Source organism: Hypanus sabinus, chromosome 5, assembly GCF_030144855.1.
Source record: "Hypanus sabinus isolate sHypSab1 chromosome 5, sHypSab1.hap1, whole genome shotgun sequence".
Lineage (NCBI taxonomy): Eukaryota > Metazoa > Chordata > Chondrichthyes > Myliobatiformes > Dasyatidae > Hypanus > Hypanus sabinus.
In genome coordinates this window covers 142995698-143244372 of record NC_082710.1, presented here as the reverse complement: position 1 = coordinate 143244372, position 248675 = coordinate 142995698, and the positions used below count along the sequence as shown (strand labels likewise).

Below are 248675 nucleotides of genomic sequence, written 5' to 3'. Positions count from 1 at the left end.
CCTGTAGAAGGGTCCGAAGATGCCTTCTCATCAACAAGGTGTGGATATTTGGAACTCTTCTCAGATTCCAAAGAATGGCTCCGATTTGGCAATAGCTAGAGGAAGAGTGGGCCTGCCAGCTAGTGTCACTACTGATGGGTAAAGCTCTCGAAGCCTGACCTACAATGGATGAAGAGAGGTCCAACAAATATCCTGACCTGAAAGAGGCGCTGCTGGCTAAATTTGATATCAACAGAAACCTAACGCTTATGCTTCTGTTCTAGTACTCTTCCACCAGGGAAGTCACCTACTGAGAGGTATCATCACCTGAGGGATCTCTACCTCCAATGTATTTGCCAAGAGCATGTCCATGGAGGAGATCGGTGAGCCCATTCTTCTGGAGCAGCTGCTGTGAGTTTTTCCGACAGGCACCAGAACATGGGTCCAAGAGCACAAGCCACTCTGGTCCCACTTGCCCTGCTGTACTTCAATGCCTGCAGTGGGGCGCCATCATCCCAAAGCAACAGAAACTCTAACCATCCAAGGGACTCTGAAGGTAACTGTAGAATTGGGGAGTGGGAAAAGAAGAGGGCAAAGAACCTTTGCTAGTTTCTTCTAAGACTTGTATTTACCACCATTGTCAGCAGCCAGGTCATAAGTCACATGTGTGCGATGTACCAAGATAGGAGGAAAATGATTATGATGATAATGACTGTAATGATTGTGAGCAGAATGTGAGGAGAAAGAACTTACGTTTATGATAGTCAAAGTTAATGGGAAACCCGTTAAAGCACTGGTAGTTCACTATCATTTGTTAAGAAAAGTTATGTGCCTGAGTTTGATGTTGACTACGGTCACTATGACTACTGTCCAATGTGTCCATGGTGACTAGCCGAACTCACTAATGAGCTGGATGACCACAAGTATTTGATGAAATTGGGGATGTTGGAGAAACACCAGTTGACATGATTCTGGGGAGAGATCTTCCTCTGTTACATAAGTTACTAAGGAAGGGAAATAGCCAATCACATCCAACTTAAGGTAAAAAAAAACCTGAGGAGGCAGTGATCGCAATATGATTGAGTTCAACTTGAAATTTGATAGGGAGAAAGTAGAGTCTGACGTAGCAGTATTCCGTTGGCGTAAAAGGAAATTACATTGGTATGAGAGAAGAGTTGGCCAAAGTAAATTGGAAGGAGCTACTGGCAGGGATGACAACAGAGCAGCAATGGTGTGAGTTTCTGAGAAAAATGTGAAAGGTGTGGGATAGATGTATTCTAAAAACAAATAAAAACTCGTGGCAAAATAGTATAACCGTGGCTGACAAGGGAAAACAAGACTAATTTAAAAGCAAAAATTAGTGGGAAGACAGAGGATTGGGAACTTTTAAAAATGTACTGAGAGCAACTAAAAGAATCCTTAGGAGGGAAAAGATGAAATATAAAAGCAAGCTAACAAACAATATCAAAGTGGATAGTAAAAGCTTTTTCAAGTATTTTTTTTTAAAAAACCCCAAGAGATCAGAGTAGATACAGGACCACTAGAAAATAAGGCTGGAGAAATAATAAAGGGAGACAAGTAGTTGGCAGATGAACTAAATGAGTATTTTGCATCAGACTTCACTGTGGAAGATGCTAACAGTGTGCCAGATGTTGAAGAGTATGAGGGAAGAGAAGTGAGTGTAATTACTATTACAAAGGAGAAGGTGCTCAAAAAGCTGAAAGACCTAAGGATACTAAGCACCTGGACCAGATGAGCTGCATCCTAGGGTTCTGAAAGAGGTAGCAGTAGAGGCATTAGTAAAGATCTTCCAAAAATCTTTGGACTCTAGCATGGTGCCAGAGGACAAGAAAATTACAAATGTCACTCCACTCTGTAAGAAAGGAGGAAGGCAGCAGAAAGGGTAGGTCGTGCCTTACGAGCCTGATTAAATTTTTTGAGGATGTGACTAAACACATTGATGAAGGAAGAGCAGTAGATGTACTGTATATGGATTTCAGCAAGGCAGTTGATAAGGGACTCCATACAAGGCTTATTGAGAAAGTAATGAGGCATGGGATCCAAGTGGACATTGCTTTATGGATCCAGAACTGGCTTGCCACAGAAGGCAAAGAGTGGTTGTAGACGGGTCATATTCTGCATAGCGGTCTGAGACCAGTGGAGTGCCTCAGGGATCTGTTCTGGGACCCTTACTCTTCGTGATTTTTATAAATGACTTCGATGAGGAAGTGGAAGGATGGGTTAGTAAGTTTGCTGATAACACAAAGGTTGGGGGTGCTGTGGGTAGTGTGGAGGGCTATCAGCGGGACATCGATAGGATGCCAAACTGGGCTGAGAAGTGACAGATGAATTTCAACCCAGTTAAGTGTGAAATGGTTCTCTTTGGTAGGTCAAATATGATGGCAGAATATATGATTAATGGTAAGACTCTTGGCAGTGTGGAGGATCATGGGGATCTTGGAGTCTGGGTACATAGGACACTCAAATCAGCTGTGCAGGTTGACTCTGTGGTTAAGAAGGCATACAGTGTATTGGCCTTTATCAATCATGGAATTGAATTTAGGAGCTGAGAGGTAATTTTGCAGCTATATAGGACCCTGGTCAGACCCCACTTGGAGTACTTTGCTCAGTTCTAGTCGCCTCACTACAGGAAGGATATGGAAGCCATAGAAAGCGTGCAGAGGAGATTTACAAGGGTGTTACCTGGATTGGAGAGCATGCCTTATGAGAATAGGTTGAGTGAACTCGGCCTTTTCTCCTTGGAGTGACGGAGGATGAGAGGTGACCTGATAGAGGTGTATAAGATGATGAGAGGCATTGATCGTGTGGATAGTCAGAGGCGTTTTTCCAGGGCTGAAATGGTTGCCACAAGAGGACACAGGTTTAAGGTGCCGGGGGAGTAGGTACAGAGGAGATGTCATGGTAAGTTTTTTTACGCAGAGTGGTGAGTGCGTGGAATGGGCTGCCGACAACGATGGTGGAGGTGGATACGATAGGGTCTTTTAAGAGACTTTTGTGTAAGTACACTGAGCTTAGAAATTACTAGCCTTACCCATAGCCCTCTATTTTTCTAAGGTAGGAACATATTCAGCAGAAATTTGTGGGCCGAAGGGCCTGTATTGTGCTGTAGGTTTTTCATGTTTCTAAAGGAAATTACAGAGCAGTTAGCCTGGCCTCAACAGTTGGGAAGATGTTAGAGTCAATTGTTAAAGATGAGATGACAAAGGACAAGATTAGGACAAAATCAGTATGGTTTTCTTAAGGGAAAATCTTGTCTGCTGAACCTTCTTTGAGGAGATTACAAGTAGGATAGATAAAGGGGATGTAGTGGATGTTGTATATCTGGACTTTCAGAAGGCCTTTGACAAGGTGCCACACATCAGGCTGCTTACCAAGTTAAGAGCCCATGGTGTTACAGGAAAGTTACTTGTGTGGTTAGAGCATTGGCTGATTGGTAGGGGGCAGCGAGTGGGAATAAAAGGATCCTTTCTGAATGGCTATCATTGAGTAGTGATGTTCTGCAGGGGTTGGTGTTGGGATTGCTGCTTTTTATGCTGTATATCAATGATTTAAATGATGGAATAGCTGGCTTTGTTGCCAAGTTTGCAGATGATATGAAGATTGGTGGAGGCACTGGTAGTGTTGAGGAAACTGGTAGGCTGCAGAAGGGCTTCAGCAGATTAATAAAGTGGCAAATGAAATACAATATTGGAAAATGCATGGTCATGCACTTTGGTAGTAGAAATAAATGTGCAGACTATTTTCTAAATGGGTAGAAAATCCAAAAATCTAAGATACAAAGTGACTTGGGAGTTCTTGTGCAGAACACCCTGAAGGTTAACTTGCAGGTAGAGTTGTTGCTGAGGAAGGCAAATGCCATGTTAGCATTCATTTCAAGAGGTCTTGAATACAAGAGCAAGGTTGTGACGCTGAGGCTTTATAAGGCACTGGTGAGGCCTCACCTTGAGTATTGTGAACAGTTCTGGGCTCCTCATCTAAGAAAAGATGCGCTGGCATTGGAGAGGGTTCAGAGGAGGTTCACAAGGGTGATTCCAGGAATTAAAGGGTCATCATACAAGGAACGTTTGCTAGCCCTGGGTCTATCCTCACTGGAATTTAGGAGGATGGGTTGGGGGGATCTCATTGAAACCTTTCAAATGTTGAAAGGCCTAGACAGAGTAGATGTGGAAAGGCTGTTTCCCATGCTGGGGGAGCCTAGGACAAGAGGTCACAGCCTCAGTATAGAGGGGCTATTTAAAGAGTATATTTAAGACAGAGATGCGGAGAAGTTTCTTTAGCCAGAGGGTGGTGAATTTGTGGAATTTATTACCACAGTTAGCTGTGGAGGCCAGGTCATTGGGTGTATTTAAGGCAGAGCTTGATAAGTTCTTGATTGGACACGGCATCAAAGGTTACAGGGAGGAGGTTGGGGAATTGGGCTGAGGAGGGGATAAAAGGATCGGCCAAGATTAAATGGAGGAGTAGACTTGATGGGCCAAATGACCTAATTCTCCTCCTGTGTCTTATCATCTTATAGTCTTATCTGTTAATCCAGGAGTAGACAGTGCTGTTTTTCTATTTCAGCATGACTTGTGCTTAAAGCAAACCAACAGTCATGTTAAAATCTCTGTCTAACTTGAATACTAGTCTGTGCAAGAGAGGAACCGAGAGGCCGAGCAAGTCACACAAGCAATGGTGCCTTGAGAAGTATGCTGGTTCTCCTGCCTCTGTTGACAACTGTACAGACAATTCCGAAGGGCTTGTTTTTACCTGGAAGGGGCTTAGGAGGGTTGACCTCTCCCATCTTGATGGCTGCCAACCAGTGGAGCTGCGGAGGTTGTTTGCTGATTTCCCACAATGTTTCCAACAGAATAGTGCCATCGAATGTCCTAAAATATTCCATCAGGATTGGACCTGACTAGAGTTCGGTACGCCATTACCAGAGTGACTTGTGGGAGCCCTAAATGATGAGGTTCAGACCATGCTGGAGCAGAGAATCATCAAGCCTTCAAATAGCAAGGGGAGCAGTCCTATCGTCATTGTCCCCAAGAAGGGTGGCCCCCCCCCCCCGATTTCCATAAGTTGAATACTGTTTTTTTCTATGCTTATCCTCTGATGACCTACTAGAAGGGACTACACTGGACCTTTCTAAAGGCTATTGGCAGGTTCCCCAGCTTGACCAATCAAAATCGCTCACTGCCTTCTGCACATCCCTGGGTCTGTTTCAGTTCATGACGCACCAGCAACCTTCCAGCGGCTGATGGATTGAATGCTGCACAGCTGATGGACCGAGTGTTGCAAGGCTGTGAGGACTGCAGTCCAGCCTACCTGGATGTGTGTTCATCTACAGCTAGACATGGTCAGAGCACCTGGACCATCTGTACAAGGTCTTGGGGAATATTCATGCTGTGGTCTCACCGGCAATCTACAAAAATGTGAGCGGGCAAAAAAGGAAACCAGCTAGGACACTGAGAGGTTTGAGAACAGGTGGACAAAGTGGAAGTGATCCACAGCAGTCCTCTACCTCACAACAAGAAGCCCTTCCAGGGTCTGGTGGAGTGGTATCACAAGTTCATTCCCTATTTGCCACAATGGCTGCTTCTCTGACTAATCTTACTGGGAAATTTGTAAGCAGCCCAGTGATGTGGATAAGTGAGTGTGAGAACACTTTTCAAGCCCTCAAAGTCCAAGTGGGTGCCTCAGGAGTAGGCACTGGGGCTGTGCTGGGCCAAGGAGAACTTCGAGAAGAGTGACCTGTCCTTTACCCAAGCTGGAAACTCCTCCCAAGGAAAACCAGGTCTTGCGCCATTGAAAAGGAGTGTCTTGCCATTCATTAGGCCCTTGACAGCCTCCGATACTACCTCCTTGGCAGGGAGTTTGACCTTTACACAGACCACAGAGCGTTGGCTTGGACTCAGAATAATGACGGACTGTACTGCCAGAACGGCACCTGGAGCACCAGTTCTGTGTCGGCCATTAAACAGGGAGAGAAGATGTTACTGCGGACCTCCTGTTTCGACTGCTGAGCATTGGGAAGGGTGGTAATGTGACAGAGAGCACTCGCACATCCAAACACCCCACCCCATTCTACTGTCATTGTGTTAAGTGAACATACTTCAATGTCTTCCCCACAATTTTCTGATGCGCTCGGGTTGGCTTTATGGAGCCTTTCTTGCCATCCACAGCGGAACTGTTTTTTACACTAGGCCATACCACCTTTAATTACCAACAAAGTTAACTTAAGACTCCGTGTAAATTAGAGTATGATGTATCCCATGAAGTAGTTACAGTCATTATAAAATAAAGATGGTATGTCCTAATATAAAGGAACAGGAGCTGATCATCCTCAGCAGGGGAGAGAGATGGAGGCTGCAGGGGTTCACAATGGACAGGAATAAGCCTTGGATCTATTATTGTGTTTTCTGGTAGATATGTTTTTGTAAATATTGGCAGTTTTCTTTTCCCTATTTGAATTAATTTTTGTAAATTTGACTTCTGACACACCTAATAAGCACCCTTGCACTGAAGTGCTAGGCAACTCCAGCCATTTTTCTTTGGTGAGAACCCATGTATCTAACATACTGTGTCAGCGGTGAGGTAGCCAGTGCATTCATCTCGGGGGAGAGTGTGGTTGCAGTCTCTAATCAGGAAGCCCCCAGAGGCTAAAAGTGAAACAGATGCCTCGAAAACAGTGGAGACCTCAGAGGAGGAAGATCTTCAGCTCAGGGCTAAAGTCAGGCCAGAAGCAGAAGGACCTTTAAGTGGTACCACTTCTGATTTTAACTTTCCACATGTTGTCTGGGACTCCCATACTGCTAAAGGGTTATATGGGATAGAGTTTGTCAAATATTTGCAGTAAAGTTTCCTGTTTCTGTGCTGTAGTGTTCTATGACTCCACATGTGCCATTTTCCCCACATCAACTCCATTCCCTTTAAAATCACATCTCTATCAATCTACCTTGAACATACTCAGCAACTGAGTTCCTCTAAAAGAGCAGGAAGTAGAGAGAATCTTCAGGATCTTTGTCACCCTCAAATGATATTCAGAATTACTATCTTCTGGGCGTGACATCACCTTGGAGGAGTGTGGTACAGAACAAAGCAAGGAACTGGAAATGCAGTCATCACTTTAGATTCCTAGGCCCGACAGTCTTCATGTGGGTCTGTTGTCTCACTGGTCCCAGGGTAGGAAATTATAGGAATTCCATAATAGGGACGGGAGTGGAGGGTGCAGAAGGGGTTTATCGGCATGCAGCCTAGGTTAAAGGGTAGGTGCTTTAAGGAGAGGTCGGACAGTCTAAGATTGCTTTCTCGGGTGTGCTGGGGTCTGAGAGAGGACCTGAGAGAAGTTTGTTAGATTATGAAAGGCATAGATAGTCAGAATCTTTATCCCAGGGTCAACATGTCCATTACTGAAGGGCATGCATTTAAGGTGAGTCAGTGACAATTGGGGAAAGTTTTTTTTTAATGCAGAGCATGGTGAGCATCTGGAATGTGCTGTCAGGGATGGTGATGGGAACAGAGATGATGGGGCCATTTAAGAGGCTCATAGATTGCCACATGAATATGGAGGGATATGGGACATGTGGCCAGTTCCTGTGTTGTTCTGTTCTATGTTCCTTTCTGAAGGGGATGAGGAGAAACCAGCAAACATGATTTGCAGGAAGGAAGTAGTTATGGAAGAAGAGTTATGGTGCCAAAGGTTCTGGGGTGAAATTAAAAATGAAGCCTCGAAGGTAATAACATTGGGATTGCCAGAGGTGAGCATTAGCCCAGTTTAGCTCGCTGCACCATGATGTTTACTCGGTTCTACACTGAACTGTAGCCTACCCCAGCTGCAGTGATGCCTGGCTTCATGTCTGTGGTCCCACTTTTGTACTGCATGCCCTCTGCTTGCTTTCATTGTTGCACAATTTGTTGTTTCAGGTGCTTGACTTTCTTTAATGGTTTTTTTGTTTTGTGGCTGCCCATAAGGAGGTGAATTTCATGGCTATATCACGTGTATATTCTTTGATAATTAATGAACTTTGAACCTACTGAGAATTTTTTTTTAAAAAAGGAATATTGGGCACAGGAATTAAGTGGCTGGGAGCCACTGAGCAAAGATGGGTTCCATCTTCACTGGGCTGGGTTTTTGGGAAAGATGGTGTGTGGTTGGGGTGGGTGGGATACAAACAGAGCAGGGAAGTGCTTTCAGGAGTGAGAATGCTGGAGAGTACTGGAGAAGAAAGCAGTGATAGACAGGAGCAGACTTTGAGAGATTACAGAAACTGAATGTGAATGTACAAAATGTGAATGAGTGAGGTCGGTGAGCTACAAACATGATTATTAATGTGGGGTCATGTTATATTTACAGCTGGGGATGTCACAAGAAAGAACAGGACTGGACACTTAATGTTACAAGATATATGTTGTTCAGACAAGATGGTGGAAGGGATCCAAGCCTAATGCAGGCAAATGGGATAATTATGGGCAGGCTTCATGGCCCACATTGACCAGGTAGATCATAAGGGCCTGTTTCTGTGTTGGGCAATTCTATGAGGGTCATAACCAATTAAGGCAAAGTGATGGTAAACTGTTCCCATCGGCACAGCAGCCGGAGTAATGCTTTACAGCGCCAGAATGGCGATTCAATTCCCGCCACTGTCTTGAATGGGTTTGTCCGTTCTCTCTGTGACTGCGTGGGGTTTGTTCTCCCCCGGGTGCTCCGGTTTCTTGCTGCATACCAAAAGCATACGGGTTAGTACTTGTGGGCATGCTCTGCTAGCGCCTGAAGCATGGCCTCACTGGCCGGCTGCTCCCAGAGCATCCTTGGAATGTGTTTGTCACTGACGCTAGTGAATCATTTCACTGTATGTTTTGATGTACATGTGACAAATAAAGCTAATCTTTAAATTTTCTTTATTAGCTGACATTCTATGGGCAAGAGAATGCAGACTTAAACTTCTGGGCAAAGTGTATGAAGGGAGATGTGATGTAAAACTTCACGAACTAGAACTCCGTCGATAGGGGTAATGGAAACTGAATCAATCAGTGCTTTCAAAGGTGATATTTGTGACAATTTCTACCTTTATGGTGAAGAGCAGAGGTGGAGGGGAGTGGGGATATTGAGACTGACAGAATTGGTCTCCAAGGCAATGGTGCAGACTCAATGAGCTTAGTGCCCTTCTGTGTTTTTACAACTTTTATGGTCTCTATGAAAAGATATTAGACCGTTTCAACACTGGGTGCCAAGGTAGAGTTTATTGAAATGGTTTAGGCCATTTTAAAAAGTCAAATTCCATATAATTAGTTATAAAAGAGGAACTCTTTCCTTGCAAAAGTTTGTAGACAGGTTGGTTGCACACTTAGTGACTTTAACATTTGGTTACAGTCAACTGAAGTCCCACTGTAACTTTTGCATTTGTGTGATTGTACTCAGTGCCACTCCTCCCGACACATAACCTTTCTTCTGATAGATTTACTTTTTCTGTGTTTTTTTTAGAATCTTTTAACTCCAGCATTTTAAATGCTTGATTCAGTATTGGCTTTCTCATTGTTGGATATTGTAATCATTTCCCTTGTGCCAAGATAGCTCTTGACAAATGTCAGTAAGGCAAACTCAAAATATGGCCCTTAAATTCCAGCCTTCACCAAAAAAACTGGAATTCAGGGAGGAATACCCTGTTTACGCTACAGCCATTCAGTGTACAGCAGTGGGCTTTGGTGGGATCAAGGCAAGAGAGAATACACCCATCTTGCCCCCATGAAGAGGCACAACAGGGAATAAAGTACCTGAACTAGTCAGGAATTTTTACCCTTTGTAATTGAACAAGGCCTCAGTGGAAGATGCTGGCTAATGTCTAGTATGAATCCTTGCAAAAGGCCTCCTCCTGACACTGGCTAAGGCAAGTTGACCCTGTTAGTTGATAGGCTTCTAAACAAATGTTTTGCCAAAGATAATGTTAATGTTTGTAAAGGGCTTTCGAAGGCCGTTGGCAGAGTGGGGTTGGGGAGAGGTGAGAGGCTTTTTGGGAACTCTTTAATGGATCTGATGCAGAAGCTCCATATACCAGAGCCTCTGATCATTCATATGGGTATGTGGACCTCTGTCTGCGCTATTCTACCTTCTGTGACCTGGATGTGGCCCCAAAATCCAAACGCTTTGGTAATTACCATCAGTAATTTCAGGTAAACTCCAGAGAGCTCCTTGGATTTAAAAAGTGTAGAACTTACCACGGGGAATGACAGTTCTACCAGTCAACTTGGCATTATGCAACTTCGATCTCTGCATTATTCCTAGTGTACTACAATCACATGAAGCTGTGTAGAATGCCTGGGTAATTATGATTTGAGACAGAATACAATGGCATTATACACTTTGGCCAAGTTAGTGGTCCATTATCTCAGATCTCTCCCCAAGACTCAGCTCTTTTGAAAATTAATGTTTATGGTCACATTCAAGGATGAATCTTCACGAAGTAATGAGACTGTTGAGAACGATTCCATCTTCTGACATCTGGAAGTAACTCGACATTGCTTTACGAATTGATTCCATTTCACACCTCATCCAAAACTCAGAATCCACCTTATACAAGATACAACAGTGTTTGCTCATCCAGCAAATGAAGGTAAATTTAGTGTCAGCGGCTATACATTGTCGGTGCTGCTTGAACTGTCTGGGGATGAGCCTATGGAATGGGATTGTCTGTTTCTTGGTGATGCCGACTGTTCGTTCAAGAATGACAGCATCACCAATGTTTCATGTTCTCTTTGTATATTCTTCTTAAATTGGGTGTTGACAGAGTCAACAGGGAATCAATAAACTTAAAACTGTCTATTTTTGTAAAAACAGCTGCCCTGAAAACAAGCTTTCACTTCAATGGAACTAGTTATCTTTAGCATTGTAGTCCCTAAAACCACAAAGAATTTAATATTTTATAAGTTGTGCTCTGACAATGTATAAGCCTCTAAACCATTTGATCATGCTAAATAAAAACAGTAGGTGGAAATCTGACGATGTGGAAACGGGTTAGTGTCTCGCACAAAAGGAGCCTTTGTAAATATCTAATCAGCCTCTCTGCAAGGAACGCTTCCAATCTGACTTGTAAATGGAAGTGAATCACAGCTGCTCTAAATACGGCAGCAATTTTTACAACTCGCTAAATAAGATAAATATTTTTAATGTTCACTTGTGTTCAAAGTGTCTGTGTCTCCGGGCAAGGATAATACACCTGGGGCCCTTATAAAGCTGAGGCTTCTTAAAATCATTGTCAGTACAGGCCAGACATAGACTTGATCTGAACCTACCACATGATTGTCGAATCGGTATCAGTCAGTACCTAAACATCACTGGTCTAAAGCTCAAGTTTGTCTACAATAGTTAAGTTGTCAAACACTTCATATATGGGTTACAGTTTTAAGACAAGTACATTCTGGATACACAATCTTTCAAACTCCTGTCCAAGCAGAAGGGTAACTAATTATTTTTATATATACACATAATTTTCAAACATTTTAACTCTGGGCTGTGAGACAATCTGCCCATTGTTGAATTTTGCCTTATTTTGGAATAAGCTGGGAGTGATGGTGGGTGGGGGGGTAACAAGGACATCACAAGGATTGTTGACATCACAAGAAATTGTAAATTAACTATATGGCCATGGCATATCTTAAAGACAAACTAACTGTCTTCCTTTTAAGAAAAGGAATGAAGGCATGATGGAAGTCAGTGTGCCCCCCCCACGAGTGATCAGTAAGCATGAGATTCCTTGCGACTCAGCAGACGCGTACGAGTAGCAGAACTGGTGGCACTTCGGATCACTTCCATCCACCTGCAGAGAGAAATGACACGGTTGTTGGAGTGCTTTTAAAGACCAAGGTACATTTAGGAATTAAGATTTTAAGGACAGTGCACTTGAGCAGAGAAGAGCCGGAGAAAGAAAGTCAAAGTGGAGTTTATTATCATATACACAGTTGCCATGGAAAACTTGCTTGTAGCAACACCAAAGATACATAGCATCAGAGACACGACATTCACAAGAAAAACTATACAATTTAAAACAAAGACCATTGTAGTGGTTAGCACAATGCTTTACAGTACAGGTGACGCAGGTTCAATTTCCGTCACTGCCTGGGTTTCATCGAGGTGCTCCAGTTTCCACCCAAAGTCCAAAGACCTACTGGTCGACAGGTTAATTGCTCGTTGTAAATTGTCCCGTGATTAGTTTTGGATTAAGGTCATGGGACTACTGAGCAACGTGGCTGGACAGGCCTTTTCCGCACTCAACAAATAAATTTTTTAAAATAGTGAGTTTGAGATTGTGGGAGCCCTTACATGGAGTGGGTAGCACAAGATTTAAAAAGCTGGCAGGACCTGTGAGGACTCACTGCTGGTCTTGAAATTAATTGCATTATGAGGCAATTGGCAAGGGCCAATAAAAATGTTATGTTTAAGCAGAACAGCCATTGTTGGAGTGGACAGTTAGAGGGGGAACTGAGGCTTTGGCAAGGAGACACAGGTGAGCAGCAGGTGAAAACAGGTAAGGTTTTTTTAATATAGTGGTTATCACTATATTACAAATTACCAAATTTACAACCAATTAACTGAAGTATGAGAGCAGGATCAGATCATGCGTTATAGATGCATGATGTGGAAGCGAGTGAACTCCATTGTAGTTCCTGATGACCACATCTACAGCAAGTGTGATTGCTCGAGGACCTGGAATCTGAGCTTCAAACACTGTGATGGATCAGGAAGGGGGAGAGTTACCTGGACACTTTGTTTTGGGGGCAGGCACCCACTTTGTTTAAGTACTCCACAGTTGGTCTGTGACCAAGTACGAGAGGGTGTGAACCATGTTGGGGAATGAAAGGCTATGCTGGGGCTGAACAGATTGTTGCTCCCTGTGAGGATGAACGTGCAGGCTGCAGGGAGGATGAGCAACTGAACTGTGGTTGTGGTAATGTTTTGTGGGTGCACTAGGGTCTGGAAGAACATAGTTTTGTTTGGTTGTATAAATGTAAAGTCAGAATACAATAAACTTGAATTTGGTTTGGGGAGCCATTCAAGAGGAACAAAAAGAAAACAGTAATTGGGGATATTATAGTCAGGGACTAGACAACTGTCTGTCGCAAGGAGTGAGAAGCCCAAAGGCTGTAGTGACTACTTGGTGCTGGGTTCAGGACATCGCATCTAACTTGCAGAGGAACTTGGAGCGGAAGGGGGAAGATCCAGTTGCCGTGGTCCATGTGGGTACCCTACAACATGGGTACAACAAGGGAAAAAAGGTTCTGCTGAGGGAATTTGAGCAGCTAGGGTCTGGTTACCTGAACCACATGCAAACTGGCACAAGATTAATAAAATCAGTGTTAAATGTGTGGCTCGAACATTGTATGGGAGAAATAGCTTTGAATCTGTAGGACATTAAGACCAATATTGGGGAAGGAGAGAGCTTCTTTGATGGGACGTACTCCACCTGAACAATTCTGGGTCTTAGGTCCTGACGAATTGCAGAACTAGGACAATGAGATGACTTCTTGAAGCAGCATGTGTTTGAATCTGTTAGAGGAAAGGCAATTCTGGATTGGGTATTGTGTGATGAACAACACTATTTGTTGGGGAGTTTAAGGTAATGTTAAAGAGGATATGAAAACTTTCTACAGATACATAAAGTGTAAAAGAGAGGCGGTAATGGGGGGAAAGGAAATGGCGGATGAACTGAATAAGTATTTTGCATCAGTCTTAACTGTGCACTATCACATTCGCAGTAAAATTGTTGGGACATTAAATGTGTGAAGTTACTGTTACTAGAGAGAAGGTTCTTGGGAAGCTGTAAGGTCTGAAGGCACCTGGATCTGATGGTGTACTGTACACCCCAGAGTTTTGAAAGAGGTGGCTGAAGAGATTGTGGAGGCATTAGTAATGATCTTTCAATAATTACTGGATTCTGGTATGGTTCCAGAAGACTGGAAAATTGCAAATGTCACTCCACTCTTCAAGAAGGGAGAGAGGCAGAAGCAAGGAAACTATAGGCCAATTAGTCTGACCTCGGTGGTTGAGAAGATGCTGGAATCAATTCTTAAGGATGAGGTCTCAGGGTACTTGGAGGAACATAATAAAATAGGTGGTAGTCAGCATAGTTTCCTCAAGGGAAAATCTTGCCTAATAAATCTGTTGGAATTCTTTGAAGAAATAACAAGCAGGTAGCAAAGGATTATCAGCTGAAGCTGTGTTCTTGACAAGGTGCCACACATGAGTCTGCTTAACAAGCTACGAGTTCATGGTATTACAGAAAGATTTTAAAATGGATGAAGCAGTGGCTGATTGGCAGGAGGCAAAGAGTGGGAAGCCTTTTCTGGTTGGCTGCTGGTGACAACTAATGGTGTTTCACAGGGGTCTGTGTAGGGACTGATTCTTCTTGCATTGTATGTCACTGATTTGGATGATGGAACTGACGGTTTTGTTGCAAAGTTTGCAGATGATAGCAGGTAGGTGGAGGGACAGGTAGCTTTGAGGAAACAGGCTACAGAAGGACTTAAACAGATTAAGAGAATGGGCAAAGAAATTGAAGATGGAATACAGTGTCGGGAATTGTATGGTCGTGCACTTTGGTAGAAGAAATGAAAGAGTTGACTACTTTCTAAATGGAGAGGAAATTCAAAAAAAAACCTGAGTCACAAAGGAACTTGAGAGTCCTGGTGCAGGATTCCCTGAAGGTTAATCTGCAGGTTGAGTCTGTGGTGAGGAAGGCAAATACAATGTTAGCATTCATTTCTAGAGGACTGGAATATGAAAGTAGGGATGTAACATTGAGACATTATAAAGTCCAGGCAAGGCCTCACTTGGAGTGTTGTGAAACTGGACAGGGTTCAAAGGAAGTTCATGAAAATGATTCCACAATTGCATCAATTGTTGTATGAAGTGTATTCTCTAAAATTCAGAAGAATGAGGGGTGACCTCGTTAAAACCTATGGGATGGTGAAAGGTCTTGGTGGAGAGGATGTTTCCTAAGGTGGGAGACTCTAAGACACTGAGGACACTGCCTCAGAATAGAGGGGAGTCTGTTTAGAATGGAGATGAGGAGGAAGAATTTCTTTCGCCAGAGAGTGGTGAATCTGTGGAATGTTTTGCCACAGGCAGCTGTGGAGGCCAAGTCTTTATATTTAAGGCAGAGGTTAATAGATTCTTGATTGGTTAGGGCATGAAGGGATACAGAGTGAAGGCAGGAGATTGGGGTTGAGAGGAAAATTGGATCAGCCATGATGAAATGGCAGAGCAGAAACAATGGGCCAAATAGCCTAATTCTGCTCCTATATCTTACGGTCTTATTGAAAAGGAAAGCTTAGGGGGCTGTTATCATAATATGATGGGATTTATCCTGCAGCTTGAGAGGGAGACACTAAAATCAGAAGTTTTGGTATTACTGCTAAATAAATGTACTACAATATGACATAGGAGCAGAATCAGGCTATTTGGCCCATTGAGTTTGCTCCGCCATTTAATCATGGCTGATCCTTTTTCCCCTCCTCAGCCCTACTCCCCAGCTTTCTCCCTATAACCTTTGATGCCATGACCAATCAAGAACCTGTCAAGCTCGCCCTTAAATATATCCAACAACCTGGCCTCCACAGCAGCCTGTGGTAACAAATTCGCTACCCTCTGGCTAAAGAAATTTCTCTGCGTCTCTGTATTAAATGGGTGCTCCTCTATCCTGAGGCTGTGCCCTCTTGTCCTAGACTCTCCCACCATGGGTAACATCCTTTCCACATCTGCTCTGTCTAGGCCTTTCAACATTCGAAAGGTTTCAATGAGATCCCACCTCATCCTGCTAAATTCCAGCAAGTACAGACCCAGAACAATGAAAAGGTCCTTGTATGATAACCCTTTCATTCCCAGAATCATCCTTGTGAACCTTCTCCAATGCCAGCACATCTTTTCTTGGATGAGAAGCCCAGAACTGTTCACAATAATCAAGCTGAGGCCTCATCAGTGCCTTATAAAGCTTCAGCCTCACGTCCCTGCTCTTGTATTCCAGACTTCTTGAAATGAATGCTGACCTGGCATTTGCCTTCCTCACGACCGACTCTACCTGCAAGTTGACCTTTAGGGTGTTCTGTACAAGGACTCTCAAGTCCCTTTGCATCTCAGATTTTTGGATTGTCTGCACATTTATTTCTTCTACGAAAGTGCATGACAATGCATTTTTCAACACTGTTTTTTATTTGCCACTTTCTTGTCCGTTCTCCTACACTGCCTAAGTCCCTCTGCAGCCTACCTGCCCCTCCACCAATCATATCATCTGCAAACTTGGCAACAAAGCCATCAATTCCATCATTTAAATCATTGATATACAGCATTAAAAGAAGTGGTCCCAACTCCGACCCCTGTGGAACACCACTACTCAGTGGCAGCCAACCAGAAAAGGATCCTTTTATTCCCACTCGTTGCCCCCTACCAATCAGCCAATACTCTAACCATGGTAGTAATTTTCCTGTAATACCATGGGCTCTTAGCTTGGTAAGCAGTCTTATGTATGGCATCTTATCAAAGGCCTTCTGAAAGTCCAGATGTTACAACATCCACTGCATCCCCTTTATCTATCCTACATGTAATCTCCTCAAAGAATTCCCACGGGATATAGGCAGGATTTTCCCTTGCCACAGTCCAAAGGCTTTTGAAAGATCATTACTAATGCCTCCACAATCTCTACTGCTACCTCTGTCAGAACCTAGGATGCAGTTCATCTGGTCTGGATGACTTATGTACCATTAGGTCTTTCAGCTTTTTGAGCAACTTCTCCCTTGTAATAGTACCTGCACTCACTTCTCTTCCCTCATACCCCTCAACATCTGGCACATTGCTAGTGTCTTCCACGGTGAAGACTGATGTAAAATACTCAATTAGTTTATCTGCCAACTCCTTGTCCCTTGTTATTATTCCTCCAGCCTCATTTTCTAGCAGTCCTATATCCACTCTCATCCCTCTTTTATTTTTTTACATAGTTGAAAAGGTTTTTACTATCCACTTTGATATTGTTTGCTAGCTTGCTTTCATATTTCACCTTTTCCGTCCTAATGATTCTTTTAGTTGCTCTCTGTAGGTTTTTAAAAGCTTCTCAATCCTCTGTCTTACCACTAATTTTTGCTTTGTTGTCTGCCCTCATTTGCTTTTAACTTACCTTGTCAGCCATGGTTGTACTATTCTGCCATTTGAGTATTTCTTCATTTTTGGAATACAAATGTCCTGCACCTTCCTTATTTTTCTCCAAAACACACACTATTGCTGCTCTGCTGACATCCCTGCCAGCACTTCCTTCCAATTTACTTTGGCCAACTCCTCTCATACCGCTGTAATTTCCTTTACTCCAATGAAATACTGCTACATCAAACTCTACTTCCTCTATCAAATTTCACATTGAACTCAATCATATTGTGATCACTGCCACCTCAGATTTCTTTTACCTTAAGCTCTCTAATCTCCTCTGGTTTGTTACATAAAACCCAATCCAGTGTAGCTGATCCCCTAGTAGACTCAATGGAAAACTGCTCTGAAAAACCATCTCAAAGGCATTCAACAAACGAGCTCTTTGAGATCCATTATCAAGCTGATTTTTCCAGTGGACATGTTGAAATCTCCCATGACTATCGTAACATTGCCCTTTTGACATGCCTTTTTTATTTCCGTTGTAATCTGTGGTCTGCATCCTAGTTACAGTTGGGAGACCTGTATATAACTGCCATTAGGGTCCTTTTACCCTTGCAGTTTCTTAACTCAACCCACAAGGATCCAACATCTTCTGATCCCATGTCACATCTCTTTTCTAAGATGCCATTCTTTATAAGCGTTGATTTCAATGTACCAGCAAACATGAGAGAGGAGCTGGCCAAATTTGACTGGAAGGAGCTAAAATCTGTGATAAAATCTATGGGAGATAGATTAGGACATTACAGTACAGGCCCTTTGGCCCACCATATCCTACCAACCTTTTAACCTACTCCAGGATCAATCAACTCCTTCCCTCCCACATGGCCCTTCAGTTTTCTTTCATTCATGTGCCTATTTAAGAGTCTCTTAAATGTCCCTAATGTATTTGCCTGTACCACCATCACCACTCTGTGCATTAAAAAAGCCTCTGGGATTTTCCCCTATACTTCCCTCCAAATGACTTAAAATGATGTCCCCTCATATTAGACATATTCACCCTGGGGGGGGGGGGGGGGTTAGTCTCTGGCAGCCCACTCTATCTATGCCTCAACGTCTTGTACATCTCTGTCAGGTCACCTCTCATCCTCTGCTCTGATGAGATAAGCCCTGAATTGCTCAATGTTTGAGCAGCGGTGGCTGGAGCTTCTAGGAGTAATCCACAAGACACGGGATCTTTATTCCCAAAGAAGAATCATTCTAAAGGGAGGATAAGGCTAACAATGAAAGTCAAAGACAGCATAAGAATGTGGCAAAATTAGTGGAAAGCTAGAGTATTGGGGAGATTTTAAAAACAAACAGAAGGCATCTAAAAAAGCAATAAGGTGAGAAAGGATGAAGGGTAGCAAATAATTAAAAAAAGGATACCAAAAGATTTTTCAAGTATAAACACTGAAAGAGAGGCAAGAAAATGACGCTGGAGAGGTAACAATGGAGGAACAGAGAAACTGTTTCAAACTGTATAAATAGTCTGTTTCAGTCTTCACTGTGGGAAAACACCAGCAGAATGCCAGAAATTTGAGAGAGTCGTAGTAGAAGAGTAGAAGTTGCTAAGGAGAAGATGCTTGGGAAGTGGAAAAAGATCTGAAGGTAGATAAGTCACCTGCACCAGATGGACTACAGCCCAGGGTTCTGAAAGTGGTAGCTGAAGATTGTGGAGGCATTACTAATGATCTTTCAAGAATCACTAGATTCTGGCATGGTTCTGGAGGACCGAAAAATTACAAATGTCACTCACTGGAGTTTAGAAGAATGAGGGGGATCACGTTGAAAAGCCTAGACAGAGTGGATGTGGAAAGGATGGTTACTATAGTGGGGAGTCTAGGACTAGAGGACACAACTACAGAATAGAAGAATATGTCTTCAGAACAGAAATGAGGAACTGCGTTGCCACAGATGGCTGTGTAGGCCAAATCATTATATATTTTTAAAATGAGGTCGATAGGCTCTTAATTAGTAAGGGTGTCAAAAATTACAGGGAAAAGGTAGAACGGGGTTGTGAGGAAAATTAAATTAGCCACGTCTGAATGATTAAGCAGTTTTGATGGGTTAAGTGGCCTAATGCTGTCTCAGGGTCTTATAGTGTAAAATGGTCATAGTGTTGCTAAATACTATGAGAGGATTTGTCTGTTTTACACTCTGATCTGAAAAATCACTCAGTGATTTTTCATTCCTCTCTCAGAATTAAAAATGATAATCCATACCTTCCTATTGTCACCTGGTGTGCGTAAATAAATTGACTTCCAGCAGAAGTGGCTCACCTTTCAAACGTATATTCACTTTCAGCCCTGAAGAAGTAAACGTGTGACTTGAATTGCAGCTTGAAGACGTAGTCCTTGTGAATGTTGTCAGATTCTGCTGGGATGGTAACCGAATAACCCAGCAGCGGCAAGCTTGCCAGTGGATGGGAATCCTAGGGGAAGATCAACAGCATCATTATGAGGTGGTGTGCAAGGTCATTAACCAGAGAAACACTCATAAGATATACAACAGTACAGCTCTTCAGCTTGCAAAGTTGTGCCAGCCAAATAATCTACTCCAAAGTCAATCTAACCCTTTGGTCTGACATAGCCCTCTAATTTTCTTTCATCCATTGGCCTAAGAGTCTCTTAAATGCCCCTAACGTGTCTGCATCTACCACCAACCATAGCAGCGCGTTCCATGTATCCACGACGGTGCAAAAAGAGAAAAAATATACCTCTTATAAATTCCCTAGACTTTCCTCCAATCAAAATTATGCCTCTCGTACTAGCCATTTCCATCCTGGGAAAAGCATCCTGGTAAGTCTCTCTAAAACTTCCACATCCTTCCTGGAATAAGGAGACCACAACGGAGCACAGTGCTGTGGAAATCAGTCTGTCTCTAGTGAGGATGTCTTCAATCATTGGCACAAGAACAATGGTCACAGAGTGCAAAGGAGGTTTACCAGGATGCTGCCTAGATTAGACAGCATAACCTTGGGCTCTTCTCTTTGAGTAGGTTAAAGGTTCAGCACAACATGGTATGCCAAAGGACGAGTGAGCATGTTGTGCCATTCCATGTTCTAGGTCATATTGGTGAAAACATCAGTGAACCAGTTCCCAGACAAGCTCTATGTTGAACGGACCTTTACTGTCAAAGTACATTGAAATTCAAGAGAACCACATCTCAATACATGAGCACTATTATACCATGCACTTAGTGCATGAACACAATGACTTTCTACCTCATTTACTGGAAAACTGCACAGATGGAATTTTCCCAGTTTATAACCGCAAGGAAAATAACGTAAGGCCTGCACTAAAGATCTCAAGTGTTACCAGCTGGCACTTGAATATAATTAAATAATTGCAAATGGTGAAATAGTTTATTGTCATAACATTCTTCAGGGAAGGAAATCTGCTCTCCTTACCCAATCTGCCTCTACATGTGTAGAAGTGCAGTTGACTGCTGAGCTGGTACAGCAGGTGGGGCTGCTGCTTCATGTTTCCACTGGCAAAGTTAGATCCTGAACTCTGACTGTGTGGAGTCTGAACGTTCTCCCTGTGACCATGTGGGTTTCCTCCCGCATCTTCCCTGGAGCGCAGGAGGATTGGGGGGGGGGGGGGTGACTTCATAGAGATTTATAAAATCTTGAAGGCTATAGATAAAGTGGACAGTTATAGACTTTCCCCCAGTGTTGGGGAGGCCAAAACTACAGATGGCACACCAAACAAAAGCTTTTTGCTGTATCTCTGCACGTGACAAAAACAAACCAATGCCAATTATATCAACCTCACCAAATTAGCTGAGTGTGCCGCAGGTCAGAGGTCACATGTCCCACCTGACTTGAGTGACCAGAAGGCAGTGAGAGGTGTTGCATACCGCAGGCAGACACAATACAAATTCACCCATGGGGGCTCACTCACCTGATGTGACTTGTAGAAGAAAAGGCAGAAGTTGGTAAAGACCACCCAAAGCTTTTGCCAGCCATTGCTGTTCTTGAACTTCCTCAGCAAGTTCCCAGACAACTGATTCTGACACAGGAGGGAAGATACACACATATCAGATAATGGAAACATTGCTAGGAGATCATAAATGAGATTTCAAAATAAAAAAGAGCATCAGGAAAGATTTATATACAGCCCAGTCACACTCTTTTCCTCTCTTTAAGTATCAGCTTCCAATGACTTTTGGCCTTTGAACTCAGGTCAGCAGCTCTCCAGCAGCCCCTGGACAATATTTGGGTCGAAAGTAATAGTGGAGTATTTAGAAATGTCCTTTAAGGATACTGGATATGGGACAAGGGAAGGGAATGGGTATGAACTTAATTGAACTAAGTAAGATAAGGAGTTATACAGCATGTCCTTCAGTCTGCCATGTCAATACCAGCCTCAGCTAGTCCCATTTACCCACATTCAGCCCATATCCCTCCAAAATTTTTCTATCTGTGCATCTCTAAACGTCTTTTAAGTATGTGTTATAATTGTTTGTGCTCCTACCACTTCCTCTGGCAGCTCAATCCATATACCCAAAACCTTCTGTGTGGGAAAAACTTAAGACACAAGAAATTCTGCAGATGCTGGAAATCTTGAACAACACACATAAAATGCTGGAGGAACTCGGCAAGTCAGGTAGCATCTATGGAAGAGAGTAAGCAGTTGACATTTTAGGCCAACAACTTTCATTGGGGAGTGTTGACTGTTTATCCCCCTCCATAGGTGCAGTCTGACTTGCTGAGTTTCTCCAGCATTTTGTGTATCCCCTTTTCACCTTAAATCTGTGCCCTCTCGCTTTAGACTCCCTGCCCTGTGGAAAAAGACTATCTACTCCATCTATGCACCCCCCCCACCAGATTTTATAATCCTCTATAAATCAACCCCTCAACTCCCTTGCTGCAAGGGAAACGGTCCCAGCCTATCCATTTTCACCTTAATAACCCAACCCCTCCAACCCTGACATCCTTGTAAATCTTTTCTGCACCCTCTCATTAGTTTAATCACATCCTTGTGAGGAACCCTCTCGAAACACTCCTAGCAGAGTTAGCAACATTCTTCTGAAGCCCAGGAAGAATTCTTTGATTTGATCCAGAACTGAAGGGGACTCTGTATGAAAATAATCTGAGTTCTGTATTGGTACAAATCATCTTCAACAGCTTCACTCTGACAAATACTAATGGATGGTTAGATTTAATTCACTCTCTCTGTCTCACTGTAACATCAGTGGCTCACTCGCTGCTGTCCGGCTTTAGCTGGAATTGCAAATATTCACCTTCTAACCGAAGTTTTCTTTTCCTGGACTTGTTCAGCACAACAATCCCACTGAGCTATTTATACTCTGCTGCCATTCATCGGAAACGTTACTCCAACTGGAACACTCTGTGGTTATTCCCAGATGGTTGGACTCTGAGCAAAATCTTAGCTTAAAAACTTGAGGCTACAAAATTTACTTGCTCAATTCTCAGAGGAACATGTCTGTGACTTTTACATTCTTCCACATGTGACAGTTATTACCATCTGTTGTAGAGACCAGTGGAAGGGGCTTTGTGCTTTGATGAAGGGAGCTATGACAATATACAAGGAGAAGCACCAACAGGCCTTTGAACCTGTTCCACATTATCCCTCTTTCCCACTCCAGGCCTGCAGAATACAGCTGGCTGGCCTGATTCTGAGTTAAGGTTGGCTTCCCCTAAAGATCCAGGAGGGAGCAGATACCACAGGGACTGTGAATCAGTTTTTGGGCAGCTGGGCACTGGCGTGAAGCCAGCTGTGTAGGGCCAGGCTCAGCTTCGGACTTTGTAACCAAGCAGACCTCCGCTGCTGAGCCTTTCCAGAATCTTCCGGATTTACTCCAGACTTGCAGCATCAGCTGCATTTTTCAGAGAACACACAATCAGCTAGCACGGGTATGAAGGGCCAAAAGGCCCCCTCTGATCAACCTTTACCAACTTTGCTCAATGCATTACAGGGATCATCCTATCCCGATGCATCGTAGTATGGCACCTGCAAGAAACTCAACACATCCCAGCACAGAGTCTGTCAACACTTACGGCTACCTTGGTAAAGCAGCCAGCATAATCAAAGCCCCCATCCAACCCAGACGTTTTCTCTTTTCTCTTCTTTGACTTAACTGAAAATACAAAGCTTCAGAGCATGTACCACCAGGCTCAAGGACAAGGACAGCTTCTACCTATTGTTATTAAACTATCTAATGGATAAAATGGACTCTTGACCTCACAATCTACTTTGTATGGCACCTTAATGTCTGTCTGCACTACACTTTCTCTGTAGCTGTTACACTTTATTCTGTGTTCTGTTTTTGTTTTACCCTGTATTACCTTGAATCACTGTATAATGATTCGATCTGTATGAAATAAATGTAAGAAAAACTTTTCACTGTATCTCTGTATGTTTCAGTTATAAACCAATTCCAATTCCACAACATCGCTAACAAAATGGAACTAAGCAAATATTGTCTTGGACTAAACTATAATTGGCTCCATTAGAATAACAGCCACTGTATTCAGACTGTGAAACAATTTGAATCTACCTTTCATATGTTAAGATGGCGCCGATAAAGTGGTGACGCTTTGCACGCAGTTCCATTGGGAATCATCAAATATTCCCATTCAGGACAACTACAAGCGAAATTCCCAGACAGAATCATAGATACTGCAGTACGCAACATAATTTTTAAGGCATTTTTTAAAAATCTATCAATCCTCAAAATCAATGGACTCCAGACAGCAGATTTGGATCATGAGTGCAATTTCTCTTTAAGGAAATGGAAGTGCGGAGGCCGACCCAATCTACAGGCAAGATTGAAATGCATAGGCTTTAGACCCTCACTCCCGACTATTCTGTTGGCAAATGTAGTCTCTGGAAAATAAAATTTAAGACCTTGGAGCAAGATTGCTACACCAAGGGATGTCAGGTACTGCTGTATACATTGCCGTACAGAAACATGGCTATCTCCTGCCATTTTTGACACAGAACAGCAGCCCAATGGCTTCACCATTCTCCACAAAGACAGGACAACTGAGTCTTTTAAAGGTAGAGGAGGTGGAACATGCTTTATGATTAACTCATCATGGTGCACAGATACCTCAGTCTCAGTCCTGCTCACCCGACCTGGAACTTCTAGCGATCAAGTGTCATCCATTTTATCTGCTGAGGTGGCAGTGTACATTCCACCTCAGGCCAACATCAGATAGGCTCTGGAGGAGCTGAGTCACGAAACGGCACGCCAGGGAGCCTTTCTATCATTACTGAGGATTTCAACCAGGCCAGCTTGAACAACTACCACCAACGAATCACCAGTGGAACCAGAGGAGCCATACACTTCACCACTGTTATACCACCATTAAGAATGCTTGCCATCCCATCCCACGCCCACACTTTAGTAAGCTCACATACTCACATCCTTTTGTAGTTGTCTAAAATTATTATGTTTTGCAATGCACTGCTGCCACAGAACATCAAATTTCACGGCCTGTGATATTAAACCTGATTCTGATTCCATTAAGGACCTTGTCCATTTATTTTTCCATCATCTTGCAAAGTTGATGCACCTGATAAAACTTTATATTATTGCAGTTTATAAGCACGTTATGTGTTAAATACTTAAGGCAAATTTATAAAAGTTAAATGTCTTCCCAGCTTTGATGTAATATTTGATTGGTAAGTGCTTAAGAATCACTTACCCCTCAATCACTCACTGAGGCATCCTAATTCCCTACTCAGCATATCTGCCAGTCTTAATTGGTCCAAGAGTCTCTCTTCTGCTCTCTGACAAACGAAGTTTGTTGCCCATATCCTAACTGGTCACCACTGCCTTGTGTCCACTTACCTACTCTGGCTCCTGGTTATGTACCACCTCAATTATGAAATGTTTCCCTCCCCTCGTAATCTCTCACCTCTCCCTCTCCCGGTAATCCTCACAACCTGAAACCAGCCAAGCGCCTGTTCTTTCCCAGTCTGCTGCCACAATCATCCCTGAATCTAGTAAGACTTCCACTGAGGGATGTGGATTCAGCTGCCATTTCATTTCTGAAACCTCTCTGTCTCACCTTCCTTGTCATTTTTAAAACCCATCCTTCTGACCATGCTGAGAGCACAGAGACAGGCCCTTTAATCGAGCCCACGCTAACCATTCCCCATCCAGTTACACAAACCCTACAAAATTTGATGTGTCCTGTAGTGCTCCTCTGAAGCACCTGGGAGTATTTGTTGTGATAGTTAATGAGTAAAACCCACGGTTAATGAGTAAAATACAGAGAATGAAATAAGCATAAGGATTGATAACATTTAAGTAAAGACAAGTTGTTGTATTTTGTGGACATTTTTTAAACAAACCCAGAAGAAAGGCAACACCTCGTGAGATTCCCCACTTCTCTTACTGTTATAGCTAATCAAACAACCAAGTTGTCAATACTGACCAAAAGGTATGTCAGCCCATGAAATAAACTCTTCATAAGATGTAGCTAAATATAAATTTCTTATATATCTATGAGCATAGGTCTTGCTCAAGGCCAGAACATAATTAGTGGATAATTTAAATCTGTCTCTGTGAAGTAATTGAGGCTCTACTTGTGTTTTAACAGGACAAGTGAATTACAAAGCTAGCAAAATGAAGATTTGGACTTTAATTAGTGCTTTAAAAGCTAGAAGTAAGTATGTTGACAGTCGGCCAGATTATAGTGCCCCAGTGCCCCCCGCCCCAGAAAGCTGTTACCTCAATACTGGAGATGTAATCATAAAAGGACAGACTCTGCATTCGATACCAACAGACATGAGAGAGGGCAAGAGGCCACTGATTACAGACCAGTCCCGAGGGAAGTGAAGAACAGGCAGCAACAGTGGAGATTCCTTCCATCATAAGACCAGGACAACAAAAACAAAGGAGAGAGAAGACAGAGACAGGCTGTAAACTATGCAGGGAGCAAGGAAAGACGAGAAGTTTTGTAAATGACTTGTAATTAGGGTTGCCATCTCTTCAAGATTGGACTGCAGTCCAGGAATTGATAAAGCAGTAACCTAAGGGAGAAATAATTGTGCCATATAAAGATTTTTTTTAAATTTAAGCTGTCACTAATTAGTTACAAGAAAAATTGGACAGAGTGCTATCCGAGGTTGAGAATACTGATCAGGTAAAGCGCCCACTTTACAACTGGACCTCGGAAGATGGGACATCCCAAAGGAGGACGTGTTGGCCAATAAACCGCGACGAAAGCTCCGGGAATTATACCAACCAGAGCTGGCAACCCTAGATGTAACATGCAGTGCACACAGGTGTCCATCTGTGCAGCAAGAAGATCTTGACAGAATGCCTGGAAAACAAAATGCTTTAAAGAGGAGCCAAACCAATTTTATTTTAAGGATTTCATACGCGGTTTCAGCTAGAACCAGTGTGATTCTTGTCAGAGCAATTGTGGCCATATCATTAGCAGTGGCCTTGAACGAGCTTGCCAATCAGTGCTGAGCCCAAGGCTGGAGATTGCTGCCAATGATCGTACAGGAATGTGAGCCATTTATCCATGCTGGCCCACCCTTCCTTCCTGGTCACCCCAAACCTTCCTCCCTCTTCCCGCTGCTCCTCAAATTGGCACCCGCTGTTTGCATCAGTATTTTTCTCTTCCCTACATTCTGCACTCGCTTTCCTCAAATTCCCCAACAGATTTATTAACCTGATTCATACTTGTATGGTTTTGGACCTACCAAGCAGTACAATCACTCTCTTATGCATGGACCTATCACATTATCCGCATTCTTTGTCAGTACTTAAATGATCAGAAATTATTTTATTGTCTTTAAATGGGCCGTGCTGGGTAAAGAACTTACTCCTGAATTCCCTAGTAAATCTATTTGTGAAAATCCTATAGCCTTGCTTAAAAATATCCTCATAATTAAACCCCATCCTTGGTTTTAAAGGAACTATAGTAATTCAACAAACAAGTATCTTGGGCTTTTCCTGAGGCACCATTGTAAATGGAATAATAGGCAGTCCACTGCTTCACCTCTCCAGAGACCAAGGTTCAATCCTGGCCTTGGTCACTGTTGGTGTGGAGTTGGCACATTCTCCCTGTCTCCGTGTAGGTTTGCCCCGGGTTCTCCGGATTCCTCCCACACTCGATAAACATGGGTGGTTCACAGCTGCTGTGAATTGTCCCTCGCATGGCGGGGAGTGGATGGGAATGTGGGGAGCATGCAGAAAAACGTGGATGAGTGTAAGTGAGTAGTTGATAGTTGGCACAGCCTCAGTAGGCCAAAGGGCCTATCACAGTGTTGTCTGCCTTGATACTATGAAAAACAGACAAAGCGATATGAAGAGAATGTATTACGCCTCGCAGTAGTAAGGATGTGGAAGCTGTAGCGAGAGTACAGAGGACATTTATCAGGATGTTGCCTGGAATAGAGAGCATGTCTAATGAAGATAGGTTGAGCAAACTAGGGTTTTTCTTTTTGGAGTGAAGAAGGATGATATATGACGCATAAATAGAGAGGGCAGCCAGTGCCTTTTACCAGGGTGGCAATGGCTAATAGCTCAGCACAACATCGTAGGCCAAGGGGCCTGTTGCTGTACTCTTCAATGTTCTGACGTCCACCCTCCTGCGCTCTGGGTAAAACAAACCCAGACTATGCACTCATGTGAAAAGCTATGAAATGAAGAGACAATGTTTAAAATATAATAAGAATCCACTGTGGCTTTATCAATCTAAAATAAGTACCCTTGAACAGTACATTCGGCCCACAATGTCAATGCCAGCTTATGCTAAAGTTCCTCCTCCAGTTTATCATCCATATCTCTCCATTTCCTTCATATTTACTTGTAAATCTAAAAGACCCTTAAACTCCACCAGGCTGCCTAATCCTTCTCCTACCACTAGTAAACTATTCCAAGCACCTGCCACCCTCTGTATTTAAAACATATCCCTCATGTAACCTTGAAACTACTCCACCCTGACCTTAAAATGACGCCCGCTGGTGTTTGATGTTTCTACTCAAGGGGAAAAAATACTGAGTGTATACTCTATTCATGCTTTCCATAATCATATTAACTTCGGTCAGGTCTCCCCTCAGCCTCCAACACTCGGGGGGTGAACAACCCAGGATTGTACAATATTCCCTCACATCCTGGTAAATCTCCTCTATGCACTCTCCATATCCTTCCCATAATGGAGGCGACTGGAACTGAACACAAAACTCAAAGTGCAGACTGACAACACATTTACACAACTTCGTCTTCCTTACGCTCGTGCTCAAATAGCAACCTTTCACCTGAAACATTAATCCTGTTTCTCTCTCCACGGATGCTGCCTGGCCTGACGATTGTTTTCTATTTTTAAATCAGATTTCCAGGGTTGAGTAGAGATATCTTGGCGCATTCTTAGCTTATAAAACAGATTGTATCATTCTTAAAATAGCATTGGTTTGGCCCAAAGAAGAGTAGACACAGGTGTGGGAAATACTGTGGAGGAGGTGCCATAAATATGGTGTCACAGAGTGTGGTATTTACAGACACTTGTCAGAGAGAATTACTTGGCGAATGTGTGGGAAGGACAGATAAAATGGGACACAGAAGACATACACTAGAGTCTTTCCAATAAAAGCAGGAGGAGCTTTTTCTCCGAAGAAAGGAAAACAATTTAAGTAATTAAAGGTTAAGAATTCCACAAACTGATAATTTTACACCTGTTCTTGTGATTCTTGGAACACTAATGACTGGCACTGGCTACAATGCATTAGGAAATGACATTGCATTGGCCTCGTACGGCAACTGCTCACTCAAATTGAGTGGATCTTGCAGATTTTTGGAGTTTTGTAAAAGGATTACTATAGATTTTGCTTCTTTCCCTCCACAGAAATTCAGATCAAATCATTACTTTTAAACATTGAAAAACATTTAAAATAAAAACTGCAGTGTTGCTACATAATCCCATTTAGATAGCCCTAGATCTTACTTCTCCAAATCCCTCCCGATCTGTGAATAACTCCCCAAGACTGTGTCAGACTGAGTCTTGCAATTAAATATCTTAAAGCAGATAACGCAAACTTTCAAAGTTCTGACAAAACTGCATAAGTATTTCCACAGATTGAAATCTTATACCCTGGCATTGAATTCAAATAACCCTTGTATTGTCTAAGGTAAACTGACCCCAAATTGCTTAAGTTATGGCAATTGTGACAGAGCAGATGAGACCATTATTTTGTGCACAGGTGACGCTGTGATCACACAATGGATAGGAGTTTCTTCTGGTGCCATTCTCAGTCCACCTGTATTAGTTTGCAACAAAGACAAGCAACTCAAGTGCTCGGGAGCATCTGATAATCATCCAGTGCAGAGTGCCCTTTGTTACTTTGCCAGAAAACACTTGAGATTCTGCAGATGCTGGAAATACAGATGCACAAAATGTTGGAGGAACTCAGCAGGTCAGGCAGCATCTACAGAGTGGGCGGGTGGAGGGCAAATGGAGAATAAACTGTTGATGTTTCAGGCCTAGACTGTTCAAAATGGCACTGTTCCTAACAATAATTCCTAAAAACAGACTTCTTTAGCCACAGATGAATAAGTGGAATTCCTACCCCATTGAGGCCAACTCATGGAGCATATTTAAAATGAAGATTGATATGGTATCGATTAGTTAGGGTGTCAAAGGTTACAGAATGAATGTAAAAGAATGGGGTTGAGATGGAAAACATAGCAGAGCAGACTTGATGGGCCAAATGGCCTAATTCTGCTCCCAAGTTTATGGTCTCCTGAATTCTATGACTAGGTCTTTATTCCTGAGAACCCATTTGTCAGAACTTTGATAGCTCAACTCAGATGCAAAATTGTTGTGGAATTCATTCACCGAATTGTAAAAACCTCTGCATGTGCCACATTGCCAAGAGATTTAGATGTATACTTTTATCATCTCAATATGGCCTGTACCTCCACAGCAATACTATAATCCACCATTGAAACACTGGTATTTCTGTGCCAGCAAACGTGCATAGTGGTATTTCCACGATGGGGTGATTGTCTCTCAAGAGAGGTCCTTGAGGCACTTAAATCATCTTCAGATTCCTGCTCTATGGACGTCTCATCAGTTGATTCTACAGAATTGATCAAGAAAAATCCTTTAAAAAAATTACAGTGATCCAAAGGCATTGTTAACTTGCGACAAGTTTCCATCTAAACCAATGAGTGACATAATATTAGGAGAAAAAGACAAGATAAAGGGTGCATCATTAGAAAACACAGTTGATCAGAAAACTCCAGGCACTGGTTCACTGTGGGCTGTTGAGTGGTTTGTCCAATTATAGTTTAGCTTGCACCAACGTATGACCTTGAATTTTTGAACAATTATTGAATGGCTTCTTAGCGAAGAATGAAACCTCATTAAGTGCAACAAGGCTTGAACTGTTGGAACAATTTTATTGTAACTCTGTGTAAAAGTCATCTGTGGCAGCAGGGGAGAGTTGGGCAATAACAGCTGGATGAGTATCGCACATCTGGCATTGTACATCTCGGACATTGATTTTACTAGAAATAACATCTGTATTACTTTAGTTCTCTAGGAGATCAAAAACTCATCGGCCAGCATTCAATCAAATCTCAACATGCAGCTTAAGTTCAGATAATTCAATAAATCTGGACAAAAAGCTCATTACAACTGTGAAATGTCTCTTTGGAACAGAGATTGTGAGGAATTTCTTCAGCCAGATGTAGTGTGTTTGCCATTTCAATAATATTGGAGTAATCTTGTAAATCTATTGTTTGTTTAAGCACTCTTTGTTGTTTATATAATTCATTATGGTTATACTTAAAGCATGTGAATTGCACACATCAGAATGCTACCATGAGATACGTGGTGTCTCGGACCACATAAAGAACAAATTAAGACTAGCGAAACAGTGGATAAGTTGGCCGTCATCTTCCAAACTTCTATAGAGTAAGAAATGGTTGCTCAGCAGTCTCAATGGGCTGAATAGCCTAAATTCTGCTCCTATGTCTTATAATTGTTAAATATCTCTCAGCTCTCTTGTTATCCTTTGAATTAGTTTAATGCTTTGAAGTTACAGAACCTAACACCAGAGGGCAGTGGATCTGCACATCCACAGATCCCTTGCTTAATGGTTTTGGTCCACGGTATAAAAAAGATTGGGAACCCTTGTAATATCACAAATAGCCAAGTCATTGGGTGTATATAAGGCAAAGATTGATAGGTTCTTGATTGGTAAGGGGGTTCAGAGTTGTGCAGAGAGCACATGAGAAAGGGGTTTAAACAAAAATCAGCCATGATTGAATGGCATAATACACTTGATTGGCCAAATGACGTAATTCTGCTCCAATATCTTATGGTCAGGATGCTCAAGGCAACTTTAGGAGGCAGGAAATGGGGGCAGAAGGTCGCCATGTGGCCCCTCGAGATTGCACTCCCATTCAAAGAGTTCCGTTTTCCTGCTGTATTCTTATGTTCCTCCATGCCTCTGTTGTCCATCTCTGTTTCTGACTGAGCTCAGTGACAGAGCTGCCACACTCACCCGGGGTTAGTTTCCAAAGATTTACCTCAGTCCAAGTTAGGAAATTTCTCCTCGTGTCAATCCTGAATAATCTGCTCCTAATCCCGAGACAGATCCTCGGCCAGAGGAAGCATCCTTAGTGACTTGTGGAAAAATTTTGAGTGAGGTCGCCCCTCATCATTCTCAGGTCTGAAGAGAAGGCCAAGCCGGCACAATCTCTGCGCACAAAATTCACCCGCCCACCAGGACTCAGTTCGCTGCACACCCTGCTGCTGTCTGTGCAGAGTGCGCACGCTCCCCCTGTGACAGTGTGGAGGCCATAACAGAGCACAGTACTCCAGGTGTGGTCTCACTGTGGTCTTGTGCTCCCTGGCTGGAGGGGTTGGAGATACGTCTCTACCAAAGGAGGTGTAAGGCACTCCTTCCAGCCGTTAGCCTGCAGGGTCACCCTTGTGCAAGGTGTAGCACGTGCTTAGAGCCTCCCCCCCACCCCCCCAGATCAGTGTCATGGGAAGCCATGGGAGCGGGTGGTGGATGGTTGTATGAGCAGCTGGTGTAAATCACAAGTCCTACTACTGACTACAGACACCAGGCAGACAATCTCTGAAGAGTATTGATAATGGCTGGGGCCACCCGTCTTGTCAAGACACTGCCCAGAAGGCGGCAATGGCAAACCATTTCTGCAGAAAAATTTGCCTAGATCAATCATGGTCACCTTGATTGCCCACGTCGTATGATACAGCATAAAGTGACGATGATGTTCTTGTGCTCCAGTAACAAAGGCCAACAAACCATTTGATCAAACTGAGAATGACCAGAGAAACCTGGGGCAGGAGTCCTAAACAACAGGGCAGAACAACCAGAGCCTAACCCATCAGCAACCGTGCTACGAAGCTACTCACACTGGAGTTGAAAGCTGGAAGTCTGTCTTCCAATATAGAAACAGACCCTTTGGCCCACTGTGCATATGCTATCCATAATTTCCTCATTCACACCATTCCCACCAACTCCACACACCCCTGCACTGTAGGGGGCACCTTATAACGTCCACTTCACCCATGCACCTGCACTTTGCGGGAGGAAACCGGAGCACCTGGAGGAAAACCTTCACGGTCACACGGAGGGCGTGCGCACTCTGCATGGACAGCAGCAAAATTGAACACGGGTGGCAGGAGTTCTCAAGCATTAGCTCTGCCAGCTTAAAGCCCAGTCAGAAATATGTCACCAGGCTGCCAGCTCTCAGGGAGGACATGTCACCTCACTATGAGACATAGAAGCAGAATTAGGCTATTCAGCCCATCCTGTTTGCTCTGCCGTTCCATCATGGCTGATTTATTTCCCCAGTGAACCCCATTCTCCTGCCTTCTCCCATGAAATTTGACACCCTTTATTGATCAAGAACATATCAATGACTTGGCCTCCACAGCCATCTATGGCAATGAATTCCACAGATTCATCACCCTCTGGCTAAAGATATTCCTCCTCCTTGCTGTTCTAAAGGGACATCCTTCTATTCTGAGGCTGTGCCCTTTATTCCTAGACTTTCCCACTATTGGAAAAATCATCTCTACATCCATTCATTCTATCTAGGCCTTTCAAAGTTTGGTACAACTTAACTGTTGAAATCCTACTGTGTCCCTCACAGTCACTCTTTAAAGGTTCATGGTGATGTGGTGGGCTTCAAATTCTCTCACCACCTCACCAGCCAGATGGAGTGAGCACTCTCCACCGTAAAACTTTGGAGCTGGTTGCTCTTCTGACAACTGTGTTTGAAGGTTAATATCAATGGTCAATATTTACCAGATCATTGAAACTGAGGCAGGTGCAAATTTCTTTTCACAGATGGTGGTGAATCTCAGGAATCCTCTGTTGTGGAGGTGGGTAAACAGATCAAGGAACTGAGGATTGAGGTGCAGAAGAGGAGATGGGAGTGAGGGGGATCACCCAGCATCACAAGGTAGGTTTGAAGGGTCTGCTCCTATTTTTGTGTGATGGACTTCTGTTAGGAATCAGGGTGAAAGGATTGGAATCGTCATTGGGGTTAGGGTGCAGACCACAGTTTAACCAGTGAAGCAGGTCTGAAGGCCCAAGATGCTGAAACAATGGACTTGAAAGATCCACATTCCCCTCACCAGATTTGCTACAGTGAAGGGGCAACCTCATCCAACTCAGCTGATAGAGTGAATCACAAACCATGCTTCACTGTCCCATGGGAGAACTGAAAAGACTTGCATTGCTCTAGCGCTTTTCACATCCCTTTGAAGACATCCTCGGGCACTTTACATTCAATGAGTCTCTTTAGAATCAATATCACACCAGGTAGCCATTCAATAATTGGTTTACTTTACAACACAAAATCAATTAATAAGATCATGCCAGGTGCACTCAGCATTATTTTTGGAAAGGTGTCAACCTTTTACACAGAACGACCTTGAATTCAGAATTGAAGGTCAGTCTGATATCATTCCCTTGCACGCTGTGATTCGTGGCTTCAGGAGAAGCTCGTGTTTGGGGTCAGTACTAACAAATAGGTAAGTATGGACGTCTTGTCGGTGTTGGTGCAGGTCATCGGAACAACTTCAACACAAAAGATAGACAAGAACTTGCGTTGGCGTGCATGTCACTTACTGTTAGTCCCTTCACTGGGACTAGGGGTCAGTAGCTCGCTGCTTAACCCATTGCACTGCTGGGCAAGATCAATGGCCATCTGCAAGTCCTCTATCCACTTGTCCATCTCCACCTGGGCACTGTTGGAGAAGGGTGTTGAAATATCCAATGTTACTTAAGTAGAGTGCAAACTCCAAGTGGCATCTTGTAGCCAAAGTGAAGCAATCCATTCCAACAGAGCAAAGCCGTGTGGCTTCACCTCCTGTGCTACAACTTCTCGGGAGCGGTGCAAGTTAACTTATTTATACTCGGTAGGAACTTTATTAGGTAAACCTGTACGCCTGCTTGTTAGTGCAAATATCTAATCATGTTGTGGCAACTCAATGCCCAAAAGCATGCAGACATGGTCAAGAGATTCAGCTGCTGCTCAGATCAAACACCAGAATGGGGAAGAAGTGTGATCTAAGCGACTTTGACTATGAAGTGATTGTTGGTGCCAGACGGGGTGGTTTGAGTGTCTCAGAAACTGCTGATCTGAGGTTTTCACACACAACATTCTCTAGAGTTTACAGAGAGTGGTGCGAAAAACCAAAAACGTCTAGCAGTTCTGTGGGTGAAAACACACTGTTAATGATAGAGATCAGAGGAGAATGACCAGACTAGTTCAAGCTGACAGGAGGGTGACAGTAACTCAATAATTTCAACAGTGGTATGCAAAACAGCGTCTCTGAACATTGATGTGGATGGACTACAGCTACAGTGGTCGACTCTCACTGAGTATACCTTCATTAGGAACGGGAGGTACAAAATAAAGTGGCAACTGAATGCAAGTTAAAGCTATTACATTCCTCAGATTAACTGGGTTTGTCACTCATCTCCCTCCTGCAGGGTTAAGACAGGCTGACTGCCCAGAGTGCTTGTGAAAGCTGGATAACTGTCCTGCATGGACGGCCACTGCACAGGATTAGAAGAAGCTGCAGAGGGTTTATAAATTCAGCCAGCTCCATCACGGGCACTAGCCTCCCCAGCGTAGAACACATCTTTAAAAGATGATGCCTCAAGAAAGGCAGCCTCCTATATCGAGGACCCCAGTCATTCAGAAAGTGCCCTCTTCTCATTACTTCCTCCAGGGAAGAGATACAGGAGCCTGAGATACACACTCAACACCTTAGGAGTAGCTTCGTTCCCTCCATTGTTCTGAATGGACAATGAACACAGGAACACAATCTCACTATCACTGCTGCCGTAAAACAACAGATCTCATGACATGTCAGTGAAAATAAACCTAATTCCCATCCAACATTCAGAAACTGTAATTGGCACAGATCATAGTTTTATAACAAAAGAGAAAGGAAATTGGCCAGCATTCATTCAATAAAGCCCCTGCGCCTGCCTTGCGGGGTTACCAAAGGTGAAGTAATCAGAGATTCAGGGTGCTGGTCTTTGAAGTTAGAACTTAAGGTAGTGAGTTGACCAAACAATTGAGGGCATTAACAGGACAGGGCGGGTGGATTTAGGACGGTGTGAGGGGAGGAGCTCTCTTCCTGCTGAACAGGAGGTCTGGGACCAGAGGGCAGAGGGTGGGGTGGCAGGGTAGTATAGCAGTTAGTGTAACATTACTACAGTAAAGCAGTCAGCGTAACGCCAACAACCGGGGTTCAATTCCCGCCTCTGCCTGTTCTCGTGACTGTGTGCGTTTCTTCCAGGTGCTCCGGTTTCTGCCCGTATTCATAAGACATACGGGTTGGGTGGGTAACAGGTCACACAGTGTAACTGGACAGTACAGGGCTGTTACCGTGCTCTATCTCAAAAAAATACATAGAGCTAGGGTGTCAGGAGTGGAGTCAGGAAACACTCAGGGTGGAAGAAACTTGGATCTATCATGAATAGTTACTGCTTTTAAGATCTTGAACCTAAGATCAATAGGTTTCTTCCAAGAAAAATTAACAAGGGTGACGGCAGTTGGGTAAATAGATTTAGGTTAGAGATCAGTCATGAGGAGCAGCACAGCCTTAAGGGGCTGAATGGTCTCCCCTGTTCATATTGAAGCTGAACTGGTCCCTCAAACCCTTTGGTTTAGGCTGTAGGAGAACCCGAGAGCTTCACAATTGTGCCCATGGGCATCTGTGTGTAGCACTGGACCCCTGCAAGGCCACACAGTAACTGCAATCAAATGGGTGCTTGGTTTTCAGAACCAGAATCAGGTTTAATATCACCGGCATATGTCATAAAATTCCTTACCTTTACGGCAGCAGTTCAATGAAATTCATGATAAATAATATAGAGAAAAATAATACAGAATTACAGTAAAAAATATATACATATATAAAATTGGATGGCAGAGGGGAAGAAGCTGTTCGTGAAATGCTGAGTGTGTGCCTTCAGGCTTCTGTACCTCCTTCCCAACGGTAACAATGAGAAGAGGACATGTCCTGGATGGTGGGGGTCCTTAATGATGGACCCCACCTACCTCAGGCCCTGCTCCTTGAAGATGTCTTGGATACTATGGAGGCTAGTAGCCATGATGGAGCTGACTATTTTCAGGGTTGGTATCGCCGTCGGCAGAGACGCGATGAGGTGAAAGGCCTGCTCCTGGCCTGCGCTGCTCTGTGTTCTGTGATGCACAGGGAGGCACAGAGATTTAGGGAGGGGTTTCCTGAGCTGAAGGCACGGTCACCATAATGGAACTATTAAAACTGGAGACAGTCAAGGGGCTTGACTGGAGGACCATAGAGAAGATTACAATAATGACTTTAAAATCGAGGCAATGGTTAATCAGGAGTGGGTGGCTATCAGTAAGCACGGGGTGGGGCAATGGGTGACGTGTGACAGGGAACCAGGGTGGTGGAAGGCAGGAAAGGACAGGAGGGAGGCTGGCCCTACCTTGCGGCCACAATGATGGTCTGGTGCTGTCCATTCAGGGTAAAGCAGTGAGGAACCGACCACTCCTCCTCACTCTCCTCGACCTAAGAGGCAAAGGTACACAATCTAAGCATGTTGACCACTCTGGGGCTGGAGGAAGTGAACAAGTTCAAAACCAGTAGAAGGGAGAATCTGGCATCCAGCAGCCAAGGAGGATCTCAGCCACACCAAGATGGCCACTGGCTTGTACATTTTCAGTTTGGTTTCCAGTTGTGGGCTTGGGGGTGGGGGGTGTCTTTTATCAGTTGTACAGGGTAGTTTCCAGGACGGAATGTGGATGAGGGAAGAGTATCAGTTACCAGCCTTGTGGAGGGAGGCTGCTGGACAGAGAGGGAGGGAAGCAGAGGGAGGGAGGGAGAGGGAAAGAGGGGGACAGACAGCAAACATGAGGGGATGGAGTGAGAGGGAAAAGGGAGATTAAAGGGGAGGAAAAGGAAGAAGGGTGGGAAGAAGAGAGGGAGAAAGACTAAGGGAGAGAGGTGAAGGGAGAGATGATTAAGAGAAGGAGATATAGGTAGAGAGGAGGGCATGAGGAAGAGAGGGAGAGGCAAATAGTGAGGTTCAGGGAGGGAATTCCGAATCTGAGCTCCTGGGCAGCTGACGGCATGGCCACCGGTGATGACAAGATCCACAGTGGACTGTTTGTTCGAGAGCTGACAGAGCAGGGAAAGCGAAGGCCAATCAGGTGCCAGAGAGACTCACCGTCATGCCGTAGAGAGGGACCTGGCCGTGAACCTTGAACTGATTGGATGCCGTCAGCCCTCTGCTCGTGTACAGAAGAATATCGTTGAACTGCGGCAAAAAAAAAAATTTCATTAAACAGTCCCCAGACCAGCTGAGTGAAAAGTAGGTAAACAATAAAACTCTCGATCTTGTATCGATTAAAGAAAAGGGAAGCAAAAAAAATTGTATTTCTATTGTGATGTTGACGATGGGCAGTCATCACGGTATCACAGGGATGGTGGTGATCAATTTGTGCACAGTGAGATCCCACCAACAGCAGTGCGATAATGATCAGATTAGTTTTTGTGGTGGTGTGGAGTGCTTCCTCAGGAAGGCAACATCCATCGTCACAGATCCCTCTATTTCACCCATGCCACCTTTTCACAGGTCCCATCGGGCAGGAGGTGCAGGAGCCTTAAATGCCACAACTACCAGGTTCTAGAGCAGCTACTTCCCTTCAACCATTCGGTTCTTGAACCAACCTGCACAGGTCATTAGACGTTTAAATTCACACGTCTGTGCATTGCGACGGAGTCATAGCGTGAAGAGTTTTACTCCCTCACGTTGTGGGATGGATGTAAGATTTAAATAAATAAATTCAATTCAACACTAATCACTATATCAGTTTAGCTATGACCGTTTTGCACTATAATGAACCTTTTTTGGTTTTGTATCCTTTCTTGTAAAAATTGTGTTTCATTAATACTTAATTTATGTTTTTCTTGTGAATGCTGCTTATCCGATGCTCTCTGCCTGTGATACTGCTGCAAGTAAGTTCTTCATTGTACCTGGGCATACGTGACACCTGTGTCTGAGACAATAAACTTGACTTTGAACTTTTGGGGGTAGGTTTTTGACAGTGTGGGAGGGGGTCATCCCTCAGCTCCTTTCCATGGTAACTCTAGCAGAGCTTTGCCGTCCACCTGGGAGAGCGCGGAGCTGAGCGTCATGTCCAATATTGCTCCCTTGGTGCTGCTAGGTGTCACTGGTGTCGAAAGATCAGGGATCCACTTGTTGGTGGTGAGTAGGGTCACTTACAGAGAGACAGTGAAAAGCTCTGTCTGCACGGATCATCTGATACACAAGCACATCGAGGTGTTACAAAGGCAGAAACAACAAAATGCAGAATACAGTTTTACAGCTACAGAGAGTCCAGTGAAGGTGGGCAAATAGGTCCAAGAGAATGGAGAGATCTCCATTTAGGTCTAAGAGAAGTTATGAGGTTAAGAATGATTATTTTCCCTTACATGCAATGAAGAAAATGAATCTCAAGGAGTAGATGGTCACATATATGTACTTTAATAATAAGTTTACTTTGAAACTTTGACTTTGTGTGGAGTTGCCATGTTCTCCCTGTCAGCACATGGGCTTCCCCGGGTGCTCCACTTTCCTCCTACTTCCCAGAGGCGATCAGTAGGTTAGATACTGTTAGGAATTGTCTCTAAGGTGTAGGGAAGTGGTGGTAGCTAGATGGGAACATGGGGGTGGGGAGAATGAATAGAAAATGGATGAGTGTAAATTGGTAGTTGGTACGAACTCTGCGGGCCAAATGGCCTGTTCCTGTGTTGTCTGACTCCTTGAAAATGTAGATGAAGGAATATGAAGAAAATGTCTTACACATTAACGCCTCATTATATGCAAGAAGCTTCAGAGAGGGTGCAGAGGAGATTGCTGCCCAGATTAGAGAGCATGTCTTCGGAGGATAGGTTGACCGAGCTCGGGCTTTTCTCTTTGGAGAAGAGGAGGATGAGAGATGACTTGATCGAGGTGTACAAGACGATAAGAGGCATTGATATAGTGGGCAGCCAGAGACATTTCAGGGTGGAAATACCTGATTCAAAGGTGCATAATGTTAAAGTGATGGAGGACAGAGGCAGGTTTTGTTTTTACATGGGGAGCGGTGGGTGTGTAGAACGTGCTGTCAGGCACGGTGTTAGCGGCACATACGTTAGAAACATTTCACAGCCTTGCAGGTAGGTCTATAGATGAAAGAAAATAGATTATGTGGGAGGGAAGGGTCTCGGAGTACAGGCCCTTTTGGCACATCATGTGCCGAAGGGCCTGTATTGTGCTGTACTGTTCTACGTTCTGTGAGCCTGGCAGTACGTGCTTTCAGAGGCTTCTATCTTCTGCTCAGATGGAGGGGAAGAAAAGAGAATGAGGAGTCTTTCATTACGCAGGCTGCAGGAAGACTAGACAGTCAGCAGATGCGAGGCTGGTTGGTGTGATGGACTTGGCTGCATTCACAGTTCTCTGCTGCTTCTGGCAGAGCAGTTGCCATACCAGGCTGCAAGGCATCCAGTTAGTTGCATCTGTGCAAGTTGGTGAGGGTTCATCGGGGGGACATGCTGAGTTGCCCACACTGACCGAGGAAGCACGTGGTTGAACCAGGACAAGAAACTGACGGTGTTTACATCTCAGAACTGTAAAGTCTCAACCACCTCAGCATCGTTGACACAGAGAGCAGATCGCCGGGAAAGGGTTCGCAATGTTGAGGCCGATATATTCCAACTTACCAGAAAGAACATCCTTTGCTGTAGACCCTTCGCGGACAGCTTGCTGAGACACCCCTGACGAATGAATTCCTTCAACCAACAGAGAGGGAGAGAGAGAGAGAATGAACTACAGGCGAGAGACCGTATGTCACATCAAACTGAGCGCAGTGGATGGCCGGCACCCAACCAAAGTCCTTCCTGAGACCCATCGTATTTTACAGCTGGTCTCCACGGTAACAGCTTCTGCAATAATGGTGTCAGTTTTCACATGAACAGGGTTCGCTCTCAACTCCTGGTGCTGTCTGTGTGGAGTTCACAAGTTCTTCCTGTGGCCACATGGGCTCCCCCTCCAAAAAAGCCCCAGTTTCCTCCCACATCCCAACAATCTGTGTGTTGGTGAGTTAATTGCCCCCTTTGTGTGGGTGAAGGGTAGGGTCAGAGGGGAGCGTGGGTAGAATGTGTTTACAGGAAATAAATGGATTGTTCAGATGTACTGAGAGCTCTTCTCCTCTGTGGTTTGGGGTGGGAGAAAGGCTTGGGAGACAAGGCAGGGTTTGAGTGAAGGTCTGGGAGATGGCGAAGAGCTTAGGAGAGGAAGGGTTTGGGAGATGGGAAAGGGTCGAGGAGATAGTGGGTTTGAGGAGGTGATGGGAGGATATCCCAGATCTTCAGGCCCAGACCACACTGACACCGACCACATGCAGTGAGATAGCTGACGCAGTGCTAACCTCAGCCCTCATCATCCCTCCGTTTAGTTTCCACCCAGATCGATGAAGCCGTGGCCTCTCCTACCCCCGGTCACAGCATTCCTTATTGACAGTCGGCAGAGACTGTGGGCCCAACGACCTATTTCTGGTGCTATCCTCTCTCTAGGCCTCGATGAAAAGGAGTTGCCAATCGGGGGAGAAAAACACCTTTGGGGATGTGGGAGACTGCCGTCACTGGATTCCTGAGCAACAAACCCAAAGCTGGTGGAACTCGGCGGCAGAATTATTTTTCACAGACGAGGGAGGGCAGAAGGCCAGAAAGGGGGCATCCTGAGGAAGGAGAGTGTTAACATGAGAAGGGGGTCATTAGTAGGGGTGAGAGTGTCAAAGGGGCAGGGGTGAAGGTGGGAGAGCTTGATGTAATCAATGCCCAGAATCCATTGAGGGCGGACAGCCATTATTTTTAAAGTTAGGAGAGGTAAACGACCCTGCCTCACCCCTAAATACTGCCCGTCTCTCCTGCTCCACTTGCAGTCCTGATGCTGGGCAGGATCTCAACCGTCCCTCTCGTCTCCACAGATGCTGCCCCCGGGTGTGTGTTCCCCGTTCCACAGCCCCTCAGCACCCATTCCCGGACAGGCCCAGGCCCCCGGCAGGAGGAACAGTATCACAAGCACCGCTCTCCCATCACACTCATCTTGCAATGAAAAAGTTATTCGACGCGAGGGACTTTACCCTTCCAGGAATCACCAGATCGTCGATGCCGATCAGATCCCTCTTCAGCTCCACCAGCTTCTGGAAGTTCTCCATCTTGATCATGCTGCCATGCAGCTGAGCAGCCATTTCCGCCACCTCTGCCAGTGCCGCTGTCAGGGCGAGAGAGAGGGAGAGGGAGTGAGGGATATGCCTCGCTTTTCTGTAACGCCTTCCGCGCCTCAGGACGTCCCGCCCCTCCATGGCAGCCCGTTCACACACAGCGAACTCCCTAACAACACCACTGTGATCTCAGCCGGGTCATCTGCATTCGGTGCGGGGGGGGAGCAGTAACTCCTGGTAGGGTTCCTGAGTCCAACAGTGGCCACAGGACCAGTTACATCACATGGCAACCCCTCACCCCCCTGGAGTGTACACCTGACTTTCCCCCTCGCCCTCAACCGCAGAGAGTTGTGGACACGGCTGAACACATCAGGGAAACCAGCCTCCCCTCCCTGGACTCTGTCTGCATTTCTCACTGGCTCAGTAAAGGACCCCACCCACCCCGGACATTCACTCTCCAGCCCTCCCCCACTGGGTGGAAGAGAGGGAAAGCCTGAAAGCACATACCATCAGGCTCAAGGACAGCTTCGTCCCCACAGTAACCTGGGCCTTGAACGGACCTCTTGTACAATGAAGCTGAACTTCATTGTGCGCCCTTGTGTCTGCCTGCACTGAACTTGCTGCACGACCCTGACACTTCGCTCGGTGGCTACTCTATTAGGTACAGGAATGGGACTGGCTGTGTTCTTCTGCTGTTGTATCCCCTCCACTTCAAGTTTGACGCGTTGTGCACTCACAGATCCTCTCCTGCACACCACTGTTGCAACGCGTGGTTAATTAAGTTACTGACGCCTTCCTGTCAGGTTGAACCAGTCTGGCCATTCTCCTCTGACCTTTCTCATTAACAAGGCAGTTTCACCCACAGCATAGTTTAAAAAATTTTTTTTCATATCATTCTCTGCAAATTCTAGAGGCTATTGACCGTGAAAATCCCAGGAGATCAGTAGTTTTTGAGATACTCAAATTCCCTGACAATCATTCCACAGTCAAAGACACTCAGAACATAAAGCAGAACAGTACAGCTCAGGAACAGACCCTTCAGCCCACATTGTTGTGTCAAACCAATTAGATTAGTGATCAAATGGCCAACTAATCTGTTCTGCCTACACAATGTCCACATCCTTCCTCACATCTATGTGCCTATCTAAATCTCTCTTAAAAGTTCCTAATGTATCTGCCTCCACCACCACTCTTTGTGTTAAAAAAAAACTTGCCCTCACACCTCCTTCGAAATTACCCTCTGTCACCTCTCTGGCATTGGACATTTCAACCTGGGAAAAAGATATCTGCTCTATCTCTGCCTCTCATAATCTTATAAACCTCTGTCAGGCCTCCCCTCAGCCTCTGCCACTCCATAGAAAACAACTCAAGTCTGTCCAAACTCTCGTGGCAGCACTTGTCCTCTAGTCTAGACAGCTTCCTGATAAACCTCTTCTGCACCCTTCCAAAGCCTCAACATCCTTCCTTTAGCGGGGTGACCAGAACCGTATGCAAATACTCCAGGTGCGGCGTAACCAGAGCTTTGTAAAGCTGCAACATGACTTCCTGGCTTTTGAGCTCAATGCCTCGACTAATAAAGTCAAGCATGCCGGATGCCTTCCTAACCACACCATCAACCTGTGCCTGTTTCCACCTTCGGCGAGCTATTATCTTGGACCCCAAGACCATTCTGCTCATCAACACTGTTAAACATCTTGCTCTTAGAGTAGTTCCCCATTACATTCCCCATTCCCCCTTTCTGATATTTGGTCTGAACAGCATCCAAACCCCTTGACCATGTCTGCATGCTTCTATGCATTGAGTCGCTGCCACATGATTAGACATTTGCATTAGCAGGCAGACGTACAGGAGTAGTTAATAAAGTGGTCACTGAGTGTATGTTTTTCCTTTTACTACCTTGATACAAAATCCTTTCACTGTACCTCAGTAAATGGGACAAAAAACAAACCAATTAGAACACTGTACCATAAGAGATAGGAGCAGAGTTAGGCCAATCAGCCCATCGAGTCTGCTCTACCATCTGGTCGTGGCTGATTTATTATCCCTCTCAACTCCACTCTCCAGCCTTCTCCCCACAACCTTTGACACCCTTACTCATCAAGAACCAATCAACTCCTGCTTTAAGGAGGAACCCAGAGTGTTCAGGCCTCTAGCACAGAGTCTGGGTTTGTGGCTCTGAAGGGGTGTTGGGAGGAGAGAGAGGGGATTACAGTTAGAGGAGTAGAAAGCAGATTCTATGGACATGGAAGAAACCCCCTGATGGTACGTTGTCTCCCAGGTGCAAGGGTCAGGGAAGTCTCAAATCAGGTCCCTGGTACTCTAAAGGGGGAGATTGTGCAGCCGGAGGTCTGGTACATACTGATACCAAAGATACAAGTCGGAAAAGGGAGGAGATCCTGAAGAGAGAACATAGGGAATTAGGTAGAAAGCTGAAAAACAGAGCAGTAACTTCCAGGTTGCTGCCTGGGCCACGCACCGAGAGGAGGACGATGTGGCAGATGAATGTTTGCAGTAGGCAGGGTTTCAGATTTCTGGATCGTTGGGATCTCTCCTGGGGAAGGTATGACCAGCATAAAGGGAACGGGTTACAGCTGAACCTTGTGGGTGTTCACTTGAGCTGCTGGGGAGGGCGGAAACTAAGCCGGGAGGGGATTGGCACCGGAGTGACAGGGCTGAGGGTGGGTCTGACGCTATACAAGTAGATGCAGTGTGTCGTGAGGCTGTGAGGAAGGACAGGCAGATGACAGGGCAACCTCGCAGCCAGTGGGATGAGTTGAAGTGTAACGTGGGAGCAAAATCAAAAAAGGTGATGAATACAGGACTGAAGGTGTTATATTTGAATATATTCAGTACATGGAATAAGATAAATTATCTTGCAGAGTAGTTAGAGATTGGCAGTCTTAACATTGTCAGCATCACTGAGTCATGGTTGAAAGAAGATTATATTTGGGAGCTTAACATCTGAAGATACACGTTGCCTCAAAAGGACAGACAGGTAAGCAGAGGGAGTGGGGTAGTTCTGTTGGTTAAAAATGAAATCAAATCCTTAGGAAGAGGTGAAATATAATCAGAAGATGGAGCATCCTTGTGGGTAGAGTGAAGAAACTACAAGGGTTAAAATGAACCCTGATGGGAATAATATACACGTGTCCGAACAGCAGCCAGGATGAGGGGTACAAATTACAATGGGAGATAGAAATGCATGTCAAAAGGGCGATGTTACAATACTCATGGGGGATTTCAATACGCAGGTAGATTGGGAAGATCAGGTTAGTGCTGAATCCCAAGAGATGGAATTTGTAGAATGCCTAGGAGATGGCTTTTTAAGAGCAGCTTGTGGTTAATCTACCAGGGGAAAGGCAATTCTGGATTGGGTGTTGTGTAATGAATCAGATTTGATTAGGGAGCTTAAGGTAAAGGAACCCTTAGGGGCAAGTGATCATAATATTTACCCTGCAGTTTGAGAGGTGCGATAGATACTCAATGTCCTGGGCAGGAGATCTCATTTTCGCTAATCTCACTTCCTGAACACATTTTGTAAGATCAAAAATGATGTAAGTAAACTTCCAACTAACCCTTTGTATAGTTTCTGGTTGTAAACACACGTGCTGACATTGGAGACGGTCTGGAGAAGGTTCACAAGAATGATGCCAGGAATGAAAGGGTTAATGTATCAGCAGTGTTTGATAGCTCTGGGCCTGCCTGTACTCATTGGAGCTTAGAAGGATAGGGTGGATCTGACTGAATATTCAAAGGCCAAGATAGAGTGGATGTGGAGAGGATGTTTCCCATAATGGGGAGTCTAGGACCAGAGGGCATAGCTTCAGAATAGAAGGACGTCATGTAGAACAGAGATAAAGAGGGATTTCTTTTGCCAGAGAGTTGTCAAAGAAGCCAAGTCATTAGGTATATTTAAAGTGGAAGATGATTGGTTCTTGATTAGTCAGGGCATAAAAGGTTACAGTGAGAAGGCAGGAGAATGTGGTTAAAAGGGACAATAAATCAGCCATGATGGAATGCTGATGCAGACTCGATGGGCTGGATGTCCTAATTCTGCTCCTGTGGCTTCTGGTCTTAAATATACACAATAACTGGGCCTTCAGAGTCTGTGGCAATATATTCCACACATTCACCACACTCTGGCTTAAGAAGTTTCTCCTCATCTCTGTTCTAAAGGGACATCCTTCTATTCTGAGATTGTGCCCTCTGGTCCTAGACTCTCCCACTAAAGGAAACATCTTCTGTATGTCCACTCTGTCTAGGCCTTTCAATATGCAGTATGTTTCATTGAGATCCCACCTCATTATTCCAAAATCCAACGAAGATTATTGTTCAGTCACGTCTATAAAATTACCAGTCATCTAGGCAGGAATTGAACCCACAACTTTCTGTCTGCAGGAACAGAGGAACACCTGAAGGGCTCTGTAAGAACAGGTCTCCTGTGTGCAGTAGTCAACGGGAAAGAGTAGCTAAAATGCCCAGGAACATAAAATTTAATTCATATTTCTTCTTTAAGGGGTATCCTTTGACACCAAAGAATTTTCAGATTTCTTAAGATTTAGAGCCGGAATCTCTAAATGTGAAATATATGTGCATTCCATATATGCTGTCTAATTACACTTAATAATCTCTAAACATTAATTTGTGCAACGTGACCAAATAACTACAGCTGCTCTTATGGCCACTGGTTCAGAGGCTCCAATATGCAGCATTGCAAGAGGCTGCAGAGGGCCGACTCCTTCACAGGCACCACCTTCCTTGTTGCTGAGGACATCTCCGAGAGGCGACATCTATCACTAAGGACCCTCTCCATCCAGGATGCCCCTTTTTCATTACTACCATCAGGAAGGAACCTGAGACGGGCACTCCTGGACTGAGAAGCAGCTTTTCCCCTCTGCCATCAGATTTCAGAACGGTCCTGTTTCTGAGCTATTTATTGTGTAATTTATAGAAATTTTTATGTTTTGCAATGTGCTGCTGCTGCGGAACAAGTTTCAAGACATATATCAGCGATAATAAACCTCGTGATTTCGGTTTAACCTCATCAACGCGATGCTTGGTGGAATGTGCATTGCCTGCCACCTTGTGGTGATCAGCAAGCACTGCAGCTGCACATCTCACGCCCCCTTCCAGAATCTGGTCCTATAGAAGCTGACCACATCATGCATTCGCCACTCCAGACCAAGAGTAAATTTCTTCCTCGATGAACTTATATGGTGCAAAACCATCCAGCTATGATACTGCACAGGAATCTCACAAGAGGGCAAAGAACTGGCAGCTGGATTACACAGTAGGGCTGAGACAAGGAACAGAAGGCAAGAGTGCTGTTCAAATGCACAGCAACTACAGAATTCCATCCTCATGAGGCACAAGTGGTGATGAGGAAAGCAACTGGAAATCAATTTGATTGTCTAGGCACAGTACATTAAATACATAGAAACACTGTACTGGCCTTTCAGCCCATAATGTTGTACCGACCTAAACAAATCTACTCCGCAGTGAATCTCAGCCTTTCTTCCGAAACAGCTCACAACTCTCAATTTCCTTCCATCCACGCGCCTATCTAAGAGTCTTTTAAATGTCCATGTCCTATCAGCTTTACAAGTATGCACAGGTGCAACGAAAAGCAGGCACAGACCATCAAAGTCATGACATCAAAAGAAAAGCATAAATAGACATAAATTATACACGACAGGTTACCAATAGATTAAAGAGAAACACAGCCAGTGGTCATTGTGCTCTGTCCTGTACTGAGTTATTGATTAGAGTGGCGCTGCTTAGCTCAAAAACCGAATGGTTGGAGGGGATTAGCTGTTCCTGTACTTGGTGGTGTAGGACTTCAGGTTTCTGTACTCCTGCTCAACGGGGACCTTTGGTAATAAGTGTTGCCTCCTTGAGGCAGCCCCTCCCATAGATACTACCAATGTAGGGGGGGGAGATCTTGTCCACGGTCATAAAGGGGATCAGAATAAGAGAAACTTTTCTATGTTGTGCAGTACAGGACAATGATAGGACCACTCGTGGAGAACTATGTACAGTTTAGCTCCCTGTGCTTCAGGGAGGATGTTCTTGCACTGGCGATTCAGTAGGTTGGCTCCTGGGTATGAAGCTGGTGACACTTGTACTCATGGGAGGGGCAATCTTGTCGAGACATTTAAGGTTTTGAGGGTGGGGGCTTTACAGAATAGATTTGAAGAGTGTTTAAACCAAGAGGACACAGTTCCAGAATAAGAAATCACCTAAATGAGACCAATATCGGCAGTAAGTTCCCTCAGTAGGTGCTCAACTCATAAGACCATAAAATATAGGAGCAGATTTGACATATCTTTTCCCTGATTCAATCATGGCTGACATTTTTTTCTTAACCCCAGTCTTCTCATAATCCTTAGCCCTCCTTAACCTATTAATCTCTGCCTTAAATACTAGCAATGATTTGACCTCTGTGGCAATGAATTCCATAGATTAACCACACTCTAGCTAAAGAATGTCTGTTCTAAATGGATATCCTTGACTCGTGGGCTTCCCCATGGGTCCCAACCTTACCTATGGGAAACATCCACTCTATGCAGGCCTTTCAGTAACCAGTGGGTTTCAATGAGATTCCTCCTCATCCTTCTGAACACCACTGAGTACAGGCCTGAAGATGCTGTACATCCTCACATGCTAAGCTCTTCGTTCCTGTGACTCACCACCTTTTAGAGCCGGAGTCATGAACACAGGGAAAGAGACGATCGATCCTGGTTACGGTGGAGTCACGGGTTCTGGGGAATAGGCAGGAATACATAACCGAGGCAACCATCAAATGGAAGCAGGAACGTTGGGCAAAATGGTCTGCAGATCCAATTTCTGATGTCGTGTCCATAGTGTCTTGCAGGAGCATTACACTCTATCTGCACGAGGTGAGAAGTGTGCCACACACTCACTCACTGTGGGAGACAGCCACATGTTACAAAGTGAAGCAAGACCCTTCATTACCAACCAAAGGTAATTAAAGTTTGTGGTCTGGTCTCTGGATGCTCAGATTCTGCAATAGCAGATCACTTCTTGCAACAACCTGCAATTATGTAGCACCTACATACGCAGAAACAAAATCTCAGGATTCTTCACTGGAGCATCACAGAACCACATTTTACAGCCAACTTTGGTCAGGATTGGAAGAGATTGGTTTGATGGAGGGTTGCAAGAGAAGAGAGAGGTGGAGGGAATTCCAGAGAGGAATCAGTCAGCTGGAGGAACGACCACTGTTGGGGCAGCAGTGGAAATTTCCAGAAGCTTGGATCTCAGAGGTTTATAGGGCCAGAGGAGGCCAGGAAGGCAGAGAACACAGAGAGGGAGGTCAATAAGATCAAGGTTTTCTTTAACTAGGAGCCAATGTGGTCCAGGAGGGAATGGCAACCATCATTTAGGACCCTCATTATCTGGGACATGCCCTCATTACTAGCATCAAGGAGGTGGTACAAGAGCCTGAAATCTCACACTCAATGATTCAGAAACAACTTTGTCCCCTCATGCATCAGATTTCTGAATGGTCCATGACCTCATGAGCCAAAATCTCTCTTTACCACCCAATCTACCTGTGACACCACTTTCAAGGAATTAAGGATCTGTATTCCTGGAACCCTCCATGAGGACCTTGTTGTGGTTTGGAGGCTTGTGTGCCTCAATGACCTGGAGAGCTATGCTGGCTAGAGTCAGGGCTTTATGCTTTGGCTCTTGGTCGGGTCACCCACGCCAAACAGGTCAAAGGGTAAAGGCCTGACTAAGGGTGGTCCACCGATCCTCCAGGTTTGGGGGTTCAGCTGAGGGCTAACAACCCTGACTGGTTAAACAAAACTGTTACAGAAATGGTAAGGAAGAATCCTTCTACATCTGAGTGCAACGGTACTCCTGAATCTCCACCTGGGACTTGTATGGCTGATGGTAAACCGAGAGGAAGCTACCGACACGATGAAAGGAAGCAGTGAATGCTGCCTGAGATGGAGAACCTTCACTGCTGCCCTAAACACCAGTGGTGTAACAGGTAAAAAAAGACAAATTCCTACATCCCTTGGTCCTACCACGCTCCTCAGTGCTCTACCATTCACTGTGTATGTCATCCCTTGGTTTGTCTTTCAAAATGCAACACCACACCTGTCTGCATTAAATTCCATCTGCCATCTTTCAACCCATCTTTAGCTGGTCCAGATACCGCTGAAAGCTTTGATAGTCTTTCTCACTGTCCGTTATGCCTCCAGTCTTGCTGTCATCTGCAGACTTACTGACCCGGTTAACAGATTGTTATCTAATCATTTACATAAATGACAAACAATGGATCCAGCACCGATCCCTGCGGCACACCTCAAGTCCCGCCCCCTCCCCGTCAGAGAGGCAAACACCTACAACCACTCTTTGACTTCTGCCAATAAACCAATCTATTACCTCATCCTGAATGCAAAGCCACTGAACCTTCTGGACAAGCCTCCAACATGGGACTTGCTAAAGCCGTCGCAGACAGTGACCTTGCTCTCATGAACCTTCCTGGTAACCACCTTGAAAATTTATAGAAGATTGGTTAGACACAGCATACCACATACCAAGCCAGGTTGACTAACCCTAATCAGTATCTGTCTATCCAAACACTTAATATCCTGACCCTTAGAATAACTTACCCACTACTGGCATCAGGCTCACTGGCCAGCAATTTCCTGTCTTATTCTTACAACCTTCCTTGAACCATGAAACATTAAACAGCCTACAGCACCTCACCTGTGGGTAGTGACATTTTAAATTCCACTGCCAGGGCCCCTGCAATTTCTACACTAGCATAAGGAGACACTTTGTCAGGGCCTGGAGACTTGCACCCTACTTGCCTCAAGACAGGAAACACCTCTTCTTTTGTAATACAGATACTATTTTTGGACCTCAGTTCTACAGATTCTGTGTCCATCCCCCGAGTAACTACAGATGCAAAAAAAATCCATTTACGGTCTCCCCTATCTCTTTCAGTTCCATGTATCGTTGGCCACGCTAATCTTCAAGTGGACTAACTTTGTCCCTTGCTATCTATCATTTTACTCTTAATATATCTGTAGAAGCCCATGGGGTTTTCCTTCTTATTGTAACTTATAGTAATCTTTATATGTCTTACACTGCCGCAAAACAACAAACTTCACCACACACGGAGTGATAAAAAGCCTCTTTCTGATTGTGACCTCCGGCACAAGGTTCAATCAAACCTGCTGCTTCAGGAAAACTATTCAAACTCCACTCATTTTCTCAGCTGCATTTGCATCCCTTACATGACTAAAAAACAAATTAAATTATTTAAAAAAAGGACTGACATGCAAAGAGAAGGTTTATTTAAATTTTTATAAAGCCACCCTTTGATCCTGTCAGTAGTGTTACGGTCTCTGATCTGCAGTTGGAGTGGGCAGCCGAGATACACCTGGAGACAACTCAGTAGTGGACTGACGCAAGTTGCTGCTCCAAAACACGTCAAGGATATAACACAAGTGATAGCAATCTATCCCTCAGGCTGGTGGAAAGATTCAAATTTGCAATTAGGCAAACAAATCTGAGCAGAAATTAATCCCATTCAGGGAGTTTGAACCTCCTGATCAGTCAGACCTCCAAAACTGCTCAGTGAAATTTTTGCAAAACACCAGATGGCCAAATAAACATCATTAAAAACGCAGTTATTTATAGACACTCCGTAATGAAATTGCTCCCTGAACGATATCTCTACACTGTGAATATACTGGGCTAAACCAGCTTCACATACTGAACCTTAATTATGATCATTGCTACCGTGCTTGCAATAATTAAACTTCCCTCATCTTATCTCCCAGGTTTGTGCCACTGCATCGTGGGGGGTATCCTCACCGGCTGTGCCATCTCCTGGTATGGACCCAGCACTGCCCAGGAATGGAAAAGGTTACATAAAATGGTGGAATCAGCCCAGGACATCACAGGCAAGACCCTCCCCACCATTGAGCACTGCCACGTGAAAGCAGTATCCATCACAAACACGGGAAAATCTGCCAATGCTGGAACCAAGCAACACACACAAAATGCCGGAGGAACTCAGCAGGCCAGGCAGCATCTATGGAAAGGAGTAAACAGTCAACGTTTCGGGCTGAGACGTCGACTGTACTCTTTTTATAGGTGCTGCCTGGCCTGCTGAGTTCCTCCAACATCTTGTGTGTATTACTAGCATCAACCATCATCAAGGACCCGCACCATTCCAGGTCATGTCCTCTTCTTGCTACGACCATGTGAGCAGGAGGTACAGAAGCCTTAGGTCTCACATCACCAGGTTCAGGGACAGTCATCGCCCTACAACCTTTCGGCTTCTGAACCAGTGTGGATAGCACCATTCGTAATTACTCAGAACTGATACTACAACCTACACACTCACTTTCAAGGACTCTTTACAACTGTTTTATTTGCACAGTTTGTCTTCTTTTGCACATTGATTATTTGGCAGTTTTGTTTATGTATAGCTTTACATAAATTCTATTCTATTGCTTCTTTCCCCTAAAGTGCCTGTAATAGATTGAATGTCAAGGTAGTTTATGGTAACATATACATACTTTGATAATAAAGTTACTTTGAACTTTGAGACTCCCAATCCACTGATGCCTATTCCGTCCTAGCAGCTTCCTGGTGCACAGTTCCAGACGGATCCCATTAATGGCAGCATCCCTACAAAGCCTGACCCTCTCCATCTTGGTCATCAATCTACCCCTGTTTAAAATGGATATGCATAAATGTATCTTTATTGAAAAAAAATGGAGGGGAAAGAGTGGGGGAAGGGGGAGGGGGAGAGAGGGAGATGGATGGGGAGGGGGGAGAAAAGACAGTGGGCAGATACATGTCTGGTTTGTGGGGAGAGGGAAGGGAGGGGGAGAGAGGGAGATGAATGGAGGGGAGAAAAGACTGTGGGCAGATACGTGTGGTTTTGTGGGGAGAGAGGGAGATGAATGGGGAGGGGGGAGAAAAGACAGTGGGCAGATACGTGTGGTTTATGGGGAGAGGGAAGGGGAGAGGAGGGGAGAGGGAGATGGATGGGGAGGGGGAGAAAAGACAGTGGGCAGATACGTGTGGTTTATGGGGAGAGGGAAGGGGAGAGGAGGGGAGAGAGAGATGGATGGGGAGGGGGAGAAAAGACAGTGGGCAGGTACACGTGTGGTTTGTGGGGAGAGGGGAGAGGGGGGAGAGAGGGAGTTGGATGGGGAGGGGGGAGAAAAGACAATAGGCAGGTACACGTGTAGTTTGTGGGGAGAGGGGAGAGGGAAGGGGGAGAGGGGGAGAGAGGGAGTTGGATGGGGAGGGGGGAGAAAAGACAATAGGCAGGTACACGTGTAGTTTGTGGGGAGAGAGGGAGATGGGTGAGGAGAGGGGGGAGAAAAGACCGTGGACAGGTACACGTGGTTTATGGGGAGAGGGAAGGGGAGAGGGGGGAGAAGAGGGGAGAGGGAAGGGGAGAGGGGGGAGAGAGGGAGATGGGTGAGGAGAGGGGGAGAAAAGAGTGGGTAGGTACACGTGTGATTTGTGGGGAGAGGAGGGGAGAGAGGGAGATGGGTGAGGAGAGGGGGGAGAAAAGACCGTGGACAGGTACACGTGTGGTTTGTGGGGAGAGGGAAGGGGGAAGGGTCGAGGGAAGGGGAGAGGGGGAGAAGAGGGGAGGGGGAGGGGGGAGAGGCAGGAGAAAAGACAATGGGCAGGTACACATGTGGTTTGTGGATGCTCTGGTGCCACTTTACTGACAGCTGGGTGGACTTCTTCTGAGGGGTGATCTTCTACCAGAGTCCTAGAGTCATATAGTAGTGCAACAGGCCCTTCGGCTCAACTGGTCCATGCTGACCAAGATGCCCATCTAAGCTAGTCCTACCTGCTCGGCTATGGCCTGTATCCTTCTAAATATTTCCTGTCTATGTACCTGTCAGTTTAAAAGCTGTTATCATACTTGCATCAACCATCTCCTTTGTAGATCATTTCACATACCTCGGCTATGGCCCATATCCCTCTAAGTATTTCCTATCTATGTATCTGTCTGTTTAAAAGCTGTTATCATACTTGCATCACAGGAGGTTTCACATACCTCCTTCTGTATATAAAAAAAGTTGCCACTCAGGTTCTATTAAATCTTTCCTGTCTCTCACTTTAAACATATGCCTTATAGTTTTTGATTGCCTGGGCCTGGGGAAAAGACTGAGTATATTCATTCTATCTAAGCCCCTCATGATATTATACACCTCTATAAGGTCACCTCTCATTTTCCTACCAACCAAGAAATAATGTCTGTTCAACCTCTTCCTGTGCCTCAGTCTCTCATGTCATGGCAAAGCCTTGTAAATCTTTTCTTCACTCTTTTCAGTTTAATAACATCTTTCCCATAGCAATACCAGTACAATCACAGCACACTGTTTCACTGAGGCTTGCTTTACATTAATTTACCAGAGAGTCACAATGCTCCTGCACTGATACCAATTTCAGGCACGTAAATAGATATAACCATCGTGTTCCCATTCCACTGACTTTAAATTCTACAAAGAAGAGCAAAGGCATTTCATGGTATAGAGTCAACTGTGTCAGCAAACATGCTGTAACCAAATCATCTGTTTGTGTGTAGTCACAGGGACATTGGACCAGTGTTTGTGCACAAATGGACAAATCCACACCAGAGATCATGCATAAATGCTTCTTCAAACAATCCAACCAAATCAAGTCCAACACAAACTGAACCAACCCCATTTAGTCCAACACAAACTGATCCAATGCAATCAAGTCCAGCACAAACCGATCCAACCCCATCTAGTCCAACACAAACCGATCCAACGCAATCAAGTCCAGCACAAACCGATCCAACCCCATCTAGTCCAACACAAACCGATCCAACCCCGTCTAGTCCAGCACAAACTGAACCAACCCCATTTAGTCCAACACAAACTGATCCAATGCAATCAAGTCCAGCACAAACCGATCCAACCCCATCTAGTCCAACACAAACCGATCCAACGCAATCAAGTCCAGCACAAACCGATCCAACCCCATCTAGTCCAACACAAACCGATCCAACCCCGTCTAGTCCAGCACAAACTGATCCAATCCCATCTAGTCCAACACAAACCAATCCAACCCCATCTAGTCCAACACAAACCAATCCAACCCCATCTAGTCCAACACAAACCAATCCAACCCCGTCTAGTCCAACACAAACCAATCCAACCCCATCTAGTCCAACACAAACCGATCCAACCCCATCTAGTCCAACACAAACCGATCCAATCCCATCTAGTCCAACACAAACCAATCCAACCCCATCTCGTCCAACACAAACCGATCCAACCCCATCTAGTCCAACACAAACCGATCCAACCCCATCTAGTCCAACACAGACTGATCCACCCTAATTTGATCCAACACAAACTAATGCAAACCAACCTAGTCTAGCTCAAACACCACACACAAAATGCTGGTGGAACACAGCAGGCCAGGCAGCATCTATAAGGAGAAGTACTGTCGACGTTTCGGGCCCAGACCCTTCGTCAGGAAGGGTCTGCTTATAGATGGCCTGCTGTGTTCCACCAGCATTTTGTGGGTGTTGTTTGAATTTCCAGCAGCTGCAGATTTCATCGTGTTTGCTAGTCTAACTCAGATTAATCCAACCCAATTTAGTCCAAAACAACCAATCCAACTAAATCTTTCAATCACAAACTAATGCACCAAATCGAGTTCGATACAAACCAATCCGATTCCACCATGTCTAGTCCAATACAAAGCAATCTAACTAACCCAGTCTAGCCCAACATCAATCAATCCAATCCGGTCTTGTCCAATACAAAACAATCCGACCCAGTATAGTCCAACACAAACTGATCCAACAAAAAAAGATACAACCCTGTCTAGTCCAATACAAACTAATCCACCTTATCTAGTCCAATACAAATCAACCCCACTTCAGTTTAGCCTCTCCCAAACATTCTCAGCTCAATCCAATCTAGCCAACTAGTCTAGCTCTGCACAAACTAATCCAATCCACTTCAGTCTAGTCTAACAGCTAGCAATCCATTCCCATCTAGCCCAACCAAAAGCAAGCCAACCCAAGGTATTCAAGCATGCAGAAACCACCTCAGCTCCATTCCATCTAGCCCAGTTCAGTCTCGTCCAATCCATTGCAACCTATTGTATTCCAACCCAACCCATCATAGGTTGCCACAGTTTGGTTCCATTGAGCCTTGCCCAGGAGTCCGTATTTGTGCTGGCCATCCGCGGTCTCCCTGCCATTTGTCTTACCCCGTGAATCTCTGAAGTCAACGTGACTGGGCGGGTAGTGCTTGCACAGCCTCTCCAGGATCTGCTTATAGTGCATCAGCCGGTGAAGAGGACGCAGCAGGAACACGTTCAGAGGGAGGTAGCACACCTTCTGCTGCTCAAATTCCCGGCACGTAGCCTCCAGCTTCCGGGAACTCCGGATGGCCTTTTCCAGCTCCACCAGGATCTCGCTGTGCTTCTGCAGGTGGAAGGTGAGGTGCTGCAAAAAGGAAATGGGAGTGAGGTGATACAGCTTGGCACGTCAAAGACCCCAGCCACCCTGGACATTCCCATCAGGCAGAAAACACAAACCATCAAACTCGAGTACAGCCTCTGTCCAGCTGTTATAAGACTGGTGACCAGCTCCCTAGTATGATAAGATGGATTCTTGACCTCACCATCTACCCCACTGTGATCTTCCACCTTACTGTCTGCCTGCATTGCACTTTATCTGCCACTGTAACACTTTGTTCTGCATTCTGCTATTGTTTTACCTCAATGCACTGTGTAATGAATTACCTGTACGGACAGTACGCAAGACAAGCTTTTCTCGGTAGCTCAGTACACGTGACAAGAATAAACCAAATCCATTTCCTATACCAGTTTTGTCAGCTGGTGACACTTCTGCTCAGGGCTATGGTCTCTCCAGGCAGAGGGACCAGGATGTGGATCCCACAGCTGAGGAACCTCCCAACATAAAGCATGATGTTGCTCTGACTGAAGGGCTGCCACTAACGCAATGGGCCGAGTTGTGTTCTCCTGTTCTGTCACTGAGTGTGTTTGTCTTCTCCATGTAGACTCACTGAGTAACACTCACAGCAAAGACAGATGCATTTCAATAGCATCTTTCACATCCTTGACCATTTCAAGTGCTAGGCAGCCAATGCTATGCTTGTAATGTTGAAAATGCAGCCATTTAGTGCTCCCAGGAACAGTATGTTTCACTGGCACGGACTAAGGGATGAAAATTAGCTAGTATCCTCCACCATTCTCCTTCAAAGTGCTGCTGTGAGGCTTGGCTTTAGGTCTGAACTGAAGAGCACGCCTCCTACAATGCTGTACTCCCAAACAGCAGAAAAACAGACAGTGCAATCTGTCAAGTCCATTCTGTTTATCAACCACCCATTTCAATCTCCCCCCCCACCATCCCATTAACTCCCCCCAGATTCTGTCACCCACCTACATACTCAGCACAACTCGCAGTGACCAACTAACCAATCAGCTCACACATCTTTGGGTTGTGGGAGGAAGCTGGAACATCCAGGGGAAACCCATGTGGCCACAGGTAGAACGTGCAGACTCCACATGAACAGCACTTGAGATCAGAATTGAGTATCTGTGAGGCAGTGGCTGTAACAATCACCGTTCTGGGGCAAAACTTGTACCCAGAACCTCTGGCTCAGAGGTCAAAGAGGGAGCCACAGAGTCAGAGCTGAGGTTAGAATCTCAGCATAATCAAGTACGATACGACATCTGGTGTTTACACAAGTACTGACCTTCATGGAATGAAGATTCTTCAACATTACATCTCCAATTCTTTGGTAATCGCCTTTAATGTGAGCATTGGATCTGCCTTCCCTGTCGGTGGAATAAAACATATATGAGGTGAATTAAGCAGTGATGGGAAAGCCACAAACATGAGAAAATCTGCAGACGCCGGAACGGAAATCCAGAGCAACACACACACGCACGCACACACACACAAAATGCTGGAGGAACTCAGCAGGCCAGGCAGCACCTTCAGAAAGGAATAAAGAGACAATGCTTCGGATGAGACCCTCCATCAGGGATGGAAAAAGAAAGGATGAGGTCGGAGTGAGAGGTTGAGGGAGGGGAGGAAGCAGTGCAGTGGGGTAGGTGACAGGTGAAACAGGGAGAAGGGGTGTGAAGTTGAACCGTTGATTGGTGAAAGAGGTAAAGGGCTGGAGAAGGGAAAGAAAGTGAAGGAGGAGAAGCACCTGAAGCTGGTGGTGGTGGGGAGATAAGGAAAGAGGTGAGAGAGGGAAACAGGAATGGGGAATGGTGAAGCGGTGGGGGGGGGGGGGTGGCGAGGGGACAGTGTATCAGAAGTTCGAGGAATCAAAGTTCCTGCCATCAGGTTGGAGGCTACCCAGACGGAATACAAGGTGTTGTTCCAACCTGAGTGCGGCATGTATATCTATATTCCTGTACATTCTACCTCTGTATACCTGGGGCCATGGAACCTCTACTCCCCATATCCCAAGTCAATCCCACCAGCACACCCATACTCACACAGTTGCACTGACTCCCAATTAGGCGACCTCCAATCACATTCTTATCTGTGGTTCCCGACCCACAATAGGAAAGCCTCCATCTTCCCATCTTGAAAATCTAATGCTATTTCATCTCCATCTTTTTCTAGCTTATTGGGAGCCTGTTGACCTAAGACATTATCTCTGCGGGTAGAGTGGAGTAGGGACTCTGAACAAGTCAATGAGTTCAACAGGGGTGTAGGAGACAGCACCAATGTAAGCATCAATGAAACAGAGAAAGAGTTGGTGAATGGCTGCAGTGAAGGATTGGAACAGGGACTGTTCCATGTGGCCAACAAAGAGATTGGAGTAGTGAGGGTTCATGTGAGTACCCATGGCTACCCTTTGATGTGTAGCAAGTGACAGGAGTCAAAAGAGTGAGTTGTTTGGTTTAGGAATGATTTCACCCAGCCAGACGATAGCGTTGGTTGAGGGATTTGATTGGATCTTTGTTGCAGAAAGAAATAAAGGGATTTAAAGCCTTTCTGATCAGGGATCAGGGATTAACTCTGTCACTCTCTCTTCACAAACTTGCCAAACATTTGCAGCTTTTTCTGCTCCTGTACTCATTATCTGTGATTGTTTACTATAATAATCCAGTGGTCAACAACAGACCCGTCAAGCCTCACCTCCAGCATCATACTGAGGTTTTGGTAACTAACTTGGTGAACTAAAGTCTGAAACTCTATGAGACTTTGGTGGCACTTTTAAACCTGAGCTGAGTTTCTGCACTTTTACCCACACCTTCACTAACGTCACCTTCTCCAACACCATCACCTGGCCAATTTGATCTCAGCTCAGCCTAATTGTTTTTGTTAACTCCAGCTGTGACAATTCCATCACATTCTACCTCAATACACGTGGGGCTATGAAACTCTGCTCCCCATGTCCCAAATCAATCCCACTAGCACACCCACACTCACACAGTTCCACTGACTCCCAGTTAACCAAATCCCAATCACATTCTTTTCCTTGGTTCCCAATCCTCTTTCCTGTGTCACCTCCTCTCGCCATTCATCGTCTATTCTAATCTTTGGGTCCACCGCACATTGAATTCTCACCATCAGCATCCGTACTTTCAGCACGTAAGCCTAAAATTCTGCCTATACCTCTGCCTCTCTTGTCTGCAGCTCGCCGTCTCAATAAAACAGCCAACATATTCAAAGAGCCTACCCTTTAATGAGAACATTCTCTCTTCTCCTCTCTCCCATTGGGCAGAAGATATAAAAGCCTGTAAGCGCGTACCACCAGGCTCGAGGACAGCTTCTACCCTGCTGTTACAAGACTATTGAACAGATCCTCTTGTCTGATGAGGTAAACGCTTAACCTCACGGTCTGCCATGTCACTACTTTACTGTGTCCCTGCACTGCACTTACTCTGTAAATGTAACTTTTACTCTGCGTTCTCTATCTTGTTTTCCCTTGTGCTGCCTCAGTGTAGTGTTTTAACCTGTCTGGATGGCATGCTGAACTATTTTTTTCAATGTGCCTTGCTCCATACAAAAATAATAAACCAGTTTATCAAGACACCCCTTAAACCAACTTCTTCCCATGTTTTTGACCCATGGTCCCATGATATGGCTCAATGTTAATCTTAGATTACATTCCTAAGAAGCACACTGTGAGGTTTCTTGCTGTGTTAAAGTGCTATATAAATGTATTCATTTACAAGAAAGAAATAGCAGGGGAAAAGAAGTAACTAATGTATAACAGCTTTTGCTAAAAGGGATCTTTGTTTCATCACAACGGAGCATGGATATTTACAAACATTTTGTCTTCTATGCAAAAGTATAATATTGTTTTGCATATTATTTTTAAATAAAACTCAGAAGATAATTCATTTCAATCATGTTCATGTTTTTGATGTAAGATGGTCATTAGCTGAAACTTAGCAGCTAAAAATAGCTTTCCAATTAAAGTTTCATGATGAATATTTGCAAATCATTTGCAATGCACTGGGAGTCGCTCAGAATATTCCAATAAATTAATATACTTCCAAGTGTCTGACCATGGGGACCCTGGTGCTGTTAATTTGATCAATTGCTGTACAAAAGCTGAAGTGCTCTTTAGTCCACAGCTGTACAATATCTGGAATGTGTTGACCAGGCACATCTGCATTGAGGGTTACGGCTAATTCCCGATTGGATCTAAATCCAAGAACATTTTCACACTCCTTTCAGACCAAGGCATCCGTTGCAGCTGGTCTTATGTTCGGGGATTTCCTGTTCCCGTGCACTGGCAACTGTTTGGCAAACAATCATTTACAAAGGGTTTATGTGACTAAAAGAAGTGGAAAAGACAGTCAAGGTGGTCCTCACACTGATGGCTATCTTTTTTTGTGGAGACGCAAGAGATGGCAGATGCTGGAGGAACGCAGAAGGTTGGACTGCAGCTGTGGGAGGAGGGAGTACCCTGACTGGCTGCGTCACATCCTGGTATGGGAACACAAAAGGCTGTGAACAGAAAAATGGTGGATACAGACCAGTCCATCACAGGCACAGCCTTCCCCGTCACTGTGCACATCTACAAGGAGGCAGCATCCATCATCGAGGACTCCTACCATCCAGCTCTCTTCTTGCTGCTGCCATCAGGAAGGCCTTACGGGAGGCTCAGGTCCCACACCACCAGGCTGAGGGACAGTTATTACCCTTCAGACATCAGGCTCCTGAGCTTTCATGAATGACTTCACTCATCCCAACTCTGAGCTGATTCCACAACCTATGGCCTCACTTTCAAGGACTCTACAACTCATCTTCTCAGTATTATTTATTTACTTATTTTTTATTGCAGTTTGTCTTCTCTTGCAAATTGACTGTCAGTCTGTGTGTGCAATGTTTCATTGCTTCTTGTGTATTTCTATTCTACTGTGAATGCCTGCAAGAAAATGAATCTCAAGGTAGAGCATGGTGGCACATATGTACTTTGATGATAAATTTACCTTGAATGTTGAATTGTCAATGTTGTGGGTCGAAACCCTGCACTAGCACTGAGAGTGGGGAGGCAAGATGGCCAGTATAAAGTGGTGCAAAAGGATTCAGAGGTGATTGGTTGCCTGAGGAGAAGCGGTAAGATGACAGATAGCGAGAGCAGGGATCTCCTCTCTCCAACAAAGCTTGCTAACTTGCTATCTCCAGCATTTCCATTTTTATTCCAGATCTCCAGCATTTTCTGGAGTGTTATATTTACCCACCCAGTGATGCAGGATGGAAATTCAGCCCAATTGGTTCATGCCATCTAAGCTAGTCCCATTTGCCTGCTTTGGCCTGTATACCTCTAAACCTTTCGTACCCATGTACCTGTCCAAGTGTCTTAAACCGGTTATTATACCTGTGTCTATCCCTTCCTCTGGTAGCTCATTTCACATACATTTCACCCCTTGTGTAAAAATATCCTCCTATTAAATGTTCCTCCTCTCACTTTAAACCTATGCCCTCTCATTGCTGACTCCATGACCCTGGGAAAGGGTTAAACTTGCATGGCCTTATTATATGAATGGAGATAGAGATTCCAGGATTTTATTCTCCTCCAACTGATGTCTCTTTCTTTCTGTGTGAGGGGAGTTCTGTAGCCTAATTTCACTCAGGTAGAAAATCCCAGGAGCAGTGCTCTGTGAATAACCTGTGGTTACTCACGGGAGGGGTGGAGGGAGAGGGGGCAGGGACGGGCTGGCTGGTGGGGATTTACCAATAAACGTGCAAGAGGACTCACCCCAGCAACACATCTTACCACAGAGCGAGCCTTTGTTCAACCTCTCTCAGAAAGCCGGTGTGAAACTTGTGGAGAGGCTCAAAGTTGGAGAAGATCATGGTCTTCAGCTGTTCCGGCATGACATCATCTCTGGTCACAGCACTCTGGAAAGACTGAGAGAGAGAGAGAGAGAGTCAAGGATGGACCGCGAAGTGCAACCACTGGTAACAAAGATTCCGCTTGATACTGAGAGTAAAGAACATATTTAAGACACCTTCACCATCGCATTTTAAACTTGCTGCTAGATCTAAAATAATTTTCAATCCCTTTCCTTTCATTTATATGGTTTAATACATTACATAAAATGCATTATACAACCTTTGACCTTTTTGTCTATCTGCACTGCCCTTTCTCTGCAGCTGTTGCACTTTATTCTGCATTGTTATTGTTTTACTTAGCTCTTCCTCAGTGCTCTGTGCAGTTAACTGATCTGTATGAACAGCATGCAAGATAAGCTTTCCCCTGTACTTTGGTACATGTCACAATAATAAACCAATTCCAATTCCTCCAGTGAGAAGACGGAATGAAAGGGAAGGTACGGTAGGGGGTCGGAGTTAAAATATTCCTTTGCAAGTTCCAACTCAACCATTGTTTCAGACGGAGTCTGAATGGAAATCAGGTGCCTCTCAATCATTGGAGCTGGAGGGGTATATGACCCTTGGGTAACATCCTGGAGGAGGTTACATTACACAGACACTGCCCAGAAACAAGTTGGCAGGCCTCATCCATCTCCTGCCACCTGCAGCCCCCTCAAACATCCCTCCCCCCCATCCTGGGTCTTCTTCAAACCATCTCTGTCCTTTTTCTCCGCTCCTCGCTCTGGGGATATACAGTCAGGAGTAGGGCCAATTAGATCCTTGTTCATCTGGACCTTGTCACCATCTCCCTGTTTGGGTTCAATACCCTTGAATCTCCTGAACCCGCAAGAACTGTTCAGCCTCAGTCTTGACATATTGAACATTTTGGGTGGAACAGTCCCAGATTCCACTGTCCTGTGCTTGAAAGATTCCCAATATCCAAACCTCAGATATCTTTATTTCTGAGACCCTGATTCCTGATGTCTGATTTTTGATATTTAATACCCTGATTCCTTATATCTGAGATTCCTAAATGGCTGGGTTCCAGTTTGACGATCTACCTGCTCTGGACATCACCGACTAGTTTCTCTGTCTCCACTGACTCCTTAAAACCCTCAACTGAAGCAAAGCTTCTGGACACAAAGCAATAACCTCGCACACTCAACGAGGAGAATTGAAGACTAATTTGGGGAAGAGCCTTTTACATGTAGTGTTGAGGAGTTATCAAATTTCAAGTTATTTTAAATTTTTCAGTTTTTTTTTGTTTAAAGCATATATCTCCACAACACAAGTTACCCTGGACGCAGAAGCCAGCAACTTCCCGTCAATGCTCTTGAGGATCACTCTGATTAGCTCTGTTGTTCCTGTGTTTTCATAGGGCAAGGCCATCCTTGGCTCCAAGCAGGTCAGTTCATGGGTGAATGAGGAGTTAAATTAGCTTAATCCTTTTCCCATTTGCAAAATTATTGAAAAAGGAACAACTTGCAGGTCTGTAATGGCTCTCAAAACTCAGTCTCTGGAGAGGAAATGAACCGTATACTAAAGGATAAATGGTTAAACTCTTGGTCTCTCAATCTACCTCATGGTGGTTCTCGTACCTTATTTGTCTACCTGCATTGCACTTTCTGTGTAACCGGAATACATACTCAGCTTTCTGTCCATTATCTCAAGGTAATTGTGCATGGAATAATCTGTCTGGATAGCACACAAAACAACACACAAAAATACAACTGCAGATGCTGTGGATCAAAAAATAAGTACACAATGCTGGAAGAACTCAGCAGGTCAGGCAGCATCCGTGAAAAAAGAGTAGCCAACTTTTTGGGCCGAGACCCTTCATCAGGAATGGGGGGGGGAAGAGAGGGCCAAAGCCCAGTAATTGAGTTAGGGGAGGGGGTAGGGCCTAGAGGCGCCAGGTGGAAAACCAATCAGAGGAAAGATAAAGGGGGGAGGGGGAGAGGATAAGCATGAAAGAACTGTAGAGATAAAGAAGCAGGCTGGAGACTACCCAGTCGGTATATGAGGTGTTGCTCCTCCAGCCTGAGTTTGGCCTCATCATGGCAGTAGAGGAGGCCATGTATGGACATATCTAGATGAATGGAATAGATGAATGGAACCCTCTACTGCCTGATTAGGCCAAACTCAGGTTGGAGGAGCAACACCTCATCTGCCGTCTGGGTAGCCTCCAGCCTGGTGGTATGAATTCTCCAATTTCCGGTAATTCCCTCCCCCTCCCCCTATCCCAGGTCCCTCTCTGCTTCTCTCCCCTTTCAACTTTCTGCTTCTTTATCTCTACAGTTCTTTCATGCTTATCCCCTCCCCCTCCCCCATTTATCTTTCCTCTGATTGGTTTTCCACCTGGCGCCTCTAGGCCCTACCCCCTACCCTATCTCTATCACTGGGCTTCGGCCCTCTCTTTCCCCCCATTCCTGATGAAGGGTCTCAGCCCGAAACGTTGGCTACTCTTTTCTCACTGAGGCTGCCTGACCTGCTGAGTTCTTCCAGCGTTGTGTATGTACACAAAAGCTTTTCATTGTATCTCAGCACACATGACAATAATAGACCAATACCATTACCAGAGGTGAGAGAGCTGCCCACTAGCACAAACACTGAAGGAATGCGTGGAAGATTTGCACTGCAACGCTGCCAAACCTCTTGCCAGTTACACGTAGAAGACAGCACTTGTGAACTTAAGTGGAACTAATTAAACTCTGCTATTGATTCATAATTCACGTCAGGAATCAGGACAACAGAATTTCTGGTTAAAAAGGCATACGGTGTGTTGGGCTTCATTAGTTGGAGGATCGAGTTGCGAGGTAATGTTGCAACTCCATAAAACTCTGGTTAGAACACACTTGGAGTGTAGTGTTCATTCCTGATTGTCTTATTATAGAAAGGATGTGGGAGCTTTAGAGACGGTTAGAAGAGATTTGCCAGGATACTGCCTGGATTAGAGAGCATGTCAGATGAGGATAGGTTGAGTGAACAAGGGCTTTTCTCTTTACAGCAAAGGAGGTGACCTTACAGAGATGACAAGAGGATAGGAGGCATTGATAGATTGGACAGCCAGCACCTTTAACCCAGGGCAGCAATGAGTAATCAGAGAGGACATAAGTTTAAGGTGATTAATGGAAAGAATTGGAGGGGATGTCAGGTGCAGCATTTTTACTCAGAGAATGATAGGGGCAACACATTGCCAGAGACAGTGGTAAAGGCAGAAACTCTAGGGATATTTAAGAAACTCTCAGCTGATGGATGAAAGTAAAATGGAGGGCTATGGGCTATGTGGAAGGGAAGCATTAGACTGGTGTGGGATATAGAGGGCCTGTTCATTTGTTTGTTATGTGCCATGTCGTATGATGTGAGTGATCAGAATCAGATTTAGGTTTATTATTACCGGCATGTGACACAAAATTTGTTAACTTAGCAGCAGCAGTTCAATGCAATACATAATCTAGCAGAGAGAAAAATAAAAATAATAATAATAATAATAAATGAACAAGTGAAGTGAATAGATTTTTTAAAAAGTGCAAAAACAGAAACACTCTGTTAAAAAAAAAGTGAGGTAGTATCCAAAGATTCAATGTCCATTTAGGAATCAGATGACAGAGGGGAAGAGGCTGTTCCTGAATCGCTGAGTGTGTGCCTTCAGGCTTCTGTACCTCCTACCTGATGGTAACAGGGAGAAAAGGGTCTGCCCTGGGTGCTGGAGGTCCTTAATAATGGACACTGCCTTTCTGAGACACCACTCCCTGAAGCAGTCCTGGGTACTTTGTAGGCTGGTACCCAAGATGGAACTGACTAGATTTACAACCTTCTGCAGCTTCTTTTGGTCCCGTGCAGTAGCCCCTCCATACCAGACAGTGATGCACCCTGTCAGAATGCTCTCCACGGTAGAACAATAGAAGTTTTTGAGTGTATTTGTTGACATGCCAAATCTCTTCTAACTCCTAATATAGCCACTATCTTGCCTTCTTTATAACTACATCGATATGTTGGGACCAGGTTAGACCTTGACACTGAGGAACTTGAAGCTGCTCACTCTCTCCACTTCTGATCCCTCTATGAGGATTGGTATGTGTTCCTTCGCCTTACCATTCCTGAAGTCCACAATCAGCTCTTTCGTCTTACTGATGTTGAGTGTCAGGTTGTTGCTATGGCACCACTCCACTAGTTGGCACATCTCACTTCTGTACGCAGTCTCATCACCACCTGAGGTTCTACCAACAATGGTTGTGTCGCCAACAAATTTATAGATGGTATTTGAGCTATGCCTAGCCACACAGTCATGAGCATACAGAGAGTAGAGCAGTGGGTTAAAGCACACACCCCTGAGGTGCACCAGTGTTGATTGTCAGCAAGGAGGAGATGTTATCATCAATCCGCACAGATTGTGGTCTTTCGGTTAGGAGTCGAGGATCCAATTGCAGAGGGAGGTACAGAGGCCCGGGTTCTGCAACGTCTCAATCAGGATTGTGGGAATGATGGTATTAAATGTTTAGCTATAGTTGGTGAACAGCATCCTGATGTAGGTGTTTGGGTTGCCCAGATGCTCTAAAGCCGTGAGGAGAGCCATTGAGTTTGCATCTGCCGTTAGGCTATTGCGGTGATAGGCAGATTACAGTGGGTCCAGGTCCTTGTTGAGGCAGGAGTTCAGTCTAGTCACGACCAACCTCTCAAAGCGCTTCATCGCTATCGATGTGAGTGCACCGGGTGATAGTCATTAGGCAGCCCACATTATTCTTCTTAGGCACTGGTATAATTGTTACCTTTTTGAAGCAAGTGGGAACTTCTACCCGAAGTAATGAGAGGTTGAAAATGTCCCTGAGTACTCCCACTAGTTGGTTGGCACAGGTTTTCACAGCCTTACCAGGTACTCCATTGGGACCTTCCACCTTGCAGGGGTTCACTCTCTTTAAAGACAGTCTAACATCGGCCTCCAGGATGAAGATCACAAGGTCATCAGGTGCAGCAGGGATTTTCACAGCTGTAGTGTGTTCTCCCTTCCAAAGCATGCATAGAAAGCGTTGAGTTCATCTGGTAGTGAAGCATCGCTGCTATTCATGCTATTGGGTTTGTAGGAAGTAATGTCTTGCAGACCCTACCAGAGTTGCTGTGCATCCGATGTCACCTCCAGCCTCATTTGAAATTGTCTCTTCGCCCTTGAAATGGCTCTCCACAACTTATACCTGGTTTTCCGGTACAGGCCTGGGTTGCCAGACTTGAATGCCACAGACTTAGCCTTTAGCAGACATCATAACTCCTAGTTCATCGTAGGATTTTGGTTTGGAAATATACAGTAAGTCTTTGTAGGCACACACTCATCCACACAGGTTTTAATGAAGTCAGTAACAACTGTAGCATACTCATCCAGGTTTGAAGATGAATCCCTGAATACAGTCCAGCCCACCAATTCAAAGCAGTCCTGTAGGCGCTCCTGTGCTTCCCTTGTCCATACCTTCTTGGTCCTCACTGCTGGTGCTACAGTCTTCAGTCTCTGCCTATACTCAGTAGAAGTACAGCCATGTGATCAGACTTCCCAAAGTGAGGGCTTGGAATAGCACGGTTGGCATTCTTGATGGTGATGTAGCAATGGTCCAGTGTCTTGTTTCCTCTGGTATTACAAGTGATTTGTTGATGGTAGTTGCATAGTGATTTTTTCAGACTGGCCTGGTTAAAATCTCCCAAAACGATGGTGAAGCCGTTAGGGTGTGCTGTTTCGTGCATGCTGATCCCACTGCTCAGACCATCTAAAGCCTGCTTGACATTGGCCTGAGTTGGAATGTAAACTGCAACCAAAATAACCCCAGAGAACTCCCGTAGTAGGTAAAAAGAACAGCACTTTACTGCTACATATTCCAGGTCTGTTGAGCAGAATTGGGACAGCACTGATATATTTGTACCCCAAGAAGAGTTGATCATGAGGCATACTCCTCCACCTCTGCTTTTGAAAGACTCTGTAGATCTATCCTGACGATGATCTATCCTGATCATGGTCTTTCCATGACCATGATTGTTTTTGGCAATTTTTTCTACAGAAGTGGTTTGCCATTGCCTTCTTCTGGGCAATGTCTTTACAAGACGGGTGACCCCAGCCATTATCAGTACCCTGCAGAGATTGTCTGCAATGGCATCAGAGGTTGAATAACCAGGACATGCGATATGCACCAACTGCTCACACGACCATCCACCACCTGCTCCCATGGCTTCACACGACTCTGATGGGAGAGAGGGGGGCTAACCAGCTGCTACACCTTGCCCAAGGGTGACCTGCAGGCTAGCAGAGGAAGGGAGTGCCTTACACCTCCTTTGGTAGAGACATATCTCCACCCCACCAGTCAAAATGATCTGTACTATCCTGGATTGTTCAATGTTGTGTTTTAATTCCCATCTTGCAAATTCTTGATGTGCTTGGAGCAAATGAAATGTATAATAGAAAACTTTGAAGTTCAGCACAGAATTGGGGCATAAAAGCATTTGTGATGTGGATTCTATTCACTGTATGGCAGGATGAGAGTTATTTTAGCCTTTGTGAACAACATCTCTAACAATTCATCGAGAAAGAGTCAAACTGAATCTGATTCATTTAATTTCCTGTCTTGCATTAATTTGGAACTTGCATGCCACTAAATTCATCGGAAGGAGCAATGATTCTCAGAAAAGTCAAAGCAATTTGAATAAAAATGCATGGCAATGTAATCAGAATCAGATTTACCATCACTGACTAATATATTGGGAAACATCCGCTATTTTATTTAAACTCTGCCTTCAGATTATACATGATGGTTCTGTCAAAAGCTTAAATAATACTAAATTCTGCATAATCGCTGCCTTTGTCCAGAACCTAGTAACACATTATTGTTTCAATACACTGGGATCAAAAGGCAATGACTAGCCCATTATTTCTTGCATCGATGCCAGGTCTGTCCTACTTGCCTTCAAATATACAGTCATAGGGCATGGGTGCCCCATACACACCATGCAACACACAAACACACCCCACAGATGCACAATATAGCCACTAAGAAAGGGGATAGGCAGATAAACACAAACAGACATAGATGGTATATCCCCGGAACTCCCAGCCCAGCACAAAGAGGAGCTGACCGTGCAGTGACTGCACCAGTGATTGGTTTGCACCTACCGTTGTGATGACTTCAAGGTCCTTCAGGTAGGTTCGTTCGGTGGTGGACACTTCTTTGGCAATAAAGTAGGCTTTGTCGGCTGGGAAACGCTGGGAGAGTCAGAGTAACAACTTCCATTATTAGTGTGATCAGGCTTTGTCACCCGGAGTTTCACACACCTCCCAGATCAACAAGTGCTGGGCATAAGGCTCCCTCAGAACTGAAACTTGGCCTAAAAAAATGTACATGTGTCTGATCCATGTGGATCAAAGTATCTTTGTTGGTGATTTTCCTCTGAGAATTCTTGTGTTTGTGGTCAAAATAAAGGCCATGAAATCTCTGTGAGACAAAGCTCACCAACGACCTGCTCACTGTTCCTGACTTAGAGTGTGACCAATGGCTGAGATTAGCACTGGCTAATAGGTGAATTTCTGCTGTTCCCTTATCAAATTAAAGCTTACCATAAATCTCTGCCCAACGTGTTGCCTAACCACAAATTCAATATTGATTGGCCAGTTAGTTAACCCTCTTCCGAGTTTTTAGCAGTTACCTTCGTGAGGCAGCACCTATTGCAGATAATACCCGCTGTGCACAGGTGTATCTGTGCACATGACAATCAACTCAACTTTGACTTTCCCAATGAACTTCAAATTCAAGTTAATTTCATTCCAAATAATAATGGATTTCAGATAGCCAAAGTCTGCGTTAATTTAGTACATAACATAGTTTGGTTGAGATGGGGTTGGTGCAGGTGTAAAGTGCCTCAGATGTGAAATCACTGGGCATAGTGCAGTGGTTTTTCTAGGCTGTTGAGATAATCAGCGTCCTACCTTCCTCCTCATTTCCTCCTCTTCGTCAGCCTTGACACAAGTGGTGTCGGTCAGCAGGGGCGTGGTCAATGGCGAGTGCGTCCTGCCGTCCGGGCTGAGGCTGGGAGACAGGGAGAGGTTCAGGACACCGGGCCCAGCCTGGGAATTCAGCGAGAGCTCCGAGACATGAGGGCTGCACGCCAGGGACACTGCAAAAGGCACAGCAAGTCACGTCACACCTTCTAGACCCCCGAGCCACCACTGGCTGCGTGCAACCATCAGCCAATCTAGATACCGCCGGCTCCCTGAAGCGAGAACCTGTGGTCCGTGGACCTCATTGGGAGGTCATCCCATCACCTGGGTTGGTCTGAACAAGCTCTGCCTACAAAATGGAGACACAAGAGACAGTAGATGCTGGAATCTGGAGCAACAAACAATCTGCTGGAGGAGCTCGGCGGGTCAGGCAGCATCTGTGGCAATGGGGAGGGAGTGCAATGGACAGTCATCTGGTCTGGTGAAGATGTGAAGAAAAAGGATTCTTCAGGTACCAATCCCCATTGAAATTAATGGGCTCACGTACTGTGTTAGGCCCAAGACCTCATCCCTACATCCTGGTATTGGTTTATTATTGCCACATGTACCAGGATACAGTAAAAAGCTTGACTTGTATAGCACTCACACAGATCAAGTCCTTGCACGGAGCATTGGGCTAGAATAAACTAAGAGAATAACAATGCAGAATAAAGTGAGAAAGCTACAGAGAGAGGGCACTGCAGATACAGGATGAAGTGTGAGATCATCTTATCATACAAGAGGTCTGTTCAAGAGTCTGACTAGACTGGGTTAAAGCTGTCCTTCAGCCTGGTTCTATCTCAGGCATGTGCATTTCTGGGAGGCTTGGTCATAAAGCACAACCAGGAAATCACCCGAAGAGCCCAGAGGCATTTCCCTCACATAACCATCAGTGCAGAGTGGGGCAGCGGGTAGAGCTGTTGTCTCACAGACCCAGAGACCACAGTTCAGCCCTGACATTCTGATGCTGTCAGTGTGGTGTTTGCGTGTTCTCCCTGTGACCTCTGAGTGCTCCGGTGCCATCCCACATCCCAAAGGCATATGGTCTGGTGGGCTAACTGGCTACTGCAAATTGTTCTTCAGTGCAGAAATGAGTGTAATAACTAGTGGTAGGTGATGGAAGAAAAGGTTTTATGGAAAATTAGTTGAGAATGGAGTTGTTCTGAGTCATTTCCCTCAGTCATATGGCATGTTTCCAGCAAAACCAACCAATGCATAGTAAAAACAAGAGAAAAGCTGCAGATGCTGGAAATCCGAGCAACACACACAAAATTCTGGTGGAACTCAGCAGGCCAGGCAGCATCTATGGAAAAGAGTACAGTCGACATTTCGGGCCGAAAGCCTTTGGCAGGACTGGAGAAAAAAAAGCCGAGGAGTAGATTTGAAAGGTGGGGAGAGGGAGAGAGAAACGCCAGGCAACAGGTGAAACTTGGAGGCTGTGACCTCTTGTACATCGATGAGGCTCCCAATGTGGCCTCTTGTATATCAGCGAGACCTGACGCAGATTGGGAGACTGCTTTGCCGAGCACCTACGTTTCGCCCACCAGAACAAGCAAGATCTCCCAGTGGCCACCCATTTTAATTCCACTTCCCAATCCCATATGTCCATCCATGCCCTCCTCCATTGCCGGAATAAGGCCACACTTAGGTTGGAGGAACAACACTTTATATTCCATTTGGGTAGCCTCCAACCTGACAGCATGAACACCGATTTCTCAAAATTTCAGTAATGCCTCCACGCCTCCCCTTCACCATTCCCATCCCCCTTCCCTCTCTCATGTTATTTCCTTGCCCACCACCCCTCCACCCTTTCTTCCATGGCCTTCTGTCCCTTTGACCAATCAACTTTCTAGCTCTTTGCTTCATCCTTCCCTCCTCCAAGTTTAACCTATTGCCTGGTGTTTCTCTCTCCCCCACCCCCCCAAACTTTCAAATCTCTTCCTTAGCTATTTTTCTCCAGTCCTACCGAAGGGTTTCAGCCTGAAGCGTCAACTGTATTTTTTTTTTCATAGATGCTGCCTGAGCTGCTGAGTTCCTCCAGCATTCTGTGCATGTTGCAATGATTATCAGGTCTAGATCAGGGGCTCCTAATCATTTTTATGCCAAGCATGGGGTACATGGACACCCCTGGAACCACACTGGAATACCTTTCTCTGCACTTAGGTCAGAAAAGAAACAAATGACAATTCTTTTTGTAAGTTCTGCAAGTTAATTATCAAACGATTAATTTTGGAGATTGCAGCTACATTTTATATCTGGCAGGGAATAATCAGTCTTCAGGTTTGCCAGAGCCATTCCTGATGCCATTATTCTTCAAAGGAGAATTGAATCATTTCCTCTTCAATATGACATATTAAAAAGGAAAAGAACGAAACTATATTGGAAGGAGAAGTAGGTCTGGGTCATTCAGCCCCTTGTGTCTGCCCTGCCATTCAATATGATCATTAATCTGATATATCTCAACAACCAAGGATCTACAGACCTTGGTGATCCAAGGCATGAGTCTGCTTGGATAGACAATTTTAAAGACTTACCACCCTCAGGGTGAAGAGATTTCCTCTCATCTCGCAGAATTACAGAAATGTTATGCATAATTTATGCCAATTTAAATCTACTTTTGTCATGTTTGTAATATACTACGCTGCTGCAGCAAAAGTTTCGTGGTATTTATACCCTGGGTAATATGCCTATTTCAATACATTTAAACTTAAGAGAGGGCAACATCAGCCTTGTACATAGGGAAAGCCCAGATACTCATGGTGGTCTGTTTCCAAGCTGGGATATATGACATTCGTTACTACTATCAGGGAGGAGGTACAGGAGCCTGAAGACCCACACTGAATGATTCAGGAACAACCTCTTCCCCTCTACCATTAGATTTCTGTGTGGTCCAGGAACATAATCTTGTCATTCTCTTCCACGTTATTTATTTACTTAACCGCTTACAGTAACTATTGCACTGTACTGCTGCTGCAAAAATGACAAATTTCATGACATACGTCAGTGAAGAATCTGATTTTGATTCTAACTCCTTGTTAATTGAACTGTACTACCCCCTGCAACTGGATCTTTGACTTCGTCACTGGGAGACCACAGTTTGTGCAGATGGGAAGTAGCACCTCCTTCTTGCTGACAGTAAACACTGGCGCACCTCAGAGATGGGTGCTTTGCCCACTGCTCTACTCTCTCTACACCCAAGAGTGTGTGGCTAGGCAAGCTCAAACGCCACCTATAAATTTGCTGATGACACAACTATTGTTGGCAGAATTTCAGATGGTGATGAGGAGGCACACACAGAGCGAGATAGATCAGCTGGTTGAGTGGTGTCACAGCAACAACCTTGATATCAACATCAGTAAGACCAAAGAATTAATTGTGGACCAGGAAAGGGAAGTCGAAGGAACACACACCAGTTCCTCATCAAGGAATTAGAAATGGAAATGGTGAGCAGTTTCAAGTTCCTGGGGGTGAACATCTCTGAGGGTCTATCTATCACTGATGCATGATAGAGGTTATATTTCATTAAGAGTCTGAGGAGAATTGGTATGTAACCAAAGACGCTCACAAATTTCTACAGATGCACCGTGGAGAGCAATGTAACTGGTTGCATCTCCAACCGCACAGGACTGGAAAAAGCTGCAGAAAGTTATAAACTCAGCCATCTTCATCATGGGCACTAGCCTTCCCAGCGTCCAGGACACTAGCCTTCCCAACGTCCAGGACACTAGCCTTCCCAGCATCCAGGACACTTTCAAAATGCAATGCCTATAAAGGCAGCATCCATCGTTACAGACCCCCATCACACTTGCCCACTTCTCCTCACCACCATCAGGGAGGAGGTACAGGAGCCTGAAGACAGACACTCAATATTTCAGCAACAGTTTCTTCCCCTCTACCATCAGATTTCTGAATGGATAATGAACCTATGAACACTACCTCACTATGTCCCCCTCTCTTCCAGTATAATAATTTAATATCTATCTGCTTATTGTAATTTATAGTTCTTATTATGTTTGGTAATGTACTGCTGCCACAAAACAACAAATTTCATGGCATATACCAGTTATATTAAAGCTGATTCTGATTGAGCAGTTGTTTTGAAGAAACTTAGGGGTATTAAGGGCAGTTTATTCAGTCAATGGTGGGTCTGTGGGAGCATCTATACAGGTCTCAGGGTTGAGTCTGGAGTTCCGTGCCATTTAGATCTGATGAAAGTTGAGAGAAGACACAGAACAACTAAGATGCACAGAAAATGCTGGAGGAATTCAGCAGGTCAGGCAGCAACTGTGGAGGGAAATCCAGAGTCAGCAATTTGGGTCTAGTTGAAAGATCTCAACCTGAATTCTCACGTGTCCATTTTCATTCACGGATGCTGCTTGCAGGACATTAGTAAACCAGTTGTATTTTGCTTAAAGTTGCTAATTAACTGATTTGAGTTTTGTACTCCAAATATATTTCTTAGACCTAGTTGGTCTTTGAGCTCAAAGCCCTGGCCCAGACGGTGCATGTGACCATATCATATGGTCAATACTGGGTCACGTGCTGATGCCCATAAGACTAGTGTGTCTCCTCTGTATAAAGAAGGTGAATGTGTGGGCACAGATTTCACTCTTGGGTCATCTCTCAATTTTCAGAAATGTGTGTAAAATGTCGGCAATGGGCAGAGGGAAGATCCTCAGAAGCCCCATAGACCAGAGCCGAGGTAGGTTCGGACAATTCCATGTCATTGCAAGAGAACACCTGAACATCTGGTGGAATGAACAACCACAAAGTTGCTCAAGGTCTGGAGACACTCAGCAGGTCAAACAGCATCTACAGAGGGAGAAACTGACTCTTCACCAGAAGTGGCATGATTGGTGGCTGGAATCTATTTTTGTACTTATAGATCTTCGAGATTAAATAACTTGAGACCAGGTTTAATCTTTGGAAGGAAAACCAGAATATTGGAGGAACTCATTGACTTGTGTAGCATCTGTAGAGTCAAGAGGTGCAAGCCCATAAAACTATAAAATATAGGAGCAGAGTTAGGCCATTTGGCCCATTGAGTCCGCTCTGCCATTTCGTCATGGCTGATCCAATTTTTCTCTCAGCCCTAGTCTCCTGCCTCTCCCCACGTCCCTTCAGGCCCCGACCAATCAAGAATCTATCAACCTCTGCCTTAAATATACATAAAAACCTGGCCTCCACAGCTGCCTGTGGCAAAGAATTCTACCGATTCACCACTCTCTGGCTACAGAAATTCCTCCTTGTCTCCATTCTAAAAGGATGCCCCTCTATTCTGACACTGTGCCCTCTGGTCTAAGACCCTCATCACAGGAAACATCCTCTCCACATCCATTCTATCGAGGTCTTTCACCATTCTGTCAACATCCTGAGTCCAGCATCTGCAGCCTTTATTGTCTTGACCTATGGAGGAGTGCGCATATGGATTATAATTGAGTGAACCTGGCTACATGACGCACAGTGCAGATCTATGCACTAGGGTACATATACCAAAAAAAGGCCAGCATTATCATGAAGGATCTCACCCACTCTGCTTATGGACTGTTTGTCCCAGTCCCATCAGGGAAGAGGCTACACAGCATTACCAGGACCACTAGACTTCCCTATACTCAGGTTAATCAACACATCCACCCCATTAACCCACCCCACCACCACCACATCCACATCAGCTACTCCTCCCCACAGTCCCTCCTCACCTTCCATCCTCCTACGCACTGCCATTTTACTCTCACTTATACATTGTGTTTCATAGAATTGCTTTTATATTTATAGTTATTGTGTTTTATGCCTATTTTATTTTTTTTATGCTGCATCAGATCTGGAGTAACAATCAATTCATCCTCCTTTACACCTATGTACTGAAGAATGACAGAAAAAACAATCTTGAAGCTTGACTACAATAAGGCAGGGTACTAAGAAAGAGGAGAGACTGCAGATGCTGTAGATCTAGACTGGCACTCGCAGAATACTGGAGCATCTAAGGTCATTGTACATAATGACATCTGTGAACTGGCCCATGTCTTATTGCAAGCTCCTTAAAGCTTCCTGCCAAATGTATGGGATAATACCCAGACAGACAGTAACCGGAAAATGCCAAGGCTCTTTGTGGCAGGACGAGTGTGCCAAGTTCAATGCAGCATAAAGCTGAACTCTGCAGATATAAAATAGTCAGAAGATTCAACGGGAGAGATGCCCATCCATTGCAACTGTAAAGACTGATCAGACTAACTCACAAAAATCAGAAGTAGACTGTTTTTCAGTCCAGGAGATGATTATAGATCCCCCTGCTCTGTGAGAGAGGCAAATTGGACAGAATGATTGAATTTAATTCACTAATGATAAATGGCAGTAAACCAATTGTGATTGACAGGAAAAGGTCACAGATGGTCCTGTATCGGGATGGCTTTAACCCAATAGGAGGAAATGAAGTGACGGCAGTGGTAAAAGCTGAAGATACGGAACAAATAAACTTCAATACACAGAAGAGTGAAGATTGAGGTAAGGGATAAAATTCTACTTTGGTCTTTGAAAAGACGCTCATTGCTATAGTCCCTGTCAATACTTCACAACGTTCCTAAGTGCCTTACAGCCAATAAAGTACTTTAGAACAAGTCAAATTGAAAACAGCAAGATCCTGCAGAAAGCAACCAAATATTCTGCTTTGCAGTCACAGTTATGTAGCACAGAAACAGGCCCTTCGGCCCAACTGGTCTGTGCTAGTCCTATTTGCCTGTGTTTGGCCTGCATCACTCTAAATCTTTCCTATACATGTACCTGTCAAAATGTCTATTAAATGTTATCAATGCAACACACATAAAATGCTGGAAGAACTCAGTATGGAAACTGTTAGAACATTTAATAACAAACACCAGAAAATTTGCAGATGCTGGAAGTCCGAGCAACACCCACAAAATGCTGGAGGAACTCAGCAGGCCAGGCAGCATCTATGGAAAAGAGTAGTCGACGTGTCCGACTGAGATCCTTCATCAAGACACCGAGGAAGGGTCTTGGCCTGAAACATCAACTGTACTCTTTTCCATAGATGCTGCCTGGCCTGCTGAGTTCCTCCAGCATTTTGTGGGTGTTGCTCGGACTTCCAGCATCTGCAAATTTTCTGGTGTTTGTTATTAAATGTTCTAACAGTTCTTGCCCTAACCACTTCCTCTGGCAGCACATTCCAAATACTCACCACCCTCTCTGTGGAAAGCTGCCCCTCACGCTCCCTTTAAATCTTTCCCCTCTCACTTTCAACCTTGCAATCCTCTGGCCGGGGAAAGACTTTGGCTACCTAGCTTATCTACGTCCCTCAGGACTGCTGCCCTGACAATTCACTTTGGGAGATGTTACTGGGATACACAGGCATTATTTACACGTTCATCTTACGTACATTAACTTCTACACCACTTAATCACATCCCATTCTGGGTACTAGTTCCACTCTGAGCACTAGTTTTTGAACTCTAAAAACAACGCCAAAATGAACAGAAGTCAGTGAAGCAATAACTCAATAAACTCAACATGTGCTGCAGATGGGAACGTTCCAAACGATTATTTATTCATTTGTAAAGGATATGCTTCTTTCATTAAACTGCTCAAAGGGGAGTTGCACACATGTAATCTGGGACCACCGGCTGACTAAGCAGGCGATTGGATTCATTCCCTATTACTGGTCTTACAATTGCACCGTCTACGAACATCCATTATAGGAAAAGCAGACCTTCTTGCTATTGCTGTGAACAGTCAAGGAAGTTTCTTGTTCAAAGATTTTCTTGCTTCATCTCTGCTTACTGGGTAAAGTCTTAATTATAATCTAAGGACATCAAACATAGATTGTAGAACAGTACAGACCCTTCAGCCCATGATGTTGTGCTGACCTTTTAGCTACTCCAAAATCAATCTAACCCTTCCCTCCAACATAACTGTCCATTTTTCTTTCATCCGTGTGCCTATCTCCACTCTCATGTTAGTCATTCCTGCCCAGAGAAAAGGGCACTGGCTGTCCACTCTATCTACACCCTCTTATCATCTTCCACACCTCTATCAGGTGGCCTCTCATCCTCCTTCGCTCCAAAGATAAAAGCCCTAGCTCCCTCAACCTATCCTCATAAGACATGCTCTCCCATCCAGGGAGACGCCTGCCCCGTGGGAGCTGCAAGAAAGTGGCATTGCATATAGGAGAGTTGCTCTCGAAATGAAACCCTTATTGACTGGAGCAACATTGTCCCTGTTTGTCACCTTCCACTCCTGCTGGAATATGATCTAGGGAAGCCTTCATGTTTCTGGGGAATAATATCTACTCTTTCTCCAGTAGGTTTGTATCAAAATGGGGTGAGGTCCTTTTAGAAGATTTCTCAGTGATTGGAGATGGACTGTACTTAAAGAAGCTTTCTAACTTTCTCCTTTAATGCTAGATTTGACTTTCTGACGGAGCAAAAGGGGTGTTCTTAGGATGGGATCTCGAATAGGATCCAATTGGCTCTTTCCCCCGGCAGCTGGGATATCCTCAGTACTGCCCATCAGACACCCGGTTCTCCCACACTGGATAACATTTTGCCTGCCCTTCCCTTGGGCCCAGTGACACAGACAGCCACATTGCTAGGATCGCTGTACCCAGAGCCTTCACCTCGACCCTCAGTTTCGCTTCCCCACCGCGGTACCGTGGTGGGCAGCACACCCTGTAGCAGCAGGCGTCGAGAGCTGACACTGGGTCATCACAGCCCAGCCATCCTCTGGGAGTGGTCAAAACAGCGTGGAAGGTGACACCCAAAGCTTCTGACCCCTGTTGGCAGGGGATAGTTTTTGGTTTCTGGTGAAGCCAGACTGACAGAAAAATGGGCATCTATTTACACAGGGATTTGTGTGGAGTTTTGATCACCTCATGATAGGAAGGCCATGGTAGCTTTAGAGAGGGAGCAGAACAGGGACTGGTGCTGGGGAATATTTTTACAATTGATGTAAATGACTTACATGAAAGTCCTTAGGTATGGTTGCTAATCCTAATGAAACTCTAGGGCAGGAAGATTGGACAGTACACATGTTGGCACCTGTGACAATAATAAACCAATTCAACTTCTAATTATGTGATAAATAGCTTTTATGTTAGAGATTAACGTTACAATTACGTTAGAAAAGAGATGAGGAGGAATTCATTGCCACAGACGGCTGTGGAGACCAAGTCATTGGGGAGGTTGATAAGTTATTTATTGATAAAGATATTAATGGTTATGGGGAGCAGGAAAATAAATCAGCCATGATTCGATGCAGAATCGATGAACTGAATGGCCTAATTCTGCTTCTTATGGTCGCAGGATTAGTGAATCATTATAATGCGTCTGTTTTATTGTTATTTGATGGTTAACTATTGGCTAAGAGTTGAGGAGAGCCCCCACAGTGACATAATAATGGCATGGGATTTTTTATGTCTGCCTGAGTGAGCAGACCAGCGCCCCAGTTAAAGGAACACTAACACCTCTACTTCTGAAATAAAATGACACATCCCCGTTGACTCTTACCAATTTTTTCAGATGCATCATAGGAGACATTCTACCTGGAACCATCACGGCCATAGCACGGCAGCTGCTCTGGCAAGATTGTGCAAACTGGCAGAGAGTTGTAGACACTGCCCAGTCCATTACTCAAGCACTTCCTACTGCCCTGAGAAAGCAGCTAACATAATCAAAGACCCAAGCTGCACCCAAATATTCTCTCTTTCACCTTCCCCCCCCCCCCCCCACTCCATCAGGCAGAAGATTTTTAAAAAAGAGAACACACAACAGCAGGCTCGAGGATGACTTCTATTCCACTATGTCCCTCTCATATGCTAAGGAACGAACTCTTGATCTCCCAATCTACCTCATGATTGCCCTTGCACGTCAGTTATCTACCTGCACTGCACCCTCTCTGTAAGCATAACACTGTTGCCCTTTGTGCCACCTTGATGTTCTCAGTTGTGGAATGATTTGTCCGGATGGCACACACACAAAAGCTTTTCATTGTACCTCAGTACATGTTGACAATGATAAATCAATACCAATTCTACCAGAGCAGCAGTGGGGGGGGGGGGGGGGGGGGTCAGCCCATAGGAGTTCCCATCCAATCCTCAGGAGCAGAAGATGACCCCACAAATCTTTGACTACAAGTCCCTGGGTCAGTATTCCTTGGAGTTTAGAACAATGAGGGATGACCTTATACAAAATCCTCAGGGTGTTTGACAGGGTAGATGTTGAAATGTTTTCACTAGTGCAGGGGTTCCCAACCTCTTTTATGCCATGGACCAGTACCATTACGCTAGGGGTCCGTGGACCATAGGTTGGGACCCTCTGCACTAGTGGGACAGTCACAAATAAGAAGATACACCTACAAGGGGCCAATTGTTTAATCCCAAGGTTTGTCAAAGTTCCTTCTCTAAAAGGGCTGTGAATCTCTGGAATTCTCTGCCGCTCAGGACAGTGGAGGCCACTTCAGATTTTTAAGATGGAGCTAGGTAAATATTTGAGAGATTGAGGGATTTGAGTTTAGGGGAACTGGCGCAAAAGAGGAGAGAGGCTGGGTTAGGTTAGCCCTGGTCACACTGAATGGTGGGGCAGGCATAAAGGGCCGAGTAGCCTACTCCTGTGGGTTTGTGAAAGTGAGACTGACTGAGGCACAACCCTGGTCTCTGTGGTTGGGCCAAGTTCCTGATACTTGGATGGGTCAGAAAGCAGCAGACATTTCACTTTTATGCCAGTAATAGCTTTTAACAGTAGCTCAAATGAAATGCATTCTTAGCACCATCCCACACCGACACATCAGATCAGTGGTTCATTGAGCCCTGTATACTTTGCCAGCAGTAGCTACATCCCTTAGAAAGGAACTTCCTGGCCTGTCTACACCACATTCTTTAGCTACAGGACTGCCCCTCTCTTCTATGATACATTCTGAATTAATGACGGACAGTTGAAACACTCAGCCAGTCAGGAAGAGAAACAGAGTTAGCATTTCAAGTTCAAGACCTTCCTGGTGTTTTGGTGCTGCTCAGAAATGGTGTCTTTTGTCCGAAACATTGATTCTGCTTCACTTAGGATGCTGCCTGACCTGCTGAGTATTTCCAGCACTTTCTGGTTTTACTTTAGATTTCTGCTACTTGTGGGAGAGGAACAGTTTATGTGTTAGATTGAAGCCTCCAAGTTATTCATTGGTTCTGATGAAGATCCAGGCTTGCAATCTTAACTTCCTCTCTCCACAGATGCTGCACAGCCTGCTGAGTGTTGGATTGTGCCGTAGATTTGTTATTTTTCTTATAACAACTTTGATATGCTTGTCTGCATTTTTCTATCACCAGTTTACATGTGATTGCTTAGTGAGTTTTTCAGTGGTTATGGTTGCTTCCGTATTTTTCTGGAACTTTCTTGGTTTCAGTGGCAGGTGTCACGTTTCTTGAATCTGTCTATTTAATTGGTTATCTGTTGGAATTTCAATGGAATCTACTGTTCTCAGTGGTCTGGTATAAGAAGACTAGACCATCTCTGTTCGTTCTCCTTCGCCCCATGCTTCTTCTCCCTCTTCCTTCTTTGCTCTTGTAACACTTAACAATACAACCATAAACAACAAGTTTTATGCCTCGTTTTTAATTTCCAAAGAATCCTTGGATCGCTAAAGCATCAGGGCCCAACACCAGCATCTTCTGGCTTTGTTTCAGATTCCAGCATGGGACCTTCATTTGCCCAAGATGGACTATCCATACAGCACAATTCCTAGCCCTTCCAAGAGGACCACAGCCTTGTTGCTGGGTTTGGGGGCTTGCATCCCTCAATGACCCAGAGAGCTGTGTTGGTTGAAGTCAGGGCTTTATACTTTGGCTCTTGGTAGGGTGACCCATGTCAAAAAGGTCAAAGGGTAGGGGCCAGAGTAAGAGTGGTCCACCGTTTTTCCAAGTTCAGGGTTCAGCTCAGGGCCAACAACTCTGACCGGTAAAACAAAATTGTTACAGAAACAGCAATGAAGAATTCTTCTACATCTGGGTACGATGACATTCCTGACTCTCCACCCGGGACTAACATGACTGACAGTAGTGAAAACCGAGAGGAAGCTGACACGATGAAGACCCTGAACACCGCTGGAGACACAGGACCTTCATTGCTGCCCTAAATGCCAGTGGTGTAACAGGCAGTAAGGACAACTCTTGGCAAAGTATAAGAACAAACTTTTTTTTTAAAAAGAGCTAACTTTATAATTATCTTGCAGGAGACTGTCACTCTTCATGCCCAAGAGATGTGTGTTTATAATCCGTCTGGGTCATTGTTCCATTTAATTATAGATTGGCTGATCTCATCTAACTAAACTCACTTGCTCCCAAATGGATCAGTTTTACTGCGCCTTTTTTGCCTCCCTGTGGGAAATTCCAGAAGCAAACTGGAGTTTGACATTTCCAGATTAAAAATAGAGCCAGAAACCATTTTTATTTTTTCAAGTGATGTTCTTGAAAAGTTGAAATTCCTTCTAAAGAGATGGCCAAATGAGATTGATGGGCTGAGCAGATGCTGGATGGTTTAAAAGTTAGTAGTTTCTACAGAAAATGTAAATCTGCAATTGATCCTGATTCATATTGTTCAAAACTCTACTATAAGTAAAAGTAGGTCAGACTAAATACTCACTATATTCAGCTGCCTTGTTCAATTAACACACTCACTCCTCACAACCTATCAGACCTCTGGGCATGTTGCCAACAACCCAATTCAGTAAAAAACAGCCTCTTCCACGTTAACTGAACCATTGATTCGATCAATAAAATCGTTGCAGCCGTCACAACACAGCCCAGCGGTCAGGCAGGACTGCAAGTTTGAATCTGCCAGTTCCAACATTACTTTTTACAATGTGGATGCTGGTGGTGTTGGAATCGCAATACAAAAGGTCTTAGTACAAGATGCATAGCAGACAGGCATCAATCAATAAATAATCAAAAGGGAAGAGATCTGAAAGATTACAAATGGGAAAAATAAGATGTAAATTATAAAGAAAAGTTGTACATTCGAGTACTCTGTCACTGAATAAAAAAGATTAACGGATGATCTATTTTGGGTATTTGGTTATTAAAGGAAACCATAAATTCACTAGTTTTAGCCTATTTAATTTGGCAATGTTTCTCTTCAAGAAGAGCAGGCAGGCAGGATAATAATAGCAATAACTCAATGGCCTGTTCCAGTTCCCACGATGTTCATAAGATGGTGAGCATTCCTCTCAGTTTGCATCCAAAGTAACATTCCCTGCTACTGATCAGACAGAAAAACCTTTCCCCAATCTATGAAGTTCAAATCTCAGGATCAGTTATTGGAATCCCTCCACTGAGAGAGCCAAGTGGAGGAAGGGACGACCACTGTACGAGACCTTAAAAAAATCCAAGCTAGTTAGCCACCGTGGGGCATATATCTCCATTCAGAGTAAAGCCACTTCCATCCACCTTCCAAGTTGCTCCTGAAGCACCCAAGAAGCTCCTTATCCCCACTCCAGAACATGGTCGAGTACAACAAAATGGACTGTTGACCTCTCAACCTACCTCGGTATGATCTTGCTGCTTATTGTCGGAGGATATAATATTGGAGTTTCATAAGGTGTTGGTTAGACTGTGCTTGTAGTGCTGTGAGCAATCTTGGGCCTCAGAAAGGATGTGCTGGCATTGGAAAGGGTCCAGAGGAGGTTTACAAGAATAATCCCAGGAATGAAAGGGTTAACATACAAGGAGCATTTGATGGTCCTGGGCCTGTATTCACTGGAGTCTAAAACAATGAGGGGGGGATCTCATTGAAACCTATCAAATATTGAAAGGCCTAGAAAGAGTGGCCGTGGAGAGGATATTTCCATGAGGGGAAGTGTTGGACCTGAGGGCACAGCCTCACAATAGAAGGATGTCCCTCTAGAACAGAGTTAAGGAGGAATTTCTTTTAGCAGAGGGTGATAAGTTCATTGGCTGTTGAGGCCAAGTCATAGGTTCTACTTAAAGAAGATTTTGATAGGTTCTTTATTAGTAAGGGTGTCAATGGTGAGATGGGGGGGGGGGGCAGGAAACTGGGGCTGAGAGGGAAGATAAATCATCAAATTACAATGTTAAATAGTGGAGCAGACTTGACGGGCCAAATGGCTTAACTCTACACCTCTGTCTACCTGCACTACATGTCATCTGTAGCTGTTCAACTTTATTCTGCATCCTGTTATTGTTTTCCCTTGTTCTTACCTCACTGTGCTGCTCTGAGCTGTATAAAAACTTTGCAAGACAAGCTTTTCACTGCATCTCCTTGCATGGGACAATAATAAACCAGTTCCAATTCCAATGCCCAGAAACAGAACATACACAAGCTCCTGGGGTGGGGAATTCCAAAGGAGTTACAATCTTCCAAAAGGAAAAACAGTGTCAGTTCCATCCTGGAGGACCAACCTCTTTTCGCAATGCAGCTGGTTCCAGTCACCACCACTACCCGAAACAACCTCTCCGTGACCAAAGGCTCAACGTGCACAGACATAACTCATTTCAACACGACTCTTTCAGATCCAATTTCCACACACTTGGTTTAAGGCTGGCTACCCTCAAAGAGCAAAATGCATTGAGGAAGGTGGAGGTAGAGACTGAACCTGGAAACTTCACCACCATCGGAGACGCAGTGCAATTATCAGGAGGCATTTACAATTCAAAGATGCATCGGGGAAACGCATAGTGCTGTCAAAATGGTTGTTGTGACGCGTCTAGGGTGGTAGAATAGTAGGTAGTGCTTTTCACTCTCACTTTCAGCTTCCACCTCTGGCTAGTAGACCAGACAGCTGAGTGTGTTAGGTCTCGCCCTGCCAGTACATAACCTCTCCAACAGCAAGCTTCAGGTAGTGCCTCCTCGCTGGCGACACACAGAAACCGAACTCCTTTTGGACAGGCTGAACTATAGAAGATGGGGAGGAGGTCTGGCCCCTGCACACGTAGCACATTCGCCCAATGGCATGTGGACACACCCTGGTGCATGTGAAATAGGACAACAGAAATAGGTAAATAGCCCCACTACCTTGTGGGCAGCTTCAGGACAGACGAAGTCTACCCAGAGTAAACCTAGACAGCAAATCCAGAGTGGATCCCCTACGGTGGCTGGACGTCATTGAGCACCCTTCCAGCTGCTCCCTCAGCCAAGCTGGTGCCAAACATATTGCTTCATAAGCTTTTCAAAGTAGGGGGATCTTGATGTCTGGGCATCTCAGGTTCTCCATACCTTCTGCCCAGGATTGTGATGATAATCATCACCCATTGTCCTTCGAGACAAACGGATGCCAACCATAGGGGAAATTATAAAATGAAACATACACCGCCTTTAAGATTTAAAAATTATTCCCAATTCTGTTTCTAGATGAATTCCCATATTAACTCAAAGGATATAGTCTTCAGGTAACAATGGAGGGTTTAAATGATAGGAAATAACTGAACAGTGAACATAAATCAGTGCCAATTTTAACAAATACAAAATTAAAATACTATTATTTTTCACTTAACCTACAATATTCCCAACAGAAAAATGACCTTATAGAGATGTTTATGAGAGGGATATATAAAACTGATGGTAACTGTCTTTTCCCCAGTGTAGAGCATAGGTTTAGGGTGAGAGGTTAAAGATTTAAGAGGAACCTGAGGGTGACTTTTACACAGGGAGGGTGATGAGTATATGGAATAAGCTGCCAGAGGAAGTGTCTGAGGCAGACACAAAAGAGTCATTTCAGAAGCACTTGAATAAGCTCACAGAGAAATGGATATGGAGTGAATGCTGGAAATTGGGACTCACTAGCCGGGAGCATACCGTGGTCAGCATGGACTGGTTGGACCTAAGGGCCTGTGTCCTTGTTGTATTGTTCTATGTTCTACGTCAGGAGTTACCAATCTGAGGTCCTTGCTTAATGATATTGGACCATGGTATAAAAAAGGTTGGGAACCCCTGCTCTGAGCTCAACAGGCCCGCTCATCACTGCTAGCCACAGAATAAAAAGTGTACTCAGCCTGAACGACAAATACCAAATTCTCATCTGCATCCTGGTGTTGCACGTCAAGAGATCAATGAGGGGTCAAATCAAAGCAGTTAGTTACTTCATCAGATACTATGCCAGCAGAACAGTCCTTTGTACCAGAATGTTTTTAATAGTGTAAAAAAATCTCATCAGCAAATATTGAGAAAATGATTAGCAGTGAAGATTTTTAGTAAATGCACAAGTCTTTGCCAACAAACAAATTAAGTAGCTGGCAAAATAAAAAGTAAAGGAACAACAAATTTTACAGTAACAAGCAGTTTGGAGCGAAAGACTTAAAATTATAAATCTGCTTATGCAAGAAAACAAATGCTCTCATGCGTACATTCAGAACATTATTCAAAGTTAATAAGCAGTTTTGACCCATCATGCATTATCATTCACCAGGTTAAGAGGAACTGCAGTGAAGTGCAACCAGAGGATATATATTACATGCTTTAGTAATCAAAAACCGAGGGAGAGAGTACGAGTGAGAAGGTTAAACAGACAGTATGTATTTTGTTAGTCTATCTGGTGCTCAGAACCTGAATGCTGAACATTTTTCAGTACAAGTCTTGAAATCTCTTAGAAAAATACCTGAGCATACCCTCAGATTACATGCAAAATGTCTGAGAGGGAACGTGCACATGCATCTTACAGCCTCCGACTGTCAATTCTGAAGAAATGTTTGGACACTACATCTGTTTTTAATTAACCTCTCCCAAACCACTCTAACACATACTCCCCCTTCCTCCTCTGTTCATTAAGACATTTTATAGACACTCTCCCTTGATCATTAAGACATCTCGATAGGTACGTGGATAGGAAAGGTTTAGAGGGATGTGGGGCCAAAAATGAGCCAATGGGACTGGTTTAGGTGCACCCCATGGTTGACATAGTCATGTTGGGCCAAACAGCCTGTCTCCATCCTGTATGATTCTGTGACTCCTATAAAGAAGAAAGGCCAAGACTGGGTTGTCCAGAGTGGTGAGGGGCATACTGATGAAATCCTACGCAGAGTGAAAGGGAATATTTCCCTTAGCAATGGGGTCAATGGCAAGGAGCCATGGATTAACAGTGACCCGTGTGACAATCAGAACAGAGAAGGGGAAAAAGAAGGTGCGGCAGGAACATCGGAAACCTTCCCAAATCTACACTGTGCCCACAGTGACCCTCAATTTGGTCTACAACAGGACCGTCCTCAGAGAGGTGGCATTGTTTTTTCCCCCCACTCATTCATATTTTGGGATTAGGATACCAGCATTTATTGCCCGTCCCTAATTCCCCCTTGAGAAGGCGGTGGTGAGCTGCCTCTTACACCACTGCATCCCTTTGGTCCCACTGTACTTTCAGAAGCCAGCTCTAGTGACACTGAGAAATAAAGGTGATAAAGATTTCCAGTTTGGGGAGGGTGCAGCTTGTAAAGTAAACTGTAGCTGGTGGAGTTCCAATCTGCTCGGAGCCCTCATCCTGCATAGTTGTGTGGACCACAGGCTTGGGAAGTGGAGGTGCTGCAGACTGGGTGAGTAACAACAGTCCATTTTGTAGATGGAGCACTTTGCAGCCATTGTGGGCTGGCTATGGAGGGAATGAGCATTTAGAAGGCTCATAGGGAGAGAGCCAAGCGGGCAGCTTTGCCCTGGGTGGTGAAGGGTTTCAATACTGTTGGAGCAGGATCCATTCAGGTGAATGGGGAATACTCCATCCCACTCTGGACTTGTGCCTTGTCGACGATGGAAGGGCACTGGGGTTCTCTAAGTCAGTCACCCTCTTACAAGGTTTCGGAGAGTTCACAGATGAGCTCCTGATCAATGGTGACTGCCAGGATGATGACAAGGCCTCCTCCTCTCATCCCAGTCGGAGCCTAGATCTTCTCGGTCTTAATGTTGCTGAAGGAATTGAGCACAGGTCCAATGTTCCTGCACACTGGTGAGTTCCAGCTCTGCCCTGCCACAGTCCAAAGAGTCACCAGCTTGTTTATTAATACAACTGACTTTTTCCAACTTTGGAAATGTTGCCCAGGTAGCCCAGAATGGACATCAGCTCAGAGTCTACTGAATAAGGGCAGAGTTTGGCCAACTTCATCCTCACACTCAGGGCCTCATAACTCCAGTGGGATTATTCTGCAATGGGAACCTTAAATTAATCTCTACTCATCCTAATGTAATCTTTACTCTTACTAAGTCATCCTTCGAAAGGATCTGGCTTCCTGCCAGTGGAAGCCTTTGAATTCACCTTTTTGCTGATGGGTTGCGATGTAAACTCAGTTGGAATGCATTTCAAGAGCTTTTGGAATTAAAGGTTTTGGATGCAAAGGGCATGAGAGTTAATGCACGCTATGGTTTTTATCTAGTGCTAATCCCTGATGAATGTGCAGGAAAGGTGTGCATGCTTCTGTCAAACTGACATATACCTCCAGCCACAAAACAGGCCAACAAAAGAAATACTGTCTCTTTAAAGCAGTTCCTCTCCCCTGAAGCAGTGATCCTGTTAACAAGACAAGAATAGTTACAAGGCAATGCACGTTGGTTTGTCTAACAGAGCAATTGCCAGAGGGCTAGATCAGGTACAATGGGAAAAATGGCCTCCATCTGTACTGTGTCAGAAGGCAAATTCCCCTACTGCCCAGCTCTGCCACTCTCCGATTAGCAGGATAACCTTCATCTTAACAGGATCACATGCCTTAAGCTGACATTCAGTTGATACAAACAGTTTTGCACCAGAGGATCAGAACATGTCAATACAGAGCAAGAACAGGCCAACATGCACTGAAAGCAAAACACAAACACGGAGCAGGAACACTGCTTCAGCGATGCGTGCTGACAGAGCCACAGCAATCAGGGTACACAGAGAACACACCCTCATAAACACCAAGCCCCACACCTGGACAAATGACATGGATGAGAAGGGAGAGGGGATTTTTTTGTTTTTTTTTTGCCTATCACTATGCTATAACTGTAAACAGCGTCAACCCCAGGGGAACTCGAAGTGAGAGGGCAAGTTTGCCTCCCTGCTTTTACTCAGCAAGGATTCTGTTCCTTCCCTCCAAACAGTGGGGACCCGTGGATAAGAAAAACTTACCGAGAGGCAGAACGACTCTCGATCCAACCTCAGCGCTCAACACCAGGTTGATCTTTAGCATTTGGTGCACTACACCGATCTTTGATTGCTAACACAAAGCTCAGACTGCATCACATCCAAATGCTTTGGGGGATGTTACGCAGGAAGCAAGTGGCTCATTAATCAATCCCTGCGGGGAGCAACAAAGAGTGAAAATCCGAAGGCATCACATTTTATTACTTGTAGATTTTAGGTTTGGGATCACTTGGCTTCACTGCACACAGCACGGTTCCGGATATCTCCTGTGCATTTACACCGGGAAGTGATTTACACTCAACGAGGAATATTCATTAGAGACATTAAACTCATCTGAATGGCAGCTCATTAGCCCTTCCAATTTACAAGTGCCTCTTGCCTAGAAAGTTCCAGCAGATTTGCGAAAATTGCCTCAAGTGGCACAGAATTAATATATTTAAAAAATGTTATTTTTTAAGATCAATAGGCTTGAAGGGAATGAGGGGGAAGGAGTTTTTGAATGGAGTTCCAAATTGGTGGATCAGCAAGTTTAACTGTAGCAGTAATGTGAGAGGATTAATTGCCTCACTGTAATCACTATAGCAACCAAAGACAGCAAACAATTCATAAGATAATAAAGTACAAGAGCAGAATTAGGCCACCTAGTCCATCAAATGTGCTTTGCCATTCAAATATTTCTGATTTTTGTTTTAAAAACCCATCCTCCCACCTTCTCCCTGTAATCCTTAACTATCTTATCAATCAAGAAGCTATCAATCTCTGCCTTCAATACATTCAATGACTTGGCTTCCACAGCCCTCTGTCCATAGATTCAACAGACTCCACCAGCAAAAGGAATTCCTTCTCATCTCAGTTTTAAAGAGACGTCTCGTTATTAAGAGGCCGTGCCCTCGGATCTTAGACTCTCCTACTAATGGAGATGTTCTCTCCACGTTCACACTCTATCCAGGCCTTTCAGCATCTAGTAAGTTTCAATGAGATCCCACCTCATCCTTCTAAACTCTGTCAAGTACAGGCCCAGAGAAATCAAATGCTCCTCATGCCTTTCATTCTTGTGCCCCTCCTCTGGAACCACGACTCATGAACAATAATTAAGAAGAACAAAACTGCACGCATTACTACTGGTGTGGCTTCACTAAAGCCCAGAGTAGCTGTGCAAATTCACCTGCTTCAATAAAAGTTAATGATTTCATGTTGTAAGCTGTTAATTCAGAATCCACTGCATTCCAGGTCAGAACATCAGAACAAATTAAAGAATTGCCTTCAAACCATAAGAGTGATTGATAATTACTTCTCATTCACTGGGCACCTTTCTTACGCATCTGCATTGTGATCAATTATCACCATAAAGGCTTGTAATGTTGCCCATAAGACATAGGAGCAGAATTAGGCCATTTCGCCCACTGAGTCTGCTCTGCCATTTCATCATGACTGATCCATTTTCCCTCTCAGCCCCAATCTCCTGCCTTCTCCCCATATCCCCTCATGCCCTGGCCAATCAAACTCAGCCTTAAACTTACATAAAGACTTGGCCTCCACGGCTGAGTGCGGCAAAGAATTCCACAGATTCAATACCCTTTGGCAAAAGGAATTCCTCCTCATCTCCGTTCTAAAAGGACGTCCCTATACTCCCTCAACATAGGAAATATCCTCTCTACATCCACTTTATCAAGGCCTTTCAACATTCAATAGGTTTCAATTAGGTCACCCTCATTCTTCTGAATTCCAGAGAGTAAATGCCCAGAGCCATCAAAGGATATCTGAAATTTACCCCATGAAATTCACCCTGTTAGCTTGAAACTGATTGGTCTGGTTTACATCCCACCCAATTTTGATTGAGTGGACAGAGTAGAGCCTTCTGCACCTGCACCTCTTAGGTGCCACTGCCACGTTTAGCTTCACTGTCATACTTAATAACTGCCTCAACGTTCCAGGTACCCAACAAGGTGAACAGCTTGCCAGAGAAAGCTGGGAACACTCAACAGGTCAGAGGTCAAAGAGCATCTATGGGTTGGGGGAGGAGGTGAGGAACCTTAAAGTTTCAGGTCAATGACCTTAATCAGTGTTGTTCTGACTCCAATAGTTTTGTTGTTATTTCAATATATGAACCATGGCACAAGTACCATGGTGGTTAGTGCCGCACTTTACAGTGCCAGCTGCAAGGTCGGTGTCTGTAAGGAGTTTGTACCTTTTTCTGTGACCGCATGGGTTTCCAAATTCCCAGAGGTGAGTTGTGAGAATGACATGCTGGCCTCGGAAGTTTGGTGACACTTGCAGCCTACCAGAATAATCCTTACTGATTTGATTTGACACAAACAACACACTTCACTTGATGTTTCAATATACATGTGACAAACAAAGCTAATCTTTAAAAAAGACCCCAAAACGTGAAGTAACTTCGCATACGTACATCGAAATATGTGTGACTTGATCAAATAAATTCAGTTCATAATCATATTTACAACATCTTCTGAGTTTGGATTTTTTTTTCTACATCTGGATTCTTTATTTTCTTGCCCCTGACAGAAAGACCTGGTAGGTTGCTTTTGCATTTGACCGTTTGATCCAGAGAATGAGCAGTGAGCCAGGAATGTGGCTTTTCACCAACCAGAGTGACCCATCTGCCAAAATCCTGTCAAAGAGTCGAACATTGCCTTGGGAATCATTAAAGCGTCAAAGTTAAAGTGTGAACTATTTGTGCAATAGTTTGGCAGGGAAGAGTTCCATATCAATTTTCAGTTAACTCTTCCCTTCCGAAATCAATGATCAGCCAGGATTTGGCAAAACATCATTCTGACACTGTTTAGTTTGGCTGTACTCATGGGTATTCATGTATGGTTAGATTTTTCCTCTTCTAATCCAAAGGCTAATATATCACTAACTTCTCTTGAAGATGAGATATGTACACAATTAGAGAAACACAATAAATGAAAATCTCCTCTTCCCTTCTTGGATCCATCATCGAGTACTTAAAAATCTAGACTGATCCTCAGTTCTGTCTAAATGTTCATGCCACAAAATTAAGCTCAGAACATAGAACCACAGGAGGAGGGAACAGGCCATTCAGCCCTTTATGTCTGTGCTGAACATGATACCAAATTGAACTACACCAACAGTTTGCACGTGATCCAAATACCATTTTCACAAGAAGCAACAAATCACACAAAAGCACATGGATAGGCACATGGATGAAAGAAAAAGGGAGGGCTATGTAGGACGGATCCTAGAGTAGTTTAACTGGTTGGCACAACATGGTGGGCTGAAGAGCCTGTACTGTGCTGTATGTTCTGATGTATAAAAATTAATTATTGTCTCACCTCAACTGATTTTAGTCAAATGAAAGATTCGTTACCATCTTGTATCTATGTTCATAATTGGACATGAAGGCTGATACCAGCCAACTCTACAGCTCTCATAACGGCGTGGTAAGGCTACTGCCCTGCACCTGACTTCAAGAAACTGTAAAGAGTTGTAGACACAATTCAGCACACCACAGAAACCAGCCTCCCCTCCAAGGACTCTGCCTATACTTCCTGCTGCCTCGTAAATCAGCCGGCGTAATCAAAGAGTCCAGATATTCTCTCTTCTCCCCTCTACGACTGAGTAGAAGATACAAACGCCTGGGAGCACGTACCACCAGGCTCAAGGCAGTTTCTGCCCCTCTGTTATAAGACTATTAAATAGTCGCTAGTGTGAGAAGTTGGACTCTCGACATCACAATCTACCTTGTTATGATCTTGCACCTTTTATTGTTTTACCTGCACTGCACTTTCTCTGCAGCTGTTACACTTTATTCCACATTCTTATTGCTTTATCTAGTTCTGCTTCAAATGGTCTGATCTGTATGAACAGTGCGCAAGCTTTTCACTGTATCTCTGAACATGTGACAATAATAAACCAATTCCAATAATGCCTTTGCTAAAATATAACCAACGTTCTGACAATCAGCATTTGTCCAAATCACGTTGCGGCTGGCAGGTGCCAAAGACAGTCTCGACCACGTCAATGTACAACGGGAATCATGCAACCACGGCGACAAACACCATCCAAGCCTAGGAGGAGTACAGCTGGTCCCAAGCACAGAACCCACACTCGTGGTACCTGGCTACACTTACAGCAGTCAACCGCATTACTTGCTAAACACATTACACTGCATCTGCTCTTGGCCATTTAGAAGTTGAATAAGGAACTGCTATTTTACAATTTAACTCAATGGCAAAACATTGAGTTTAGGTTAATAAAGATACCTTTCCTTGCTTCATGTTAAATGATTCAGTAAACATCACCCCTCAAATCCAGCAACCCTGAACGCTGACCCTGGAGGGAAGTGTCTCTTGCATGTCCATGATGGCAGTGCGATTAGACTATAAGACATAGGAGCAGAATTGGGCCATTTGGCCCATCAAATCTGTTCCAGCATTCAATTATGGTTTATTTCTTCCCCCTCTCAACCCCCTTCTCCTGTCTTCTCCCCATAACCTTTGATGCTCAATGATTTGGACTCTACAGTGCCTCTGCTGATGCACTAACCCCTGGCTAACAAAATTCCTCCTCATCTCTCTTCTAAATGGACGATCGCCCCCCCCCCAACCTTTTATTCTGTCGTCTTCCTTCTTCCTTTCCACTCCTGAAGAATGGCCTAAGCCTGAAATGTCCATAAACCATAAGACCATAAGATATAGGAGCAGAAATAGGCCATTAGCCAGCTGGTGGCATAGTGGCATCCAGCCGGCTCGCTTGCACGCTTTCCATCCCTGTGGGGTTCAGCGTCGAGCTAGCAACTCGGCCTCGTAAAAACAAGAAAGCCGACTAAAAAAAAAACGCCGTCACAACACTTTTCTTGAAAAGAAAAAAAAAGATAGGCCATTTGGCCCATCCAGTCTGCCCCACCATTTCATCATGGCCCTTCACGCCCTGACTAATCAAGAATTTATCAACCTCTGCCTTAAATGTACCTAAAGACCTGGCAACGAATTCCAGATTCACCAACTCATCTCTGTTCAAAAGGAACAACCTTTTACTTTGAAGCTATGCCCTCTAGTTCTGGACTCTCCCACCATTAGAAACATCCTCTTCATGTCCACTCAATCTAGGCTTTTCAATATTCGGTAGGTTTTCTCTAGAGATTAAGTGCCGGTTGATCGGTAGTCAGAGTATACTAGGGCATGCTACAGTGGTATCCGGTGATCTACTGTTAATGCATTAGCACAAGGCTGTGGCTGGCTGGTTCTGTACAGTTGATTGGGGAACCGGGCAGAGTCGAAGCTGGCCGCTAACAGGTGATGACAAAGTGTTCATCCAGCGGGCTGGCCTCATCGGAGTCACTGAAACTCACCGAGCCGTCCTCCTCCAGCTCCAAGCCCTCATCCTCCAGCTGCAAACTGCCCAGGGAGAAGCCTCTGCGGGCTGGGGGTAAGGGGTCCAGGGCCGTGGGGTTCCCAAATGCCAGCGGCTGGCCAGCAGGGCGGGCCCCCTCTGAGTCTGACTCACTGGACTCCGTCCCACTGCTGGTGGAGCCGTCGGCAAGCTGGGCCGCGCCGAAGCCCACCGGGAAGCGCCGGGGGTCGGGCCGACTCGACCGGGCCGGTGGTAACCGGGCGGGTGTGAACCTGCCCCGGGGAGAACGTCCAGGGCCACCCTCGCTCAGCGGCGTGGAGGCCAGGCGGCTGAGGATGAGGGGGTCGGTCTCCGACCTGTTCCGGGAGCTTGCCACCCTCCCTGCCCGCTCACGGCTCAGCACAGGGGAGCAGCGGCTGTTGTAATCCCGCCGGCGGCTGCCCACGCCCCCCCAACCACAGTGGCCGTTTTGCACGGGCAAACCCTTGGGGGTGGCCCAGCCCACGCCACCGTTGGGGCTTGATCCCTTGCCCCGCGTGCCCACTGGCGTCACTGCAGTGGTGGGAGACACCCGGCTCGACAGAGAGCTGTGCCGCGGGGCCGGGGAAGCCCCGTCCAGGCCAAAGGTCAGGTCGGCCGAGGCAAAGTCCCTGCCCTCCAGCTCCCTCCCGGCACTCATGAAGCTGAGGCCCGGGGAGTCCCAGCGCCCGAGACAGACTGCCCTCCCCTTCCCGGTGACCAAGCCCTCCTCTGGGATGTCATTTGCCCGCGGTGTGGAGCTGAATAACCGCGCCTGCGCTAGCTCGTGCTCGCTATCTACGTCACTGCAGTCGATGTAAGGAATGGACGAACTGCTGCTGTGAACAGTTCGAGACGTTGGACCTGCACTCTGTTGGTCTTGCTGTGCCTTCGCCAGCTGGGTCTTCTCCCTCGCTGCCTCCTCCTCCTCCTCCTGCTTGTCCCTCCTGGGGCTTCGGGACGGCGAGGAACTCTTGCGCTCTACCGCTGGCTTCTCAGCAGCCAGACGGGGAGTGGCCGGCTCTTTCCTTTCGTTGGGAGATGGCGGTCCCGTTGATGGGGACTCTGTCCTGTAGTGAAAGTCTTCATTCTGGAAAAGAGAGAGAAATAAACTGTGAGGGAGAGGCAGGACACAGCAGGGACTGGAGTCTGAAGCAACACACAAAACACTGGGGCAATTCAGTGGCTGGGCAGCATCTGTTGGAGGGATAAGGGCAGCTCGCATTTCAGGTGAAGACACTTGATGTGTTCTGATCATTCAGTCTGGATTCATTCAGTGCTAGCATAGCTTCTTGCTGGATTAGTGTCTAGATCGGGGGCTCCCAACCTTTTCTGTGCCATGAATCAAAACCAATAAGCAAGGGGTTGGGAACATCGCTCTAGATTGTTGTGCTTATTGTGCTTTCCCTTCTAATTTTAGCTTTCTGTTTTATTTGTTCATATGTTTATATCATCTATTTGTCTCTAAAATTTGATTCTATGTTACTGCAGTTTCTTCATCTACAAAACTGAAGTATAACTCAGTCAGTACCTGTCCATTGGTTTATTTTCTAAACCATTTCAAACCACTATGCAGTTAAAAATAGAGAGAGCCTGTGCTCAAGTTCCTTTGTTTACTTCTTTACCTACCTTGCCTGCTGGCACAGGCTGACCCTGTCTGATCTGTACTGTAATGGACATCTGATAAAAAGACAGCAAACTTCAGACTTTCACCTCATTCTCGACTTCCTACTAACTTTCTGGACAGATCTAACCTCAACCCAAACATCAACTGTCAATTTCTCCCCATAAGTACAGGCCGACCACACAAACCTTGACACTGGATTCTACCCTGCTCTGGTCTTTGAGTAGTTATTAGTTCCAGCCATGACCCTTCATCATTATGAGAAGGTTACGGATTTAAATCTCACTCATGATCTAAAGCATTTGGACTGACTCTCCCAGTCAGCCAGAGCTATGGGAGGGTCACACTGTCAAAGGAGCAGCCTCCGTCTGAAACATCACTGAAAGCCTTCCCATTGAACACTGAAGATGTCACCACTCTGGTTAAGAGAGCAGAGTATTTCTTCTCAGAATGCTGGCCAACAATAACAAAGCTTAGACAGAACTGTCTAAGAAAGCTTGCTTTGCAATATTCCCATCACATTTCCTACTTTACAGCTTCTGGAAATCTTCATTCACTCTGTAGCAGCACCTCAGCATCCCTGCGCAGGCTGCGAGAGGCTCTACCCACATTCAAACCTCTCCTAACAGCAGCCTCCTCAAGCTGAAGAGCTTCACGATTAATGTTTAACACCAACCCAACCCAGCATCATCTTCCATTGGCCACCATCGGCCAAGAAAGCCACTGGTTGAACAAGAGCCAATGGGAAGTTTTACCTTACAGGTGAACTCCTCACCATTTAGATCAGGGGTCCCAATCCGGGGTCCATGAAGCCCTTGTTTAATGGTATTCGTCCACACCATAAGAAAGCTTGGGTTTCCCTGAATTAGATAGTGACTGTGTGGTGATTTTCCTTCAACAGGTAGTGAAGCCAGAACCTCTTGGGTACCTCCTTTGGCAAGGCAGCAGTGCACAAAGATGGTGACTGGCTCTCCTTACCCCAAAAGAGTACAATTATTACATGTGGTCTAATAGAGTATTGCTTCCAGTCACCCCCATGACAGAAAGGAGAAAATGACTGAAGTTCTCCTTATAACTCATGTCCTCTATGTACTGGGTAAATCTCCTATGTACCCTCTCCAAAACATCCACATCCTTTATGTAGTGACCAGAACTGCACACAGTCCTCCAGGTATGTCCAAACCAAAGTTTTATAAAACTGCAGCAATAAATTCTCAACTCTCATACTCAATCAACTCCCTGACTGATGAAAGCCAGCATGCCGCACATCTTATTTACCAATCTATCTCCTGGTGTCGCCACTTGCAGGGAGCAAAGGATTTGGACTCCAAGATCCCTCCGTCCATCAGTACTGTTAAGGATCCTGTTTTACATATACAGTATATTTACATGTATCTGCACACGTCACACTTACATCAAATGTTAAGTAATATCTACTATCCTATAACCCCTTTGTCCAGGGGTTCCCAACCTTGTCAGTTAATGGTAAGGGTCCATGGCATAAAAAAGGTTGAGAACCCCTGCCTTAGTCATTTGAGTGAACAAACAGAAACGCAAAACAGATCTGATAATCATTTACAGTAGACAATATCACTTGCTGATTTACTGACTTGTTTTGGCACCATTGACTGATGATCTGGCAGACTTCGGATGGAGAGCAATTTACTGTGTTTCCTGAAAGATTAAAAAGAAAAGAGTTGGTAACAACTTTAACTAAATATTAATCAGAAACAGCAGTAACATAGCTTCTCTTTAACTGATGAATTTAGGAACAGCTAGACCAGAATTTTCAGGATAGATTGCAAATGGCCGCAGAACAGGGTGCCACTGTAGTGTAGCAGTCAGCATGACACTATTACAGCTTGAGGTTTCAGAGTTTGGAGTTCAATTCCAACATTTGCCTGTAAGAAAGTCTGTATGTCCTTCCCACTTGTGCATGGGATTCCTACGGGTGCTCTGGTTTCTTCCCACAGTCCAAAGATGTACTGGTCAGTAGGTTAATCGTCATTGTAAACGGACCTGTGATTAGGCTAGGGTGAAATGGGTTGCTGGACGGCAAGGCTCACTGAGCCGGAAGGGCCCGCTCCGTGCTGGATCTCTAATACTAACAGAACTTGATTACATCGGCAAGATCCAGAGTGCCAGCTTTTCCCACAATCTATTGTACGTATTCTCCGGTGCCCACGGGCACCTGCACTACTGTCAATGGCCAGCAGCAAGGGTACAACGTGACAAACAGAAACACAAACGTTCACGGCATCAGGGAACGCTTCCGGCTCCCAACTCCCTGAAGTTTCTGCACCATTTAATCACGTTCATGGGTAAGAAAGGTTTGGAAGGATACATGCCAAACACAGGTGCTGGAATCTGGAGCCACAGACAACCTGCCTGAAGAGCTCAGCAGGTTGAGCATGATCTGTGATGGGAAAGGAGTTGTCGATGTTTTGGGTCAAAATCCTTCATTAGTCCCAAAGCACCCTGAAATTTTGACAATTTGTTTCCTCCCATGGATGCTCCTCAACCCGTGAGTTCCTCCAGCAGGTTGTTGCTCCAAAAGCAGATGTGACCTCCCAAAGCCAGGACTTCCTCCACTGAGGAGGAAGATGCCGATAAAGCGCATGGAGGTCACCACCCCCTACAGCTTCCCCTCCTAACTTGGAGGTATTTCACTCCCCTTCTCCCTCCCATACTTTTGCAATTCCATATTCTAGCTTCCCTCTTCCTTTCTCATCTGCCCATGACCCCCCTCTGGTCCTCTTCTTCCTTTCCTTTTTCCCATGGTCCACCTTCCCCTCCTGTCAGATTTCTCCTTCACCTATCCTTTATCTTTTCCACCTATCATCTCCCAGCTTCTCCCTTCATCCCCCTCCCACCTCACACCCACCTGTCTTCCTCCTCAACTGGCTTCACCTATCAACTGCCACCTGGTACTCCTTCCCCTCTCCCCCACCATTTTATTCCCCATTCCTTTCCAGTCCAGATGAAGGGTCCCAGCCAGAAACATCAACCACTCATTCCCCTCCATTAACCTGCTGAGCTCCTCCACTATCTCGTGTGTTGCCTTGGAAGAGTATCACCTGGCCATCATCGCTGGGCCAAATTCCAGGAACTCTCCTGCAAAGGGACAGTGGGAGCGGCTCAGAAGCCTTCTCAAGGGCAATTATTTATCGCCCGTGGGTGAATTACAAACCTCAACAATGGTCCTGTGTGTGCGACTCACAGTGCAGTAACATATTCCAAGTTGTTTTTCTGCAGATGAATGAGCAATTAGAACTGGTGTCCTAATGCTGCATTGGACAAGGAGCAAGATATGTCGTTGATGCAGCTCGGCCTCAGAAAGATTTCCAGACCTTTGGGCCACGGCCAGTGGTGAATGGGAGTGATTGGGTGTAGAAGGAATTATGGGTATCAATTTCTAACCTTACCAGTCTCATCCTCCCACCAGCTGTCGCGATATGGACAACATCTCGCTCATGGTTTGGCGGCATGTTAGCGTGACGTTTTTCAGCGGCAATTGAAAGATTGGGATTCAAATCCCACTGCTGTCTGTAAGGAGTTCGTACGTTCCACCCACCCCCACCCCCCCGTGACTGTACAGGTTTCCTCCAGGTGCCCTGGTTTCTTCCCACAGTCCAAAATGGGTGAGGCTTAGTAAGTTGTGGGCATGTTATGTTGGTGCCTGAAGCATGGGTGCCCCCAGATCATTTCACATTTCATGGTATGTTCCAATGTTTCAATGTACATATGACAAATTAAACTAATCTATCCTCAATCACCTCCCTCACTCTCTCACCTCCTCAAACAAGTCTGCAATGACCTATTCTCTGACTTCTGGTAACCAGCCCCTTTTCTCTCTCCTTCCAGTCTACCTAGTTCCTCCTACACCCATCCCAGCCCCCCCATTAATATTATTTCTCTCCCTTTTTCATCTGCCCATCACCCACACTCAGCTCCCACTGGGTCCCCTACCCCACTGTTCCCATCTGCCCCTCCCCACCTCCCTCATCTCCGTCTATGCTCCATCCTCCTCTCCTGTCACTTTCCTGTGACCCTTTGATGCCTCCCCACCTGCCATCTCCCAGCCTCCGTTACCACTTCCACTGTCCCTCCCTCCTCCATTCACCCACCACCCTCCTCAGCTGGATCCACCTATCACCTACCAGTTCTGCTCCATCCCTTACCCTCACCTCTTCATGCTGGCCATCTCCCCTCTATCTTTCAATCGAGATGAAGGGTCTCGACTCGAAATGTTGACCCTCTGTGCCCCTGCTCAGACTGAGTTGCTCCAGCCTTTCGTGTGTTGGCACCAGAGATCAGATTTGTTGGAAGGTCTATGTTCTGAACTCTGATTCTCTCTCCATAAACTGCTTGATTTGTTTATTTACAGTCAAAGACTCACTGCTTATACAGCATGCAAACAGGCCCTTCAGCCCAACGTGTCCATGCTGACCAATTTGCCTACCTAAGCTGGTTATTTACCAGTGTTGACCTGCAATACTGTACAAAAGCCTTGGGCACATATATAGCTAGGGTGCCCTAGACTTTGGCACAGTATTGTAGTAATTTTATGTATTGCACTGTACAAAACAAAAAAAACAAATTTCATGACATACGTGAGTGATGATAAACCTGATTTTGCTATGAGTCTCTGTTGTGGATAGTGAGTGGGAAGGGACAGGGAGAGGGGGGATTCATGGTTGGGTGAAAGGGGAAGGGAGAGGGGAGGGAGTGGGAGGCACCAGAGAGATGTTCTGTAATGACCAATAAACCAATGGTTTGGAATCAAATGACCTTGCCTGATATCCCAGGGCTATCTGTGCCTGCACCCGTATCACCGCCTGCCCCTGGCAGTCCTTCGCTGCCACCTGTCCCACACCTCTCCCGTATTGTTCCATCCTCACCAATCCTAACGTCCTTGCTCTTGCCAGATTTACAAACTCACTCTCGGCTCCATGTTGACAGATACAGTACTGTGCAAAACTCTAAGGCAGCGTGTGTGTGTGTGTGTGTGTGTGTGTGTGTGTGTGTGTGTGTGTGTGTGTGTGTGTGTGTGCGCGCGTGCGTGCGTGCCCCTAAGACTTTTGCACAGTTCTGTATTTCCCTCTAAACCTTTTCTATCCATGTACCTGTCCAACTGTCTTTTAGATGTAACTGTACCCCACTCCCACCAGTTCCTCTGGCATCTTTTTCCATACACCCACTACCCACCACCCTGTGTGTGTAAAAGTGTTTGCTCAGGTCAATTTCAAATCTTTCTCCTCTCACCTTAAACCTATTTCTTTTAGTTTTAGATCTCCCCATGCTGGAGAAAAGACTGTGATCGTTCACCTTATCAATGTCTGTCATGACTTCATAAACCTCTATGAAGTCACCCCTCAGCCTCCTCTACTCCAGGGGAAGAAGTCTCAGTCACTCCTTATAACCCAAGCCCTCCTGTGCTGGTACTGTCCTCTTAAATAAGTTTTGTGTCCTCTCCAGTTTCACAACATCCTGGGTGACCAGAACAATATGCAGAAGTCCAAAAGTAACCTGATCAAGATCTTGTGACATCTCCCATCTCCTGTACACAGTTTCCTGACTGATGAAGGCCAGAGTGCCAAAGGCCTTCAGCACTCTATCCACCTGTGATGCCAGTTTCAGGGAGCTATGTACCTGCACCCCTATCATTCATGCATCAAGGCTTGCTCTCGTTGCTTAACCAAAATGCAACACCTTGCCAGTTATCTGAATTAAACTCCCGTCAAAAGATAAAATCAGTTTCTGATGCAACGCACACAAAATGCTGGAGGAATTCAGCAGGTCAGACAGCATCTACGGAAATGACTAAACAGTTGACGTTCTTCAGGACTGCAAAGGAGGAAGAAGTCAGAATAAAAATGAAGGGGAGGGGAAGGAGTACAGCTAGAAGGTGAAAGGTCAGGTCAGGTGGGTGGGAAAGATCAAGGACTGGAGAAGGAGGAACCTGATAGGAGAGGAGAGTGGACTATAGGAGAAAGGAAAGGAGGAGGGGACTCAGGGGAGATGATGGGTGGATGAGGAAAGGTAAGTGGCCAGATTGGAGAATAGGAGAAGAGGGGAGAGGGAGGGAATATTTTTTAACCAGAAGGAGAAATTGATATTCATGCCATCAGGTTGGAGGTCACCCAGACGGGACAGGAGATGATGCACCACCACCCTGACATGTCGGGATGGGGATGGGAATGTTTGGCCTCCAGGAACTTCAGCTTTTGGCGGATGGAGCAGAGGTGCTCATGGAGAAATTACATTTCTGTCTTCTAGTTTCCCCTTCTAACTTGGGTTATTCAGGAATCCTTAGCTTCAGCGCCACACCCTGCCAGGGTACACTGATACTTGGTAAGAAGAGCAACGGCATATAGTCGGGTAAAGAAGCATCCTCACCTCTCAAACTGGATCTTTTTGTATCCGCCTTCTTTAACATAATCCAGCAGCTGCTTCTGGGTCCTCCCACTGCAAGAGAGGGAACATTATTTACCAAGCTGCCCTCCATGGAATTTTACCCGACTGTTTGATGTTTTATGATTTATAAATACCGAAACCCTCTTTATCATGTGTCCAGGCAGTAGCTGTCAGCAGCCCCAGCTCCCCAAGCCTAAAGTCCTTGAGTCACTCGATTTTGTGCTTTTATCAACTTTGCAGAGGTCTCCAATTATCTCGGTTCCTCTGCTTTTGACCCACAGCCCCAAGCAGCTTTCTTCTTAAACTGTGCCCCAATTCCCTTTCAAAAGTTCCCGTGAAATCAGCTTCCCTGCCCTTACAGGGTGTTCCAGACATACTGAGTCGAGCATTTCCCTCTGGTTCTTCTGTGAACCTCCTTCACTCCGTGACACTCGCCCTCCCATCCTCACTCACACCATCAAAACCTTTTCTGATTTTCAATGCCACCATTAAACCTTCCCTGTGACCTGCCTGCCACCCTGGCCATTCCCTTTTCTCTCTTCTACTTTCTGGGAGAAGATACCGGAGCTCGAAAGCCCCAGCAAACAGAACAGCTTCTTCCCCACTGCTCTCAGTTTTGGAAACAATCACCTCTCTCATATTGCCCACCTGGTGATGCTTTCAAACCCTTAATTCCACCTCTTCTGTAATTGTCTTTTTTTTACAATACTTCTGGCTGCATCACAATCTTTGTGCCATTCTGCTGCTTAGAGCTTGTCGTTGCATTTATTGTTGTATTTATTATTACCCTGTAGACCGGTAACTCTGTGAGCTTCTCACAAACAAAGGATTCAAATACAATCCGATGCATGAGACAATAAACTAACCTGAATGGGAATCTGACGCGGGCCAGCCCAGCTCAGCGAGGTGGGAGGAGACTGCAGACATTCCCTCCAACAAGACAGTTTAATTGCTTGGAAGCTGGTGGAAGTCACACGAGCACTTGAGATGGAAAGCAGCTGGAAAACAGCCCGCTCTTCCATTCAAGAAAAAAGCAAGTTTGTTTGAAAGGACAAAAACATCCGAAACCCTCAGCGCAACCCTAGCCCATATGGTCAACACAGCCACCAGTTTGTGTAGCACAACCGTAGAAAGAAGTAAAGGTCAGGACAGAGAGTGAACTACCACGTTCTACTTCAGAACAATGCAATGGGAACGGAGGATAAGCAGGCCTCGGCCTACCATTTCAAGATCAGACCTCTCTCGGTGGGACATCCCCTGTTTCTGCTCTCCCACAGAGCAGCATGACCTCAGCCCAAGCAATGCGACCACTTGTAACCGCCTATCCTGCAATGCTCTTTCCACGTGGCCAGGTTGTTGGCCAAATTTGCAGACGACACAATTACAGCTGGAGGAGCAGGTAGCGTTGAGGAAGCAGCGAGTATGCAGGAGGACTTAGACAATGGGCAGGTGGAATATAGCTGAGGGAAGTATACGGTCATGCACTTTGGTAGAAGCAATAAAGGTGTAGAATATTTTCTAAATGGGGAGAAAATTCAAGTATCAGAGGTGCAAAGGGACTGGGGATTCCTTGTGCAGGGTTCCCTAAAGGTTAACTTGCAGGCTGGGTCAGTGGAAAGGAAGACAAATGCAACATTAGCATTCAGTTGGAGTGGACTAGAATATAAAAACAAGGATCCATTGCTGAGGCTTACTAAGGTATTGGTCAGATTGTGAGCTGTTTTGGGCCCCCTATCTAAGGAAAGATGTGCTGGCATTGGAGAGGGTCCAGAGGAAATTCATGAGAATGATCCTGAGAATGAAAGGGTTAATGTATATGGAGCATTTGATGGCTCTGGGCCTGTACTGAATAAGGGGAGCTCATAGAAACTTATTGAATATTGAAGGATCTAGATTGAGTGGACGTGGGGAGGATGTTTCCTATGGTGGGGGAGTCTAGGACCAGAAGGCCCAGCGTCAGAAAAGAAGAGTATCCATTTTGAACAGATATGAGGAAAAGTTTGTGTCCCGCTGAAAAGCCTCTCTCGCTCCAGTGTCCCAGTGAACAGCCCCTCTCTCACTCTAGTGTCCTACTGAACAGCCGCTCTCTCACTCATGTCCCAGTGAACAGCCTCTCTCTCACTCCAGTGTCCCAGTGACCTGCCCCTCTCTCACTCCAGTGTCCCACTGGACAGCCTCTCTCTCACTCCAGTGTCCCAGTGACCTGCCCCTCTCTCAATCCAGTGTCCCACTGGACAGCCCCTCTCTCATTCCAGTCCCACTGGACTGCCCCTCTCTCACAGTGTCCCAGTGAACAGCCCCCTCTCACTCAGTGTCCCAGTGAACAGCCCCTCTCTCAATCCAGTGTCCCACTGGACAGCCCCTCTCTCACTCAGTCCCAGTGAACAGCCCCTCTCTCATTCCAGTGTCCCACTGAACAGCCTCTCTCTCACTCCAGTGTCCCAGTGACCTGCCCCTCTCTCACTCCAGTGTCCCACTGAACAGCCCCTCTCTCCTTCCAGTGTCCCGCTGGACAGCCCCTCTCTCACTCAGTGTCCCAGTGAACAGCCCCTCTCTCAATCCAGTGTCCCACTGGACAGCCCCTCTCTCACTCAGTCCCAGTGAACAGCCCCTCTCTCATTCCAGTGTCCCACTGAACAGCCTCTCTCTCACTCCAGTGTCCCAGTGACCTGCCCCTCTCTCACTCCAGTGTCCCACTGAACAGCCCCTCTCTCCTTCCAGTGTCCCGCTGGACAGCCCCTCTCTCACTCAGTGTCCCAGTGAACAGCCCCCTCTCACTCAGTGTCCCAGTGAACAGCCCCTCTCTCAATCCAGTGTCCCACTGGACAGCCCCTCTCTTATTCCAGTGTCCCACTGGACAGCCCCTCTCTCACTCAGTGTCCCAGTGAACAGCCCCTCTCTCTTTCCAGTGTCCCACTGAACAGCCCCTCTCTCCTTCCAGTGTCCCGCTGGACAGCCCCTCTCTCATTTAGTGTCCCAGTGAACAGCCCCCCTCTCATTTCAGTGTCCCACTGAACAGCCCCTCTCTCAATCCAGTGTCCCACTGGACAGCCCCTCTCTCATTCCAGTGTCCCACTGGACAGCCCCTCTCTCACTCAGTGTCCCAGTGAACAGCCCCTCTCTCATTCCAGTGTCCCACTGAACAGCCTCTCTCTCACTCCAGTGTCCCAGTGACCTGCCCCTCTCTCACTCCAGTGTCCCACTGAACAGCCTCTCTCACTCCAGTGTCCCAGTGACCTGCCCCTCTCTCAATCCAGTGTCCCACTGGACAGCCCCTCTCTCATTCCAGTCCCACTGGACTGCCCCTCTCTCACTCAGTCCCAGTGAACAGCCCCTCTCTCATTCCAGTGTCCCACTGAACAGCCCCTCTCTCACTCAGTCCCAGTGAACAGCCCCTCTCTCATTCCAGTGTCCCACTGAACAGCCTCTCTCTCACTCCAGTGTCCCAGTGACCTGCCCCTCTCTCACTCCAGTGTCCCACTGAACAGCCCCTCTCTCCTTCCAGTGTCCCGCTGGACAGCCCCTCTCTCACTCAGTGTCCCAGTGAACAGCCCCCTCTCACTCAGTGTCCCAGTGAACAGCCCCCCTCTCATTTCAGTGTCCCACTGAACAGCCCCTCTCTCAATCCAGTGTACCACTGGACAGCCCCTCTCCCATTCCAGTGTCCCACTGGACAGCCCCTCTCTCACTCAGTGTCCCAGTGAACAGCCCCTCTCTCATTCCAGTGTCCCACTGAACAGCCCCTCTCTCCTTCCAGTGTCCCACTGGACAGCCCCTCTCTCATTTAGTGTCCCAGTGAACAGCCCCCCTCTCATTTCAGTGTCCCACTGAACAGCCCCTCTCTCAATCCAGTGTCCCACTGGACAGCCCCTCTCTCATTCCAGTGTCCCACTGGACAGCCCCTCTCTCACTCAGTGTCCCAGTGAACAGCCCCTCTCTCATTCCAGTGTCCCACTGAACAGCCTCTCTCTCACTCCAGTGTCCCACTGAACAGCCCCCTCTCACTCCAGTGTCCCAGTGAACAGCCCCTCTCTCACCCCGGTGTCTTAGTGAACAGTCCCCCCTCACTCCAGTGTCCCAGTGAACAGCCCCTCTCTCACTCCAGTGTCCCAGTGAACAGCCCCTCTCTCACTCCAGTGTCCCAGTGAACAGCCCCCCTCTCACTCCAGTGTCCTATACTGGAGCAGCTGGACAGTAAAGTCACACCTATACGTCTTTACTGTCTGTAATCACAAGAAACTTTGGAGATCTGTTCAGCACATCAATGGAAACCAGCCTTCCCTCTGTGAACTCTGCCTACATTAATTGCTGTCCCAGTAAAGCAGACAGCATAATTAAAAACCCCACCCACTGCAAACATTCTCTTTTCTCCCCTCTCCTATCAGGCAGAAGATACAAAAGACTGAAAGCACATCCATCACGCTGAAAGTCAGCTTCTAATCTACTGTTATAATTCCATCATATGATAAGACGGACCCTTGACCTCACAATCTATGTTGTTACGCCCCTGCACCTAATTGTCTACCTGCCAATACACTTTATTTGCATTCTGTTATTGTTTTATTTTATTGTACCTCAATGCACTGTGTAATGAATTGATCTGTTCTACCAGTACTCAAGATAAGCTTTTCACTAATTTGATATGTGACAGTAATTGCCCTTCCTTCAATGCAGTTCTCCCTCAGCACAGCCGTCTGAAACACACCCTCACCAAAAGTGAGGTGCTCCCTCATCACTGTTCCTCCAGGACACAGTGTTCCCTTGGCAACATCCCTTCCGTAGCATACCCCTCCACCACTGATACCCTTCCCACAACGCCACTTTCTGTGACTAGCAGGCAGTGGTGGCTCATCTATGTGAGAAGGTACGAACGCAGTGGTCACCACCTTGGCTCTATGACGGTACCTGAACCTGAACGAGGATCCTCTGCTGAAGAGGAGGGGCTTGGGTTTGGGTTTTGGCTCCTCAAACAGTCGGAAGAAGGCATGATATTCCACGCAGATCTTCCAGAAGGCCTTGCAGGAATCTCGGCTGGCCATGGTAAACTCCAAGGTGTCCTGACAGGACTGTAGAGAAGATGCAACACAAAGGTCAGCATTGGTTGTGGAGAGGGAAGCAACTGGAGAGAGGGACCCGGACCAGTTAACACTTACATTTGTCTCTGGACGGAACTTAATGAGGAACCGCTTCCTTTTGAAGCTCAGCTTGCGAACCTTGGCCCAGTTGAACGAGTTGATCTTGTTATTCCCCTGTACCAGACATCAAAACATCAACGTGTTAGAATGACCCCAGTTGGGACAGGAAGAAAATTTTTAAAAATACTGCAGTGGTCAGAAACAGGAAATAGAAGCTGACGATAATCTAAATACTCTACAGGTCAGAGAGAAAAACAGAGTTCCAGATTTGGGAAAGAGAGATTTAAAATCATATTTCTAACTTTAAGAACAAGTAAATTTAGGAGCATTTTAATTATAAGAATATTGCCGGCACTTGAGAAAATGTAGAGGTTGAGCAAGCTAGGACTTTACTCCTTGGAGTGTAGGAGAATGACAGGTGACCTTATTGAGGTGTATACAGTAAAATCATGAGGGACACAGAAAGGGTGAGTGCACAGAGTCCTTTTCCCAAGGAAAGAAAATCCAGAACGAGGGGGCTTAGGTTTAAGGTGAGAGGGGTGAGACCAAGAGACAACTTTTTCACCCAGAGCGTGGTCTGCAGATGCACTGACTGCCAGGGAGAGTGGCATTTGGAAGTCATTTGGCTAAAGATATCGATCGGAAAGATTCAGAGGGATATGGGTCAACTGTAAATAGATGGGACGAGCTTAAGTTGGCACCTTGATAGCATGAAGGGCCTTATTCCAATCTGCATTACTCCAGGACAGATGAATGATTTCTGTTCTTCGCGTTAATCCTGTTTCTCTCCCCACAGATGCTGCTTGCCCTGCTGAGTGTTACCGACATTTGCTGTTGATGTGTGAGGGAAGACACAGGCTGCAACCCCTACCGTACACACACACACCTTCTCACCTGAAAGACAATAATTCCCGTGTGCGACACAGAGAGGTTGATCTTCGTCCCTTCCCTGTCCTTCGCTCGGTGCTGGCGGATTCCATACATTTCCAACTTCCTCGCGATCTCCAGGAGCTGGTAGTCAGAAGCAGCAGGTGTTTGACCGCTTTAGCCGGGAGAGAAAAGCAAAGGGGATAATTCCATGAGATGGCTTCTCAGAAAATCCTGCCGGTCTCCAGCCCCTGCCTTCCACCCGTGATTTCTGTGCTGACACTCCTGTCAAGGTTGTCACCCTGCCAGAGAGTGGCTAACGACCCTGAAGTCCCACATCATCAAGGAAACGTGAAGTCAGTAGGTGCAGAGTGGGTGGGGGCATAGATTTAAGGGAAAGACATGGAAGAGTTAAGATCGTAAGGGATGGGAGCAGAATTAGACTATTCAGCCCATTGAGTTTGCTCAGCCATTTGATCATAGCTGATTGGGTGACAGAAACAAAAGCTGTCAGTGCATTTAAAAACTACTTGAACACTTTCACCTCTAGGCCGAGAGATTGAAGTTTCAACAGGCTGGTTTGGCATTTTCTTTATTCAGATTTACTGGAAATTAAGTTTCTAATCTTTTCAATGAATAATTCTGCATTCACCACCATCGGTACTATCTACAGGAGGTAATGTCTCAAGGAAGCAGCATCTGTCAACACAGATCTCATGCCATCTTCTCACAGCTACCATCGGGCAGGAGGTACAGAAGCCCGAAGTCTCACACCACCAGCTCAAGAACAGCTACTTCCCTTCCACCGTTCGGATCCTGAACCGAGCCACACGCCCCTAATCACGGCAGCACAATGACAGCCCTGCATCACAACGGACCTTATGTTCTTCCTTGTAAAACGTGTGTGTAATTTATGTTGCTCTTGTGAATGCTACCTATCAGATGCGAAGTGCCTGTGATGCTGCCGCAAGTTCTTCATTGCATCTGTTGTATATCTACTTATGCACTTGATAATGAACTTGACTTGGAATACCTCTTGATTCCCAACACAGGACAGGCCTTAAACAAAGAGCTTACAGGATCTAGCTACTTGGATGTCAATCTTCCTTAAGATCAACACTCCTGGTCTGACAATGTCTTTGTTACACAACTGCCGTTCTTCTCAAATTCCCCTAACGGTCCTCAATTTCCAGATGTGCCACTCCACCAACTCCAGCTTCTTGGCATCAGGTAGGGCAGCCAGTTGTCACTGATCATGGACTTCAGGAAGGGGAAGTTGGGAGAACACACCTCAGTCATCATTGGCTAAGGAAAGGACGAGCAGCTTCAAATTCCTGGACATCAACGTCTCAGGGATTCTATCCTAGGCCCAACATATTGATGCAGTTACAGAGAAGGCACACCAGTGGTTTGGACTTCACTACAGGTTTGAGGAGAGTTGGTACTGTGCTAGTCTCAGGCACATGTAAAAATGTTCTGTAATGTTTGCAAAAATAATCAAATGAAAAGATTCTAAATATCAAAAAAAAAAGACTACAGTGCAGTGAACAGTAAAAAGCTAAATCAAATCAATGTTTGGTGCTTTTTGCTTTCCAAACTGCGTCAATTCTTTTAGGTACACTGTTGTGCAGTTTTATAAGAAAATCGGCTAATAGGTTGTTCCGAGCATTCCTGGAGAACTTGCCGCAGTTCTCCTGCAGACTGTGGGTGTCTTGCTTGCTTCTGTCTGCCCAGGTAATCCCAGAGAGCTTCAATAATGTCGAGGTCAAGGCTCTGTGGAGACCATAGCACCTGAAACCATATAGAAACTCTAGGGGTGCCTAAGACTTTTGCACAGCACTGTATTATCACCAAATACCCTTACAAATTTCTATTGGTGTACCCAGCATCGAGGATATCATCAAGAGACATGCCTCAATAAGGGTGACATCCACCAGTGGAAACCCTCACTATCTGGGACTGCCTCCTTTGCCTAAGCCGCCATTGGGGAAGAGATTCGGGAACCTGAAGACCCACACTCAGTGATTCAGAAACAGCTTCTTCCACTCTGCCATTAGATTTCTGAATGGTCCATGCAAAGGATGTTGCCTGGACTGGAGGACTTGAGATTCGGGGAGAGAGTAGATTGCTTCCCGGGCGCAAAGGATGGTCTGATGGAGGTGTATAACAATAAGGGGCAAAATCTTTTTTCCAGTGGTAGAAGTATCAAAAACAAGGGGGCATCGGTTTAAGGTGAGAGGAAGGGACCAAACAAGATCTGAAAGGTATTTTAAATAGTGGGTGATATCTGGAACTCACTGTCAGAGCCAGATACAATGCTACGCTTAAGAAGTATTTAGACAGCTGCTTAAATAGGCAAGTCACAGAAGAATAATGAACCAAATACAGATAGATGGAATTAGTGTGGATGGGCAAACGGGTCAGCGTGGACGTGGTGAGCTGAAGGGCCCTGTTTCTGAGATCCCAATCTAACTTTGCAAACCAGTTCCAACCACCTCCCCAAATGGGAGTCAACTCAAGCCTTAGAGTGCATCACATTGCAGAGTGGCATTACGTTTCTGCTCCTGGTAAGGCAGTTCTGCAGCTTAACTACTCCAATGCAGTTGCAAGTTCCAATCCCGCCACGAGAAGCTAAAAAATACAAATATCCTAAATAAGTCAAGTGGCCCTCAGTGCTGGCGAAGCTTTAGGGCACGGGGTGGATGTGAAAGCCCATCTGGATCCACTAATCTCCTCCAGGGGAGGAAATCTACCACCCTCACCCATCTGGCCCGAACAAGACTGCAGACCCACTGTTATGGTAACTGCTCTTTGAAATGATCCAGCTCAGAGCTTCAGCAATAAATTCTGGTCTTGACAGTCAGATCCCCTCATGGGACAGAGAAGGCTTATGCATAAAAGATTAATTTACTTTGTTTTTGTACTTTAAATGCCTGACAGAAGTCAGAGTGGAGGACACTCCCTCTCTCGCTCCGTAAGGTTGGCAACGGAAGTCTCTCTGCAGGGAAGGTCTGAAACGAACTTTATCAAAGTCCGCTTGTATCTCAGCCTGCCGAGCTGAGGCTGCCCTTTGCTACAAGTGATTCACAGGCTCGACACATTTCCTCTCACACAGCGTGAGGCAAGTATCAATCCTGGCACTGCGATCGACAGCTCCTATTCTTACCGTCCAGCCTGGCTCTCAGTCCCCTTCGCTTCACAGTCAAACAACACACAAGTGATGTCTACGCAAGGAAGTTTATAGGATGATGAGAGGCATACAGTAGGCAGACAGTATTTTTTTTACCCAGGGTCAAAATGTCAAATGCTAGCAGGCATACATTTAAGGTGAGGGGGGGAAGGAAGTTCAAAGGAGGTGTGCAGGGCAAGCTTTTTTCAGAGTGGTGGGTATCTGGAATATACTGTTAGAGGTGGTGGTAGTGGAAGATATGCTGGAGGCATGAACACGTGAATGTGCAGAGAATGCAGGGACATGGACCATGAGCGGGCAGAAGAAATTAGGTGCCTTTCGTTTAATTAGTTTAGTACAGCATTGTGGGCCGAAGGCCTGTAGTGTTGTACATTTTAAGTTGCTGAGAACCTGGTTTTCTTGCTTTGGGTAGTCTCCAAACCTGATGGCGTGAATATCGATTTTACAAACTTCCCATAACTGCCCCCACCCCTTCACTATTCCCCCATTCCCATTCACCTCTCTCACCTTATCTCCTTACCTTCCCATCACCTCCCTCTGGCACTCCTCCCCTTCCCTTTCCTCCATGGTTTTCCACCCTCTCCTATCAGTCTCCTCTTCCTCCTCCACCCCTTTATCGTTCACCAACCTCTTTCCTTCACCCCACCCTCTCCCCCAGTTTCACCAATCACCTACCCAGCTCTTTCCTTCACCCCACCCTCTCCCCCAGTTTCACCATTCACCTACCCAGCTCTTTACTTCACCCCACTCTCTCCCCCAGTTTCACCAATCACCTACCCAGCTCTTTACTTCACCCCACCCTCTCCCCCAGTTTCACCAATCACCTACCCAGCTCTTTCCTTCACCCCACCCTCTCCCCCAGTTTCACCAATCACCTACCCAGCTCTTTCCTTCACCCCACCCTCTCCCCGTTTCACCAATAACCTACCCAGCTCTTTACTTCACCCCACTCTCTCCCCCAGTTTCACCAATCACCTACCCAGCTCTTTCCTTCACCCCACTCTCTCCCCGTTTCACCAATAACCTACCCAGCTCTTTACTTCACCCCACTCTCTCCCCCAGTTTCACCAATCACCTATCCAGCTCTTTCCTTCACCCCACCCTCTCCCCCAGTTTCACCAATCACCTACCCAGCTCTTTCCTTCACCCCACCCTCTCCCCCAGTTTCACCAATCACCTACCCAGCTCTTTCCTTCACCCCACCCTCTCCCCGTTTCACCAATAACCTATCCAGCTCTTTACTTCACCCCACTCTCTCCCCCAGTTTCACCAATAACCTACCCAGCTCTTTACTTCACCCTACCCTCTCCCCCAGTTTTACCAATCACCTACCCAGCTCTTTCCTTCACCCCACTCTCTCCCCCAGTTTCACCAATCACCTACCCAGCTCTTTACTTCACCCCACCCTCTCCCCCAGTTTCACCAATCACCTACCCAGCTCTTTCCTTCACCCCACCCTCTCCCCCAGTTTCACCAATCACCTACCACTTCGTACTTCCTCCCCTCCCCCCACCCACCTTCATGCTCTAAATTCTCATTTTTTCTTCCAGTCCTAATGAAGGGTATCGGCCCGAAATGTGGACTGTTTACTCTTTTCCTTAGATGCTGCCTGGCCTGCAGAGTTCCTCCAGCATTTTGTGTGTGTTGCTTGGATTTCCAGCATCTGCAGATTTTCTCATATTTGTCCCTCCATGAAGCTATAGAAGCTATACTTCTTGCTGCCTCATAAAGCAGACAGCACAAAGACCCCTGACTAAGGGCCTCGGCCTGAAACGTCGACAGTGCTTCTCCCTATAGATGCTGCCTGGCCTGCTGTGTTCCACCAGCATTTTGTGTGTGTTGTAGCACAAAGACCCCACCCACTGCAGGCATTCTCTCTTCTCCCCTCTGCCATTGAGTAGAGGACACAGAATCCTGACAGCACGTGGCACCAGGCTCAGGGACAACTTCCATCCCATTGTTATAAGACTAGTAAATGATCCCTAGTACAATAAAATGGATTTTTGACTTCACAATCAACCTTGTTATGATTTTCCACCTTATTGCTTGCACTGCATTTTTACTGTAAATGTTATACTTTACTCTGCATTCAGTTATGTTGATAACTCACTGCATTATTGAAATGAATTGATCAGTATGAACAGCATGCATGACAAGCTTTTCATGGTGGCTTGCTACATGTGACAATAACAAACCAATTCCAACTGATTTCAGGAGGAATTTCGACAGCCAGAGGGGGGTACTTAGGGTGGCCTGAGCTGGGATTAAGGTGGCTCAAGGTTGCGTTAGGGTGGTCAGTAGTGGAGTTAGGGTGGTCCAAGGTAGGGAGGCCTGAGGTGGAGTCAAGGTGGTCTGAGGTGACATGAGGGTAGCACAAGGTGGAGTTGTGGAGGCCCGAGTTAGGGTGGCCTGAAGTAGTCCGAAGTGGGGATAGGGCGGTCCGAGGTGGGGATAGGGCGGTCCGAGGTGGGGATAGGGCGGTCTGAAGAGGGGTTAGGGTGTTCCAAAAGGAAGTTTGGTGTGTTAAGGTGGTCCAAGGTGGAGATTGAGTGGTCCGTGGCAGAGCTAGCCTGGTCTGAGGAGGAATTTGGGATGTCTGAGGTAAAGTCAGGTAATGTGAGGTGTCGTGAACTTTTGACTATTAATGGTTGGACATCCCTGATGTTTCTTGCCTCCATTTTCCAAAGCCGCCACGATGCAAACGGAAGAGCTAACAAGGCCTCTCACTTACACGTGCTGGCGGTGAAACTCCTTTATCTTCTCCTCCAGAGCGTCTTGCTGAGGGATGTACTTGTGTTTCGCCAAATGCTCGGAGAAAACATCCTCATCGAAGTCCCCAATTTCCGCTGGAAAAGAGAAGCGTGGATCATTTCAGTACGTCAGCCAGCACACCCAGCCATCAGCAACTTTAACTAACACATCACCCACCTTTTGTCCCAGGAAAAGGTTTTAAAAAAGGCTTGCACTTCTGCAGCAGCTTTCAGTGTAGCGCCTCACTCGTAACACTGAGCAGCAGAGACACTGGAACAACTCAGTAGCAGCAGGTCAGGTAACAGCTGTGAACGGAAATGGACTGAGATGCTGATACAGAGGAGAAAGCCAGTGCAAAGAGGTGAAAGGGAAGTAGGGTGCAAAATCTGGCAATTGATAGTTGGATCCAGGTGAGAGGGTGATATAGCAGCCAGAGGAGGGAAAAGTCACTCTATATCACCTGTTCATTTCCCTTCATAGATGCTGCCTGACCTGCTGAGTTCCACGCCATGCTGTGTGTCGCCCCAAACTCACGCACCTGCAGTCTCTTTTGTTGAGCATAGAAACAGGGCCTTAGTCCCACACCTAGCATCAATCAGCTACTTACACCAACCCTACATTGTATTTACGTTCCCATCGACTATACACTAGGTCCAATATGCACCAGTCAATTAACCCCCCACCCACTGCGTGCCTTTGGTGTGTGGGAGCACCTGGGGGATATGCACATGGTCACAGTGAGAGTGTACGAAACCCACGCAGAGAGGGCCAGAAGCCAGGATTGAACCCAGGGACTGTACAGCTGTAAGGCAGAAGCATTGCTTGTTGCAAGGCTGTGCTGCAGCACTGCAGCTGTATTGCAACGGAGCAACACCCCACCGGGGCTCAGCAAGCCTCAAACACAGAGGCTCCCAGGTACTGGCAGGTCCCGCTTGCTCGGCGACGCTGGCTGTGCGATACTGTAAGTGTTAGCCAGGGAATCGGGAAGAACGTACTTGTTGACCCAACACTGGGATTCCTCCAACACGCACACCGCTGGAGGAACTCAGCAGGTCAGACAGCATCAATGGAGGGAAGTGGACAGTCTGTGTTTCGGGCTAAGACCCTTTGTAAGGAATGAGGGCCAAAACCTGACTAAAAGAGAAGGAGAAACTGAAAATGAGAAGATGGGTGGGTGGGATGGGGAAGTGGGAACAAAGTGAGAAGCTGGCAGGGGCCAAAGCAAACGTCTGAAAAACATGGAATCTGTTAGCAGAGGACAGTGGAACATAAAATAAAGGGAAGGTGGGTAACTAGAAGGAAGGTGTGGGTGACAAACAGATTGCAAGGGCAGGGAATAGGAACAAGATGGGATAATGGCTCCAGAGGTATATAGGGAAACAAAGGGGTGTTGTTACTGGAAGTTAGAGAAGTTGATTTTGATGCCATCATGTTAGAGACTACCAGGACGTAGTCAGGATCTACCAGTGGTCACTCTTTCCCACAATGGCATTCAATCTACATCTAACCTCAAATGGGCAGTAGAGGAGACCGTGGGCAGTCATGTCAGTGTTGGAATGGGCGGTCATTGAGTGGACTTGACTGTTGCAGTGGATGGAGTGAAGATCAGTGAGGGAATGGGTAGTCATCGGGAGATCCTGACCATTGCGGTGGATGGAGTGAAGATCAGTGAGGGAATGGGTAGTCATCGGGAGATCCTGACCATTGCGGTGGATGGAGTGAAGATCAGTGAGGGAACGGGTAGTCATCGGGAGACCCTGACCATTGCGGTGGATGGAGTGAAGATCAGTGAGGGAACGGGTAGCCACTGTGAGACCTGTTGTGGTGGATGGAGTGAAGATCAGTGAGGAAACGGGTAGTCATTGGGAGATCCAGACTGTTTAGCAGATGGAGTGAAGTTTCTGGGCAAAGTGGTATCCCAATCTATGTCGTGTCTCACTGACATAGAAGAGGCCACACTGGGAGCAACAGATACAATGAATTGACCCCGATTGGATTCACATTTGATTCCTTCCCACACACCAAGAGAGAACAGATGTGTTGTCTGAAAGATAATCCCTCTGACACTGCACTATTCCTTTAGTGAGGAACTGGGCAGGTTCAGATGCTGAAGGGGTCCGTTAGGAAGAGGTTGGGGATGGAATTTTTCCACAGTCCTAACTCTGCACCCAGAGTAGGAGACCTTGGAATTGACTCACATTGGATGATGTGAGAGACCAGGAGAGCTGCACTTGTATCGTTGCAAGTCATTCTGCCCGAGGCCAGGTCCTGCTTGATTTGCAATGCAAAGAGATACCTGCAAAACACAACCAGTCAGTCATCTCAGAAACTCTGCCAGCATAGCTGCGATCAATCCGATAGCGTAGGAGCAGGGAGCACCTGCCACAGTGCACTCCATGCAATGGATTGAGAAAAGCACTCTAGTGCACTCAGGAACACATGGGGTTTGCAGAGAGGCGTGAACACAGGCCTCCCCACCACTGATAACAACTACAGGAAAGCAGCCTCTGTCATTAAAGATCCCCCACTGCTACTGTCAGACAGGAGGGTCAGAACCCCACAGTCCCAAACCACCAGGTTCAGGAACAACTACTTTCCAACCACCATCGGTTCAACTGGCCTGCATAATCCCAACTCAGCAGAACTACAGACCAACTTCTGCACTACCATGGACTTGCGTTTTTTTATTTGCACTTGTGCGTTGCTTTGCACAGTGTTTCTTTATCTTTACTCTCTTGTATAGTTTTGTATGGCCTTTGACATCGTCAGTGACGATTTTACTTGGAAATGGGTGAGGGGAAGGTGTATGATAGTCAAAAGAAAACACCTTCTTTTATTGCTCCTAGGATTGCAACTTGAGAGGGCTAAAACATAAAAGCAGGGATGCTGTAAACTGCTGAGGCTTTATAAGGCTCCGCCATCTGAATGGACAATGAATCCACGAACACTATCTCACTATTTATTTTCCTCTCTCTTTTTGCACTACTTGTTTAATTAAATTTTGTTATATATACTTCTTATTGTATATCCAAAAAAACTAAAATAAAACAAAAAGTCAACATGTTTCACAAAATACACCCGTGATGTTAAACCCCATTCTGATTCGGAGCATTTGGAATATTGTGGGCCCTGTACCACAGGACAGAAGTTCTGGCCCTGGAGAAGATCCAGGGGAGGTTCACAAAAATGTAAAGTTCAGAATAGAAGCGTTGGATGTCTCTGAGCCTGTACTCACTGGAGTTCACAACAATGTGGGGGTGGAAGGGGGAAGGCTCTCTGCAGCATACCAGACATTGAAAGGTCTGGATAGACTGGACACGGAGAGAATGACTCCATCAGCAGAAGAGTCTGGGATCAGACGGACACACTCAGAATAAAGAGACGACTCTGTAAAACAGAGATGAGGAGAGATTTCTTCAACCAGATGGTGGTGAATCTGTAATCTCTTTGCCACTGAAGGATGCGAAGGCCAAGTTGTTGGGTGTATTTAAAGCAGAGATTGATAGGTTCTTGAGTGGTGGTGGGGGGGGAATTAAAGGTTACAGGGAGGCAGGGAAGAACAGGATTTTTTTAAAAAGCAGCCATGCCTGACTTGTGGAGGAGACACAATGGGCCAAATGGCCTAATTTGCTCCTTTTTTATGGTATTATGGATATTCAAACAAGACGACATGAGTTGAGAGTTAGGGGGCAAAAGTTTAGGGGTAACACGAGGGGGAACTTCTTTACAGAGAGTGGTAGCTGTGTGGAACGAGCTTCCAGTAGAAGTGGTAGAGACAGGTTCGATATTGTCATTTAAAGTAAAATTGGATAGGTATATGGGCAGGAAAGGAATGGAGGGTTACGGGCTGAGTGCAGGTAGGTGGGACTAGGCGAGAGTAAGCATTCGGCACGGACTAGAAGGGCCGAGATGGCCTGTTTCCGTGCTGTAATTGTTTTATGGTTATATGCCAGGGAATAACCAGTAAATTCATGGTGTTTCCAAACAAGCCATAAATTAGAGACCTTGTGACCTGAGTGCGCTGTTTGTTAATAAAATATAAACTTTTGATGGAGCAGAGACTGTTTAAAGTGTTGGAATTCTTGGAGGAAAGTGCAGGCTATAACAATAACAACAGGCCAGTTCTCACTGTCCACCCTGCTCTTCAATGACAGAGAGAGACACCTCAGAGATGTGGCAGTGTCAGGAGGTCATTCAACCACAGGAATTCCTGGAAACAATCCCAGGCATGTCCAAGAAACATTATTAATCAATACGATTCCATTCGAGTTACGCAGCCCAGCCGAGAGGTCACATGGCGGGAAACACAGACCCACTGAGATAAGAGCAAAGATTTGCTTTTCTAGAATACTTCTCGTGCCTCCTCCCATAGCGCTCGTTAGCCATTCAGACAAAAGTCAAGGGCAGTCACCTCCGTCATGTAGGAGCTAGAGCAGAAGACGTGTACAGAGCAAATTCCCACAATATGATAATGACCAGATCATAGTCTGGGTATTTCTGCTATTTTTCAGAGTGCTGGGTGTCTGGAATGCTCGGCCTGGGATGGCTATGGAGGTCAGTACAACAGGGCTGCTCAAGAAGCCCATAGACAGGTAATGGAAGGGTCTGGACCCTCGTGCAGGCAGATGGAATTAATTTAGTTGGGCATTGGATTACAGTCAATTAGTTGAGCAAAACACTGTGGGCTGAGGGGCCTATTCCTGTGCTGTACTGTTCTATATTCTGAGTGCCCCGGTGACACTGATCTAGAAGTCAGGGTCTCTCGCAGCACTCCCTGAGTAATTCACACCCTTCTGTGAGACTAATCACAGCTTCTACGTAATGTCACAAGAGCCAGTTAGCAAGAAACAAGCCTTTTGGCCCACCATGCCGGTGCTGGCCATCAAACAAGCATACTGATCCCATTTTATTCTCCCCAAATTCCGTCAGCCCCAATGATTGTACCACTCAGTTACGCACAAGGGGCAATTCACAGTATGTACAGCACCTCCAGCCTATCCCTCAACCCAATGGCATCGTGTTGGACCTTCACAACCTCAAGGCGTCCTTGGCCAATACAGAAGGGGACAGCACCCCATTGATTGAGGGCCTCAGGTGCTCTCTCATGGTCCAAGCATTGGCTTCACCTTCTGCAGTGACACTGCCTCCATGAACCCACAGAATGGGAGCTCCCAGATCAACAGCAAAAGATTGGGCACCAACCTCGTCAGTTCTTCTTGAAGCTGCGTGTGATCAGGTGGGAAGAACTTCACGACGAATCTCATCACAACGTGCCTAGGCCCTGGGGAGGGAATATTAAAGGAAGAACTGCATTTTCATAGTGCCTCTCTCAACTTTTCCCAAACAACTCAAAACAAACTAACAAGCATTTCATGTGGTTAATGTTGGAATAAAAACAGATAAACCGGTTCACAGCAATCTCCGTGCGTGCATGCGTGCGTGTGTGTGAGTGTGTGTATGTACACAATACTGTGCAAAGTCTTAGGCATATATATCTAGGATGCCTAAAACTTTTGCACAGTACTGCAGTAATTTTATGTATTGCACTGTGCTGCTACCGCAAAAATAAACAAATTTCACAGCATATGTGAGTGATAATTCTGATATGGGTCCCTTTTGTGGATAGGGAGTGGGAAGGGGGCAAGGAGAGGGAGATCGTGGTTGGATAAAGGGGAAGGAAGAGGGAGAGGAGCAGGAAACACGAGACATTCTGTAACATCAATAAACCAATTGCTGAGAATCAAATCACCTTGCCTGGTGTCTCAGAGCTGGGTGTGTCTGCACCCGCACTATTCCCTGCCCCTGGCACTCCTTTGCCACTGATCCACAGCCCTCCCACGACACTCTTCCCTTGCCATTCCCAACAGTCTTTGCTCCCACCAGATAACCAAAATCATTTTCTGGTCCACGTTGACAAATACAGTACTGTGCAAAAGTCTTAGGTATCCTATATACATGCCTAAGACTTTTGCACAGTACTGTACTTGTGTGCAGGTGTGTGCATGTGTCTCTTTTAAATGTGTTGCTTGCTGAGGGAGATATATTGGTGAAGACTGTGCAACAAGGTTCTCTGATCTTCATTCAATAGTGACCATTTGGGCTTTGGCTTGTTTTCTTTTGTAATTCAAATTTTTATTATTATTTATTCTTATTTTACAAAGCAGCACAGCATATCATAGAGCAGATACAGTACAACATATTTACACAGCCGTCCCATGACAGGAAAACATATAAAATTCAGTATTAGAGGGAAACATCAACCAGACCAGTGATCTTGCATCTCAGGTGAGGACAGCTCAGCTGACAGTGCTTTGAAACCAAAGCACATTTTCAACCTCACACATTTCCATACATGGTGCACAATGCTCACTTCTTGCTGGATAACATAATGCATTGTCTAATTTAATATGTTACTAGCCAATAAACTACTTGAAACATGGCACGGGGGGACTTGGGACCTGTGGTTTGATCTCCCCTGAACAAGAGTTTGGAACTGTTTCCAGCTGGCATGCCAAAGTCTGAAGTGACTCAGCACCACTGAATGTTCCCTGCATGGAAAGGGCGACGATTACTGACTTCATATCGCTTACATTGAAATTACTGAAAGTGGTAACTCAAACAACTTTAGTGCTTGACAGAGTCCTGCATTAAAACAGTGACTACATCTCACAAATATTTTGTAGACTATAAAATGCTTTAGGATGTTCTGAAAGAGATGTGAGAGGAGCTACATTATAAACTACTCAGTTTTATAAGAGATGTTAGGTATGCCGGTATTTGGTCTCCTGTTGGCACTATACTTTAAAAGTCCTTTGGGAAGGGTGTAGATGAGATTTATGGATCAGCAATGAGGTACGAGGTTCTGCTCGGAACAGAGGAGATCAGATTTGATAGATTTGATAAAGGCACACAAAGTCAGGAAGGGCTTTATAGGATTAAGAGTGAATACATTAGCCCAATGGACCAACTGCCATAAGACACAAGTTAAAATCCCACCAGAGAAGCCAGGGAATTTAATCCAAGTGAATGAGATGTAAGAGATGGCCTTGATAAAAATGACTGTTATTCATTAAACTAGCATTCAGTAAACCTTCTCTAAGGAGAGAACATTTTAAAAAGGTACTCAAAATCATTCTGTTTATTTGAAGTTGGCCATCTGGAATTGTGGAAGAAATTAATGTTTACACAAAGCCCAATACTAGAATGCTGAGTATGGGTGAGGTAGAACATGATAGAATGGATGTGAAGGAGATCTTTCTGATAGTGGCAGATGGGGGGTGGTGGGGTCTGGGACCAAAGGGCACAGCCTCAGAATAGAGGGATGTCCATTTAGAATGGAGATGGGGAGGAATTTCTTTAGCCAGAGGGTGGCGAATCTGTGGAATTTGTTGTGGAGGCCATGTCATTGAATATATTTAAGGCAGAGGGCGATAGGTACTTTATAAATCAAGGTGCTTTACAGAATAGGGTTGAGAGAGAAATATATCAGCCATGATCAAATGGCAGAGCAAGTTCAATGGGCCAAATGGCCTCATTCTGCTCCAATGTCTTATGAAGGCAGGAACCATCCGGCTCTCTGCCCCCCTACTGTGGACGATCTCCCGTCTATAAACTGGTCTGGCCAGACTCCTCAGATGCAAGAATGCCTCCGCAGTCCCAGGGCAACCAGGGGTGGGTAATCAGGGAGATGGCCAATTTGCGAATTGTGATGAGCAAACCAGGCTGAGATGGGGTCCAGAGTTGACCCCCCCCCCCCCCCCGTGAACTATGCTGCTAACGAGAGTGAGAGGAGGGGGGAGGCATCCTGCTGCAGGTGCTGATAATGAGAGAGAGAGAGAGAGAGAGAGAGAGAGAGAGAGAGAGATGATTCCGTATTATGGCTTCTTCGATAATTGTTTACTTTACTCCAAGGACACATTGAACTGCTGCTGTCCATTCCTGCTGAGACAGCAAGGCGGTACCAGGTGATGGACATGGACAGTTGATGGATGGCTGGTACCCCCGTAGGGGAGACAAAAAGCAAGTCTGCTGAGATACAAGCAGACGCACCACGGGACACTGAAAGAGCGTTATGCACTGACAGGAAGGTGGGGGTTTGGAGGATCGATTCGGGGGTATCGATCAGAGGCTCACGGTGTGTGAAGGCAGACCGGTGGGGGCTTGTGTGTGTGTTTCCACCCTCGCCTGGCTGACAGGCTCACCACTGAAAAACAGTCTGGCCTGGTACGGAGGGGTCACAGTCGGTGACCACAACAGGACAAGAAGACAACAGAAGGTTTGCCTGCAACTGCATCACCTCTCACTCTCTCTCTCTCTCTCTCTCTCCCTCTCTCTCTCTCTCTCTCTCTCTCCAACAGTACAACATCAACTACCTCAACCTAAACTAAACTGAACTGAACTCTGCACCATCGTAAGACTATTCATTTACCCCTAGACTTCAATAGAGCTTGGTTTTGATTCCTATTTCTACACTTCTGTATATATCATTGCTAAACTGTTTTATATATTTGCATTTTTATAGTACTGTATTACTTAGTTTACTAATAAACTCTTTTAGTTACAGTAATACCAGACTCCAACGTATTATTCCATTTCTGCTGGTTTGGTAACCCGGTCACGTGACAGAATGAACAACAAGGGAAACTGTTTGCCGCAACAGAATGGGCAGTAAACATAAGTCAGGATTTACAGTGGGTAGAAAGAGAGCCAGAGATAAGAGGGGTTATACAACAAGATATTGTAATGGACATGGGCCAAATAGAACTACTTCAAGACACCTTGGTCAGCACATGTGAGTTGGGCTGAAGGGCCTGTTTCGCAGCTGTATAGGTCCGTGACTCTACACTGTGTCTATTCGAGTCATTAGAGATTGTTTATCCAGGTACTTAAACAGATACTAACATATTTACAAATCTTGGTCAAACCGATGAAATGAATCAGATATCATACAGGAAGCCAAATTTTGATGGTTATTCCAAATGTCTGTTACGTTAATCGCTAAGTTACATAAACTCAAGCTTTACCAGCTCAACAAAGAAAGGATTATCATCCAAAACCTGTCCCATTTAGAATACCCTTTATCCTCCCGAGTGAAGTGGGCAAGTTTGATTCTACATCAACCCAGTGAATGAATGTAGATAACTTCCATATGGATGCAAAGGGAAACATAAAGTAGACTATACTCACTTTTGACTTGTTTCACAATTGGCTTCAGTAGGTCCAGCCACACCTAGAACACCAGAGGTGATAAGAGTTATAATAAGTATTCAGAATAACTGAACCAAGTAATTTTTCTCAGACATTCTGCGGGGCACAATGGTCACTGGCAAGGCTACCACTCAATGGCCTGTGCAGTTAGCAGGAGGTGGAGCAGTGGTTAGGATGGTTAGCATGGAGGTGGAGCTGCAGTTAGGATGGTTCCAGATACTGATCTAACGCAGATGGAGGAACAGCAACAATTTTCCAGTCGGGATAATGTGGAAATGGTGCCCTTTTTGCTGCCCAATCAGTTTCTTACCTCACCGTTGCTGGGCACCAGGCACACCACCGAGCTGATACCTCAGCATAGAAAATCATATATCCCTATTCAAAAGTCTTTAGAGTCAAGGTCAATGACAGGTTAGTGATGGGACTTCACCACTTAGTGCAAATTCTGAATGAGTGCAGCAATAAAAATGATGCCTTATCTAAACAATTAAAGAAAACCACTTGAATATTAAACTAAACCAATAAATGGAATACGATTGCCCTCTAGAAACTGCAGTCAGTTGAAGTCTTGTTCTTCAACGAAGTCCATTTAGCATTGCTCAACAGAGAAATACAGGCAGCGCATTGTATAGGCATCTTTACACATACCATAACCTTGTGATGGTCCAAGAACTCCAGTGCAAAGTAATCACTTTCAATGAGGTTCAGATTGTGGCAAATCAAATCCAACAAATGCTTCCCGGGGGCTTTTAACTGTAATGAATAATAAGGAATTTGTCAAGTCGAGTATGTGTGTTATAATTCTGTATTTCAAGATTAATTCAGTGGTAAGCAACAGACATTTTTAAAAAATCTAAAATTCACGAGACATAGTCAGTGCTTAATCTGTCTTCCAACATCACTAGAATAACACCTCTGGCTGCCAGCACATTTTATATCTACTGCAAGGAACAGGAGGGAGCTCAGTTTGGAGGACCCTTTGGAAGACAGCTCCTTGAGTTCCCTGAAAATGGCAGCACAGGTGGACAGGCTGATGAAGGTGGCATTTGGCATTGAGTGTAGAAGTTGGGAAGTTACGTTGCAATTGTACACGATGTTGGTGAGCTTGCATTTGAGCTACTGCATTCAGTTTTATATAATTTTTAGTTATTTGGATATAATAGGCTCTTCCAGTTGAATAGCTGCATCACCCAGCAGCTATTACAATGACCAATTCATCTACCAACCAGTACATTCTTAGAATGTGGGAAGGAATTGGAGCACCCAGAGGACACTCGGGCACCCACGGGAAGGGCATACGAACTTCTTCCAAGCGGCATCAAAGCTGAACTTTGAACTCCAATGCCCCAAGCTGTAATATCGCCGCACTATCACAGACTACTGTCACGCTCCGCGGCCTGCTACAGGAAAGATGCCACACAGCTAGAAAGAGGTTAGAGAAGATGTGGCCAGGACTTGAGGAAGAGAGTTATAGAAAGAGATTGAGCAAGTTTGGACTTTATGCATAAGACACTGTGGGCTGACATTAAAGAGGCATATAAAGTCATGAGGGGTATAGATAGGGTGAGCAATAGATGGGTTGGGGAATCAAATACTAAAGAACAAAGGCTTGAGGTGGGAGGGGAGAGAATGGGGGACTAATTTTTCACCTATAGAGTGTGGTCAGTATATGGAAAAAGCTGTCAGAGGAAGTGGCTGAAGCAAATACATTAACATTTAAAAGACATTTGGGCAGGTAAATGGATAGAAAAGCACGGACAAATTGAAATAACTTAAATAGGGATCTTGGTCAGCACGGACCAGTTGGGCTGAAGGGCCTGTTTTAGTGACTGGTGGTTCAGCACTCCCTCCGCACTGTGCGAGAGCAGCAGCCGAGGTTATGGAGATGGCGTGCCCAGGATGGGTCTTAAACCTGCGACTGCCCTCCCCACTGAGTCACGGCCGATACTGCTGAGAGCTTGTTTCATCTGCCTCGTGGGCTCTGTGTTGTCAGATTCACGGGGATCCAATTAGAAGTGAGATACAGTGCTGGCAGAGCAGCCCCATGGGAACAGAAGCATATCCAATTAAACAGAGTGGATGTCAATGACAAGATAACTTCATTAGGTCAAGAGCTGAAGAGGAGGTAGATTGTCTGCAAGGTTATTTACACAACACAGAGGCTTGAATCTAATATTTTGAAATGGTCTATATCCACCACTGTTTGTCAGTAAATATTTGGAAAGTGGACAATTTACCGATGGAGCAAACCTCGTGCGAAAGTGTTGGCACTAATTTAGCACACTGAAATTGTTCTTCATTCACATCTCGGTATCAGGGTACATTTAAACCATCTTGGCACCCTCTAACCTGCAAAAAAAAATCAAGGGCTCTGCTATACATGAACAGCATAGACAGGGTATACAAATCAGCTAAGTCTAAATTAGTCTTTGCCATAACTTCAGTGAGATATCTGTGCTCCTCCTGGCCTGGCCTCTTGCTTATCCACAAATGAACTCTCCCACTGGGGGCTATAAGCTCAGCCACCAGGGCCCTGAACTCTGTGATTCCTCTGTAAGCTTTACTGCTTCTCCAACCTTCTTTAAAGCACTCTTCAGAACCAATTTCCCTGACCAAGTCTTTAGCACTGACACCTCCTCGTGTGGCGTACAGTTCCGGAACATTCTTGAGAGGAAGGACAGCTGCTCAGCTCACCAACTGGGAAAAAAGCAGCTCAAACTGAAAGAATCCTTCGCACTTTGGCAGCACCTTGCTCGTTCATTTCAGGACATACCAATGTGCTTGCGACAGCCAGAGATACAGCGTGGAAGGAGGCCATCTGAAACTCTCACTCCATGCAGCTCTACATACAGTAAATGCAATCCGGCCATTCCCCACCACCCTGACCTTGGCTAGCTCTGCAAATCCCCCAATCAGACACCAATCCAGCTTCCCTCAGAATGAGGCAAAAACATCTCCCTCCACTAAATCCCAGGCAGGGCTTCACAGAGTCTCGGTGAGCCGCAGGTACTGGAAAGGGTACAAACATATGGGGCAGCATAGAAGCTGGTAGAGATAGAGAGGGGGCACAGAGATAAGGAGGGGTTACAAAGACAGGGATGGGTATTGGGGCCAGAGGGAGTTACAGAGATTTAGAGGGGTGTAAGGACCGGGGGGGGGGGGGTTACAGAAACAGAAAGGGGGAGGGTAGAGGCAGGAGGGAGTCACAGACATGGGGTAGGTGTCTCTGATGGAGGAAGATACAGATACAGGAAGGGGTATAGAGGCTGAAGGGGGTTATAGAGATGGGGTAGGTGCCAGGGATGGAGCAAGGAAGAGTTATGGTGGGGGTAAGACCAGGGAAAAACATGAAACTGTTGCTAAACTGAGAGCTGATTTGACGACGCAGAACTCAGTGGGGAGATGGGGTACAGGCAAAAGGGTTCCGGTGTGAGAAATCCTTTCTCACAAAAAGGATTTGGGAGAGATTGACATGGGAGAGTACTGGGATACCAAAGGGCAAGTTCCCAAGTGGGGACCGTTAGATCCTCGATGAAGGAGCACTGACTGAAGTGTTTCCATGACCTCCAGACTGTGGTATGTGCCCTGTAACCCAGTGAGGGCACACCAACTGACAGAGGCAGCTGCGAGCGCCATTGCCCCAGAGGAGAACAGACTCAAACTCACAAAGTCAAACAAGCCCTTTGTGCGATGGTCAGATACTCCCACTTGCACACTAACCAAATTGAGACAGCTCAGTCCAGCTAAAGCTTGTAGCCACTCCCGTTCAACTGCTTTGCATCTCACCAACATCAGAACGGGGAAAGGCTGGTTGCCAACCTTTCCCAGGCTCTCAGTTTGAACACTGACTGCTTCTCACCTCAGACCCAAACGAGCATTTCCAATATAATATTCTTGGAATTTTAACATCCACAGCTTTTTCCCCTTTCCAACTGAGAGCTAGCCGTCCTGACGGTCACTATTAGTTAACTTTTATTTCACTAACGTATTAGTTACCCATTTATCCAAGGGTTTGGTAAAAATTCTGAGTGAAACAGCACAAGTTGAATTCAGGTATAGAAGGCTGAAGTCCTACGCCACCAGGTTCAAGAACAACTATTCCCTTCAACCATTTGGTTCTTGAAACAACCTAATCACTACCTCAGTATAGCAAAACTATGATCACTAGGCACCAATGGACCCTTTTTGTTCTAATTACGCTCTTCTGTGTTTTATTTATGTTTTTCAGGTGAATGCTGTGTCTCTAATGATATGTGCCCGTGACGTGCTGCAAGTAAGGTTTTCACTGAACCTGTGTATACAGTGTATGATGTCAGAGGCACACGAGTGAATCTGCAGATGCTGGAAATAAATAAAAACACAAAATGCTGGCAGAACTCAGCAGGCCAGACAGCATCTATGGGAGGAGGTAGTGATGACGTTTCGGGCCGAAACCCTCCATCAGGAGTGAAGTAACATGGGATGGTCGAGGGGGGAATAAGAAGTGGGGGGAGGGTTGAAGTAGAGAGCTGGGAAGTGATAGGCTGGAGGGAAATGGGCTGGGGGAAGGTGGAGAATTATGGGAAATAAAAGAGAAAATAAGGTAAGGCTGGGGGAAGATTATAGTGAGGGGGGAAAAAGAGAGAGAAAGAGAACCAGACTAAAATAATAGATAGGGATGGGGGTAAGGGGGGGGGGGGGGGCAGGGGAATCAACGGTCAGTGAGTTGGATGTTCATGTCGGCAGGAAGGAGGCTACCTAGGCCATCAACCTGCGTGTGGCCTCATCTTGAAGGTAGAGGAGGCCATGGACAGACATGTCGGAGTGGGAGTGGTCTGTGGAATTGAAGTGTGTGGCCACAGGGAGATCCCGCCACTGCTGGAGGACTGAGCGCCGGTGTTTGGCGAAACAGTCTCCCAGTCTGTGGTGGGTCTCCCCAATGTATGATGTCAGAGGTAGGTTGAATGATATGCTCTGCTGGATTAGCGATAGAGACAGATAAATCAGAGAGTCTCTTACATAGGTACATGAATATAAGAAAATTGGAGGGTTATGGGTTGTTCAGGAGGAAAGTATCAAGATTGATCATGGAGTTGGTTAAGAGATTGACACAACATCATAGGCCTAGGGACCTGTTCTGTACTAATCTATATTCATATGACAATTGAATTGACTTTTATTTATTTCTTACATACTTCACATACATGAGGAGTAAAAACCTTTATGTTACGTCTCCATCTAAATGTGCCATGTGCAATCATAGTAATTTATAATAAATAGAACATGCAATGTAATATAGAGTACACTCAAATCAGCGTGAGTTCATCAGTCTGATGGCCTGGTGGAAGAAGCTGTCCCACAGTCTGTTGGTCCTGGCTTTTATGCTGTGGAACTGCTTCCTGGATGGTAGCAGCTGGAATAGTTTGTGGTTGGAATGACTTGGGTCCCCAAGGGCTCTTTTTACACACCTGTCCTTGTAAATGTCCTGAATCATGGGAAGTTCACAACTACAGATGTGCTGGGCTGTCCGCACCACTCTCTGCAGAATCCTGCGATTGAGGGAGGTACAGTTCCCATACCAGGCAGTGATATAGCCAGTCAGGATGCTCTCAATTGTGCCCCTGTAGAAAGTTCTTGGGATTTGGGGGCCCATACCAAACCCAATAAACTCAACTTTGACTTTGAAAGTTTCAGAATCAGCCTCAATACCACTGGCATATGTCCTGAAATTTATTGTTTTGCAATCACAGTATATTGCAATACATAACAATAAAAGCAATCAATCAATCAATAAATATATATTAAATTAGTAGTGCAAAAAGAGAGAACACTTCTAAGATGGGGTACATGGGTTGATTGCTACCACCAAGAAGGTGGTACAGGAACCCTTCTTCCCCTCTGCCATTGAAATTTCTCAATAAATATTGAGACAAGGGCATGTTCTGGGTGATGGGGGTCCTTAATGATGGATGCCACCTTTTAAGGTATTGCCTTTTGAAGGTGTCCTCAGTGCCACAGAGGCTGGTGACCATGATGGAGTTGGCTGAGTTTCCAACTTTCTGCAGCTTTTTCCGATGCTGTGCAGTGGCCCCTGCAAACCAGATGGTGATGCAGCCAGTTAGAATGCCCTCCACAGTACATCCGTAGACATTAGCAAGTATGTAGTGACTGACCAATTCTCCTCAAATGTCTAATGAAATATAGCCACTGTCATGGCTTCTTTGTAATTGCATTAATACATTGGACTCAGAGATGTTTTCATCCAGGAACTTGAAACTGTTCACTCTTTCCACGTCTAATCCCTAAATGAGGACTGGTGCATGTTCCCTCAACTTCCCCTTCTTGCAGTCCATAATCAATTCCTTAGTCTTACTGACGTCGAGTGTAAGATCGTTGCTGCGACACCCCTCAATCAGCTGATCTGTCTCGCTCCTGTACTCCTCTTCATCACCATCTGAAATTCTGTCAATAGCTGTGTCACTGGCAAATTTATAGATGGTGTTTGAGCTGTACCTAGCCACACATTCATGGGTGTTGAGGGATTAGAGCAGGGGCAGGCATCCTTGAGGTGTGCCAGTGTATACTATCAGCAAGTCGGAGATACAATTTTCAATCTGCACAAACTGTGGTCTCTCAATAAGGAAATCAAGGATCCAGGTACCAGAGACACAGTTTTGAAGTTTATTGATTAGAATTGAGAGTATGATTGTGCTGACCGCTGAGCTTTAGTCAATAAACAGCAGACTGAACTAGGTATTACTATTGCTCAGTTGATCCAAGGCTGATTGGACAGCCAGTGAGATTGCATCTGCTGTAGACCTATTTTGTGGTGTTATGATCCCAGCCCCCTCCTTTGTGAGAATCGCAAGAGCACTAGTTGAGGGGGGGGGGTCAGTAGACCCAGGAAGTGGGAGAGAGAGAGACGTGCCGAATAGACACAGGAAATGGGAGAGAGAGAGAGAGAGAGAGAGACGTGCCGAATACCGCGTTCAACCGGGATGCAAAATAAGGCGACATTGACTATTGTCTCATGGAGACCACGTGTAAAGCCCTCGGGCAAAGTGGTCTGGTTGAGAGAGAGATTGCATCATCTCAACCTGATTGACACCTGCGACCCTGTGAGGAAGTATAAAGGAGGGTCTGGGGGGGGGGGAACGACCCCTTCAGACGCACCAAAAAGACACGATAGCGATCCCGTCGTAGCGGGAAGCCACGTGCGTTAGATTCCGAATCTGGAGTCTGTGGCTGGAATCACGGAAAACCACTTTTAACTAACAATGGGGAAGCCCGCTCCCCTGATTCCACGGATTTGCTTCATAAAGTTTTCCTTTTCTCACCAATCTCTCTCTCTCTGTCGCCCCACGTGAAACCCAGCGATTCCCAAAAGGCTGAAGCCTGCAGACTTCTGGGTGACTTTTATATTTCCAGCGGACAATATATTATCCCCTAGACAAACGATAGAACGATTTCTTAATGATGATTATTACTATACCCGCGCTTTAGATTGAGTATTGACGATGTATATTATCTGAATGTTTGTATTAACCTTACTTTTGTGCCCCTCTATAAATAAAAAACTTTTGAAAATAGTGCCATCAGACTTCAATGGACCTCTCTATCTTTGCTGATAAGTGATCCAGTTATGGGATACGTAACAGTGGCAATAGGCAAACTGCAGCAGAACCAGGTACTTGCTTAGGCAGGAGTCGATTCTACCCATGACAAACTTCTCAAAGCACTTCATCACAGTAGGTGTGAGTCCCGCTGGGTGATAGTCATTGAGGTAGCTCACCCTGCTCTCCTTGGGCACTGGTATAATTGTTGCCCTTTTGAAGCGGATGGGAACCTCTGACTGCAGCAGTGAGAGACTGAAGATGTCCTTGAACACTCCCGCCAGTTGGCTGCCACGGGTTTTCAGTAATTCTTCTGCTCCTGCCTATGACCTCATCTCAGTTGTCAGCACCTGCCTGCTTACAACAAACCTCCTGCACACACTCTCTCCTAATGCTTTCATGAACCCTCCACTATCTCAAGCAGCCCTTTGTCATTCAATTCTCTGGAGAACTGTGGGCTCCATTGTCATTAAAATCAGACCAGCCGCAAATTGTGCAAGAACTTTACAATCACCAAGAGGTAATAGAGCTATTAACTCTTTAGAGTCAAGTTTCAGTACTGTCAGTCATACAAATCTGGGGTGAAGGCTCAGGAATACAGATATAGAACAATTCTTCATTGCTGTTTCTAAAACAATTTTGTTTTACCAGTCAGGGTTGTTAACTCTGAGCTGAACCCCCCCCCCACAAAACATGGGGGGCCGGTGGACCACTCTTAGTCTGGCTGCTACCCTTTGACCTGTTTGGCATGGGTGACCCTACCAAAAGCCAAAGCTTAAAGCCTTGACTCCAGCCAACCTAGCTCTACGGGTCATTGAGGCAACACAATTGCCAAACCATGACACGGTTGTCGTCCTCTTGGAGATGAATGAACTCCAGAAAGATGTAATAGGAATTTGTGGGGCAAATTTCATTCCCACACGGAGTGGTGCGCATATGGAGCAAAATTCAAGAGGATGAGGTTAAGGCAGGTAAGAGAGCCACTTTTAAAAGATGGTTGGACAGGTAATGGATTATTAAGGTGTAGAGGGATATGCGCTAAATGTAGGCAAATGGGACTAGCTTGGATGGACATCTTGGTTAACACAGACTCTAGACCTGTTGATCTGAAGGGCCTGTTTCTGTGCTGAAAGCCTCTATGACCTGAGAAGAGCCAAGAGGAAATTTCCTGAGGCCCCAATCCCTATCGTGTCCTGGGATACCATGCAGCTTCAGAACGAGGAAGCAAGAACTGTCAAAAACCAGCAGCATCTTTCAAGGAAGAAATTGTGATATCAGGGACATTCCGAAGTATAAGAACTGTTCAGAAAATGGTTTAAGGGAAACGTTGCTGGGAACTTCCAGCAATTTGACAGAGTCACGTTCGACATGCCAGAATCTTCCGATAAACAACAGAAGCTCTGGTCGGGAAGCAGTCAGGCAGCGTTGATAACGAGAACCAGAGTCTGCAGGCAGGACTGGAAGTGACTGTCAGCAGGCCAGGGGGTTGATTCTGATGGGTGGGCTATTCTCTAAATGAGGAGCGAGTTCAGAAATCAAAGGTGCAAAGGGATTTGAGAATCCCTCTGCAGGATTTCCCCCCCAGGTTAACTTACAGATTGAGCTGGTAGTGAGGAAGGCAAATACAAAATGTTTGCACTCATTTCGAACAGACTGGAATATAAAAGCAAGGGTGTAAAGCTGAGGCTTTATAAGACACTGGTCAGGCCACATTTAGAGTATTGTGAGTAGTTTTGGGCACCATATCTGATAAAGGATGTGCTGGTATTGGGAGAGTCCAGAGGAGGTTTATGAGAATGATCCCTAGGATTAACACTTGAGGAATGTTTGATGGCTCTGGGCCTGTACTTTCTTGAGTTGAGAAGAATTGGGGGGGGGGGGGGGGTAATTTCAATGAAACCTATTGGATATTGAAAGGTCTAGATAAAATGGATGTGGAGAAGATGTTTCAAATAGTGGGAGAGTCTAGGACCAGAAGGCACCGCCTTGGATTGTAAGGATACTCCTTTAGAACAGAGTTGAGGAGGAATTTCTTTACCCAGATGGTGGTAAATCTGTGAAATTCATTGCTACAGATGGCTGTGGAAACCAAGTCATTGAGGCATTAAAGGTTACAGGGAGAAGGTAAGAGAATAGGTTGAAAGGGAAATTAAATAACATATAACCATATAACAATCACAGCACGGAAACAGGCCATCTCGGCCCTCCTAGTCTGTGCCGAACTGTTAATCTCATCTAGTCCCACCTACCCGCACTCAGCCCATAACCCTCCACTCCTTTCCTGTCCATATACCTATCCAATTTTACCTCAACCAGGGTCAAATAGTGGAGAAAAACTGATGGGCTGAACAGCCTAATTCTGCTCTTATATTTTGTGGTCTTATAGCCTTACTGGCTCCAAAGGTTGCTTTTGGAGCCAGTAAGGCTATAAGACCACAAAATATAAGAGCAGAATTAGGCTGTTCAGCCCATCAGTTTTTCTCCACTATTTGACCCTGGTTGAGGTAAAATTGGATAGGTATATGGATGATAGGGTGATAGTGTGGACGAGCTCCCACTGCTAAACAAATGCTCTTCATGGTATGCGTCTCAAACAGCCTCTGACAACCAAGTCCAACTCTTGGCCTTCACGTGTGGCATAGTTTTATGCCCGGTGGAGCTGTTCTCACTGACAGGAGAAGGGGCAAAGCGGACCACTGGCACCTTAAAACCAGTTGCTCTGGGCAGATGGGGCTCGTTAACCACGGATGGTAGCTCACCTAGGAGAGGGAAAACTCCAATTTAAAACCACCGCTGCCTTGCGGCTGTACCCGCTCGCAGGAAAGGCTTTGGGAGTAAACCTGGTGGAAAAATCCGGAGTCGGAGTCCCGAAGGCGGCTGACTGCTGGATCCAGCACCTGCACGGCAACTCCTGCGAGGCTGCTGGCACCAAACTGTACAGACTTTCATCGTTCCTTTGGACCTGTCATCAGCATGGAGAGGAGTCCCACTGCATGGGCAACAGGCGGATCCCCATATCAATTCTGCCCTGGCTTGTGCCCTGGAGAAGCCACTCCCAGTGACTACCAGAGGTGCTGTACCCACGGTCAACCACGGCCGATGGAAGCCACACACACATAGCCTTATGATCTGTTACCTTTCACCCTACCCATGAAGCTCACCATAATTCAAATCCACAGAACAACAGAGCAAGTTATAGACAAAAAAGCCTACAGATGCTGCCATCTGGGAAAAAAGGGTCTCGATCTGAAATGTCGACCATCCCTTTTGCCTCCACAGATGCTGCCTGACCCACTGAGCACCTCCATAAACGTAACTTACCCTGGATTCAAACAATTGAGAAAATGATCAGAAACAACATTCCTGAAAGCCTCCTGGGAATCTGTCAACCCTTTCAACCACAACTTGTTCATAAAAGCAAACACAGGGTGCAATCATTTGGCCCATTGTGCCAGTGCTAGCTTTTTTGACATCTCCACAATTATTCTCACGTCCCCGTTTTTTGTCTGTGAAGCATTTGTCTAATCCTGGTGCTTAAATGGATCCATAATTTAACAAAAAAAAAGCGCTAGTCTTTGTAGTCATGCCACAGTCAAGAAAAGCTCACATTTCCTCTACTTCCTCAGGAGGATAATGAAATTCGGCATTTCATCCTCACCAATTTTTATTGATGCACCTATCTGGATGTATCAGGCCTGGAGTGGCAACTGTACTGCCTGTGACCACAATGAATACAGAGAGCTGTGGACGCAGTTCAGCATAGCACAGAAGCCACCCTCCCCTCCACGGACACCATCTATACTTCTCGCTGCGTCAGTAAAGCAGCCAGCACAATCGCAGACCACCAGTCACCCCAGACACCCTCTCTTCTCCCCCTCCCACCAGGCAGAAAAAAACAAAAGCTTGAAAACGTAGTATCCAGTACATCTTCAAGGAGCATTGTCTCAAAAAGGTGGCATCCATCACCCCATCACCCAGGACGTGCCCTCTTCTCAGGGGTACCATCAGGGAGGTTCTCCCCCTCTGCCATGGATATTGAACCTAAGAACACTACCTTTTATTTTTTTTTGTACTGCTTATTTAATTTAACTATTTAGTATACATATTCATACTGAAATTCACAGTTTTTTCTCTATTATTATGTATTGTATTGTACTGCTGCTGTAAAGTGAACAGATTTCATGACGTATGTCAGTGATATTAAACCTGACTCTGATAAACTGACCTTGAGCTGAAGACTCAAGAGAGCATATATTCTGCTGTTGAAAGACTGTTTGCCGCCCCAGATCCAGCGTCTCTGAGCCTCGGAACCTCCAGGCCTCACGCATGAGCTCCAGTAAAGGAGATGAACTGAGGAATGCGGGCTTCATGGAAGTTGTTGCCCATCCCTAGTTGCATTGTGAAGGTGCTGGTGAGCTGCCTTCTGGTTTCTGTTGCAGTCCCTGCAGCACGAGTGGACCAACAGCACCAGTAGGGAGGGAGTGCCAGGGCTCTGACACAGTGACAGTGAAGGCAGTACATTTCCAGGTCAGGGCGGTGTGCAGCTGGGAGGGCAACTTCACGCAGGCGGTGGCAGTTAGGGCGCGAGATTGATGCTGAGGTCCTGGATCGGCCATGATCCAGCTGAATGGAAGAACATCCACAAAGGGTCAAAAATCCACCCCCCCCCCCCACCGCCCCCAGCTTCCGTTTCCTTTGTGATCAGGAAAGCAGATTCCATGAATACCACTCCCCATCATCACAACATCTGCATGCACAGTGACTGACCTGTAACCTCTCACCTTTGTCCACGTGCACTGGACTCGCAAGAGCACAAGAACGAGGAGCAGGAGTAGGCCATCTGACCCACTCCACCATTCAATAAGATCATGACTGGTCTTGGCCACGGATGCAGCTTCACCTACTGCCTCTTCCCCAGAATAGTCCATTCCCCTGCTCTCTTCACACACCCCGAGAGGGAGAGAGGACAGAAGGTCGGTGGGGGTGGGGGGGGGGTGAGGAGGACAGAAATAGCAGGAGACAGAGAGAAACAGAGACAGACAGGCAGAAAGAGAGAGAAACAGGAAGAAGGCATAGAGAGAGACATAGTGAGAAAGAGAAAAAGAGATAGAATTCACACAGAAAGAGATAGTAAGGAAGAGAGAGAGACAGACAGACAGACAGGGATAGTGAGAGAGGAATAGAGTGAGATGATGATAAAGAAGAAAAAAGAGCTAAAGATAACGCTCAAGGTCAGCTTTATCACATGTACGTGGAAACATTGACATATACAGTGCAACGTGTTGTTTGCATCGATGAACAACACAGTCCAAGGATGTGGTGGGGGCAGCCCGCAAGTGTCACCCGGTTTCCAGTGCCAACATAGCATGCCCACAACTTAGTAACCCTAACCCACACATCTGTGGACTGTGGGAGGAAACCAGAGCACCCAGAGGAAACCCACACAGTCACAGGGAGAGCGCACAGAGAGCGGCACCATTGAAACCCGATCACTGGGCTGTAAGGCATTATGCTAACTGCTTTGCTACTGTGCCGTGAGAGAGAAAGTGATAGACAGGGAGGGAGAGAGAGATGAGGCAGAGAGAAATCAGTATCAGGGAGACCAACTGTGAAGATCAACTCAACAAGCCCCATATCACCAGCAGGTTTGCCTTTCTGTGCACCTATTTTATTGCAGCTTTACTCTCACTATAAAAGTCCTTTCAGTCTCCAGCGACTCCAGACAAGAACTCTTGCTCTTTAAGCTGACTTTCCCCGGGCTCCAGACAAACACCACCTCATCCAGTAAGTCACTGGTGCGCATGGAACCTCTAGCTGACAGGCAGCCCTTTCAGTCCCTCTGTTCTTCCCAGCCTTCTCCATCTCCCCCAACCTCGTCTTCCATCACTCTCTCTCCCTTGTGTTTATCCAGCTTCCCTTTCAACCAATCCCTGCTCTTCCTGGTGGAAATGGATTCCACATTCTCCCCACTCTCTAGGAAAAGAAGATTCTCCTGATTTCCTGACTAGATTTACTCTACTCTACTCTAGACTGATGACATTCTGTTCTGTTGACACAAGAAAACATCACCTCAATCCTCAACGCCAGTGACTCCCAGGGTTCAATTCCAGCCACAGTCTGTAAGAAGTTTGTACGTTCTCCCCATGACACGTGGGTTTCCTCTGGGTGCTCTGCTTTCCTCCCGCATCCCGAAGACATTTGGGTCAGTAGGTTAATTGGGTGTAATTGGGTAGCACGGGCCCATTAGACCAGAAGGGCCTGTTACTGTGCTGTTCCACTATAATAAAATCAACACATTCACCATCTTATCAACCTCCTTGAGTTTCTCCATCCTGGAACACAGAGCCCCAGCTGTTGGACAGCCTGCCTGTGTGTCAGATCCAACATTCCAGGCCAAAGGAATGCAAAACCTTGCTCTCAGTTGCCGGGAGACTGTGCCAATCGCTCCAACAAAAACACTTCAACTTTGCTGTTTTTTTTCTGCGAAGATTTGGATTACAATGAGTCATGATGCCGGGGAATTTGACCTGCTGACACTTATCGAGTACGAGCTACAGAGCAGGATTTATCTAAGACTCTGCTCCTGCGTCCGCACACTCTGTGCTGGATGACAGACAACAGCTCCCAAACTGACAGGGTCTCTATTATCAAACTCTGACCCTTGTTCAATCCCTCTGTGGACTTGCCCCGGTTGGTCTCTGTAACCTCCACCAGCACCACAACCCTTTGAGATCAAAGCAATTCTCCCTTTCTGGACTCCTGATCACCCCCCGATTTTAATCAATCATACTGGTTTTCATACTTTCAGACATTTAAGATTCTAAGTTTTAGTATCCCTTTCCTAAACCACTCCACATCTCTCCCCGAAACGTCAACTGTATTCTTTTCCATAGATGCTGCCTAGCCTGCTGAGTTCCTCTAGTATTTTGTGTGTGTTACATAGAGTTCATGGTTCAGAGAGTCATACAGCTCAGAAACAGGCCCTTTGGCCCCACAATCCCTGTTGACCAAGATTTCCCAAACAAGCTGGTCCCATTTTCCAAAGTTTGGCCCGTAACCTTCTAAACTTTTCCAATCCATGCACCTGTCCAACTGTTCTTGTTGCACCTCCTCTGGCAGCTCATTCCGTATATATATGACACCCTGTATGTGGGGGGAAAGAAAAAGTTGCCTCAAAGTTCCCATTAAATCTTTTCCCTCTAGTCCTTGGAGCCACCTGAAGCTCTGCAGACACTAGAAATATTGAGCAACACAAACAAGTTGCTGGAGGAACTCGGCAAGTCAGGCAGCAACTACGCAGAAAAATGGACAGTTGATGTTTTGGGACGAGTCAGTTCACAAGGGCTGAACAGTGAATTAAACCCAGGTTGTGAGAATACCAAGCATGGGGAGGGCCTTTCTTGCCTGGAGTGAAGGAATTAAGATTGTGACTTCGTTGAGTTAAACATCATAAAAACAGGTCAACACAAAGTACACTGCAGATGCTGTGGTCAAATCAAGATGTACAAAAAAGCTGGATGAACTCAGCATGAACCCTTCGGTCTCGGCCCAGAACGTTGACTGCTCCTTTCAAAGGATGCTGCCCGACCTTCTGAGTTCATCCAGCTTTTGTACGTCATAAAAACAGGTCCTTCAGCCCAACTCATCCATGCCGACTAAAGTGCCTTTCTATTCTAATCCCAATTGCCTGCATTTGGCTCATATTCCTCTAAATCTTTCCGATCTACATAGGCATCGGTAAGTCTTCTAAAATTTTCGATTGTACAAATATTTACTACTGCCCCGGCAGCTCATTCCATGTACATAGCAAACTCTAGTTTCAGACTTCCCTACACTGGGGAAAAGATGGTAATAATCCTTTCTTGAGAGTTTCCATATTCTGCCCCTCAAGGTAAGCGTGAAAGGGAGTCATGGCAACAGGCCCCACTCAGACTCGATTCGCACCCAGCTGACGTAAGAACACAATTAGGCTATTCAGCCCATCGGTCAGCTCCACTATTTGACCGTGGTTGTTTTAATTTCCCCTTTAACCTCATTCTCTTACCTTCTCCCTGTAACTTTTAATGCCTTTACTATCAACCTCCACTTTTAAACACACTCAGCTGCCTGTGGCGATAAATTCCACAGATTTACCACTCCCTGGGCTAAAGAAATTCCGCCTCATCTCTGCTCTAAAGGAACATCCTTGTTTTCTGAGACTGCACCTTCCAATCCTAGACTCTCCCACTACTCGAAGCATGCTCTCCACGCCCACTCTATCTAGACCTTTCAATATTTGATAGGTTTCAATGAGATTCCGCCTCATTCTTCTAAACTCCAGCGAGTACAGGGCCAGAGCCATCAAACATTCTTCATACATTAACCCTTTCATTCCTGAGATACTCCTCATAAAGCTCCTCTGGCCCCTCCCCAATGGCAGCACATCCCTTCACAGATATGGGACCCAAAACAGTTCACAATACTCTAAGTGTGGTCTGAGCAAAGACTCATAAAGCTTACATATTCTAGTCCTCTCAAAATGAATGCTAACATTTCACATTTGCCTTCTTTACTACCAACTCAACCTATTAACCTTTAGAGAATCCTGCACTAGGACTCTCCCCAAGTCCCTTTGCAACTTCGATTTCTGAACTCACTCCTCAATCCACCCCGGCCTGCTGACAGTCACCTCCAACCCTCCAAAGGTTTGCTCGATGGCTTATCATCCTGTTTCCTCGGGAGAACCTCCAGACACCCTCTCTCATCAATGCATACAGTTTCTAAAAGTGTAAATAATTTAGAAGAACAGGAGGTTGGGAGTTAAAAAATAAGAACCTGATGAATGTGACATTAGTAAGGATGAATATTCTGAGGCAGCAATTCAGTTGGCAGAGCCAGTGGCTGCCACACCTGCTTTGTGTTACCCACACATCATCATCCTTCACCAGGCAGGAAGGAGCAGCCTGCCGCCCTGCCTCGTGAGGCCCAGATCATTGCTCTGATCTGACCCCTGGGGCACTTGTCACATTTAAAAGCAGCAGGATCTCGATCAGAGCAGACTGCCTTCTGCTGGAACAGGCACTTACACAGGTCTGTTAATGTCAATCACCGCTTTAAAAATTACAATGGGTTTCAGTCGCCTGGGTGTTACGGAAGTAATTTGGAGTGACATTACACAGGGAGTAAGGAAAGGAGTGATGTATGGCTTCAGAACCTGTCTGAGCTGGACGATTTACTGAAGCCCAGCTGAATTGCAAGAAACCCACGAGAGTATCTGAAGCAGAGAATCAAGTTGAGTATCATTGGCACGTCGTGAAATTTGTTAAATCTGTGGCAGCAGTACGATGCAATACATGATAATAGATATACATATATATATATATATATATATATATATATATATATATATATATATAAAATAGTTAAGTTAAATAAATAGTGCAAAAACAGAAATTAAAAGAAGTAGTGAGGTAGTGTTCATGGGTTCAAAGTGCATTTAGGAATCGGATGGCAGAGGGGAAGAAGCTGTTCATGAATCGTTGAGTGTGTGTTTTCAGGTTTCTGTACCTCCTTCCTATGATAGCAATGAGAACGGGGCATAACCTGAGTAATGGGGGGGGGGGGGGGGGAGGAGATCCCTAACGATGGATGCCGCCTTCTTGAGGAATCACTCCTTGAAGATGTCCTGGATACTACAGAGGCTGGTGCCCATGATAGAGCTAAGTTTACAACTCTCTGCAGTTTATTTCAATCCTATGCAGTAGCTTCCCCCCACCATAACAGATGGTGAAGCAGCCAGTCAGAATGCTCTCCACAGTATATCTATAAAAATATGCGAGTGGTTTTGGAGATGTACCAAATTTTCTTGAACTCCTAATGAAATTCACCCTCAACTGCGAGGCGCGAATCACCAACCTGATGAGAGGAAAATTATGAGGAATAAAGGGCAGAAGGCAGGCCATTCAGCCCCTTTGTTCTATACTGCAGTTACTGCTCCACCCCCTCCATCTCTTTCCTCCTCTATCTCATCCCTTCCATCTCAAACTTATCTCGCCACTTTCTAGCATGTGTTGACCAACCAACCAACCAAAGTGGTGGGGAAAGTGGATTTAATTGTGTCATTCAGGGAAGAATGGGCTCAATATCTAACAAAGGGGGTGTGCTGGCATTGGAGATGAATGCACTGAAATGGGAAAGGAAGAGTTAATGTATGAGGAGTTAATGATGGCTCTGGGCATGTATTCATTGGAGCTGGGAAGAATGAGGATGATTTCATTGAAACATAATAAATATTGAAAAGCCTGGATAAAGTGGACATGCAGAGGATGTTTCCAACAGTAGGAGAGCACAGGGCAGAGTCTCAGAACTGAAGAATAGGGATGAAGAGGAATTTCTTTCATCAGAGGCTGTTGAATCTGTGGAATTCATTGCCCACTACCACAGATGGTGGTGGGGCCAAGTCATTTAAAGCTGATGTTGATAGGTTCTTTATTAGTAAGGGCATCAAAGGTTAACAGGGAAAAGGCAGGAGGATTTGAGTCGAGGGGGAAAATAAATAAGAGCGATGGTAAAAATGGCTGGGAGGATCACAGGGTTCCCCCTCCCTCCTATTTGTGACATTTACTGGGAGCAGTGTAGACGAAGGGCTTGAATCACTGCTGAGGATCCCTACCAAATTTCTTTGACCCATTACTATCAGCAAGGAGGTACAGGAGCATCAGGACCAGGACTACCAGCTTCTTCCCTCAGGCTGTGAGACTAATGAATATCCTGCCACCAATGAGATCTTGTCTGTAGGACAACAAACTGTTTACTGTTGGCATGAGCACTACATTTATTTTGAATTAGATTTTATTGACTTATTTATGGTAATACAGTGGATTCTGGTTAATTAGGCCACTGGTTAATTGGGGCAGCCGCTGATTTGGTACAACTCCTAAAGAACAAAAACTAATTGAAAAAGTGGCCGTGATTCCCTTTGTTTATTTGGGATGCTATGCCGCTTAATTGGGTCAGAAGACAGTCACTGAACAGTTTCTAACTAGCGTCAGTCATGTGCACTTGGGCAGTTGTTAGATACTACACTATGCTTTGAGCAAACAGTTTTTAAAATAGCGTCAGTTGCATGTGTTTGTCTTCAAAAGAGAACAATTTTTGTCACTAATAGTGGGCGAGAAATAAGCAGTGACACAATTCCGAACTGTTTTGCTCACTGCGATTTCAAGCATTCAAGCTTGGAGATGTCAGAAGCGGCCGAGAGTGAAAATTGAAACAATTTCACTGCTTCGACAAGCTAGGAACCACAAGAATTTGAATGTTACAAATAAAGTGAAGATTTAGAGGATGTAATTGTTATCAGCGTTGTATGAAGGTAGCCTATTAACTGCACAGGGTGTCTGTGCCAATTTTGTTCAGTAACAGTCAAAAGAACACGACATGAATGAATTCCTCCATCAATAATTAGGAACTAATACAGTTTTATAATACTGCAGTGGTATTGATAGTGTGATAATTTATTCTGTGTTCATTTAAGTGCTCAGTTTGTCTTTTTTATACCTTTTTATCTGTTTCCAGGAAAATTCTGCTAATTGGGCCAGCCGCTTAATTGGGCCAAAATGTACTGGTCCCGGTGTTCCCCAATTAACTGGAATCCACTGTATTTTGTTTTTGTGTGAGAAACATTTTGTGGGTGCACCGTGGTCCAGAGGAACATTGTTTCATTTGGTTGTATCCAAGTACCATCAGATGACATTAAACTTGAACTTAAATTGGGCATAATGTAATTGCAGAGAAGACTCGATGGGCTGGAATTCTGATCCTATGCCTTATGATCTATGAACTGGATAAGGAGCTGAAGGGAGGAACAAGTGAATGGGATTGTCTCTACACACAGCAAGTACCAGCCTGCTCGGCTAAATATGGCCTTCGTCCCGTGCCACGACGATCTATCCTGTGCAGCTGAGCACTACATTTTACCACTCACTGAATAAAGGATTTTCCCAAAATAAACCCTTGTTTTACAGATCCCTTTGTCCTTCTGCTGCCTCCCTTACCCATTCTCCCTCTCCCCCAGAATCTAATCTCCACTTTTCCCCCACCCACCCCCTCAGAGTCTGTAGCTGCTGGACATCTTGAGCAAGGACACAAAACACTGGGGGAACTCAGCAGGCCAGGCAGCATCTATGAAGAGGAATGAACAGTTGACGTTTCAGGCTGGACCCTTCATCAGGACTCTACAGAGATGCTGCCTGAGGAATGGCTTCAGCCTGAAGTGTCAACTGGTTAATTTTCCACAGATGCAGCTTGATCCTCTCAGTTCCATGTTCTCTATTCAACTCTCTATCCACACTTCCTTCCTTTCCTCACCCTACCCTGCACCCCGATACTCCCCTCCGCACCGCAGGAAGCAGTTAAGAAAGAGAACAGCATGATAGCACAATGGAGTTTAAGAATGGGGAGGCTTTGTTCCAGTTGTGCAAAGTGTTGGGGAGGCCACACCCAGTTTAGGCCCCCTTACATAAACCAGAATGGAGTAGTGTTTGAGGCAGTCCAAAGCAGATCCATCAGGGGATGAGAGGGGTGTCCTATCTTGAAAGACTAGACAGCTTAAGTCTGTACTCGACAGAGTTTAATTACCATACAGTGAAACTCCAAACCCCAGATAAGGGTGACCTTATTAAAATATATCAGATCCAAAGGGGATCTGACAGGGTAGATGTTGGGATCCCAACATAGGTCAGTGATAGTAAACCCAAGTCTGATTTTTCCACCGGTGGGAGAGTCACAAACAAGGAGGCATTTCTGCAAGATTGGTGGCCAGTGATTTAAAACTGAGGTGTTGGAAAAGTATTTTCTCAGGAGGTGGTGAATCTCAGAAATTTTCCCTGGAACCAAGGGTGGGTCCTAAAGGAGGACCTAAAGTGGAGGGAAATTAGTATTTCATAGGTTGAGGAACTGAAGGTGTAGGGAACTGGCACGGTAGAGTTCAGGCCAGGGTAGATTACTGTGAATGGTGCGGCAGACACGAGGGGCCGGGTGACCTCCTCTGCTCCTGTTTTCCTGTGCCACACCACAGTTGGGCTGTACAGCATTCCCCATGATCCATGTGCCCCATAAACTGAGAGATTCCTTCACACCTTCTGGAGGGGCTGCCGGCAGTGAGACGGGAAATATTTATCGAAGCCGCCTGATACAGTTCTGTACAAAGACACCCTGTCTCAATCCTGAAAGCCTTTTTTTAATAAAAATCCACGTAAAAATAACCATGCGTGACACTTTAACAGCAGGAAAACACGTGTGGGAGCTTGCTGAGTGCATTAGCTGTCACCATCCCCACCCCCCACGCCATCGAGGTCGCCTTCAAGACGCAGCGCCTCAAAAAGGAAGCATCCATCATGAGGGACCTCACCATCTCGGTCATGCCTGCTTCCCATTACTACCACCATGGAGGAGGTACAGGAGTCTCAATACCCACACTTGATGATTCAGAACACCTCCTTCCCCTCCGCTGTCAGATTTCTGAACAGTCCACGAACACAAACTTGTTATTCCCTCTTTTATTTTTGCACAACTTGTTTATTTTGCAATTTATAGTCATTTTATGTCTCTGCAAAGTACTATATAAAGTTTCATGTTATATAAAGTGACAATAAACCTGATTCTAGTTAGACAGCATCTGCACTTCTTGGTTGTGAGTGCTGGTTGAAAGCCAGCACAGTTTCGTCCATCCATTTCTATCAAGGGATGGGTTTATAAAGTCACAGACTCAGAGTACAGAAACAGTCCTTTTGGTCCACCTAGTTCTTGCAAAACTATTATTCTGCCTAGCCTCATTGACCTAGACCTCCATACCCCTCCCATCCACATACTTATCCGAATTTCCCTTAAATGGTGAAAACAAATCTGCATCCGTCACATCTGCTAGCAGCTTGTTCAACACTTTGAGTGAAGAAATTTTGCCTCAGGTTCCCATTACTATTTCCCCTCTCACCTTAACCTATGGCTTATCGTTCTAGTCTCACCCAGCCTCACTGGGTAACGAGGATTTGCAGCAGAATGCGCTTCGCACATACGATTATTAACTTAGCCGTGGTAAATAATTGTAAAGTGACTCATTGCAAGGACTCCATAAGCCACAGTCTATACAAACTCTCCTGTGTATCAGTCCATTGTCATCACTGAAGCCAGTTCACCCAGCAGGCAATATAACAAGCTCCTTGCTTTACACTTTATGCCCAAATGTATTCCCATCCTTTGTCCTTCAGAAATAAATGTAAATGCATTAGGCAACAGATTACTTGCCAGCTCGATGAGTTATTTGTTAAAAGATCCCCAGTAAAGATGATGAATGAGACTCGCTTTATTGCCGTTCCAATTTCCCACTTGTTCTCTTCCCTCGTGAAGGATTTTTTTTATATCTTTCAGGGTTCTGAACCCGACTCCAGACACGGTTCAGTGGTTACGAATTTATAGGAGGCACTGCCTCAAGAAGGAAAGTTTACCAACAAAGATCCCCACCACTGAGACCATGCCATCCTCTTGCCACTACCATCAGGCAGGAGGTACAGACGCCTGAGGTACCACACCACTAGGTTTAAGAACAGCTACTTCCCTTCAACTATTTGAGCGTAGAACATTGAACAGTACAGGCTCTCTGGCCCACAATGTTGTACTGACCGTCCAACCTACTTCAAGATCAACCTAACCCTTCCCTCCTACATTTTTCAATCAACCATGTGCCTCTCTAAAAGTCTTTGAAAGTCACCAAAGTATCTGCCTCTACCAGCATGCCTGGCAGTGCATTCCACACACCTTCCACTTTCTGTGTAAAAAAACCTACCTCTGACACCTCCCTAGACTTCCCTCAATCACCTCAAAAATTTGCTCCCTCATATTAGCCATTTTTGTTCTTGGAAAAAGGCACTGGCCGTCCACTTTTATCTGTGCCTCATATCACCTTACGCAGTACTGTGCAAAAGGCTTAGGCCCCCTAGATTTTTATATTGCTTCAGATGGCATGGCCTCCACAGATCCTTGATCTCAACATCATCGAGGTTGTCTGGAATTACCTGGAGGGGCAGAAGCAAGCAAGACAGCCAAAGTCTGCAGAAGAACAAGTGTGAGGTATTGCACTTTGGAAGGGCAAACCAAGGTAGAACATACAAGGTAACTTAGGGCACTGAGGAGTGCAGTAGAGCAGAGGGATCTAGGAACACAGATACAAAATTCCCTAAAAGTGGCGTCACAGGTAGATAGTCTAATAAAGAGAGCTTTTGGTACATTGGCCTTTATAAATCAAAGCATTGAGTATAAGAGTTAGAATGTTATGGTGAGGTTGTATAAGGCATTGGTGAGGCTGAATTTGGAGTATTGTGTGCAGTTTTGGTCACCAAATTACAGGAAGGATATTAAAAAGGTTGAAAGAGTGCAGAGAAGGTTTACAAGGATGTTGCCGGGGCTTGAGAAACTGAGTTACAGAGAAAGGTCGAATAGGTTAGGACTTTATTCCCTGGAGCGTAGAAGAATGAGGGGAGACTGGATAGAGGTATATAAAATGATGATGGGTATAGATAGAGTGAATGCAAGCAGGCTTTTTCCACTGAGGCTAGGGGAGAGAAAAAAAAACAGAGGACATGGGTTAAGGATGAAGGGGGAGGAGTTTAAAGGGAATATTAGGGGGGATGTTTCTTCACGCAGAGAGTGGTGGTAATGTGGAATAAGCTGCCAGTTGGAGTGGTAAATGAGGGCTCACTTTTAACATTTAAGGAAAACCTGGACAGGTACATGGATGAGAGGGGTATGGAGGGGTATGGTCCAGGTGCAGGTCAGTGGGACTAGGCAGAAAAATGGTTCGGCACGGCCAAGAAGGGCCAAAAGGCTTGCTTCTGTGCTGTAATGTTCTATGGTTCTAACTGTGGCATGTTCTCCATGATGCTTGAAGTAACCTACAAGTCAATTTCTTTATAAAACTACTCCACAGTATACAAAAGAGAATTAATGCAATTTTAAGGGTAATGGGTGGTCATACCAAATTTTGATTTTATTTATTTTTTTACTGTTTACTGCTCTTCATAGTAATTTTTTTGATATTTAGAAACTTTTCATTTCATCATTTTGAAAGCATCTTTGTTTTACAGAATTTTTTTTACATGTGCCAAAGATTTTTGCACAGTCCTGTCCACCTTCGGTCTTTGAACCAACCTGCAGTCCTTCAAGCGAGCAACTCTGACCATTTTGCACAACAATTTTTTTTTGTTCTAGTTGAGTTCTTTCCTGCATAATTTAAGTTTATTTTTGCTTCTCTTGTGAATGTTGAATCCCTATGTGCCTGTGATGCTGCTGCAAACAAGTTTTTCATTGCACCTGTGTATACATGTACTTGTGAATATGATAATAAACTTGACTTTGACCTGCACACCAAGGTCACATTCAGCAGACACGTTCTCTGTTAGTACAGCCTGTAGAAAACACTATGTTTCCCAGAAGTGAGTCTAGCTCATAATGTCTGGTTCTCAGAGATAGAGGGGGCACACACACACACACACACACACACACACACACACACACACACACACACACACACACACACACACACACACACACACACACACACACACACACACACACACACACACACACACACACACACACACACACACACACACACACACAGGGAATGGGTCTCTGATTCTCACCTTAACCAGGTGTTCCTGGGAGAATACCAGCAGTTAACATAAACACGAGGAAGTCTGCAGTTGCCAGAAATCCAAAGCAAAACAGAAAAAATGCTGGAGTAACTCAGCAGGTCAGGCAGCAACTATGAAAAAGAGTAAACAGTCAACATTTGGGCCGACACCCTTCTTCAAGCCTGAGGAGGGGGGGAAGATGTCAGAATAAAAGGGTAGGGGGAAGGGATGGAGGCTAGCTGGAAAGGTGATTGATGAAGACAGTTGAGTGGGAAAGGTCAAGGGCTGGAGAAGAAAGAATTTGATAGGACAGGAGAGTGGACCGCAGGAGAAAGGGAAGGAGGATGGGACTCAGGGGAAAATAATAGGCAGGTGAGATGTAGTAAAAGGTCAAAATGGGAAATAGAGGAAGGGGGGTTTAATTTGTTTACCAGAAGGAGAAATCGATACTCACGCCATCAAGTTGGAGGGTAACCAGACTGATTATAAAGTGCTGCTCCTCCTCCATGAGGGAGCCTCATCTTGGCACAAGAGAAGGCCAGTCCCCTCCTCCTTCCCTTTCTCCACTCTCCCCTCCATTCAGACTCTCTCCATCCCTTGACCTTTTCCACCTAGACGGTTTCACCTGTCACTTTCCAGCTCGCCTCTTTCCCCACCCCCAAACCTTTTTATTTAGGCGTCTCCCCCCTCCCTTCCCAGTCCTGAAGAAGGGTCCCGGCCCGAAACGTCGACCGTTTACTCCTTTCCACAGACGCTGCCAGGCCTGCTGAGCTCCTCCAGCATTTTGTGTGTGTTATCAGCATTTAACAGTGGCACCCTGAACCAGCTGGCAAGTTACAAATTTCTGGCTGATCCCCGGTGCCTGGCAAAAATACCAGCCTAACCATCTTCAATATCTTCTGTCAGCTTCAGGAAAAACACTGCACTTGGGAATTAATTGCATACTAAACTGACTGCAGAAAGGCAAGACTGGCACTAAACAAGGATCCTTTTAATGAGAAATTTATACTCCTGCAATGAAACTCTGTGCGAGCAATCCCAGTCATATAAAATAAAGCAGTGATTAGCGCTTTGGATTTAATCCAGAAACCTATATCAAAATAAAAATAACTCAATTAACTTCTGCCTTTCAGCCTGTGGAGACTGCTGTGCTTCTCGATTTTGGACGGAGGAGAAGAAAACAAGTGGAGATCAGACAATTCTGCCCCTCCAGCCTGTCTGGGATTCAGCATGAAATGATTGATTACCATCTTCCCACACGGCCCCTAAATGCACTCATTCCTTTTGCTGTTGAGGATCTTTGTTTCGAGTGAATTCATCGTCACGGCCTCCGGGTAGAGAACTCCAAAGGTTCACTGGACTCTGACTGAAGATGTCGCTCCTCCTAGTGTTGAGCGGCCAGTTTCCGAGATCCTAACCCTCTAAAACTTCACTTCTTGACTTCCTTATCGGGAGACCTCGTTTGGTGCATCTCCACCTCGCTGACGATCAACACAAGCACATCTTAAGGACCAGTGCTTAGCCCACTGTCCTACTCTCTTTGACTCGTGACTGGCTAGGCAGAGCTCAAACATTATCAATAAATTCATTGACACCATCATTTTTGATTGGCAAAATCTCAGATACTGCCATTAGGGAGGAGCTACAGGAGCCTGGAGAATCACACTCAACATTTTAAGAACAGCTTCTTCACCTCGCCTTCACATTTCTAACCGGTCCATGAACACTACTTTGTTATTCCTCTATTGCATTACAGTCGGCCCTCCTTATCCGCAGGGGATTGGTTCTGGGACCCCTCGCGGATACCAAGATTCGCGGATGCTCAAGTCCCTTATTCAACCTGTCTCAATCCGTTGGACCTTAGGACCCAGCGGAACCCCAGACCTTATTTAACCTGTCTCACAGCGGTGGACATTAGGACCCGGCACCAGAGCTCTGAATGTGCAGTGTTTCTGTTCACGAAAATAACCACAATCACGATTGAAAATAAAGTGGAAATAATAAAGTGATCAGAAAGAGGTGAAACGCCATCGGTCATTGGAAAAGCGTTAGGCTACGTCGGTCAACGATTGGAACAATTTTAAAGGATAAAGTGAGAAGGGCCTTGCCCAGATGAAAGCTACAATTATTACTAAGCAATGCAGTGGTTTAATTATTAAGTTTTGAGTTTTTGATCCTCCACATCAACCCAGCACAGTGGAGAGCGCACTCGGGAGCGATCTGTCCCGAGTCCCGAGAACTTCGGTTATGAAGCCCGGCGCTGAAACATACGTTCGTAAGTGTTTTATATGCATAGAAAGGTAAAATATATACTATATACTAAGACAAATGTTTGACTGACACTAAATAATACCAGTTGTACCTGTTCCGACTTATTTAGCAAGAGAGTTTCCGATTTTTTTTCAATTCTGATGCACGATAACCCAAGCACATCCTCCTGTATACTTTAAATCATTTCTAGATTACTTATAATACCTAATACAATGTAAATGCTATGTAAAATAGTTGTTATACTGCATTGTTTAGGGAATAATGACAAGAAAAAAAGTCTGCACATGCTCGAACAACAAGTGCTGGAAGAGCACTTCCGGGTTTTCACGATTCGCGGATGGTTGAAATTGCGCATGCAGAATCCGCGGATAAGGAGGGCCGACTGTATGTACTTTTAGTGACTTACAGTAATACTTATGTCTCCCATTGTAGTGCTGCCACAAAAAATTTAATTTCATGACATACATCAGAGATAATAACCTCGATTCTGATTTAGAACTCCTCCTGTATCCACCCTGTCCCACCTGGTAAGAAAAGTGCTTGAATTCCCAAGAGAACTATGCAGAAAAGAGACAAGAATAATGCGCTGAGCTGTTCTTGGGGATTAAAACATCTGCCCCCGTGGAACAGATGGGAAAGAGTTTACAAGTCTACAGGAGAGGCTGAAGGAAGTGGGATTAACTGGATTGTTCTCACGTAGGGAGTCAGTGGGCCAAATAGCTTTCTCCTGTGCAATAACCACTCCGTCACTCTGTCATTTCCAGATTTTTGGCATGGATAGAAGTGTTTGGCATGGATAGAAGTGCTTCCTACATCTCGTTTCTCACAAGAATGAAACAAAGCTGTTTATTGTACCTATTCAGAGATCTGCTCCAGAAATAGAACCAGTTATTCTTAAGCGATCAAGCAGATGACTTAAACACGGAAGCTCAGCAGAGTACAGGGTTTTGCAGAGCCTGGGCTCGCGGCTCTGAAAGCAGGAAGATCGACACCACAGGTGGGAAGCACTGTAAAAGGCTGGCGCAAATAACCAGAGTTAAAATGTTAGCAGAGCATAGGCCCAGAAATATTAACAACTGAACTGATTCAGAGAACATGATCAGCGGAGCAAGGGCTCCTGAGACCAAGAGGTCAGCCCCAGAAGAAAACCTGCTCCAAGTCGCTGGGAAACAGACGATGCAGAGAACACTGGCTACCTTGTGTTCCTGCTGGATCGAGGGCAATGCTTGGAAACAAGGGCATGTACCTTCTGGAATAAAGGGAGGGTTTACTCTTTTGGCCGCAGACCAGCTATGTGATGAGAACAGTGGCCAAAATATAACACTGCAGAGCGAGGCTTACAGCCAAGGACAAAGATATTAACAGCTATGTTTCCCGTCCCCTCATTCAAACGCAGTCAGTGTGGCAGTAAGTGGCACCACTGGTGTCTAATCTAATGAGAAGGCTGTTGAATAATTTCATGATTTCCATATCCCATTTGGTTTATTAGATTACTATCATTTCAAAACTTGGAACTCATTTCCTGCAGCGCTGACGGAGAGAGAGTCAGAGTCAGTCAGTGCTTTCAAAAGGGAGCTGGCTCTGCGCTTCAAGTGGAAGAGCAGAGCAGGGGAAATGGCTCTGGCAGGTTTAGGCTACCAGATCAGAAGCCATGAGCACAATTTGGCAACTCGGCCCATCGAGTATGCTCTGCCATTAGATCATTGCTGATATATATTCCCCCTCAAACCCATTCTCCTGCCCTTTCCCCGTAATTTTTGGCGCCCTGACTAATCAAGAACCTGTCAACCTCCATTTTAAATATACATAATGACTTGGCCTCAACAACCATCTGCGGCAATGAATTCCACAGATTCACCACGCTCTGGCTAAAGAAATTCCTCCTCACCTCAGTTCTAAAGGGATGTCCCTGCATTCTGAGGCTGTGCTCTCCGATCCTAGACTCACCCATTATGGGAAACATCCTCTCCCTATTCACTCCATCTAGGCCAGGGGTCGGCAACGTTTACCACTGAAAGAGCCAATATGGACCCATTTCCCACAGAAAAGAAAACACTGGGAGCCACAAAACCCGTTTGACATTTAAAATGAAATAACACTGCATACAACGGTTTTTTTTTTTGCCTTTATGCTATGTATAAACAAACTATAATGTGTTGCATTTATGAAATTGATGAACTCCAGCAGAGAAAATGAAATTACATTTCTGCATGCAACAAAAACATTTTGAACTCCGAAAAAAAGACGTTGGGTTGAAGGTTACTCCATAGGTAGCCTACCTTGGATCAAAGAATTAAAAGAAAGCGCGCACTGGCGGGTGTCAGGCATTGGCAGTGGTGATGTATATTAATAGCGATAAAAAACACGTTGTAGCGGTGTGCTACACGCAGCGCTAAAATAAAGACACTGCAGTCAAAGGTAACTTTATTCGAACTAAACAGCCTTGATTTAAAGCCTCCCTCAACCCGTCCCCCTGGGCGCAGATGCTCCAAAAGACACATACTCACAAACCCCCGTAAGCTATCTCCCTTAGCCGGAACGGTGGCTAATTGTGAGCCGGTTCGGATGTGCCAGGAAATGGGGTCTCCACAACGTTTTTAGATTGTACAAGATCCCCATAATCTTCAAATTTCGAATTACATTTCAAAACCTAACAAACCTTGGGGAGCCGCAGCACAGAGATGAAAGAGCTGCATGTGGCTCCGGAGCCGCGGGTTGCCGACCCCTGATCTAGGCCTTTCAATGTTGGATAAGTTTCAATGAGATTCCCTCCAACCCTCCCCAGTTCTTCTAAACTCCGGCAAGTATAGGCCCAGAGCCATCAATCGCTCCACGCATGTTAACCCTTTCATTACCAGGATTATTCTGATAAACCTCCTCTGGACCATCTCCAATAACAGCACATCATTTCTTAGATATGGGGCCCACATACAAGTGATTTTATTGTCCAAGAAGCCAGCACCCAGCCTTGAGCATTATGGTCTCCTGTGCTGAGGTGATTTTGGGAAACCAAAATGTTTTGGAAGGTGCCCTGAGGCAGTTGGGAGTTCCTCCTGGTAACATCTTCAGAAATACCTGTAGTGCAATTCTGTTCTCCTTACTTGAGGAAAGATATACTGACTTTGGAGATGGTGCAGAGGACATTCACTGGGCTGGTTCTGAAGATGAGAGTGTTAGGCTATGAGGAAAGACAGAGTAGCCTAGACCTAAGCTCACCAGAATTCAAAAGAATGAGAGGGGATGTTACAGAAACATATAACATGATGAACTGTATAGACAAGAAGCAGGAAAGATGTTTCCACTGGTAAGTGAGACCGGAACGAGGGGATATAGACTCAAGATTTGGAGTAGTAGGTTGACAGAGATGAAGAGGAACTTCTTTTCCCAGAGATTAATGAATCTGTGGAATTCTTTGCCCAGGAAGCCAGTAGAGGCTACCTCATTAAGTATATTTAAGGCACAGTTAGGTAGGTTATTGCATAGAAAGGGAATTAAGGTTATGGGGAATGGGCAGCAGGTGGAGTTGAGTGCAAGGTAGATCAGCCTTGATCTTTTTGAACGGCAGAGCAGTCTTGATGGGTCAAATAACCTACTCCTGCTTCTATTTCTTATGTTCTTATGTCAAAAAATTGCTTGCTCTTTTCACATATAGCTCATTCACTATAATACACTTTGGAGAATTAGTCATTGGTGTAATGATTCTTCAAACTGAATCCCAGTCAGAATCAGGTTCATTATCACTGTCTCATGTCATAAAATTTGTTACAGTGCAAGATTAAAAACAATACTGTGAGTTCTTTAAATAGCATGAAAGAGAAATATCGAGGTGTTCATGGACTGGTCAGAAGTCAGGTGGCAGAAGGGAAGAAGCTGTTCCTAAAATGATGACCATGGGTCTTCTGGCTCCTATATTTCATCTCTTAACCACTTCCAATCCTACAGGAGTTTATCAACCCAAGCATTCACCCAGCCTCACTCCTCACAGACACAGCCTGACCTGCAGAATATTTCCACCGTTTTGTGCTTAAGGTTGCCACCAGCCCATGTTTTGCTTACAACACTTCAAGTAGCTTTTAATACTTTATTTTCATAGAGCTAGCATTTGAGGCATGCCCGATAGGTGTTTCTGCGATGCTTTGTGTTAGCTGTTGCCAGCACAGACATCCAACAGGTTAGCTGTCATTATAATGTCCTCCATGACATCAGTTTAAATCGCTGAATTTACAGAACCAGGAAAAGAAAGCTGTTCCAGGTTATTTGTTTGCATGAGGCAATTTGTGTAAGTGACTATCAAAGACCTTGCTACACCCGACTGCAAGATAAAGGGAGTTCCGCCACAGAACACTGGCACCAGCCTTTGCCTTTGGTTTTTAATAAGAGCTTTACTGTCGAGTTATGTCAACTCCCTACTCTGATCTGTCAAAATACAAAACAAAAAACTGTACTGAGGAAATCTTTAGCCACATTCCAATCAAATCCAGGTCTGTAAATAAGAAGATGGCAAGATTTTTGTTTTCATTCATATGCTGAATTTACTTTTTAGAAATGTATTCTGGAGTTTAGCTGCTTTCCTGATATTACTGGAACAGTGAAACAAAATATTTGGCAAGTTCCAGTCCCTACCACCATCCTGAGTGTTAATTGTCTGCAGACTTCTTTCACATAACATCCAATCAAGAACCAATTTCCCAGCCACTCCTTGATGAGAAAAACCAGCCTTCCCTCTATGGACACTGTCCCTGGAAGGCAACCAACATAATCAAAAAACCCTCCCATCCTGATAATTCGCTCTCCTTCTATTGGACAGAAAATACAAAAAGCATGGAAACACACACCACCCAGTTCAGGAACAGCTTCTTTCCTACTGTTGAAAACTTCTGAATGAAAATCTTGTACAACAAAGATTCAAGATCGTAGGCCAATCAAAGATGATAACCATTCAGCATTAAGGAAGGAGCCACAACAACATCCTCTTACTCAATATCAGCAAGACCAAGGAGCTGGTTATTGACTTCACCAGGAGGAAACCAGAGGTCCATGAGCCGGTACTCATCAGAGGATCAGAGGTGGAGAGGGGTAGCAACTATAAATTCCTCGGTGTTGTCATTTCAGAGGATCTGCCCTGGGTCCAGCACTTAGTCGCAATTATGAAGAAAGCACAGCAGCACCTCTACTTCCTTAGATGTTTGCAAAGATTTAACATGACATCTGAAACACTGACAAACTTCTATAGATATTTGGTGGGGAGTATTATGACTGGCTGCATCACAGCCTGGTATGGAAACACCAATTCCCTTGAATGGAAAATCCTACAAAAAGTAGCAGATACGGCCCAATCCATCATGTGTACAGCCCTCCCCACTGTTGATCACATCTACACAAGTGTTCTTGTAGGAAAGCATCATCCATCAAAGTTCAAAGTAAAAAGTAAGTTTTATTATCGAAGTACACATGTCACCATGTACAATTTTGAAATTCATTTTCTTTTATAAATCTATAGATAATAACCATAGCAGAGTCAGTGGAAGACTGCACCAACTATGGCGTTCAACCGGAATGCAAAAGACAACAAACTGTGCAAATACAAAAGAAAAGTAGATAGATAGATAAATAAATCAGGGACCCCCCCCCCCCAACCACCTCCCAAGCCATTCTCTCTTCTCACTGCTGCCATCAGGAAGGTGGTACATGAGCCTCAGGACCCACACAACCAGGTTCAGTAACAGTTATTACCCCTTTTGAACCAAAGGGGATAATTTCACTTGCCCTATTATTGAACTGTTCCCACAACCTGTGGACTTGCTTTCAAGGCCTCTTCATTTCATGTTCTTGATATTAATTGTTTATTTATTTATTTACTATTATTTCTTTCTTTTTGTATTGCCACAGTTTGTTATCTTTTGCACAAACATTGAACCCCCAGTTGGTGCACTTTTCCATTGATTCTATTAGAGTTATTATTCTATTGTGGATTTGAGTATGCCCATAATAAAATGAAACAGGGTTATATATGGAGACAAAAAATGTACATTGATAATAACACACACAAAATGCTGGTACTTTGAAGTAGTACTTTCAAATCTCTTACTATCTTTCCTTTCAGTTAGTCCTGACGAAGGGTCTTGGCCTGAAATGTTGACAGCGCTTCTCCCTATAGATGCTGCCTGGCCTGCTGCGTTCCACCAGCATTTTATGTGTGTTGTTATTTGGATTTCCAGCATCTGCAGATTTCCTCGTGTTTGCTACTTCGATAATAAATTTAGTTTGAACTTATTATCATTCATCACAAGTGTAAAGGTAAACAAAGTGAATGCTACTCCCAATGTGATGCAGCATAAAGAACACAACAACAAAAACACAAGAAGATGAACTCTTAATTTAACAATCTACCTGGTTGTGTCTCTTGCAACTTATTCTCTACCTGCATAGCATCTTATCTACAACTGTAACACAGTATTCTGCATTACATTATTGCTTTCTCCTTTGTACTACCTCAGTGTTTTGAAATGATCTGTATGAATGGCTTGCAAAACAAGTTCTTCACTGTGCCTTGGTACATATGACAATAATAAACCAGTCCCAGTTCCAAGTGTCGTTTCCTGCAGTGACAACCACAATCGGCCAGAATGCAGATGTCAATCATAAGACCATAAGGAATAGCAGCAGAATTAGGCCATTTGGCCCATCGAGTCTGCTCCACCATTCATTCATGGCTGATCCTTTTTTCCCTCCTCCTCAACTGCATTTCCTGGCCTTCTCTCTGTAACCTTTGATGCCATGTCCAATCAAGGACCTATCAACCTCTGCCTTAAATACACCCAATGACCTGGCCTCCACAGCTGTGTGTGGCTACAAATTCCACAAATTCACCATCTTCTGGCTAAAGAAATTTCTCTGCATTTCTGTTTTGAATGGATGCCCCTCTATCCTGAGGCTGCGCTCTCTTGTCCTAGACTCTCCCACCATGGGAAACATCCTTTCCACATCTACTCTGTCTAGGCCTTTCAACATTCGAAGATTTCAATGAGATTCCCCCCCTCATCCCTCTGCAGACCCAGAGCCATCAAATGTTCCTCGTATGATAACCCTTTCATTCCTGAAATCATCCCCCTGAACCTCCTCTGGACCCTCTCCAATGCCAGCACATCTCTTCTAAGATGAGGAACCCAAAACTGTTCACAATACTCAAGGTGAGGCCACACCAGTGCCTTATAAAGCCTCAGCATCACATCATGAATGTTGCAAGTAGTTTTAGACTGATTCATGTGCTGCCATCCTCCACTGATTGTATTTTTCTTTCAAGTTACCCTCCTTTCATCGGGAGAAGGTGCTGCACTTTCTGTGCCCGCTGCTCTTTAATTTCTGAATTAATCAACAACAGCCAACTTCCACCTCCAACTTGTTAGCTGACCTCTGGTGCAATCACTGCATTCGTATAGAAACAATATGTTCTTTACTCCAAGCCTTTATTTAATTGCCTTTAGGAACAATTTTGTGTGTTAAGCACGGAATACTTATTACATAATACACAGTACAGTAGCATAGCAGTTGGGTGAGACAGGAATTAACCATGCATGTCTCCATTAAACTTTCCCCTTCTCACATTAAAATGGATGCCCTTTGATATTAGATTTTTCTACCCTGGGGAAAAGATTCTGACTATATATTCACCACCTTCTTATTCTGGTTTCTTTTCCCCTTCCGTCCCAAAGAAGGGTCTCAGCTCGAAGCATCAACTGCTTATTCCTCTCCATAGACGCTGCCTGACCTGCTGAGTTCCTCCAGCACTTTTGTGTTTATCACAAACTCAAGAAAATCTGCAGATGCTGGAATCCAAAGCGACACACCCAAAATTCTGGAGAAGCTCAGCAGGCCAGAGAGCATCTACAGAAAAGAGGAAATAGTCAATATTTGGGGCAGAGACGTGTGTGCGTGCACGCGCACGCGTGCATATCTGGATTTCCAGCATCTGTAGAATCTCTTGTGTTTCTGTCTTTCGATGCCTCTTATCACCTTATCAACAATCGAGTCTTTCCTTTGCCTCCGACATGCCAGAGAAAACAACCCAAAGCTGTCTGACTTCTTCCCTCGGCCCACTTAGCTGAGTGTCGGGAATTTCCACTCCTGATCAATCAATCATACGTCTTAACACTGGGTTGACAAATCAACAGGCAAAAAAAAAAATTTTAATGCATTGGAAAAAGGATAGGCATTGATTGTGTTATAAACATTTCCAGTCCAACACAAGGTGAAAAGAGAATAACAGCAGTGCAATGAATGACTATATGTTTGACAACATTGATTGTGCAGGGATGTCAATGAGAATTATGGGCGTTTGGCCAATGATGCAGTGTGAAGGCTAATTCTGAGAATGACGCAGTACTCTCAAAATAATGATTCTGAAAAGGTAAGGGGCTGTGAATGGAGCGGTGTTTACCAAGCAGTAACTCCCACAGGAAAGCCAAGCCTGGGATGGAAAGAATTCCCAACAAAACAAAAAACGCTTCAATGCAACCTTTCACATCCTCAGAACACTTGGGATATGTACAAACTACATTATTGAGTTACAGGGAGGAAAAGGCCCTTTGGAGTACAAAGTTCAAAGGAAATTTATTATGCAAGTACATATATATCACCATATACAACTCTGAGATTCATTTTCTTGCAGGCATACTCAACAAACCCATAATAGAATCAATGAAAGACCACACCAACTCGAGCGTTCAACCAGTGTGCAAAAGACAACAAACTGCACAAATAAAAATAAATAAATAAGCAAAAAATATCTAGAACATGAGATGGTGAGTCCTTGAAAGTCAGTCCATAGGTTTTGGGAATATCTCAGTGAAGGGGTGAGTGAAGTTGAGTGAGGTTATCCCCACTGGTTCAAGAGCCTGATAGTTGAGGGGCAGCAACTGTTCCTGCGCCTGGTGGTGTGAGTCCTGAGGCTCCTTTACCTTCTTACTGATAGCAGCAGTAAGACGAGAGCATGGCCTGGGTGTTGAGGGTCCCTGATGATGGAAGCTGCTTTCCTGCAACAACTCAATGGTGGGGAGAGCTTTACATGTGACGGACTGGGCCGCATCCACTACTTGTTGTGGGATTTTCCATTCAAGGGCCCTGGTGTTCCACACCAGGCTGTGATGCAACCAGTCAATGTACTTTCCACCGCACATCTATAGAACTATATCAAAGTTTTAGATGCCATGCAGAATCCTTGCAAACTCATAAGGAAGTAGTGGCACTGCTGTGCTTTCTTTGTAAATGCACTTACATGCTGGGCCCAGGACAGATCCTCCAAAATAGTAACAACCATGAATTTAAAGTTGCCTCTGATCTCTACCTCTGATCCTCCGAAGGGAACTGGTTCATGGACCTCTGGTTTCCTTCTCCTTAAGTCAATAATCAGCTCCTTGGTCTTGCTGACACGGAGTGAGAGGTTGGCGTTGTGGCACCACTCAGCCAGATTTTCAACCTCGCTCCTTTTGGTTGATTGGTAATCGCCTTTGATTTGGCCTATGACAGTGGTATCATCAGCAAACTTGAATATGGATTGGAGCTGTGCTTAGCCACACAGCCGTCGGTGTAAATTGAGTAGAGCAAGGGCTAAGTACACTGTCTTATGGTGCACCTGTACCGCTGGAGATTGTGAAGTCCACCAGGTCAGTGCTAATGATCAACCACCCATCTCTGCGTTATCTGTCCAATCATACATTAACCCCAATTTCTTTTACTCTCCTCACATTCTCATCCACTGCCCCCGGGTTCTACCATTCACCCACACAGAAGGGGTAATTAATCCACCAACTTTCATGCCTTCAGGATGTGGGAGGAAACTGGGGGAAACCCATGTGTTTAACAGGGAGAGCTTGCAAACTCCACACAGACAGCAGCAGAGGTCAGGACTGAACGCAGGTGTCCGGCGTTGTGAGGTAGGAACTCCACCAACAACCCACAGTGTCACTGTCCTTCAAGTTCTGGACACTGGCAGCAGCCTCCCTTTGTGTGGCTCAGCTCCGTGTTTTGTTTGATTAAATCTCTAGGGACATTTTGGAATAATGCAGGTGCCATGTGAACGCAGAATGTCATTGGTGCTAAGAGCTAAAGCTGCTGCTGACCACAGTAATCCCCAGAATAATCATAGCTGACAGCTCTGGTCACTGTGAGAAACGATGATTTGTCAGCTGAAGATTAGTATAAAACGACTTAACTTACCAACCAAGCTCCACGCCTTCTTGCTCAGTCCTTGGCGGGGATTTACCCAGGGAGACATAACGAAGTCAGTAACTGCAGGATGGGTTGGGGCACAAGGTTAACACCCTGAACCCACAGGGCAGAGTTGGGGCAAGGGTTTTCCAACACAGAGATGGTGAGGGTCTGGAAACCTCAGCTTGAAAGAGTGACAGAAGCGGAAACAGCCAGTGCATTTAAAAACTTCACTATTTTCACCACTGGATGTTTCAAAAGAGCATTTTGGCATTTTCTCTGTTAATTCCCATTTCCTGCAAATGAAGTTTTTGATCTTTTCAATGAATAATCCTGCATTCACCAGCTTTGGAAGAATCTTCAGGAGGCGCTCCTTTTAGAAGACAACATCGATCATCAAAAAGTCCCTGTCCTCTGGACCATGCCAACTTCTCACGCTACCATTGAGCAGGAGAGACAGAAGCCCACCACCAGGTTCAAGAAGGGCTCCTTCCCTTCAACCATTCGGTTCTTGAACCAACGGGCAGAATCCTAATCGCAACATTAGACTATGACCACTTCAAAATGCATTATTATCAAATGTAGAAATTATACAACCTTCTATAATTTATACAACTTTATACAATGTATAAATTATGCAACTTTGATAATTTGCACTATTATGGATTTTGTTTTTATTCTATTTGCTAATTTTTCATAAAAATTGTGTATAATTTGTGTTTACTTGTGAGTATTGTGAGGCTACAGTACTGCACAAAAGTCTTAGGTACATAGATAGATAACTAGGGTGCCTGAGGATTTTGCACAGTACTACATATTGGTTGAAATAGGAAGGTGGTTGAGAAACAGAAATAAGAGTACTTGGCTTGGTATTATCTCAATAGTATTAGTGTTATTTGGTAACTGGAAATATACAATACTGTACAAAGTTGTTAGGCACGTATATATATATCTAGGATGGCTAAGACCCTTGCCCAATACTGTGTGTGCCCATGATGCTGGTGTACGTAACTTTTCATTGCAACTGTACACATATGTACTTATGCACATGACAATAAACTTCAAGCTTCGAGCTTAAAGGATGATAAATTATGCTGTGGAGTTACAGAGTTAGTCCATTTAATCAGCCGCTACGCTTTGGAATTGGAACATGCAAATCAGCAGAGCAGATTTTGATATTCCTTTTCCAAAGCTTATGCATACCATCACTATCAAAATTCACAGTAAATTTATTATCAAAATACATATATACTCAGTAGACACTTCATTAAGTACCTGCTCGCTGATGGAAACATCTAATCCGCCAATCATGTGGCAACCAGCCGATGCAAAAAAGCATGCAGACATGGTCAAGAGGTTCAGTTGTTGTTCAAAACAAACATCAGAATGGGGAAGAAATGTGATCAAAATTACTTTGACCGTGCAATGATTACTGGTGCCGGACACGGTGGTTTGAATATGTCAGAAAATGCAGATTTCTGGGATTTTCACACACACAATTCTCTAGACTTTACAGAAACGGTGCAAAAAAGCAAAAAGAAACATTCAGTGAGCAGCAGTTCTGTGGGTGAAAACATCTTGTGAATGAAAGAGTGGCTAAACTAGTTCCTGTTGACAGGAAGGTGACAGTAATTCAAATAACCACACATTGCAACAGTGATGTAGAGAAGCACCTCTGAACACCCACCTCAAACCACATAACTGAAGATACCTGAAAGGTTTGTCAGGAAGCTGCCCAAGTTACCAGTAGAGGTGAGTTCTTTCTACCCTGCTGAGCTGATAGAGGGATGTAAGCTCATGAGAGGCATTTACAGCCTGAAAGCACATTTTACCCCAGGGTGAGGGCTGCTAAGAGGCAAAAGATTTGCAAAAGACATCAGGACAGCTTCTTCACATAAAGGGCGGGGTATATTTGGAATGCGTTGCCAGAAACAGTGGTCAAGGCGGGCACATTAGTAACATCGAAAAGTCACCGAGATACAGGAGAGGTTTATAGAGCTATGGCCAAACACTTTCAATGACTCTACAACTCATATTCTCTGCATTATTTGTTATTCTTTTTTCTGTTCGTCTTCTTTTGCAGTCATTGCTGATCAGCTTCTGTGTGTCGTTTTTCACTGATTCTATTATATTCTTTGTTCTACTGTGAATGTCAGCAAGAAAATTAATCTCAGGGTAGTACATGTGACATATACATTTTCAATAAGAAATTTACTTAAATACAAGGCAGAAGGAATTGAAAGATGGGGGAGATGGAGAGGGGTGAGAGAGGACAGGCACACTGCACAGGAACTAAATGACCCCTTTCTATGTGGTAAAGTTTTAAGAATATTTTGTATTTAAAATAATCTAATCTAAGCTTCCTTTACTTCTAGCACATCTTGCAACTTCAGCACGAAAAGGCGTCTTTCTGAAGTCAGCAACTTTTGAAATCTGATCTTTATGACTAACACACTTTAGGACATCGACACAAATCTACTTACAACCTAATGCTTTCCTAAAACTGCAGGTTTAACCTCAAAGGACTCGAACTTTGATATGGGAAGTTGACTAAGTGAGCCAGTATCTAGGCAACAAGCTTTTCTAATTGGGGAATAAGTCTGGAGCCAGATCTAAATGGGAAGTCTTGATTCAATATTCATGAGTTTCTCACACCTACCAGCGCAATCTGTCCCTCCAAAGGATGCAGACATAGTCAAACCAATGATAAAAGTGTGGTGATCTGCCACTCTCACAGCAAACAACTCCCAAATGTTTCCAAAAAAGAAACTGCGTCTCTTTAACTGGGTAAAACTTGGAAGTCTTAAACTGTGATTCAGCAGAAACTGTAACTTAGCAATATTCAGCTTATATTACAACTTCAGCCTTGCCACCTTGCTCACTCCCTCAAACTCCTTCCTGTCTGTCCAGGGAGGGTTAGGTAGGTAAAAGAGTGGGAAAGGGAAGGAAGAACCAATAGATTCACTCTCAAGGACTCTACAACTCACATTCTCAGTATTAGTTATTTACCTTTTAAATTATTTGCACAGCTTGTCTTCTTCTGCACATTGGTTATTTGTCAGTCCTTGTTATTAATAGTTTTTCATAAATTCAATTATATTTCTTAATTTTACTTATATACCTGCAAGAAAGTGACTCTCAAGGCGATATCTGCATACCTTGATAATAAACTTTCTTTGAACTTTGAAGAGGGTAAAGAATGACTAAGCAACCAGATGAGGCCTGATTGGTCAATTTCCCATGTCCAATCAAACATGGTGAGCATGCTCCTAAGAGACAGGGGTAGACTGTACATTTAACTACATCCACGTACTAGACTTCCTTGGAGAGCTGACTCTGTTGTTTGCTAGAAGATGATACAGTCTGCTTCCTCCATTTTTGGGCAGGAATGTTTACTGAGTATATGGAGAACTTCAAACCCAGCCCCTGAATCGCAAATGCTCTGCTTATTTCACAAAGTGCTCACGTTCCGTGCCTCTCGATTCTGTTGTCAGTCATGTGAGTCATTTTTGTATCTTTGCTGTGCCTACTGAGGAAAAAAAGATTCAAGGATGTCCTCATACATTTTGGGAAAGGAAATGCAGCCTCCCCAATAACGATGAGTTATGACTGCTCACCACGTCCATCAATAACAAATGGAGCAAAAATTTATGACAGGAAACGTCAACTTCCAACCTACTGCCTCAGAAGGAGTCAGGCCTTTTAACAAAATAGGGTTGAGAACCGTGTCCAAGTTTCAACCCCAGCTTGAAGCATCCTGTCTTCTCATTCACGATCCCATTTCCACGTGCAGAACCCCAGTTCTATGGCTAGGCGTTCACTACCCGAGATGTGAAGCGCAAGCCGGTTTTGTCTCTGCCACTGATCCCACTTCTATCAATCATCAAACCGGGCTAATCCTTGCCAATCATTCTTTCTCATTTCTCCGTGGTTGGGGGTGGGATGGGGGGGGAGTTCCCCTCAGGCGACGTCTTCATTTATTATTCCTCTGTCAAAATCACAGATGGGTATGTCAAACAAAGGAGTGGGGAGAGAAGGGCCATAAATTCTTGTGCAACTAATAGGGACATTATGGAAGGAAAAAAAAACAAAATGGTTGCGAAAAATCCTGGGAGAAAAAGAAAACAACCAGGCCTTTCCATGAGTTCCTTTCAGCAGGAAGCTTCCCTACCCTTCATCCAAAAGGCAGCACCCACCACTGGGAGGGTTGGAAAAGGAGAGAGTGAGTTGTGAGTGGGGTAGAAGGCCCTCCAGAAGCCACAGCGGTTGTAGCAGTCCACCCTGACACCAAGTGTTTCTGTGAACAGAAGTGAAGCCACTGCCTCACAGCTCCCAAGACTAGGGTTCAATTCTGACCTACGCCTCCTCTCTATGACCGCAATGAGACAAGTAGTTAAATCGGCATGGTCGAGAAAAATACGGACCAAATGCGAGCAACTGGGATTAGTGTAGATGGGCAAAAAGGCCAGCAAAGGATCTAATGGGCCAAAGGGCTTGTATCTGGGACAAATAAGAAATTTGTTTAAGCCAAAAAAGTAAAGCTCTGGGTGTGATTCCCCCTGAGAACTGAAGGAAGTGTTGTCTTTCAGATCCCATCTGTCCTCTGATGCAGGCGTAAAGAAATAAGATCAGGATGAGCTCTCCTCGGGGGAAGCGGGGGCTCTTGGCTCGTGTTCAACTCACATCCAAGTTCCTCCCCACCACTGAGGACATCTTCAACAGGCAGTGCCTCAGGAAGGCACAATCTAAGGACCCTCACCATCTGGGACATGCCCTCTTCTCACTACTACCATCAGTTGTCAGAGCAGATCTTGCTCATTTACAATCATTCAAAAGAAATCGGCAAATGAATTTCTCCATCGATAAGTATTAGCAACTAATGCACAGTTTTATAGTATTGATAGTGTTCTAATTTTGTTCTGTATGTCCCTTACATACAGTATATAATTTGTTACTCAGTTAAGTGGCAATTTGACTTTATTTTTACACCTTTCTAACTATTTTCTTGAAATTTCAGCGAATTAAGGCAGCTGCTTAATTGGGCCAAAATGTACGGTCCAGATGTGTCCCAATTAAATGGAATCTACCGTATTTTGTAATTTGTAATAACCTTGTCGTTGCCCTGTACTGCTACTGCAAAACAACAGATTCATGTCATGTAAATCAATGATCATAAGTCTGATTTGATCACAAAGATGGTGAGAGAGAGAGTGTGTGTGTGTGTGTGTGCACCTGTCCCACACAGACACACACATTATGTGTGTGCGTTCTTGTGTTTAAGTGTTTCCTACATAACAGCGACTGCCCACAAACTGTTCTATCATTAATTAAGGCAACAAAAAGCCTTAAATTCTTACAAAAAGCCTTCAACCTGAATGAAACCCTATCTTATTTTCTCTTTCCACAAATGCTGCTTGACCTGCTGCATGTTTCCAGAAGTTTATTTTCATTCTCTGCAAATTTGTCCATCCCTCACTGAGGGAAGGATATGATTAAGCTGGAAAAGGTGCAGAAAATATTCACAGGAACATTGCCAGCTCTGGAGTGCTGAGATTTTTGAGACTGGATTCAAATGTACTTTGAATGCTTTGACGGGATAGGCTGGGACTGTTTTCCCTGAAGTGTAGGAGGCTGAGGTGTGTTGTATCAGAGGTTTATAACATCATGGGGGGTGGGGTGAGGTGGTCACAGTCTTTTTCTCAATGGTGTAACAGGAGAGGTATGGAGAAAGGTGGACAGGTTAGAATCGAAGGGCACCTGAGGGAGAATAGATTACAGGGAAATAAGCTGAGGAATGAGAGCCAGCATAGATACAATGGGCCTAATGGCCTTCTATCATGTGATGGAATCACGAAGGCTGAGAATGGAAAGGAAGTAGCTACCAGAAGCACAGCGGGTGACAGGCAACCAGCACATGGTGCTAGGCAAGACAAAGGCAGCGTGTTCAGTGTACGTGGATGTTCTGTAGAAAGTGAGAGTTGCAACATCAGTTGCCTGGGGAAAATCCCACTGAGAGTAATGGAGCCATGTGTGGTGCTGACAGGCTGAAGAGAAGCAGTTGGAGGAAAGTAGGCGTCCTGCTCTCACTGACAAACCTGATTAAAATAACACTTGGTGCAAGCGATTGCCATCGCACATCAAGTGCTGCTAAGTAATCCTGTCCCGGGCAAGGCTGGATGCCAAGATCTCAAAAGTCTCCCCTGCAAAATTATTCCCACTCAATCCATTACTCACCTAAGACTGACATGGAATTCTTTAGTATTTCTTCTCGCACTACTTTAGAATGCAGTACAGTTATTCCACCACTGTTGCTCGTGGGCTTGTTGCTGTATTTATTGTTACCACGTATACTGTTCACCCCGCAAGCATCACGTGAACAAGGAATTTCATTGCATCCTGGTGGATATGCCAGTAAAATAATCTAAATCTGACAAGAATTACTCGTTTTCACATTGACTGGGAGATGCCCACTGGCCACGGCAAGATCACATGGTATCCACCCAAAGTGGGGCACGGCATCCCATGTGGAAGGACACTCTCCCAGCACAGAACCAAGTACAGACAGCAGAGACTGCAGGTGCTGGAGAAACTCAGCAAGTCATGGAAATAATCTGTGGGTTGAAGCTGACAGCAGTCGCTTCGGGTATCTTGCCCCACCACTTCCCTCCAACTTCAGATACTTTCTACCTCCCTCCACTCTTTCAGTCCAGGTGAAGACTTTCAACCAAAAATGTCGACTGCCCAATTCCTTCAGCGGCTGTGTGACCTGCTGAGTTCCTCCAGCATTTTTGCATTGGAACTGAAGATCAGATTTGGTGCTGTTGGAAGGTGACGGCCCCGAACTTGGATTCTCCTTTCACAAGCTGCCTTTTAGAGTCATAGATTTGTAGCATCGAGCTGCATGGAACCAGGCCCTACGGACCAACTCACCAAACTGTTTACCTGAGCTGCTCCCATTGGCCTGAATTTGGCCCATATCCCTCTGAACTTTTCCTGTCCATGCACCTGTCCACATGTCTTTAAGAGCAGACAGTGCAGGACACTGGTGAGTTTTGTTCACCCTGCTATAGGAAAATTGTTATTAAACTGGAAAAAAAATCTGCAGAAAAGATTTACAAGGATAATGCCAGGACTTGAGAGACTGAATTATAGGGAGAGGCTGGACAGGCTAGGACATTATTCATTGGAGAATAGGAGAGCGAGAGGTAATCTTGTAGAGGTGTATAAAATCACGAAGAGCACAGATAAGGTGAATGTACCAAGTCTCTTTCTCAGGGTTGGGGAATCAAGAACTAGAGAGCATAGTTTATGGTGAAGAGGAAAAATGTAATTGTAACTTGAGGGGTATCTTTTTTTCCTATAAAGGATGGTATGTACACGGAACCAGTGGCCAGAGGAATTGGATTAGACAGGTACAATAACAAATATTTTTAAAATGGAGAGTGAAGGTTGGGGTGGATATGGGCCAACTGGAATAGCTCAGATGGGGCATCTTGGTTAGCATGGGCCAGTAGGGCTGAAAGGCCTGTGTCTATGAACCCTAAATGTTATAATTGTCATAACCTGAAGTCTTCTGCCCATTTCCCTCCACAGGTGCCCACAGAGTCCCTTCAGTGTTTTGCATTAAGCAGTAGTAAATCAAGGCAACTGGACTTGCTGTGTTGTCTAGAACAGTGGTCTCCAAGCAGCGGGCTGCGGACCAGTGGTTGGGGCCCACTGGTCTAGAAGACATTTTGCCGCTCATCCAGAGGCTTCTTCAGTTCTGATCTACAGTGGGTAGTTTTCCGGCTTATAAACTCTGTGACAAACAGGAGAAAATCTGCTGACGCTGGAAATCCAAGCAATACGCACAAGATGCTGGAGGAACTCAGCAGTCCAGGCAGCAGCTACGGAAAAGAGTCCAGCTTCGGGCTGAGACCCTTCCCTAACAGTCTCAGCTCAACCGTACTCTTTTTCAGAGATGCTGCCTGGCCTGCTGAGCTCATCCAGCATTTTATGTGTGTTGCTCATCAACTCAGTGAGTTGTTCAATGACATTGCAATCGTATGAGGGCCGTTATGAGTCGTAGAGGTAATGGGAGGGTCACCATGGATCAGAACTGAAGAAGCCTCTCTGATGAGCGGCAAAACGTCTTCTAGACAACACAGCAAGTCCAGTTGCCGTAATTTACTACTGCTTGATATACAATGACCTGGATGACTGAGAATCTTCATAGATATTGAATGTTTTGTGGTTCTGTGCCAGCCAAGGCTCTAGGGTTGGGAGGACTGACCAACTAACTAGCTCCCTAATTACCGTCCTGGAGTTGCTGCTATCCCCTTGGGTGAAGCGCAAACTGGTTAGGTGAAAAATTCGGTTGACATTTCTTTACAACTCCATCAGAGCATTTGAAAGGAGAGCGAGGTTCAGTGGAGCACTGTAGTGAGATGAAAGCTCCCCCACCCATAAAACAACATCTCGGGAAGCAAGCTCCTTTGAAGTGAAATGCATGCAACAGCGGTGAAGTGTAGCCTCTTTGTTTAGGCTGGAGATGATGCTGGTGAGAGCAGAGTGGGGGCGGGGAGCGGAGACGGAGGCCCACGCAGTAAACTTGGCCTTCCGACAGCCAGGGAATCTTGGTTCCCCCACCCCAAAGATAACACTGAATTCCATCCATCCAGAGATCAGCAGCAGGGGACATTGGAGATGACGTGCACATCTTGTTTTAAACATAAATAACTGCTCACCTGAGTGAAACAGGGACTTGCTCTCGAACCGAGCTTTTAAAGCACGCCAAAGGTCAGGCTCCCTTGGAGACTACTTTGAAGTGTCATTTGAGAGGAACCGGACATGACCCAGGGTTCTGTGGCTCAGCAGAAGCGTGTTCAGTATTAATGAGTCTTAGCAATGACATGCAATCAGTTCAGACAGACTGGTTCAACTATCGGCAGAATGAAGTTAGGGTAATAAAGACGGAACATTTAAATACCACCTTTTGCTCCCCTTTGAGGAAATCCAGAAGACCAAAGATATAGGAGCAGAATTAGGCCATTCAATCTATCAAATCTGCTCTGCCATTCGATCAGGGCTGTCCTATTTTCACTATCGACTCCATTCTCCTGCCCTCTCCCCTTTGACATTTGATACCCTTACTAATCCAGAACCTATCAACTTCCTTTTTAAATATACCCAAAGACCTGGCCTTCAGAGTCATTTATAGCAACATTTCCACAGATTCACCACCCTCTGGCTCCTCATCTCTGTTCTAAAGGGACATCCTTGTATTCAGAGGCTGTTCCCATAGGTCCTGGACCAGGGTTTGGCAACCTTTTTGCCTCTGTGGGCTGCATCACGTATTAATGAGCAGACAGTGGGCCAGATAAATGCCATAGAAAACTTGAAATATGGGAATTATCCATTTAAATACATCTAGTTATGTTTTGCCTCAAATTAATGAATAACGCATGCTAGAAAATCATTTGTGCTTAACCAAGGATGCCAATTAGTAATCAAAGAACTCAGTTTAGTTGCAGTTTCTTTCAATCAATGCACCTTTTGAATCTTTTAAAAGGACACAAAGAATCTTTAAACACAAAATGTATGAACATGATGCATTGAATGGCGATAAATTAAGCATAACAAAAAAAGAAAATTTTAATGCAAACAGTCGATGAATCAATGTGAAACCTGATGTTGTTTGTTGTTTGAAAGCTTCTGAATATTGGGTGTCAGACTTGCTGATACCAAGAACAAGACATTATCCAGATGGGCATCAGTCAATCTTGTTCTCAAATGGTTCTTGGTGTGCTTCAGTTTTGAAAATAATTGCTCACACAGATAAGCGCTGCCAAACAATGATGCCATCTTTTTTGTATGGTCCACATTCTTTGACAAACTCTCCATCTATAAAAGGCTTCACCTTTTCTGCAATACATTTTGAGACTTCATATTTGGCACGGGTATTTCCTTCATTTTCACTGCTTTTCTTGGGAAAAAAATGACATAGTTTTCCGAAACTAGCCTTCATTCGCTCAATTTCATTTTTCCTTGCTTGTGCAGTAAACTTGTTAAGATCTCCACTGTGGTGGGTCTCGTAATGTCACCTGATGTTTGCCACCTTCTTCACAGCAACATTTTCTAGGCAAATGAGACAAACTGGTTTCCCAGCTTGCTCGATGAAGAAGTAATCTAGTGCCCAAGTGTCTTGGAAATTTCGGCACTCAGTGTCTACCTTCCTGTGTTCTGCATTCATTGCCATTGGAATTTTTTTCTTCAATTTTATTTCGAAACATGAATTATTCAACAAGTATCGAAGCACATGTAAGTATCTGGATACTTAGCGTGGATTTCTTGTTAAAACACAGTGATGCTGTTTCTGTTTACAAATTTGAACGATCCCATCTGAAAACCTGCATGTGCACAGAGAGTATCTCATACATATTAATAAGGTAGTCTGCCTTCCTGTCATTCGTATATACCAGGGGTCGGCAACCCTTACCACTGAAAGAGCCATATGGACCCGCTTCTCACAGAAAAGAAAACACTGGGAGCCACAAAACCCGTTTGACATTTAAAATGAAATAACACTGCATACAACGTTTTTTTTGCCTTTATGCTATGTATAAACAAACTATAATGTGTTGCATTTATGAAATCGATGAACTCCTGCAGAGAAAATGAAATTACATTTCTGCATGCAACAAAAACATTTTGAACTCCGAAAAAAAGACGTTGGGTTGAAGGTTACTCCATAGTTAGCCTACCGTGGATCGAAAAATTAAAAGAAATCGCGCACTGGCGGGTGTCAGGCATTGGCAGTGGTGACGTATATTAATAGCGATAAAAAACACGTTGTAGTGGTGTGCTACATGCAGCGCTAAAATAACGACACGGAGTCGGTAAACTGCAGTCAAAGATAACTTTATTCGAACTAAACAGCCTTGCTTTTAAGCCTCCCTCAACTCGCCCCCCCCCCCCCCCGTGGGCACGGATGCTCCAAAAGACACGTACTCACAAACCCCCGTAGGTTATCTCCCTTAGCCGGAACGCTGGCTAATTGTGAGCCGGCTCAGATATGCCAGGAAATGGGTCGCCACAACATTTTATTTAGATTGTACAAGATCACCATAATCTTCAAATTTAGAATTACATTTCAAAAACTAACAAACTAACATAAAATACATTTTAATTAAACACTCATAATTTATTTTCCAAAGCCACAGGGAGCCGCAGCACAGAGGTGAAAGAGGCGCATGCAGCTCCGGAGCTGCAGGTTGCCGACCCCTGGTATATACCAAAAGCGGAACCTGGGGCCAGTGCAACAAGGAGCAATGCATGTCCATCAGTGTGGTCGCGTGAAACACTCAGAATAAGGAAAAATTGCTTGCGGGCCAGTTAAGCATAGTATCCCAATATTTGCTTGCGGGCCGGTCAAAATACCTTCGTGGGCCGTAGGTTTCCTACCCCTGTTCCAGACTCTCCCACTACTGGAAGCATCCTCTCCACTCCCTAGGCCTTTCAATATTTGGTATGTTTCAATGACATCCTCTCCCATTCTTTTAAACTCCAGCAAGTATGACCAAGAACCGTGAAAAGTTCCCCATATATTAACATTTTTATTCCCAGGATCAATTACAAGTCTTATACCCCGCTTATGTGGACCAGGTTGACAACCTGGAGCCTGCACCAAGTGGGGCAGAAGGGCAACACTCTAGCTCAGGGGATTACTGAGGAGGGTCAGTCTGGGACCTCCTGAACTTGGCTGGTCAGGGTGGGTAGCCACTGAAGGCTTCTCTCATGTCGAGGAAGCTCAAAGCTCCAGTACGCCAAAGTGTCCACCAACTCCTCATCCCCTTTCCTCCAACCCGCTCCAGCTGGGGGAGGCAGATCCCAGACTGTGCGTCAGACAGCCCCGACCAGTGCACATGCAATCTAACCTTCTCTCCCTTCAGCTCCATCTGATACCACCCAATAACACCCTCCCACCCCTTCCCCCCCCCCCCCCACATCACGGTGCAGTATCACAGTCTAACCAGCCTGGTCTACATCTCTGGACCCAGAGTGCTGGAAGCCATAACTCCAGTTAGCCCTGCAGGAAGCTGTGGCTTGGGAGTGTGGGCAAAGCCACTGAGACAGACTCCCCACAGCATGATAATGGAGAAGCAGAAAAGATCAGGGCAGGACACGGTCACCGAGCCCCTCCAGATGGCTCTAGTTCACATAGCCGCCCCATCCCATTACTGCCATTCCCTTGGAGCAAGAAAATCCATCTATTCTGCTCGATTCCGCACCTTCAGCATGCAGCCACTAGGTTCTCCAACTAGTGCAGTCCAGAATGGCCAACCTCTTCTCCCTGGAGGCTCTGACCTTTGTTTTATATTCTCCATCCCCAGGACAAAGTCTCTCCGCACCCACCCAGTAACCCCCCCCCCCTTTCCACTTTATTGAAATTACTTTGCTGCCTTTTACCGAACCACAAGCACTGTAGGCCAACCCATCCAATCCCTCTTCTATCCAGGAGTTAATGCACTACCAATTCCAAAAGTGTTCTACTTTTTCACTTTTCATTCTTCCCTACAACACAATCCAACCTGATTCTCCAATCACATTCTTCTGCTGTCTCACATGTCAACACAAAATCCTTCAAAAAGTAGTGGATACAGCCCAGTCCATCACGAGTAAAGCCCTCCCCACCACTGAGCACATCTATGTGAAACGCAGGAAAGCAGCACCCACCATCAGGGACCCCCACCACTCAGGACACACACTCTTCTCACTGCTGCCATCAGGAAGAAGGTACGGGAGCATCAGGACTCACACCACCAGGTTCAGGGACAATTGTTACCTCTCAACCATCAGGCTCTTGAACCAAAGGGGATAACTTCACTCAACTTCATTTGCCCCTTCATTGAAATGTTCCAACAATCTATGGAATCATTTTCAAGAACTCTTCATCTCACGCTCTCAATATTTACTGCATATTTAGTTGTTATTATTATTCCTTCCTTTTTGTATTTGCAGTTTGTTGACGGCTGATCACCCAAGTTGGTGTGGTCTTTCATTGATTCTGTTATGGTCATTATACAGTTATGGAGTTATTGAGTATGCCCACGAGAAAACAAATCTCAAGGTTGTATATGGTGACATACATATACTTTGATAATGAGTTTACTTTGAAATTTGTGGTAAGACATACACTGCAATGAAAACACATTCAGGTCTTCAATTATTGCAAGTGCCCCTCTCTGCCTCATTGCCCCACACACGAGGCCATTATAACCTGCCAATCTCTGCGGACTGTACGGGAAGAATGAGCAATAAACCAGACTCTAAGTTAACTGCAACAAGTCTGTGTTTCATTACATCAATCCTACTTTCTACTTAGACGTTAACACTGATCAAGCAAACCTGCCCTGAGGAAATGAAGAGCTATTTTCTGGCATCTCTTTGTGCTACTAAATACCTAAGTGACAGATCAGGAATGCGTTAACTGAATTGTGCAGAACTAGATGCACCAACTGTAAACACACATCTGCGCCCGCTGTCAGTAACACCTTGCTTCTCTGAAAGCAGATTCAGGAATGTGCAGCGGTCTGAAGAAGCCTCGGTCCCACAAACCTCGGCTTTAAAGTTTTTGTTTTCCCATTCCTTGCAGTCATAACCCTCCCTGTCTCTGACCTTCTGCTTGGAGTGATGGATGCAGCAGAGGAATAGGTCTACTGACCATCAAGCACCCAGCTAGCTCATCCAGCCCTGGCCCCTCTGTTCCCTCCATGTTCCAACCAAGCCAGTCTTGAGTTTTATTTCTCATCTACGTACTTGGGACCATTTACAGTGATCAAATTAATCTGCCAAATTACTCACCGTTTAGCTGTGGAAGGAAACCCACACAGTCACAGGGAGAATGTGCAAACTCCATATGGAGAGTGCCTGAGGTCAGAATCAAACCCAGGTCACTGGAGCTGCACCACTGGGATGCCCACAAAACACAGAGTCATAGAACACAGAAACAGATCCTTTGGTCCACGATGTCCTCACCAACCATAACGTGCCCAACTACACTAATCCCATTTTCCAACACTTGGAACTAAACCTTTGAATTGGACTGGAGAGCCTCCAAGTTCTCAGAACCTCTCCTGACCGTTCCTGAATTTAATTTATTCCCCCACAGGTGTATCTCAGTTGCCTTGAATTGCCCTCCACAAAGCCCTTTGTCCCCCTCTCTTCCTTCAAGACGCTCCTTCAAGCCTGTCTTTGACCAAGATTTAGGTCACCTGACTTACACACCCAGAATCAGAAATATTATCACTGCACCCACAGTACTGTACAATACATAACATTTAGTATAAATCACAGTCGGAATGCATACAGTATATAGTGGAAAAAGAGAGAAAAATAATGAGCAACACTCAAAATGCTAGAGTAACTCAGTAGGGCAGGCAGCATCTATGGAAAAAAAAGTAGTCAACATTTTGGGCCGAAACCCTTCAGCAGGTAGTAAAATAGTGAGGTTGTGTTCATTGGCTAATGGACTGTACAGAAATACGATGGCAGAGCAGAAGGAACTGTTCCTAAATCATTGAGTATGAGTCTTCAAGCTCTAGTACCTCCTCCCTGATGGTAGGAATGAGAAGAGTGCATGTTCTAGATGGGGAGGCTCTTTTGTGATGGATACTGCCTTCTTGAGGTAGCACCTCTGGAAGATGTCCTCAATGGTGGGGAGTCTAGTGCCCACAATCGAACTGGCTGAGTCTACAACCCTCTGCTGCTTTCTCTGATCTTGGGCAATGGTACCTCCAAACCAGACAGTGATGCAATCCAGAATGCTCTCCAAAGTACATCTGTACAAACTTGCTGGAAGCTTTGCCCAGTACCCTGCATGATCAAAATTCTTTCAGATGGAGCAAACACACCTTTACTCGAGGTGCTGCAATTCAGGAAGTCAAACCAGGGTAGGACTTCCCCAGTAAATGGCAAGTCTCCGGTGAGCATAATAGGACAGAGCGAGGAGTGCATGTCTCTCAGTCAGGCACCACAGGTCGATGCTGGTGAAGAAGGTGTTCGGCACGCTGGCTTTCAGACGCCAGAGGATAGGAGTCGGGTTATCACATTGCAGCTGTACAAGACATTAGTGAGGTAGCCCTTGGATCAATGCTTGTCACTTTGTTATCAGAAAGCAGTCATTAAGCTGGAAAGAGTACAAAGATGATTTACCAACTTGACAGAACTCGAGGGTTTGAGTTATGGAGAGAGGTTGGGCAGATTAGGTCTTTATTCTTTGAAGCACAGGATTGACCTTGTAGCAGAGTATGAAGCCATGAGGGGCATTGAAGGGTTTTTGTACACAGATTGTTTCCCAGGATTGGGGAATCATGAACAAGCGGGCATAGGTTTAAGGTCTGAGGGGACAAAGATTTAAAAGGGACCTGATGTAGAACATTTTCTCTCAGAGGATGGTATGTACGTGTAACATGCTGCCAGAGGAAGTGGTTGAGGCAGATAGAGTAATAACATCTTAAAGGTACTCAGACGTGTACACGGATAGGAAACATTTAGGAGGATATGGGCCAAGAGTGGACAAATGGGACTAGATTTGTTGGGAATCTTAGTAGGCATGGACAAGTTGGGTTAAAGGTCCTGTTTCAGTGCTCTATTCATCTGCATTGAAAGGCAGTAGTGTCCCACTGTCACCTAAGATTACTGATGCTATGGTATGGTAACCTGACTGGTTACACCTCAGCCTGGAACGGCAGATGTTCTGCTCTCCAATGAGAGAAGCCGCAGAGAGTGGTATACACTGCCCAGTCCATTATAGACTCATCACTTCCTTCCATCCGGTCTATCTTCATGGTGTATTGTTTCTGCGACTTCAGCATTATCATTAAGGTGTCTATCACTCTGGTCCTTCCCCCTTCTCACTAGAGAAGATACAGGTGCTTGAAAGCTCAGACTTCTAGACTCAAGGACATCTATCCCACTACTATCAGACTCCTGATCCAGTCACCTCCTTGACACCCCCTTCCCTGTTTCCACCATTCCATTGTTTTGCACTCATCGCTGTGTTTATTGATGTTATTTATTGTTGCCTTGCTTAGTCAGTAAGCTTCATGCTCGCAAGGAATTTCAATTCACCCTGGTGTGTGCAAGAATAAACTCAACTGAATCTGAATGATTAAGATCATTTCTTGCAACAATGAACATAATTCAAACATGGGGCACTGGCTAAAATGTTCTGAGAGATTGTCGAGACAGCTCTTCAGTTTCCTTCAGTCTGAGAGATAAATGCTTCTTTACCTGTGCAGCTCTTACCCCAGTCCAGGCTTAGGGAATGGTCCAGGACATCTGAATTACACCATTGATAGATACTTGACACCAGGGCAGCGTAGGCGAACTTTCCTCTCTCAGTAGGAAGTTGGAGACTTTTGGTTCAAAAATGATCCAAAGGGTCCATATCCATTACGGCCAACTGAACAGTTCTGTGAGGTAGCAAATGGCTGATTCAAACACAGCAGCACAGGGAGAACCCACAGAAACTGTGGGCCAATAAGTAGTGATGCCAACTGAATGAGAAATACAGAGCTACGTACCACGTGCTAGTTCATCTAGAGCTAAAGATTTACACAGCACAGAAACCGGTCCAGCCCCCCCCCCCCCCCCACTTACACCAATCCATTTCATCTCCTTCCCTACAGATTCCATCACTCTCCTCCACACAAAGGACAATGTCCAGCACCCAACTGACCTACCAACCCACGTCCCTGGTGTGCGGGAGGAAACAGGCATGGGTCACGAGGAAAATGTGCGAACTCCACACAGACAGCACCCTAGGTCAGGATTGAATTTGGGTCACTGGCATTGTGAAGCAGAGGCTCTGCCAGCTGTTCCACAGTGCAAAACTCTCAGTGTAAATGCCTCCTCTCCACCACAGTCTCTGATTTCCACCAGACTTGAACCTACAGCCGTCGAGATCAGAAACGAGAGGCCAACCCACAGGACAACATCAGACTCTGGCTTCATTCCTTCAATCGTTTCAATTAGAGCTTCAGGGGCTAGCACGAGGGAAGAGGGAGCAGTGATTAAGGGCCAATACTAACCTCCAAGTACTTTTTAACATCTCAGGGTACAGGCTAACCCTGACAAACTGTGGATCCTATGGATGGATATCCCTACTGCACATACAAACAAGCTCCCATAATATTATTAAATTCAAAAATTTGACCAAAGTACATATGTTTGTTTCTATAAACGGCAGACTAGTTCTGACTCTACTTGAGGCCATTCATGACAGAACTTGTGGAGGTGTGATTACCACAGCATGACTTTGTATATTTTCTTGACTTAATATGGTGTGTAAAAAACAAGACCCGTTCATTACCCAGGGACTTCTTGGACACATAACCAAACAAAATTTGCCAAGTCACGTGGCGGGATGTTGAACAGGAGAACAAAGTTTACTGAGATAAGCACTTAAGAGAGAGCGAGAGAGAGAGAGTTCCAGAGGTTGGACCTCAAACTCTTTGTTTCAGGGAAGTGGTGCTTAGTTAACAATTACAGGAGGAAGAGTGGCAACAGATAACAGTCTCCGCAAACTTACAGAGCCTATAAAAAGTATTCTCCCCACCTTGGAAGTTTTCATGTTTTATTGTTTTACAACACTGAATCACAGTGGATTTAATCTGGTTTATTTTGAAACTGATCAACAGAAAAAGACTAGTGTCAGAGTGAAAACATATCTCTACAAAGTGATGTAAATCAATTACAAATATAAAACACAAAATAATTGATTGCATTAAGTACAGACCCACTTCACGCAAGCTTTTTTTTCCAACAGTGGCTTTCTCTTTGCCACCCTCCCATAAAGCTGTGACCGGTGAAGCACCCGGGCAACAGTTGTTGTCTGTGCAGTCTCTCCCATCTCAGACACTGAAGCTTGTAACTCCTCCAGAGTTGTCACAAGTCTCTTGGTGGCCTCCCTCAATGGTCACCTTCTTGCACGGTAACTCAGTTTTTAAGGATGGCCTGCTCTAGGCAGACTTACAGCTGTACCATATTCTTCCCATTTCTTCATGATTGTACTCCCAGGGATATACAGTGACTTGGAAATTTTCTTGTATCCATCTCCTGACTTGTCCTTTTCCAAAAACCTTTTTTTTGCAGAGTTGGAGTGTTCTTTAGTCTTCATGGTGTAGATTTTGCCAGGATACTGACTCACCAACAGTTGGACCTTCCAGAAACAGGTACATTTTTATTACAATCAATTGAAATGTATTGACTGAACACAGTGATCTCCATTTAACTAATTAGGTGACTTCTAAAACCAATTGGCTGCACTGGTGATGATTTGGTGTGTCAGATTAAAGAGGGGCTGAATACTTATGCGATCAATTATATTTTGTGTTTTATATTTGTAATTAATTTACATCACTTTGTAGAGATCTGTTTTCACTCTGACACAAAACAGTCTTTTTCTGTTGATCAGTGTCAAAAAAGCCAAGTTAAATCCAGTGGTTCAATGTTGTAAAACAATAAAGCATGAAAACTTCCAAGGGAGGGTGAGTACCTTTTATAGGCACTGCACCTTCCTCAGTAAGGAAATCAGAAAGAGGGAAAACAATAACTTCTCAGTGTTTTGATAAGAGCAATAAATAATATTAAACCCATTGTTTTAATGTATAATTTCTCAGGTCATTCGCAATGTATTGAGTGAATAAGAGCAGAAGGGAGAAAGCCCAACAAAAATATTCCATTTGATAACAAACATGAGACACCAGAGAGTTTTATTTCGACAACAAGAAGGTTCTCGGGTTTGTTTACACTGCAGAGATTGCTGAGAATTTATTGTGGTGTCTGTCACACTTGGCCCACATCAGAGTGGATTCAGTGACACTCCCCAGTCATCAGCTAAGCCTGTCTTGCTGAGACGAGATTAGAAAGGTCAACTGGCATCAAACTTTAATAATGCTGTCATCAGAGAGGAAGACAGCTCACAAAAGTTTCTTTACTTTCTACACACTTGCCTGTGGTCCTGACTGGGGCAACTGTGACGTCAGTCATAAAGCCGAGGGGCCATTCTGTCCATCTACTTTATTTTCTATTTATCCACGATGGGATCAGCATTTATTAAGCTTCCTTAATTGCCCGGGGGTGGGGGGGGGGGGGGGGTGAGGCACTTCCTTTAACTGCCACAGTCACTCAGGTGAAGGGACTCTCATAGCACTCTTAAGCTAAGATATTGGAGCAAAATTAGGCTATTCAGCCCTTTCAATCTTAGCTGATTCTTTTCCCTCAGCCCCAGCCTCCTGCTCTTAACAGGGAGAATAATCCACTGATTTTCCTTCATCTATCGTGCTTGTTTTTTTCCTCTAAGAATTCCAACAGATTTGTCCGGCAAGGTTTCCCCTTAAAGGAAACCAAGCTAACTTTGGCCTATTTTATCAGGTGCCTCCAAGTAACCTGAGACCTCATCCTTAAAAATTAACTCGAATATCTTCCCAACCACTGAGGTCAGGCTAACTGGCCTATAAATTCCTTTCTTCTGCCTTCCACACTTCTTGAAGAGTGGAGTGACATTTGCAATTTTCCAGTCCTCCAGAACCATGCCAGAATCTAGTGATTCTTGAAAGATCATTACTAATGCCTCCACAATCTCTTCAGCCATCTCCTTCAAAACCCTGGGGAGTAGACCTTTCAACTTCCCAACCAGATTCTCTCCAGTAATAGCAACTGCAGTCACTTCTGCCTTGACACTCTTGAACTTCTGTCATACTGCTCGTGTATTCCACAGTGAAGACTGATGAAAAATACTTATTCAGTTTGTTCATCATTTCATTGTCCCCCATTACTACAGCACCATTTTCCAGTAGTCCGATATCTACTTTTGCCTCCTTTTTACTCTTTATTTACAGGGCTGTGCAAGTTTTTTACATATATAGCTAGGGTACTTAAGACTTTTGCATAGTATTGTATTTGTCAATGTGGAGTGCAGAGTGAGTTTGTAAATCTGGCAGGAGCAAAGAGTGTTGGGAATGGCTAGGATGGAGCACCCTGGGAGGAGTGTGGGACAGGTTGCAGAGAAGCAGTGCCAAAAGTGAGGGGTGGCACAGGTGGAGATGTACCCAACCCTGAGACATCAGGCAAGGTCATTTGATTCCAAACAATTGGCTTATTGATCATTACAGAATGCCTTTCTGATGCTTCCGATGCTTCCTCCCCTTTTGCCAACCACAATTCCCCTCCCCGTCCCCTTCCCACTCTCAGTCCACAATAGAGACCCATATTGGAATCAAGATTATCATCATTTACATGTGTCATGAAATTTGATTTTTGCAGCATCAGTACAGTGCGATACATAAAATTACTACTGTACTGTGCAGAAGTCTTTGGTACCTAGCTCTATATTCAGTGTGTGTGTGTGTGTGTGTGTGTGTGTGTGTGTGAGAGAGACAGACTTTTGCACAGTACAATATCTGTAAAAAATGTTCAGTATCCTTTTTGATATTATTGGCTAGTTTACGTTCATATTTCATCTTCACTCTCTTTATGGCTTTTTTAGTTGCCTTTTGTTTTCTTTAAAAAGCTTCCCAATACTTTAACTTCCTGCCCATTTTTGCTCTATTATATGCCGACTCTTTTGCTTTTATTTCATCTTTGACTTCCCTTGTCATCCCTCGCATTACCCTGCCTTTAGAATATTTCTTCAATTTCTTTGGGAAGTTTGGAACTATCCTCCAGCCAGTTCACCGATTTTCTTTCATGTATAGCTGCCAACCCTCATGTGGTGCATAGTTACAAGATCTATTAAATTTGCATTTGTAGAGTCCAGCACTGGCATGTTAGTACAGTAGATAATCCTCCCCTGACTGAGACACACACAGTGTTGCATATCTCTACGGGCTCAGAGAAAGTAAAAACAATTATCTTCTAGGCAAAGTTACCCGAACCTTCAAAACGTTACATCAAATTTCAGGTTTTCATCTGGGGCTTCAAACTCTTCCTTACCCTCAACACTCCCCATTTCTATAAAGTTGCCCTAGCCTCCCCAGATCTCAGTTGCCCCTTCAATTCTTGTAATCGCTGATTTCCATTGCTCCACTGTTAATATTCATGTCTTCAGTTATCAAGGTCTGCACCTCTGGAATTCCTTCCCAAATCCCATCTGCTTTCTGTACGTAGCTCCTTAAACCCAATCCCTATGACAAATCTTTGCATCACCTGCCCTAAAGTTGACTGACCGTTAATTTATGTTCTAATGCTTCCAAAATATGTTGGAATAGTTTATTCTGTTGAAATCATAATATAAATACAAATTGTTCAATGTGGCAGGACACTGACTTATTGACTTGTTTCAACTGGTTAAACTAATAAAAAACAGAAAATATTGGAAGCTCTCGGCAGGTCCAGCAGTATCTGTGGAAGAAGAATTAGACCTAATGGTTTTTGTCCTCAGATGCTGCCTGAAACTCGAGTATTCACATTTCCTGTTTTTTCCCTCAGATTTTCAGCATCTGCGATGATGCACTTAAATGTAAATTGTTCCATGAGCAAGTTTGAGGATTTACATTTTGCATTTTAAATACATGTTAGTCCAGAAGGAATGCAAACTTCTCTCAAATTGCAGTAATAGAACTTAACACAGCATATGGAAATGTGTGTTTTTATAACATTGGAAAATACTCAACGTAAGATCCCAAAAACAATAACATGATTATAACCGGATCTGCTTAGTCTTGCAACGTGTGACAGAGGGATGAATAGAGGCCTGGTGCTTTACCCACTCCGCATATCTTTAATAACACAGAGAAATCATTACTTCCCTCACACTGAGCTGGGATATCAGGTTGGATTTGTCCGTACATCTCAGGAGGTACAGCTCCAACCATCGACCTCCGGCCTCGGGAGCAAGGCTGCTAATGGCTGAGTTAGCTGGCAACAAAACCAAGTCCACAATTGTTTGATGCACAGCTCCACTCCCCCAGGAAATCGGTCTTCTAATTATTAAATAGCAGTAATCAGAAAGAGCACCCACAGATTTCGATCTGCACAATTATGTGCATTAATACTGAAATTCAAGCAGAGTTTGTAAAAGAATTTTTAAAATTTCAAAAACCATCTTAATGTTTTCCGATCGGTCGCATTCAATACATCAAAGAGCACAATGGAACTCAGATAAAGTTCAGACCATAATCAGGAAAATCAGAAAGCTCCAAAAGCAACTCAGCAATTTGCACTAAATTGTCTGTAGTTAATTACTGCCATTCAGTTGGGATGTGTGGAGTAAAACTCCACCAGACGTGTGCACTCAAACTGATAAAATGACCATGCAAGAACAGTAGCCTCGTCAGCCAAAGATCTGGGCCAGAAACAGGAATAAAGCCATGCAGTAATTTGAGCGTTCTGGGTTTCTCATGTTCATACTTACTTACAGCACATGGGCACAGCTGCCAAAGGCAGCACTTTCTGCCCATTACTGCCTTCCTGGACTGCTAACTCTGGCTTGGCTAGCAAAGTTAACAGTGAAGTGCATTCCTGTGGTCACAGTAAGGCTGGACAAGCCAAGCACTGCTCTCTAAAGGGCAATAATGAGCCAGTTAGGGTTTTTAGGAAGTTCAGAGCTTTCACAGTTGCCATCACTGACACTGGCCCTCTCTTCCAGCTGTTCAGCACTTCTGTTTTGTGTCAGCCAAGATCCCTCACCTGACCTGCCTCCCTCTCTTCTCAACACCACCATCCGGCAGGAGGCGCAGCAGACTTGGGTCCCGTGCCACCGGGTTCAAGAACAGTGTTGCCCTATGACCACTGGGCTCCTGGATTGGTGTGGATGACTTCACTCGCCTGAGTACTCCACGCCCTGTACACTCCCTTTCAGGGACTGTCTGTAATAAGTGGCTTTTCACGGTTTCTGTTGTACCTGTTTTCCTGTGGGTGCCTGCATGAAAATGAACCTCAAGATATACATACTTGGATAATGAATTTACTTTGAACTATTTGTCTAAGTGCATTTAAATTCCCCAGTTGCTACTGTGAGATTCGAACTTTTATCCATTCTCAATGGCAGCCACCCCCATTCACTGAAATCAAACTCGTTCACCGTCACAATGGTCGGCTTTAGGGACAGCTATATACAAGTTAACTGCATTGCTTTCTACATTGCAATGCTTCAGAGATAATGTTGTGGAGAAGTGCTCTAAACATTTAAACGTTTATTATTTAAGGGTAAAAATGGAAATTAAAATTCAAGATAAATAGGGGGACGAGTAAAGATGGAGTCTAATAAAACGGCTACTGTGTCACTTGGCAGAAGAGTGGTGAGACACTGTGAAAGACCTGAATTTCATAGAACCCTTCACAACAACTCCCTATAAGGCATCTCAAAGTTCGAATTCAGTTTATTTGTTACATGTCACCGTATACTACCTTGAGATTTAGGTGCATTTCATTCACAGCAGAACAAAGAATTATAATACAATTGATGAAAGATTACACCCAAACTCTTGACAAACAACCAAAGTGCAAAAGACAAATTGGGCAAATATACAAAAAGAACTGAATAAATAATACTGATAACATGAGTTGTAGAGCCCTTGAAGCAAGTCTGTAGGTTGTGGAATCAGTTCAGTGTTGAGGTGAGTGAAGTTATTTGGGCTGGTTCAGGAGCCAGATGGTTGAAGGGTAATAACTGTTCCTGAACCCGGAGGTGTGGCACCTAAGGGTCCTGGAACTCCTTTCCGATGGGTCCTTGGAAGATGGATGAGACGTGCTCAGTGATGGAGAGGGCTTTGCCTGTGATAGACTCAGGGGAATCGATGAAGTGCAATCATTAATGCAACAGGACAAGTGATTACTGATCAATGGCCATTGTACAACTTATCTTTACTCATCCTCAAATTTAATCATTTCTACACTGGAACTGGAATTGGCTTCTTATTGTCATGATAAAGTGTAAAGCTTATCTTTCATGCCAATCATACTGATGAAATCATTACACAGCAGACTGAAGTTAAACAAGGTAAAACTATCACAAGGCAGATTAAAGTGTAACAGTTAAAGAGGAAGTGCAGTGCAGGTAAACAACAAGGTGCAGGATCGTAACGAACGAACTGTGCAGTCAAGAATCCATGGACAAGTGTATCAAACTAGGAAATACTTGATAACCTTAAGCTGTCCTTGAGCCTGGTGGTACATGTTTTCAGGCTTTACGTCTTCTGCCCAATGGAAGAGGGGAGAAGGAAGTCCAGGGTGGTTGGGGTGTTAGATTAAGGCCGGTCTCTCTATTGTGGCAGTGAGATGGGCAGACAACACCAGCAGCCATGAGTTTTGCTGCCTGGGCCCCAAGGAACTCCCTGGCTAAAACCCCTCTGCCACTATGACATGCTTTTACTAACTGTGCTTGTGATTCTCAGCATTAATAAGATAAAGGTTCTTTTTTAAAGATTTGCTTCATTTGTCACACGTAATTGAAATATAGTGAAGTGTGTTGTATGGTGTCAAATCAAATTAACGCATTGTTCATTCCTGCAAACCACCTTGGGACTTTTTAAACCACAGTTGTAACACAGTTCATGATGTAAGTGTTTGGACTCCGTAACACTGTAAGGATGGAGCTGCCTGCAAGTACTAACTTGACACGAGTCAGTAATTTCAGATGGGGAGGAGGAATAATTTATTCTTGGAGGTTGTCCCATGTACAGAGCAGCCAGGACAGTTAATTGAAGCTCCAGTGTCGCAGACAGTGAACACATTGCACAGCAGTCAGAATAACACAGCACTGTTTTCTTTCCCCGACAAGGCACATTGGCTCCTGGTGTCAAAGCACACAAACCAGCCCACAGTTCCACGGGCTCAGTAGGGACACTGTGCTTAGGCCACTCTCCGCACTGTGTTATCTGACCTCCGGAGGTCGGGACTGATCTCTGGCAGGAAGGGGTTCGTGCGCTCAGATCAGCCTCCAATCGTCAGGGAGGCTGTCTCCCAGGAGGGAGGCCAGCACTTTTTGTCATTGATTATTCAATCATCTGACTTTAATTAAGTGTGCTTTTTGAATGTTTGGTTTACCTTCTCGTGTAGCCAAGTGCCACAGACTCTGCAGGTCTGAAACACAGACAGCAGACATTGGGGAAACTCAGATGCAGATTGATTTCAAAGCTCAGAGTATTACCCAAGTACATTAATGCCACCATATACTACCCCGAGATTCATTTTCCTGCGGGCATTCACAGTAAATACAAAGAAACACAATGAAAAACTGCACACAGCAGGTTTGGACAAACAACCAACATGTGAAAGACAGCCAACTGTGCAAAAACAAAAAAAAAATAACAATATTGAGAACATGAGTTGTAGAATCCTTGGAAGCATGTTCATCAGTTGTGGAATCAGTTCACTGTTGGAGTGAGTGGAGTTATCCACTCTGTTCAGAAGCTTGCTGGTTGAGGAGTAATTACCGTTTCCAAGGCTCCTGCACCTCCTTCCTGATGGCAGCAGTGAGAAGAGAGCTCATGCACACATTTATCACTCTGTACTGTATATTGAAAGATACAGAGAAATGTGTCATTTATGGTAAGAACCAACACACCCATGACTGTGCTGTGGGCAGCCCACAAGTCACTTCACACTTCAAGAAAGAAGAGATGCAGAAGAAAGGACATTATAGGCCAGTTAGCCTGACCTCAGTGGTTGGGAATACGTTGGAGTCCATTGTTAAGGATATGGTTTTGGGGTACTTGGAGGCACATGATAAAATAGACCAAAGTCAGCATAGTTTCCATAAGGGAAAATCTTGCCTAACAAATCTGTTGCAATTCTTTTAAGAAATAACAAGTAGGGTAGACAAAGAAGAACTGGTGGATGTTGTGTACTTGGATTTTCAGAAGGCCTTTAACAAGGTACTGCACATGAGGCTGCTTAACAAGATAACAGCCCAGAGTATTACAGGAAAGACACTCGCATGGAAAGAGAATTGTCTGACTGGCAGCCGGCAAAGTGTAGGAATAAAGGATTGGCTGCTGGTGGTGTTCCACAGGGGGCTGTGTTGGGATTGCCTCTTTTAACATTGTATGTCAACAACTTGGATGATGAAATTGATGGCTTTGTGGCCAGGTTTGCAAAGGATACGAAGCTAGGTGGAGGCGAGATAGTGTTCAGGAGCAGAGAGGCTGCAGAAGGACTTGGACAGATTAGGAGAGTGTCCACATACCCAAACATACCACTGCAACCAAGGAAAACCCCTGTAGTGATGACTGTTTGTACCACTGGACCCAGGCCTACAAAGCTGAGAGAGTGGAACTGGCTTGGTGCAATGGGATTTCCACTTTCAAAACTCTCCTACACAGGTTTCAGTGTCATCACCAGAAACAACAGACAACCAATCAGTCACCCTTGGAACACACTGTGTAATCCATGCCAGTGACTTCAACCCACAAACCCAATTCAAGGGCTCCCTAACTGTAGATTTCCTCAGCAGGCAAGAAAATAAGTGAAGTAACAACTATTTTTCATTTTTACTTAGAGATTCAGCACAGAATAGGCTCTTGTGGCCCTTTGATCCATGACGCCAGCAACCCTAGCCTTATCACAGGACAGTTTACAACGGCCAACTAACCTACGAACTGGTACGTCAGTGGGAAGTGAGAGGAAACCAGAACACCTGGGGAAACCCATAAGTTCTTTAGGGAAGGTGTAGGACGAAGGACACTGGGATTGAACTCTGAACTGGAGGAACTAAGTCAACAATTCCTTCTTGACTTAAAACATCACCATCCCAGATGTTGCTGGACCAAATGAGTTCCCTCAGCAGCCAGTTTGCTGCTCACTCAAGGACAGACCCTATCCCACTGCTGTGACTCCTGAACGTACCTTCTACAACAAAGACGAATTTTTGATCTTCCAATTTACCTTGTCGGGGCCCTTACACCTCATCTGCCTACACTACACTTTCTCTCTAACTCTAGCATCATACACTCTGTTGCTTTTGCTTTCTCAATGTACTGTTGCAATGAAATGATCTGCATATCAGTGCACAAAACAAAGATTTTCATAAACACAAAAGATTCTGCAGAAGCTGGAAATCTTGGGGAACACACAAGAAGTGATGAAGACTGAGGCACAGTTCCAACATAATACTCAAGTTTGCTGTCGGCACCACTGTCGTAGGCTGAATCAATGGTCGTGATAAATCAGCATCTAGGACAGCAAATGAAAATCTGGTTGAGTGGTGTCATAACAACAATCTCTCACTCAATGTCAGCAAGACCAAGGAACTGATTACAGGCTTCAGGAGAGGGAAACCAGAGGTCCTTGAGCCAGTCTCACTGGAGGATCAGAGGTGGAGAGGGACAGCAACTTTAATTTCTGGGCGTTACTATTTCAGAGGATCTGTCCTGGACCCAGCATGCAAGTGCAAATGAGAAGAGAGCAAGGCAGCATCTTTACTTCCTCAGGAGTTTGCAGAGATTTGGCATGACATCTAAAACTTTGAAAAGCTTCTATAGATGTGTAATGGAGAATATATCAGCTGGCTACATCATAGCCTAGTACGGAAACATGAATGCCTTTGAATGGAAAATCCTACAAAATGTAATGGATTTGGCCCAGTACATCACAGGTAATGCCCCCCCCCCCACCACTGAGCACAAATACATGAAACACGGTCATAGGAAAGCAGCAACCATCATCAGAGATCCCCACCACTAAGGCCATGCTCTCTTCTCGCTGCTGCCCTCAAGTAGGAGGACTCAAACCAACAGGTTCAGGAACGGTTTCTACCCCTCAGCAATCAGGCTCTTGAATAAAAGGGGATAACTACACTCAACTTCACGCCCCATCATTGAAATGTTCCCACAACCAATGTTCTCACTTCCAAGGATTCTTTATCCCCTACCTCATGTTCTCGTTATTTATTGCCACTCATTTATATTTTTGTATGCACAGTTTGTTGTCTTCTACACTCCAGTTGATCTTTTATTAATCCTGTTATGGTTCCTATTCTACAGATTTGCTGAGCATGCCCACAAGAAGTTGAATCTCAGGGTGACATATATGGTGACATACATGTACTTTGAGAATAAAACTTACTTAGAATGAGGTTTCTCCACTCAGTATATCTGACAATAATACACTGAGCACCAATTCTTCATCATCTGTAATTCCTGTGCATCTAAAAGTGAGAGGAGGCTTGCTTCACCACCCCCACACTACCTACGGCGGGCAGTCTGGTGGAAGATTATTGAAAGCATAAATCTGTTGAAATCATGGCGTCAAAATGTTTTAATGGAGTTCCTGAGGGCAAGAGCTGATGCAATGAGCAGATGATTCACAGCTGATTGATGATTGTGTCAACAATTATTACTTCAGCTCCTTCATTCATAAATGGCCCAACCACCCAGTTCCTAATCAAACAATGTTATTTATAGATATCACCTTCTAACCTGTTTACACTTCTCACAGGGGTGCTTCTAAAGAGTTCAACATATTCCACCAGGACAAGAGCTTGGCTGAAGTGATGGAATTGTGGGAAAAGTTTAGGGCCAGAAGGGGGACAATTACATAGAAGGGTGGTCAACAGGGAGGAACTAGAGAATGAGGCCATCCCAGTGGGCAGGAGACAAGAGGAGGTTTCAGGTTCAACACTGATGACAGAGTAAATCTCGTTCTGACCAGGGCTCGAAGTTGTCACATGTACCGAGATACAGTGAAAAGGTTGTGTTTGCACACCATCCTGACAGATCATTCCATACATTAGTATCAAGGTAGCACAAAAGAAGAAGAAAAGCAAACTACAGAAACTGTTATGCAGAAAATGCAGGTAGACAAAAAACATCCAAGGACCATGACGAGGTAAAATGAGAAACCAAGAATCAACCTTTTAACAAACAAAAGGTTCCTCAATTGTTTTATCAAAAGCGGAATAGAAGCGGTCTTTGAGCCTGCTGTTATGGGCTTTCAGTATCTTCTGCCAACGGGAAGGGCAGAAGAGAGAATGACTGGGCTGGGAGGCGTCCTTTCCTGAGGCAGAGGGCAATGTAAACCGAGCCAAGGGAGGGGAGGCTGGTTTTCATTTAATGCCGACAGCATAAAGATGGTTCACGGCGGGCGAGGGGGGGGGGGGGCAAGTCAAAATGCAGATCAAACTGGGACATCAACTGCAGAGACTGGACAGCCCTCAATTTTACAAAGGAAAGCCAAGGCAGGGGAACATTAGAAAAATCAAGCCAAGTGAAATTAAAATGGCAAACAATGCCAAATATTATTTTTATATTTGATTTTTAAAACAGAAATGGCAGTAGGAGAGCCCTTTAACTTTTCGGCTCTTATGAAAGAGGCAACAGTACAGCACGAGACATAAGAACTACTGTAAGTTACAAAACTAAATACTGAAAAAGAGGAGTAGTGAGCTAGTGTTCATGCACAGTTCAGAAACCTGATGACAGAAGGGAAGATTTTTATTATTTTAATCCTCCCGCACCTCACTGGTGCAATGAGAGGCAACCTTGCTGTTTTTTTTACATTTTAAGAGGCCGAGCTGCTAGCTTGACACTCAATCCAGCGCGGATGGAAAGCATGCAGGGACCTGGCCAGATTCAAACACAGGACTGATCCCCTCAAAGTCCAGAGTGGATGCCTCTACAGCACCGGCTGGCAAGAAGGGAAGAAGTTGTTTCTAAAACATTAACTGTGGGTCTTCAAGGTCCTGTAGCTCATGGTACCTGATGGTAGTAATGAGAAGAGAGAACGTCCTGAGTCGTGGGGGCCCTTAGAGATGGATGCCACCTTCTTGAGACTCCACCACTTGAAAATGTCACAAAGCAATAAATTTCTCTGCATATATCACTAGTAATGAAACTGATTCTGGACTCTTTACCCTGACCGATACGGACTGAGCTGTTTTTACTCAAAGCAGAGAAGGCCGTTCGACGTGGATAGTGATGTGGTGTATACAACATGGATCTGACAGAGGTCCTGGCCCTCACTCTCGTCTTTGTGTGCCTGTGCACCTATTTCTGACACCTTCCCGTGCAGATTTTCCACATTTCCATTACTGGCCAAAATCTTAAAACAAACTTCCAAAGTCCAGTGTATTTCCGAGAACCAGTTGTTGCCTACAAGACACATGCCTTCATTTCCAGCAAGTTTACTTTTAAAACCCCTCAACGCTGGTAAATCATTGGGGAAATTATGCATCAAAGCATCAGGAAGTGTGTTTGAGTTAGAGGATACATCAGGATAAGGTTCTCCTCTCTGGGCTGGGCAGAGAGGGTTGAAGTGAAGGGTTAAAGATCAGAGAATGTATCAGAGGAGGCAACCTCTTACCTGTGGTATTCATCATGAACAAGCTCTCCAATGAGTCCATTTCTTCTCCCTACCCACCCTTCCTACAAACTGCAATTTCTTCTTTGGAGAATTCCTCCAACCACACTCTTTCAAAGTTCCTCCTGAATCCCTATCTACAGCTCATTCCTGATCAAATGACTCACTGTAGGAGAACAAAAACTCACCTCCTCTTACTTTGACTCTGTTCAGCAATTTGCCTGTCCCTGGAAATGGTTTCTCCTTAGTAACTCCATGAATCCTCTCACTGGTGTCCATTGCCTCCATACATCTTTCTTAACCTTCTCTGTTCTCAGCCCAAGCCTCTCCTGTCTCACTACACAAGCAAACTTCCATAATGTCTCTGGTGAATCCCCTCCACACTCTCAAAAGTCCAAGCACCTGGTTCAGCTGAGGAGCAATCAATAGAACGGGGATTTTATTTCGTGCATCAAAGGAGTGAAAAATCTGGAAAGAGAATGCTTCTGATGCGAGGTTAACTAAGTGCTGTTCCCTACTGTGAGTCCTTCTAAGCTCCCCCTTATGAGGCATGGCTGACGCATAATTTCCTCATTTAGAGTTACAAGCACAGAAACAGGCCCCGAAATGAACTCATCCATACCGACCAAAGTCCCATTTGCCTACATTAAGCCCATTTCCCCTGTTCACGTACCTGTCCAAATGTCACTTAAATGCTGTAGTTGTACCAACCCGTACCATTTCAACTGGTAGCTTGTTCCATACCTCCGCCATCCTCTGTGTGAAACATTTGCCCCCTCACATCCTCTTTAAATCTTACCCCTTTCAACTCAAACCTATTCACTCTAGCTTTAGGCCCTCCCATCTGGGGTAGAAGACCATCAACTCGATCTAGACCCCTCATAACTTCAGAATTCTCTCTAAGGTCACCTCTCAGATCCCTTCATTCTTTGGAGAACAGCCCAGCCTATCCAGTCTCTCAAGGTCTCCAGTCCCACTGAATTTGTTCTGTATCTCATCTCCTTCCTACAGCCTGACAATCAAGACTGCACACAATACTCCAGTTGACAGCAGTTTTGGGCCCCATATCTCTGGCTGGTGGCACAGTGACATCAGCGCTGGACTCCGGAGCGAAGGTTCCTGAGTTCGAATCCAATCAGGATGCACCCAGACCCACTTTCCATCCGTGCCAGGTTAGAGTGTCGAGCTCTGAACACAGCTTTGTAAAAAAAACTGCGCTGTCAGAAGGACATGGGGGACCACTCAAAGAATGACAACCACTTTGAAAAAAGTGGTCACTGAGGCTCTGGCAGAGTATGGCACACACACACACAAAAATCTATGAAAGGATATGCTGGCATTGGAGAGTGTCCAAAGGAGGTTTGCCAGAATGACCCTGAGAATAATAGGGTTAACATATGAGGAGCGTTTGATGGCTCTAGGGTTATACTCACTGGAGTTTAGACAAATGAAAGAATATCTCATTGAAACCTACCAAATATTGATAAGAGTGGACATGAAAGGATGGTTCCAATAGTGGGGAGGTCTAGCACCAGAGAGCACAGCCTCAGAATGGAAGGACGTCCCTTTAGAACAGAGTTGAGGAGGAATTTCTTTAGCCAGAGGATGGTGAATCTGTGGAATTCATTTCCACAGATAGCTGTGGAGGTCAAGTCATTGGGTATGTTTAAAGCAAAGGTTCAAGGTTCATTTTATTGTCAAAGTATGCAAGTGCAATATAATTCTGATAGGTTCTTAAATAATAAGACCATCAAGTGGTACAGGAAAAGGGCTGGAGAACGGGGTTGAAAGGGATAATAAATCAGCCATGACAGAATGGTGTAATTCTGCTCTCAAGTCTTCTGGTTTTTTGGTATGGTCTCACCAACATCTCTTACAGCTGTGACATGATGCCCCAACTCCGACACTCAACACCCCAACTGATGAAGGCCAGCGTGCCAAATGACTTCTTCACTACCATCTACATGTGTCGCCATTTTCAGGGAATGATGCATTTCCATGGCCTCCTGTCGTTGGGTGGAATGCATTCAATAATGAAGTGTTTCTGTAGGGGGTGGGGTTCTTGGGAAGGCTAATCTAGCCCTTCCCCTTCCTCCAGCTCCTTCTTCCCCTTCCTTTCTATTCCTGATGAAGGGTCTCAGCCTGAAACGTCAACTCTTTGTTCCTTTTCATAGCTGCTGCCTGACCTGCTGAGTTCTTCCAGCGTTTTGTGTATGTTGCTCTGGATTTCCAGAATCTGCAGAATCTTGTGTTCAGGTTTATTACCACTGTCGTAGATGACACGGAATTTGTATTGGGTACACCCAAAGCCCAGGAGCTGAATTCCAATTACGAAGCAGGTTTTCTCCATTATCTATGAACAGAACCATGCACTGAACATTACTTTCCCACTGCTTTGAAACTGCTGACAAGAATTCCACCCCTTTAATTGAATGCAGCCTTTTCTAAAGAAACATACGTCTTAAGCAGCTACATTGATTCCAAGGATTCAGTTGTCAGGAACAGTACCAGCCGCGTTAAGGGGCGCAAACGCAGAGACTGCCTGGTGTGTGTCAGTGAGGAGCAAGAGAATCTTGGATGACCTCAAGTTTACATTCCAGAGTGTAACCCAAACCAGCCAAACTAGCTACCTGCATGCTTGCCCATCACATCATGTTAATAGATGCAACCACAGCATGAATTTCACAGTGCAAGCAGGGGAAGATATTTACCCCATTCTGCCTGTGTTACCACTCCAATCAGTAGTACTTTCCTGCAGATCTGCCACGATCTTACTGATGGTCTATTCCTGTTCCTATTTCTTATATCCTTAAATTACTCATCTTCACTGTCTATCTAAATCAAATGCTCTCTTCTTGCTGCTGCCATCAGGTGGAAGGTACAAAAGCCTCAGGACTTGCACCAACAGGTTCAAGAACAGTTACTACCCCTCAACCATCAGGCTCTTGAACAAAAGGGGAAAACTTCATTCACACTTTCAAGGACTTTTCACCTTATTATATAATGTTCTCATTATTTATTGCTATTTATTTATATTTGCACTTGCACAGTTTGTTGTCTTCTGCAATCTGGTTGATCTTTCATTGATCCTGTTATAGTTACTATTCTATAGGTTTGCTGAGCATGCCCACAGGAAATATGAATCTCAGGGTTGTATATGTACTTGGATAAGAAAATTTACTTTTAAATTTGATTGAATCTAAACTCCAGATCACAAGAATAACAACAAACTTTGATAGAACACAGAACATTACAGCACAGTAAAGGCCTTTCGGCCCACAATGTTGTGCTGAATCTTTAACCTATCTTTAATCTTTAATCAATCTAACCTTTCCCTCCTATGTGCCCCCAATTTTTCCTTCAAATCCCTTCTGCCAATCCCTGTCTCCCCTTCACTTTTGAATTCCCTGCAAATTCATTTAAGAGCCTCCTAAGTGTCTTTATCTTCTTTGGCTCCACCAGCACCAGAGGCAGTGCATTTCAGGCGCCAAACCTTCTTTGTAAAAACAAAACCTACCTCGCACATCTCTTTGGAACTTAACCGTTTCTCACCTTAAATGCATGCCTTCTGGAATAGGCATTTTGACTTTTGGGACAAAGATGTTGTCTATCTACTCTATCTATGCCTCTCATAATTTTATAAGCCTGAACCAGATCTCCTCGCAGCCTCTGCTGGTTCAGAGAAAACACCCAAGTTTTTCTCGGGGTGGGGTGTGTGAAATGTTGGACAGATATGCTCTGATACACCGACCGATCCTTCTGCCTACTAGAGTGAATTTGTGCAAGGGAGTCCTACCAGGGATCTGTCCAAGGAGATTCCAGTGAAAACATCCAATCTCTCCCCTCATACAGGCTACAATTTTGGTCTCCCTGTGGCTGAGAGGAAGCTACAGTGCCCAGAACATTCTGTGCCTCACACTCCCATTTGAAAATCACAAGAAATTAGAGGACATCGGAGAAATTGATGCTTACCAGAATGTCTCCTTGCTACTGCAGTGACTGTTTCTCCATTCTGGTTACCCCCTCACCTCATCTCTTCTCCTCACCTGCCTTTCGTTCCCCTCCCTCTTCCCTTTCTTCCTTCGTCCACTGTCCTCTCCTTCTTCGACTCTTTAACCTATCTCCTCCCAGCTTCTTACTTCGGGGAGCAGTCAGCGAAGGAGGCGATAGAGGCCCTACACAGGCAGATGAAGTTACTTTCAATTGGCATCATGGACAGTGCAGACATTGTGGGCTGAAGGGCCTGTTCCTGTGCTGTACTGTTTAGCTTTCTATCACAAGAGTGAATGGTCCAGCTTTTCCCACAGCTTCTAGCATATTGCTGTGCACTAGTCTTACACGACAATAGGTCCAATCCTCCCCCAGCATTGGATCGAACAGGTCAGAGTATGGAAAGTGCCCCCAACATCCCAGGCTACCCAACAATTATCTCTGTGGTCAAAGGGCAGGTTTTAACCACCTTTGCAAGTTAACAGCAATACTGATTCTGGCGGATATTGTACTGAATTCTGCAGTAACAAATAATCTGCTGGAAGAACTCAACCCCCCAGACCATGGTCTCCTCTCGCTGCTGCCATCAGGAAGGAAATATAGAAGCCTCAGGTCCCACATCACCAAGTTCAAGAACAGTTATTATCCCTCAACCACTGTTTCTGAATGAGACCTGATAACTTCACTCACCTCAACACCGACCTGATTCCATAACTTATGGACTCACTTTCAAGGAATCTACAACTCATGTCCTCAGTATTATTTACTTACTTATTAATTCATTTTTGTGTTTCTTTTCATATTTGCACAATTTGCCGTCTTTTGCATATTGGTTGTTTGTCCGTCTGTTTGTGTGTAGGGTTTCATTGATCCTCCTGTCTTTCTTTGTATCTACTGTGAATGCCTGTGAGAAAATGAATCCCAGGCTTGTATAGTTACGTATACATATATACTTCGATAACAACTTTACTTTGAATTTGAGCTCATCTGTGGAGGGGCTATGGGGAAAAGGAGCTACTGACATTTCAGTTTGAAATGCTGAGGACTGTTTGCTGGTCCAGAACAACTTGTACTTGCATGCCACCCCCTATGCAGTAAAAACTCTCAGATATCACAGAGGGACCCCAACTAAGCAAAGTCTGACACTGCCCCTGCAGGGAATACTAGAACAGACAATTCTGAAGTGAAGTTAAAGTGGAGAAGAGGAGGAAAACTAGAGGACTATAAGTAACTTAGAAAAATAGAGGGCTATTGGTAATTTCAAAGTAAGTACATGTTTGGCACAGCATTGTGGGCTGAAGGACCTGTATTGTGCTGTAGGTTTTCTATGTTTCTAGGAAAAGGAATCCCTCTGTTGCCTTCTCCATCCTCATCTCCCACAACCCTGAGATCTTTACATCCCTCCAGAGTCATGGACAAAGGGCTGTAACTACAAGGTCACAGGCTAGTCATTTAAAACTGTGGTGCGTAGAAATCTTCTCCTCACCAAGGGGAGTGACTCTCATAAATTCTCAGCCCCCCGAGGATGGTGGAAAGCCAGATCATTTAAGGCAGCTGAGCTGAATATTTCACAAAGCTAATGGCAGGATGCTTAGCGGTGTGGGGGAAACAGAGGAGCCTTGGGGTCCACGTCCATAGATGCCTCAAAGTTTGCTACATAAGTTGAGAAGGTGTGGTTGCCTTTATTAGTTAGGGAATTGAGTTCAAGAGCCACAGGTTAATGCTGCAACTCTACATAACTCTGGTCAAACTACACCTCTGATCAGTTCTGGCTAGAAAGTGGAAGCTTTAGGGAGGGTGCAGAAGAGATTCATCAGGATTACAGAACATGCCTTATGAGGATAGATTGAGGAAGCGATGACTTCGTCTTTGGAGTGAAAGAGAATGACAGGCAGCTTGACAGAGGTGTATAAGGTGATAAGATGATAAGAGGGAGTGAACAGCCATGTTCTTCTCCCCCAGGCTAAAACCAGAGGACATCCTTTCAAGGCGAGTGAATGAAACGTTAGGGGAGATTTCTGCGATAGCTTTTTTAAAAAAAAACACAGAAAGTGGTAAATGCCCAGAATGCTCTGCCAGGGTTGTTGGGTACAGACAGATACACTTGGGGCACTTGATTGGTAGAAAAATGGAGGGCTGTGCTGGAGGGGTTGTGGAGTAGGTTAAAAGGTCAGCACAAGATGGTACTGTACTGTATGCTTTGGTTCTAAAATCAATGAATGTTTGGGATTGAGGCCAGCATAGATTAACCATGATTAAATCAAATGGTGGAGCAGGCTTGAACAGTCATGGCCCACTGCTTTCATGTCTGGTTTAACCCTGAGTTAATCGCTTCTCCACTGGCAGCAGTACATTCACCACCCAGCCCCCGAGCTCTGGAGATCCCTCCCTCCCCTTCCAAGCTCCTCCTTCAAACTCCTGAGATGGACCATCCGCTTTAAGTGGCTGAGGGCCAACTTTCGTTCGACTGTGCTCCGGCTGTGCCCTGGAACATTCCCACAGCAAAGGCTACACACACGGCAAACTTCAATTCAAGTCTTCACAGAGTAGACACAAGGGCAAACTTCAGTTCAATCTTCAGAATTTTCGGATATCCTTTTTGATTTTACTAAACAAACAGAATAATCAGCTTTGCTGAGAGGGAGGAGTGCCTTAGTGTAAACATTTGGTTCCCTTTGAACAAAGAGGACTAAACACTGCAGGCCAGGGTACACAGCTTGAGTGAGCCCTTCCCTGCATAATTGAATCATCAAGCCTTATAAGCCACAAGGAACGCATCAAATCCAGCCACTTGCAATGACCGGTCTGATTGACTGATTTTGTTTGTTTAACTTCGAGTGGTAGATCACAGTTCTGGAATGGGTCAGTACTTTGTTCGAGCCTGCTCTGGCCCTGCAGTGTTTAGCAAATCCTTTCAGATGACAGGACTTTGGAAATCAGAATCCCAGGTTCCCTAAAGGCAACTCCAAATCCATCAGGGACCTCCTGCACCCACACTCTGCCCTCTTCTTGGTGCTGCCATTAGGCAGAAGGTACAACAAGTTTCTTTCCCATTGTCGTTAGGTCTTGAAATGATCTGAAAAACCCCAACACAAGCTCACACCATATCATCAGATTTCTGAATGGTCCATAAACACTCATTACTCCTTTTATTGCACTATTTATTTTTAAAATTTATAGTAATTTAATTTCTTTGCACTGTACTGCTGATGCAAAACAACAAACTTCATGTCATCTATGTCAGTGATGATCAACCTGATTGAGATATTTTTCCTTCTCTCCATCTTGCATGAATATCATCATTTATGCTGCTCGCATGTAAATCATGTACAATTTATGTTAATTTATGTTTGCCCTCGCCCTGAAGAGTACTGCTATCTGTCAGTGGAAACAACCTCAGGGACAGGTGCGGTTGGCTAACAGTGGCGTAGCGGTTAGTGAAACGCTATTATGTGGCTGTCCGTAAGTTTGTTTGCACGTTTTCCTCCATGTGCTCTTTTCCATCCCACATCCCAAAGGTCAGATGGTCACGAAGGTGTAACTGGCCGGTGCGGGCTCGTTGGTCCGGAAGGGCCTGTCGCCATGCTGTATCGCTAAAGTGAATAAGGGCTGCCCTTAATCACCGTGTCCAGCTCACAGGTTAGTGATGTGGGAGCACAGTGTGTCAGAGTCACCTGGCCATCCCATCACTGCAGACGGGGAAATGGAATCAAGTTCCAAAATACGTCTGGAATAAAATCATTGGACTGTTATGGAATCACCTCTGGTAATTACCAATATCATTGGCTGAAAACAGGCCTCTGAAATCACCCAATTGGCCATTCCCTGCAGAGGTGATTACAGACAGGCAATGTACACTGTCCTTGCCAACTGCACCAGCACCCTGAAAACAAGCAAGCTGTAGAACCATCCTCTTTAATGTCAAGGCACAAGGACCCAAGGCGGGGGACAGTGGTGGGTGGGTGTTTTTCTGACTGGACCTCCGGAACAAGTGCTGCACTTGTTCAAAGTACATTTATTATCAAAGAATGTATAAATTATATGACTTTGAGATTTGTCTGCTTCCAGACAGCCAGAACAAAAAACTCGAAATAACCCAATTTAAAAAAAAGACCAACACCTGATGTGCAGAGAAGTGGCGGGGAAGGAAAACACAAATCATGCAAACAGTAGAAGTGAGAAACAAAATGAGTCCTTGAATCCTAGCCCAGGAGTAGGCCTCTGAATCAGTCCATCATATTAGCAGGGATGGAGCACAGCAGCCAGGGCTGTCTTCACAGCCTCAGAGCCGTGGAGAGAGGAATGAGCACTGTGGGAGGGCATACGATGCCTTTCCAGCCTATCTTATGATTTGGATGTGTGATGACGTGAGAACAAAGTCTGGAGACAACTCAAGAACTGGTGCTGTTGTAGATAATGACGATAATTGTTCAAATATACAATGTGATACAGATCAGCTGGAACGTTGGGCAGAGAAGTAGCATTTGGAATTTAATCCAGATAACTCTGAAATAATGCATTTTGGTGGAACGTAAAGAGTAAATGGCAGGACTTTCGGAATATCGATTTGTAGAGAGACCTTGGGGTGCTAGTCCATAGCTCCTTGTTGGCACTGGAACGTGTGCCAACACTTGTGGGCTGGCCCCCACCCACCCCCACCACATCATTAGGCACATTGATAGTTTGACACAAATAATGCATTTCAGTGTACATGTGATCAGTAAGCAGGCAGATAGGTGGATGAGGTAGTGAGAAAGGCATCTCAGACACCTGCTTTGAAGGACCAAGGCTTCAGGTGCAACATTGGGATATTCTGTCACAAGCGAAAATTACTTTGGTCAGGGTCGAACTTGGAATACTGTGTACAGCCCTGCTCAACACATCACAGGAAGGGTGTGGCAGCAATAGAGGGAATGTGGAAGAGACTCACCAGGATGTGGTCTGGAATGGAAGGCAGTAGTTACAAACAGAGGATGGTTAGACTGGGTTAATTTGCACTGGAACACGAGAGGCAGAGGGGCAACCTTATACAGGTTTGCAAAACAATGAAGGGTACAGATAGCTTAATTAATTTATCCCCAGGGCAATGGAGTCTAGAATTGGAAGGCACTGGTATAAAGTGAGAAGGGAAAAACTTAAAGATCTAAGGGGAAAGTTTTTCTACAACGAAGGTGGTGAATATTTGGAATAAGCCGCCAAAGGTGGTGGAGGCAGATACAATTATATTTAAAAAGCATTTTGACAAGTACCCGAATAGGAAGGGAGCAGAGAGATATACACCGATCACAGGCAAATGGGATACGCTACACTATGGCATGGTGGTATAGCAATTAGCATAACACTGTTCAGCAATCCTGGTTCAACTCCCGCCACTGTCCGTAAGGGGTTTGCTCTTTCTCCCTGTGACTGCGTAGGGTTCCTTTGGGTCCTTCAGTTTCCTCTCACATTTCAAATATGTACAGCTTAGGGTGGCTATGCCCTCTGCTCCAGGACTCTCCCACTAATTGCAACATCCTCTCCACTTCTACGCTATCTTACTTCCGGTTAGATCGTGCCATGCTTGGATGCAGCGGCCTTGCTGGATCCAACCAAAGGTTTGTTCGTCCTTTACGTCATTTTACGTTGACAAAACACTGCCGGACATTAAGAACATCAAGTACTGCAGGCACACCCCATCAGCCAGCTGTTCAATAGCAATGGAGCTGGACTTGCTGCGTTAACAATGTTGTGCTGTCACCTGGATTTGTTACGTACTGTTTTTGTGTCGAGACAGTGCTCGTGGTTGTCTTGGATGCTCTTATTGTGATCGCAGGATGCAATAGGACACTGGCAATGTAGAATACAGCAAGTCTTGTTCACTGGTACAGCGGCGAAACCGGCAGCAGGGTGAGCTGTGTTGCCTCGGTTGTGCCGCAGGCTAGGCCCTCGTGCTACAGGGGAGGAAATGCCGGAGGCAGTGTGGGAAAGAGCAGAGGCCTCTTGGGGTTGGGGGCTAGACCCTCCCATTGGTGTTACCCTCCGATATTCACTCAGTGGGAAAACAAGCTGAACCAGGGCAACATCAGTCTACAGGCCTTGCCACTCGGGGACTTGGGCTTTGTTATATCTTTGTGACTGTAGTTTTTTCTGCTATCAAAACCATTTGCACTGTGTTCTGTGTGCTGTGCACTGTGGGTAATGTGCTTTGTACCTAGGCCTTGGAGGAACACTGTTTCATTTGGCTATATTCACGTAGCCAAATTAAACAGCATTGAATGATTAAACTTAAAAAACAAAACTATCCAGGACTTTCAATATTCAGTGGGTTTCATTGAAATCACCCCTCATTCTTCTAAAACCCCAGCAAGTACAAGACCCGAGCCTTCAAACACTCCTTACGTTAATCCTTTCATTCACTGGATTATGCTCTGTACCCTCTCCAATGCCAGCACATGCTTTCTTGCCTGTCCGTCTTTGTGTGTGGCTTTTCATTGACTCTATTGTTTTTCTTTGTAAATACTGTGAATGCCCACAAGAAAATTAATCTCGTGGTAGGATGTGGTGACATACATAATACTGTGTAAAAGTCTTGGGCATAAAAAAAATACACACACACACACAAACTTATTTATTTCTAGGGTGCTGAAGAATTTTGCACAGCACTGAATTTGTCAATGTGGAGCAGAGAGCAAGTCTGTAAATCTGGTGGGAGCAAAGTACGCGGGGAATGGAGAGGGTGGTGTGCCACGGGAAGGGTGTGGGACGGGTGGCAGAGGAGTGCCCAGGGATGAGACCCGAGACAACCCTGAGACACCAGGCAAAGGTTTAGTGATCATTATAGAATGTCTCTCCAGTGCCGTCCCCTGCCTCCCCTCTCCCTTCCCCTTTTCCCAACCATGATTCCCCTTTCCCACTCTCAGTCCACAATAAGAGACCCATATCAGAATCAAGTTTATCATCACTCACATATGTCACGAAGTTAATTTTTTTTTGTACTAACAGTACAGTGCAATACATAAAATTACTACAGTACAGTGCCTGGAACTTTTGCACAGTACTGTATCTGCATAATAAATGTAATAACCTTGAACTCTTATAGATATGGAACCCATAAAATCACAAAATGCTGGCAGAACTCAGCAGGCCAGACAGCATCTATCGGAGGAGGTAGTGACGACGTTTCGGGCCGAAACCCTTCATCAGGAGTCATGGAGTCAACCTCCACTGTCAGCATTTTGTGTTTTTATTTATTTCTAGCATCTGCAGATTCACTTGTGTTGCCTGTAGATATGGAACCCATTTCTCATGTTCTTTCCAACTGACAGATCAAACTCTCCCAGTCCATCCATACGTGGCCGGGTCCCAACATTTGCGAGATGGTGCTTATGCTCAGTCAAATTTGGCAAGCAAAAGTCAATGAGAAGAAATGGGTAAGGTGAAGCTTATACCCTGTATGTGATTGAGGAGAGCATTTGAGAGACAACAAAACCAACTGGAAATTAAGACTATGAAGATGAAGTTACAGGAAAACCTGGGACCAAGTATTATTACAGAACACCGGAATGAAAGCAGAAAAAGATGGGATTTCTCAGCAGGTGAGTTAATACTAGCAGAGGTAGTGTGCAGTGGTGCTTCACTGGTCCTTGGTACAATCCTAACCCTGGATGCTGTCTGTGTGGAGTTTGCATGTCCTCACTAGGACCAAGTGGGTTTTGTCTGGGTGCTCCTGTTTCCTTTCACATTCCAGAGGCGTTCAGGTCTGTTGACTAATTATTCACTGCGAATTTTCCTTAGGGTGTGGGTGAGTGGCAGAATTGGGCATGGGGGGGGTGCAGTTGATGGAAATGTGGCGACAATAAAGTGGGATCAAAGTAAATGGGCGGTTGATAGTCAGCAAAGATTTGATGGGCCAAAGGGTCTACTTCTGTGTTGTGTGACTGTCAATAGAATTAGTGTATCAGTTATACACCACAGAATCAGGCCCTTCAACCCAACTTGCCGATCAGCTCACATTTGACCCTTAAATGATATTATTCCTATTGTTGAGCCAACATAAAAATCCCCACGGATTTTATTAAGTGTCTGTGCTTTCTTCCCCTGTAGGTTGCAGAAATACAGCTGGAAATTGTACGTGATGGGGTGTGACACATACAGCATTTCCCTGAAAGCAATCCTGACTTGTGCAACTTCTCTCCAAGGGAAGGTCTCGCTCCCCTCTCATCTGGGCAGGGACGTAGAAAGAAATGGATTGCTTCTGCTTGCCTCCCCACATGAATTTCACCAACCCTAAGCAGCAGGCACAGAGGGCTCAATTCCCAACACCCACAAAATGCTGGAACTCAGCTGGTCAGGCAGCATCTATGGAAATGAATAATCTGTTGATTTCTCAGGCCAAGACCCTTCATCAGGACTGGAAAGGAAGGAGGAAGGTGGTGGGGGTAGGGGAAGGAGTACAAACTAGAAAATGATAGGTGAAGCCAGAGGAGTGGGGAAAGGGGGATGAAGTAAGAAGCGGGTTGAAAAGGTAAAGGGCTGGAAAAGAAGGAATCTGATAGGAGAAGAGAGTGGACCATGGGAGAAAGGGGAGCAGGAGAGACATCAGGAGGTGGTGACAGGCAGAAGAGGTGAGAAAGGGGCCAGAGTAAGGAAGGTGGAAGGGGGAAGGAAGTGGAGACATCAATATTCATACCACCCTGTTGGAGGCTATCTAGATGGAATATAACATGTTGCTCCCCAAACCTGAGAGTAGCCTCATTGTGGCAGTAGAGGTGGACGTGGACTGATATGTTGGACAGAGAATGGGGATCAAAATTAAAATTGTTGCTTACTGGGAAATCCTAATTTTTGCAGATGGAGCAAAGTTCTGTATTTAATATTTCAGTAAAATTTGAGTAATATTATAAATATATTGTTGGATTAAGCATATTTTGTTGTTGCACATGGCATTGCAGATTATATGTGAAAGCACGTAAATGGCATACGTAATTATTACACCACATCATATGTGCGCATCTTGCTTAAAGCAAAAACAAAGTTAGACTCGCACTTCCGGACTCCCTTGTTTTCCTTCCAAGAAGCTTATGTTTTGGAGCTAAAATATGTAACATCCCCCATTCGGGTCTCAGCAATGTAGAGGTGGTCAGATTGGGGGCACCAAACACAGCAAACAACCCCAACAGATTCGCAGGTGAAGTGCTGCCTCACCTGGAGGGCTGTTTTGGGTCCTGAATGGAGGAAGAAGAGGCAGTAAATGGGCAGGTGTAGCACACTTTTCCACTTGCAGGGATAAGTGCCAAGAGGGAGATTAGTGGGCTGAGATGAATGGATAAGGAGTGATGCCTGTGGAAGAGGTAAATGTATGTTTGATGGTAGGGTCCTGTTGAAGATGGCGAAAGTTGTGGAGAATGAGATGCTATATGTGGAGGGGTGGTTGTAAGGACAAGAGGAACTCTATCCCCGTTAAGACAGCGGAAGATGGGACAAGGTCTGATGTCCAGAAAAAGGAGGAGGAGATGGGGATGGGGGCAGTACCAGTAGTAGGAGAAGGGAAACCCGACTCTTCGAAGGAGGAGGACATCTCTGACATTCTGGAAAGGAAAGCCTCGTCCTGAAAACAGATGCAACAGTGATGAAGGAAATGAGACAAGAGGATGGCATTTTTCCAGGAGACATGGTGGGAAAAGGCATAATCAAGATAGCCATGGGAGTCAGTAGGTTTATAAATGATATCAGCAGTTTTGTCTGCAGAGATGGAGACAGAAGGTTCAAGAAAGGGTAGGGAAGTGTTGGAAATGGCCCAAGTGAACTTAAGGGCAAGGTGGAAATTGGAGGCAAAGTTGATTAAATTGACGAGCTCAGCATGAGTGCACGAAGCAGCATCAATGCAGTCATAAATATAGCACAGAAAGAGTTAGATCCACATAACCAACGAAAAGCAAGTATAGCTAGGGCCCTTGTGGGTGTCCATGGCTGCAGCTCGAGTTGCAGAAAGTGTGAGGAGTTGAAAGAGAAATTGTTGAGGGTGAGGACCAATTCCACCAGGCAGAGGAGTGCAGTGGTGAAGGGAAACTGGTTGGGTCTATTGTTGAGAAAGAGGCAGAGAGCTTTAAGGCCTTCTTGATAGAGGATAGGATAGAAGTGTATAGGGACTGGACATCTATTGCAGTGAAAATGAGGCATCAGGGCCAGGAATCAGAAGTTGTTGAGGAGATCAAGAGCATATGAAGAGTTGCGGATGTAGGTGGGAAGGGGCTGAACGAAGGGGGATAGAATGAAGCAGAGGTATGCTGACACAAATTCAGTGCGGCAGGAGCAGGCTGACCCAGACAGTCAGGTTTGTGTATCTTGGGCAGGAGATAAAAATGAGCTGTGTTGGTTGAGTTTGGTGGCAGTGGATGGGAGATCTCCTGAGTTCATAGTGTCAGAAATAGTTCTCTGTTGGTCCTCTTCAAGAGGCAGGTATGAAGAGGTGTCTGAGAGTTGTTGCCTGGACTTAGCAAGGTAGAGGTCAGTCCACCACACTACAACAGCATTCCCTTTGGCTTGCTGGCTTGATGGTGAGGTTGGGATTGGTGCAGAGAAAGTAGAGGGCAGTGCATTCAGGGTAAAGTTCCAGGAGGAGAGACGGGTGCTGAAGTTGAGATGGTTGATGCCCTATCTGGCCATTAAAGATGAAAAGACCCAGAGCAGGCAGAAAACCAGAGTGAGGGGTCCAAGAAGAGGAAGAGAGTTGGAGATGGGAGAAGGGGTCATCAATGTGGGGTGGAGAATTCTTGCCAAAAAAGTGAGCTCAGTGATGGAGGTGACGGAAGAAGAGCTCATGTCATGACGAATGTGGGACTCACTGAGGTGTGGGTGAAGGGGATAAAAGTAAGGCCTTTGCTGAGGACAGAAAGTTCTGCTTCAGAGAAAGAAATGGAGAAGTGGCAAGGATTCGAGCTGGGATCAGAGGGGGAAATGAGTTGGTGGCAGCAGAGGAGAAAGGAAGATCGGGGTGTTTAAGGAAGGTAGTGTGCAAGAAAGATGAAGGCTCTGAGGACCCAAGAGGAGACGGGGAAAGCCCCAGAGACCCGGGGTTGGGGAGTAGAGGTGGGGGAAAGGGAAGCCCAGGAGCACAGTGACAGTGAGTGGTTTTGGTCTGGAGGTAGAGGAGGTTGATGTCAGGCTGGAGTTGGAGCTGGAGGCTGCTTAATTCACGGTCTGAGTGTCACCAGGGTATTTGGAACTGGAGTTGGCAATGATGGAATCTACAGTCTGCAGAAGTCCAGGTCTGTTGGAACTGGAGATGCCGACAGTAAGATTTGTAATATGGAGGCGTCTGACTGATTCAAGATCCCCTGCGGCAGGGGCCACAGTCTGAAGACACAGTCTGCTAGGAAGGAGATGAGTTGGTGGTTCAAGATGAAAGGTCAAAGTGGTCAAAGACAGACAGTGGAGAGTGAGGCTGCAGCACCACCCAGTCTAGTCCCCCCCATCAGGCAGCTTCCACAAGGCATAACATTTTATTCCTGATGAAGGGTCTCGGCCTGAAACGTTGATTGCTCATTTCAACGGATGCTGACCAACCTGCTGAGTTCATCCAGCTTGTTTGTACGTGTTGATTTGACCACAGCATCTGCAGTGTACTTTGTGTTTAGTGTTTTATTCCTGATCTGCTGTGCATCTACTTATTCCCATTCCCTCATCCGCTGTTATTTCCAGATTGAACCTGTCCAGTGCCCTGGCACAGGTCACAGCCAAGTCTCCGAAGTGGTGGGGAAGAAGCAACATGCACACATTGCACCCAGAAAATGAGACCCAGAGACAATCGCAACTTGATCATCAGTAGTTATTAGGCTGAGGACCCAGCGTAGAGTAATGGGGTTCTCAGGACCACAGGCAGGAGTCGTCATCACCTCCAGCAAGGACAAAGGCTGTACATTCCAAGCACCAAATAAAGTATGAACTGAAGCAACAATTACTGGATTATAGACTCTGGAAGGAGAGAGAGGGACTGCAAAAGAGACAGAGAGACAGAAGATATAGAGAGAGCATTGAGAGAGACAGAGAGGGGTACAGACAGAGGTAGGGAGAGGTATACAAAAAGATAGAGAAGGGTACACAGAGAGACAAAGAGAGGCAACAATCTCTGTGGATAAGTGATAATATCTCCTCCTCGCTGACAATCAACACTGGTGCACCTCAGGGGTGTGTGCTTAGCCTACTACTCTACTCTCTCTATACCCATGACCGTGTGGCTAGGCATAGCTCAAACACCATCTATAAATTTGCTGATGATACAACTATTGTTCTAGAATCTCAGATGGAGACAAGAGGACGTACAGGAGCAAGATATGTCAACTAGTGGAGTTGTGTCACAACAACAACCTTGCACTCAACTTCAGTAAGACAATCTGATTGTGGACTTCTGGAAGGGTAAAATGAAGAAACATATACCAATCCTCATAGGGGGATCAGAAATGGAGTGAGTGAACAGTTTTAAGTTCCTGGGTGTCAGGATCTCTAAGGACCTAACCTGGTCCCAACTTACCAATGCAGCTATAAAAGGCGGCAAGACAGTAACTATACTTCATTAGGAGTTTGAAGAGATTTGGCACGTCAACAAAAGCACTCAAAAACTTCTATAGACATACAGTGAAGAGCATTCTGACAGGCTGCATCACTGTCTGGTGTGGGGGGAGAGGGCTGATGCACAGGACCGAAACAAGCTGCAGAGGATTGTAAATTTAGTCGGCTCCATCTTGAGTACTAGCCTACAAAGTACCTGGACATCTTCAAGGAGCGGTGTCTCAGAAAGGCAGCATCCATTATTAAGTACCTCCAGCACCCAGGGCATGCCCTTTTCTCACTGTTACCATCAGGTAGGAGGTACAGAAGCCTGAAGGCACACACTCAGCGATTCAGGAACCAGCTTCTTCCCCTCTGCCATCCATCTGTATTATGTATGGCACTGAGGATCCCTCAGGAACAGCTTCTTCCCCTCTGCCATCTGATTCCTAAACGGACATTGCACCCATGAACACTACCTCACTTTTTTAGTATACAGGTATATTATTTCTGCTGTTGCATGACTCTTAATCTATTCAATATACATATACTGTAATTTATTTATTTTCTTCTAGATTATGTATTGCATTGAACTGCTGCTTCAAAGTTAACAAATTTCACGACACATGTCGGTGATAATAAATCTAATTCTGATTCAGATTCAAACTCAGAGAGGTAGAGAGAGGGAGAGGCAGAGCACTCAGCAGGACAGGCAGCATCTGGACAGTGAGAAACAGGTAATGCTTCAATTTTGTTAGAACTTCTCTGGGACAGAGAATCACTTCTGTAGATACCATAAACACAGCTGGTATATATATGTACAATGTACTGTGTATGTTAATCAAAATGGCTTCTTTTTTTTGTTAAGAGTAGGAATGCTTCTTTGTATGATAAGTGCTTTCTCTCGCAGTTGTTTGGCTTTAGACTTGCTGATATCGGGATTGTATTCATTTGTTGACCAATGGAGAATGTTATTTTGTCTTGTGAGGCTGGGAGCTTGAGGGTTTTCGCGGTCTTTTCAGGGGAGTCGGGAAGAAGACGCCGAGGAAGGTGGACATGCGCTGCACTGCTTGGTCGACCACCAGGGTGGACGCAGGTGCAAGGACGTAGAGGTCGGAGGAGAGTGACGAGGGGTCGAATGGTTCGATGGTTGAGCTCCAACGATGTGCACTAAACTGACTGAATTTTGATAAGTTGGCGCCTTTTACTTTATTTTCTTTTCCGTCATATATATTGTATTGCATAGTACTCTTTCAGTTTTAGTAAAATCTTTCAAGTATATTCCATAACGGCGTCTGGTGTGAGTTTGATATTGTGTGGTACGCGCGGCATAAACTTGTTTCTCACAGCACCTGTGTGTACGGGAGGTGGGGTTGGATAGTGGCTGGATCTCCTTTTCCCCTAGACATATACCAGCCTGTTGGGTAAGTGTTACATTTGTGGGGGCTCGTCCACGTTGGATTGTCAGGGGCTGTGGAATCGCGCAGGCAGCAGAGCGGAGATGGACAGAGATAAGATTGTTAACTGGTGCGAGTTGGAAAATGTACCGGTGCAGTATGTCTGTGTAGTGAGCGGTGGATTTTCAAGTTTCGGGAGATACGTTAATGCGGGGGTTAAGTTTGGTAAAAGGTATGGGGCAGGTAGAATTGGTAGCGAGATGGTGTGGTAAAGAGGTGGAGTCTAGTTGGGTGTTGGTTCGTACGAGTGCTGACGTCATGACGTTAGAACTGCCGGCGACGGTCAGTGTTCCGGGGGAGGCAGGGCCGTAATTATAATACCAATTATAATTAGAAGTTGCCAACGGTTTTAATCATAGATCCAAACTAATAGAACAGACAGTAACAGCACAGGAACAGGCCCTTGATATGTCTATATGTCCATATCTTTTCATTTGCGGCACATTGTTTGCCTATCCAAGAGCCTCCAGAACACTCCTACGCTTCCACCACCACCGCTAGCAACACATTCCAAGCACCCACCAGAGTCTGTGTAAAAACCTGTCCCTCACACCTCCTTTGAACTTACCTTAAATGCCCTCTGGTTCACACTTCAATACTGGGAGAAAGATCCTGGCTACCTCCTCTGTTTATGCTTCCCATAATCAAATAAACCTCTATCAGCCTCTTCCACTCCACAGAAATCTACCCCAAGTTTGTCCAACCTCTCCTTATAAAGAGGCGTCCCCTGCTTGTCCCACTATAAGTCCTACCTCTGCCTTAGTCTAGGTAGCACCCTGTTAAACATCTTCTGCACCCTTCCAAAAGCCCAAAATCTTCTTATAATGGGGGCAACCTGAATGATTGCCTCAACGGTAGTTGGCATCCACAACACCACCCATCAGCCTCCAGTTGCTACCACTGCCCCTCCCACTTGTGGACTTGTACTACACAAGTGATCCTTTCTCTTGGGAGTACCAACCTCTCATCAGCGTTGGAACCTGTCATTGACCCCAAATGCATCCAGCCTGGGCAACAACACTTCCCAATTTTGTTTTCCCCAGTTAGAAGTGCACTCTTCATTCTCATCACCCCTTCCACCAATCCCAGGGGTTACATCACCCACTGTTAATGGATTTTCTACAGTTTCCAAGGTACTTTTACAGGAAGCCTGCCCAAAAGTTGTTGTCAAAGTAGGGACACAAGGGACCGCAGACGCTGGAATCCGAAGCAACAAACAAGAGGTTGGAGAAACTCAGCAGGTCAGGCAGCATCTGCGGAGGGAAATGAAGAGCTGAAGTTTCAGGTCCGAGATGTCGGCTGTCCAATAGGTGCTGCCTGACCCGTTGACTTCCTCCAGCTTTTTGTGTCCTGTTCAAGAGATGTCAAATGGCAGATTGAACCTACAAGGAGAGGTTGTACAAATATTGCTGTTCTCTCTAGAGAGCCAGAGGCTGAGGGGGAGACTTGATCGAGGTTTATACGACTATGAAAGGCATAGTTATAGATGAGACTGCTGGTGTCTTTTTCCCCCAGGTTCAAAATGTCTAATACTAATGATTGCTGTTCCTCTCAGCACCTTGTGGAGCAACAGGAGGCAACGCTGCTGTTCTGTAACATTTGTCTGCTTTTTTCGAGGCCGAGTTGCTACCTCGATCTCAACCCAGCGTGCAAGGCACCGACCGGTCAGAATCAAACCTGGGACCACTCGCCTTGACGTCCAGTGTGGATGCCACTGAACAACTGGCCAGCTATTAATTCTAAAGAGTATGCACTTAAAGGAAGAGGGGGTAATTCTAAAGGAGATTTGGAGGGCAAGTGTTTTTTTTTTAAAAAACAGAATGATGGGTGCCTGGAAAGTGTTACCACAGGTGGTAGTGGAGGCAACTACAACAAAACTATTTAAGAGGATCTTAAGACAGGCATTCGAATCTGCAGAGAATGGAGGGATATGGCATTGTGTAGGGAGGAAGGATTGGTTTAGTTAGATAATTAATTAGTAATCCTGCACAACATCATGGGCCGAAGGGCCTGTTCCTGTGCTGTACTGTTCTATGTCCTCTGACAGGTCAGCAAATACACTTCGCCAGCAGACTTTACAGAGGGTCTCAAAGTTGGAGAGCGGGAGATTGAGAGGGATGGGGAGAGGATTCCAGTGTTGGCAACTGTAGGTTCAGTTCCTGACTCCACCTCATCTCGCTTCGCTCTCATCTGCTGCCAAACTGACTGTTCTTCCCACATTCATTCTCTTACACACCCTCTCACACCCCCTCATTCCAGCTTCTGCAAGTCATCAAGTAAACACAAACCTTTCTCTCAGAACATCCCTAGGACAGAGAACAACTTCCAGCCGATATGTTTAACACCACATAATTAAAAACTGCCAGCCACTCTGATTATACGCCCAAACGAATGACTGACCTTAAAATAGTTATCCAACACCACCCCATAGGTTCTGATTTCTAAAGATGTCTTTTCTATTGGGAGATTTTCATTCTTGGCATTTTGTCAAATTCCACAAATCAAAGCTGCAATTTTGAAACCTTTAATTTATGGGGCTGGGTTTCACAGGACGGAGCACCCCATCTGTTACAATTTCCCCACATCACAACTTCACTTCTGTGGCCTGGTCACCTCTCTGCACCTTGTGGCACACTGGGTGGCAACCATGCCATTTCTGTTGCATTTGTCTGGTTGTTTTTTTTTTACGAGGCCGAGTTGCTAGCTTGCCACTCAACCAAGCACAGATGGAAAGCATACAAGGACACGGCCGGATTCAAACCCGAGACCGCTCGCCTCAAAGTCCGGTGCAGGGTGCCACCGGCTGGCTAATAGCTCGCTTAGGAGATGGGGCCAGGTCTCCATCACTGGGAGATTGTGAAAACTCCACAAGGACATGAGGGAGGTCAGGATTGAATCCGGGTCACTGGAGTGGTGAGCAGCACCACTACTATCTGGGCCACCGAAATAGAAAATTAAATCAAGACAAAGAGAGCTGGAAGCAGACATGAAAATAGCCTCGAAGCAGTGGAACCATGGTCCACAAATCAAACGGTATTGGCAGCAAGCCAGCTAATCCCTCTCCACGGGGTTAAACTTTAAATTAAGGGGTGTCTTGGGAACACCAGGCTCTGATTTGAGTGCACTCAAACTCCCAGGGCATGAACTGGGAATCCAAATTTAGCTTTTCAAGTTTAGCCACAAAATTACTGCTACGGAAATATCCTTGACGGACCTTGTCCGTTTCCAATTATGAAAGGAGGGGTTTTGGACGAAACGCTATTGCAAGCTCCCATTGGAGCCTAGTGGGGAACTGTCGGAAAGGCTAATCCAAGGGAGTGTGCCAACTGGGTAGGGTGGGGCTGACCAAAGGATCTGCTCTTTGTGAACACCGCTGAAAGATTTGGTGAGAGGGGGCGTGAGCACAAAGCCAGTCGGTAGTGAGGGTCACTGTACACGCACCAAGTGCTGGAGGATCTCGGCAAGTCAGGTGGCATCTATTGAGGGAAATGAAGAGGGGATGCTTCAAGCTGAGACCCTTCATCAGTTCCGGAAAGGAGGAGGGCAGAAGCCAGAATTAAAGGCTGGGTGGGGAGGGGAGGATCACAAGCTGGCAGGCGATAGGTGAGAGGGGAAAGGTAAGAGAAGGGGTGCAAGGCCCAGCGGAATGAGGAAAAACAAAGATGGTGGCAGGGGGAGAACACAGAGGGGAGCGGTTACTGGAAGTCAGAGAAATTATGTTCATGCCGTCAACGTCAAGTAAAATTTATTACCAAAGTACGTATTTGTTACCTTGCATTACCTTGACATTCATTTACTTATAGGCATTTAGAGAGAGAAAAAAAGAAATTCAGTAAGATTTTATGAAAAGCTATAAACAGACAAAGTCTGACAAATGACCAATGTGAAAACGAAAACAAACTGCAAAAAAGAGAAATAAACTAATAGATAATACTGAGAACATGAGTGGCCAAGTCCTTGGCAGTGACTCTGTAGATTGTGAAATCAGTTCAGAGGTTTGGCGAGTGAAGTCATTCATGCTGGTTGAAATAGGTGGTGGCGTCTCATTTTTACTATGCACTGTACCAGCAGTTATGGTCGAAATGACAATAAAAGTGACTTGATTTGTTGCTGCTTTAAACCACTTTCTGGTACCACTTCTCTTCCTATCCCTCACCGTCATGATCTGCCCATCATCCACACCTTCCTCCTTCTGGTTCCCCAATTCCTTCCCTTTTCTCCATGGCCCAATTCCATTTCCTATCAGATTCCCTCCTCTTTAACCATTTACCTTTTCCACCCAATTCCTCCCAGCTTCTCACATCATCTCCCTTCCCCCAGCCAACCATCTTCCCCCCTCATCTTGTCTCAGCTATCACATGCCAGCTCGTATGCCTTCCCACCACCTTCCTATCTTGGCATCTGCCCCCTTCCTTTCTAGTCCCGATGAATAGTCTCGGCCTGAAACATCAGCTGTTATTCCCCTCCATAGAGGCATTCCCCTCCTGACCTGCTGTTCCTGTGGCATTGTGTATTTGGGGCTTCAGTTCGACTATTCAGTCTGAAGACATCCAGCCTACGCTGCAGCACTTCCTCAGTGCCAATAAACCTTCAGCACTGCCCTAGCGGCTAAAGAGCCCCAGGACAAATCCCAGTTCAAAAGCACCTAGAAACAGTTCCCAGTACTGTTATCACCACCTTGCCCACTTCAGGGTCTACGATTAATCTAGTATCACAGAGATTACTGTCCCGGCATTACATCAGAGAAATAACCCCATAAACACATCTCCTGAACCTCATTTCTCCAAACAAGTAACTTCTCCCCCACAGTTTCTAGCTTCCTGGTTTTCCACAGTGTTCCCAACAGGAGCCTATCTCCAACCATTGTAGAATGCAGGCATCCACCTTACCGAACAGGTTTTCCCAACCACCCACTTCTCTGCCGCACATTCCAGACGTAATAAATAGCTTGTGTCTAGCCAAGGGCTGCGGGCTACATTGCACTGGTTTATCACTACTGGGATTTCAATTAGTCCCAGGTTGCAAGATGAAAGATCTTTAAATTCTGTTTCTAAACCAGCTGTTGGAGGAGTCATGCTTTTCGGTATAAATTGGGTTATTAACATCACGTGTACTTTGCCTATATAAAGTTTTTCTATTGTAAATAATAGTAAAATTCTATTGTTGTATTTCTTTGTCCTCCCCATGTAAATGCCTACAAGAAAATGAATCTCAAAGTTGCATATGTTAACATATCGCATATTTATAGTACTTTGATAACAAATTTACTATGAAATTTACCAAGATACAGTGAAAATCTTGTACTGCAGATCAATTCATTACAATACTTTGAGGTAGTAAAAATAAAACAATAATAGAATGCAAAAAAGGGTAAAACAATAACAGAACGCAGAATAAAGTACAGTTACAGAGAAAGTGCAGTAAAGCTGCAAGATTTAGAGGTCAGAAGTCCAACTTATTGTACTGGGGAACCATTCCTTTTTCTTATGACAGCAGGGTCCTTGAACCTGTTTCTACGTGCTTTCAGACTTTTGCATCTTCTGCTGATGGGGGGGGGGGGGGAAAGGAGAGGATGCTCAGGGTGGGATTAGAGTGGTGTGATAGGTTAAGGAGCATGTTTAAGGGTTTGCTCAAGGGCCTACAGCAGGAGGTCCAAGCTGGGAAACCAGTCACTCTCCACTGCTGTGATGGGTCGTCACTGACCCCGCAATCATTAGTGATGCTTCACACTCCACAGATGCCCCCTCACCCAAATATCGAACGGATTGATGGACTTTAGACCTCACAGTCTACCTCATCGTGGCCCTTGCACCTTATTGTCTACCTGCACTGCACGTCCTCTGTAACTGTAGCACCTTATGCTACATTCAGTTTTGTTTTCCCTTCATCAGGACAGACGAAGGGGTCCCGGCCCGAAACGTCGACAGTGCTTCTCCCTATAGATGCTGTCTGGCCTGCTGTGTTCCACCAGCATTTTGTGTGTGATGCTTGAATTTCCAGCTTCTGCAGATTTCCTCGTGTTTGCCTTCTAAAGGCCATGTTTTTCACAGAATCAAAACACTTAACACTAGAAGGCATGCACTGAGCGCGAGAAGGGGCAAGTTCAAAGGAGATGAATGGGGAAGTTTTTCCCACACAGTGAGTGGTAGGTAGGTGGAGATATAGCCAGATACAACAGAGGTGTTAATGAGGCTTTCAGATAGGTACATATATGAGTAGAGAATGGAGGATATGTATAACGTGCAGGCAGTAGGGATTCGTTTATTTAGTCATTAGTCACGAGTTTAAGCAGTTCTACATTCTATCTACTTCTTTAAATACATAACTTCATAACCCTTGAAAACGGTAGAGAATTCCAGACACTTCCCTCCCTCTGCAAGTACTTCCTGTGTACTTTACTTTTAAATGATCACTTAATTACAGAAACCAGCTTCCCCTCCATGGACTCTGTCTACACCGCTTGTGGCATAATCAAAGACCCCGCCAACTCCGGATATTCTCTCTCCTCCCCTCTCCTACTGGGAGAAAGATACAAAGGCCTGAAAGTGCTCAACAACAACTTCTAGCCCACAGTTAAAAGACTATTGAATGGTTCCCCAATACAACAAGATAAGATTCCCACTCACAACCTGCCTCGTTATGGCCTTGCACCTTGTCTACCAGCACTACACTTTCTGTATTGCTGTTGCACTTTATTGTTATTGTTTTACCTTATTCTACACCAATGCCCTGTTGTAATGAATAGATCTGTACCAACAGCTTTTCACTGTACCTCTGTAGATGTGACATTAATAAACCAACACCAATAACTATGGCCCCTTCTTCAAGATGCTCACAGAGAATGGCCCCTCACAGACCACGTCCAATATGTTCATGAAGCTGCTATCTACATTAACCCCCTTTACCAGCACTTGGTCCTTAGATATCTAAGCAAGCACTTGAATCACTTTGTGAAGTGAAAGTAGAGAACTGGATTCATCATCATCAGATTCACCAATTTCAGATGAGCACCCAATCCAGTTTGTGATTCTCAGTCCCAGCATGTTCTCCATCCTATCATCTCTTCTGGTAACATCACACCTTACTCATCTCCTCATATTTATGTCTTCCCCAGATCTGCTATCTACTACTAACCAACAAAACCCACCATTTCATTCTCTTCTAACCTGCGCTTTGTCACAAGCCTTCCCTGCTGCTCTCTGTCTATCTGCCATTTACAAACCTTATTTATTTTCTAACACTTCTGGTAAAACTAAAGTAGCAGGATACTGGCCCATGTTCTTGCTCCATCACTCAATAAGCACCACTTTTATGCAAAATATTCCTAGATTCCCTGAATAACCAAAAGTCTTCCAAGCTCCGTTTTGAATACACTCAGCTGCTGAGCCTCCAGTACCTTTGGGTACAGAAGTCCAAGAGGAGAGGTGCACTGCAGAATATTGCAAAGATTTCTGAGTTAGTCCAGACCAAACCCACAGCCTCTGTCACTAGGGACGACAGCAGTACTGCAGGCTCCCCTCCCAGTTGCACACCATGCTGGCTAGGGAATACATCAACATTCCCCCCTCTTTGCTGGAAAGTCTCATGGAAATCCTACTCCACCACACCTTCACCAGAAGGACTACAAAGGTTCAAGAGGACAGCTTCCCAGCCACCTCCTCAAGGGCAACCAGGAACACTGTGACTCCTACAGCCTAACAATGGACAATCTCACTGTCCATTGTTAGTGAGAATGGACAATTCTCACTAACAATGTTAGGGGGGAAAAAAAAGACAATTATAGATTGCAACTAACCACAGCAGGAGATCAGTATCTCCAATACCAAAAACACAAGAGTAAATCAAAATGGTTCCAGAAGACTGACACATGAACCATAGGGCAGCTGCTGGGGGGGCTGGGGCTGGTGCTCCACTGTTCTACTTCTTGTGGTCCAATTAGCATCCACATCTTCACCTCCCTACTCCAAGAAGTCTTCTTGGGGATGCAACACAGATAACACTGCTTATATGTCTCGTTGACAAGCTGAAACGCACACAACCGCTCACTTCTTCAAGACAGACAGCGCACAAAGACCCGCGGAAAGCAGCCAGCAACAAGGGGCAGCTTCAGGCTGCTCCGCAACGCAGCAGGACAGAGCAACGCATCAAGAAAAATTTGGCACAACTTGGCAATGAAGAGGAGGGACAGGGACACGAGTCCCACTCCCTGAGGGGAGGGCTTGAGTATTTAACCTTACCGGAACTTCGTGCACCTCCTGGGTGTCATCCAGCATCTGAACCTTGATAGGGACGAGTTTACCAGAGGGAGAGTTGGGTGGTTTCTGCCCTGGTTCCAAGGTGCTGATGCCAGTGGTCTGCTGTCCCAGACGGGCACCGGGGCTCTGAAGCGGTTGGTGGGTCAGTTCCATGTCCGCCATGCTTCCAGTTCCAGTGCCCACACTACTGTGAGGGAAGACACAAAACATAAGTCATATGAGCATTTTAAGGCTATTCAGCCCATCATGTCTTCTCCATCATTGCATCATAGCAGATTTATTTTGTCTCTCAACCCCATTCTCCTGCTTTCTCCCTGTAACATTTGACTCACTTTCTAATCAAGAACCTATCAACTTCCGCTTTAACTGCATCCAATGATTTGGCATCTACAACCATCTGTTGCAATGAATTCCACAGTTTATCACCCACTGGCTAAAGAAATTCCTCATTACTTCCGTTCTAATAGGACGTCCCTCTATTCGGAGGCTGTACTGTCTGATCCTAGCCTCTCACACTATGGAAACTTCCTCTCCATGCTCACTGTATCTAGGCCTTTTAAAAGGAGCACTTTCACCACTCCGACTGCAAGGGGCAATGAGTAAGGGCTTGAAGCAGCAACCCCAAGAATAAATGGAAGCTGAAAGAGTGTATAGACGCCAAGCATCTTGCTGTTGACCTGTGGAACTAACCTACAGAGCAGGCAGACACAAATGGTTATGACAGTGGTGGACACAAAACGTTTCACTATAGTATTCAACAGCACAGACCGACGCAGCCATTTAGGCCTTCAGCGTTGTGCCAGTTTCTGCCCCTCCATGGCCTTCTCCTAACCCCAGTTCCTGTTCCTTTGTCTGCCGCATGCGTGCAGTTCCCCTTTACCGCTCGATTTTTGCCCTTGGGCCTTCTCTGTGAAGTTCCAGAGTCATACAGCATTAAAACAGGTCCTTCAGACACAAAGTGTCCACCAACTACCAAGTACCCACAGAGAATCAGAATCAGAGTTTATTATCACCGACGTATGTCATGAAACATGTTGTTTTGTGGCAGCAGAACAGTGCAAGACATAAAAACGACTTCAAGTTACAATCAGACAATAAATAGATAGATAAATAAATAATGGGAATGAGCAATAGCAAGGTTGGGTTCATGAACCATTCAGAAATCTGACGGTGTTGGGGAAGAAGCTGTTCCTAAACTATTGAGTGTGGGTCTTTAGGCTCCTGCACTCCTTCCCAATTGGTAATAATGAGAATAGGATATGTCCCGGACGGTGAGGGTCCTTAGTGATACCGCTTTCTTACACAAGGCCCTTCTAGTTCTCTCAGCGACCTCCTCCAGCCAGTGTCCTCTGACCACTGAACTTCCTGCCGGAGGAAATACTCTTCCTCCTTGATCCAGCAAAATCCCTTAACAGCTTGAACACCACTGATAAATCTTCCCTTACCCTTCTCTCCTCCGATTAGAACAACACCCAGTATCCGCAGCCTCTCCGGAACTGCAAAGGGATTCCAACTACAATTCCCACATTGAAGATGTGCCTTTAAGAACTGCTGAAGGATGTCCATGTGACAACTCCCAAATTTTTTTATCTCGTTTGCCTAACAGCTCAATACGTTTTCTGTTCTGTTTATTTAGCAGTAGTTCTCCTGATACCTGAAGGAATAAAAGAATAGTCAATGGGCTGACAAAGGATTCAACACCATAATCTCATCAGACCATCCAAGATGAGCTGAACTGAACTGGTGATTTTCTTTGTTTCGCATTGGTTCTTGTGACGTGGTACTGGTTACAGAGAACTTCATGGGGGAAATGATTAACAGAAAGGCCGATTTAACACATGCAGCCATTTGTAAAGCGGAACTTGAAGGGGGAACAGGAAATCTTCCTTTGTGTCTTTCTCTGAATTTCCAGCATCTGCAGAATCTCTTCTTTTTATAATCTTCCTTCAAAAGCAGGCAATGAAAAAGCAGATTATCATTCCCTGCCAACGAGTGTTAGTTACCAAGACCTGGTGTTTACTGTACATGCCCTGCCCAACATTAAACCCACAATCTATACCATAAAACAAATAAAAAACATCTTGTTATAATCACACTGCAGCACAGCTGTGCACAGATCAATGGCCATGTTCCCTACGTGACAACCATACTTGTCCTTCAAGCAACCACCAGGTGCGTTGGGAAGATTTGAGATAATTGTCAAAGGAACAATCTCCACACACTCAGAATCAGGTTAACTGTCACTGACACAAGTTGTGAACTTTGTCATTTTGTGGCAGCAGTACAGTGCAAGCATTACAAATTACTGTAAGTTACAAAAGTTAATAACAGTGGAAAAGAGGATTAGCAAGGTAAGGATCATGAACCATTCTGAAATCTGATGGTGGGGAAGAAGCTGTACCCAGAATGTTAAGTTTGGGTCTTCAGGCTTCTGTACCTCCTCCTTGATAGTAGTAATGAGAAAACTTCATGTTCCAGATGGTGAGGGCCCTCAGTGATGGATTCTGGCTTTTTGGGAACATGTCAGCCCTCTCCCACCTCTCTGCAATATCGTGTTTGTTCTGTCCCTTCCCCCTCTTAAGATCATATCTCAGACTCCTACGCTCCAAAGAATAAAGTCTTAGCCTGCCCAATCTCTCCCTATAACTTCGGCCCTCAAGTCCTGGTAATGTTCTCACAAATTTTTCCTGCACTCTTTCCAGCTTAACAGCATCAGGGTGAAGAAAACTACACAATACTCCTGTTAATGCAGCCTCAGCACCATCCTATCCAACTGCAACATCAAATTGGTAAATTGGCTTATCATTGCCACATGCACCAAGGCATGGTGAAAAACCAGTTTTGCATGTCATCCATACAGACCATTTCAATACAACAATACTTTGAGGCAGTGCAAGGGAGAACAATAAAAGAATGCAGAACAAGGTGTTACAGAGAAAGTTCAATGCAGTCAGTCCCAACTCCTATACTTAGTGGCCTGACCAATGAAAACCAACCAACGTGCCAAACACCATCTTTATCATTCCACCTGCGACACCACCTCCAGGGGAACCACTCGTTTGCACTGCTAGTGGCCTCTGTTCTACAACACTGTACAGGGCTCTGCAGTTCACTGTCAACATCCTATCCTGGTATTAAACTCCATTTGCCATTCCTCAGCCCACTTACCCAACTGATCAAAATCCCGCTGTACAACTTGATAACCTTCTTCTACAACACCGCCTGTACTAGTCTTAACCTTGATAAAAATGTTTCCCCACGGGCCGGAACAGAATAGTGCCATTGTGAAGAACATTAGCAGATGTAGGTCAGAGTTTGGCCAAATGTCTACAATGTGAAGGGGAGTACACCCCCAGTAGCAAATACATAAGACGTGAGTTTCTATAGCCACTTCATTATTGGGATTGGTTTACTTTGTCACATGTACCAAGATACAATGAAAAGCATGTCTTGCGTACTCCTCATACAGATCAAATCGTTACACAGTGCATTGAGGTAGAACAAGGTAAAACAATAATGGTGCAGAGTAAAGTGTTACAGCTATGGAGAAAGTGCAGTGCAGACAAACAATAAGATGCAAGGCAGATTGTAAAGTTGAGTCCATCTTATTGTACAAGAAGTCAGACCAAGAGTCTGATAAGAATGGAATAGAGTAACACACGCAAAATGCTGGAGGAACTCAGCAGGTCGGGCAGTGTGCATGGAGAGGAATGAACAGCTGATCCTTCTTTGGGACTGGGAAGGAAGAGGAAAGAAGCCACTGGGTATAGAAGCTGTCCATGCTATCACAGGCTTTTCTGCACAACATGAAACACAGCTGCCAATCCAGAAAAGCCAAGAATAGTGATTAAGGTGTTTAATCATTCCCATAACTGTAATACCGGGACAAGTCCTTTTCTATTTTGCAAGTTGTAAACTCTGCCATTTACATCATGGGCACTAGCCTTCCCAGTATCATAGAAACATAGAAAATCTACAGCACAATATAGGCCCATCAGCCCAGAAAGTTGTGCCAAACATGTCCCTACCTTAGAAATTGTTAGGCTTACCTGTAGCCCTCTATTTTTCTAAGCTCCATGTACATATCCAAGTGTTTTAAAAGACCCTATTGTATCTGCCTCCACCACCATTGCCGGCAGGCCATTCCATGCACTCACCACTCTGAGTAAAAAAACTTACCCCTGACATCTCCTCTGTACCTACTCACCAGCACCTAAACCCTCTTGTGGCAACCATTTCAGCCCTGGAAAAAAGCCTCTGACTATCCACACGATCAATGCCTCTCATCATCTTGTACAGTACACCTCTATCAGGTCACCTCTCATCCCAGACACTTTCAAAGGGTGATGCCTCAAAAAGGCAGCATCCATCATTAAGGACCCCCATCACCCAGGACATAACCTCTTCTCATTGCTAACATCAAGGAGGAGGCACAGGAGCCTGAAGACACACACTCAACATTTCAGGAACAGCTTCTTCCCCTCCACCATCAGATTTCCAAGTGGAAAATGAACCCATGAACACTACCTCAGTATTTTCCCTCTCTTTTTGCACTCCTTGCTTCAATTTTCTTTTATTTAATATATATCGCTTATTGTACTTTATAGTTATTTTATTATGCATTGCAATATACTGCTGCTGCAACAGAACAATTTTCACAACTGCCAGCAATATTAACCCTTACTCTGATTCAGACGGCCACCTCTTCCTCCAGAGGGGGAAGGGAACAAAATCTAAAGGAGGACGACCTGTTCACCCGCTGTGCATCACGGAAGGGGGTCAGACCATTGACTCAATACCTTACCCACCCTCTCCCAGCGAGCTAGCACAGGCCTCTGTGTCAATAGGGAGGTCAGAGATCAGCACCCTAACCACAGACCCCTCCCTGTTGATCAGATGAGCATTGGCTTGGTGTCCAGACTAACGGCCATGAAGGACCACCTTCTCACCACCAGCACCCATCTCCAGGTCCCGTCACAAGATCGAGCCACGGCGCCTCCAAGCTCCTGTGGCTGCGGAGGTCTTGAGGAACCTTAGATTTACTGACAGAGTGCTGGGGCTATCTCCTTTCAGCCACAGAGACTCAGGCACTGCCCATGTAGTCGGGTTGAATGCGGGACAGAGGAGTGGTCTGGAAAGCCAATGTGTTCCCGCAGGTCCGCGGTAGCTCTAACTGGGAGGTTTCCGTCCGACTGAAATTCTGACTGACAAGATAGTCTCCAACCCGTACTTACAGTTCCAGATCGACTCAAGGTGCTCTGCAGCTGATGAGCCTCTTATGGTGTGGCTATTGTCACAACGCAGGAAACGTGGCAGCCAGACCGTGCACAGGAAGATCCCTCAAATGACATTGAGTTCATGTACTTTATCCTGTGTCTGTTGAATATTGGCCAGTTCCCAGTAAAAATGTCCAAGGCTCGAATTCAACACAAAAATTCCACAACTATATTGGGAAGGGAGTTAACCCCATGTAAGATTTATACTGCAGCTTAGGTCAGTAAAGTCACTGTCCAATCATAACCACACTGGTTTGTGGGAGCTTACTGTGCACAAATTGTCACCATCTATCCCAGCTCAACAGCAGCTAATAGACTTCATCCAATTATTTCTCTGTCTGAGGCACACCACTAGAAAAGAGATTTTTAAGTCTTCCTTTTGATCAGTGCCCAGACATAAGGAACCTTTTATTCTATTCTTCACATAAATTACGGGTTTAAATCTGCCTGTGAAGCAAACATCTAGTGAATGGTGGGGCTTGTTCCTGCAACACTCCCTCTGTATAATGCAAATATAGAGGAGCACACTTCAACACAAACCCATTTTGGCTCTGTCCCTCGACCCAGCTCTACCTTCCAGCACAGTACCAATCGGAATTGTGTTCCCTCCCCAAGAGAAGCCACACCTCTGCAAAACCTCCCCAGCTCCCTCACATACAAAGTAGTACTGTTTGGAAATACAGCACGGTGACAGGTCACTGCGATGCAATGGGCCCAGGTCGCTCCTGTGACCAATTAACCTACTAAGCCGCATGTCTTTGGAATGCAGAAGGCAGAAATGGGAGCACGCAGAGGAACCACACGGGAAGAATGAACAAGCTCCTTACTGGAATTGAATCTGGATCGCTGGTGTGTTTTATAGTTCATCAAAGAAAAATCCCTTATGACAAATGGGACAAGGTTCAAAGACTGTGGCTGTGACATATCCAGTCATTGCAGTGTGTAGCATTTCCAGTAACTCTGAAGTAAAATACTACAAATGTTGGAAAACTGAAAACAAAATTACTCAGCAGGTCAGGCAGCATCCACAGAGAGAACAGCTTGAGGTCAATGACCTTTGTTCAGGTGTTTACAGGAGGTGTCAGAGGAAGATTTGTACAGAGTGGGTGCCGGTAGTGAATGATACAGTAGGGAAATTTTTAAGATTCTGATATATAGGAACATGGATGTAAGAAAAATGGAGCATTATGGGCTGTGCAGGATGAAAGAGTTATTGATTGTGGAGTGGATTTTAAAAAATGTAATTGGTCAGTTCAGAATAAGTGGGCCATAACAGTGTTGTACTGTTCTACGTTCGATAAATCTGAACAAGTTTTGGCTTCGAAGTACAAACAAACAGGGAGAGCGAAAAACCATAAACACAAGAAATGCTGGAAATCCCAAGTAACACAAACAAAATGCTGGCAGACTCAGCACAGCCGGGCAGCTTTGATGCAAATGACGGAACAGTCGATGTTTCTGGTCAAGACCCTTCTCCAGGACAGGGTGAGGGTGCACTTCAGGAACAGCTTCTTCCCTTCTGCCATCAGATTTCTGAACGGCCCACGAATACTACCCTTATTATTCATCTTCTACACTTTTTTTAAAAAAATACAACTTAGTAATTTTGCTACCAAACAACAAATTTCAGAACACACGACAGTGATAATAAATATGATTCTGATTCTGACAGCACGGAGACTTGGAGGAAGTAAATGATTGAGTAGCAGTGGTGTTGGCTGAGGAAGGGTTAAAGTGGGGTAAACAACAAACCAGGAGATGAATGAAATCTGGAATACTAGGAAATGAGAACAAAATGTTGGAAACATGAGCTACAAGGCTGGAATTATTGATAACGTTGAATTTGTACATTCAAAATTAACTCAATCTCTCGATCTACCTTACATCTTATTGGATTCAAAAGGATTCAAAGTACATTTGAGTATGTATGAACTATACAACCCTAAGATTTGTCTTCCCCACAGACAGCCACTAAACAAAATAAATCATCGAACCTGTTAACCCGTTCAAAGTAAAACATTAACGTCCCCCCCCCCCCCCAGCAAGCAAACTATCGCGTACCTGCATTGCACGGTCTCTGTAACTGCATCCTGTCATTGCTTTTCATTTTATATGACCTTGATGGTCTTATGGACAGATCGATTTGTCTGGATGGCACACAAACAAAAGCTTTTCACTGCACGTGACGAAAATAGACTCATTCGTTCTGGGAGGCTGTGACGTGCCAAGTTAGAAGATGAGGTGCTACTTTCTCAAGCTGATGTTAACACTCATTATTACATTGCTGAAGATGGAGTCCAAACCAGCGAGTTTTTAAAATCCACTCTTCGAAGGACACAGCTGAAGACTGGGACATCCCTGTTACAGCTGAGGGAGTGAAGTCCCACTGTTATCCAAGCTCCATCTAAGCTGGGCTATCAACTTTAGATACAGGGAGAAAATTCCCTGCATCTAAGCTCAATGAAGGCAGGCTCAGCAGTCAGTCACTTTCACATTGAGTTGCTACTTCTGCATTACCTAATCACACAGACTTCTGATCCAGATGCAAGTTCAAATCGCATCACAGCAGCTGGTATCGGAACTGGTGAACACAGAATTACTGGATTGGCATGAAAACCCTTCTGGTTCACTGATAATCATCAAGAAAGGAATCTACTGTCTTTATCCATAAGACCATTAAACATAGGAGCAGAGTCAGGTCATTTGCCTTATTGTGTCTGCTCTGTCGTTAGATCTTGGCTAATTTATTATCCCTCTCAACCCCATTCTTCTTCCTTCTCTCCATAACCTTTGACGCCCCTACTAATCAAGAACCTATCAACTTCCACTTTCAATATATCCAATGACTTGGCCTTCACAACCATCTGTGGCACTGAATTCCTTAGATTCACCACACTCTGGATGAAGAAATTCCTCTTCATCTCTGTTCTAAGGTGACATCATTCTATTCTGAAACTGTGCCCTCTGGTCCGAGGCTCTCCCACGATTGGAAACATTCTTTTCACATTCACTATCAGGTCTTACAATATTCAGCAGGTTTCAATGAGATATCCCCCTCCCCCACCCCATTCTTCTAAACTCCTGTGATTGCAGACCCAGAGCCATCAAATAATCCTTGTACTTAAACCTTTTCATTCTCATGAATATCTTCTGGATCCTCTCCAATGTCAGCACATCCTTTTTTTAGATGTGGGGCCAGAAACTGCTCACTGCACTCCAAACGTGGTTGGGCCCAGGCCTTATAAATCCTCAGCATTACATCCTTGCTTTTATATTCTAGTCCTCTTGGAATGAATGCTAACACTGCATTTGCCTTTCTTACCACTGACTCAAAGTGCAAGTTAAGCTTTAGTTCAAGTTCAAGCCTAATTTTTATTCAACCATACACACACTTATATATATTATTTTTTTGTGGGACTGTACATTTACTGCTGTCTTATATGAGCCTCCACAGTTCTAAGTGTGACTGTTGGCACTATGTTTTGCACCTTGGCCCTGGGCGAAGGCTGTGTGGTTTGACTGTATTTATGGGTATTCATGCTTTGCTGAATGAAAATTAGGCATATGGATATACACAGTACCCTAAGACACTGACTGACATGGTGCTTGGGTGTTATCAATAAGAACAAGTGGCTGTCAGCAGACCGCAAATGAATGTAGGCGTGCATGCAATCCAGAGTTTCCTCCGAGCGAACACAAACGCAGCACTTAGGGGAGGGGCCCGGCCCAACACAGTGTGAAGCCTCATTACACCACCAGTGGCATCTCCTCTCCTGGACTGCTGCCTGCAGCTTGAGGCCGAGTCCTCCCTATAACCAAGGCCACACAGCTCCCCTGACATCTGTCTCACCAATAAACAAGGGAAATGGACTTGTGTTATTTTACGTTACCAACGTCCAAAAGGATATTGCAATCACAAGAGAAACACCCAAGACAATCGCCCACTGTCAGACTGTACCAACCCCGATGTCTTTCTGTGGCAGGCAGTAGCATGGTCCGTACCAAGTCAGAGGCAGACCTGCTGTTCTTGAAGTCCTTAATGTCCAACATTGTCTCACGATCGTGAAAAAAGACGTTTAAAAAAGACAAAAAACACCTTTGCTTGGCTCCGGAGAGGTTGGTAAGTACAAATGCACCACCGTCTTAATGGGAGCCCCAGGGAATCCTGCAGTAGGATTCTGGATTCTATCTGCACTTCTGATTTCTGAATTTACTCCCTTTTAGAAAATAGTCTATGCCTGTATTCCTTCTGCCAAAAGAGCAAGACCAGACCATACACTTCCCTACACTGTTTATATCCAGTTTGTATGTGATTCCTGACCCACAACTATATAATCCATTAAACCACTCTGTTCAGTGGCAATTAAGGATTGTTAATAAGTGCCTGCATTGCAAATTATGTCAACACCTGGTTAACAATTAAAACTTCACCCTTGATCTCTGCATGGAAGTAAAGCAATTCCACTCCAATTCCAGCTACAAGTTCACAGATGGTACCATCAAAGTAGTCCAGATCTCAAACAATGTCAGGACAGAGTACAGAAGGGAGACAGAGAGCCTAATGGCATCGTATCAAAACAGCCTTTACCTTGATGACAGACAAAAAAGATGGTCATTGACTTCAGGAAGCGAAGCAGAGTACAAACCCATCAATATCAATACAAAGGTTTAGAGCTCCAGATTCCTAGGTGTAAAAATCATCAAAAAATTGTCCTGGCAAAACCATGTAGACACTATGGCCAAGGAAGTACCCCTACTTCCTCAGAAGGCCAAGGAAATTTGGCATGTCCCCAATAACCTTCACCAATTTTTACAGGTTCATCACAGAAAGCCTCCTATCCAGAGACACCATTGCTTGGAGTGGCAACTGCTGTCTGTGACCTCAGGAAATTGCCGAGAATTGTGAGCTCAGCCCAGTCCATCGCACAAACCAGCCCACATAATCAAAGACCCTGCCCACCCCAGTGACTCTCTCTCTCTCTTCTCCTCTTCCATTGAACAGAAGATATAGAAATCTGAGAGCATGTGCCACCAGACCCAAGGGCAGCTTCTATCACGCTGTTATTAAATTCTTGAACTTGACCTCTATAACGATAAAGATGAACACTTGATCTTGCAATCTACCTTAATAAACCTTATCGTCTAGCTGCACTACACTTCATCTCCAACTGTAATGCTATAATCTGCACTCTGCTAGTACCTTTGGTACTACCTCCATTCCATACCCAACTATATTATCTGTCCAGATGTCACAAAGAAACGTTTCACTGTTCCTCAGTACCTGTGAGAATAATAAACCAGTTATCAACAGCAAGGACACTGGTGGCAAACGTGGACCTATCTATGATAAGCATCACAATATGTTTGAAGTATTTCACAAAATCAGTGAGTAAAGTTACCGGGAATGTTTTACGGTATTAATCCATTTCTGATACTAATGGGTGGAGGGGTGAAGATGCATCTCTACCAAAGGAGGTGTAAGGCGCTCCTTCCCTCCACTAGCCTGCAGGTCACCCTTGGGCAAGGTATAGTACCTGCTTGCCCCCCCACACACACTGACCACCCCAGATCAGGGCCACGTGAAGCCATGGGAGATGGTGGTGGACAGTCGTATGAGCAGCTGGAGTACATCACAAGTCCTGCTGGTGCAATCACTGACGGCAGGCAGACAATCTCTGAAGAGTATTGGTAATGACTGGGGTCACCCGTCTTGTAAAGACACTGCCCAGAAGAAGGCAATTGCAAACCACTTCTGAAGAAAAATTTGCCAAGAGCAATTATGGTCATGGAAAGACCATGATCACCCAACGCATACAACATGGCACATAACAAATAGACATTAGATTCAAATTGGGTTCTAAAGTCTTGGCTTGTTTGCTAATTAGACTATTTGCATTTATATAGAACCTGTAAGGTAGCTTCAGAGGACCACTAGCAGTCGTTTCCCTCTCACAGCCATGACCCTGGAAACAGGCAGGGAACAAGGCTGTGTGCTTGGCGCCTGCTGCTTATAGCTATGCTGAATTGGACGGCATCCAGTTCACTTCGTCCAAGTCACATTTAACTAAGTCTTTGTACCATTCCTAAGCTGTTCTGAATGCTCCAATTTATTTCAATAATATAATGCTCGTTTATTAAAAGAATCATTTTCTCACAGCTTTAGACATTTTGTAAGTCGTAACACTCACATACACACCTACTGGATGGACGGATTCCAACACAGGAGCCTGCAATTTAGCCCATTACGCTGGTGCTGGATCTCCGAGGAGCTCTCAGGTTAGTCACAACCCCTGCTCTTTTCCCTCTGCCACAGTTCAGGGCTGCCCTTGCTGCTCCAAGTCTGAAGGACACAGATCAGCACAGGAACAGACCTTTCAACCCACAAAACCTACGCTGTACATGATACTCTCTTCTGCTTGCATGTGATCGATCCAATCCCTACGTCTATTCTGTGTACCACGTTCTAGTATTGTATCTACTTCCACCACTACCACCAGCACCCACCATTCTGAGAATAAAAAAATTTCCCCCGCACATCCCCTTTAAACTTTCCTTCTTTTACCTTAAAGCTGTGCCCTCTAGTATTCAACATTTTCCCACTGGGTAAAAGATTTTGTTTACCCTATACATGCCTCACATACTTCATTCAACTTCCATCAAGTCAGCTCTCAGGCTCCGCTGCTCCAGAGAAAACAACCCAAGGTTGTCCGGTCCTTCCTGACAGCTCATACCCTCTAATCCAGGCAACATCTTGGTGTCCCTCTTCCACACCCTCTCCAATCCTTCCCTGTGGTGAGATGACTAGAAATACACCACAATACTCCAAGTGCAGCCGAGGTGAACTTTACTTTTGCAACTATAACACGGTTTCCTGACTCTAATACACATTGCTCCCAGTGATGAAGGTAAGCATGCCACACGCCCTCTGAGGGCTGACATACACACCTACACATTTCAAAGGTTGAAGGTTCACATCCCACCCCAGACTGAAGGGGTGGGATGTGAACTGCAGTGCAATTGGAGTCTTATCTGCTCTCTCAGGAGACAAGTTGGTCAGAAGGTTAATTGCCCCCTGTAAAGTCTGCGTGCCTGGTAGAGTTGTTGGGAATACAAGGATGGTAAAATGGGATAAATGCAACTGTGCACTCGACGGCTGGAAAAACACAAAATGCTGGAGGAACTCAACAGGTCAGGCAGCATCTGCGGAGGGAAATTAACAGCTGACATTTGAGACCAACTGGACTGAAAGAGAGAAGGGAGACAGCCAATATAAAGAGGTGTGGGGAAGGGCTGGAGCAAGAGCTGATGGGTGATAGGCCTTATTTCCATTCCCCATTCTGTTTAACTCTAACCCCTTTGCCACCCTCACCCAACAGCTCTCTATGGTTTCCATTTATTCCCGCTAGATTCTTTCTTCTTCAGCCTTTTACCACTTCTTATTTCATCCCCCCCTTCCCCTCCCACTGCAACCTGGTCTCAACTATCACCTGCCAGCTTGTACTCCTTCTCCTCCGCTCACTTTCTTATTGAGATGGCTGCCCCCACTTCTTTTCCCATCCTAATGAAGGGTCTCGGCCCAAAACATCAATTGTCTATTCTGCTCGATAAACGTCGTCTGGCCGGGGGTGGGGGGGGAAGAGAGAGGGGGGGAAGAGAGAGGGGGGGAAGAGAGAGGGGGGGAAGAGAGAGGGGGGGAAGAGAGAGGGGGGGAAGAGAGAGGGGGGGAAGAGAGAGGGGGGGAAGAGAGAGGGGGGGAAGAGAGAGGGGGGGAAGAGAGAGGGGGGGAAGAGAGAGGGGGGGAAGAGAGAGGGGGGGTAGAGAGAGGGGGGGAAGAGAGAGGGGGGGAAGAGAGAGGGGGGGAAGAGAGAGGGGGGGAAGAGAGAGGGGGGAAGAGAGAGGGGGGGAAGAGAGAGGGGGGGAAGAGAGAGGGGGGAAAGAGAGAGGGGGAAAGAGAGAGGGGGAAAGAGAGAGGGGGGAAAGAGAGAGGGGGGAAAGAGAGAGGGGGGAAAGAGAGAGGGGGGAAAGAGAGAGGGGGGAAAGAGAGAGGGGGAAAGAGAGAGGGGGAAAGAGAGAGAGTGAGTGTGTGAGTGTGAGTGTGAGCGTGAGTGTGAGCGTGAGAGAGAGTGAGTGTGAGTGTGAGTGTGTGTGTGTGTGTTTGTTTGTTTCTCAGGTGACGGGTGGATCCAGACGATGAGGAGTGAAGTGATAGGCAGATGGAGGAGAGGAGACTGGGAGATGGAGCGTGGAACCAGATCCGGGGTGTGGGGAGGGCAGATGGGAATGGGAGGAGGAGTGGAAGGGAATAGGATGAAGGGGGCTGGGATGGGTGCCGGAGGATCTGAGTAGATGAAGGCGAGGAAGAAAAGGAACAGAGGAGAGAGCAGTAGTTGGAAAACTGGTGTCCAGTCCACTGGAATGTGGTGTAATACTAGATACTTGATGGGTGCTATGAACTTGGAGAGCTGAAGGCCTGTGCTGTGTAACTCCACAAACGACTTACCACCACAGGAAGCCAGGCAACTTTTACCCAAAACCCAAATGGTTTCTGCTGCACTTGCTGACTACAGGGTCTCCAACAGCACCTATAATTGAACATAGCTCCACGGCACTTCCCAAAAGGCCTCAGGCTAAGGCACCACATAAACGCAATTCACCTCTAAGATCCTTCAAATCATTAACCTGTTGAGGGCTCCTGCAGGCAGGTCAGGCAGCGAATGCCAGATCACCCAACTCACTGTGGAGAAACATTCCCTGCAGAGCGGCACTGTTCTCTGTGCCCTCCCAACCACTGGTACGTGGCTGTGTTGTCATACAGTCAACGGAAACAGGCCCTTCTCTCCACTCACCTATCTATACTAACCCCACTTTTGCAGTATTATCTTTCTCACTTGTAGCAACTTTTCTTTTTAATGTCTTGCGCTGAGCTGCTGCTCCAAAACAACAAATTTCAAGACGTATGTCTGCGATAATAAACTTGATTTTGATGCAGTGAACGAGATGGTTACCTCTAGGGTGCCCCAGTTTCCAACCGCATTCCAACGACAAAGGTAAAGATTAACTTTATTTGTCACATGTACCGTCTTGAGCAAAAATCCTAGGCTCATATATATAGTTATAATGCTGAAGACCTTTGTACAGTATTGTACATTTCCAGTTACCAAATGACACTTAATATGACTGAGATAATACCAAGTGAAGTGCTCTTATTTCAGTTTCCCAGTCACCTTCTTATTTTAACCAATACACTGCACTGTGCAAAATTCTCTGGCACTCTTGCAATATATATGTACCGAAGACTTTTGCAATGTTCTCTACATCAAAACATACAGTGAAATGTGTTGTTTGCATCAACAACCAACACCGTCCAAGGATGTGCTGGGGGCAGCCCACAAGAGTTGCCATGGTTACTAACCTGTACACCTTTGGAACGTGGGTGGAAACCAGAGCACCCAGAGGAAACCCATGCGGAGAAAACGTGCAAACTCCTTACCAACAGCGGGCCGGGGAATTGAACTCCCATCGCTAGCACTGTAAAGCGCGACGCTAGCCACTACACTCCTCTTCCACCCATAGATGTGTAGTGTGTGGGTGTCTGTTAGTCTTGATAGACCATGGATTTGCACCTTGGAAAGTTTCCAGGGCGCAGGCCTTGGCAGGGATGTATGGAAGACCAGCAGTTGCCCATGCTGCAAGTCTCCCCTCTCCACGCCACCGACGTTGTCCAAGGGAAGGGCATTAGGACCCATACAGCTTGGCACCGGTGTCGTCACAGAGCAATGTGTGGTTAAGTGCCTTGCTCAAGGACACACACGCAGCCTCAGCCAAGGCTCGAACTAGCAACCTTCAGATCACCAGACGAACACCTTAACCACTTGGTCACACGCCAACACACCACCCATAGATATACGGGTAAGCGTTAGCGATAGCAAGCTGTGAAGATATGAATCTGGCGACACTTGTGGGCTGCCCCCAGCACATCCCTGGACGGTGTTGGTTGTTGATGCAAACAATGCATTTCACTGTATGTATTGATGTACATGTGACAAATAAAGCTCATCTTATAGACTTGGGACGTCCTGTTGCAGCCGAACAAAACATTGGTCAGACCAGATTCTTAAAGGCTCCCATCAGCTCCTGCCAGATTTGACCCCCTCACCCACACACACTTGGGGTAATTTACAGCAGCTGTTTAACCTGCATGTCTTTGGGAAGTGGGAGGAAACCCATGCAGTCACAGGGAGAACATACGAACTCTACACGGATAGCATTGGAGGTCAGGACTGAACTTGGCTCTCTGCAGCCATTGAGCAGCAACTCTACCAATTGCGAGCCCACATCGCTCGGTACAATGAGGGTGAGATGGAGACACAAGGGACTGCAGATACTGGAATCGGGAGCGACAAACAAGAGCTCCAACATAGACAGGATCTCCTGGTGACCACCCATTTCAACGCCACCTCCTGTTCCCAAACCGACTTGCCTATCCACAGCCCCCTCTACTGTCACTATGAGGCCGAGGCCCAGACAGAGAAGCAATACTTCATATTCTGTTTCAGTACTCTCCAACCTGATGAACATCGATTTCTCCGACTTCCAGTAACCACTTCCCTCTGCTCACCCCTCCCCCCACCATCTTTCCATTTACCCTCATTCTGGTAGTCCTCTCACCCCTCTTCTCCTCCTCTGCTCTCATGGCCTACAAATCTGGTTCCTCACCTCCTTCCCTGCATTCGACGGTGCACTGTGCTCTCATACCAGGTTCATTCTTCAGCCCCTTGCATCTTCCACCTATCACCTCCCAGCTTCTCACATCAGACCACCTCCCCCCACCTGTCTTTCCCCTCACAATCTCACCTACCACCTCCCAGCTTCTCACATCAGACCACCTCCCCCCACCTGCCTTTCCCCTCACAATCTCACCTATCACCTCCCAGCTTCTCACATCAGACCATCTCTCCCCACCCACCTTTTCCCTCACAATCTCACCTATCACCTCCCAGCTTCTCACATCAGACCATCTCTCCCCACCCACCTTTTCCCTCACAATCTCACCTATCACCTGCCAGCTTGTACCCCTCCCCACAATTCTTACTCGAGCTTCTGCCCCTCTCATTCCCAGTCCTTGTGAAAAACGTTGGCCTGAAACATCAACTGTTTAATCCCCCTCCAAAGATGCTGCCTGACTTCCTGAATTCCTCCAGTATTTTGTTTGTGTTGCTCAAGCTTTCCTGCATCTCATGTCTCTAAGATGCTGGAAGAACTCAGCGGGACAGGTGGCAGATAGTGGACAATCACTGTTTCAGCTTGAGAATCCCTCAGGCTTGGTTACCCCTTCCATGGTGAAGTCGTGATCTAGCCAGCTCACTGTGACCTCACTCACTCAAAGGAATCATTTTCCACAGACATACCGCAACCCTTTGCAAAAGGAGAGTTGGCAAAATAATCGCCATGAAGAACCTTCACTGTGCACTCTTCTCATTACTACCCCTGGGGAGGAGGTCCAGGAGCCAGGAGACCCACACTCAACCCTAACCCACACTCAACATTTTAGGAACAGCTTCTTCCCCTCTGTCATCAGATTTCTAAGTGGTCCATGAATCAATGAACAATAGCTTGTTATTCTTCTTTTGCGCCATTTACTTATTTTTGAGTTTTAATGGTATTTTTTGTTTTGCTCTGTTACGCGGCCAACAACAACAAATTTCACAACTCATGTCTGAGATAGTAAATCTGCTTTTGATAACATGTTGCTTTATCACCTTGGTACCAGTGTGTATTTTCAGTCCCCGGAGCTGATGTGTTATATGATTGGAAGCACATGATTGTTCCAAAGGTTGTATCCTCAGCCCCTTACCCTATCCTCTGTGAACTCACATTTAGGGTTCTGCTGTAACCCCAGTTACAAATTTGTACGTGACACCACTGCAGCGGGCCAGATCTCTAACAATTTCACGAAAGGAATCAGAATCAGGTTTATTATCACTGACATACATCATGAATTCCGAGACAGACAGCCTGGTACAATGTTGTCAAGGCAACAGCTTTTCCTTTAATGTTAGCAAAACAAAAGCTGGTCGTTAACTTCAGGAAGTGGGGTAGAGTACACACCCCTGTCTGTATCAATTAAACTGAGAGGTGGAAATGATTGCAAGGTTCAAGTTCCTAGGTATGAATATTACCAACCACTTGTCCTGGACCAGCCACATAGACATCATGAGCAAGAAAGTGAGCCAATGTTTCTACTTCCTCAGGAAATTCACCAAGTCCCCACTGAGCCTCACCTTTGATGCATTGATGCATTTGGTAGAACATACCAAAGCTTAAGATGAGTCCTGATGAAGGGCCTTAGCCCAAAACATCGACTGTTTATTCTTTTCCACAGATGCTGCCTGAGCTGCTGAGTTATTCCAGTGCTCTGTGTGTATGGCTCAAGATTTCCAACATCTGCCGCCCCTAGTGTCTTGGAGAGACCCCTGTGGGTAGTGGGCAAATGGATGCAGGTGAGGGAGCAAGATGAGCCTGGGCAACAGGGGTGGAGGGACCTGGATGAACTGGTGGAAGTGGGAATTGTCATTCACGTATGTGAGTGAGTGACAGAGTGGATTAAAATGTGGGGTTAATGTCAGAATAAAGGACAGGGCAGGTGGACAAGAAGATGCAAAGCCATGACGAGATTGAGAGATTAGGAGTTCAACTTTATCGTATAAGAGGTCCATTCAAGGTTCTTATCCCAGAGGACAGAAGCTGTTCTTGAGCCTGGTGATATGTGAGCAACATACACACAATGCACAGAGGAACAGACAGTTGACCTGACAAGGTAAAACCCTTCATCGAAATTGAAGGGGAAGGGGGAGGGGAAGGGGAAGGGGAAACTGTGACCGCTTGTACCCCTCCATAGACGCTGTATGACCTGCTGAGTAAATCCAGCATTTTTTCTATTTCCCATCGTTCCTAACGCCTTGCCAGCCTGCCTCTATCTGCCCATCACCTCTCTCCGACCTGGTCCCAACCATCACGTACAAGTCCCTGCCTCACTCCTACCTCATCTCGTCTCCTCTTTCCACTCTCAGACATAATGTAGAGTTTCATCCCAAAATACTGACCATCTCTCTGCCTCCACAGATGCCATCTGACCCGCTGAGTTGCTCTAGCACCTTGTTTTGATACAAGGCTGCACCTTGATGTGACACCTCGTCAGAATGACATTCCTATGGCATGCCCTGGGGTGGTTGACCAGAACAATTATGGCAGTAGAGACTTGTTTCTGCTTGCTTGTCAACACAAAGAAGACAATTTAGGCACAGAGCTAACTCAAAATCTAACAAAAAAATCTGTATAAAGTAAGGAGGTTTCCAACTAACTTTGATCTTTCACCTCCTGACATTAAGTTGGAAAGAGTGCAGGAAAGGTTTGGATGTTACCAGGACTTGAAAGGCTGAGTTACAGGGAGAGGTTGGACAGGCTAAGACTTTATTCCTTGCAGCGTAGGAGAATAAGGACTGGGGAGTGAACCAACATCTCAGAAGATCTATCCTGGGCCCAATAAATTGATGCAGTCACAAAGGGAGGACTACTACCACCTTCCCTCTCACCTGGCGGCATTCTACTTTCTACGCAGGCAAACCGGCTCACAAAATTGGCGTACGCGTCGGCAGAGAGGCCGGCCCCAAAACGGCAGTGGGCCTTCTTCACCAGCAAGGGGAGAAAGTCCGCACGCGGGAAGAGACTGTTGTAATGCACCTCTGACGTCATTTCCACCCGGAGAGGGCGGGAACGGAGCTGAGTAAAAGCCAGTGCCGTGAAGCTTGAATAAACTAGTCTGGAGTGAAACTTACAGACTGCGTGTCATTATTTCTAACTCTGTGTGTAGCACATCGCTACAACCTTTTAGTTTGCACTCCTCCGCCTCCCACTCCCCCACCTTCTTATTTTTGGTTTCTTCTCCGTTCCTTTCCAGTTCTGATGAAGGGTCTCAGCTCAAAACGTCAACCATTTATTCCTTTTCATAGATGCTGCTTTGTCAAAGAAGACATACCAGCAGGTCTACTTGATCAGGAGTCTGAGGAATGGGGTCTGTCACTGAAAAAATCTGCTAGTTTCTACAGATGTACAGTGGACAGCGCGCTGACTGGCTGCGTCGCCACCTGTGATGGAGGCTCCAACGTGCACGATGGAAAGGGCTGCGGATGGTCGTATATTCAGCAAGCTCCATCCCAGGAACAACTCTCCCCACCCTCAAGGATATCTTCAAGAGGCAGTGCCTCAAGAAGACAACTTCAATCACTGACGACCCTCACCATTAAGAATATACCCTCTTCTCATTACTACCATCAGGGAAGAGGTACAGGGGCCTGAAGATGCACATCTACGAACAGCTCCTTCCCCTCCACTATCAGATTCCTGAACATCCCATGGAACTATGAACACTGTCTCCCTATTCCTCTTTTGCACTTTTTATTTTATTTTTTATTGTAACTTGTAGAAATTTTTGTCTTGCACTGCTATCACAACAGATTTCACAACATATTTCAGTAATAATACATCTTGTTCTGAGACAGTTAAAATCATGAGGGGTGTAGAGATGTGAATGCACTGTTTCTTTCCTCCAGGGTTGAAAAATCAAGAACTAGAGGCCATAGGTTTTAGGTGAGAGGGGAGAGATTCAATAGAAACCATGGGGCAACTGTTTGACACAAAGTATGGTCAGTATGTGGAATGAGTAGCAGAGGAAGTGGTTAAGGCAGGTATAAGATCAACATCTTTAAAAAAAAGGACAGGAAAGGCTTCAAAGGTTATGGGTCAAACACGAGTACATGGACATCTTGCTCAGCGTGGATGGGATGGGCCAAAGGGCCAGCTTCTACTCTGTGAGACTCTATGTTATAAAGAGTTGCCACCATTAGCGGTGTCAACTTGTCCTCAGCAAGATCCAACCAGAAGAAATGTAATAATGACTAGATAGACTCTTTCCCATGGATACTGCCTGGCCTGCTGAGTTCCTCCAGCATTTTGTGTGTGTTGCTTGGAGTTCCGACATCTGCCAACTTTCTCTTGGTTGAAGATAGATCAGGCCTTTCTCTAGAAGAGCTCATGGGGCAAGTACAGGTGTCGGGCACAGAGAGGAACTCTCCCAATTGTCCGGCCAGACAGTGGCCACATCTAGCTAAGGGAGCAGACTGCCCTCTGTTGAGCATCTCTGGGGGTATGATGCCCACAGCTGCATGACAGAGTAGAATCCACTGCAATGGGAATCCTGTCAGGGAGCTACTGAGAAAACCAGACACTTCAGCAGTGACGAGCATCATGGAGGCATGCTTGTCTAGGTAACACAACAACGTACACAAAACATCCTGTTGGGTATATCCACCACAGGGCACACGAGGACCAGGCTGAACCAATAACGATAACTCATGTACTTTCTAGCAGGATATGCTGGTGATCTCAAAATTTAAAAAAACTGGAAATGTGAGACAGTAGTGGAAAATGCCAGTATGGCAGTTCAGTCCTCATGGGCGGAAAGACAATGGCTAATGTTTCAAACTGAACACCCTTCGTCAGAACCGTTCTGAGGAAGGATCTTTGTCCCGAGTTGTTGACGGTCTCTCTCCAGAGCCTGATCTACTTAGAATTTCTACCATCTTCTACTTTTCTATCAACTCAGGTTTGTGATAACATTGCAGTAATTACAAGGTGGTGGAGACACCATTTTAACAACCTGACCATTCAGCCCCTCTGGGCCAGGCATACCAGCTTCCTACCATCACTCTCACCTCTCCCAACCATCTCCCTCTCTCCCTCCTGCAAATCCATCCCTGCCCACTTTTTCCCTGGGAGGAGTGCCGCAACCTCTTGGGAACAAAGGACTTTTAGTTAATTCAACACGGAAAGAGACCCTTCAATACACTGAGTCCATACCCACCAATAAACACACTTATCCTACTTTTCGTACATTCTACGGTCACAGTTATACAACTTGGACCGTCCAAGTGCCAGTCAGACACCATAGATGATTCTTACCAACTCCCTCCAGATTCTACCACCCAACTATGTACCAGGGGTAACTTACAGCAGCCAATTAACCCACCTGGAGATGGAGAAGAAAGCTGGAGCACAGTGTTTTTTTTTATTATTACAAAATCCTTTATTACAAATTTCGGTGCTATACAATATATACAAAACAGTGGCAAACACAATTACTGCACTACAAATAGACAATAGACATTACACCAGAATGTTGCCATCCCTATCTACGATGGCATTTACACCCCGCGGAGCCCAACGGTCTCGAAACTCCTCCAAGGCCGCTGTGGACTGCGCGTGTTCCTTTTCAATAGTTACCCGGGCACGAACATACCCCCTAAACATTGCCAGGCAGTCTGCCCAGGGAGATCCTCCCGCCACCCGTTTCCAAGACCCACGGATGGCGGATTTCGCCAGCCCTAGAAGCAAGTTGACTAGGACATCCTCATCCCTCCATGCCCCCTTCCTTACTGGATGACCATATATAAACAGGGTGGGACTAAAATGCAGCCAGAAGGCGAGAAGCAGCCCACGCAAATATGCAAAAAGAGGCTGCAGCCTCACACACTCCATGTACATGTGGTACACGGTCTCCTCCAGCCCGCAGAAGTGGCATGTGGGTGGGAAGTCCATGGGTGTGGGTACGGGACACGGGAGTTCTCACTGGCACATGCAAACTCCACACAGAAACTTTCAGCAACCATGATACCACAAGGCAATGGCCTGGGTTTGAACAGTCTCCTCCAGAAGGCAGGGCCTCTGTTAATGCAACACACACTCACTCCCTCCTGTCCCTACCACCAGACTCAGCCACTCGGCCTCACTGGCTGCTTTTCAACAGATCCATTTCACGGATGATGCCTCTCATCAGGGCTTGGAGCGGAACGTTCTCGCCCAACACTGAGAAATAACAAGATTCAAACGGAGACATGGAATCAAACAAACAATAAAGTCACTACAAATGTATTAGTCTATCTACAAGTGCAACAGGCCAGCAGATGGAAGATCACAGTTCCAAAGCTCGGGAGCTCTCCCCAGTCAAAAAGTCCAACATAGTATCCAAGGAGATGCTTCCACCATGATGGCTTGGTACAGAGGCTGCTCAGCCTGTGAGGGTTTTATTCCTGGACATTCTACCTCCTACCGGAGATGGTTCACAGCAAATTTATTATCAAAGTACAAATATGTCACCATATACTACCCTGAGATTCATTTTCTTGTGGGCATTCATAGTATGCAGAAAGAAACAAGATGGCATCAATGAAAAACCACACACGACAAAGAGCCGAAGTGCAAAACATAACCAGCTGTGCAAATACAAAAAAAATTAATCAATATTGACAACATGAGTTGTAGAGTCTCAAAAGTGAGCCCATAATTTGTGAAATCAGTTCAGTGTTGAGTTGAAGTTATCCCCTCTCACTCAAGAGCCTGATGGTTGAGGGGTAATAACTATTACCGAACCTGGAGGGACTGGAGGCTCCTGCACTTCCTTCCTCATTGCAGCAGTGAGAAGAGAATGTGCCCAAGGTGGTAGGGATCTTTGACGATAGATCCTGCTTTCCTGTGAGAGAGCTCCATACAAACATGCCCAATGATGGGGAGGGCTTTATCCATGACTGGGATAGATCCATTAGCTTTTGCTGTTTTTTTCTGTTCAAGGGCATTGGCATTTGCATACCAGGCCATGATGCAATAAACTCCCCTCTGCACATCTATATTAGTTTGTCAAAGTTCCAGTTGACATACCCAATCTTCACAAACTTTTAAGTAGAAGCACTGCTGTGCTTTCTTTATAATGGCACTTACGTGCTGGACCCAGGACAGGTCCCCTGAAATGATAACACTGAGGAGTTTAAAGATGCTGAACCTCTGCACCTCTGATACTCCAACGAGGAATGGCTCATGGACCTCTGGTTTCTTCGTCCTTGTAACCAGTTCTTTAGTTTTGCTGACATTGAATGAGGTTGTTGATATAGCACCACTCAGCCAGATTTTCAGTCTCCCTCCTATATGTTGATTTGTTACCACCTTTCATTCAACCCACAACAGTGGTGTCAAAAGCAATGTTAAATATGGCATTGAAACTGTGGAAAGAGAGTTGAGCAGGCGGCTAAGCACACAGCATTGTGGTTGCAACGGTGCGGATAGAGATTGTGGAGGAGATGTTGCTGCCAATCCGAACTGACTGGGGCCTGCGAGCGTGGAAATGCAGGATCGAGTTGCACAAGGAGGTACTGTGCATGCCCTAGGACTTGGAGCTTTTTGATTAGCTTTGAGTGGATGATAGTATTGAATGCAGAGCTGTAGTTAATAAAGCTGACTGTCCACGGTCTGGTGGTTGCTAAAGGTTTCTGTGTGGAGTTTTACGTTCTCGCAGTGTGACCCTGTGTATCCCTATGCTCCAGTTTCTTTCCCCATCCCAAAGGTAGGTGGGTTGACTGGCTGCTGTGGCATGAAGGTGGAACTGCTGAGAGTTGTGGACACATCACAGAAACCATCCTCTCCTCCCTGGACTCTGTCGATACTTCTCACTGTTTCAGCAAGGCAGCCAGCATAAGTAAAGACACCCCCACACCCCCTCTCATTTGTCAGAAGATACAAAACCCTGAAAGCAAATACCACCCAAGCTCAAGGAGAGTTTCTACCCCACTGACCAGTGCCCTCGCGTAACAAGATAGAGTCTTGACCACGCAGTCTACCTCATCATGGCCTTGCGCATTACTGTCTAACTGCACTGCACTTCCTTTGTAATCTTAGTACTTCAATGCACTGTTGTAATGAATCGATCATCATACAGGTTTTCCACTGTACTTCAGTACATATTACAATAATCATCAATTTACTTTTTAATCAGTGGATCAACCAGTACCCCTACATCACCCGACAAGGTGAATCAGCACAGGCGCTCTGCGGAGCAATCCACGAGGAGACACTGGGGGAGGAGTGATCGATGGGGGTGGGGTGGGTACAAGAGAGGGGAGAGGTGCAACACTCAAACTCAGGACCCAGCCAGTGACCACCTGGTCCACTGCAACACTTCAGACAAGCTCAGACACTGATGAAGGTCGTTCAACCACTGGTCTGCAGAAGACAGAGCTGGGGAGAGTGTGACGACATAGGACAGAATGGCACAGTGCAGGCTCTTTGGCTCATGATGTTGTACCAGTTGTGTAACCAAGATCAATCTACCACTCCCCTCCCGCACAGCCCTCCACTATTCCTTCATCCATGTGCTTATCCAAAAATCTCTTAAATGTCCCTAATGTATCAGCCTCTATCACACACCCTGGCAGTGCGTTCCACACACTCATCAGTCCGTGTAAAAAAACCTACATCTGAAGTCCTCAAATTATACCTTCTTGTATTAGCCATCTCCGCCCTGGGATAAAGGTGCTGGCTCTCCACTCCGTCTGTGCCTCTAATCATCTTATAAGCCACTATCAAGTCACCACTCTTCCTCCTTTGCCCCAAAGAGATTAGTCCGAACTCACTCAACCACAATACATAAGACTTGCCTTCAAGTCTGGGCAGCATCCTGGTGAGTCTCCTCGATACCCTAAACATCTCCCCTCCTTGAAACAAAGTCTTCACCAAAGGAGGAGAGTCTTTAAAAATCCAAGCACTGCACATGTTGGGCACAATAGATCACCCAGGTCCACTGTGAATTAGGGACCGTCAACACTCTGGAAGTGAATTGTTCTTGTTTAAATTTCTCATCGATATGAATCCTTTAGGTTCCTGGATATCAACATCACAGATGACCTACCCTCGCCACAACAGATTGATGCAAACACAAAGAAGGCACACCAGCAGCAGCTCTACTTCATTAGGGAGCTTGAGGAGATTAGGGATGTCAACAAAGACTCTTACAATCTTCGACAGATGTACGGTGCAGAGCATTGTGACTGGTTGTATCGCTGCCTGGAATGAAGCCTCCAATGCACAGGACAGCAAGAGGCAACGTAGGCTTGCAGACCCAACCAGCTCCATCAAGGGCACAACCCTCCCTGCCCTCAAGAAGGCAGCAACCATCACCATCCAGTACATGCCCTCTTCTCATCACTACCATTGCAGCCGAGCTACAGGAGTCTGAAGACCACACTCAATGACTTAAGGAGCTTCTTCCCTTCTGCCATCAGATTTATAAACGATCCAAGAGCTTTATTCCATTTGTAACACTTGCCCAACAGGCTGGTATGTGTCTCGGGGGAAAAGGAGATCCAGTCACTCACCAACCCCACCTCCCGTACACGCAGGTGCTGTGAGAATCAAGTTTATGCCTCGTGCCCGCCCACAGTATCAAACCCACAACCAATACCGTTATGAAATACACTTTAAAGAGTTTACTAAAATTAAAAGAGTATTAGGCAATACAATATATATGCAAGGTAAACAAACAAAAAGGCACCAACTTATCAAAGTTCAGTCAGTTTAGTGCACATCGTTGGAGCTCAAACATCGAACCATTCGACCCCTCGTCGTTTGCCTCCGACCTCCACGTCTTCGCACCTAGGACCACGCCCGGTGGTCTTCCGAGCAGTGCAGCGTACATCCACCTTCCTCGACGTCTTCCTCCCGCTCTCCCGTTCCCACTCGCGAGCGCCAGCTTCAAATCACTGCCGCTCACCCACGTGCTCACACTCCTCACCAAAAGCCCGAGAAAAAAACCCTTCCCCCCCCAAGTTCCCAGCCTCACAAGACAAAATAACATTCCCCATTGGTTAACAAATGAATACAATTACCATATCAACAAGTATAAAGCAAAACAACTGCGAGAGAAACACTTATCAAAGAAGCATTCCTACTCTTAACAAACCAAAAAAACCCATTTTGAGTAACATGCACAGGACATTGTACACATTTTTCTAGCTATTTATTGTAATTAATAGCAATGTTATATCCTTGCACCGTACTGCAGCCACAAAACAAATTTCACTGCATATAACTCAGTAATAAATCCACACAAAATATTGGAGGAACTCAGCAGGCCAGGATGTATCTACCGACAAAGGTACTGTACAGGCAGGGCTTCGGTCCAAAATGTCAACTGTACTTTTTTCCCCCCATAGATGCTGCCTGGCCTGCTGAGTTCCTCCAGCAATTTGTGTGTGTTGTTCAGATTTCCAGCGTCTCTTGTCAGTAATAAACCTAATTCTGATTCTTTACAATAAGTATACACAAGGAAGATGACCAGATCTCCTGGGGACACTGAGAATGAACTCCCAGGCACGTTTTGCCTGCAAGCATTGGGCACACGACTCCTCAGTAACAATTTTAGCTGCATTCCTTCCCAACTCCACTCAAGCAATAAGGGCACATATATCACTTAATACAACAAAATGCTTCTTTAAAAATGCATTACAGTAACAAAGGACTCCAAAAATAAAACCAACACAATTTCTACAGTTAAATGAGACACGTTACTTGAAGTCCGATTAAAGAACCCGACATCTAACAGCTAGGAGTTAAAGGTCATGAAAAGCACTCACCAATTACCCTGCGATGTTAACGTGCAATTCTTCCATAGTAACTAGGCTTAGAAGAGACTGGCTTTTGCAAACACCGCACGGGCGACGTTATCGTCCGTGAACAGTCACCCGCAGTCTTGCGGAACCGGTACGGGGAGCGTTATTCCTCGGCCTCAGTTTCTTGAGTAAGACCGCACTGGGTCACCCATCGGTGAGCTCGCACCCTGGGGTGCGTTAACCCTCAAAACATCGGACGCGCACCCAGGGAACAAATCCCCACTCTGGGAATAAATATTACCTTTACAAAGGCGAAGGTTGTAACTGGTAAAAGCAGGAGAGACTGGGACAGACCCTCACCGCGTGTAGCTTTGGGGCGAATGAACAACCTTACTCCCAGCGAAACTGCATCCGCCAGTCACCAACAGCCACAGGAAGAAATTCTCAAACCAGACAAAGCGGCACTAGGGGTGGGTGCGGGCAAGAGGCTGCAGCTCAGAAGTTTACATGTATACGTGAGTGTGTGTTGTATGTATTTAAACTTGCAAGAGAATTCCCCCAATCCCTGATACACGTTTTGCTTTAAACGGCTAACTGATGACAGCGGGCATAAAGGAACTTTCAACACAAGGCGGGAGCTGATGATAAATACACAGTAAGAGAGAAAGAAAGACAAAGAGAGAGAGAAAGAAATACAGAGAGAGAGAGAGAGAGAAATGCAAACAGACAGAAGGAGATGGGGAAGGATGGGGGTGGAGGGGGAGATGGGGGTGGGGTGGATGGAGGGGAGATGTGGTTGGAGGGGGATGGGAGGGGGAATGAGGGGTGGATGGAGGGGGATTGGGGTGGAGGGGGGATTGGGGTGGAGGGGAGATGGGGGTGGATGGACGGGGGATGGGGGATGGATAGGGAGGATGGGGGGTGGATGGAGGGGGATTGGGGTGGAGGGGAGATGGGGGTGGATGGATGGGGGATGGATAGGGAGGATGGGGGTGGATGGGGATGAAGGGGAGATGGGATGGATGGATGGGAGTGGAGGGGAGAGGGGGAGGGGAGGACTGATGGAAGGTGAGTGGGTGTAGGGTAGGCAAAGGGGAATGGTGGGGTAGGGGACAGAAGGATGGGGAGAGGAGGGAAAGGGTGGATAGTGTGAGGAGAATGGAGGGGAGGGTTTGAGGGAAGGGCAAGGTGTGGGAGGGGCAGGGTATATGGAGGGGGAGGGGGAGGGGTACAGAGAGAGGGATGAGGGGGCTCAGAGGTCGGGAAAGCGGTCTGAAGCCGGAACAATAGGAGTCGGGAGAGGGCAGTGGAATCCGGCCGCAGCCGATCCCACTGCAGGAGGCAGGGAACCATCCCGAGGTGCCTTGCAGGGAGCGGCGGGCACTACCCAAACAAATGAGCCTCCCTCGGCGCGGCGGAACGATCGCCCGAGCTCACCTCGCTGAGAGCAGCCTTCTCCCGGGCTGGGCTGTCTCCTTCGCCCGGGGAGGGGGCCAAGTCGCTGCGGCACCGGCTCGGAAGCTTCAGGGATGCAGGCGGCGGGAGCGCCGGCTCGCCATGTCCCGACAGCTCAGCTCCAGCGGCCGAGGAACAGCGCCATCCCCACCGGCAGCAGAACAGCAGAAGCGCCGCCCACTCCGGGAACTCGCGGCGGGCAACTGACGCTGAGTCGGGGGCAAATAACCATCATATAAGGGCGCAACTAATCCTGGCCAGGGGGCACATAAATCTCTGGAGGGGCAACTAACCCTGGACGCGGAGGCGAATAAATCCATGGAAAAAGAAACTGACCCCTTGGAGAGGGGCCACTCACCCCTGGAAGGGCAAATGACCTCATGGAGGAAGAGGCCAGGGCAACTGGCGCTCGGCCAAGGGACAACGCATGGCCTGAGGAACTGGGGAGGGGTCAATATCAGTGACATTGCACTCAGGGTGAACCAGCCCTTCTCTGAGCTACAGGAGGAAATTTGTGGTGGTTGACGTCTGGGGTCAAGGCCCTTCCTCAGGGCTGCCTCCCTCCAGCAGTTTGATCTTCAGCTGCTGCAGTCTTTCCTGACCTATCTATCCCACCCACCCCCCCCCAAATAAATCCATAATTACATCCACTAGAAGTTCTGAGGAAGGTCTGTTGACTGGTTCTTCTCTCCACAGGTGTTCCTGAGGTCAGAACCCCTTCCCGATCATCAGTAGGCAATATCACTGATAACGTCCCCCGTGGCAGTGTTCAATCTGCCCTTGCCCCTCCCCGTGTGATGACCGCACTGCCTTTCTCCACCGGCTCCATCCCTACCCACCCAATCAGAGCCAGTGGTGCCTCGCTGTGCTAAGGACCCAAGTTCAATCCTGGCCTTGAGACACTTTGCAGAGTTATGTGGGTTTACAACAGAAGAATTAATGGTTGGTTGGTTGCTGGGAGTGGTGTAGGATTTATGTAAGTGGGATAGTCGGTGAGAATGGCTTCTTTCCACCCTGTATAATTTTCAACAACATCAAACTCTCTAGTTTTTGCCAACTCTGCCTTTGGGTGGGAGGGTGGAGATACATCTCTACCAAAGGAGCTCCTTCCCCTGCTCGCCTGCAGGTCACCACTGGGCAAGGTGTAGCCCCTGAGCGTGGTCACGTGAAGCCATGGGAGAAGGTGGTGGGTATCATAAGTCCTGGTTATGTGACCACTGACGCCAGGCAGACAACCTCTAAAGATAATTGATAGTGGCTGGGGTCACCTGTTTCGTAATAACACCACACAGAAGGCAATGGCAAACCACTTCTGTAGAAAAATTTGGCAAGAAGAAACATGGTCATGGAAAGACCATGATCACCCATGTCATATGGCACAGAACATAATGAATGAATAAACCCAGTTTTTACCAGAACTGGCCATATCAGGATTTAGTTTATTACCGCTGTTTCAAATGACACAAAGTTTGTTATTTTGCTGCAACAGTACAGTGCAAAAACATAAAATAGCTCTCAATTACAAAATAAATCAGAATAATAAGGTAGTGCCCACGGTCCATTCAGAAATCCGATGGTGGAGGGGAGTGTGAGGTACCTCCTCCACGATGGTAGTAATGAGAAAGGAGCATGTCCCAGATGATGAGGGTCCTTAGGGATGGAAGCTGCCCCTTGAGTACGTCCTCGATGATGGGGAGGGGTTGTGCCCGCTGGCGGAGCTGGCTGAATCTCCAATCCTCTGCAGCATCTTGTGATCCTGCACCTTGCAGCCTGGACACCAGCTGGCGATGCAAGCAGTCAGAATGCTCTCCACCATCTATGGAGCACTGGGCAAGTTTATTTCACACACAGGAAGTGGTCAGTGTCTGAAATGAGTTAACCAGGGTGGGCATGAAAGCAGGCAGTTTGGTGGTGTTTAAGAGGCTTGTAGATAGACATGAATATGGAGGGATACAAATTGGGCATTTAATATAAATTGGCACCAAGATCAGAACAATATTGTGGGCTGAATAGCCTGCCCAGTCCCTTATCCATCTGTGACTTTGGATCTCTTACTACACTCTGACCTGTTGGCCATGTCAACAACCCTGATATTAGCAATGCATACACAGGCAAAGCAACGTAATCACCTTCTAATTTCTCCCATTTATTCATTTGACCTGGTTTCACCCTGTCTTAGATATTCCCCTTCTCCTATCTATCCCTTGCTCCAATTTTTCTGCCCCTGCCGCTTAAAATTACTTTTCCTCATCTCTCTTTCTCAGGACTACAGTGGGTCTCTGACCTCAGACTGTAACCTCATTTCTCTCTCTGCGGCAGATGCTCAACCTGTCGCTTGGTGTTTTTATATCAGATCTCCAACCTGCAGGAACAATATGCTGACACTCTACAGGGGTCAGAGGGCTCCTGAGCTGGAGTAATGCTGCGGTGGGGAGATGCCGACTGTTGTTCCCATCAGAACGGAACGGATTTCATTGCACTATACGAGTCTGTGCAGGACTTCACCCTGAAATGTCGAGTTCCTTTTCTTCCCCCACTGGTACAACTCGACCTTCTGAGTCCTTCCAGCAGATGGGGTTTTTTTCGCTCTAGATTCCAGCAGCTGTGGTCTGTTGGGTCCCTACGATTATCTGGGCAGGTGAACAAGAATTGCTTTCCCCAGGCAGAGAGGCACAGAGGCATCGTTACTTAGCACAGAAACAGGCCCTTTGGCCCAGCAAATCCATGCGTCTCAAGTTGCCTACCTGAGCTACTCACATATCCTCGTGTTCGACCCCTTTCCTATCCATGTACCTCTCTGTTGGACATTGTAACTCTACATGCCCTTATCACTTCTCTAGGAACCAGAGGTCAGTGATTTAGTTATTTATCAGGATCAAGGAGCTCTGATTCAATAGAGAGGGGTAGAAGGAAGGTTGGAGAATGATCTCACTCAGCTTTAGAACTCATTGTCTGAGGGGTTGGTGCAGTCAGAAACCTTCCCAACATTTCATCAGTACCTGGATGAACTCTTCAAGAACCAGCCTCAGGTCTAAGAGTCTAGAGCTGAGACACGGGATTAGCCGGCTCTGCTTTTGCTGCCAGGGACATAATGGCACAAAGTCAGGTTTACTGTCATATGCGCAAGAACATAAATGCACAGGTGCAATTAAAAAGCTACTTGCAGCACCATGACAGACAGATAGCAGCGGTCATAAGAGACAGATAAACTAACACCATAAATTATACAAAAGACTATTAGAGCAAAGAGAAAAAGCAAAACCATTGTAGTGCAAGGTGGT

The 248675-nt window shown here is 45.4% G+C and overlaps 1 protein-coding gene and 1 long non-coding RNA gene across 8 annotated transcripts; one reads left to right on the top strand and one right to left on the bottom strand.

Moving 5' to 3' along the window:
• Window positions 1-9203: 9203 nt before the first annotated feature.
• On the bottom strand, window positions 9204-245950 carry farp1 (FERM, RhoGEF (ARHGEF) and pleckstrin domain protein 1 (chondrocyte-derived)). Of its 5 annotated transcripts, none has more exons than XM_059970481.1 (27): window positions 245377-245950; window positions 217158-217359; window positions 124585-124689; window positions 123916-123958; window positions 119932-120010; window positions 116928-117025; window positions 114710-114824; window positions 108816-108963; window positions 107940-108035; window positions 107692-107852; window positions 102769-102837; window positions 97980-98043; window positions 95610-95835; window positions 70240-70427; window positions 69430-69519; window positions 62188-62321; window positions 57685-57766; window positions 56171-56408; window positions 41813-41943; window positions 40392-40460; window positions 37855-37944; window positions 37114-37196; window positions 34252-34370; window positions 30050-30213; window positions 21049-21156; window positions 19423-19574; window positions 9204-11792 (listed from the first exon to the last, which is right to left on the bottom strand). In XM_059970481.1, exons 2-27 carry the CDS (start codon window positions 217335-217337, stop codon window positions 11711-11713), a joined length of 3114 nt encoding a protein of 1037 aa, XP_059826464.1. In that variant the 5' UTR covers window positions 217338-217359; window positions 245377-245950; the 3' UTR covers window positions 9204-11710. The 5 variants fall into 5 exon arrangements, with proteins under 5 accessions (XP_059826464.1, XP_059826461.1, XP_059826462.1 ...); XM_059970478.1 differs by having other exon boundaries at window positions 217158-217362; window positions 245377-245949; XM_059970479.1 differs by lacking the exon at window positions 245377-245950 and adding an exon at window positions 243964-244234 and having other exon boundaries at window positions 217158-217362.
• On the top strand, window positions 148345-212658 carry LOC132394398 (uncharacterized). Of its 3 annotated transcripts, XR_009512312.1 has the most exons (4): window positions 148345-150492; window positions 178805-178884; window positions 202243-202512; window positions 203021-212658. It is a non-coding gene; the product is annotated as an uncharacterized LOC132394398 (long non-coding RNA). The 3 variants fall into 3 exon arrangements; XR_009512313.1 differs by having other exon boundaries at window positions 148345-150467; window positions 202243-212658; XR_009512311.1 differs by having other exon boundaries at window positions 202243-212658.
• Window positions 245951-248675: the final 2725 nt, after the last annotated feature.

Bases quoted from the DNA above. Each gene is read 5' to 3' on its own strand.
- farp1 (XM_059970481.1), bottom strand. From the start codon at position 217,337: ATGGCGGACATGGAACTGACCCACCAACCGCTTCAGAGCCCCGGTGCC. The intron at 95,836-97,979 runs GTCAGTAAATCA...TCTCTTTTCCAG, and splicing joins AGTCAATGGTGCCAAAACAA to AATGAAGACTTTCACTACAG. The intron at 69,520-70,239 runs GTAGGACGCTGA...TGACTCTCCCAG, and splicing joins AGGAGGAAATGAGGAGGAAG to CGTTTCCCAGCCGACAAAGC.